General features: G+C 39.2%; 1 non-coding gene across 1 annotated transcript; it reads right to left on the bottom strand.

The window, feature by feature from the left end:
• Positions 1-206926: 206926 nt before the first annotated feature.
• TRNAK-UUU (transfer RNA lysine (anticodon UUU)) lies at positions 206927-206998 on the bottom strand. Its single transcript has one exon. It is a non-coding gene; the product is annotated as a tRNA-Lys (tRNA).
• Between the last annotated feature and the right edge of the window lie 81360 nt (positions 206999-288358).

The following is a 288358-nucleotide window of genomic DNA, read 5'->3' as shown; positions in this document are numbered from 1 at the left end:
CTGGACTCAAGGTTACACCAGTTGGCCAAGAGCAGGAGGAAGTAATGCCAGAATAAGCCCTACATCCTTAAGGCATTAAGTGAGGTGCAAAAAAGGAGTGGCCAAGTGGACACTTCAAGGGAAAAAAATCTTAATTAAATCTTGACTTTCTTCCTATTTCAGGAAAAGGGTTTTGTGGGGGATAGTTATGATTGGCTTTTTTTTTTTTTAACCTCAAGTTAAACTCCCTGGGGCTTTCAAATAGCAGGCTGCCCGATGGAAAGCTCACAATTAACCAATTAATGTGATAGATGTGCAGAGCAGACTGGTAAATAAAACCAAGAGAAAAGTCACCCAGCCCTGAATTAACAGGGCTGGCTATTTACATCAATCAGAGAAGTGGTTGCCAGAACTTTGTCTTAGTTTGTGCTGTGTGGGCAGCTGTGAAGGCCTGCTCTATCCAGGAGCAGGATTTTAATGATACATATTTTATAAAGAACAGCCACATGCTTCCATGGAAACTTAGCAGAGTCAAGACCTGTGATGATAAAGTATATCTCTCATTATTGAAATCCTCAGAGAGGCTTGTTATAAATCACACATATTTGGAGCCTTTCTGATAATACTCTGTCACATTATATTTGTTGCAGAATCAAAAGAAATTTAGGAGGTTAAGGAAATGCAAATCAGATCTTCCAAACTCTGAAAATGTCTTTCCTGATTTTAAATCTTATATACCCAATTTAGGATATAACTATTAACTTTAGTATTGCAATTAACAAAGTGTCTGAAAAAATTCCACCATGTGCAGTGACAATGCCAAACAATATATCACACCAACTATGTAGGTGTGGCTAATTTTACTTTATTTATTTTTTTAACATCTTTATTGGAGTATAATTGCTTTACAATGGTGTGTTAGTTTCTGCTGTACAACAAAGTGAATCAGCTGTATGTATACATATATCCCCATATCCCCTCCCTCTTGCATCTCCCTCCTGCCCTTCCTATCCCACCCCTCTAAGGCGACACAAAACACCAAGCTGATCTCCCTGTGCTATGCAGCTGCTTCCCACTAGCTAGCTATTTTATATTTGGTAGTGTATATATGTCAATGTTAGTCTCTCATCTCATACCAGCTCAACCTTCCCCCTCCCCACGTCCTCAAGTCCATTCTCTACGTCTGCATCTTTCTTCCTGTCATGCCCCTAGGTTCTTCAGAACCATTTTTTAAAAAAAATTTTAGATTCCATATATATGTGTTAGCATACAGTATTTTTTTTCTCTTTCTGACTTACTTCACTCTGTATGACAGTCTCTAGGTCCATCCACTTCATAGCAAATAACTCAATTTCATTTCTTTTTATGACTGAGTAATATTCCATGGTATATACATGCCACATCTTCTTTATTCATTCAACTGTTGGTGGACACTTAGGTTGTTTCCATGCCCTGGCTATTGTAAATAGAACTGCAATGAAATTGTGGTATATGACTCTTTTTGAATTATGGTTTTCTCAGGGTATATGCCCAGTAGTGGGATTTTTTGGGTCACATGGTAGTTGTATTTTTAATTTTTTAAGGAATCTCCATAATGTTCTCCAAGGAGGCTGTATCAGTTTACATTCCCACCAACAATGCAAGAGGGTTCCCTTTTCTCCACACCCTCTCCAGCATTTATTGTTTGTAGATTTTTTGATGATGACCATTCTGACCAGTGTTAGGTGATATCTCATTGTAGTTTTGATTTGCATTTCTCTAATGATTAGTGATGTTGAGAATTCTTTCATGTGTTTGTTGGCAATCTATATATCTTCTTTGGAGAAATGTCTATTTAAGTCTTCTGCACATTTTTGGATTGGGTTGTTTGATTTTTTGGTATTGAGCTGCATGAGCTGCTTGTATATTTTGGAGATTAATCCTTTGTCAGTTGCTTCATTTGCAAATATTTTCTCCCATTCTGAAGACTGTCTTTTTGTCTTGGTTATAGTTTCCTTTGCTATGCAAAAGCTTGTAAGTTTCATTAGTTCTCATTTGTTTATTTTTGTTTTTATTTCCATCTCTCTAGGAAGTGGGTCAAAAAGGATCTTACTGTGATTTATGTCATAGAGTGTTCTGCCTATGTTTTCCTCTAAGAGTTTTATGGTGCCTGGCCTTACATTTAGGTCTTTAATCCATTTTGAGTTTATTTTTGTGTATGGTGTTAGGGAGTGTTCTAATTTCATTCTTTTACATGTAGCCATCCAGTTTTCCCAGCACCAATTATTGCAGAGGCTGTCATTTCTCCATTGTACATTCTTGCCTCCTTTGTCAAAGATACAGTGACCATACTTGTATGGGTTTATCTCTGGGCTTTCTATCTTGTTCCATTGATCTATATTTCTGTTTTTGTTCCAGTACCATACTGTCTTGATTGCTGTAGCTTTGTAATATAGTCCAAAGTCAGGGAGCCTGATTCCTCCAGTTCTGTTTTTCTTTCTCAAGATTGCTTTGGCTATTTGGGGTCTTTTGTGTTTCCATAAATATTGTGCAATTTTTTGTTCTAGTTCTTTGAAAAATGCCATTGGTAGTTTGACAGGGATTGCATTCAATCAGTAGATTGCTTTGGGTAGTATAGTCATTTTCACAATGTTGATTCTTCCAGTCCAAGAACATCATATATCTCTCCATCTGTATCATCTTTAATTTCTTTCATCAGTGTCTTATAGTTTTCTGCATATAGACCTTTTGTCTCCTTAGGTAGGTTTATTCCTAGGTATTTTATTCTTTTTGTTGCAATGGTAAATGGGAGTGTTTCCTTAATTTCTCTTTCAGATTTTTCATCATTCATGTATAGGAATGCAAGAGATTTCTGTGTATTAATTTTGTATCCTACTACTTTACCAAATTCATTGATTAGCTCTAGTAGTTTCCTGGTAGCACCTTTAGGGTTCTCTATGTATAGTATCATGTCATCTGCCAACAGTGACAGTTTTACTTCTTCTCTTCTGATTTGGATTCCTTTTATTTCTTTTTCTTCTCTGATCACTGTGGCTAAAACTTCCAAAACTATGTTGGATAATAGTGGTGAGAGTGGGCAACCTTGTCTTGTCCCTGATCTTAGTGGAAATGGTTTCAGTTTTTCACAATTGAGAATGATGCCAGCTGTGTGCTTGTCATATATGACCTTTATTAGGTTGAGGTAAGTTCCCTCTATGCCTACTTTCTGGAAGGATTTTTTCATAATGGGTGTTGAATTTTGTGAAAAGATTTTTGTGAATCTACTGAGATGATCATACAGTGTTTATCCTTCAGTTTGTTAGTATGGTGTATCACATTGATTGATTTGCATATAGTGAAGAATCCTTGCATTCCTGGGATAAACCCCACTTGATCATGGTGCACAATCCTTTTCATGTGCTGTTGGATTCAGTTTGCTAGTATTTTGTTGAGGAGTTTTGCATCTATGTTCATCAGTGATATTGGACTGTAATTTTCTTTTTTTGTGACATCTTTGTCTGGTTTTGGTTTCAGGGTGATAGTGGCCTCATACAATGAGTTTGGGAGTGTTCCTTCCTCTGTTATATTTTGGAAGAGTTTGAGAAGGATAGGTGTTAGCTCTTCTCTAAATGTTTGATAGAATTTGCCTGTGAAGCCATCTCGTCCTGGACTTTTGTTTCTTGGAAGATTTTTAATCATAGTTTCAATTTCAGTGCTTGTGATTGGTCTGTTTATATTTTCTATTTCTTTCTGGTTCAGTCTTGGAAGGTTGTGCTTTTCTAAGAATTTTTCCATTTCTTCCAGGTTGTCCATTTTATTGGCATAGAGTTACTTGTAGTAATCACTCATAATCCTTTGTATTTCTGCAGTGTCAGTTGTTACTTGTCCTTTTTCATTTCTAATTCTATTGATTTGAGTCTTCTCTCTTTTTTTCTTGATGAGTCTGGCTAATGGTTTATCAATTTTTTTTATCTTCTCAAAGAACCATCTTTTAGTTTTATTGATCTTTGCTATCATTTCTTCCATTTCATTTTCATTTACTTGTGATCTGATCTTTATGATTTGTTTCCTTCTACTAACTTTGGGGTTTTTTGTTCTTCTTTCTCTAATTGCTTTAGGTGTAAGGTTAGGTTGTTTATTTGAGATGTTTCCTGTTTCTTAAGGTAGGATTGTATTGCTATAAACTTCCCTCTTAGAACTGCTTTTGCTGCATCCCATAGGTTTTGAGTCATTGTGTTTTCATTGTCATTTGTTTCTAGGTATTTTGTGATTTCCTCTTTGATTCCTTCAGTGATCTCTTGGTTATTTAGTAGTGTATTGTTTAGCCTCCATGTGTTTGTATTTTTTACAGATTTTTTCCTCTAATTGATATGTAGTCTTATAACGTTGTGGTCAGAAAAGATACTTGATACGATTTCAATTTTCTTCAATTTACTAAGGCTTGATTTGTGGTCCAAGATATGATCTATCCTGGAGAATGTTCCATGCACACTTGAGAAGAAAGTGTATTGTGTTGTTTTTGGATGGAAATTACTGTAAATATCAATTAAATCCATCTTGTTTAATGTATCATGTAAAGCTTATGTTTCCTTAATTATTTTCATTTTGGATGATGTGTCCATTGGTGAAAGTGGGGTGTTAAAGTCCCCTACCATAATTTTGTTACTGATGATTTCCCCTTTTATGGCTGTTATCACTTGTCTTACGTATTGAGGTGCTCCTATGCTGGGTGCATAAATATTTACAATTGTTATATCATCTTCTTGGATTGATCCCTTGATCATTAGGTAGTGTCCTTCTTTATCTCTTCTCTTGTAATAGTCTTTATTTTAAAGTCTATTTTGCCTGATATGAGAATTGCTTCTTGAGCTTTCTTTTGATTTCCATTTGCATGGCATATCTTTTTCCATCCCCTCACTTTCAGTCTGTATGTGTCCCTAGGTCTGAAGTGAGCCTCTTGTAGACAGCATATTTATGGGTCTTGTCTTTATATCCATTCAGCCAGTCTATGTCTTTTGGTTGGAGCATTTACATTTAAGGTAGTTATCCATATGTATGTTCCTATTACCATTTTCTTAATTGTTTTGGGTTTGTTATAGTAGGTTTTTTGCTTCTGTTGTGTTTCCTGCCTAGAGAAGTTCCTTTAGCATTTGTTGTAAAGCTGGTTTGGTGGTGCTGAATTCTCTTAGCTTTTGCTTGGCTGTAAAATTTTAATTTCTCTGTCGAATCTGAATGAGATCCTTGCTGGGTAGAGTAATCTTGGTTGTAGGTTTTTCCCTTTCATCACTTTAAATATGTTCTTCCACTCCCTTCTGGCTTACAGAGTTTCTGTTGAGAGATCAGCTGTTAACCTTATGGGGATTCCCTTGTATGCTATTTGTTGCTTTTCCCTTACTGCTTTTAATATTTTTCCTTTGTATTTAATTTTTGATAGTTTGAATAATATGTGTCTTGGCATGTTTCTCCTTGGGTATATCCTGTGTGGGACTCTCTGTGCTTCCTGGACTTGATTGACTGTTTCCTTTCCCATATTAGGGAAGTTTTCAACTCTAATCTCTTCAAATATTTTCTCAGTCCCTTTTTTTTTCTCTTCTTCTTCTGGGTCCCCTATTATTTAAATGTTGGTGCATTTAATATTGTCCCAGAGGTCTCTGAGACTGTCCTCACTTCTTTTCATTCTTTTTTCTTTATTCTGCTCTGTGGTAGTTATTTCCACAATTTTATCTTCCAGGTCACTTATCCGTTCTTCTTCCTCAGTTATTCTGCTCTTGATTCCTTTTAGAGAATTTTTAATTTCATTTATTGTGTTGTTCATCATTGTTTGTTTGCTCTTTAGTTCTTCTAGTTATTTGTTAAATATTTCTTGTATTTTCTCCATTCTATTTCCAAGATTTTGGATCATCTTTACTCCCATTACTCTGAATTGTTTTTCAGGTAGACTGCCTATTTCCTGTTCATTTGTTTGTTCTGGTGGGTTTTTTACCTTTCTCCTTCATCTGCTGTGTGTTTCTCATTTTGCTTAACTTACTGTGTTTGGAGTCTGTTTTTCACAGCCTGCAGGTTCATAGTTCCTGTTGTTTTTGGTGTTTGCCCCCAGTGGGTAAGGCTGGTTCAGTAGGTTGTGTAGATTTCCTGTTTTAGGGTCCTGGTGCCTGTGTTCTTGTGGATGAGCCTGGATCTTGTCTTTCTGGTGGGCAGGATTGGATCTGGTGGTATGTTTTGGGGTGTCTGTGAACTCACTTTGATTTTAGGTTACCTCTCTGCTAATGGGTGGGGTTGTACTCCTGCCTTGCTAGTTGTTTGGCATAGGGTTTCCAACACTGTAGCTTGCTGGTTGTTGAGTGGAGCTGGGTCTTAGTGTTGAGATGGAGACCTCTGTGAGAGTTTTCACCATTTGATATTACATGTGGCTGGGAGGTCTGTGGTGGACCAATGTCCTGAACTCGGCTCTCCCTCCTCAGATACTCGGGCCTGACACCCGGCTGGAGCACCATGACTCTATCAGCCACTCAGCTCAGAAGAAAAGGGAGAAAAAAAAGAAAGAAAGAAAAAAATTAACTTAAATTATGTTATTAAAATAAAAACGTAATAAAAAAAAGAAAGAAAGAAGAGAACAACCAAACTAAAAAATAAATCCACCAATGATAACAAGCACTAAAAACTATAGATAAAACAAAAACAAAAAACAGACAGATAGAACCCTAGGAAAAATGGTAACAGCAAAGCTATACAGACAATATCACACAAAGAAGCATACACATGCACACTCACAAAAAGAGAAAAAGGAAAAAATATATATATTAAAAAAAAGGAAGAGAGCAACAAAATCAATAAACAAATCTACCAATGATAATAAGCTGTAAATACTAAAGGAAAATAGACATAAATCCAGAAAAAAATTACATGCAGAAAGCAAACCCCAAGTCTACAGTTGCTCTCGTTGTCCACTGCCTCAATTTTGGGATGATTCGTTGTCTATTCAGGTATTCCACAGATGCAGGGTACATCAAGGTGATTGCTGCTCCTGAGGCTGCTGGGAGAGATTTCCCTTTCTCTTCTTTGTTCTCAAAGTTCCTGGGGTTCACCTTTGGATTTGGCCCTGCCTCCCCATGTAGGTCACCTGAGGGCATTTGCTCCCCACCCAGAGTGGACAGGGTTAAAGTAGCAGCTGATTAGGGGGCTCGGGCTCACACAGTCTGCAGGGAGGGAGGGGTACAGAATGCGTGGCAAGCTTGCAGTGGCAGAGGCTGGCATGACATTGCAACAGCCTGGGGCGTGCCGTGTGTTCTCCTGGGGAAGTTGTCCCTGGATCACATGACCCTGGCAGTGGTGGGCTGCACCGGCTCCCAGGAAGGGAGGTGTGGATAGTGACCTGTGCTTGCACACAGGCTTATTGGTGGCTGTAGCAGCAGCCTTAGCATTTCATGCCCATCTCTGGTGCCCACACTGAGAGCCACAGCCCGTGCCCATCTCTGGAGCTCATTTAGGTGGTGCTCTGAATCCCATCTCCTTGAGCACCCTGAAACAATGGTCTCTTGCCTCTTAGGCAGGTCAAGACTTTTTCCCAGACTTCCTCCCTGCTAGCTGTGGTGCACTAGCCTCCTTCAGACTGTATTCATGCAGCCAACCCCAGTCCTCTCCCTGGGATCCGAACTCCGAAGCCCAAGCCTCAGCTCCCAGCCCCCGCCTGCCCCGGCGGGTGAGCAGACAAGCCTCACAGGCTGGTGAGTGCTGGTCGGCAGCGACCCTCTGTGCAGGAATCTCTCTGCTTTGCCCTCTGCACCCCTGTTGCTGCACTCTTCTCCTTGTCTCTGAACCTCCCCCCCTGCCCACCACCCATCTCTCCCAGTGAAGGGGCTTCCTAGTGTGTGGAAACTTTTCCTCCTTCACAGCTCCCTCCCAGAGATGCAGGTCCCATCCCTATTCTTTTGTCTCTATTTTCCTTTTTTCTTTTGCCTTATCCAGGTAGATGGGGAGTTTCTTGCCTTTTGGGAAGTCTGAGGTCTTCTGCCAGCATTCAATAGGTGTTCTGTAGGAGTTGTTCCACATGTAGATGTGTTTCTGATGTATTTGTGGGGAGGAAGGTGATCTCCACGTCTTACTCCTCTGCCGTCTTGAAGGTCTCTCGGTGTGGCTGATTTTATGCGCCAACTTAGCTGGGCCAGAAAGTGCTCAGATATTTAGTCAAATATTATTCTGGGTATGTCTGTGAGGGTGTTTTGAACGAGAGTAGCATTTGAAGCATTAGACTGAGTAAAGCAGATTACCTCCCTGTTGTGGATGGGCCTCATTCAATCAGCTGAAGGTCTGATAGAACAAAAAGGCTGACTTCTACAAGTAAGAAAATTTCTTCTGCCTGACTACCTTCAAGCTGGGACACCAGTGTTTTCCTGCCTTCAGACTTGAACTGAAATATTGGCTCTTCCTGGGTCTCTAGCCTGTAGACCCTGGCCTGGAACTACATCATCTGCTTTCTTAGTTCTCAGGCCTTTGGGCTTGTACTGAAATTAAATCATCAGCTCTCTTTGTTCTCCAGCTTGCCAACTGCACATTTGGGGACTTAGCCTTTATAATCACAAGTTTCATTTTAAACACAATTCTAAGGAATTCACCAATTCCTTATAATTAATACCTAGACAGATTTGTTATAATACCTTATAATGAATACCTAGATAGGTAGGTTGATAGATAGATAGAAAGACAGATAGATAGATTGATAGGTAGTTTCAGAGATATGGAGATATATCAGTCCTACTGTTCTGTTTCTCCAGAGAACTCTGGCTGATACAGGAGGAAATGACACCATGTCAGGTTGAAGGCCAGGATGGTTTTCAATAACTGCAAAAGAGGACACTTAAAAAATATCTTCAACTTTACATTGGATCTAGGTAACACTGAGAGTGACTGCCTTGAGGTTTGTTTCAGATCCTGCATATTATTTACTTAATTAGGATAATTTCCAAAGAATATATTCAGTGTTAATCCATTGCTCTGGAATTAACTAATAGCTAAGGAGAGGAAACATCTGACACTTTCCTTTAAACAAGAAACCTGACGTTATCAACTCTTCTCTATAGTTAAGAAGGCTGAATAAGTTTTTGCCTACCTGAGTTTTCAAGTTTCTGGCAATTAAAAAAAAGCATATTGCTGATTTATTTCACATTTGACCCATAATGTTCACCTTAGAGGTAAAGATCTGAAGTATTTGCACTTCCCCACACCCACTGTTCTCTTGCACCTACATGCCTTTGCATATTCCAGTATGCAAAAAAAATAAAGATTCTATGATAGGTCCATGTGGAAGACACCTCTGCTATGCATCCTTGATATTCTAGCTCACATGCCATCTTCTCTGGGAGTCTTTCCTTATTCTCCAGAAGACTTGGGAAAACTCTTCCAGAGTTTCCAAATGCACTCATCTCCACTATGGGGATTATCCTATTTGTTCCATTTGTTTATTTTATCCCCTGCCTTCCCACTAGAAGGCAAACTTCTGGAGACAGGATCTTATTTTATATTTTCTATATGGTATTGCCGTAATATGAATGTTAGCAATTATTGGGCACTTATGTTCTGATTTCTTTTTGCAAATTAATTAATTCAATCTTCATGACAACACTATGGTTTCAATTTTATTGGTGATTCTACCTTAAGCTGAGGAAACTTAGGTGTGGAGAGGTTAAGTAACTTCCTTACTCTTGTTTAGATCATTCTTCTTTTCCAGTTGGCTGATCTATAGAGCTTTTAGCCTAGAAATTGTCTTTGTGGAACAACTTTCTGGGTGTCTGTTGCCGGTAGTTCTGGAATTTCCTTATTCCTGAAGAATCTGGCTTTTGTTAGCTGGAGGTGAACTACCTACCCACATGAATATGGTGCTCACCATCAAATCCCCAAAGAGGGACAAGTCAAGTTCAAGGGACGCTGGTCCAGGGGCTCAGCAAGTACTTGAGAAGTTATGTTTACTTTCATTTTTTAAGCTTTATTGAGGTATAGTTGACAAATAAAAATTGTATATATTTAAGGTAAAAAACATGAAGTTTTGATATCCATATACATTGTGAAATGATCACCATGAGCTAATTAACAGACCCATCACCTCACATAGTTACCTTTTTTCTTCTTCTGGTGAGAACATTTAAGATCTACCTTCTTAGCAAATTTCAAGTATGCAATATAGTATTGTTAACTATAGTTACCATGCTGTACATGAGCTCTCTAGAAGTATTCATCCTGCATAATTGAAACTTTGTACCTATTGACAAATATCTCCCCATTTCCCCCTACCCCCCAGCCCTTAGCAACCACCATTCTACTCTCTACTATGAGTTTGACTCTCAGATTTCACATAAGAGTAAGATCATAAGGTATTTGTCTTTCTATGTCCGGCTTATCTAATTTAGCATAATATCCTCCAGGTTCATCCATGTTGCAAGTGGCAGTATTTTCTCTCTCTCTTTTTTAAAAGGCTCAATGCTATTCCATTTTACATATATACCACATTCTCTTTATCCATTCATCCATTGATGGACACTTAGGTTGTTTCCATGTCTTGGCTATGGTGAATAATGTTACAATGACCACAGGACTGCAGATATCTCTTCCAGGTACTGTTTCCATTTCCTTTGGACATATACCCAGAAGTGAGATTGCTGGATCAAGTGGTAGCAATTTTTAATTTAATTATTCTAAAATAAATAAATAATTTTTTAATTTAATTAAAATGGTAAGTTCTAATTTAATTGAAAATTAAATCTATTTTTAATTTTGTGAAGAACCTCCATACTGTTTTCCATAGTGGCTGAACAAATTTTATACATAATATCGAAATTTTCTATTTAATGGCAATTTTGAGGGGATAACAGAGAGAACTGGCACAGACAGAATGCTATCTGTGATAGATGGAGAGGAGAGAATACTGGGGAGGTGAAGCCATCAGACCCTCCTGTTCTCAGGACTGGGTTATCTTCTCCCCGCAGCTCACCTGCATCTTTTCCTGCAGTGTTCCCTGTTCCTCACTTGATCTCCCCATGCTTCGCAGGGTCTCTGTCCCTTGTGCCCCTCTAAGGCTATAACTGAACATCTTCCTGATAGGCTCAGTGCAGTGTGGGGTCCCTCCCGAAAGTGTCTTGATTCTGATCAGGAGGTTAAATGTTGGAGAGAAAACTTTGTTTAAAGAGTTTCAACCTACTTGAACCACTCAAGGAGAAAGGTAGTTGAAATTGGGTGCCAGCTCAGGAGGCCTGGAAAAGATGATATAAGAATCAATCTAGTTTTCCAGAAGAGTCATACATATGAGTGTGGTCCCTGACCTTAGATGGTCAAGCTCAGTTTGGAAGATTCCAGTTTTAGCTAATAGAAGCAAAGAAAAACCAAATACTTGCCTGTAGCAAGGGACATTAAAATACCTATCAGTGTTTTCCCTCTGGAAAACCACCCAGCAATCCCTAGATTTATATTATGTATCTCATCATTTAATCTGTTTTCATAGGAATAAATCTCTGAGTGAATGAATGAACTTCTGAGTAAATGAATAAATCTTTTACTAAAACAGCGTAGAGAGACCTTATGGCCCAGAAACAGGATCCTTAAGCCTCCAGCAAATCTTTGAAGCAGACTGTGATGCTCTCCTTAGATAAGGATGCAAATTACCTTTGGTGTGGCTTCTCAGAAGATGCCTCCTTTTGGAGTGGGTATAAAGTTGTTTCCAGGCTCTTGAGAAAAGAGATAATGAATACCTCTTTCAAAGAAGACGTGTACCAAATGTCCATATTGTTTTCAAGTTTCCCCATGACCAGGAAAGTAGGCAGGAGGCCAGTGAATTTTTGGATTAACAGTTAAGCAGTAGAGTGTTAAAGAGATTTTCTTTTTCATAGTAATCATGTGGGTCCAATGTTGGCCATGCCACTCACATAACACTTGAATCGTCATTCAGTTACGTTAGTAGTTAGAAATAAAACCCAAAGATGTAGTTAGAAAATGAAAATTTGGATTCATTCAAAGTTTCATTCTCTTGTGCCTACCTGCAGTATGGTCCCCCAACACAGGTGAGCATCTCAGTTCTAGGAAATAAACAGATACCAGGAGTCTCCTCCTGGAGGAGTGGGGGCAGCTCTACCTTCACAGAGCCTCCTCAGTCAAGATGCCTATATTTCCTTGCCAAATAGTTTCCACTTGCAGGTATCTCTATGTCTGTGAAGAGAAATGCTTGTTGAAATTTTATAGACACATATATTTCTATAAGACAAAGGAAACTGAACTAGGAGACTAATCATATGCAGTGCTTTCTTGGTTGAAGGAGCCCGTACTCCTAGGAGAATGATTGGAACTCTGCCGTGGTGGTCAAATGGTTCAAGTGGTTTTAAACAAACCACGATGGATATTGGAACCCCACTGAATGTCCCCTCAAGGTGAGAGGCCTTTCTTCAAAGGACACTGATGCCACTGCCTCCAGACAGAGCATGCTAGAATCTGAACTTTTGTTCTGTGAGCTGATCTGGGTCACTGTGTCCCAAGGTGGGGATTCAGGGGTATCAGTAACTCCCTTAGATAATTAGAAGGGTCACAGACTCACCAAATGACCTCATCGCTCTTAAACTTGATATCCAGCACAGACTTGGGAGCATCTCTCCACTATAATTTCATGCACAGCTATCACTATGATCAGTATAAAATGAGAATTTGTGACAGGGGCTTATTTTAAATGTCCTTACCAGTCAGTGCAGATTGTGGACCATGGGAGATGCAGGGATGCTATTTTCTTGTAAAATGTAGCTAATAAATATGTAAATCAGAGTATCTTTATGCATAACCTGGCAGGGATCAGGCATGAGATAACAGCCAAAAAACACTACATTATCAATAATATTAAGTTATTTAATATCTCAAAACCTCAAACACTGGGAAAATAGCGTGAAAAAAACTATTTTTTCCTGGTCAACTTCTTGGCAAGCAATATTTAACATGCCTGCCAATTCTTCCTGTGCACAAGCTTTTAACTTGAAATGATAGATATATTTTTGCCTTTCCTAAGCCACCTTGTGCTTTCAACTGTGCATGTTGGGTGACTGCTTCTGATAATTACCTCACTGTCAGAAGGTGCTTCTTCAACTGTGGTCCATCCTTATAATTTTGCTATTCAGAGGCTTGGAAGTGGCAGCAAAATCCCTCAGGCTTTTATCTTCTTCTTGAGTTCCAGGACCTCACAAGGTAGAGAAAGCCCCTTGAGTCAAGCTTCCACTGTTCTCCCATTCATCTTGACCCTCTAGCCTGCTGATGTCTGTTTCCCCTGAGATCTGTTGCCAGGAGAGCTGAGAAATAGCCTTCCTGTTAGAAACCATGCAACTCATGTTTTTGAGACATGTTTTTCTCTGGGTCATCCAATTATCCTCACCCAGCAGAGTAATCACTGGGACTCCGTGCACTTTTGGAATTGAAGGAATTTTAGAGGTCATCCAGCCAGGTTAACACATTGGATCCCCTGAAGAAAGAGCCCCAGAAAGACAGAGATGGAGCCTCAGCCCAGCACCATCCTCTCCCAGCTCTGTGACCTGACCTTGGGTGAGTTAGTTCACTTCTCAGCCTTGCTTTTCTTGGCCACAAAACTGGGATAAGATGCCCACCTTGGAGATGAGGGGAGGTCCCTGGGGTGAGGAGCTTACACAGTAAGAGGCACAAGGTAGGCACTCAGCAAATGCCAATTTCCATCCCTCATCATTTTCTGGTCCAAATGAGGAGTTTATTTTAAACTTGGCATCATATAGATGAGAAGATTCTTCCTCAAACAGTAAACATTCATCTCATAGCTTATGATTTATATGGCCCTTTCATGTGTCTCTTTCCATCCTGGCAAGGAGAGCTGGTGGGTGTCATCCACATTTTATATATGAGCATATGGGGTCTCGGAGAGGGTAACCCCTTGTGGTTTTCCCTCATACTGTGTGCATCCTCTTAATCCTGCTCCAAGTTTTCTTTCTTCCATAGCACTTATCATTTTCTAACTTACATAATTGCTATGTTTACTGTTTATTGTCCATCTATGCATGTAGAATCTAAGCTTCACAAGGACAGCCATCTATTCTGCTTATTCCCTGTACTAGCCTGAGGACCCAGAATGGTGCCTGAAAAGTAGTATTTTTTCCACTCAATATTCGATGAACAAACTGACCAAACTCATGCATTTAGGGACAGAGGAGACTCAAACCCCAAACTCCTATCTCTATGTTTCATTCATCAACTAGTAAGGATGTGACACTGATTAGTATTAAAGAGTGTTTGAGCTGATTGAGATGGAGACATGACAGGGAAGAAGAAAACAGAAAGAGGGAAGGAAGAGGGAAAGAGAGGAGAGAAGGAAAGAGGAGGAGAAAGTGAGCATCTAGGGAGGTACTGCACAGGGAGCTTGCAAATGTTCTCTCCCCTAGTGCACGAGGGGGTATTGTTACCCCCATGTCATGCCTGCCCAGCTTCTGGGTGGATAGTGTTCTGAAATGACGATGAGCAATGAGGTGTCTGTCCCCAGCTCCCTCACAGATTAGGCACAGCCCCGTCAGGCATTTCAGCTCACAGTATCCCCTTTAGAATACCACTGTGATACAAGGGGCTTCCTACTCAGGTCAAGACATGACTCTTGGGGGCAAGAGGAACAACATGCTTTTTAACTGTGCAAACCCAGGATTGCATCATTCTGTGTGTGGGCAGTGCTTAGAACTGGCGCCAGATGTGGATGCCATCGTCTTCCAGGACAGATGCAAAGCAGTCACTCTGGGGACATTGTGGTATCTCTGTGTACCACTTAGAAGGAAAGACACTGGAAGGTCTGATCAGGAAAGGAGTGAAATTGTTTCCCAGAAACTTCAAGAAAGTTCCAGAGAAAAGAGAAGTTGGAGTTTAGCCATTTTGAGTCCACGTAGGCTGCTTTCTGAAAAGGAAAGCTCATGTTCCACCACCCCATACCCAAAAGTCTGGTCCCAGAAACAATTATTTGACTAGTTATGGAGACTTCTTGTGCCCAAACCACTGTGGGAACATTTCCTGTCTTCCTTGAGTCAGCAAATGTCAGAGCAGGAGACCTTCCTTCTTCTACCAGAGCCTGGCACCTGAGAGGAGTCATTTTTGTCCCTGTGCACCTCTCTCCACCAACGTGCTCACACACTGTGGGCCCCCATGGGCCATTTCCTTCCTTGTTCAGCTGATTCCCGTTATTTGAGGTAGTGACTGTCTACAAAGTCACCACAGACATAGAATTAGTGAATTCTGAACCACTGTTCCTAGGGGAAATACAGGGCTGGGTTCCTGAGGGCCTCTGGTCACGTTTTCATCAATATATAAATACATAATCTTGTTTTAGGTATGTTTCTGTTTAAAGACACCTTATTTTATTTTATTTTATTTTTGCGGTATGCAGGCCTCTCACTGTTGTGGCCTCTCCTGTTGCGGAGCACAGGCTCCGGACGCGCAGGCTCAGCGGCCATGGCTCACGGGCCCAACCACTCTGCGGCACGTGGGATCTTCCCGGACCGGGACACGCACCCGTGTCCCCTGCATCGGCAGGCAGACTCTCAACCACTGTGCCACCAGGGAAGTCCTAAAGACACCTTATTTAATAGAAATGTTGGTTCGTTAATGTTGAGCTCATGGCCAACAGCACTATGACTCATGGCTGAATGAAACTTACCTTACACCCTTATTTTCTCCGTGACATCACAGCCTTCTTCCACTTAGAGGCACTGGACAGCACTTCAGCACTACACTTGGGGACCATTCCAAACAGCAAAATCACCAACAGAAAGCACAGAAATGTGAAAAATGTGGCTCTAAATAGACCATGAAAAAATACTTGTTTACAGTCTGAGAGCTGAAACAAGAAGCAGAGTGCCACCTTCTTTGACCTCTGCTGGGAATGCGTGCACTGGAGAACTCAAATTTTTGTCGCTTTCTGCGTGTCTGCAATTGACCACCAAAGGTTCATGAGTATTGACTTTGAGTTACAAATAACTGTTAGCAGTAGGTGCATTCACAAATATGGAATCTGTGAATAAAGAGGACCAACTGTATTTACAGAAAGTGGTTAGCAGTCTGTGAGGTTTCTGGAAGAAGAGACTTAGATCAGTATGCCAATGAGCTCTAGCCAACAGTTCATCAACACTTGCCCACAAGATACCAAGCATAACAGTCTTTAGTAAAACTTCTGTGGGCTAAGCAATACTCCATACCACCAAATCATAATCAAATTACCCCACATTCATTCCATATTTGGTCCTGGAAGCCAAGATGTGGCAGTGGGAGATAAGAGACCAAGTAAGGTGGAAACCATCACCATCATCTTCATCACCATCCTCACTACCACCACCATTAGCATCATCATCATCACCATCCTCACCATTCTCACTACCACCACCACTAGCATCATTACCATCATCATCACCACCACCACTAGCATCATCATCACCATCCACAATAAAACATTAAGCATTTACTATGTGGTAAGACTGTTCTAATCACTCTACATGGTTAATTTTCACAACAGCCCAATGAGGCAGGTTCTGTTATTATCCTTATATCATCAAAGAAGATACCAAGCCTCAGCCAGGTTAAGTGCGTGGCTAGTTTCAATAAGGAAACACGTGTGCCTCTCATGTGAACAATAGATGAGTTTCTTTTAAAAACTGCATGGTGTAGGTCAAATCCCAATTTGTTTCCCATATTACTTACCTTTGAAAAAAGTGGATGTGCACAACCATCTATCTTCAGAGGGTTGTAAAACAGTGTGAATATATTTAATGCCACTGAACTATACACCTAAAATGGTAAGTTGTATGATATGTATTTTACTACAATTACACACACACACACACACACACACAATGGGTAGCATACTCTGTATTTCCCCAAACCCATCATGTGATTCAACATCTTCTGTGCCTTTGCATATACTGTTCCTTTTGTCTGAATGCCCTTTCTTGCTTTGTCTGTTATTCACCCTACAAAACACACCATAAGCAGGGTCATCTTCTTGGTGAATCCTTTTCCATTCCTGCTTTCTTCACCCTTTCTACCCGCAGAGTCAATCTTTCCCTCCTCCGAAGCAACTCTGGACCTCTTACGTATCTATTATTATTGCATATAGAACAGTTCATTGCAAATATTTCTCCACGCATATTTTGCTCCTGCTTTTGTCTGTGTCTCTCAGGCCTAGTCTAGTCTCTGACAAAACAGTAAGTGCTCGATAGATGAGTGTAGCTTGTAAGGAAAGTTTTACTAACCGATTTATAGTAACACTCAAGTGATCCATCTGGAACTAGGCCTAAGACATCAAGTGAAGGGAGAAATTGTCACCTCAGGTTTGGATCCATGTTCTTCTCCAGCCCAGAGATCTGTCTGGAAGTGGCAATTGCTTTTCTGTGATATCAATCTAAAAACTATCTAGGAATGTCATCCATGAAATTATCTAAACTTTTCTATAACAAAACTGACTTCATATGACATTTTAATTTTACTTGAAGCTTTCCTATACATCCCTTTTTTTCGCCATCAGCCAAGGACAGGTGGCAACCTGGGGTGGTGATGACAATATTTGGACTGAAAACTGGAGACCTGACAGTTCCAACACTGCCACTGTCTAGCCCTTTGCCTATGGGTAGGGCCTTAAATGTTCTGTTTCCTCTCTGTAACATGGAACCAACACTCCTTTCTTTGTCTTAACAGGATTGTCCCAAGTATCAAATAAGGTAAGACATGTTAAATATCTTTGAAACTTGTAAAGCATTTTGCAAACAGAAGGTGTTTTTGTAATCAGGTGTGAACGAAAAATGTGGCCTGCCATATCAGTAAACAAAGGATGTTATGGCCATCAAGCCCCCAGCCACTGCAGCCTCCCTGTGCCATGCACTGTGATGGGATTCAGGATGGTGAAAAAGAGTATACTGGCTCTAGAGAGTTAAGGTGCATATCAAACGAATGATTTCAAGGAGCCCAGACTCTTGCATCTTTCCATACATAGAAAAGCTCTAAGTTCATTAACTTGAGATGTCTGGTTTTCTTTGATTAACAGCAATCTTTTGATGTTCTGACTACCTGGATTTTGTTGCAAAAGTCCTATATATCCTGGATCCTCCTTTACATTTTTGGAGCAGTCCCTCAGAACTATCCGAGAGAATGCCTCCTGGGCTTGAGTCCTCAGAAACTTCACCAAATAAAACATAATTCTCAACTTTAAGTTGTGCATTTTTTTCAGTTGACATAGGTTTATCAGTGTAATACGTACATTTCTTTCCCCATATGTGTCTCTTTTCAAGGTCTAAGTGGGTTCCACTAACAGGACCTCACAACATAGCAGAGAGGGCATAGTATAGCCTGCACATCACTGCCTCCTACACCCCTCATGACAGACATCATTAATCAACCACAGCACTGCTTTTGATCCTTCTGAATGCACTGCTCTGTGCAGAGCACGGTTTTTAAAATTACTTATGGTGAAGGACAAGTTTTTTTCTCTCTTTTAATTTCAATACGATTGCAGACCAGAATGCAGTTCCTATTGCACATGACTGGTATACAGCTCATGCTTCACGAGACACCTTGTGAGTTTGATAACACCTGTAGTGGTCCATACCCTGCTCAATGGAACAAGTCTACTGATCACACGCTTGGATGTTATGGCACCATGAAATTACTACAAGAGTTCCTCAATGCTTATTTTCTATTTCTACACTTGGACTATACCTTGAATAGAACTGCTCTAGACAGCAGGCCTCAACTGATGTGGGTTACCTTGTGAGATTAACCTCCTTTGCCACTCCTGACCCTGGTTCTTCTTCTGTAAAATGAGATGCACAGCACCAACCTCACAGGCTTCTCATGAGAATCAAATGAGACAATTTGTAAGAAAGCTCTTTGTAACTCTGCCACATTATCCAAATGTTAGCTTATTATTGTGATCCCCATACCCATTTCCTAGTCCTTGAAAATCATATAACAATATGTATAAAAACTTTACTCAACAAATTCAGGGTATTTTCTCATTATTATTGTCTTCTTTTTGTGTTTGTTTTCCTAGACCAAGAATGTTCATAATTTTTGTTGTTGTTGTTGTTCATTTCTTATTTACCAGCACTTCAACCCTATTGTAAGAGAATGTTAAAGTGTCACTCTGTCTGTCTGGGGCTTCCAGCAGGTCCCTGAAGCCGTGGAACAGCACAATAGGTGCCAAGTACCCTTACATCTTCAGCAGGGCACGCTGAGAGACTGGAAAACCAATTCTGCAAGCAGTAGCCAGTTCATCCAAGCCCAAGCTTAAGGGAGGGGGGAGTGAGCGGTACAGGGTTTTTAGGGCTCTGGGCTCCTCCCTCTGTCCCTGGGAGGGTGGGAGGGGCTTCTGCCTTGCTTTAAGTCAAGCGAGAGGGTTTTGATGGAACCACCCAGAGAGTCCAGCATTTGCCTACTGGCATCTGGGGCACATGGAAACATGTATCATCATCATCAAGAGAATCCAAAGAGGAGTGGCTGTGGCTGGCATTGCACCCATCTGATCCTAGAGAGCAAAGGTGAGTGTTCTCCAGGGACCAGATGTGGACGTGGTGAAACGGACCAAAGAAGACAGTCTGGAGGGACAATGTGATCCCCAAGAGAGGGCTGGGCCATCTGACGTCCAGAGCCTGAGAAGCGAGGTCTTGTCTGTGCTGAGGAAGCTGCTCTCAGAGGTGTGGTGGGCGTGGTATGTGTGCATATGTGTATGCATGTGTGTGTGTGTGTATATAGGGTGAGGACCTTGCAAAAGTGTTGACGAGGGCAAAACCCAGCAAATGGGACCTTCCGCCTTCCATCTAGAGGGACCAGCCCAAATGACAACCCATCAGCATGTAGGACAATTTCCTCTTCCCCTAATCCACTCACCCTGTTGGCCTTGCCTGGGATATTCAGAAACAGCATCCCAGGAATGGCAGAGACCAGGCATCCAACCTGAAGCAAGCTTGTGCTGGGTGAGAAATTCACAATGTTTTGATTATTGTATTTTACTCCCCTGGAAATGGATAATTTTCAGATTGGACTTAACATTTTGATGCCAAAACTGAGGGCTTATTTGTTCAGTATCTAAAAAACAATGAAAAAACCCAGAAAGTCCTGTCTAAGATTTTATCCAGGAATGGGAGAAAAAGTTGGGTTTGAAGGGACAGAAGGGAAAAAGTTAAATTGATCTTCTAACCCTCTATCAAGTTAAGTTCACTCAATACATAGGCTTTATCACCAGTTATTTTAATTTCCTTCTGGTCTTTCTACAGCCACAGGAAGTGTCATGAGCTGAGACATGAGCATAGCTAGGAAGCTAGCAAAGTCCAACACGAAGAAATGGTTTTCCACATCTCTCATGAATGCCTTTGAAAAGACCATCTAGACCATCAGACCATCAGACCAACTCTGATGACCATCTAGTCAGGGCTGTAATCCCTCTGAGGGAACCACCCTGGCTTTAGGAATTAAACACAATGCAGCCACCACCCCTGCTGCCTCCACCTCTACTTCCATCATCACCACCTCCACTTTCGTCACCTCTACCTCCACCTCCACCACCATGATTATTGCCACCACCATGATTATTGCCACCACCATGGCTGCTACTGTTGCTACCACCTCCACTACCACTATCACCCCCGCACCACCACTAAGGTTTCATCTCCGCTACCACCACTGTCACTATTACCACCACCACCATCTCTGCCATCACCACCACTGCAGCCACCATTGGTATCACTGCTGCCACTGCCACTATTTATTATGTATTAGTGTGTGCTGAGCCCAGTGAAAAATACTGCATGTGTAATACTTAATCCTCATAGCTGTCTTTGGAGGTAAACACCATTATTATCCTTAATTTACAAAGGAGGAAACAGAGGCTCAGAGAAGCTAAGTAACTTATCCAAGGATGCAGAATGGCATTTGAACCTTACTTGATTTGGTAAAAATAAGGAAAATGATAGGAGTGCTATTCTTGGAAGAATCCTCATTTCAGAACCAGCTTTCAGCAGGTCTGCATGACTAAGATATTCACCCTTCTCATGTTTTATCCCCTTAAAGATACTCTTAAGGGGGTTTAATTAACAGAGAAAAATATATTGCAAACACAAAATTTAAAGAATACATTTCAAGGCTAAAAAATCTAACCAAATCCTAATCTTAAAATGTTCAAGAGTGTTTTCAAGTACTTGTTGATAGTGAAAAGGGCAACCAATAGAGAGTAGGAGAAACTCTTCTTTTGGAGGGAGGGCTTCTGTGCATCCTCATGATTGCTTCATTATTAACTTACTGAAATATTTACTTGTTCCCTAATGACAGAGCTTTTACACTTCTTGGTGAAATCACCTCATCAATGAGGTAATTCTTTTTGGTAACCCTTATGATTATTTAATGAGAAAGAAAATTGCCCCCAGTCTCAGTGCCATCTTAAAGCCTCCTTGATGGACTCTTGCTCTCTGATTACTTCCTCTTTTGTACCAGCATCATCCTCCTTGATCCCCATCAGAGTAATAATTCTGTAACCCCAAGTCATCATTTTACTTAATATTTTTCTTTCTCTGGAACAGGGGTACTAATTCTGACTTGATCATATTGAGTTTGGGTTGCCATTGACTGATCATGGTGGGCAGACTAAATGGAAAACAGGATGCATAGCTTTAGAGTTCAAAGGAGAGTTCTGGGATATAGAATATATGTTTGGGAATTATTAATGTACAGATTATAATTGTAGCAATAGGAACACACAAACATTCCCAGGTAGAGCATAAAGAGTGGGAAAGGAAGAGAGCTGGGGCAGAGCACACAGAGTAAGTCCTGCTGGTAGACTGAGTTCAGTATGGAAGTAGTTAGTTGCAGGAGTGCAAATTGACACATTATTGCTATAATATGGGAAGGGCTGCTTTAAGAAAAAATAATATTTTTGAAAACAACCCATACATGACTATGGTAGAAACTTAGGAGATTTAAAAAAAAAAAAAAGAACACAAGTCAATCATCATTGTATAAACCAGATATCATTATTATGAACATTTTATGTACTTCTTTCCAACCATTTAAAATATATTTTATATTACATATTTTTATGTCAATGAGATTATAGAACATATATCTTGTTTAGTGTCTTTTTTATTTGTTTCTCATGATGTTACAAATGATTTGAAAATGTCATTTAAATGTGTGCCTAAAGGAATACTTTAAAAATTTTATCCTGACAGCACAATTCATAGGTAGAAATTTGTCCTTTTTCTGGGTATAGGAGAGCAGACTGGATTCAGGTTCGATTTGGAAGGGAGGCAGGAGCCCATTTTGAGAAGCATTTGTGCATGCAACATCTTGAGATGTCCATGAAGTTATAAGTATTTTATATGAGTATATAAAATATATATATATATTATATATATATAAAAGTATTATATACTTATATAAGTATTATATACTTATATATATATAAGTATTTTATATAAGTATTTTATAAGTATTTTATATGTTTTCCTCTTTAAAATCAAAGTTGTTCCTTCTCTTCTATTTTCAAAACCTGTCAACTGCATAAAGGAGTTGAGGGTTTGAATATAATATTGAGTTCTAGAGACATTATTATAATTATACAAGAATAAAGCGAAGTTGCGTAAATTACAGACAAAATAAGTCATCTTCTGCCATATTTGGTTTGCTGTAATGAGAAAATTTCACAAACAAAATTTCACAAACTAGAGACTAACACATATTTGCTGTGTCTTCCAGAGGTGGATGTAGTAACACAACATGTTATATACATGACAAATGCCTCCTGCATTTGTATTGACATATAGTTTAGAATGTTAGAATTGGCAGGGCTTTATAGCAAATAAAAGGAGGGGAGGGAATTAAAAACAACAAAACAATAGCACTGAACTGGGACATGTAGGAAAGAGCAAGCCAGTATTATTTCCAGGGAAGCCAGTAAAATTGGGCACCCATTCATCCTGGATTAGTGATGGAATTCAAGGAACCAATGCCTGGATAGCCTAGTCATTCTGTCAGATCCTTGCAAGTTGCTACCCCAAGAAAGTAGACAACAAAACACTTGTTCCTTTTCTTTTGTAGGATGTTATTAGTGGTGAAATTTGGTTCCTCACCATTGTGACCAAATAGCCACCTCCATTCCAGTTCTGAACCTTGACAAGTCACTAAACATCCTGAGCCTCAGTCTCCTCATGGTGGCACTCTGCATCATAATTGTGGCATGAAATAATATGTGTTAAAGTATATTATAAAATGTAAAGAACTATATGAATGACAGTGATAACTTTTTCCAGCAATTTTTGCAGGTATGATAACAGAATTTTATAGACCAATGTATCTGCAAGTATGATTTGTTTCTGCCAGGTCTAAGGTAGGTCCCAATGATAAGGGGGAATTCTATTTTTATCCCTCATCATCATCTTCTGCCTCTGATTTGCATCTGATATTTGACACAATAATTTTCTTTCACTTTTGAAGTCAATGAAGTGACTACTGAGGTTGATGACAAACGTAGAACCCCTTGGAAGACTCTTTGTCTAGCTAGGGTTAAGAGCTGAAATGTTAGTTCATGCTTAAATTTCCCCACCATGGGCTGTGAACACAGTCTTTCCTCACAGTGGCTCAATAAGCAATGGGGATGGACAATCTCTAGTCTGGACCAAGTGCTTTTCATACACTCATAAGACACCTGTGGGGCTGAGTCTAGTGCCTTCCCTGTTTGATTTTTCTTGCTAAGGTCAGGTGCGATGTAAAATCCACTTTAGTCTGTGCTTTAAATATCTCTTAGTGACAAAACCTAGGAGCATCCAATAAATGTGCAATCCAGCAATGTACCAGACTGAGGCAGGAATACAGTAGCTAGTGACTCTTGAGTTCTGGCTATGTTTGTTTGCTAAGAAATATTTTTGTTTTTGCTTTTCTGCCAAGAATGAATGCAATGCTGTACAGCTCATTTCTATGAGAGGGAGAGAGAGAAAGAGAGATTCCCCCCGTCCACTCCCAATTCCTAAATAAGATGTTATCTAGGCTTTCCTATCTTTTGCAGTTGATTTCACAGGTTTGTCTCTTTCTTTACTGGCTAACGTTGCTTTGTGGCCTGGGTCCTAATTCCTCTTGGACTTCCTCGAACAGTCACTCATTTTTTCCAACTGAACAATGGGCTTGCTTCCTTGTCAGTGGCCAAGAAATCCTTAAAATTCTTCACATGTTCTTCCTCTTCTCCTAGGTTTTGCAAACAGCTTTGCATCCACTGCCTTTTGGCGTGTGTTCATTGAATGGAATGGCCTCATAGTCTACATTATTTAAATTATTCACACTTTATCTTGTTCTTACTTATGCTTTTAATTTCCTTGTGTGTGCAATTGAATTAATGAAAATGAAATGTGCATATGAAGTACTCCATTCCATTATTCAGGATCAGCCCATGTGCTCTGCATATGGATTTTGTTATCTCTGCTCCAACACCATATTCAACCCATTTCCATTCTGCCCCACACACAAACTAGAGACAGCCAGGGCAACATTCTGGCTCCCCTGGACATGCTTTAGACGACCAGACTCTTTGGCCTTCCGGGTTGGATTGCTGTTTATCAGATTCTAAGCTTTGAAGGCCTCTTGCTAATGCACCAAAGCTTAAGAGTGCTTGGTCTCCTGCTCTGGTCTTTTATTATCTGTCTGACTTGCATTATTTGGGGGCAGGTACTTCTGGAACACTATCTAGAAATTAGAAGGCACAGAAAACAACCCCATGTGTGCAATTAGATAAAACTCAAAACTCCTTTAACAAAGGATTTGTAAACTGATTTTTAGAAATCCTCATGGCTTGTCAATCTCTTTCTCTATGTTTTAGAGACGAACATGGCAGAAGGTTTGGAGGCCTCCTGGGCTCTCCATAGGGATGGTTGCCAGGCATTCATGGATGTCCCAGAAAGAAAACACACATGAATGAGTGTATATCCATTTTCATGGAAGAAATTCTATAGCTTTAGTCACATTCTCAAAGGAGTTGGAAACCTCCCAATTATACACTATTGTTCTGAAGCGTTTTTCTTATCCAGTCAGGGGATGCCTCCACATCTGATTAACTAGTCCTGAACTTCCAGTCAAAAAAGAAAAGTGAGACTATTGATTCATTTTAAAATAAAAATTATTATGTAAATCCATATGCCTACCTAAGTGTCCATCAACAGATGAATGGATAAAGAAGATGTTGTGTGTGTGTATACAGACACACACACACACACACACACACACACACACACACACAATGAAATACTACTCAGCCATAAAAAAGAATGAAATTTTGCCATTTGCAGCAACATAGATGGACTTGGAGGGCATTATGCTAAGTGAAATAAGTCAGACAGAGAAAGACAAATACTGTATGATCTCACTTATATGTAGAATGTAAAAAAAATACAACAAACTAGTGAATAAAACAAACAAAAAAGAAGCCGACTCACAGATATAGAGAACAAACTAGTGGTTACCAGTGGGGAGAGGGAAGGTGGGAGGGGAAATATAGGGGTAGGGGAAAAAAAAGTGTTATTATGGGATTGTATGAAATCATGTGTGTGGAACTTTTGAAAATTGTAAAGCACTATAGAATTAAAAAATAAAGAAAAATAAAGAAAAAAAACCAATATGACTTATTTTGGGTTCATATATTATATATATAATTTTTACATTTGTAAATAAATATACTTTCATATTTTCCACCTCTCCATATAATCATGTTATATATATTTATGTATATATAGAAAAAGATAAAAATATACAGATCCAGAATGTAAAGGGCATATATAAATCCAAAATATTTATATACATTTATAAAATAGAGCTGAGTTTTGGTCATCCTGTTCCCCCTTGCCTGTCTGAGTTTTGCTCTCATTTCTGGAGTGTACTTTATAGGCTTGTGACTCTGATGCTTTCTGCCGTGCTGCCTTCTGTTTACCAAGCCTCTCCCTATGACTCTGTAAGTGTGTTTAATGTTTCTTTCTGGAGAAGCTACTGTAAAGGTTTGCACTGAACCTGCTGTTTGTGCTTCTGCTCAAGAGACTGTTTTCTCATATTACATACATATATTTTTTCCTGTTTTTGAAAAGAAAAAACAGTTTCTTGTGAGTTGAGGGGAGAAAAAAGTTAAAAAGATATTTCCCTGGATTATACCTTGAACAGGTGTGTCTGCCGTTGAGCATTCTCACTTTCTCTCAATGTTTACATGGAACTTACCACATACCTCTTGAAGGAAAAAAGAGGGACAATTTGAGTTAACTAATAACCAAATGTTGTTTAACTTGATCTTTCACATTTTTTGAAAAGGGATTGATTTAAATAATGACTTTCAAAGAAAAGCTCAAATGACATTCAAAAAATGACTTTTTCTAATTTAGTTTGCCAGGAGTATAGGGTTTGTGCTGTGTGATCCATGTTAGCAAAGATAGGCTCTATGCTGTGTCTGGGGAAATTCTTGAGGTTTAAAGCCAGGGAAATCCAGATTTGATGCCCAACTAACAATATGGCTTAATGCTTCGGACTCTTAACCTCCTCTTCTCCAGCAGCGGGGATAATAATGCCTATTTTGCAGGGTTGGTAGTAAAATAATGATCGTAAGTCTTGACACACAGTGGTGGTTATTTTTATGAATTTCAGAGCTACATGGTACCGCGGTACGCGGCCTCTCACTGCCGTGGCCCCTCCCGTTGCAGAGCACAATAAATGCGTGGTAGTTGAATGCCAACTGCACTGAAGAGACATGGGTCCTACTGCAATTGTGACCCATGCAGAGGAAATCCAGCTGCTGTGAAGAAGGCAGGCCCTTGATTTTGCTTCTCGGTAATTACATTTCATTTCCTTTGTTTGTGGAGTCCATTTACTGTCTATATTGATTCAACAGCATGATGTTGCAGTGGAGATAGACTTGAGAAATACATTAAATATATTCATCAAAGAGGCCAGTTTTTCAAGCAAATGCACAAAGAAGCTTCTGATTGTCTCAAATGATTTATCCCAGTGGCTATTCATCAAGGCTGGTACACAATTTTGTTGGTGAAGTTGGAGATTGTAGCAAAAGATGCAGGACCTGTGGTTTTTATGAATACTTCAAGAAAATTCAACTGAGCCGGTAGCTGTTGGTAGAGTCACTGCATTTATTAAATCATGCACAGTTGTTAATAATGCAGTCTCTTTGGAGTACTCTTTAGAAGCTGGGGAATTCATCAACTCCTATGTTTCTCCTTTTATATTTTATTTTCTCTATTAATTGGATCGAGAGGAAAATTTTCTTTGGCCTATGACTAAATGTCCCCAAGTGGAAAGTACCCAGGGAAGGTTCTATTGAATACCATGACTCTATTGAATACCATGAAAATTTTTAAAAAAATTTTCTTTGCAATAATTTTAGATTTATTTAAAAAAAAAAAAAAGCAAACAGTTGCAGAGAATGTCCACATACCTTTTACCCAACTTTTCCTAATGTTAACATTATATATAGCTATGCTGTATTTGCCAAAACTAAGAAATTCACATTGGTACAATACTTTAAACTACAGGTTTTATTTTGCCAGTTGTTTTTTGAACTAGTGCCCTGTTTATGTTCCTGGATCCAATCAAGGACACCACATTTCATTTAATTGTTATGTCTCCTTAGTCTCCTCGAATATGCAACAATTTCCGAGTCCTTCCTTGTTTCCCATGACCTTGGCAGTTTTTTTTTTTTTTTTTTTTTTTTTTCCGGTACGCGGGCCTCTCACTGTTGTGCCCTCTCCCGTTGCGGAGCACAGGCTCTGGACGCGCAGGCTCAGCGCCCAGGGCTCACGGGCCCAGCCACTCCGCGGCATGTGGGATCTTCCCGGACTGGGGCACGAACCCGCGTCCCCTGCATCGGCAGGCGGACTCTCAACCACTGCGCCACCAGGGAAGCCCCAACCTTGGCAGTTTTGAAGAGTGCCAGTCAGATATTTTGTAGAATGTCCCTCAATTTGGGTTTGTATCATCCTTTCTTACAATCAGACTAAGGTTAAGAGTTTTTGGAAAGAATACCACAGTGAGTGCCCTTCTCATGGTACTGTATCAGGGAACACATGATATCAATATGACTTATTACTGGTGATCTTGGTTAAGAGAGTATCTGCCAGATTTCTTCACTGTCAAGTTACTCTTTTACTTTTTCTATAAGCTAGTTTTAAGTCCAGCCTGAACTCAAGGGGAGAGGAATTAAGTTCCGTCTCTTGGGGGAGGGAGAATTTACATATATTTTTTGGAATCCTTCTGTAAGAAAGATTTGTCCGTTTTCCTCCATGTACCTATTTATTCAGTCAAGTATTTATATCAGTATAGATTCAGGGATATTTGTTTTATTCTTTGGGTTACAATCTGATATTATTGTTATTTATTTTGTTTCTCAAATTGTTCCAGATTTGACCATTGAGTGATTTTAGATTGGCTCCTGTATCCTTTTGACAAACCCCACCTGTCTTCTTTCCTTTCTCCCTCCCTCCCTCCCTCTTTCCTTCTCACTCTCCTTCTCCCCTCCCTTCTTCCCTCCCTCCCTCCCTTCCTTCCTTCCTCTTTTTGCTTTTTTGGAGGGGGTGGAGGAGCACTTCCTTTCTTTGTGATACTATAAGATGTTTCTCACTCATCTTGTATTTTCCCTACTCCAACCCTGGAATCAGTCATTTCTCCAAGGTACAGTGATTTTATTTTATTTATTGTATTTTTTATTTTATTTTTATTTTATTTCTTTCTTTTCTTCCTTCTGCGGTACGCGGGCCTCTCACTGCCGTGGCCCCTCCCGTTGTGGAGCACAGGCTCCGGACGCGCAGGCTCAGCGGCCATGGCTCACGGACCCAGCCGCTCCGCGGCACGTGGAATCTTCCTGGACCGGGGCACGAACCCGTGTCCCCTGCATCGGCAGGTGGACCCCCAACCACCGCGCCACCAGGGAAGCGCCCGTGATTTTATTTTTTAACACAGACTTTTTGTCCAGAAAGCCTGATTTAACCCTAGTCATGTTGTAAGCTAGCTGACCAGCTAGGGCAAGTTTCTTAAACTCCCTAAGTCTCAGTTTGCATAGTCACAAAATGTGGACGATAATTGTGCTTACATGGTGGGGCTGTGATGTGGACTAATCCAGCCAAAGGATCAAATACAATCTCTTGACTATCAGTTCTCGTTGCCTCACTTCCTTTGCTGGCAGGGGTGATGTGAGGGATACCAAGAAGAGGGAAAGAATGAATCCCTGGCATATTGTAGGAAGTGAAGGTAAATCCGTTTCTGAAATAAGTATCTATGACTGTGAAAAAAATGTTACTCTTTCCATGATGTAAGGACTACAGTGCAATCAATCTACTGCCAAGTGACTGGCAGGTCCCCCAGGAGAATGGTCCCAATGTTGGCCACTCTTATTGAGAAGCTGGACCCTCGGGAAGGCACTAGCTAAAAGTCCAGGCTTTTGAGCTAAGGTGTTTTCTGCATCTCTGCTGTCAGGGCCACTTTGTTCATAGGCCCTCTGAGCAAACACTAGCATGGATCAGAAAAGAGACTGGCTGACATTTGCAGGTTAATCTCGTCTATATGATTGTCTATAGCCTCCTCCAGTGTGGATACCCTCTGGGAGGGTATTATGTGGAAAATGAAGATCCTCACGTTCCGCTACCAGTTGACTGGCTGGTCCTCCAAAAGAATGGTGCCATTTGGGTGGCCCCACTCCAAACCCGATAGACCTCCACAGTGATTCTTCTGTTGGGGTTCACCAGGCCTTTCATGATGCATCCCTGTCCCTCCCCAGACACTTTGGATATCATTGGACTTGCTGGATCAGCCTCCAGGGATTCAGAGCTTGTGGGAAAGGGTGGACAGGGGATCTGAAGGGGAGAATGGAGAATATTCAGCATGCAGGCTTCCCCTGAACGCCCTATCTAAATAAACTCTCCCACACCTCTCAGTGACTTTCATTGTTCGCCTAGTTTATTTCCATTGCAGCATTTATAATTATCAGAATTTCTTATTTATTTACTTGTTAATTATTTGTCTCCTCTACTAGGGGGTAAATTCCATGAAGGTAAATAATCTGCCTGTCTCATTCATTTCTGTATCTTCTATGCATGGAACAATGAATGATATATATTAAGTACTCAATAAATATTAGTTGAAGCCATGATTCACTGTAAGGTCTTTTCTAGCTCTAATATTCCATCATTCACAGTGTCAGTAAGCATTCAATAACTATTAGCTATTCTTATGATGGTATATTTTATTTCAACTCATCACATAGTCTGCATAGCTCAGTGGTGCTAGAAGGCTATTATTTTCTGAGTCTATTTTCTCTCTTTTAATGAGACAGCCAGCTGTGGAGTAGAATAGCTATGAACTTTGGAATCAGCCAGAATATCTAAGTAACTATGACCCAGTGTGAGGCCCATAAGCATTTGTCAAATGTTTGCCATATATGCACAACCCCCCGCCACACACATACATCAGCATGGCATTTGCTTTCTAGAATTCCGGGAAGGCACATGCATGCTGCCTTTTGCCCTAGTGAGAATGGGCCTTTGTAACCAGGGAAAGGACCTGGTCTCAGTCCAATGCAACATTGGTAAATTCCACAGCCAAAGATCAAGAACAGGGACCTAGTGTTCTGTTAGACCCTTGTGTCTGGGTTGTCTTAACTCCCCAGTTCCCATGTCCACTTGATGCCAGCTGGTGTCACAGGGACAGGAGCCTCAGTCTGCTGGGCAGACTGAGGTCCAGTCAAGAGTGGGTATCCTCCACCCTCCATGCTGGTTAGCAATAGAAGCCATTGTATTCAAGATTGAGCTGACCAAAGTGTCACTGGCTGGGGGCCTTTTTTTTGGGGGGGGGCAGTCTTCAATTTATATTTTAACCAAAACTGACCTAAGCAAAGAAATTATAGAAATTTTACAGACCAGCAACTGTAGCTCCATTTTTCCCCCTTGTTAAATGGCCTCAGAATCTGAGTTTCTTTGTCTTGGCTACACCGTGAGGGCCAAATGGCAAATGCAGAGCAGTTGTGTGGGGATGCGTGGAGGAAGGAACTTTTCTTGAAGGTACACTTATTGTCTCTCAAATCCACCTCATCCTGGGAACCCTGCCTTGCAGAGAGGTATGAGTGACCCAACTGAGCTCTCTCTGGGACCCTCCTGGATGGACAGCTCTTCCAAAGTCATCCACTACCGGCAATTTCTTGGTGTAGTTCTCCTGATGGGCTGGAGCTCCTTCTTCCCTGGGGACCTGGAGGAAAAGTCCCCCCAAGCCCTTTCTTACTCTGTCCTCTCCATCTCCACAAGTCTAACACACGGGCCTATGTAAAGTACTTTGCTGAATATGGGAGGACATTTTTGGAAAATTACAAAGTAATAAAGGCAACAGATAAAATTCTAGCTAATTTAGAACTTCTTAGCCGCACACAAGGGAAGATACACCTGGATACAGGTAAAGATGGTGTGTCCTGGCAAGGGTGTATTTGCCAAGAAGCTAAAGAAGCTTTAACACCAGTTCCTCACTTACATGGACCCCTTACAAGGCCCTGGGAACAGGCCTAGCAATGTGTTCAAGTGCTTATATGTTTTTGGACAATTGGCAGAAGTAAGATATGTTAATTGCAAGCAGTTAAGAACCACTGTCTATTGCCATTCCATTGTATTCTCTGTCACACATCCCCTCTGATTCAGGGCCACTCAGTTAATATTCGCATACTCAGTTAATATTCACATAAATAGGAATTAACAAGCTAATTATAAAATTCATATGAATATGCAAAGGACCAAATATAGTGCAAAAAGAGCTTTAAAAAGAGCAAAATTGAAGGATTTTTGATACCACATTTCAAGACTTAACTATAATGCTACAGTAATCAAGACAGAGTGGTATTAATATAACAATAGATAAACATACAAAAAGAACAGAAGAGACAGCCCAGGAATAGCCCTACCATATATGTGGTCTCCTGATTTATAACAGAATTGCCACTGTGGTTCAGAATGTCTTTTCAATAAATGGTGCTATAATAACTGGATATCTATATGGAAAAAATCAATTTCGAGTGGATCACAGATCTAAATGTGTTAAGGTAAAGCAATAAAGCTTCCAGAATAAAACAGGAAGATATCTTCATGATCCTGGGTTAGGCAAAGTTTTCTTAAATAGGACTTAAAATGCCTTTAAGACACCACTGAGACAGTGCATAGACAAATTACAGAAGAAGAAAATATTTGCATCCAGAATATATAGAACTTTTCTAAATTAGTAACTAAGGAAAATACTATCAACCTATTGTTCAACAAGGGCAAAAATCTTGGATAGGCATTTCACAAAAGAGAATATATGCATAGTCAATAAGAATATAGAAAGGTGACAACAGAAAAGTGCAAATTAAAGCCAAATGATATGCCATTACACACTCTCCAGAATGAGTAAAATTAAAAAGGCTAGCACCATCCAGTGTTAGAGAAGATATGGAAGACATCAGCTCTCATTCACTATGTCTGGGAGTGTAAACTGAAGAACAAACACCTTGAAAACTGTTTGGCAGTATCTACTAGAGGAGGATATATCCATTCACTATGACCCAGAAATACCACTACTAGGCATATATGCAGCAGAGGTAGATAGAAAAATGTTGTTAGAAGCATTATTCATAAAGCTCCCAAATGGAAATAATCCAAAGAGTTGAAATAAGGGAATACATTGAGATTTATTCTCACAGTGAAATACTACAGCGAAAAGTATTACATTTTGAATCAATGTAACAAATTTTGAATTATGAAGAACAATGTAACAACAATGGATACATCTGCAGACACCATTTTGAGTGAAAGAGCCACACACAGAAAAAAATCCATATCATTCATATGTCTATGAGCAGGTAAAATTCAGCTATGATGACAGGAGTCAAGACGATGGCTACCTTTGGGGATGGTAACTGGCAGGGGTGTGAGGATGCCTTCTTCAAGGCTGGAAAAAGCTGTTATCTGGATCAGGTGGCAGTTCCATGGTGTATATTTGTATAAGATCTTAGATCTCTTCACTTAAAACTTCTGCACTGTTCTGAATGTTTTTATTCTGAAATTTTAAAAAAAGGTTAAAAAGTGAAATTTAGCTCGTATATTTATTTAAAAACATACACTGAGGGCCTACTTTGTGCCAGGCCTTATGCTAGAACTTATACCCCTAGTAAATATATAAAGACAAATTAAGAAACTTACTGGGTGCTGTTGATACACACAAATATTAAATATTATCATAGATGCAGGGGACCATGGGAAGACCCTGTGTAGGGGCAGGGTATGTGTTTTGGCAGAAGGCAATGCTGGGTAGACTTGAATTTTTGCCCTTGAGAGACAGTGTGTTCAGTCTTTTCAGAGCAGACTCAGACAAATCCAGACATCAACTGGCCTGGACTTTTCAAAATTTGATGTCATGAAAAAATGAGACGGAGGGGCTTTTCTTAAAAAAATTAAAAAAAAAATAAATTTAATGTGTGAATTTAAATTTTGCTTCTGATTTTTTAAAAAATCTTTATAACTTTTTTAAAACAACTGGGGACATTTGAATATGGACTGGGTATTGGATTATGGATGATACTAGACACTTTCTAATACTTTGGGTGTGATAAATCATATTGCTGTAGTGAGGGAAATGCCTTAGTGTAAGGAGATGTGTGCTGCAGTGTTTAGGCAGGCTGAGGACATGGGGCAGGGGGGTGGGGGGAGGACCATAGGGTCCTGCTTCATTTCAATCCCACCTTTTCTTTGATGCTCCTCAGTCTTGAGGAGGGACAGGTACAGAACAAGAAAGAGAATAGTTTTAGATAGAGAGGTTAATCATATACTTGGCAGAGGAACTCGGTTTTAGTTCCATTTCTGTTCCAATTTTCCCCAACTCTTTGAGGGAATGGGGCAACGACCACTCTAGCTACTTTTTGCTGAAGTGGGGCACAGTCCTGCTTAATTTGGGGAATGGACACAGACTTGGAAATAATCTTGAGTTCTAAGCTTAGCATCAATATTTTGTATTATGAAAACATCACCTCTCTCTCTGATTACTTTGTCACAGTTCCTGGACAAACATTTGAAAATTAGTAGACATATTATAATGAGGGTAATAATCAAAAGGTATCTTTGTATTATTCTCTGAATGTATTTTTCTTCCTTAATGGTTAAAGCAGATGTACCACGTATGTTTAATAGGCCATAAACAGTCTGTTCTGGTTAGCCTAAAGTTCAAATTAAATCATGTATTTTATAAGCCAGAATGACTTCCCCATACCTCAGTATGTGAAAATTTCTTCCATTATTTTCCCCTTTTAATTGCAAATCTTTCCATAGAAACCATTGATGATCAATATATTTTTCCAAATTTGCCAGAGTGGCTCAGTTGCCTGATCTGGGTCCGTTCATGTCCCTCAGTGCTAAGCCTACATTTTTGTTTATATATTTGCCTAGTCATCCACATTGGGGAAAAACTAATCAGACATAACAAACAAGTACAGAGGTATGCTGGTGGGGAAACATTTTATAGGTTATACATTTTATCAATTATATCAAATTGTCACACAAACACTGCATATGTGCTTCAAGCAGTAAACTTAAAGCCAGCAGTGATACGCATCATGAGCAGTTATACTCTGTGACAACTTCACTAAACAATTTTTTTCATCCTAAATATTGGCATCAAAAATATGGTTAAAAGCAAAATAATAACTTTCCATTGGAATTCATTAAATGTTTTACTCAGTTTAGCAGTATGATCTGCAAGTTATCAAAAGACCTGTATTTGTTTAATAACTTTTAGAACATTTATATCAATGACATTTACCCATACAGTATAACCTAGGAATGTTTATCATTATTATTTGACAATGTTTTTCATGTAATTTAATGTACCAAATAATCCTAGTTCCTTTAATATTTCTTCTGAGATGCTTCAGGGGCCTTCTGTAGTACTCAAAGTTAGCTAGAGGAGAAATTTACGATGTGTTATCAAAAGCAGTTCAGTATTCCAGGAAAAATTTGTTCTCTTAACAGAGAGAGAAAACCAAATTCCAGTCTTATACCAGCTTATATTAAAAACAAAATTCATTTATCTAATTAAATTCAATCTATTCTTAATCAATCCTGACTATGTACAAAATTCTTTTTTCAAAGTTTCTTTTTCATAAACCTTTTATCATTTTCTGGATCCAGATTAATTTGTCCCTATTTTCCCCGTATATTACCAACAAGCTGTAGGACCAAATTTTTCTCCTTTTTTTCCTCAAAAATCTATCTCCAGTCTTTATACCTTCTCTTACCGGCAACACATAGACTACTTGCTTTACACACTGAAATGTTTCCCTTATCATTTTAGTATCTTTAATTACATATTACAATTTTTAACCTTTACAAGACCTTAACAAAACCAAGAAACAAGTAATTGAACTGTTATAGCAACATTTTCTGATTGGCAAACTTAAGAACATATTCCATACCTTCTAAAAAAATACACTTTCTCATAGCGTGATTTCTCTCTAATGTGGTACAAGATGAGTGTTTGGTGAACCCAAACATCTTTCGAACTTCTACTAATTAACACAAACCTGAAGTCTCAGGCAAAGTGAACTGTATTTATAGTTCAAGAACATGATAAGAGTTAACTTTAAGCTTTCTCTTAGGCATATTTTTTGTTCTCTCAGGGACAGAATTCTGAAAACAGTATTTTATCAAGCTAGCTTTTTCTAACTGCCTATGCAAAAAGAACCAGTTTTGGAGTTTCAAAAGTCTCATCTTAACCAATTTTCTCTGGAGTATGAAGAATACTGTTGCCATACATTGTTAAAAAAAATCATCTTTCTTTTTCTTGAGCCATAATTTCATAGCTAAAATTTTTCTAATGAATTGAACCTGAATTTTCCAATTTACAAAAGACAGCAAAGATACCAATCACACAAATAGAATATACATTCACACACCGGCAGGCAGAACAAATCCTGGGAAAGGATGACCAGTACAGAATCCCAAACAAACACTTCCCCAACACAAATTGTCCTCGAAGTCAGACTCACAACAGAACCAATTGACAAAAATGCCCAAATAGCACTTCGTGCTCACAAACAGTCCTTAATGTCAGACACACATCAGAACCAATTGGAAAAAATGCCCAAATGACACTCAGTGCTCACAAACAGTCCTCAATGGCAGAGAGACATTGGAACCTATTGGCAAAATGCCCAAATAGCACTTTGTGCTTACCAATGGTCCTCAGCATCAGACACACAACAGAACCAATTGGCAAAATGGCCAATAACACTTCATGCTCAAAAGAGAAGTTTGCCCAGGTGCACACTGGTGGACTTACTCAGTCTTGGAGCTTGTCAGCTCTTCCAGATGCATGTTTCTGTTCCACCAAGGAAAAATGTAAGTTGGCAGCCAGCGCTGAGCAGGGGAGAAACAGGGAGGATCCCCAAAACAAATTGCTTTGACAGCTGCTAGGAATGTCCCCCCAGATCCCCCTCTAGAGGCCAGCGAGCCATGAGGAGCAGGCTCCTCGCAACCATCCCAGCATGGTGCCAGGATTGGTGGCTCTGCTCAGGAATACGCTGAGAGCCAGATATCGCAAGAGCACAGCCTCACGTTGGGTGCCACAAAACTGTTACTGAAAGTGGGGGTCTGGCTGTGTGCTGCTCTGAATCCAATAAAGAGGCATGGTGGGTGGAAAGGAAAGACTCTCAACAAATGTTTGTTGAATGAATGAATGAGCGAGCAGAGGTGAGGGAGGTCAAAGGTGTACTATTTCACACTTTGCCAGGGACTCTGAAGAGAATCAATGGATATCCAGGGAGTGAAGCATTAAATGTGATGAACAATGAGCTGCGTATTATCTGAAGAACAAGCAGGAGTTCATAGAAGCAGCTGTTTTGGTTAAACAAATAGGTCAAAATTCAAGAACTTAAAGACTAATCTTAAAATCAGTTTGTGCTTTTAAATAGCTTTGCCAAAGTTTTCACTTAGAAAATTCTCATTCGTTTCAGCCTATTCCACTTGTTTCATTTTGCTTTGTTGATTTTTTTTCATAGCTTTTTACCAACAATTTCAAAAGTCCCCAGGGAGAAGTCCTACCCAGCCCCCCCCCCCCCCCCCCCCCCCCGCCCCAAGCACAGCTTCTCTCCTCTTGCTTGTTCTACTCCTTTCAGCATTGATTTCAAGAATTTAAATTTTCTTCTCCAATTGGGAGTAAATTGTCCCAAAGAAAATTTGTTTAAAAATGCAAGAGTTGGTAGGTTTCGTCTCTAGAGATATTTAACCATAAAAGGCTTAGACTCTGGCGATATCAGGCCCAGTGAAGGACAAGGGTGAAGCAGAAATTAAATTAAAAAATAAACTTTAAAAAAGTAAAAAAAAAAAAGTTTTCCTTATTTCAGAGGCTGGCAATGCAGGGGTGGGGCAATGCGGGGGGCAAGAGCTTTTATAGACAGAGGGAAGGGGCTACATGCAGAAACAGTACAGTCAGCTCTGAAAGTCATCTTGAAATTACTTATGTGGTGGTCTGATCAGCGTCATCTTGATTGTTTTCAGTACAGTTAGTCTTTAGTTCCAGGGTGGGTTTGTTCCCACTTCTTTGAGGCCAGTTCTCAGAATTATGGCAGCTTATGTCACGGCTACATAACTATACATCATGTAGTTAACTTCTTCCACCTGGTGAGGCTTTCAGTATCTATAAGACACGTCAAAGGGTATAGCTCTGAACATTACCTATAGCCCTTGAGGAGGAACCTTTAGTCACAGGGAAGTGACAAAATAAACTCTTCTGGGCCTCTGGCAATTCATATCTTCAGTGTATTCCTCTTCTTAAAAAAAAAAAAAGACAGATTTATCTCTTTTTTTTTCCCTAAATTCTCAACTATTCTTGGGAGCCTCTTTTAAGATGCCAGAAAAAAACTTAACTCTTTCACATGGATAAAACATATCTTCTCAGTTTTCAGTCTATGCTAAGGATCTGACGAGCAGTGGCAGTAATCAAGATGTATCCAGGCCTACTAATAATCTAAGCCAGTGAATAGAGAAAGTACAGATTTTATTTTATTTTTATGGACTGCCCCCAAATGGGTGTGAGATTAATGTCTTATCTTTTTGTGAACTGGGTTATTTTGTATGCATATTGGCAAGCGCGATATCCAATCAGGTTTGGGTAAGATCTTTGTTAGATTTGTCACTCTGATCATTATTGGAGTTTAGCAAAAATGCCTAATAGACAGGGATAGAATGGGCTGGTGTTTACAGTGGGCACTTCACCCAGAAGATTTAGACTCTGTACCCACAAGTGTGTTTTTTTCTTGATGACAAGTGTCATCTGGGGTATAATTGTTTCATGTCTTGTTCTCTGTCCCTGCAAAATTGACCTTAATGTGCCCTTCTCACACCTAGTTTGATGAGTGCTTTGTGAGTAAAGAACGGGTAGAGCATCATGAACTCCCTGGAATAAAACACTGTGTGTTCTACTCGTTATTTACTGCTATCCAATGGCTTCTCCATAAGAACTCAGGGGGGCATCGTGGCCAGGCTGTCACTGGACATAATATATGACCTTCTTGCTCTGAGGCTATATTATCATTTCCTGTTTTGAAAACTCAGCTGCCTTCAAAACATCCTTTTCTAAGTTTAAAAAAAAAAAGATCATTTGCAAAAGTGATAGAGACTGGCAAGTGGGCATCATCTGAAGTGGGGCAGATTGGGTTTGGGACCTTGGAAAGGCTTAGTTTGACCCTTTCTAGTTGTCAACTACAGTCCTCATTCCCTCTTATAAAGTCAAGGAGATACACAAATAAAATCTCTCTTGACATCAGTTTCATTTTAATTTTTACAAGAGGAGGTGCATGGGTGCTACATTTTGTCCAATTATTAATCTAGTATTTGGAGACAAGTGTTGGCTTTGTCACTGATATTCTGGGTCATTAAAAGATGTCCCCTAGAGTTAATGCAGGTTAAAATGTCCCTTTTTTCAGATAGCTAAAAATGGGGTCTTCAAACTCAGTGGAAAGTGGTCCCTTTGTCCTTTCAATTGCCCGGGAGCTTACAGACATAGAGATTAAATGTGGTCAGAGCCTAAGATGTTTCTTTGGAATAACTTGTGTGGTGGTAAATCTTTGTCCTGTAAGTCCGGCTTTTTTGGGAAATGGGCTGAAGTCATTTAGAACAAATCTGGTATGAAATAAAGAGGGCAGTCCTGCAGGTAGTGAGTACTTTATTCTGGTCAGAAATAAAGCCAATAAATCAAGTAATGGGAGCACTTCTCCTCTCCTTGTGGATGTAGCAATGAGTTCCATGAATGTTTAGGGCAGGTCAGACAGGCAGGCATCTACCCAGGGGGAGCATTATTAAGTGCATCCCCAAACTGCAGCTCCCTGGATAGAGACATGGCTAACCTCAGTTGAAAGAACATCGGTTCAAGAGTCATCGGTTCAAGTTTAAATCTCCACAGTCAAATGTGGGGTCCCAGAGAAATCATTCCACCTGTCTGAATTTCAGTTTCTTCATCTATAAAATGGGGTATTTTAACACCAACCTTGAAAGGTTTTGTGAGCATTAAGTGGCAGGGGAAGTAGCTGCTTGGTTTTGCGCTGGCTCTGTTCTGTTGGAGAAACACTTCTATCCACTTTCCTCTGCATTCCCTGACCTTGACTTTGAGAATTTCTTCCTGATGGTACCTTATTCTCTGCAGTCACATCTGGAGCAGTTTCTGTAGAGTAAGACCTCCCTGGCTGTGACAGAGCTTTTTTTTTTTTTTTTTTTTTTGCAGTTCGCGGGCCTCTCACTGTTGTGGCCCACCCCCGCCATGGAGCACAGGCTCCGGATGCGCAGGCTCAGCAGCCATGGCTCACGGGCTTAGCCGTTCCATGGCATGTGGGATCTTCCCGGACCGGGGCACGAACTCGTGTCCCCTGCATCGGCAGGCGGACTCTCAACCACTGCGCCACCAAGGAAGCCCTGTGATAGAGCTTTTACAACTTATTCTATTTGTGAGAATTTGGAGGATCTGGGAGTTGCTTAAAGACCTGGAAGTTACAGGGTTTGCAACCCAGTTTTATAATTTTGTTGGCAATACCACTGCATTTGCTTCTAGTGGGTTCCACATGCCAGAAGCCATACCCAAGTTCTCTCCTAGACATTATCTTAAACCTGCCTTTTTGTTATACCCATCCCCCTTCCTCAGTTTGATAGCTACACACACTGAAGCCTTTTAAAACAATAAGTTGGGTTGAAAGGCAACATTTTCAATTTGATCTTCAGTTAGCAAGGGCTACTTTTGTTTGACTTACTGTTTAACTAAAAGGTCTCAATTCAATAGGTCTTTGAAAAACCTTTTGAACAATAGTCTCCTCTCTAGCTATTTGGGACATAAATAGGATGGCCACGTAATTTATTTTTCAAACTGAGACCCCTTTGAGCATGTAAACAAGGACTCTAACAAGGACTGGTTCAAAGAAACCAGGTATAGAATCAGTCGCCTTTTCCGACACAGTGAAAACCTTAATCCCTGGACTCCCTCTTCCCTTCTATCTTTGCTTGCTCTCTGGCAAACCCTTGCTGGAGCTCAATTTTTCTTGAAACACCTTGTGAGGGGCAGCCAACACAAATGAATCCTCTAGTTCTTTATAGTCCCTTCCTGTTGAATTAGTGGCTTGGTAAGTATGTAATCTCACTTCCAAGTTTTACAGCTTTATTAAATATGTTCCCTGAGCATAAACAAGTCAACTTTGCAATCTGCAAATCCACTCGGTGTATCAATCAGCATTCAGTGCAAGAAATGAAAATCACCTCCGGTGTTTTAAAAAGAAAGAAATCCAATTCAAAAAAACAAGTGCTTATGAAATTATTGGCAAAGCTGGAAGGGCAAGAGCTAAAGGGACGCTTCTTAGCTCTGAAATCCTGCCATAGCAGTTGTGATCTGAGGTTCCCTGCTGTTGCCAATGTCAGAGCATCCTGAGTCCATAAGACTGGTGCTTAGACAGTGGAAAGTAGAGTCTGGTTATTACAAAATCCCATATCTGCTGGAGCCCAATTGTCAGCTATCCTTACCACAGAGATTAATGTCTTCCTTCCTTCTCCTTTCCAAATCATCTGCAAGAACATCTCAGAGACAGAACCTCAATAACATCCAGGACCCTCAAGGAGAAGGATTCTGGGAAATAAACTCTGTGTGTGGCAGTTAGGGTCCTTCAAGGAGCAAACACCAAGATGGAATTAGGTGAGCTTAGATGGGTGGGGTATTTATTGGGGGAATTGTCTCTCAGTAATAAAGGGGGAGAAATCACAACTAGGCAGGGAGAGTCTTCAGACTCCCAACACAGATCAGGTACCTGTATGAGAAGAGAGGGGAGGAAGGATTGGGTTTGACTCAGACTGTAGTTCTAAGAAAGTCTTGGACAGGACAATGGGACATCCCCAGCAATAGTTGCCTATAAAAAGAATCCCATGTTGGTGGCAGGAATGGCTTGACACTCTACATTCCCTCCAACTGCATCCACCACATGTGTGTCAAGACCACTCTTCCCCTACACAATGCCGTTAGTTTATTTTTCCTTGATAGCAAAGTGCAATCTGAGATTTGGCCAGAAGCATTCAGCAGAGTTGCTTTTATCTCTTTGTCTCTGTCCTCCTGGAAAGAAGTCCTAATGCATCAAAAGTGAAAATTCATTCACATCTGTTTTGGGAGATCAGTGGTCTTGACACACGTGTAGTGAATGCAGTTGGAGGGAATGTGGAGTTGTGTACCAGCCATGCTCCCTGCAGCAAGTTCTCTTGGGAATCTGAGTGGCACACATCCACGGCCACCCCACAAGGGGAGGAAGGGATTAGAAACAAGTGCTCAGTCCAACAATCCCTAGAACATCATCCTTATGGGGTTCCTCCAATCTGCCCTTCCTCAGCTGTCCCTCTGAAATAGCTTGTGTTGGTTAAAACAAGAAAGAACCATTTTGTTTTTGCTTCTGTCTTAGAACTTTTAGGGGCAAAAAATCCATCAAGAGCATTATGTGAAAATAAAACTACTTTAATGAAAAAGTACTTTAATCTGATTAAAGAAGGCACAAAAGTTCAGCTTAGATTAATACTCTGGGTAACCTTTCTATTTTCTGTAAAATTCTTGGAATACCAACACAGGTTGAGCTGCATCGTTTTCTGAATTTTCCTGTAATGCCATGTCCTTTATAAAAGAGTAATTTTAATATACATGTCAGAGTGCAATCATTATAATAATAGCTAACACTTATTAGTATTTATTATGTACCAAGCAATTACCAAGTACTTTGCATATATTCACTGATTTAGTTGATATCATGGCCATCATCCTCATTTCACATGGGTAACCTGAGGAAGTTTATGCAGCTCACCCAAGGTCACGCAGGAGGGAAGTGGAATGGGATTTGGACCCTTGCAGTTTTGTGCCAAGTCTGTGCCCTTTGCCCTACTCACACTTACTGAGCCCTTTCCATGTGCTCTGCACTATTCTACATAGTTGGTCCCATCAGCCTACCACCCCATGAAGTGGGTTCTACATTCAGGTCTACCCTGCCTGGTCTAAGACTCTTTGAGGCCAGATGGTTTTCAGCATTCAGAAGTTTTCACATTTTCAGAAGGCAGTTCAACTCATGTACTAGATGTAATAAAATACCCCAGCAAAGTCTAGGTCAGCACTTCATAATCAATGTGACTATTTCTACCAAGCAGGATAGAAACTGATTGGAAGTAGACTCTTGACAGTGGAAGTCAGGTTTTGGCACCAATGGAGTTAGGAAAAAACTTTGTGATTTTCTGAATTTTTGGGATTTGGAAATTGTGGATAATGGGTTGTGGACATACGTAAGGATTCTCATTTTATAGGTGCAGAAACTGAGGTACAAAGAAGTTGACTTGCCCCAGATCCCATAGTGAGTAATTGAGCCAGGATGTGAGTCCTGGTATTTGAACCAATGTCTGGCATGTCTCCCCTACTCGATTCTACCTCTAACATTTAGTGTCACTGACTACTTGTTATTGGGTGTTTACTTTGTTCCAGGCACTGTGGTAGGCATTTTGCATACCCATCTCATTAAATCCTTCTGACTGCCTTAGGAAATGGGAATCATCCTCACCTCCCAGTTGAAGTAACGAGACTCAGAGATTAAGTAATTTCCCCATAGTCACTGGGCTAGGATGTGATACAGCCAAGATTTGAATCAAGGTCTGGTGGACTCTAAAACATCACACCAACGTAGTCTTAAAAATAGAAGTGCAATACTTCAAAGAGCCTGACGGATGACCCGTGCAGAATTTCCAGCCCTTTTAGCACGTACACACTCGGCCACACGGGCCGTTGTCCTGTTTTCAGGGCAGCTGGAGCTCTGCCCCACAGTGCCCTTCATCACTGAAGTATGTCTTAACATTCCTGGCATCTCAGACAATGCCTTTACTTTATTTTTCCTTGATGGCAAAGTGCAATCTGAGATTTGGTCAGAAGCATTCAGCAGAGTTGCTTTTACCTCCTTGTCCCTGTCCTCCTGGAAAGAAATTCTAATGCATCAAAAGTGAAAATTCATTCACATCTGTCTTGGGAGATCAGGACACTGACCACTGACACAGTTTTGTACCTTCACCCCTTCTGCACCCTTTCTTCAGTGTCAGCTGTCAGACGGCAAAGGGAAAGAACACAGGCACAGAGGATGGTATTCTATGGTCTTCTCCTGGCTGAGCTGGAGAGACTGCTGAGGACCAGAGAGCTGCCTGTTCTGGGTCAATTCCACCATAGGTCAGCCTTCATTTTTCCCATTTTGTCACATAGTTATAGCAGTTGCATGGCCTGGGTTTTTAGCACAGTTCATATATATATATATATATATATATATATATATATATATATACACACACACACACACATATATGTATATATACAAACATATATATACACATATATATATATACACACATATATATATACATATATATATATATAAAATGTGTATCTTATATGTTGTTCCACTTGCTGATTGGTTCTTATATCCTAGATGCTGTGCTCAGTGCATATAAACATAATCTCATTCAATCTCCCAATAACCTTAGGTAGGATTAATAAAGGGTTATTGACCCATTTTGCAGATTAAGAAACTAAGACTCAGACTAAATCTCATAGCTAAAATGAGGCAGAGAGCAAGATTCAAGCTCAGGAGTGTCTCATCCGAAATTCCCACTCTGCATACTGTGTAACTTCTGCTCTTCTAATAGTCTTACTCTGATTTCACCTAAAATTTAATAGTCTTACTCTGATTTCACCTAAAATTTGGTCTAATTACACTTAAGATATCCCCAAACATGTTGGCTAGTCAAATCAAATTTACTAGTTGGAAGAATAATGCTATATCATATTGCCATTAACTTCTTTCATCTCAAAAATATATGTGGGGTCAAGACAGGTATTATTATCATGTTGCAAATGAGGAAAATCGTAGCACAGAAAGGTTAAGAGATATGCCCAAGCAAGTTTATTTATTCATTTGTCACTCTTATGGATTATGTTGTGTTCTCTAAAAAAAAAAAAAAAAAGGTATAAAGAAATAGGTTTTTTACAGAGGTAATCAAGTTAAAATGAGGTCATTAGGATAGGTCCTAATTCCAACATGAGGGGCAACCTTATACAAAGGGGAAATTTGAACACAAAGAGACATGCACAGAGGGAAGACCATGTGAAGACACAAAGGGAGAAGACAGCCATGTGAGTGGAGGGATGTTCCTGCAAACCAAGGATAACCAGCAAACACCAGAAGTTAAAAGAGGCAAGGAGTATTCTTTCCTACAGCTGTCAGAGAGAGCCGGGCTCTGCTGACAACTTGATTTCAGGCTTCTAGCCCCTGAACCACAAGATAATACATTTCTGTTGTTTTAAGCCACCCAGGTTTTGGTACTTTGTTAGAGCAATCAGTATTTATGAGTATCCGTTATATGTCAGGCTCTGTACTAAGCTAGAGATAGAACAAAGAATAAGACACAGAATTTATAATCAGGCGCTGACCACAGATATTGAATCTACAGTTATACAAATAAATATTCACGGTTGTGATACACACAAGATGGTTCCTTGGCACAGGAAGCTGAGGTATGACCTCTTCTGGGGGTCAGGAGGGATTTACGTGAAAAAAGGGGCTTTAAAGCTGACACTTAAAGGGTCTCAGGAGAGACCTCTGGGGAGGGGGATTTGGGGGGCATAAACAAATATTCAAGGCAGAGGAAATAGCTTGTGAAGTTGTGAATGTAATGACAAAAAACGGGGGCGGAGGAAAGGCTGAGGAGAGAACCAGGGGCCTGATTGTGCTAATAAATGTCAGTCTTCTAATTCTAAATTCTTTGTTCGATTCCCACCAACCACCCACCTGAAGGATCTGCACAGTGAAGGACCAGTCTCAGCTAAAGGAGTTGATATCTTGCACCACTCAGCTGGGTTTCCACTTAGCCACTCAGAGGCCACAAACACCCTGCCTTGTCCAGGTCTCAGTCATAGGGGTACCAGCTGAGAGGATTGATTGCTACTTGCCTTGGGCTTAGCTTCCATTGACCCAGACTCAAAGGTCTTGGGAAGTTTTCCTAAGTTACAGTCAAATGGTCTGTAACTTCAGTTTATTGCTGTAAGGGTCTTCAATTTCCTAGATGTCATGACTCTGAGCTCTACTATATGAATAAAGGAGTGTTTTGGTATAATATAAAAGGAAATAATTTATTATACCCATTCCTAAGACATGGAGGCCATCAAGGCTTGCATACACCTGGGTTCAAGTCTCAGCTTTCACTTTCACCCTAACCTTCACTTTGGGCTTTTCATGGGCAAGGTGGAGAGAAAAATAATAGTGTCAGCTTCTAATTAAAGTCCTTGTGAGGATTAAATAAAAATCACTTAGCAGAGTACCTGGTCCTTAGTAAGCACTCCATTGATGATAAATAGGAATAATAATATTATTATTACCATTAATGAAAGCCTGTTACAGTAGGGGCACACTTTAGACTTTTAGGTGACTAAGTCGATTCACTTTTTTTTTTTTTTTTGCGGTACGCGGGCCTCTCACTGCTGTGGCCTCTCCCGTTGCGGAGCACAGGCTCCGGACGCTCAGGCTCAGTGGCCATGGCTCACGGGCCCAGCGGCTCCGCCGCATGTGGGATCTTCGCGGACCGGGGCATGAACTCGTGTCCCGTGTCATCGGCAGGCGGACTCTCAACCACTGCGCCACCAGGGAAGCCCCGCATATTCTTTGTAATCAAGACTAAGCAAGGGTAAGTGATTAGTGGCTGTGTTTTTAATTAACTCTCTCCAGTAAAAAGGGACCTTGGAGAACTCTGCACTTAAAACAGCTGATTGCAATACGATGAGCTCTATTACGCAAAGGCTCTCATTGGGGGCCCTCTGCTTTCCACTCAGAGAAAACAGAAGTTACAGAGCAAAAAGATCACTATTCTCCTCCTTTTTAATTAGAAAGCACTAAGAAGATGAAAATGCATAATAAGGCTCTGCTGTAGTTAAGTGTAATTCGAATAATGTGTGCCTGGGGACTCTCTCCATCATCGCTCTTCCTCGCAGAGAAGTGTGCTTGAGAAGGAGCAGAAGGGCAAGGCTGGAGGTGGCATCTCTGCCCTCATCTCTGCCCAGCCACCGTCTAGCTGTGGAATGTTTTCAGGGCATTTTACAGAGCCTCAATCTCCTCACTAGTAAAAATGACGACAGTGAGACCTACATCTGAGTGCAGTTATGAGAGTAAAAGGGGGGTAATGTGATAAATGATGGTACTGACCACCACATGTTGAGAATTTAACACATCCCAGCACGTGGTAGGCACCCCATGGACATTAACCCTTGGTATTATTTGGGGAAAAACCAAGCATACAGCTTAGATTCTTGCAATTGTGAGACCATAGGTCAGAAGAGTTTGGGAGGGGTGTCAGGCAGATGGTACCTTCTTTGTTTGCTGAATCAAAGATTAAATCTTCAAAACAAATAGGCTGTGTGAAATCAGGAGTAAGAATGTGCAGAGATGGAGCAAGAAAGGAGGCGGGTGGCAAATTCTCAAGATTCTTTATTGCAGCTTCAGACTCTAGAAAATTCTTAGCAGCAAGGGTTAAGTGGCTTTGACAAGGGTTAAGGGTTAAGTCAGTGTAGCACAATGGTGAAGAGGCTGTAAACTAAGACTGGGTGGTTTTAATTCCTGGCTCTGCTGTTACTGGCTGAGTGACCTTAGAAATGGTAAATTCAGTGCCTCCATATACTCATCTGTAAAATGGGTGTAAAATAGTGCTTACTTCTTTGGGTAGCTGGTACTTAGTCCAATGCCTAGCATGTGGCAAACATTAGCTTTTACAGACCTGAACTGACTTTGCAAAATCAGCAACTAATTTGTTTCTGGGATTCCTTCAAGTTTATGAATGGATAACTTATTATGAAAGTGTTAAGTCTGGTGAAAGTTTTATTCCTTTGATTTTAATATAACCAAGTATTTGGTCTTAGAGGTCCCTGAGACGCAACCAGTATACAGAAACATTTCAGGAAAGACATCTGATGCAATGGGGAGCCCAGTACAAGGGCTTTCATTATATAAGTGCCACATTACAATCATGATAGTTAATATTTATTATGTTTGAGACTCATGGAAGTCATCACAGAAGTATTAACTGGCTTTTCTCTTTGTGTTCTCCTCCTTTGCTTTACAACAGCTACATCTTCACTGCCTATTGACTCAAGGCAGGCAGGCAGGATGCCAAAAGGAAGAGTTTGCCCATATTTATTCCCCAAATTCCCAGCCTTAAGGAAAATGGAGGTTTTCTGAGCTATTGAGAAGTTGAGGGGATGGGGGGATGAACAGGAAGTGAGAGAAATAGAGATATTAGTGGGTACTGAGAGGGAAGTGAACTTGAACCTGAACTTAGCTTTCTGGGTTTGAGTACCCAGGAGGGTAAAGATCTTGGGGGGGCGGAGATGTGAGAGACCAAGTTTGCTGAAAAAAATAGTTGGCCTTCATGAGACCTGTGGGGAATTTGCGGCTCTGGAGTAAGAGAACTGGGAGGTCGTATTCACTGTAGACCAAGGTCTAGGATCCAGGGCCAAGAGTAGAAAATTCCACTGCTCCAAATTGCCCCCTGCATCTGCCTTTCTTCTGATTGGTCCTCTTCTGTGGTTTCTGTCTCAAATTAGCTGAAGACTTCTCACAAAAGGAGAACTCTCAAAGGCAGAGGAATCCTTTTTTAAAGATAGGAGGCTGGGGGCTTCCCAGGTGGTGCAGTGGTTGAGAGTTCGCCTGCCAATGCAGGGGACATGGGTTCGTGCCCCGGTCCGGGAGGATCCCACATGCTGCAGAGAGGCTGGACCCGTGGACCATGGCTGCTGAGCCTGCGTGTCCAGAACCTGTGCTCCACAATGGGAGAGGCCACAACAGTGAGAGGCCCACATACCGCAAAAAAAAAAAAAAAAAAAAAAAGATAGGAGGCTGGTACCCCTGGAGTTCTGGGGTGTCTGTGTTTTAAATACCTTGCAGGGTGCTTCCCCAAATCACTGACTTGTTTTTGAGATGTGTGGCTGGGGTGATGGGATGAATTAGAATGATGACCTGGGTTTACTGATCCCCGGGGAGCTGGTTTTCACATTGTGCTTCCTCTGCATAGGTCCAGGCTTCCATTGACAAAGTGGGGACACTTTGTGGGTACAGCTCTGACCCATGCTATAGTAGAGCTAGTTCTTATTGGCTGGTGGGAGCTAATTGTTAAATTTTCAGAAATTCTGTGACCCAGTTTTCAAATAGAGCCATTAAAAAATGAAAGTTAACTGAAATAACAGCTAACTAAATTGTATTATTGATAAAAAGAAAGGATATACTCAAAACTCATAACTTTTAATTATTTTACTACATATTTCTATTATTTATACTCTTGAGATAATTTATGTCTATTTTACCTTCATGATGAAACTACTATATAATGGAGTAGTACTGTGTATCTTCCCCCAACTCCATGTTCAGTGAAATTGGCCTTGGTGGGAGTATTTACACATAGCAGAAATCAGAAAAAGCTATAAAACAGGACTTTTTCCCCCTATAGAGTCAGTTGTTAGCAATCAGGGCACTTAGCATAGGTTTGGGGGTTTAGAAAGTCTTGAGGAAGCCCAGAGCAGAAGGCTGTGAACTATGGTACAAGGGTGAGTGTTGAGGACTTGAGCATGGGACCCCCCATGATCAGAATGAGGGCTGAAGTGGTGACTGGAGCTTGTGATGAGCATGAAAACCACAGGTAGAGTGATGCAGAACCCAGTAGGGGGATCCAGGCATATGCATGGGGCCTGCCAGTCAGGACATCTTAACAGGGACATCGGCACCATATGAAGTCTCACAGTGGGTGCAGAGGAGGGAACAGGTAGCTAAAATATTTTCTGACACCAGCCGGTATCAGTCAGGGTCCACTCACAAGACAGAAATCACACCAGTTATTTTAACATAAAGAATTTAATATCAAGAATTATTAGCAAAGTAGAAAGTTGTTGCGTAGTTAAATGAGAAGAAAAATAAGACAATTCTAAGGTTTCAGGGCGTCACAACTGCAGAAGTAGCAAACACCTCTAGGGCTGGAGGGACAAAGTAAAAAGATTGGAATTTTTTTAAAACTTAGAAACTCAGAGGAGGATTCCTGGAATTGATCAGACTCTTTAGGGGGAATGTTTCTTGGCTGCATCTGGCATCTATGGGGATAGGGGTGCAATGTGCAATAAGGCATTTTCTGCAAATGTTGAAAACTGGACTTAATCTGCTGTCACAGGAAGGAGCGAGGTGAAGAAGCTACAGTGAGCCTGAAAGGTACGAGAGAAAGGAGCAAGTTCCTGATCCCTCCTGTGGTCTTGCAGGCGCTCTCTAGCGCCCCCTATTGACAGTGCCTAATGGTACACAGCTGGCCAAGTTGAAACGTGATGTGCAGAGAGCTCGGAGAACTGGCACCCCTGGATGTATGTAAGGCTACCCCTAGACATGGGTGATGATTAGTCTAGATATGGGCAGAGAGCATGAAGGTCAATGAGAGACTGCATTTCACTTCTGCTAAATCTGACACTGAAGGAAGAGGAGTGCTACCTTGCCCAAGTACTGGCTCCTGTTTTGTCAGTTTAGGAAGGAGAAAACATCACTTCAGCTTTTTCACAGGCTGAAAGATTGAGTGGTGTTTGGAAAATGAGATGGGATTCTGGAAAAAAAAAAAACAAAACAACTAGATGTTTTAGAGAGAAGGCTCTGAAACCAAGTGAAAGCCTTGATAAACACAAGTCCGGTCAGCAATTATTTGTGTCCCATTTAAAGTGGGTTTCTGTTAAGCTATTTTGCATTAGATGGAAACTTAGTCATTCTATATGTCTGATATTTTTAGGTATATTTTAAGGTTCGGGCTCTTCTTTTATTCCCAGCTGACTTCCTTTCTAAAAAGAATTGAATAATTCACATCTTTGCTGTGGCATCCACTGATAATTAACAAGACCCTAGGAGGTCGCCTTTTCAGATAACAATAATGGCTTCAGTGGAGAAAAACTTTCATCCTCTTGAAATGTATCTTAGCAACTGAATCTCGGCAGCCACAATCTGTGGCTCAACTTTCTTGTGCCAGGTTCTGGGTTAAATGCTGAAGAAGGATGTAGTGGTAAGGGAGACCTGGTCCCTGCCCACAAAAGGTCATATTTAATGGAGGAGGACAGCAAGACAGGACCTGGAGGAGTGATAATTCTGCCTAGGGGGTGGTTAGGACGCTTCAAGTAGTTAAAGAGTGGGACATCCGCAGAGAAAATTGAACATTTGTGATAGCCTCTGAAGAACAAACAGGAGCTTGCTAAGTAGAGAATACAGAAGAGCATTCTAGGCAAAGAGAATTCACGGGTGTGTGAGAGCAGGAGTAACAAGGAGGGGCTGGAGAGAGCTCTCCAAAGGCACGAGGAGGCCAGGCCAGTAAAGCACCTTACTTGTCCTGTTGAGGCATTTGACATTTATCCTGCAGGTGATGGGAAACCATCAGAAGCTGTTTATGCAGCAGCTCTGCAGTTGCCAGTCCTCGGCTGTCCATCAGCCAAACTGCACCTGAAAATAAAATCCCTTTAGAAGAACTCTGCTTCCTGCCAAGTCCTAACCTCCTTTCTGCACACCTTAGCTTCAGCTTCACCTAATTTGCAGGCTCTGGCCACTGATCACTGGGCATCCCTTTCGTGCCATGGCTGGCCAGAGGTGGCCTATATCAGAGATATCTTCTTTCCCGCACACCACACACGCCCTGCTCCACATAGCTCATTGCACAAAACAGTGGCAAAGGCTGCACAAAAACACAAGGATTGCTGATAAGTGGAGAACTGTGGTGGCAGTAGTACTCAGGCAAACACTAGGCTTTGGCTCTCAGAGAGGCGCCTCCAACTGCCCCCCTCTTCCTTCTGCTCTTAGTTGTATTGATTAACTATTGTTGTGTAACAAACAACTGCAAAGCACAGAGCTTAAAACAACCGTGAATGGGCCTTATTCAGGCATCTGCAGTGGGGCTGGATGGCTCTGCTCCATGTGTTTCTGATTCCCCTCTCCAGGATCTTCTCACAGAGATGGAAAAGAGCAAGGAGGCAAGTGGAAACATGTGTGGCCCCCTAATATCTAGGCTCAAATCTACCTCATTATCTCTTCCGCCCGTATGTTATTGGCCAAAGTCAGTTTCGTGGCCACACCCAAAGTCAAGGCTCAGGAAAGTACAACTTGCCCACTGTGAGGCAAGCAAAGGTGTAGATGCAGGGAGGGGTGAGAAATTGGAGCCCATAATGCAATCTACCATAGCTGCCTGGTCATTGCATTCTCTGGCTCTTCTTCCAGTTCTCTCCTTCTCATTTGCATGGGCCCTAACTGAGTTGGAAACTCAAATTTCACAGTGGGGCCTGGGTCTCACTTTGGGTGGGCTCTGATAGTATACCTATTGTGGTGGCTTTGTACATTGTCAACTTGGCTAAGCTGGAACTGCATCTCCCAGAATCCTGTCCCTATTCATGGTTCCTGGTTAGGGTTGGCCATGAGAGAATTTAGTGCCAGTTTTGGAAGGTCAGTGTAGGGTCATCAGGCAGGTCATCAGGTTGTAGCCCATGATCTGTTGGCTTGCCTCATTGGCAGGGAGTAACAGCCCTGTCCTTCAGCTTGTGTTGGAGCTCCTCTGTCAGCTGCTCTGAATGTTGGCCAAGGTCCACGTACCACTGCATGATATCTATAGAAAGGCACCAATATCACCTGCGTTGTTGAGTTTGGAGGCAGATATGCGTTCCAATCCGTTCTCATGGATCCCAGGTTGCCCTTGTTTCACCCACTTCATGTCCACTTTTTCTTCCTAACTGCCTGCACTGCTGACTTCCACCTTCACCTCAGATGAAGAAGCAATGGCTTTACATAGACTGCTTAATCAGCTTTCACAATTGTGTAAGTTCCAATTCTTATAATAAATCTTTTATCCTAGTTCACTCATTGTGGTTCTGTTTTTCTGATTAAACCCTGACACACCTATGGTTAGAATAGGTAATTTAAAATAGTTGAAAGGTAGAGTGAAGGTTGGCCCGGGTATTTGTTTATTCGTGTTTTCATTCATCTATCCATATATTTATTGAATATTTGCTGCATGGTAATCCTCTTGCTCTGAGTATTAAAAGTCTATAATATAGATTCTATACAATAGGGTTGCTGTCCTGGAGATATTCACAATCTACTGACAACAGTGCCATAAATAAAGGATTATAATGCAATATGGTAACTGCTATAATAAGAAAGCACAAAATACCACTGGGATGTAGAGAAAGGTGCATCTCCTATTGCTTGGGGAAACTGAAGAAAGATTTTCCTAAGAGGTATTAGATGAGCAGGAACTTAAAGGATGAATGGTGGTTTCCCAATTGGACAAGACTGGGAAAATCTTCAGAGATGATTAATATTACATTTGTAGGTGGGAAACCACTACTGAGTTGTGTAGAAAGGTCTGAGTAATGGCAGTGAGTTTCCTTGTAGAAGACCTTATTCAATTCACGACTTTCAATGTTTTTGAAGAATATTTAGGATGATTTAATATGCATGGTTTCTACATTCCAACGGGCCAATCAATTCCTTTTCCCCTCTGTTTCCTATTTACCAATCTGAAGTGTCCCACAGAAACAGAAAGAAATCTCAGGCAGTGAAATTGCAATAGAGTCAGTATCACAGGTCCAGTCATTGTGGATTGTAGAACCATAATAGGGAGTCCCGATCTGTTGTCCCTTTAGTCACCAGTGTGAACTGGCAGCTACCCTTTGACCTGTGTGGCCACAGGTTTAGGATAGTGGTACTTCCATCATAAACTACTACTCTCCCACTACGTTGGCACAACCTTTCCGTCGGGAAATCCTACACTTTGGTCTTCTTACAACTGGTCACAAAACAAGTTTTCTCTCTTTCAGTTAGCAATTTCTGCTCACAGATGCATTTTCCACTGGCCCTTACAACTACCCTGAACACTGGACACAATCACCACACTGCCAGGGACCGCCTTCACCGAAACATGCTAGGAGATGGTGTGAGCTCATTGGGACAAGCAGACCAACCTCTTGCAGACACAACTGTGAATTAAATTTGGCTTTTATGCCCTTTTTATTTTCCATCTCTCACTAGCGGTGTAACTTAGGTAAGTTATTTAAGCCCAGTGTCTCAACTTTATTTATAATCTTGGGATACTTACTGTGCCTACATCATAGAATTGTTGGAGGATAAAAATGAGTTAATATAATATAAATATAAAGTGTTTAGAAGAGTGCCTGGCTTGTCTGCTGAAGCATCTAGTAATATTAGTTATTACTATTATAACTAGCTTCTTCATCATCTCTTTTTGTCCTCTGGCTTGCCTAGAACATTGGGATAACACTGAGCAATGCAGTGAGTAAGCAAAATAAACATATGAAAGAATATACACCCCTGCAGTCGTGAAATACAGTCTGTCTGGTGAGACAAAGGGCTAATTAACACTTCAGAGAATAGCTTGTGATGCCATTCAAGTTTCCTGTAAGCCTCAATTGTGCTTTAAAAATGGTGGTCTGCCTTATCTCTTTTACTCTTTCCAAAATGCATTGTACTTAAAGAAGTTCTTGGAGACCAAATACTCTGGGATCATAAAATATTATGGTATCAAAAATGGCTCCAACTCAGAAGGAAACAATCAATGTGAAACCTAGTCTTAAATAAGAGCCGAGCCAGTGAAGGTAAGGGAAGGAAGGAGGCTATAAACTGTGCCAAAATAATGGGTTTAACCAAAAGGGAAACCACGTGATGAGAAAGATTATAGTGGTGACTAAACTGAACTGTATAAAAAAGGAAAAAGAGAGAAAAAGAATTTCACTGACAATGAGGCAAAGGATTTGCTGATATGGAAAAAAAAAAAGAAGAAGCAGCAGGAAAAAGCAGCAGAAGTGTTTAAGTGAGAAATGACATTTTCATAGTCATTTGTGGGTCTGTAAAAGAAGAGGGAGGCCACAGATTTTCTAGAACTCAAATAGGGAGGAGCAGGAAACAAAGTTCAAGTGAACAGAGAAAGCCCTAGATGAGACCAAATTGGAGGCAGCATTCAAGCAGAAATGAGGTTTAAAAGAGAGGGGCTGGGAGAAAAATTAGCATAGAAAGCCAGCTTTGAAAAATCAAAGACTAAGGTACATATATTGGAGATGAAGGAAGATGTCTTTAAGAATTCATGAAAAGAAGTGTACGGTGGGGAGGAGGATCTCTCAAAACAATGTCATGAAAAAAACTTCCTGAGAAAGAATGGTTCCATTCAACAATATTTATTGAGAACCTGTGATGGGTCATGTGCTGAGGTATGTGCTGAAGTTGGAGAGATAGAAAAACAATAGCGCCAACCACCGTAATCCTAATCACCGTCCCCAAACATTTGCCAGTTCTAGTGATACACAATGGAAAGTGTCTACTTTCCAATTGGTTTTACAGAAGATATTTTATTTGATTCTCCCAATGACCCCCGGGGTATAGAGGGGCAGATATTATTATTTTAATTTCACACGCCAGGAAGCGCAAGCGCAGGGTGATGAAGTGAGTGGCCCATTTGGCACAGAGGTCAGATGCACAGTACGACCAGAGACCCAGCCGTCTGACTCCTGCCCCCAAACCTGTCCAAGAAGCTGCCTGAAAACTGGTTACCAAGTGTGTTGATTAAACCCAGGGCATCTTCTGTAATACTTATAAATCTACATTTCTATGTTATCCTTTTGGAGCATTATTTTTCTAAGAAGCCTGAGGCATTTTACACATCTTAAATTCTGATTCATTCAATCTTTCTTGGGAGATACAGAAAAACACATAATTCCCAAGTGGTAGGGGTTTAATGGAAAAACAGAAATACAGCAATTTACATTTCCTTATAAGAAATACCCTCTGACCTCCTGGTAGGGAAGTAAATGTAAATTAGTAATGAATTGAGGTTTGAACTAATAATGAAGCCAGAACCTAATGAAAGTTCCAAGGAAGAGCTGAAATATTTGTATTCAAAGGCGTTTGCCTGAAGGGTCCCAAGGCCAAAAACATGAAAGGGAGACCTGACCTCACAGAGCAGTTGAATAAACAGCATCCGAGTAATGTCAAGGTTGGACATAATCCTGGAAAATCTGTCTTCACAACATGGCCAGTTTTTTTCTTCTTTTTGTAATTGCATTCTTCATGCCACAGGGTATAAATTAATTGATTTGGTTTGTCAGAAGCTCATAGTTTCAGGGTTTTCAAGTTGTAACTTTTCTTCCTAAATAATGTGTTCGTTTTCACAGGTTTGGTCTGTACTTTCTAAGAAGGACTAGATCTTTTTTAGAAAAGGAAGTAATGTGAACATAAATATCAATTTCCTTCTTTTTCATTTCTAAATAACTTCATTATCCCTACAGCGTAGCAGCAAACGGATTGTTCCTTCCTCTCCTCTCCCCCTTCACTCAACGTCCCTTCCTGCAGGACACCTGGATTTTGGCCTTGCTCTCTTTGGATGTAGAGGAGGGTCTTCTGGGTCACCCAATTCACTCCATTCTTCAAATGACCACGAGGGAGATAGTTTTAGAAGGCATCTCTGAAGATGCCATTTCTTTCCTTAAAGTATCTCAGTGGTTCCTCATTGTCTTTAGAGTAAGGTTCAGGTTCCTTAATTTGGTGCACAAGGTTCTTCAGTTTCTCATGCTGCCTTTATCACCTGTCCCATTTAAAAAATTTTTGAATTCATTTATCAACGTATTATTGATGTAGAAGGTTTGTCTATGTTTCCATGTCTTTGCCCATGTCAAGTCATCTGAGTGGGACTCTCTTTTCTCTCTTTTCTGCTTTCTTAGGCCTGTGAACTTCTACCCATCCCCTGTATGGGATACCTCACCTATTTGTCCCTTATTTCTCTATCTCACACTTACCCCATTAATTTTCTATCTCTTTATCTATCTCTTCTTCTAGAGCACCATTATCCAGTATTATCTGTGCTACATGTCTAATTTTCAATTTTCTAGTAGCCACATTTTACAAAGTAAAAATAAAACCTTAGGTGACTAATTTGAATAATATATTTTATTTAATCCTATATATCCAATGAATTATCATTTAATAAATATATACATTATTCATGGGACATTTTACATTCTTCCTCTCATCCTAAGTCTTTGAAATTCAGTGTGTAGTTTACACTTATAGCACATCTCAATTTGGATGCTAGATTTTCATTGGAAATACTTGATCTGTGCTTATATTTCAGAACATTTAGAGTTCCAAAAGGAGACTCACCTTCCCAAGTTGTCCCAAGCATACTTAAAAGTTTTCCAGTAATGGGATCAAGTACTGGCTTTTAAATTTAAGTTAATTGGAATTAAAGAAAATTACAAACTCTGTCCCTCAGTTACATTTCAAGTGCTCGGTATCCACAGGTGGCCAGTGGCTAAGTCCTGGCAGCTCCGGTCTAGGCAGTAAGGTCCTTGAAGGCAGGTGGTCCTTCTATTTGCACAACTCCAGGGGGCACACCCTCACTCTATTCTGTCCTGTACTGGGACAGCCTTAGGGCATCAACAGTGTCTCTCATCTCCATACCTCCAGAAGCCAGGATGGAGCCTGGCACACAGCAGGTGCTCACTGCATGTTTGAATTAAGGAATAGTTGGAAACACGAGTTAGTGGTGAGGGTGAAAGAAACGACTTTAACCTGGACTCTCTTCAATTTTCAATGAAGATATGTGAGCATAAATAAGCTCCCAGATTCTCCTTCTGAGTGACAAGTGATTTCATACAGTGAGATTAAAAAGAACAAAAATGTCTTAGCTAACTTTATTCCCAGAAAGTTTGCCCAACTTTTAAGTGCCTCTGTGATTCTGGATTCCATCCAGACCCCTATATGGCACTGTCAGCCTTTTTTAAAAACTGAGATTTCAGCTTCAGGCTGGTCCCAACGGGAAAGGAGTTCCAGCAATGTGACAGTTTCCTTGGGAAGATGTAGGAGCTTTGAGCAATTCTGTAATAAGCTTAGAAAGGAAGGATCTGACCGTCTAATTGCTTTTGGTCTAGTTAAGGGATACATTAGAATGATGCAGAGGCAGGTGGCAAGGTCACACCTTGACCTTCTCATCCTTTGCATGGAAAGAGGTGCTCCCATGGCCATAAACGCACAGCACTGCAACCAGATGAGAAAGGGCAGAGGAAAGGCGACCAGGGCCCTGTAAAAATAAATGTATTGTGTGGCTGAAGGGCCGTGGCTGCACTGACAGTTTATTAGGAACAAAGTATTTATAAATAACTGCCCTTTGCCTGGTGCGTATAATTGGTGACGGAGAGCCTGTCACTGCTACAAGCACTGCCTCTTAGATGCGTAGTTTGCACCTGATTTAGGGAGCACCTGGATTCTTGAAAGAGACCAGGTAGTAGGCTTGTCTCTCAGATGTGTCCTTCCTGCAGCCAGCCTCAGCTACAACTCTGCGTGGCTTGAGGCAAAGTCTCAGTGAGTTCTTGAAACTCAGGGATCTTCCTTGTTAGTCATTGCTAAACTTCAGCTGAAGACAAACAGCTCCTTCTAAAAATGAGAAGGGTACCAGGGAGCAAGGAGCTATGGCCTCCAGCACTGCCCAGGTCCGTGAAACTCCTTGACACTCATCGATGTTTACCATTCCTGTTCCTAAGGGCAAAGTGATCATATATCCTTAAGAAATATTTTTAATTCTTTCTTGGAGGGACAGGACGTTTCCACTTGCCTTTACCCACCAGTCGGCACCTGCTGAAAATGGGAAAGGATGGAATTATTGGGAGGCAAGTCGTGCGTAAAATCTTTTACTCCCCGCCTCCCCAGGGCCCACCTTCAGGATGAAGACACTCATTTCCCCAGCTTCTCTGAGTGCTTCCTATGAATGCTTATAGCTGAATTTCTCCCGAGGAATTGCTCTCAGCCTAATAGAGCTGCTTCATCTAAGGGTATCCCCATGACTAGGGCATCCTACATCCAATGGCTGGTCCGTGTGGGGATTCAAAGACCCAGCCTTGTTGCTTGACTTCAGAACAACTCCAGAGGGCTGTCCCAGCTCTAGAGCTCCCTATGGTATTGGCTGAGGCCTTTGTTGAGACTTTGTGACAGTTCAACTCCTTCGTCTAGCCTTTTTTCCCTCTAGCACTGAAGCAGATCATCTTCGCTTTAGTTGAACACCAGATGAAGTAGGTGGCTTGAGTTAAGATCCATGATATAAGAAAAATACCCATGTTCAAGTACTAGAATCAGCTTCCCTAAGGAATATGCTAGTAGGAACTCAGCCTCGTTGAGGGCACAGAATATTTAGATCATCCCTATCATGCTACATCCTGTGGCATAAAACGTGACATGTGGAATTGTGTGTTGGGTGAGGCACATATAATTGAATCCATGTACCTTAGAAGAGTATATGGTGTAACATCACTAATTTACATTTACACTTATGTGTATGTCACCCTCATTAGGTTGTGAAAAACTTGAGGGAAGAGATGTGTCTGGCTCAGGGTCTGGCACATATAGATGCTCAATATTTGAACTGGACCCAATGGTGCCCCTTATTTCATATCCATTCTTAAACATCAGTGATCTTTCAAATAATCTGCCTTTGACCGCCCAAACCTTCTCAATGCCAATAACCATTCTCACCTTCCATTTAGCCAGTGTTATTCCTTCATTATTTTACCTGCTACTTTTTAGGTACCTCATCTGTGCCAGGCACTTGGGAGACCAAGATGCACAAGACCAATATAGCCTTTGTCTTCCTGGAACTTAATTCTAGGAGGGACTGTTGGGAGCCATGTAGGAAGTGCCTTTGAGTCACAGCACAGACGAGACCCATAGTATCAAGCAAAGTTGATGCTATCGGGTATAAATATGGAAAAGCAAAGTTCTCGTTTGCAAAGCTTCCTGCCTCCTGGTGGCTGGTGCCGTGTAATTGGTCTCTCTTGCCCAGTGCTGTAAGCTGGGCCCTCTCTGGAGGAGAAACCTGGGTTCCCGAAGACATCTGATCAGAGCCGGGGCCCCGCCAGTTGGCGAGGGATTCCCAGGGCAGGTGCTGGGCGTGGAGGCCACGGGGGCATAGGCTACCAAGGTGACAGAGAACTGACCTTCTCTGGGGGCGCTGCACCTCGCTCACTCGCACACCTCACATCTCCCTGCTTGGCCCCGGAGGATGGCTGGTTAGCCAGAGACGGGTAAGATTCCTCAGAGAAGGAACAACCTAAGACAGGCACAGTCGCAGAGGGGCCATCAGGAGAGAACTTGGGGGCCAACAGAGGTGGGGCATAGACCCTCACCCCCCCAACTTTGCAGGAGCCTGAACCCTCACCCCTTTTGAGAGAGGTCTCTTGTCCCCATGGCTGCTTCGCTTCCCACGCCCAGCTCAGATGAGAACCCAGGTAGCAGACCAGAGACCTAGCCAATGGCAACTGCTCTTCCACCGCAGCAGGGCTTTGTTTCCCATTTCCTCCGTGAACCACAGCTTTTCTCTGTGTGGAAGCAAAGCTTTCCTTTGTGTGGCTCCCCTTGTCTTCCCCTGCCTTTGCCTAAGGTGATTTTTATAGGATTGCTTTTGGTGTTGGGAAATATGTATAGTTTTAATGCAGGGGTTTAGGAAAGACCCCAATTTAGGGTAAAAATCAAGAGAAGGATTATAGCTACTTTGGCTCCTTTAATGATTATATTTGTTGGGGAAATATAATGGTGGGAATATTTCTGCAGCAGCTTTGTACTTTAAAAGAAAAATTGCAAGAGTTATGGCCTCCTAGTGAAGTTGTAAACATGTTGGAAAATACCTGGGTATGGTGGCGAGTTTTTATGCAACAGTGGGTTTAATCAATGAGTTTACGGTACAATGTCCGCTCCCATAGTTTTTTAAAAGTATAAAAAATAATGTGTATTGTTTTGATTGTTTTGATTATTATTGTAGGTTAGGAAATTTTTGTGTATGGTGGTGGGAAGGTTTTATGCTACAGTGGGTACATAACAAATTAGATAGAGTAGGCTACTTGGTAGCTTTTTACAAATAGAATTGTTTTTTGTATAATTTAGTGCCTTGTTTTGATTATAAAGGTAGAAGAAAATAGTCTATAAATATTTACAATTGTTAAAAGAATAATGTGCTTGAGTTTGTGCTTTAAATAGTTGGCTGATTGAACAAGAACATATAGGTACAAGAACATCTAATTTTCTAAGGAAAACGATGAAACCACAGACTGTGTTCCTGACGTAGATGTGAACAACATGTGACTAACCACAGGAGAAGAAAGAGACTCTGGGCGATGGGAAAATTACCTAACCTGTTTTGATCAATCTGCTGATGTAAATCACCTTTGTTTTGTGGCCTATGTGGGGGAGTTTTCGGCGTGGAAATGAAAATGTTAAATTTGAAAATGAGATCACTTTATAGTATAAAAGCTTTTGGAATCTTAAAAATAAATTTGTCAGATCCATACATCCAAGAAGAGGTGTACTGAGTTCTGTCCACGCCGACTCCGTCTTCTCCTTTGGGTGAATCCTGTTCAGCTGGGGCTGGTCCCCGGCAAGTGGCGCCCGAACAGGGACCTGAAGGGGTAAGTATTATAATTTTCGGACGGATAGGAGTCTCACCGTAGGGTGCTGCAGACCCCCAGTTAGAGGAGAACTGGTTAGGAAGGTGAGTAATCGGTGTCAAGATGGGACACGCTGAGTCCAAAGAGAGGCTCTTGTTTATTGATATAGTTAAACATATGATAAATGGAAGAGGAATTAAGGTAACTAATAAGCAATTAACTCAGTTTTTTCAGTTTGTACAGGAACAATGTCCTTGGTTTCCAGAAGAGGGAACAGTTAATATAGAAACCTGGCAAAAGGTGGGACAAACTTTGCAGGTATATTACACCCATTTTGGGCCTGAAAAAGTTCCTGTAGACACTTTTGCTTTGTGGAATTTAATTAGGGAAAGTATTGCTCCCCTGCCTGAGGGTCAAAAAAATCCTTATAAATACCCTCCTAATGTTGATGAAAGTACTCCATTGCTTCCTCCAAAACCTCCGCCCGATGAGGGTAAAGTTTTAGCTGCAGCTTTTAAAATTGTGTTACTAAGGACAATGATTCAGAGGTTGAGGATGACTCAAAACCTGAGAAATCGAATGTTTTTGCCGATCCGCCTTTTAATGATGAATTACCTAGGGTAGATGAAGATGATTTAGATGCTGCAGCCTTTGATTATGAAAGGAAAAAACATGAATCTTTACAAGTACTTCCTACTATTGAGGAAGCTAAATTGACTAAAAAAGAAATCTGGAAAATGGAGATTATTACAAGATCTTAGAACAATAAATAAAACAATGGAAACAATGGGGGCTCTACAGCCTGGACTTCCCTCTCCAGTAGCCATCCCTAAAGATTATGCTATTATAGTTATAGACCTACAAGATTGTTTTTTCACGATCCCCTTACATAAGGAGGATAGAAAGAGGTTTGCGTTTAGTGTGCCCTCTCCTAATTTTATCAGACCATATCAGCGGTATCAATGGAAAGTTTTACCACAGGGTATGAAAAATAGCCCTACCTTATGTCAGAAATATGTAGACCAAGCCATATGTAATATAAGACAAAAATATAAGGAAATATATTTAATACATTATATGGATGATATATTATTGGCCCATAAAGATAAGGCCTATTTACATCAGGCATTACAGGATATGATGGAAGCTTTACAGGACTATGGATTAAAAGTTGCTCCAGAGAAAATTCAAACTGAGCCTCCTTATAATTATTTGGGTAGATTAATACAGGAATTTTCCATTCAGCATATACCTTTTCAGCTAAGAACCGATCATTTGGTTACTTTAAATAATTTTCAAAAGTTTTTAGGAAATATAAATTAGATAAGGCCTTTATTAAAAATTACTACTGTGGAATTAAAACCTTTGTTTTTGATATTACAAGGAGATTCTAACCCCTTATCCCCTAGAGAGTTAACTGCAGAAGGAAAACAAGCCATAGAAAAAATAGAAAAAGCTTTAAAAAATGTTTTTATTAAAAGACTAGATTATACCAAACCTTGGGATTTAATTATTTTAAGGACTCCAGTTATTCCTACAGGATTATTATGGCAAGATGGACCATTAAAATGGATACATTTGGCTGCTAATCCTAAAAAAATTGTTGCTTCATACCCATTTATGGTAAGTTTAATTATCATAAAAGGAAGGAAAAGGAATAGAGAATTGTTCGGGAAAGATGTGGATAATATTATTGTTCCCTATAATAAAGAACAATTAGAAGCCTTGTTAACGTTTGAAGATTATTTGGAAATTGCTTTAATGGCTTATACAGGACAAATATTGTATCATTTGCCAAAGAATAATTTATTACAGTTTTTTAAAGATAATGCTGTTATATTTCCAGTATGGTATAGAAAAGAACCTTTGGAGGAGGCTGTATTAGTGTTTACTGATGGCTCTTCAACAGGTAAGGCAGCTTATATTATTGGAAAAGAAAAATATAGTTTAAAAACAGAAGGATGTTCTGCACAGCAATTTGAAATAATGGCAGTAATTGAAGTATTGAAAAAAACACGAAATTGTAAAATTAATTTATATACGGATTCCTTATATATAGTTAAATTATTTCCAGCAATAGAAACAGCAGCCTTTCCTGAGAATAAGAGTACAATAATTAAGTTGCTTAAGAGATTACAAAAGAGTATATGGAAAAGAACACAACCTTATTATATAGGCTACATTAGAGCTCATTCTGGATTGCCAGGGCCTTTAGCAGAAGGCAATGCCTCTGCTGATGCCCTGACTAAAATTTTTATAGTAGATGAGAATAAAGTACAAGAAGCAATAGAATCTCATCAGCTGCATCATCAAAATGCTAATGCCTTAAGATATCAGTTTAGTCTAACTAGAGAAGCAGCAAGGGAAATAGTAAAAAATTGCTTTGTGTGCCCTACACAAACTAATGTACCTCAACAAGGAGTAAATCCCCGAGGTTTGCGAGCTAATGATTTGTGGCAAATGGATGTGACTCATGTACCCAGTTTTGGAAAGCTGTCATATGTACATGTTTGTGTGGACACCTTTTCACATGTAATTGTAGCCTCAGCTAGGACCGGAGAGGCCTTTAAGGATGTGTGCCAGCACTTGATGTTTTGTTTCAGTTATTTGGGAATTCCCCGAAAGTTAAAAACTGACAATGGCCCTGCTTATGTTTCTAAATCTTTTCAGCAATTATGCCAGCAGTTTGGCATAGCCCATAGTACAGGAATTCCTTATAATCCACAAGGACAAGCTATAATTGAAAGAACTAACCAGGTATTAAAAAATATGATTTATAAATTGCAAAATGGAGATTTAAAATATTTTTCTCCTCATCATTTACTTAACCATTCTATGTTTGTATTAAATTATTTAAATATGAATGATAAAGAGAAAACTCCTATGATGAGACATTGGGAGATAAATGAAGAAAGTATAAAACCAAAGGTATTATGGAAGGATGTTTTAACAGGAAAATGGAATGGACCAGATATATTACTAACTAGTGGTAGAGGATATGCTTGTATTTTTCCTCAGAATTTTGATTCACCAATTTGGATTCCTGATCGATTAATTAGACACCCTGAGGTGGGAAATTTATCGAAGCATTTTTCAGAAAAGAAATCACACTGCTGAGATGGCGAAATTACATCCCCGGGAAGAAAAACCAATTAACTCTACGGCCTGCGATAAAGAGGTACAAACTTCTCCTGAATTATTGGAGAAAAAACCTACACTGCCTTCTCGTTCACGAAAAAGAAGGTACGCTGTTTCCACCACTGAAGCGGCTCCAATGACTTGGGGGGCAATTAAAAAACTTTGCCTAACTGCTAAAAATGCTGTGATTACACAAGAATTGCCGTTGACGACTCCTAATTTTTTTGTGGCTATGCTTACTTTGCTTTCAGTTCAGGTGAGCGCCAATGATACGTATTGGACTTTCTTTCCAGATCCTCCTATTTTACATACATGTACTTGGACAGATTCCATTATTCCAGTGACTTCTTCATTCCCTGACTTGACCGATGGCATTCGAGGAATACAGGGCTATAAACAATTTGTTATTAATTTTAACTACTCATTTACAGGTCAGACTGACTTTCCTCCAATATGCTTTTTTCTTGGCTCAGGGTCAATAGAAAATAGTCGAACAAAAAATGGATGTTTGTCAGTAGTTGATGCAGGATTTTTGACAGATTCCCCTAAAAGGCCCCCTAAAGAGCCAGTAGGAAGAGATAAAACCACAAGATATTTATGGTCATTGTTAGGGAAAGTTGTAGGACAAAATCAAGTTTATGTTAATAAATATCCAGCTAAAGTTGTTCATCCTTCTAGATATGATGATTGTGATGAGGCTGCAGGGAAAGCTACAAATGAATGGATTCAGATAAATATTAAAACTGGATATCCTTTATAGATATATTGTATGTATAATAAAGAGAATAAAATAACCATTCCTGGAACTAGATATTATATTTCAGATTGGAGTATTAATTTTCCTGAGGGAGATTATAAAACATATTTAGAGAAAGGCATATTATATCCATGGAATAATTCCTATATTCCCCGTCCATTGAAGGTAAATAGATGAAATAGTCATGGATGGGTGGCTCCTATTTATACTTTTGTATATGAAAATAAAACCTATTATCAACCTCAGTTATGGAGATTACCCTTAACCACTCGTAAAATAACGTTAATTAGAGCTACTACCCATGTGGAAGAGTACCATGTTCAAACCTGTGTGTCATCTCCGTATTCCTTATTGCTTTCTAATGATAGTGAAAAATTGCAGATTATGCAGTATGATATGAGGTTTTATATTACCTGTCAACAATGCATATTGACCACTTGTATTGTTCCTGAAATGAATGTGTCAACCATAATGGTGTTAAAAAGACCAGCTTATATTATGCTGCCAGTAGCGCTTAATGAATCTTGGTATACAGATATAGGGGCGAAAATTGTAAGACAGGTTGGAGAGCTCATACGGCCAAAAAGATTTGTAGCTACTTTGATTTTGGGAATTTCCGCTTTGATAGGAATACTGAGTTCTTTTACTGTTGCAACATATACTTTAGTAAAAGAAGTACAAACAGCACAATATGCTAATGATTTATCAAAAAATATATCCTTGGCTTTAGCGACTCAGGAAGCAATAGATAGAAAGTTAGAAGCTAAAGTTGATGCCCTTGAAGAAGCAGTTTTATATATTGGTCAAGAACTTACTGCTTTAAAAATTCGTCTATCTTTAACATGCCATAAAAAATATTCTTGGATATGTGTTACTCCCTTAAAAGTAAATTATTCTGAATATTCCTGGGAAAAAATTCAAATGCATATTTTGAATATATGGAATTCTAGTGATGTAGGAATTGATTTGGAACATTTACATAAACAAATTCATGATATTTCAACCTCTCAATATGATATAAATCCCTCTAAGGCTGCTGCAGAATTTTTACAAAATTTACAAAGTTATTTTAAGGGTAATTCCTTTATGCATATCTTAATAAATTATGGGGCTGCCGGAGTGGTTATAATTTTGCTCCTTATTTCTTTTCCAGTCATTATCCGATTAATTCAAGTTGCCCTCCAGAGTGTATATAAAACCAAAGTGGAATTGCATACTGCCTTTTTAAAAAATAAAAAAGGGGGAGATGTTGGGAGCCATGTAGGAAGTGCCTTTGAGTCACAGCACAGACGAGACCCATAGTATCAAGCAAAGTTGATGCTATCGGGTATAAATATGGAAAAGCAAAGTTCTCGTTTGCAAAGCTTCCTGCCTCCTGGTGGCTGGTGCCGTGTAATTGGTCTCTCTTGCCCAGTGCTGTAAGCTGGGCCCTCTCTGGAGGAGAAACCTGGGTTCCCGAAGACATCTGATCAGAGCCGGGGCCCCGCCAGTTGGCGAGGGATTCCCAGGGCAGGTGCTGGGCGTGGAGGCCACGGGGGCATAGGCTACCAAGGTGACAGAGAACTGACCTTCTCTGGGGGCGCTGCACCTCGCTCACTCGCACACCTCACATCTCCCTGCTTGGCCCCGGAGGATGGCTGGTTAGCCAGAGACGGGTAAGATTCCTCAGAGAAGGAACAACCTAAGACAGGCACAGTCGCAGAGGGGCCATCAGGAGAGAACTTGGGGGCCAACAGAGGTGGGGCATAGACCCTCACCCCCCCAACTTTGCAGGAGCCTGAACCCTCACCCCTTTTGAGAGAGGTCTCTTGTCCCCATGGCTGCTTCGCTTCCCACGCCCAGCTCAGATGAGAACCCAGGTAGCAGACCAGAGACCTAGCCAATGGCAACTGCTCTTCCACCGCAGCAGGGCTTTGTTTCCCATTTCCTCCGTGAACCACAGCTTTTCTCTGTGTGGAAGCAAAGCTTTCCTTTGTGTGGCTCCCCTTGTCTTCCCCTGCCTTTGCCTAAGGTGATTTTTATAGGATTGCTTTTGGTGTTGGGAAATATGTATAGTTTTAATGCAGGGGTTTAGGAAAGACCCCAATTTAGGGTAAAAATCAAGAGAAGGATTATAGCTACTTTGGCTCCTTTAATGATTATATTTGTTGGGGAAATATAATGGTGGGAATATTTCTGCAGCAGCTTTGTACTTTAAAAGAAAAATTGCAAGAGTTATGGCCTCCTAGTGAAGTTGTAAACATGTTGGAAAATACCTGGGTATGGTGGCGAGTTTTTATGCAACAGTGGGTTTAATCAATGAGTTTACGGTACAATGTCCGCTCCCATAGTTTTTTAAAAGTATAAAAAATAATGTGTATTGTTTTGATTGTTTTGATTATTATTGTAGGTTAGGAAATTTTTGTGTATGGTGGTGGGAAGGTTTTATGCTACAGTGGGTACATAACAAATTAGATAGAGTAGGCTACTTGGTAGCTTTTTACAAATAGAATTGTTTTTTGTATAATTTAGTGCCTTGTTTTGATTATAAAGGTAGAAGAAAATAGTCTATAAATATTTACAATTGTTAAAAGAATAATGTGCTTGAGTTTGTGCTTTAAATAGTTGGCTGATTGAACAAGAACATATAGGTACAAGAACATCTAATTTTCTAAGGAAAACGATGAAACCACAGACTGTGTTCCTGACGTAGATGTGAACAACATGTGACTAACCACAGGAGAAGAAAGAGACTCTGGGCGATGGGAAAATTACCTAACCTGTTTTGATCAATCTGCTGATGTAAATCACCTTTGTTTTGTGGCCTATGTGGGGGAGTTTTCGGCGTGGAAATGAAAATGTTAAATTTGAAAATGAGATCACTTTATAGTATAAAAGCTTTTGGAATCTTAAAAATAAATTTGTCAGATCCATACATCCAAGAAGAGGTGTACTGAGTTCTGTCCACGCCGACTCCGTCTTCTCCTTTGGGTGAATCCTGTTCAGCTGGGGCTGGTCCCCGGCAAGGGACTACAGGTAAAGTATTTTACACGAGGCCATGTGGTTACGGTTGTGATAAATTCCTCTAAATACACGTACACTGTGCAAGGAAAGTTTATGAATCAGACCCAAACTAATCTGGGAGCTCAGCAAAGGCTTGTTTTGGGAAGTGCTGTTTCAGTTAAGGCTGAAGGGTGAATAGAAGTCATTCTGGAGCAAGGGGCAGCAGAAGGAGTGCTCCGGGCATCGTGTGCACGTGGGGGACCTCTGGGTATGTGGCTGGGACGTGAGAATTGCAGAGGAGGTGGCTCCAGGCTGCACTGGGGATGTGGGAAGAGGGCTACTCATGCAGAGCCATGCTAGGGTTTTGGATTTTAATCCAAGTCAGAGATGAATCATTGAAAGGTTTTAAACAAGACAGGAACACATTCAGATTTAGGTTTTTTAAAACATTGCTTTGGTTCTGCATTGAATGGGACTAAGAGGGGATCTGGGAGACAAATCAAGGCCACTATAATTGCCTTAGAGGTGATGGTGGCTTGGGAGAGGGTCAAGTTGAGAGATATTCAGAGGTACATTAGTGGGAATTTGTAACCTGATTGGGTCTGGAGACGGAGAATTTGAAGAGGGACACTTGGCATGGCCACACGTGGAACCGTTTTTCCTCCAATTCACTGCAAACTTCCAACTCAGAACTTCTCATAGTTGTGGAAGTGACATGATTCCTCACCATGGTAACAAGTACACATTCTTGCACATGAAAAGTATTCTTTGAAAATAGATAGACCTCAGCGACAGGAGAACAGGGTGTCCCCAAAGCTTGAATTAACACAAGGAGTGGAATGCTGATCCGAAGAGCACACCAGGCACCAGAAGGCTATTTGCATTAGTTCGTGCTCCATTTAGGCATAAATGGTAGGTAATGTAGCTACATTTTTGCTCAGTGAAAGAGAATGCAACCTTTTAGCGCTGGTGAGAATCACAGAAGTCCGCTGGAGAATGGCAAGCTTTCAGTTCAAATTTTTCACTTTTTTTTTCATGCGAGAAATGATTCAGCTCTTGTCTCTCTTCAACATCATTTACAATTATGGAAGCTGAGAGAAGAAGGGCAAGAATGAAATTCTACTTAGCATCATCGAAAAGCATAGCCTTTACCTCCTAAAATGTACAACTTGCCCAAAAAGTGCTAAGCAGGTTCTAAAAGCTGTCACTCTCTGGCTCTGTAGCTATGGTGAAAGGAGTCATACAGAGCAAGATCAATAGTGGTTTCTTATTCCAAATCCTCTGCACTGTCTCCAATCATATAACACAGATATTCATTCAACAGGTGTTTATTGAACAAATTATATGTAAGTGAAAATTTATGAAATTATATACAGCATATATGAATAAAACTTCTAAAAGGGAATAAGCAATAAAAACTACAGTACAGGAATTCAGCTGGAGCTGCCTGGGTTAAGGAGACTGAAAGTAAAGCTAGACAGAACTCTTGGATCCTTTGTTAAACCAGAGACAGAGTGGGACGGGTCCCAGATGTAAATGCATGAGCCCTAAACTGTGAGGCATTGGAAACCTTGGCCTCAGTTTCTTCATCTGAAAACTTTTCCCAGTAATTGAACAACCTGAGACCCTGCAGTCCTCTTCTGCTTCTAGGATTCAGTAAATTTTACTCTGAGGTTTGTTCTTTTCTCATATGACGTATCAGGGCTCACACATTGCAGGGAATCTGCCTTAGTGAAAGGCACAATTGCTTTGAGAGCTGGCTTCACCTCCCTGAGTGAAGTATCTGGCAAAGACATCACGGCATATGAAATGACACTGTTCAAACTAAAGAGGCAAGGTATACTTCTTTCTATTTTAAACAAAACATAACTTCATTGGGATATTACCTAGAAACAATTATTTAAATTTTAGATCTCCCCAAACAATCTGTTTGCAAGAATGCCCATGATAAAAGGATGCTATTCGAGGCATCACAAATTCTTCAGGACATTGCTGACACAACCAAACTGAACGCTGGAGGCACACGATAAACTCCCATCAACCATGAAAAATGAAAGCGCGCATGCACAATGAAGAATGAACTGCCCCTCCTGCACTGGCAAAGCCCAGGGAGTGGCCTGGTGTGACCCACCCTCCTCCTGGGGTGGGGACACAGCCTGGGGAAATCACTTCTGGGATGCGGACTTCCACGAGAAAACCCCTGGTGTGATGATCTTTCAGAGCAAGTTTTCAAAAATGAGTCAAAGAAACACATTTCCAATTTCTCCATTCCTCAGATGTATTTTGGAATCGGTTTTTTCTCATTTGTTCCAGATGCCCAGACCCCACGAATGACTTTCGTGGCATCGTTCTACATTAACCTCTCACTGGAGACAGCTGCTTTCTGTGGTTCAAAGACTGGAAAAAAACAAATCAAAACAAAACCTAGTATTTCAGGGAGCAATATATGTAGGCCAGGACTTAGCTTCCACCACCAGCCCATCTGCCTCCAGGACTGAATCTTATCTGATCATTTCCATGGCAACAGCTGTGGGATTAGAATAGGATGAAGGTTTAGGACGAGTTGCTAGAATTCAGTCGTAGACAACTGAGGATTATTTAACTATACACTTGCGTTGCCATGGAAACACAAATTTACAAATCAGGCAGGATTTTTGTAGCTCAGTAGCATAGTATTATATTCTTAGGGCTACTTCAAATCCCCCAATTCCATCTACTCTCCCATCGGGGTGAAATATCCCACCAGATTCAGTTTAATTATTCCCCAGATACTTTCTCCTTTAATTTTTAAAGCAGAAATATGAATAGACTAAGAGTAGGACCAAAGCAATTGTTCTTAAAATGCTTTTCCATTTTGTTTTTTAAAGACAAATTCAGCTTAGTCTAAAGAAAGAATCTAAAACATACCATGGCAGGCATACTCATATGAGTCATTTAGGTACCAAATAAGTCCAAACCACAATTATGCTGATTAAGAAAATGATATTTCAACATTACAAATCAATTATACCTCAATAAAAAATTTAAAAAATGATGTTTATTTCTTGTAGGGCTTGTCACCCCTGGACTTCTAATTCATTTAACATCAAGTTAATTTCAGAAAATCAGCAATACTTCATTACTGACCACTGTTTTAGAATTGACAAACCACTTTCACTACCAGTGTCATGGATTTCATGACAAGCTCATGCAAAAGGAAGGGCAGGAGCCACAGTCTTCTGTTGAGGATGAGAAACTGTGCTCTGAAGTGTTCCTGGGGCTCACCCAAGACAGGCAGCCTTTCCTCATTTCCCATGATTCTTCCCATCTCTCCCCCAACACTGCCCACATCTCTTTGGTCTGTTGATGGGAATACCCATTAGGACCCCTGTGAGGACTTAAACTTCTTATGATGTCACTTATACAAGGCCTCAGAAATTGACTTATTTTATCTATTCTTGTCTGGCCTTCCTTCCTTGAATCACCCATCTTCTTGGAGGTACACATTCTTTGGGCTGGGAAAGACCAAAGAATCTATGACCTTTCTTGCCTTTGACTTATAAAGTGGAGGTGTGGGGTACGTAAGGATCAGTATGACAGTATATGTCAGAACTTGCATGTATGGGGACCACTCAAGTACAGCAGAAATAGCCAGACCAAGAAGGTCTGGGCTTAGAACCAGTTCCACTCCTGAGGTGAAGCAGGTTCTGGGGAGAAGACCCACCCTGCAGGCATCAAGAGAAAGTCCAGTGAGAAACCAGGGTAACAAGTAACAAGGCAGCAGCAGGAACAGGAGCTGGTTTGGAGTGCCTGCTAGGAGGTGGAAGAGTTCTGACAGTGACTGTTTCTCACCATCTAAAAACCTGCAATCCAGGGACTTCCCTGGTGGTCCAGTGGGTAAGACTCCACACTTCAATGCAGGGGGCCTGGCTTCGATCCCTGGTTGGGGAACTAGATCTTGCATGCATGCCGTAAGGAAGATCCTGCATGCCGCAGCTAAGACCCGGTGTAGCAAATAAAAGAGAAAAAGCCTGCAGTCCAGATATCCAGAGTCCTGCAGGGAGAGCTGGGAGGTTGGGAGAAGTTGGGGGCAATCAGATGGATGAAGTGGAGGTGCCCAGTACATCGCTGGGATGCATCTCAGGCAGATGCTGAAGGACATGAAAAAGGATGTGTGCTGAGAAAATTCCTGGGTTCAGTGTGAGCTGTACCAGCCGCCAGGAGGAATTTATATTGACTTCTGAGCCCTGTGCTGGGACTATTAGGACTGGAATCAGGGGCTGGGTGGTGTGGCACACAGGGTGAGGGTGGAGATGGTCCAGCTGTGGAAAGAAGACATTCTCAGACACAGGGCTGAGGAAAGGTCACATTAGGGCACCACACATCCCTGTGGTTTGGAGGCTTCATGCATGTCACACTCACCTGAGACTGATAGCTAGTTCCACCACTTGCTAGAAATATCAGGTCAGGACAGTTACTTCATTTCTGTCTCTGTTTTCGTCTCTGTAAAATGGGGATAATTACAGTCTCTGTATCTTCGGGTTGTTTTGAGAAGTGAATAAGCTAATTCTTATTAAGTGTTTCTATGGAGCTAATCTGATGCAAAGCTTAGGAAGAGGAAGTATTGGGCTTCCCTGGTGGCGCAGTGGTTGAGAGTCTGCCTGCCGATGCAGGGCACACGAGTTTGCGCCCCGGTCTGGGAGGATCCCACATGCCCCGGAGCGGCTGGGCCCGTGAGCCATGGCCGCTGAGCCTGCGCGTCGGGAGCCTGTGCTCCGCCACGGGAGAGGCCACGGCAGTGAGAGGCTCGCGTACCGCAAAAAAAAAAAAAAAAAAAGAAAAGAAAGAAGAGGAAGTATTTATACTCTTCATCTGATTTCACTTCCAGAACACTTATGTTAATGAGTCTCAAAACTCTATTGTAGCTGGGGGATGGAAATTTGACTCCAGAGAAAGGTAATATGATAAAGGGGGTAGAATCAGGGCACTTCCAATAATCTAAGAGTGTAATACAACTGGGCCTGATTCTGATAGTGTAAGTGTGGTTAGCCTTAGACAGGCTTGGATTTTTCTATTCTACAAGGGTTCTTTCTTAAGAGTGACAACCCTACATCACAGCTAAAACCACATCCCTTTTAGTTGTATCAAACCATCTGTAAGAGAGCTAAAATGTTCACAATGTTATTCTAGTCATATTTTTATTGGTTCCCTGAAAACTCAAAAATAGCCATTTAGTATTATGCCCACCTCCATGCCCCTCTGTACCCCTTCACACATGCAAATACGCAAAGCCTCACACATGGCTGACACCATCTTCTGCCACCATCCCCACCAGCTACTTAAGTTGATGCAGTGACAGAAGTTGTCAGAAGTTAAGCAGGAATGCAAAGCGAGAACTAAGACCATCAGTCAGAGGATCATAAAATCAGAACATGAGCTGACATGACCCTTTCTTGGACAGGGCAGTAATGGCCCATTTGCATATTGATTGTGTCTCTGGTGCAAGGCCCGGTGTCAAGCAGGAAAACTACAGAGAACAGAATAAAGTGAGCATCCTCCAGTGAAGAAGGTTGCATTCCAAGAATAAAACACATCATTACAGTATTGGTACAAGACTTTAGCCTGGGCACTACTTGGGTGTGGTTGGGGGTAAGGGATGAGAAAGGGTAGAACTTGTCCAGGGCTAAGATAGTTTTAAAAATCCATGCCAGCTCTCTCATCTTATCCCCTGAGGAGGGACTGTATGTGGGGGCATGATTTTGCAAGGCAACCTAGTCACATTTAACAACATCCAAAGGCACATGGGTTTTAACCCCTGAACACTTCCTAGTAATTATCTTACATGAAACAACCCACAAAAATATTTATTACAATATAGTTTGTAATAGTAAAACATAAAAAATAAAAACCAGTCACATCTGGAAACAATCTCAATATCTCTTAATAGGGAACTGACAGTATACATATGGCATAAATATTCAATGAACACTGTGCGGCTGTTGGAAAGATGTAATTTGTCTATATGTACAAACACAAAAAGATCTCCAAAATGTACCACTAAGTGAGACAAACAAGATGCAGAATCGAGTGCGGTCCAATTTGTGTAAAAATATAGACACCATTTGGTTACAGACTGCAAATGTGTAAACAATTTCTAAAGAGACAGCAATTACTTCTAAGACTGGGACAGAGGTTCAGAGAGAAATGGAAGATTTATTTTTCATTTTACACTTTTCAGCATTCATTATAATTTTTAAATGAGTACATATATTCCTTATTAGTAAAATTAGCCTTAGAAAATAATGAAAGGTACTGAATTGGTGCAGCAGACCAAAAAAGTTTGTAGAGGGAAAAGAGATTAAAAAAAAGAAGGGGAAAGGGAAAAAAAGAACTACTTTAATTGGTAAGAGTGAAATGATCTTTATAGGGTCTTTGTAAAAAAAAGTAACAGCTTTGTTGACATATAATTTACATATCATGAAGTCCATACAATTTAAAGTGTAGAATTCCATGGTTTCAAAGTATATTTATAGACAAGAGGGCAGACAGCAGAAGCAAGAAGAACTACAATACTGTAGCCTATGGAATGAAAACCACATTCACAGAAAGATAGACTGAAAAGGCAGAGGACTATGTACCAGATGAAGGAACAAGAAAAAAACCCAGAAAAAAAACTAAATGAAGTGGAGATAGGCAACCTTCCAGAAAAAGAATTCAGAATAATGACAGTGGAGATGATCCAGGACCTTGGAAAAAGAATGGATGCAAAGATCGAGAAGATGCAAGAAATGTTTAATAAAGACCTAGAAGAATTAAAGAACAAACAAACACAGATGAATGATACAATAACTGAAATGAAAACTACATTAGAGGGAATCAATAGCAGAATAACTGAGGCAGAAGAATGGATAAGTGACCTGTAAGACAGAATGGTGGAATTCACTGCTGCGAAACAGACTAAAGAAAAAAGAATGAAAAGAAATGAAGACAGACTAAGAGACCTCTGAAACAACATTAAATGTAACAACATTTGCATTATAGGGGTCCCAGAAGGCGAAGAGAGAGAGAAAGGACCCAAGAAAATATTTGAAGAGATTACAGTCGAAAGCTTCCTTAACATGGGAAAGGAAATAGCACCCACATCCAGGAAGTGCAGAGAGTCCCATACAGGATAAACCCAGGGAGAAACACATTGAGACACATAGTAAGCAAATTGGCAAAAATTAAAGACAAAGAAAAATTATTGAAAGCAGCAAGGGAAAAATGACAAATAACGTACAAGGGAACTCCCAAAAGGTTAACAGCCGATTTCTCAGCAGAAACTCTACAAGCCAGAAGGGAGTGGCATGCTATATTTAAAGGGATTAAAGGGAAGAAACTACAACCAAGATTACTCTACCCAGCAAGGATCTCATTCAGATTCGACGGAGAAATTAAAAGCATTACAGACAAGCAAAAGCTAAGAGAATTCAGCATCGCAAAACCAGTTCTATAACAAATGCTAAAGGAAATTCTCTAAGTGGGAAACACAACAGAAGAAAAGGACCTACAAAAACAAACTAAAAACAATTAGGAAAATGGTAATAAATATGTACATATCAATAATTACCTTAAATGTGAATGGATTAAATGCTCTAACCAAAAGACACAGGCTTGTTGAATGGATACAAATACAAGACCTGTAAATATGTTGTCTACATGAGACCCACTTCAGACCTAGAGACACATAAAGACTGAAAGTGAGGGGATGGAAAAATATATTCCATGCCAATGGAAATCAAAAGTAAGCTGGAGTAGCAACACTCATATGAGATAAAATAGACTTTAAAATAAAGAATGTTACAGAAGAAAAGGAAGGACACTACATAATGATCAAGGGATCAATCCAAGAGAAGATATAACAATTATAAATATATATGCACCCCACATAGGAGCACCTCAATACATAAGGCAAATGCTAACAGCTATAAAAGAGGAAATCAACAGTAATACAATAATAGTGGGGGATTTTAACACCTCACTTACACCAATGGACAGATCATCCAGACAGAAAATTAATAAGAAAACAAAAGCTTTAAATGACACAATAGACCAGATAGATTTAATCAATATTTATAGGACATTCTATCCAAAAACAGCAGATTACACTTTCTTCTCAAGTGCACATGGAACATTTTCCAGGATAGATCACATCTTGGGTCACAACTCGAGCCTCAGTAAATTTAGGAAAATTGAAATCATATCAAGCATCTTTTCTGACCACGATGCTATGAGATTAGAAATATATTACAGGGGAAAAAAAGTAAAAAACACAAACACATGGAGGCTAAACAATACATTATTAAACAACCAAAAGATCACTGAATAAATCAAAGAGGAAATAAAAAAATACCTAGAGACAAATGCCAATGAAAACATGATGATCCAAAACGTATGGAATGTAGCAAAAGCAGTTCTAAGAGGGAAGTTTGTAGTAATACCAGCCTACCTCAAGAAAGAAGAGAAATCTCAAATAAACAACCTAACCTTACACCTAAAACAACTAGAGAAAGAAGTAGAAACAAAACCCAAGTCTAGTAGAAGGAAAGAAATCATAAAGATCAGAGCAGAAATAAATGAAATGGAAATAGGGAAAACAATAGCAAAGATCAATAAAACTAAAAGCTTGTTCCTTGAGAAGACAAACAAAATTGATAAACTTTTAGCCAGCTCATCAAAAAAAGAGGGAGAGGACTCAAATATATAAAATTAGAAATGAAAAGGAGAAGTTACAATGGACACCACAGAAATACAAAGCATCATAAGAGACAAATACAAGCAACTATATGACAATATAATGGACAACCTGGAAGAAATGGACAAATTCTTAGAAAAGTATAACCTTCCAAGACTGAACCAGGAAGAAATAGAAAATATGAGCAGACCAGTCACAAGTAATGAAATTGAAACTGTGATTAAAAATCTTCCAACAAACAAAAGTCCAGGATGAGATGGCTTCACAGGCAAATTCTATTGAACATTTATAGAAAAGCTAACACCCACACTTCTCAAAGTCTTCCAAAAAATTCCAGAGGAAGGAACACTCCCAAATTCATTCTATGAGGCCACCATCACCCTGATACCAAATCCAGACAAAGATACTACAAGAAAAGAAAATTACAAACCAATATTACTGATGAATATAGTTGCAAAAATCCTCAAGAAAATACTATCAATCAGAATCCAGCAACACACTGAAAGGATCATACACCATAATCAAATGGGATTTATCCCAGGGATGCAAGCATTCTCAAATATACTAAAATTAATCAATGTGATACACCATATTAACAAACTGAAGAATAAAAACCATATGATCATCTCAATAGATGCAGAAAAGGCTTTTGACAAGATTCAACACCCATTTATGATAAAAAGTCTCCAGAAAGTGGGCATTGAGGGAACCTACCTCAACCTAATAAAGGTCATATATGACAAACCCACAGCAAACATCATTCTCAATGGTGAAAAACTGAAAGCATTTCCTCTAAGATCAGGAAGAAGACAAAGATGCCCACTTTCACCACTATTACTCAACATAGTTTTAGAAGTCCTAGCAATGGCAACCTGAGAAGAAAAAGAAATAAAAGGAATCCAAATTGGAATTATACTACATGATACTACACTTAGATAACCCTAAAGATGCCACTAGAAGACAACAAGAGCTAATCAATGAATTTGGTAAAGTTGTAGAATACAAAATTAATGCACAGAAATCTCTTGCATTCCTATATACTAACAACAAAAGATCAGAAAGAGAAATTAAGGAAACAATCCCATTCATCATTGCAACAGAAAGAATAAAATACATAGGAATACAATTACCTAAGGAGGTAAAAGACCTGTATTCAGAAAACTATAAGACACTGTTGAAAGAAATCAAAGATGACACAAACAGATGGAGAGATATATCATGTTCTTGCATTGGAAGAATCAATATTGTGAAAATGACTATACTACCCAAAGCAATCTACAGATTCAATGCAATCCTTATCAAATTACCAATGACATTTTTTACAGAACTAGAGCAAAAAATCTTCAAATTTGAACAGAGACACAAAAGACCCTGAATTGCCAAAGCAATGTTGAGGGGAAAAAAGGAGCTGGAGGAATCAGACTCCCTGACTTCAGACTATACTACAAAGCTACAGTAATCAAGACAATATGGTACTGGCACAAAAACAGAAATTTAGATCAATGGAACAGGATAGAAAGCCCAGAGATAAACCCAAGCACATACGATCAAGTAATCTATGACAAAGGAGGCAAGGATATAAAATGGAGAAAAGACAGTCTCTTCAGTAAGTGGTGCTGGGAAAACTGGACAGCTACATGTAAAAGAATGAAATTAGAACATTCCCTAACACCATACACAAAAATAAACTCAAAATGGATTAAAGACCTAAATGTAAGACTGGATGCTATAAAACTCTTAGAGGAAAGCATAGGGAGAACTCTCTTTGACATAAGTCACAGCAAGATCTTTTTTGACCCACCTCCTAGAGTAATGGAAATAAAAACAAAAATAAACAAATGGGAGATAATGAAACTTAAAAGCTTTTGCACAGCAAAGGGACCTATAAACAAGACATAAAGATAACCCTCAGAATAGGAGAACATATTTGCAAATGACTCAATGGAAAAGGATTAATCTCCAAAATATATAAACAGCTCATGCAGCTCAATATTAAAAAAACAAACAAGTCATTTAAAAAATGGTCAGAAGATCTAAATAGACATTTCTCCAAAGAAGACATACAGATGGCCAAGAGGCACTTGAAAAGCTGCTCAACATCACTAATTATTAGAGAAATGCACATCAAAACTACAATGAGGTATCACCTCACACCGGTTAGAATGGGCATCATCAGAAAATCTACAAACAAATGCTGGAGAGGGTGTGAAGAATAGGAGACCCTCTTGCACTGTTGGTGTGAATGTAAATTGATATAGCCACTATGGAGAACAGTATAGAAGCTCCTTAAAAAAGTAAAAATAGAATTACCATATGACCCAGCAATTCCACTCCTGGGCATATACCCAGAGCAAACCATAATTCAAAAAGACACATGCACCCCAATGTTCATTGCCACACTATTTACAATAGCCAGGTCATGGAAGCAACCTAAATGCCCACTGACAGATGAATGGATGAAGAAGATGTGGTACATATACACAATGGAATATTACTCAGCTGTAAAAAGGAACGAAATTGGGTCATTTGTAGAGACGTGGATGGATCTAGAGACTGTCATACAGAATGAAGTAAGTTAGAAAGAGAAAAATAAATATCGTATATTAATGCATATATGTAGAACCTAGAAAATGGCACAGATGAACCAGTTTGCAGGGCAGAAATAGAGACACAGATGTAGAAAACAAACATATGGACACCAAGGGGGTAAGGTGCTGGGGGTGGTGGTGGTGGTGTGATGAATTGGGTGATTGGGATTGACATATATACACTAATATGTATAAAATGGATAACTAATAAGAAACTGCTGTATAAAATAAAATTCAAAAAATAGAATTCAAATTAAAAAATAAAGTATATTTAAACAATTATGCCATCATTGCCATAATCTAATTTTAGGATATTTCATCACCTCAAGAGAAACCTTTTACCTGCAAGCAGTCACATCTCACTCCCCACTGCTTTCACCCTATCCGTTGGTAGATAATAATTTGCTTTCCTTCTCTATAGATTTGCCTATTCTGGACATTTCATATCAATGGTATCATACAGTATGTAATCTTTTGTGTCAGGCTTCTTGCTCTTAGCATTAGGTCTTTAAACATGAGATCAAATTTTTGATTATACCAAATTATGCACTTGTGGCTCAATAGCCCTATGAAATACTCCACGGAAAAGGAAGACAGTGATTCCATGGTTGAATCATCTTGGGAAATACTGCATACTCTGTACACATCATGGAGAGTGAAGACTTTGTGAAGTTCCATTATAAAGAAACCTGCTCAGCTTTGTTGAATTCACCATTTTCCAATGGTAGTTAGGTCTTGGTCCAAGACGAAAAGCCCCTCCCATGTGTTGAGGGCAGAGAGGTGACCTTGACATGAGATTCACAGCAGATTATAGAGTTGGAAATTTGGAAAGGTGGGTTAACCCATTCATCACACAAAAGGCTCATTTCATTTTAATATTTTTCCCAAAGAAGTCAAGCCTTAAAGATCCTGGGTACTTGGCTGTCTTCCAATAATCCTAAACTAAACTTTCCTCTGTTTGATAAATACACTGTCTCTGCCTTGAGTAGAACCTTTGGAGCTTCAGACACTTAGACAGTATTCTATCATCATCTTCACAGAGATGGTTTGTAGAAAAATGCTGGAAAGGTTTTTGTACCCAGGCCAAGCCTTTTGCATCCCTGGTTGGCTGTGGATAGATGCACTTCGGCAAACCTGTTGCAGAGAAATCCATTAAAATGTCAGTCAGCTTGTCTCTTGGCTGTAATGTTCCAATGTGGTGTGTCTGAGATCCAGGGAAGGAATTCTCTTTTTTTTTCTTTCTTTTTTCTTTTTTTTTTTTGCGGTACGCGGGCCTCTCACTGCTGTGGCCTCTCCCGTTGCGGAGCACAGGCTCCGGACGCGCAGGCTTAGCGGCCATGGCTCACGGGCCCAGACGCTCCGCGGCATGTGGAATCTTCCTGGACCAGGGCACGAACCCGTGTCCCCTGCATCGGCAGGCGGACTCCCAACTACTGCGCCACCAGGTAAGCCCACGGGAAGGAATTCTTCAGTCTACACCTAAAATAATTAAAGCATTGGGTTTGAAGTGTTTCCTGTGGGAGAGTCAAAGGAGTTTCTTTCCTATATTGCAGTGTTCAGCACCACCTGCTAGAGACTTAGGCCAGGGAATAAACAGATTGCAGCCCCCTGGGCCCTTCTATTTGGTCATTTTTCCTTTGATGCAGAGTAGTTCAAGGACCATGTTTATACCTCACTTTTACCCTGATTATGCTTAACACATTTGTGATATTGCAATTTATAATGAGAAATATATATTTGGTCTTCATCACTGTTGCTGGCACAGAGCTCCTAAAACCCTTGGAATTTCCTAATTGATAAGAGCTGTAGGAGCATCTTTTGTTCTAATGAGGTGTCTCTGGGTGGGGTCCTGGATCAGGGTTCATCATCAGAAAGACCAAGACATGATTCGAACCTTAGAATTTTAATCTCTACTCTTCAGAGAGGGGAGACAGACTGGAGATGGAGTTAATAATTGATCATGCCAATGTAAGGAAGCTTCTGTAAATTCCCAATGGTATAGGGTTTGGAGAGCTTCCAGGTTGATGAACACATCCACATACCAGGAGGGTAACACACCCCAACTCCACAGGGACAGAAGCTCCTGAACTTGGAACCCTACCACACCTCACTCTACGTATCTCTTCATCTCTATCCTTTATCATATCTTTTAATAAACTGGTAACCTAATTGTTTCCCTGAATTCTGTGAGCTGCTCTAGAAACTAATCAAACCCAAGGAGGAGGTCGTGGGAACCTCAGAATTATAGCCAATCAGTCAGAAGCACAGGTGACAACTTGTGACTTGAGTCTGTGGCCTGAAGTGGGGTGGGAGAAGCCTTGTGGGACTGAGTTCTTAACCTGTGGGATCTGATGCTATCTCCAGGTAAATAGTATCAAAATTGAGTTAAATTGTAAGACACCCAGCTGGAGTCACAGAGAATTGCTTGGTTGGGGAAAACCCATACACATCTGGTGTTAGAAATGTGAGTGTGATAGTAGCGTTAGAGCAAAGGAGAAACACAGAAGGAAGACTGTTTTTTTTTCCTACACAACACTGTTATAGCCATTGCACATGCTCAAAAATTACGGACTCAAAAAAGTTTGCAAAGATAGTATCTGAGAGCATCCAGGGGGGAGGAATTATGAATGTCTAACACTTTGGGTATAATATTAGTTAGTAGGGTTCCTTGATTCCATGACTGGTCATGCTACAATGTATTTCATTGTAGCCCCTTTGATTTCATCTCAGTTCTGTAACATTCTTGTTCCAGGCAGTACACCAGGTGTTGTTCGTTGCAAAGATGGAAGTGGCTTCACTGTTTCCCTCATAAGGCTTACACTCTAAGGAAGGAAATTGACTGCTCCATGTGTATTACACAAGTAATGACAGTGTGTCTGAGTGAACAGTGGAGAAAAAGATAACTAAGACGAAGAGGGTTAAGGATGGCTTCTTAGGGGAAGTAACACAACACCCAAGAGGAAAGAACCCTAAAGGACAAATAGGAGTTCCCAGTGCCAACAAGACGGGAACAGCATTTCCAAGTGAGAACTGTATGAGTGGAGGTGTAAAAGCATGAAATGACAGAGGGTAATTGAGGACCTGTGTGCCATCTAGGTGCTGCTGGAGCACAAACTACAAAGGAAACAATATTGGGGGTGGTGGTGAGCAGCGTTGGCCATTTCCTCAAAGGCAGCTGGTTAAACCTGAGTGTACCTCTCTGCCTGCTCATAGGGTTGTTGCAGATTTTAAGCCTACATATAAATAAGCACTATTTAAGCACTTGCCACTATTATTATTACTAATTCTAAGATTTGTGCTAATGTCTAATTATAATTAGGATGCTTTCAGGAAATAGGACCTTTAAGACAGTCTGCATTGATACTATTTTTTTTTAAATAAACTTCGCTGAAATACGTTCATTCTACATAAAATGCTTTTACGTTCTTCTTTCGGAAGGTACATCAACACCTAAAGAGTCAACATTTAGTTAGAACTTCACTTCTGCCAAGTAATTCTCTCTCTCTCTCTCTCTCTCTCTCTCTCTCCCCCTTTCTCTCTCTCTCTCTCTCTCTCTCTCTCTCTTTCTCTCTCCCTCTCTTGCTCTCACTCTTTCCAGGCAGGAGGGAGCTCTGGAAAAAACATTTCTATTCCGTCATTTGATTCCAGGGCTCACACAAAAAATACCTATATTTTAGTAAGAGAGGAGGAGAAATCAGGGTAACATAAATGTGTCAACTAATGCTGAAGCTGTTCTCCAATGAGGTGACAGGTAAAAGCCTGGGCTTTGGAGTCAGATAGTCCCAAATTCACATCCCAGCTCTGCCACTGATGAGCTGGGAGAGCTTGAATGAGTCGTCTGAGATACTAAGCCTCCTTGTTCTCATTGATAAAATGGAGCTAAAGCTGTTAGCATTGTCTGAGAATTAAATAAGATAATGTATCTCAGCACTTAGCATTCACCTGTTACATAGTGAACCCTAAAAGAATAGATATTATTAATCATTATCATTATTCAACCAGTTTCTATTGATATGGAGTAAACCGTAGCAGAATCTGAAGCCTAATATCCTCTAAGGCTTATACTTTAGAGAAACAACGGTAAAGGGCAGGAAAAAGGTACGCCATTTTCCAGGACCTGTCAGCCAATCACTTTAGAAACATCCATCCTTGAACATTTATTGAGCATTTACTACATGCCAGGTATTTTCCTAAATATTGTGGATATAGCCATGAGCAAAACAGGCAAAAATCACTGCTCTCATAAACCTTAAAATCTAGTGGAGGAGGAAAGACAATAAAAACTTGATTAAGTAAAGCAGATAGTATGCCATATGGTGATAAGTACTAAGTGAAAAATAAAGCAAAGATGCGGGAGTATGCATGTGAGAGTTTGGAGGAAGTTTGTAAATTTAAACAGGGTGGGCAGTGCCAAAAAACTCCCTGTGGAGGTGATTCAGAATTTGTACCCATTCACAGAAAAACCTGCTTGAGACCAAAAATGGTACCTACACCTCAAAGCAGAAATTTGGAGCAAGGAGCTGGATATGTGGGTGATGCTCCCCAGGCAGTCTCCTTGTAAGCAACTCAGCTGATGTTTCCCACTAGAGTATTTTGTTGTGCATTGTGAGCCAGTCCCTCTAGAACAGGATTGTCACACACAAGACATAAATGCCACCCAAGCATGTTTGAGACTTGGAGAGGTCTCTGCTGCCATCTGGAACACACTTGGAGATAGAGCTCTGAGTAATTGAGCCAGTCCTGCTTTGGGAGGAAGCTGCCACGCACAGCCCACTGTGCTGTGGAATTGTCTTCTCTGCCAGAAATCGCCATTCTCTTATTCCACAAAGTCCTGGGAAAGCAAGAATTAGTATTCAGTGACGTACCTTGACAGCAGGAAGTAGGGATGAACAGACTTGTCTCTGGTGAGAATTACTTGGTGGGACTTTTATTCCCAGTGGATTTCCCCTTTCTGAACGAGAACAAGGCAAATGGTAATTCCAAGGAGATGGCACTGTGATACCTTGCTTTCTGGGCTCACATACAGAAGTGACTTCATCCAGTAAAGAAATTCTTTATAACATTCAAAACTGCCTTCACTGTCCAAGGTATTAAAGCAACAGTAGAATGTTACTCAAAGCTGTGATCTCCATGGGAGAAAAAAATGCTTAGCAGATATGTCTTCTGCAGAAATGGGTTAAATAAACAGATTACAATTTTCTTCCTGATTTTGTCAAGTGGAACTATCACTTATGATCTCCTACTAGATGCCAGCTATAAACTTGACACAGGTATCAGTTAGGAATCCATTTGCTATGAGCAGCAGAATGCCCAGTTACTAGCGAATTGAATGATCAATGCATTTAATTAGGTAAAGGTAGACAGTCTGGGGCTGGTGGGAGGCAAATTACTGTTATCAAGAACCCCAACTCTTGGATATTTCTGACCTGCCATCTTCAACCTGTTGGATTTCTCAGCCCTCAGACCTTATTCCTCTTGGTCACAATGTCAATCAACATTCATGATAGGAGGAAGGAAAATGGGCAGCTCCAGCTTCATCTGTCCTTTTTATCAGGAAAGAAACTTTTCCTACAATTACCCTGAGTGGACTTCCTCTTTTGTTTCATTGGCCAGAACTGGCATCATACAATCATCCCTAGCTGTGAGGGAGGTTAGATTTGGTCTGAAGTAGTGGTTCCCAAATCGAATGAGCATCAGAATCCATGTGGAGGGTTTGTTAAAACACAGATTGTTGGACATCTCCCCTAGACAGTCTGATTCAGTAGGTCTGGAGCAGGGCTGAGAACTTGCATTATGAAAAGTTCCCAGGTGAGCTGCTGCTGCTCCATGATCCACTTTGAGAATCACTGGTTGAAAGGAAGTCTTTTACGTTTTTGTTGGCGTTCTCCTAAGCAGACTCATATTTGTTTTCAGTGAACTTTTGTAATAACCTCCTACCTGTTCTTTTTTTCCTTTCATGTCATACATCATTGCCACATTTACTTTCCTAATTCTAGATCTGATCTATTATCTCTCTACTCAAAAACTGTCAGGGATCTCCATTGTTTAGTATTCTTTGGAATCCAAAGTCCTTCATGATTAAATACCAGAGTGCATGAAGTACCTAGGGGTAAGATGGGAATAAAGACACAGACCTACTAGAGAATGGACTTGAGGATATGGGGAGGGGGAAGGGTAAGTTGCGACAAAGTGAGAGAGTGGCATGGACATATATACACTACCAAACGTAAGGTAGATAGCTAGTGGGAAGCAGCCACATAGCACAGGGAGATCAGCTTGGTGGTTTGTGACCACCTAGAGGGGTGGGATAGGGAGGGTGGGGGGAGGGAGATGCAAGAGGGAAGAAATATGGGAACATATGTATATGTATAACTGATTCACTTTGTTATAAAGCAGAAACTAACACAGCATTGTAAAGCAATTATACTCCAATAAAGATGTTAAAAAAAAATACCAGAGTGTATATGTTTCCAACCATTCATTGTTCAAAATCTATGCTTCATTTATATGTGATCCTAAAAATAGGACCTTGTAATCTATCAAACCACCATCTTACTGAGAATAATGATAAAATCTGCTTAAAATTTTGAAAAGATCTATGTGAAAACATCACAAAGTAGCCAAGACAGCCAGAATGTTTAGTGGTCAAAATCCAAGAAAAAAGAGAAATGCAGAGTTAAATTATTCCAAACATTCAGGGAATCAAGGACCCAATATCACACAAAATTTTCCAGAGAAAGAGGGAGAGCTTCATGACATATTTATGAAACCAGAATAACTTTGATACCAAACCTGATAGAGATATTATGAGAGGAAAATTATTTACCTATATCTCTCATGAACATAGATGCAAAAACTTAAAAAAGAAAATAAACTGAATCCAACAATATATAATATACCACAACCAAGTTGGAATCCAGGAATGCAAAATTAGTTTTAACACTAACAGAAAGAAGGTAAAAAATCATATGGTCCTCTTAAGAGATGCATAAAAACTATTTGATTAAATTTAATCCTTAATCATGAAAACAAAACAAAACAAAATTTAACAAATTAGGAATAGAAGGAAACTTCCTTAATTTAATGAAGTATATCTACAGAAACTTATCCACAAACATCCCATATAAAGTCAAAGTAATGAAAGTCAAATTTGGGTCTATGACAAGGATGTTCTCCATAATTATTTCTACTTTACATCATATTGGAGGACCTAGGTAGGCCAGAAGGCAAGAGAAAAATAACAATTAGAAAAGTAAAATAAAATGATAATTGTTCACAGATGATTGTGTATGTCAAAATTAAGAATGGGACTAGATATTTATTATATATATGTATATATATATACATATATATAATTAGAAAGGACTCATATCAAGAATAAATATAAAAAGAACATCTAAAAATCAATAAGAAAAAGATAGATTAACCCATTGAAAAAAATGAGGAATTGAAGAAAAGACTTTTTGCAAGTGTTGACAAGGATCTGAAGTAACTAGAACTCTCATAAACAGCTGCTAGGAGGGTTAATTGGTGCAACCACTTTGGAAAACTGAGCACAGGTATAGTCTCTGATCCAGCAATACTACACCCAGATATGCCCAACAGAAATGTGTTCCTGTGTAAGTTATGTCAGGATTCCTAGAAGCAGATCCTGAGATAAGGATTTCTGTACAAACAATATATTAAGGGTATGCATTCAGGAGGACTCCTTAGAGGGCAGCTGGACCAAGATGGGGAAGAAATCTAAAAGGTTGCGATTTGAGGCAAAGTCCTAGGAGAGGAGCTTCAGCCTCACCTTGTAGAGAAGGCATGGAATGTAAAATATGTCTCAGAGTTTATCCTATCAAGTCAGTTCCAGGAGTCCCTTAATCTTTGATGTTTAATTTAGTAATTTTCCATCCACTGACTTCCACTCTGCTTCTTGGATATAAATCCCCACTTGGCCTTGTTGTATTCAAAATGGAGCCTGGTTCTCTACAGAGGTCTTCTCCTACAGCAATAGTTCCTTTACTGCTTTAACTTCTGTCTGAGTCTGTCTCTTATTCTTTTTTGACAGCAGAAATAACAACAAGAGAGAAGAGGAAGGGAAAACAGCAAGTATAAAGTTCCTGAGTCTGGGAAAAAAGCTTGTCTTGTTCTAGAAACTGTTGGAAGGCTAGTGTGCCCAGATGTGATAATCTATGGGCAGAGAGAGGGAAGGGGTCTGGGTGGGAGGTGGGGAGGTGGTGCAGATCACCTGGGTTTCCTGGGTCATGATAAGGAGTTTAGTTTTATTCCAATTCAATGGGAAGCCATGGAAGAGTTGAAGGAAGAGAAGCAAGTCATGATTTCCTGAATGAATTACCATAGTTTTCTTCCAAAGAGGTTGGCACATTCCCTATATTCAAATGAAGAACTAGGGTAAAAGCTGAGTGAGCACTAAAAGAGAAATGTAAATTCCTGATTAACATGATCAATGGGTATGCATTATGCTGATTGCTACTTTATTATTATACAAATATATTGCCTTTCACTCAATCAGCAAGTATTAATCTACCGTAAGTCCCCTACAAAAGAATGAGTTCCATTCTGAGAATGTGTTCATAAGTCCAATTTGTTTGTCAGTCTAACAAAGTTAGTGATACCCAACTAACACAATCGGCTATAGAGTACTGTACTGTAATAGGTTTATAATACTTTCACACAAATAATACAAAAAAAAAACAAACACAAAAAATAAAGAAAACATTTTTAATCTTACAGTACAGTACCTTGAGAAGTACAGTAGTACAGTACAACAGCTGGCATCCAGGGGCTGGCATCGAATGAAGAGGCAAGAAGGGTTACTGACTGGAGGAGGGAGAGGAGGTGGGAGATGGTAGAGCTGAAGGATCGTCAGCAATAGGAGATGCAGGGCAAGCTGCAATTTTACTCACACATGACATTGATGGAACACAGGTTTGCATCTTTGAAAGTTTGCAACTTGAAAGTTTGTATGTAGGGGAGTTACTGTACTGTTTTCTTATCCTACAGTCTCACCCTCAGCAACCTGGACATTAGAATTTCTAGAAACTCTCCCCAGGTTATCTAATCTGCATACAAGTTTGGGAAACGCTGGGCTACACGAAAGAGAGAAGGAATAGAAAATTGTGAACAACATGTAGCAAGCAAGGGCACCAGGTCTGAGTCTAAGAAAATATTGAAAAATGTAGTCAACCCTGACATTTCCTGATGACCTCAGGTGGCCTCGGCCTGAAGCGGCTTGAAGCAGGATTTTGGTTCCCTAGCCAGAGATTAAAGTCAGGTTGCAGCAGTGAGAGTGCCGAATCCTAGCCACTAGACCACCAAGGACCAGTGACAAGACCCTGGCCCATTGGCTTTGTAGAAATGAATTTCCACAAAGAGATGGAAAGTAGTGAAACAGGTAGTGTTTGTTAGGAGGAAAAAGAGTCTGTGTGAAAAGACTCACACGGGCGGGCTCAGAGAGAGAGTCGCACCCTTGCGGTAGTTTGAATCACTTATACGGAGCATTTCTTCTGGGTTTCCTCTGACCAATCATCTTGCTTTGTCTGGTTCTGAGTCTGTATTTGGTTTATCTCAGGGTCCTCCCACGTGTGCGTATCTCTTAGCCAAGATGGATTCTAGAGAAGAGATCTATGGGTAGGTTGAGATCACCTACTATAGGGTGGCGCCCCCTCCCTTGACACCCAAGGAGCCTTTCTGGGCATGTGTATTCAGAAAGGTCTCCTTGACCTCAAGAATGAGAAATATGTGGTGATCTATTATCTCTTATTTGGGCAGGGCTCAGCTTCTCCTCCCTCCTGCTATAATCTTTGTCCTGGAGTATCTGTCCACAGGTGACAGATTCTAGCTGCTCATCCTGGAGCCCATCTATCTCCTGCCTCACTGAGACATGGTGAAACAAGAGTCAAGAATTTCCCTGGGGTAGATGAGCCTTTAGTTGGTCAGTGGCTCTTTACGTAAGTCCAAATCTCAGTATCAGTCAGAGACCCAGCAGGAAAGATATACACATTCCAAATATATAAGCTTATAAGAGTTAAAGGTGTGGGCAAGAGATGGTGTAGTATCTGAGGCTAGAGATGTTTGAGTCTTCTTACCATTCTTAGACTTGAAGGCGCAGGGAGAGAGAGCAGTTACCGAGACAGAGAAGACTTTGTGGAGAGGGCCTCCTGACAGGAGCTGAGGGAAGCAGCCAGTCAGCGTGACCCTAAGGAGGGAGCTGGGGAAACAAATACCCTGGTCCTGCTCTCCCCACCTCCCTTCATCCAACCTCCTGTCCATGTTTCTCAGCCAAACCTATTCAGAAGCCAGAGGGGAAGGAAGCTTATTTATGCAGTCCATGTGGGGCAACCTCCTGGGGATCAGGGCAGTGTGGAGACTGTGGAGGGTGGACCTGAGGCAGGAGATAGGTGGGCCCCAGGCTGAGCAGCTGGAGTCTGTCCCCAGTGGACAGATACTCCAAGATGAAGACAATAGCAGGAGGGAGAAGCTGAGCCCTGCCCAGATAAGAGATAAAGAGACCACATATTTCTCATTCTTGAAGTCAAGGACACCTTCCCAACTACACACGTGCAGAAAGACTCCTTGAAGTCAAAAAGGGAGTGATATCAACCTACCCATAGACCTCTTCGCTAGAATCCGTCTTGGTTAAGAGATGCGCATGCACACAGGGGAAGACCCTGAGATCTATCAGATATGGACTCAGAACCAGGCAAAGCAGGATGCTTGGCCAAGGGAACCCAGAAGAAATGCCCCATATAAGTGATTCAAACTACCATGAGGGTGCAACCCTCTGAGTCCGCCCGTGTGAGTCTATTCACACGTACCGTTTTCCCTCCTACTAAACAGTACCTGTTTCACTACTTTCATCTCTTTGTGGAAATTTATTTCTACAAAGCTGATGGGCCAGGGCCTTGTCACTGGTCCCTGGTGGTCTAGTGGCTAGGATTTGGTGCTCTCACTGCTTCCACCTGACTTCAATCTCTGGCCAGGGAGCCGAAATCCTCCCTCAAGCCGCTGCAGGCCGAGGCCACCGGAGATCAGACCTGAGGGTCAAATGGAAAATATCCAGTATAGATCCTTTCCAACAACCAGAACTTAGGGTCTCCAAAGTCAGGAACAATGGCCATCCCTTCACACTCCAGGAAGGGCCTGGTGTCCTGAAGGTACTCAAATGGAGAGAAAGTTGAGTACGCATAATAAGTCTCCAAACACTGCATGGTAGTTGAAATAGAGAATATTTAGAAAGTAGCCTGGTGTGTTCATGCTCAGATGTCCCAGAAGCCCTGCTCCAGGGAGTCTATGCTAGAGAAAAAGGCTGTAATTTTAAAAAGACAGTTAAAAACATGAAATACATCACTAGACATCCTTCAAAAGGTAGCATGCTAAGCAGTTTTGCTGTGTGGACTCTTCAGAATCTAAAATGGCCAAAGGAAAGCCATTTCTCCATTTCAGGAAAATGCAGCAGGAGCAGAAATAACAGCTGGCCTCAAGGACTGGACATCAGCAATAACTGGAGAAATGGTAGTGCCAGGAGGGGAAGGAGTCAGTCATGGTCTGTTGGAGCACAGGTGAGACATAGATGCAACCCTTAGACACTACTCTTTTGGTTGCAAATAAGAGCAGTCCAATCTGAATAGAGTAATTCAAAAAGGGAGACTTTTCAAATATAAGGAACTGTATTTAAGTCATGGAAACTGAGGGTGTGAATTGCACCAGGACACATTTGTGGTCCTTTGTTACAACAGCCCTAGGAAACTAATACATCAGTCTTCAGAGTTTACCTCTGAGTCAAGAACAAGGGAACTTTATTAGCCAAGTCTGGGTCAGATCTAACCAGCAATGGCAGTGGTTCTCCAAGTGTGGTCTCCAGATCAGCAGGATCAGCAACATCTGGGAAATTGTTAGAAATGCAGATTCCAAACCCTATCCCAGTCTTACTGAATCAGAAGTTCTAGTGGTGGGGCCCAGGAATCTGTTATCACAAGTCCTCCTGGTGATTCTCAGGTACCCTCAAATTTAAAATTCTTTGAGCTATGGTAAGAGGAAGCAGCGAGGTGATTATAGGAGTGTGGGAAGCAGGGTTATAGACCATACCCATGACTTTAGTGGTCCATTTCTGTGAATGGGTAGGGCTTATATAGTTCTTTAAAAAAGAAATCAGGGTGTGAAGAAACCCCAGAAAATGCTTATTATTCCTCCCCTCCTGAATCTTAAGAGAGGTATCTGAGATTCTAGCAATTCCACTGGAGGTGACCATGTCAAAAATTAATATTATATTCCTGCTTTTATGAGACTATTATACTCCAGTGTTGGTCTGGACTAGGGCAGCATAGATTACAAATAAAAACTTGATATAGTTACAGAGATAATGCAGGAAGTGCATAAAGATTGTTCTACTATAGTGTTTCTCAACTTTCACTGCATATTGGAATCATCTGGGGAGGTTTAAAAAACACTGACACCTGGGTCTTATCCCCCAGCAACCCTGATTCACTTGATCTGTGGCACAACCTGGGCTTCAGGAACTTTAAAAGCTCCCCAGGTGATTCTAGCTTGCAGCTAAGTTTGAGAAGGACTAGGCTAATAATTGATCATCGAGGCTGTGAGTACTAAGAATTTTTTGAAGGTGATAAGAATATGATTTGCTCCAGTGAGTTTTCTAAACAGAGGAATGTACGGGTGGGCTTTAGCTTAAAACTGGTATGCAGTTTGCTTTGGTAAAGCAGAGAGCAATGTTTCATCCGTTTACGGTAGATGAGGTTCAGTTCAGTTCAACAAACATTGATTGAGCTTCCTGCGTCAAGTACTCTGCTGGGTGATAGACATAGTGCCAAACAAAAGTCCTTGTGCTCAGCTCCCTCTTTATGGCAGGAATCATGCGCACAATGTGATCTGCGGTTTTGTGTTGTTTACACATTGATGGTTCTCTCTTTTTGTGAGATTAATCAGTTGTTAGTGTGCCATAAGTAATGTGTTATCACCATAGCTAAATTACCAAAGTTTGCAAAGAATTTACTCTAGATAAATAAATTGTGGTGCATTTGTAGCTATCCCCAAAGTGATGTCACTCGCTTACTTCAATTCCAGCTTTTGATGAGAATTAGAGACAGAGTTAGGGCCAAGAATTGTTCCTAACCCACACAAGATGATCCATACAATCTTAAATTATCTGTGGAAGATACAGTTACATCTGTTGTTTGACCAATTTTATCAGTAAATTCAGCTTCTTCAGTCACAATGGTGGATTGATTTGTCTCAGGCATGACTATAATAGATATGAGGGGACATAGGCATTTTAAGATAGAATAGAGAGAATTATGGATGGACAGTGTTGAAGCCAGTGAGCCCATGTGGTATGTAGCACCTGAGAGTTCTCAATAGTTTCCTCATCTTGCACATTCTTGCACATAGTAGGTGATCAACAAATGTTTAAATATTGAATTGAAAGCAGGTTTGCTGGGTAATCCAAAAATTACAGGATTGCCATAATCGTAGTGTGTTGGTCAGGACACTAGTGGCTGAAGATGGCAGAAATCTTTTCAAACTGAGGCCAGCACAGTTCAGCTGTGCCATTAGATGTTATCTCTGTCTGTGGGCTCTGCCATCCATTGTGTTGGCTTCAAGCTTTCCCTCTGTGGAAGCCAACTGGCCACTGGCTGCTCTAGGCTTATGTTCTATTAGTTTAGCAACCCCAGTGGAAAAAGAATTCCTGTTGGTTACAGCAATATCCTGGGGGCAGGGTGGAGGGAGATGTCAGTCCAGATTGGCCTGACTTGGGCCACATGCCCAATGGGGTGTGTTTATTTCAGGGGCCAAGCTATATAATCAACCCATGAAGTGCAAGGTAGACCCTGACAAGTTGGCTGAGAGTAGGGTTCCCCAAAAGGAAAATTGTGTTGCTATTTCCAACTACAAGTAGATAAAGTAGGTATTACTTGAAGAAACTGATGTTTAGAAAAATGAAGTGATTTGCCTAAAATCATATAGATAATAAGTGACAGAGACCGACTAGCCCTCAGTCTGCTTGACCCAACAAACTTGGCCTCATGTACCCGTGAGGCTAAGGAAGCTTAAGCTTCAGGGACCATCATGTACCTGGAAGGTTCCTAGTATTTAAGAAAACAAAGTTTGGTATCTCTTTTCTCAAATAGGGTTGTGATAACTGCATAAGCTTCAGGTCCTCTCAAAATATGAATTTGATTCCTGCTTATCTTCCTGCTCATACTTGAATGCCTCACCTGCTTGCCGTAAGAGCCCGCTTTGGGAAACAATATCCCCAAATTCAATTCTTACATCATTTCTGAATTGAAACTTTCTCTGGCCCCTCCCAGTAGGACATGATTACTTCCTACTCCTGGCACCTTCTTTGAAGATCTCCTAAGACACTGGTTACAGGCTCCCTTGTGTTGTTTTAATTGTTTGTGTGCATATGTTATCTTTCCTACTAAAATATGTCATATATATAAATATAAGTCAAATATAAAATATATAAGGGTGATGTTTATTTTCTCAGTCTCCTAGTAGCAAATATATCGCTTAATAGAGTGTATGTACCCAATTTATTCATGTTGAGTGGATGGATGAAGGGTTTCTTGGTGGGATCTTCGTAGAACTCCTGAATTTATTTTTTATTTTTTTGTATTTTGGAGCAACTCTTTATCTTAGTTTTCCAAAAATGGCAAATTTGTTGCTCTGTGTTGATGAAGGTTGAGCTTTGAAGACAAAGGTGTGAAATATATTGCAGACCAGATATTCTTTAGTTTTCCAAGGGTCATAAAGGATGCAGGAAGGGAGTTGCTAGAAATGCTGTCTCTTATAATTTCCTTGTGTTTCTCCCCTCTGGGACACTTGCACCATTTATTTGAATGCGTAAGAGGTAGTTGAGTTGTTGTCAAGTGTTTACTGGTAAATATTTAATCAGTAAAAGCTTTTTGCAAGTCTTTCTAATGGTGTATGTCCCAAATAATACAAGAAATAATAGACTGCTCTGACATATATCCTGGATGACCTATGGAAAAGGCACAAAACTCCAGAATCAAGAATGCAATTTTCTGCACAGGATAACCTGATTACTCTGTTTTGTGTTAGATGAATCTTTAAGCACCGTATTTTTTTCTCATTACTTTGAAATGTAATTTATTTTTACCTATGGGAAATGTAATATACGCTCATTGTGGAAAACACACAAAAAATACACACCAGGGGAAAATGCATATATGCATACTTTCTTTTGTAGGTCTCTGAGACATTTAACCAAAGTTTTTAGTGATTTGATGGAGGATTGTTAATTTCCTTTCATAATATGTCTCTTTGTATGCCCCCAGTGAGACCTTAATTCTATTTTAGACCAACTGGAGAGGAATCATCACTTCACCAACCAGTAGAAACAGCCTTACCAATCTATTAATGGATATGATTAAGACGAAGCAAGCAGACCAGAGAAATAAGAGTACATACGTTAAGGAAGATGAAGCAGAGCCTTTGTGGGCCATGACTGCAGGCTGCTCTTATTTGCATTCAGAACTCTAGTTACATTTTAATTTCAATGAGCAGATTATACTCTGAAAGCATCTATTGTTAGACTTTTGGAATTTTTGTTATTGTTGTTCATTCTCTCCACTAAAAGTTCCTTTTAGAAAATGCTTAAATCCTTTTGGGGCAAAATATGAAGGAAAGGGAGTCTTCATACTGGGTGCAGGTGCAAGGAGAAATCAAGGAGCTTTTAGAAGCCAGATGTTAATGGAGCCTGGACCTGCTCCTCGCAAGCTGAGGAGCAGAGTGTGGGGTCTTCAAAATGGATCATTTCCCACTGAGACTTCCCTCACCTGCTCTGCCTTGACCCTCAGGGATCTCTGTCATCTCATGGATGACTCACCAGCGCTGAACTGTGAAAAACCATCTCAGTATGGCCACTTCCTTCAAATTCGAACATGACTGATCTCCTGCAGTGTCCTTAGTTTTACTGAACACAACACCACTCTCCTAATATCCCCGGTCCTCTTAACCAACACTCACAAACTCTTCGCAGCATATGGTCTATCCCCTACCTTCTAGAATAAATAGGTGCCAGTAGATAGGAATGCCCTAAATGTCCTACTATTATGCTTACAACCCTCACTCCATTTTCACCTATACTATTTTCCTCATTATTTCCCCTTATTACTGGGGATCTCTAACCTTCAGGACAGGTGCATTTCCATCTCTTCTGGTTGTTTCCTCTTTCCTCAGCACCCAGACATCTGATGATACTTTCCACAACTTTCTGCAAAGATCTATTCACGCATGCAAATGGCTCACAGACAGGCCCTAAGGTGATTCCACTCCAGCTCTCCTCTGTAGTAGCCCCCGTCCTTTTGCTTCCATATTGCTCTCACAGGCTATTTCCACCAGCCTCTCAACCTTTAGATTTATAAGGCATGAGTCAGATCTCAGGCAACTGTTTAACTCTCCATCTACATTGAGGGGACACATATTAAGCTCTCTCTCTTGACCTGTGGTGAAGAGGAGACATCACTCATCTATTTGAGATTCCCAACATTACAAAATTATCTTTAAATATCTTCTGTGAATCTTCTATTTGGATCCCTATCACCAAGCTTGGGTCTAAGAGATAGTACCTCCCTGCAGAATACACTTGTACACCTTTGAAATAGGTGAGGGGTTTCATTGTATGACTAGTTTTTGACTACTTCCTTCACATATTTGCATACAGTCTAACAACCCCTTTGGAATATAATATTTATTGCTTTGTGATGCTGCACCAGAAATGTCCATTTAAAAAAGGAGTGGTTCTCCTCCAACACTGCTGGTGGGAATGTAAATTGGTGCAGGCACTATGGAGAACAGTACGGAGGTGCCTTAAAAAACTAAAAATAGAGTTACCATATGATCCTGCAATCCCACTCCTGGGCATATATCTGAACAAAACTATAATTCAAAAAGACACATACACCCCAATGTTCATTGCAGCACTATTTGCAATAGCCAAGACATGGAAGCAAACTAAATGTCCATAGACAGATGAATGGATAAAGAAAATGCATACACACACACACACACACACACACACACACACACACACACACAATGGAATATTACTCAGTCATAAAAAAGAATGAAATAATGCCATGTTCAACAACATGGATGGGCCTAGAGATTCTCATGCAAAGTGAAGTAAGCCAGCCAGAGAAAGTAAAATATCATATGATATCACTTATATGTGGAATCTAAAAACAAGATGCAAATGAACTTATTTACAAAACAGAAATAGACCCACAGACATAGAAAACAAAATTATGATTACCAAAGGGGAAAGGAGAGGGGAGGGATAAATTAGGAGGTTAAGGATTAACATATACACACTACTATATATAAAATAGATAAACAACAAGGACCTACTGTATAGCACAGGGAATTATACTCAGTATTTTGTAATAACTTATAAGGGAAAAGAATCTGAAAAAGAGTATATATATAGTATATGTAATTAATATATATATGTATATATAGAGAGATATATATATACACACATAACTGAATCACTGTGCTGTACACCTGAAACTAACATGACATTGTAAATCAACTATACTTTAATTTTAAAGAAAGGAGTGGTTCTGCAAAGAAAAATTTTGTGGGTAAATAATATGGAGGAAGGAATGCTGGACAAGCAAAAACATCTACCCTAACCTATACACCTATACTATTATTTCCAGATGACACATATTTATATCTTCAGTCCATAACTCTCCCTTGAGCTCCAGACTCATCAATCCAACTGCTGGCTTGACATCTCCACTTAGGTGACTCAAAGTTATCTCCAATTCAACAAGTCCAAAACCACTCATTTTGGTGATTCTCCAAATCTATTCTTCTCTCAGAGTCCTCTAACTTGGTGGATGACAGCACAATTCTTCTCTTTCCTTCATCCACTCAAACTCATTACAAAGACTTACTTATTTTATCTGCTAAGAACATCTGTAATATGTCCATATCTCTTGATTGGCATTGCCATCATTTAAGCCCATCTGACTAACCATAATCTGTCACTTAACCAGCCTCTCTGTCTCTACCCTTGGCCAACTCCAGGCTGTTCTCTGCACAGCAGCCTAAATTATCTTTTTTAAGTTTAGTTTTCCCACCTATATTAGGGTCCAGTCAGAAGGCAAAAGCCACATGGTGATTTGAACTGGGAAGGATTAAAATAAAGAACTGTTAACCATGTACAGGTAATTAGCTATTAAAAGAGGATAAATATTAAAGAACACCCTAAGGCTGCAGGGGAGTTCCCAAACTTGGTAGAGAGTTCTCCTCCCCAAGACCAAGAGTTCAATTTTAGTGGGGAGGATAAGGATATGGTTGCAGCTCACCAGATGGCAAATAAATTCACTGGGTTGCCTTGACTAGAGCTGGTCCACTATTGGTGGATTGAGGTTGGCAGGCAGAGAACTGTGGGGTGGAACTGGCAAGCTAGTCTTCTGTTGAGGTACTGCCAGATTAAGGCTGGCAGGCAGGAAGCCATCTACTGGTGTGTTAGAAAAACTTAGTGGGAAGCTGTTCTGGAGGATGCTGTTGAACTCACTGGGGATCTGGCTAGGTCATCAGTATACTAGAAAGCCACCAGGAAGACACCTGCAGAGGATGCTGCTATACATGTTGGGAAATTGGCTGAGGCATTCTTGGAACTTGCTAGAAAGCTACCCTTGGGGGTGCTTCTGAAACTTTCTGGGCTTGAGCTCCACTGGTAGCTCTCATGTGAGAGGAGCACAGGATAAAGAGATAGAGAAATCATACCAGACTCAGGAAGAAGCCCTTTCCTTATGCAGTATCTGTCTGCAATCTCTACTAGCAAAGGAGAAATGGTTTACAAGATCCATCTCTAGCATCCCAAGGAGGGAAATAAAGGGTGGATTAGGAGCTGAGAGGCAATAAATTGATAACTACCATGCCACCCATGCTTAAAAGTCTTCTGCTTCTCATTTTTATTCTTAGGTTAGGTTCTTAGGTTAAAGTCTGAAATATTCCTTTATTGAATGAATATATAAATGAATGAATGTTTGCATTATTCTCTGGTTATCATTGCTGCTGTTCACCAAATATTTCTGGCTCTCTGCCTACAAGGCAAATGGTAGGATTGGCTTCTCATCTCTTTGTATTTGGGTTGAGCCTGAATAGTTTTGCCAATGAATTGCGAGTGAAAGTGAAGTGAATCAAGAAATGTATTGGTGACCATTTAACAACTGTTTTTTTTTTGGTGGTGGGTGGAGAGGGAGTGTGATTTGTAGCACTAGCTTATTTCTCTGGTGCAAATACTGCTGCTATTGCTGATTTCAAGCTACCAACTTGAGGTCGCTGAGTATGGAGTTGGGAAGAGGTGTACACATTGGGCTCTTGTGAGACCATATAAACTGACTCCAACACACCACTGTGTGAGTCACTTCAGGGCCAAAGACTTAATTGTTGGTGTATGACCCTCCAGAGCTTTCTTTGGCTTTGTCATGGTAATTGTCAAAGTTTAAGATAGTAGTACCACCATCACTATTGAAACTGAGCAGGACCCTGTGGGGCTCCTGGGTACAAAAACCTTTCTGTGTCCCCCATTTCTTGATTACAGGAAATAGGCTTTATTCAGCCTCCGAGACGTTCCCTGAGTTCCAAGGGGTAGATTCAAACAGTTGCTAATTAGGGAAGGAAGGGGATGCAGAGACAAGGGAGGAGCAGTCAAAAGAAACAATAGTGCAGCCTTGGGGCAGGGTCCTGCTTTCCCCTCAAGGGATATACAGACCAATATCTTTGAGCTGTTTTGCAGATCCTGAAACCCCCACCAGGTGGGAGAAGTTAATCGTATGCTGCCCACAAGCATGCAGACTCCAGACCTCTTGGAAGCAGAAGGTTGATGGTGCTCACTCCCACTTACCTTACCACGAACCAACCAGAAGAATGTCCACAAGCTGATCATGCCTTCTTTGAACAATCACTATAAAACTTCTCACTACCCCCTCCAGGTTGGGACACACAGTTTTGAGGGCATTAGCACACTGTGGCTCCCTTTGCCTGGCAAAGCAGTAAAGCTTTTCTTTTCTACTTCACTCAAAATTCTCTGAGGTTTGATTTGGTGTCGGGGTACAAAGGCTGGATTCAGCTTCACTATCAGCTGGATTCAGCTGGATCCCTGTGTGAATATGAAGAGCAGAGTTCCCTGCTTCCTGGTAATGAACAGTTCATATGAGTGAGAAACAAATGTTTGTGTGTGTGTGTGTGTCTTTGTTTTAAGTCATGAGAGTTTTGGAGTTGTCTCTTTAGCATAACCTAGCCTAACCTGCCTGATAGCCTCCTACTGGCTCGGTTGGAGTATTTTGTATTCCTTCCAGTTATTCTTTTATACTACTGCCATATTGAGTTCTGTAATCATGTTTTCTTCATATTTCACCTCTAATTAAAATATGTAATGGTCCCACTCTGTCCCCTGCCTCATGTCAAAATATAAAGTCCCAACTTTTTAGCATGGTTCTCAAAATTCTCCAGATGTGTCCTCACAATGCATTTTCTATCATATTGCTCACTATTTCTTTGTACAAACTCACCATTCCTCAGCATTTCTTTTGCTTTTTCTATGCTTCACATTTGCCTTTACCTGGAATTTAGCATAGTGAACCTGGAATGTGTGTTGAATGTTCTTTCTGTTTTTCTCCACTTTCTGTTTTATCTCCATTGATTGTTTATCAACCAATTCTGATTTCAAATATAGTATTAAAGACATAATTATACAGCCATCAAATAAATGTGAGGTTCTCCCAGGGTCTGAAATTGTTGGCTAAGCAGAAGAAATTCTCTCCCTTACGAGCCATGGATATATCTTTTCATATCAATTTTTTTTTTTTTTTTTATGGTACGCGGGCCCCTCACTGTTGTGGCCTCTCCTGCTGCGGAGCACAGGCTCCGGACATGCAGGCCCAGTGGCCATGGCTCACGGGCCCAGCCGCTCCGCAGCACGTGGGATCCTCCTGGACCGGGGCACGAACCGGCGCCCCCTGCACCAGCAGGCGGACTCTCAACCACTGCGCCACCAGGGAAGCCCCCATGAATATATGTTAAATAGACACATGCACACAAATTATAATACTTAGAAATAGAAAGGTACAGTAAAGTTAGAGTCTGGACAAAGAGAAAGAAACAAAAAAAGAAATTGACAAGGCAGAGGAGGAAAATGAGTGACAGAAAACCCAAATCAAAAAGCGGTGATAAATAGCAAGATGCAAGTTCATGGAGAGTACCAAAAACCAGGGACTGGGAATAGCACATTTCACAAAGAAGAAGGCAGAAAAAGGATGAACAGGGAAATATAGTAAAGACTGCAATTATACAGAATAAACTGCTAGTGTCTTTATGTGCCAGGCCATGGGAAAAGGTTACCTTTTCTAATTCTTAGACTTCTGTGAGATACAGGTATTATTTCCAGTTTTCAGATTTAGAAATTAAGACTTAAAGATGTTAAGTAATGTGCCCAAGACCTCACAGCTAGTGACTAGGTTTTATTTCTTTCACTCCATCCTTCCTTCTTTTTGCACAGCCCCAAGTTTGCTTACCCCCCTCCATGTGCTTCAGCCCAGGGGATAAATACTGATCGTTCTAAACCAATCCTGATAATCCCGTCCCCCTGCCAGTGTTTGGCTAAGGGATATCCATGTGACCCAATTCAACATAAGAAGACATCAGGAGAAGGCTGCTCTGAAGCTTCTGGGAAAGGTTGTGTCCCTTTTAAAAGAAGACCTAAAGAAGAAACAATCTCTCCTTTTCCTGGATGCTACTGTGGCTGACTGTGACAGGTGCAACTGTCATAATGTCCAGCTGTAGCCTGAGGACAAATCCAAAGTACTAAGTATGACTAAGAAAAAAGACAGAAAGAATCTGGTTCTGTGATGACTTCCTGAAGTGAAAATTTAACTGACTCTGAAACCACCTTACCTCCCAACTTCTTGATGTGAAATTATTTCTTTACTGTGTAAGGTACATGAGTTGGGGTTTTAAGTTACTTGCACCCCAAATCATGCTGAATGATGAAGCAAAGATTTAAATCCAGGTCTCTTTGAATCCAAATCCATGCTCTGTTTGGTTATACATACTTTGCCTGTGTGGGCATTACTTGATGTTCATAACAGTTACCCTAACTCATGAAGACAAAGTAAACTTTGTTTTACCTGCCACCCTATTTTCTTAGGCAAAGAAGCATGTCAGATATTTTGGCATTGTATTAAAAAAAAAAAGATCTCATGACTTAAAAGGATAACCTTCAATTTCTCAAGATTCATTTATTCAAAATGGATTCCTCTTTACCCTTCAGGACACTCTTCACGTATTACTATTGATTATGCTCAGCCCAAATGTATCATTCTGTGAAGACTTCATGGTCTCCATATACTGGGTGTTAGTGAATTTCAGGTATTTAGTAAATACCATGAAGTCTATCAGCTCCTTGAAAGATACATGTGATGTGAGGTCAAAGTAAGATTATTCATCAAATTGAATAACTTATTATAATGGCTTATAATGATGACAATTTATTTTTAGTGCTCCCCAACTTACTCTGCCTCTGATAATAATTCATATGATGGAAATAGAGTGTAGTTGATGTAGTGTATACATCCAAGTGGTTGGCTTGGTGTGTCTCTTAATGGTCGAGTCATTATGGTTATTGAAGAAAGAGATACTGAATGTAATAAGTAGTATGAATTTGAATTTATAACTCTGCTAGGGCACTAAAATAGATGGGTGGTTAGGAAAAACAAAAGCTTTAGACTTCAAATTTTAAAAGAACCAACTTGTTTAGACAACTTAATCTCTCATCCTAAATTCAAACCCTGGACATTCTCTGGGTCAAAAATGTGATTATACTGTAGGAAAGAAGAACCAACGTTTGAAGGTAACAAAGGGAAACACAATTAAAGGTACACAAGATGCACGCATTAGAAGACCTGGGCCATGAAAACTAATTAGTGATATAATAACAGCTTTATAAATAAGTTCAAAGGAAATGTGTGTTCATCCAGCAGTCCTTCGTAATTCATGTTTTGTGGGCATTTGCCAGGTGCCTTTCTTGAGATGACAAGATTATTGAAATGATCTCGCCAGTAAGGGATTTATAAAGAGTTATGAGAGAAGGCAGAATACATTTTTAGGTGAGAGAAATGTTATACGCAAACATAGGAGGAAAGAATGACCAACTTATGTATTGGTAGCATTTCAGTATGATTGCTACTGAAGACATTATTAGAGACATAAAGAGGAAGGAAGTTGGTGAAATACTAATGCGATATAGTGGGATGTCCTGGGAATCCAGAAATTGGCCATTCAAATTGAGAGGTTATGCCACCTTTCACCTGAGAGGTATTAGTTTATTAGTGGAAAGAACTCTAGAATTAGAATCTGAAGACCTGGGTGTAACTTCTCAGTCCGCTGCTTATTCTACCACAGCCTCCTCATTTATAAAATTGGGATAATAATATTAACTAACTTGCATTGTCATTGTAAATTAAGTAGGATAAGATGTGTAGATGTATTGGGTTGGCCAAACAGTTCGTTTGGGTTTTTCTGTAACATCTTACAGAAAAACCCAAATGAACTCTTTGGCCAACCCAATGCTTGACACAGAGAGGACTTCATGAGTGTTCCTTCTTGAGAGTTATCCAGAATTAAAGCATATACAACCCCAAAGTGGTTATACCTGACTTGTATCTTGTTAAGACATTATAAATAAAGGTCAGAACCCACCAGAAAGTCTACCAGTTAGTAATGGATCAGAATGAATTTACTGAGTAACCAGAAAGCATATCAGGTGTCAGGTCTTGAATACCTTCTTTCTCAAATCAGTTACTTGATTGTTGAGGTGAATACATTTCAGTTGTGCTGAACTGAGGACATTCTGCAAGGCCAGAGCCTACCCTAGAAGTCCACCTGCCCTGTACCATTACCAGGCTGACCTCGAGTCATCTCTCAGGACTTCCTTTGCTACACCCTTGGCAGTCAACAGGTGACACTGTGCTAGGTGATCTATAAATAGATTTCCCATGGAAAGGCTCTTTTGCCCAAAGTTTTGATTGAGCAGTAACCAGCACTGTAATCAAGCTGACATCATAATTTATCTTTCTCCCAGCCACTATAATTCCTCTTCTTGCACACACAGTGTTTTGGCCCAATTGCTTTCAAAGATCTTTCCAGGAAATGCTCTGTGAGCAAATTAAAGGGGAGGCAGAAATAACTGATAATTATCTATGCACCAAACAGTACAATGCCAAGTTCTCCTGTGGCCACAAAGAGGAAGCACTGGAAATGATGGAGGGAGCCTGAGTGTACAACCCACAGCCTCAGCAGATCCAGCAGTGGAAAGGCATTTGTTGGCGAGGAGCAAGGTATGTGTAGGCACCAGGGGATCATGAAATGTTAACACTTAGACTAGAAAATAAAGCTCTCATTTTCCATTTCTTCATATATGAAATCAAGATAGTTACTCATCCTGCTTTTCTCAAAGGCAGATAGAATTTTAAGAGGTAGATTTTATAGTTTAGAACAACATTGTCCAGTAGAACTTTCAGTGATGCTTGGAATGTTCTATATGTCCACACCATCCAACATGGTAGCCATAGTCATATGTGCCTATTGAGTACATGAAATGTGGCTAGAGTGGCTAAGGAACTAAATTTGTAACTTTAATTTTAATTTAAATAGTCCCATGTGGATAGCGACTACTGCATTGGATAGCACAGAGAAATTATTCAATCCAAATTATACCTCTTAATCCACATTCTTTCTACAAGTATCCCACACCTGTTATCCAGTCTTTGTCTGGGCACTTCCAATGATGAGAATCATGGTGTCCCAAGATGGCCTCTTCCACTTAAGGCCTTGCTAAGAGAAAGATAAACTTATTACTGTCGCTAAGTCAGCCTTTTTGCATCTTCTACCCTATATTCCTAGTGCTTCCTTCTGGGACACTTATAGATGTAATTCCTCAATCTAGCAGGGGAGGGGGGTGGTGCTAATGAAACTTGTGCTTAAGAGCACAACTTCTGGAATCAGACTGCCTAATCCTGAAATGACAGTTCAGACTGTCAGCTTTACCATTTACTAAATAGACAATAGAGGAGAAATTACAAATCATAATCCAATTGTGATTTTCCTCTTCTGTAAGAGCCTAGGAGTTGGAAGAATTAAATAAAATTGAACATGTAATACCATCAGTAGAGTGCATGGCCCCATTGTAAAGAGTTCAGAAGTGTAAGCATCTCTTATTGTTATTGGTGTCCTCTGAATGTGCTCCCATTTATCAAAGCCTCTTAAAATGCAATGCCCGGAACTGTGAGGATGTGTGTGCAAGTGCATCATAACATCCATAAAATATAGAGTATATTGCTTTTGTTTTCATTGTTGTGGTCACCAGGGCTCCCCTCTTTCCTCTTCATCTCTTACTTTAATTGTCATGGTGTTTTGCAGTTCTTCTGTATCCTAAAGGAATACAATTTCTTGACTGGAAGAATCATAGGACATTTTATGCATTCAAGCCTGACACAGAGAGAAGCTTTCACAATCACTTATAAATCAAAATATTACCATATTTCCCAATCTATGTTTATGAGCTCTTCCCTTCCATCAGGCCATATGCCAGAAAGTGCTGGAGGAGAAATACTTGAAAGGGTATAGCCACAAGAATTTCTCTTCTTTCATATGTTAGAATTTATACCCATACCTCAGCCAAGAAGTAATTTACTTACATTTTACATATCAGTGGGACTGCAAAAAATAGTTGTGGGCAATCAAAAACAAGCAGAACAACAAAACAACAGTATTATGCAAGTATGTGAGAGCCAAAGCCATATCTTCAGGTGGTAATTCATAGAAAGGAGGACAGGCAGAGATAGTGTTGTGCTGGAGTCTGCTCAAAAGTGGCTTGAGAGAGCTAATTTTCAAATATTTGGCAAGCTGGTCAACTTCACGGTGGCAGTAGCTTGAAATTGGCCAAGGTGGAAAATTTATATCGTCGAACTCAGCAAATGCTATATCCCACACACACACCATCTTGAGCCCTTCTTCCCTATTCCAATCTCCCTTGCTTCATGTGTATCTCACTTCTGTCTTGAATGCAAAAATAAAGGATACCCACCCATTGAGTTTAGCATGGCAATTTGGAAGCTTTGATATTACCAGATCATCTTGGAGTAATTGAAATAACCAAGCACCTGAGGAAGAAATCTCTAGGTATTGTGTTGGAAATATCTTTGCTCACGTATCTTAGGGACTAAAATTTTTTGCATTGGATATGAGCACTAGAGTACCAATTAGAATCTGAGTTCTAATGCTGCCTGTATTACAAGATTTGTGGTGGGATCTGAGGACATCATGTAGCCTTGATTATTTGCCTGGACTAATTTTCTCAAGTCTTCTCTGGCATGGATCTTTGGTAGGTTAACTAGAGAATAGAGTATAAATTATAGTGGAAAATATAAAATGAAATCCCATAAAAGCCTTATGATTATTTGCCTGGGCTAATCTTCTCAAGTCTTCTCTGGCATGGATCTTTGGTAGGTTAACTAGAGAATAGAGTATAAATTATAGTGGAAAATATAAAATGAAATCCCACAAAAGCCTTATGAAAGCCTCCTTGGTGGTTGACTTCTCTAGGATACTGGCCATGTGGATTCTACCATGAAAGGTAAGTGCATTATGTGAGGCAATAGCCGATTTTAGCTCAAGAGAACCAAGAAATGATGCCAAGAGCAATACCTATCATAATTTCCAGTGGGAGAGGTATGAGGGCAGAGACAGTAGACAGAGCATTGTTGAAACCAAGCAGTGTTGCTCTATGAGCATCACTATGAGGGGTCCACTAGTCCTCATCTGAGGCAAAAGTGAGGTGTCTATGGCAAATGCAATGTTAATCGAAGGGGAAAACAATCAAGGCTGTTCTGAACTGATACAAGAACAGATAAGTCAATGTAGATAGATTTGGGGAAGATACAGATATAATTTGGAATTATGGAACCAAGCATCACTCCAACTGCAAAAACAGTACAGAGCAGAAACTGAACCCACACAGAGGCTAACATCTTGCAGTGGCTGTGATGGGTTAATGTTGCCAGTACTTTCATAAGGGCCACAGCCCCTGGTCAGGCTCCAGACTGTTTTCCTGTTTACAGGAGCGAAGTGCTGGATGTCATGAAACCTACACTTAAGTCCACAACTGACTTTGACATCTAGTGAAGCAGCTGTGTAGCTCCCAGAACCTCACAGAGGCATTCAGTTTTTCTTTGTTGAACTCATTCCTCACCACTTAGGTTGGGGAAGAAACTTGTCCCTGAAGAACTGTGTTCTTGCTCAGCCTTTTTTATTTCCTCTGCTCACAAGGAATGTTTGTTTTGTGTAATGAGGGAAGTCCATGTTAGACCCTGCATTGGGGAACTTTTTCTTATTTTTGTCACTGCTTCTTTCCTGTTGACAGAAGGTCAGACTCAAGAATATCAAGCTTCCAGGAACCAGAAAGGCAGCAGAGGGGTATGTGGTTCAATAAAAAAGCCAGAGCGACCAGGATTCCTGCTTTCAAAGTGGCAGGTCAGTTGATTTAAGAGCACATAATTGGGCTGGATAACTGGGGGTAGGAGAAAGACTCAAAGGGACCAAGAATCACTGAAGTGTTTTATCATTTTTACAAGTGTATTAAAACATATTTTTTTGCTGAATACTTGACCCTGGGAATCCTGACTAAAATTATATTTGACAACACTTAGCAAGTACTGTGTTAGTGGGACTTTGGAAGCCAGTAATTTCAGAGTAATTATGGTTTTATATGGAATGAGATTTTAGTACAGCATTTATTCCATCTTCTAGCATCTCTTTTTACTGTCTGTCTGTATAAGGCAGGAATATCATTCCCTTTATATCTTGCAAGTTCTGGTTTGTTATTCTGTGAGCTGTTACATGAACTTCATGTTTCCAAGCCCCTTTGTAATCAGTTATTAATCTCTTCCAGGATCAATCTTTTGGCATATGAATACTTTCTCCTCTTTCTGTTTTTCATTGAAAAAGCTATATAGAAGTAATATTAATAGCAGTAAAACAAAAATCATCCATAATCCCCAAACCCTAATGCCACTTTTCTTATTTGCATATACTTTTCTAGCTTTTGCTTTTATGAATAAATATTTATTACAACAACAGAACTGTATACAAAATTTAATATTTTAAAATTAGCATTGTATCTTGAAAATGACCTTTATTCTTATGTGATTTTGGAACATAATTTTCATATTTTGCTATATATATGCAAGTAAATGTATTATAATATGTAAAATAACCCTCCATTATTGGACATTAAGGTTGTTTCCATTTTTCTCTATTACTGTGAGGGCTGAAATGAAGACTTCTGTGGAATGAACGTCTTGTTTATCTTCATTTCCCCAGATCCTAGCACAGAATCTGAGTATAGGCAGTAGGCAAAAATAAATATTTGAAAAGTTAATTAGTGAAAGATACTTTTATTTCCTTTTGATACATTATTTCTTCAGGATGAACTTCCAAGAATAAGAGAGGTTATTGAGTCAAAGGGAATAAACATTCTAAAGTTCTTAGTATATAATTGTATATTGCTTTATTAAAAATTTATATCAATTCTTCAAGGTTTTCAACTATTATTATTTCAAATTTTGGCTTGACCATCAAAATGGTGCCTCCAATGTTGCTTTAATTTGCACAGTGGGTTATACATAACATATTTTTAGTCGTTATTTTACTTGCCTGTTTCCCCCACTGGACATCTGAGAGTATCTCGATCTGTCTCTAATTCCAGGTGCCTGGCACAGAGCTTGGTATAAAATAGATGCTCAATGAATATTAAGTCAATGAATTGTAGAAGGTTTTTGATCATTTATGCTGTTTATTTTAATGTTTTGGAACACCTAAAGGAAAAAAACAAGAGTGGTGGTTAAAGCAAAAGTTCTAGACTCTGGGATCAAGTGGGTTAATGTCTATAAAATGGAGATATTAATATCTCTAGTCTCATAGAATTTTGGTGAGGATTACATGATGTAAGATAAATGAATGATTGGCTCAGTGAAAACACTCAAATATTATTTGCTTTTATCTGGGTCTATTTATTTATGGAGTCTTCCTGCTTCCTTTATAAAATTGAATGGGCTCTTAGTGTGTTGCAAATATTAATTTCTTGCTTTAACAAACTTAGTGCAAAGTTTGGCATAAATTTTACTTTTCGTTATCAGATTAATGCATTTTTAATATTTTATATATTTGAAATAGTCATTTTTTTGTCTAGTGATTTTTTTTTCAGATTCATGTTGAAAGGGTCTTGATCAATTCCCCAGTTACCTGCTTAACATTTTATTGTATGGTACATTTTTAAAACTAAAATTTAAAATCAACTATACTTCAATTTAAAAAAAAATCTATTTAGCCCTTCAATGTAGCCAGAGTTTATTTTGTTGTATAGCATAGTGTATAAATCTACAAACTCACTCTTTCCTCCTTCAACTTGCTATCTCATCATTATTAATTAACAATTCTTTCTCATTTATTTTATTTGAACATGTAAAGTACTTATGCAATGTTTCATGTATTGATCCATTTCTGAAGACTTATATTCAAATTTTGGTGCCAGTGCCATACTGCAATAGGTTTTGGTTTTATAATATATTCTAATATTAGTAGGCTAGGGCCCCCTACATGCCCTCTTTACAGATCCTGACCACTACAATGATCTTACTTTGAACCATCTTTTGAAAATATGTCTCATCAATTTTAAATGTTTGGTTGGAATTTTGATTGGAATTGTTTTAAATGTATGCATTAACATGCTCTGCTTATTTAAAAATATGAATCTTCACTTTTAGAAATGACTAATTTCTCCTAAGAAGGCTTGGTTATATTTTAAATGCACATGTCATTTTTCCTCAAGATTTCTTCTAAGTACTTTTACAGCATTGACTTTGTAAATGATAGTCCATTTTGTCATCATACTTCCTAGTTGAATTTTATACATAGATCATAATGCTATCAGTTTCTGAGCATTTCTTTTGTATCTGGTCATTTTAATAAATGCTTATTTATAATTTTAGCATATTATTATAGTTTTTATGTATATAATCATGCTATCCACAAATAATGACACCTTTGCCTTTTTTTCCAATGGGGATTTATGATTTAATGATTATTTTTCTTGTTTAATGGGTACAGAGTTTCAGTTTTTAAAGATGAGAAAGTTCTGGAGATGGATGGTGGTGATGGTTGCACAACAATGTGAATGTATTTAATGCCACTGAACTGTACACTTAAAGATTTTTAGGTAGTAAATTTTATGTTATGTATATTTTGCCATAATTATAAATAAACAATAAGATAATGGTGAGGTTTTTTTTAAAGACTGAAGTTAAGGTGATATTTCTCTTGATCCATGCTGATTTTAGTATCTATTTGGGTCATATATAGTAACTTTATTATGAAAGAGTCTCTATTCTAAGTTCTTTGTTTGGAATAGGTATTAAATATCAGCTATTGCTTTTTCTGTATTCTCTGATTGATAAGTCATATTTTGATAGCAGATTTTCTTATGCATCTTTGCGATCACCAAACATTTATTTGAAGATCTAGTATGTACCAGGCATTCTGCTGGAAGCTTTATTTACTCTGAAAATAACTGATGAATTTTGCAGATGTTGAAACTGACAGCCAAACAGTCCAGTAGTGCCCCAGTATGTTTCACTGAGAGAGTGTCATTAATAAGGTCTAAGGAACAGGTACAGTATGTTGAGTATAAAATAACAGAGTGCCTTAAGTGCAGGTGGATTGCAAATAAATAGGTACTTAAGCACTCCATTTCCTATGTGTCTCTACGTAAGCTTTTGGTAAGCTTCTCGACACAGCTAGGTGAAATGAAACAAGAGCTGTGCTGCTGATGAAAGCCAAGCTACTTCTTGGGTAGTGAAGGACCTTTCTGGGCTCTCAAAATATTTGTCTACAAACATACACCCCCGCTCACACGTACACACATATAGATACTGGCTCGGTGTGCAGGACATGCCAGTGACGGAGGCTGAATCTAAAGTTTATTTCTGGCTATAGAAGAATCCAAACTAAGACAGCACTGTTTTGTTACCCCTGCTGGAGTCATGCAGTAAATGCCACACAGCAGAAATGGGTGGAGCCAGGATTCCCTTCTTCTGACTTCCAGAGCAGAACTCTTTTTATTTCACTAGAAGCTGTATCCTGTTCCTGGAAGTGATTAACTTGGTGCTTTAAAAAATTTTGAGCCAACATTTAAAAACTTGGAGAATTTGCATAGCCATCCAAAATATGTTTCCCTCTTTAGCAGTTGGTGGATTTTCTGCACAGGCCACTCTGGTGGGTGAGCCATGCCCCTTTGGATGAAGTGCTCACCACGTCTCTGCAGTCTCAGCCACTCTCCCTACCCAGTGAGTACTAGGGTCAGCCCTGCTCACACTGATGTTTTCTTTATAGTGGAGGAGTATTTCTCTGAAAATATGCCCTTATGAAAAATAAAAGGTAGATTTGGCGGGATGATGGAAGAGAGCATATTACTTGTGAAAATGAAGTTTATACCAGTGCATTTGGTTTGAAAGTCCCCCGTCTGATCCTCTGATAGGTTTAGAACTGCTGCAGGATATGAACAGCCTACCTGATCCTTGTATGATTCTCTTTCTATGCATAACCAAATTTTACTTCTACTATAGTATTTTATAAAATCTGTGTCACTGCCAAGACTTGAATTATAAAGGCAATTAATTCAATGGGGATAAAGATGTCTTGTGATTTAGAGTTTCAGCCTGGCAATAACAACATTATTTTTCCTTCAGGAGTATCAAGACTAAAGGTATTTTTAGAGCTATAAAAAAACAGCTATAAAAACTTGACATCACTGAGCGACATAGGAGCTGATTTGTGGAGGTGACAACTTTTTCTTTTTTTATTCCTACCCTTACTATTATTGGCACAAAGGCACTCTCACCCGATTCTTCCCACATTTATTACCTGGTGAACAAAGTTCAAAGCCACCTAAACTGAATTGCCTTATACCTAGCCCAGTGGCTTCCCCCAGCCTGAGTTGCTGTTTCCAAATGCTGATTTTAACATTACCAATACAGCTCCCAGGAATTCAGATCACTCTCCTCAATCAATCAAACAAGTTAACGACAAGTAGTGTTATGAAAACCCACTTATAGAAGTAATAGAGGCTTTAAATTTTTTCTCAATATTCTCCAATGAGATTATTTTTATTGCCAAGGAAGGAAGGAAGGAAGGGAGGAAGGAAGGAAGAGAGAGAGAGAAAGCCCCTGTATGAGTTTGCTCGGGCTACCTTAAAAAAATACCACAGATTGGGTGGCTTAAACAACAAAAATCTATTTTCTTACAGTTCTGGAGGCTAGAAGTCTATGATCAATGTATCAGCAGGGTTGGTTCTTCTTTGGACCATGAGGGAAGAATCTGTTCCAGACCTCTCTTCTGGCTTGCACATGGCTGTCATTTCCCTGTGTCTTCACATGGTCTTTCCTCCATGTGTGAGTGTCCAAATCCCCCCTTCTTATAAAGACACCATATTGGATTAGAGCCCACCCTAATGACCTCATTTTAACTTAATTATCCCTTTAAAGACCCTATCTCCCAATAAAGTGACATTCTGAGGAAGGTACTGGGGGTTAGAACTTCAACATAACAATTTGGGAGTACATAACAGTGCTTCCCCCTCCATCCTCCATTAACTCATAGTGGGAATTAGGAAACTTTTGAAGAGTAAAAAGAAAAGAAATCACTCATTCACATCTAGAGTGAACCACTCTCAATATTTTAGCATTTTTTTCTTCCCAGTTTCATTTGTTGTTATATGTAATTTTGTTTTTCTTACATGACTAAAATCATACTATATATACAATTTTGATTCCTGTCTTAATCAAGTATTATAAAATGGGCAGTTTGCAGGTATTACACATTTAAAATTTATGTGTTATTCTCTCTAAGTTTGGGGATCACAGTGAAATCTGCCTTATAAAAACACTTTTAAAACCTGATCCCATTTTTGATATCAATTTGTTTATATAACAAGCAATTGTTTATTCATTGAATGTCTGAAACAATTTTTAAAAATATTTTATTTATATGAGTATTAAGTGCACAGCATTATAATTTGACATCTGTATACACTTCAAAGTGATCTGCACCACAAGTCTAGCTGCCATCCTTCTCCACAAAGTTGACCCACTTCAAACAACCCCAACCCACTTTCCCTCTGGTAACCACTAATCTGTCCTCTTTACCTATGACTTTGTTTTTGTTTTATTTTGTTTCTTCATTTGCTCTGTTTTTTAGATTCCACAGATGAGTGAAATCATATGGTATTTGTCTTTTTCCATCTGACTTATTTTACTCAATGTCCATCTATATTGTCACAAATGGCAGGATGACATACTTTTTTACATAGCTGAGTAGCATTCCATTTTGTGTGTGTGTGTGTGTGTGTGTGTGTGTGTGTGTATACTTCTATTCATTCATCCATCGTTGGATGCCTAGGTTGTTTGCATACCTTGGCTATTGTAAATAATGATGCATCAAACATATGGGGTGTATATATCTTTTTTTTTTTTTTTTTTTTTGCAGTATGCGGGCCTCTCACTGTTGTGGCCTCTCCCGTTGTGGAGCACAGGCTCCGGACACACAGGCTCAGTGGTCATGGCTCACAGGCCCAGCCACTCCGCGGCATGTGGGATCTTCCCAGACCGGGGCACAAACTCATGTCCCCTGCATCGGCAGGCAGACTCTCAACCACTGCGCCACCAGAGAAGCCCTATATCTTTTTTTTTGAAGGGGGGTGGGTACGTGGGCCTCTCACTGTTGTGGCCTCTCCCGTGCGGGGCACAGGCTCTGGATGCACGGGCTCAGTGGTCACGGCTCATGGGCCCAGCCACTCCACAGCATGTGGGATATTCCCGGACCGGGGCACAAACCCATGTCCCCTGCATCGGCAGGCAGACTCTCAACCACTGTGCCACCAGGGAAGCCCCCTATATCTTTTTGAATTAGTGTTTTCATGTTTTTTGGATAAATACCCAGAAGTGGAATAGATGGGTTCAGATGGTAGTTCTATTCTTAACTTTTTGAAAAATCTTTCTACTGTTTTCCATAGTGAATGGATCAGTTTACAGTCCCACCAACGGTGTATGAGGATTTCTTTTTCTTCACATCCTCTCCAACTTTTGTTATTTTTTGTCTTTTCTGTAATAGCCATTCTAACAGGTGTGAGATAATATCTCATTGTGGTTTTGATTTGCATTTCCCTAATAATTAGTGATGTTGAACATCTTTTCATGTGTCTGATGACCATCTTCTTTAGGAAAATGTCCATTCAGATCCTCTGCCAATTTTTTAACCAAGGTTTTTTTGGGGGGGAGGGGGGCTATTGAGTTATGTGAGCTCTTTCTATATTTTGGACATTAACTCCTTATCAAACAGATGATTTACAAATATCTTTTCTCATTCAGAAGGTTGCCTTTAAGTTTTGATGGTGATTTCCTTCACTGTAAAGGTGCTTTTTGCTTTGATGTAGTCCCACTTGTTTATTTTTGTTTTTGTTTACCTTGCTTTTGCAGTCACACCCACAGAGACATCACTAAGGCAGATGTCACTAAAGTTACCTCTATGTTTTCTTCTAGGAATTTTATGGTTCAGGTCTTATATTTAAGTCTTTAATCCATTTTTTTTTTTTTTTTTGTAATACGTGGGCCTCTCACTGTTGTGGCCTATCCCATTGCGGAGCACAGGCTCTGTACGCGCAGGCTCAGTGACAATGGCTCACGGGCCCAGCCGCTCCGTGGCATGTGAGATCTTCCTGGACCAGGGCACAAACCCATGTCCCCTGCATCGGCAGGTGGACTCCCAACCACTGCGCCACCAGGGAGCCCTTTAATCCATTTTGAGTTAATTTTTGTGTATGGTATAAAATAGTGGTCAAGTTTCATTCTTTTGCATGTGGCTGGCCATTTTTCCCAGCACCATTTATTGAGGAGACTATCCTTTCTCCATTGTATGTTCTTTCCTTCTCTGTCAAAAATTGATTGTACATATATGTGTGGGTTTATTTCTGGGCTCTCAGTTCTGTTCCATTGATCTGTATGACTGTTTATGTGTCAGGACCATACTGTTTTGACTGCTGTAATTTTATAATTTAGTTTGAAATCAGAGAGCATGATACCTCCAGTTTTGTTCTTGTTCAACATTGTTTTGGCCATTTGGGCCCTTTTGTGGTTCCAAACAAATTTTAGAATTATTTGTTCTAGTTCTGTGAAATATCAAATTGGAATTTTGATAGGGATTGCATTGAATCTGTAAATTACTTTGTGTAGTATGGACATTTTAACAATGTTAATTCTTTCAATCCATGAACATAGAATATCTTTGAATTTTTGTGTGAGTCATCTTCAATTTATTTCATCAGTCTCATACTTTTCAGTGTACTTGTCTTTCATTTCCTTGGTTAAATTTGTTCCTAGATATTTTATTCTTTTCGATTCAATAGTAAACAGACTGTTTTCATAATTTCTCTTTCTGATAGTTTATTATATTTATAGTGTATAAAAATGCCACAGATTGATTTTGTCTCCTGCAACTTTACTGAATTCATTTATTAGTTCTAAGAGGTTTTTTTTGTGTGTGTGGAGTCTTCAGGGTTCTTCATATATAGTGACAGTTTTACCTCTTCCTTCCCAATTTGGATACCTTTTATTTCTTTTTCTTGCCTAACTGTTGTGGCTAGAACTTCCAATACCATGTTGAGTAAAAGTGGTGAGGGTGGTCATCCTTGTCTTGTTCCTGATCTAAGAGGAAAAACTTTCAGCTTTTCACCATTGAGTATGATGCTGGTTTGTCATATATGACCTTTATTAAGTTCCTCTCTCTACACCCACTTTGTCGGGAATTTTTATCATAACTGGATGTTGAATTTTGTCAAATGCCTTTTCTGCATTTATTGAGATAATCATATGATTTTTATCTTTCATTTTGTTAATGTGATGTATCATGTTGATTGATTTTTGGATGTTGAACCATCCTTGCATTCCGGGAGTAAATCCCACTTGATCATGTTATATGATCCTTTGAATGTATTGTTGGGTTAAGTTCGTTAATATTTTGTTGAGGATTTTTGCATCTATATTCATCAAGGATATTGTCCTGTAATTTTCTTTTCTGTGGTATTGTAGTCTGGCTTTGGTATAAGGGCAATGCTGATTTTGTAAAATGTTTGGAAGGTTTTCCTCCTCTTCAATTTTTGGAAGAGTTTGAGAAGAATAGATATCAAATCTTCTTTAAATGTTTTGTAGAATTTGCCAGAGAAACCATCTGATACTGGGCTTTTGTTTGTTGGGAGATTTTTTATTACTCTTTCAATCTCCTTACTAGTAATTGCTCTACTCAGATTTTCTATTTCTTCATGATTCAGTCTTGGAAGATTTTATGTTCTCATAATTTATCCATGAATGTCTGAAACAATTTAAAAATGAGATTCAGATTTTTTCTAAATTGGTAACCTGTAATATTTTTTGCCAGTTTTGTTTTTTGGTCATATGTCTGTTCAAGCCTTTTATTTCATTCATGCATATTGATATTTATGGTTTTTTAATAGGATGTGGAATTCATTGTTTTTTCAAATTTAATATATTTTGATTTATTATATATTAATGTAGTGTTCATGTGAAGTTAATCTCTTTTGTATTGGTTGTTTACCCTTTCTCATTTTAAATGTTTTATTTATTATTTTTCTCTACTTTTTCATTGTTAGGTTTACCAAAATTTTATTTATTTTAATAGGGTTTTCAAAGTCATCATAATATTTATTAAGCATTACCAAATATTTATTAAGCATTAATATTTATTAAGCATTACCAAAGTTTTTGTATATTTGTCAAAATTTGTTCTTTTATCTTTATTTACTTCCTTTCATTTTTCTTGAAATGTTTATCCTTTTGTACCTTGAAAATTCTAACCAGATTCACAAATTATTAATTTTCTCCAAATAATTTATCTTAAGAACTATATTGTCAACTACTCATGAGTTTTACAGAGGAATGCAGCAACTTTACTTCTATTGTTACTAAATATTCTGTTCTTATATTCCTAATTAACTCTTTAAACAAGTTATACAGAGAGTGGGATTGTTCTTTTTTTTTTTTCCTTGAGATTCTTTTGGACTAATCCTTGAGAAAGTAACCCAACAGTAGGCTAGTATTTCAAGATGTATTACAGAACTGCTACATGATGTTGCACAGGTTAAGTGCTGCACACCTGCAGGGGGTGCCATTCACAATGTAAAACTTTGGGGAGGATGGGAGCTTTATGAATGGCACCCCTGGAACTTGTGTATGCACAATCTGCAAGAAGGTATTTAGTAACTCAGCAGACAGGGTTTATGCTTTTTGCCACAGTAATTCCTGTCCCAGAATTTTATCTTGAGAAATAATTCTGCAGAAGAAAGAAAATGTATTAACTCTTATCCATGACAGTGAAAAACTGGGGACAATTACTGTATATTAGTTTTTAGTATCCACAATTAGAAATGTTCATAAATTTTATAAGTATATATTATATATCTCAAATACATGAGCTATTACACATTTATTAATAAAAATAATTATGAAAAAAATGAAGTAAATATCTGAACTACCTTATTAAACTAAGAATTATAAATTATTATATCCATTCTGATTGTAACTTTTTATATCAATATTTATTCACATGATCAAAATTAAGACATACTAAAAAATGAAAATAATTATGGATTTTTTTCTTTTGTAAGAGTATTCCCAAATGTTATAGTTACATACAATTATTTTTTCTTTAATGCAAGCGAAAGAAAAGAACTATGGCTCCTAGAAAATTAATATTTGGTACTTTAAATGTCAGAGCATTGTTCTTTTGACTGAAACATGTTTTTTTCAAAGGGCATTTTAAGAATAATGAGTGTTCCAACCTAGTGTCCCCTCCCTGACTCACTGTGGAATAAGTGGTTGTGTTCTTCTTTGTCACAGGTTGCCCTGGCCTCTTCCTATCACTTTGCATCTTTGTACCCTTACAAATTTTCTAAGATCCAGGATGCGAAGCCTCCTCAGCCAGCTAACCACAATCAGCAAGTGTAGAGGCAGTTTTTTCTCTACCAGCAGTGATCATTCACAAGAAGGCTGACTTTCATACAGTGGAGTAGAAATCATCAGCAGGTGGTTTTCAGTCATTGCGACAGCACCTCATTGGCTGGCACCTCTTTCTAAAGCACAGCAGGAAATTTGCTCAGCTGTCAATCCATACATGTGGACATTCCGTTGTTTAAGAATTTCCCTCAAAAGCCTGCTTAATTTATGATAAAGCTGTTGGCTGCCTTTGACCAGTTAGAGCATTAAAACAATGCCATCAAGTTATTCACTTTCATGTAGATATTGTTTGAATTCAGCTGTGTCTTATTTCAAGAATCCAGGTTATGCATATTATAGCATATGCTGACTTATGGCTTTAGAAAATTATAAAGCGGATTTTCCCTATAAGATCTGGGTAGATTCTCACTCCTGATCCCAAGAACAGTACCCTTGTTAATGCTAGTCCCCTGAAAAGAAAGAATATTCTGCATATAAACGCACAAGATTTTTAAAGTCTTTAATCCATGCTACGGTGTAGACATTGGTGATAGTTAAGCCAGGAATATCTGAAGAATAAATGTAAACATTTGATTCTAGGCAGATTTATTCCTCTGAAAAATAAACAATGTATATGATAAAAGATAAATGTGACATCTTGACTCCAGTAAAATCCCAAATCCTGTTATTTAGAACCAGTTTGGTGCACTACAGATGTTGGTTGCAAGTGAACTCAGAAAATAATCACTCGAAGAAATAATTTGTCTTTCAGTTTGCAAATTTGATGTAGTTGGTTGCCTTATGTAACTCTGGAGTTCTCTCTCATCTATGGTTTTCATCAATTTTATACTTAATATCTGTTACTAAAATGGAAAAATTTGGTCAAATATCTTAAATCCATGTGAATAATGCTTTCAGAAGTTTCCTGAAGGTTTGAATCTTTTTTTCTTTCATTTCCACTGCCCTATGTCTAGTCCTCATGCCTTGTCCCATTGGGGCTAGAGGTATTCTGGGATTAGGAGAAACAAATGAGGACAGATCTCTTACCTGAGGCTTTAACACCTGAATCAGAAAGGTGGCTTTCAGGAGTAGAACCTCATGGTCATGTCAGGTCAGAACCAGGGAGAGAGTTTAGATTCAGGTCAATAATTTATATGAACCAGCCAATGTGAACAAATAAGGTGAAGTTAGGGGTGGGGAAAGTTCAAAGGTCAATGTTAGGGAAGAGAGTCTAAAGTGTACCTGTCCTAAGGCAAAATGTAAGTGGTCCTTAGTGGCTTGTGTGGGCATGCCATAAGTGTTTAAAAAAAAAAAAAGGAGCTGCAGAGAGGTCATTTAGGATTGCTATTTAAAAAATGCTGTGAATTCTCTTGAATCTACGCAGCTTGGGAGTAACTAATAACTAATAAAATGTGGCAGAAATGACTTCTGAGGGAAGATCAGAATAGGAGGGGATTCAGCTTCCGCCTTATTTGTTAATCACTAGACTGGAACCCTGAGCCATCATGGAGGAAGTTTGACTTCCCAAGAGCAGCCATGCTATGAGGGAGCCCAAGCCACATGGAGAGGCCACACCTAAGAGGTCTGGTCAGCAGCTCCAGGTAGCATCAAATACTAGACATGTGAGAAAGTACACCTTAAAATTATTCCAGCACCCAGCATTTGAGTCACCACCTGCCATTAAATCTTCCTAGCTAAGACTCCAGATATCATAGAACATATGTAAGCTGTCCCCACTTCTCCCTGATCATAGTAAAATGGTTGGTTTATGTCAGTACATTTTGGAGTCACATTTTGATGCATCAGTAGTTACTCAACCCACAATGTGAATGTTTTTGGAAATGGGACCTTTACAGAGATAATTAAGGTTAAATGGGGGTCATAAGAGTAGTGCCATAATGTGATATGACTGGTGTCCTTATAAGAAAAAGAAGAGACGTAGGGGAGTGTGCACAGAGAAAAGGCCATGTGAGGTCACAACTAGAAGATGGCCATCTGCAACCCAAGGAGAGAGGCTTCAGGAGAAACCAAACCTGTTAGAACCTTGATATTAGATTTCTAGCCCCCAAAACTGTGAGAAAACAAATTTCGGCTGCTTAAACTACCTAGCCTATATTTTGTTATGGCAGCCCTAGAAAACTAACACACTATGCAAACTGAAAACTGTCCAATGCCCATCAGGAGTAGAATAAATAGAGCTATAATCATACAATGAAATACTATACAGCAATGAGGAATAATGATTCATAACTACATACACATTATAAGTGAATTATACAAAGATAGTTTAGAGCCAAAGAAGCCAGTCATGACATAGTTTATTTTATGATACCATATATTAGTTTGCCTTTGTTGAACTTCATAAAAATGGTATGAGAAGTTAGCCTACTGATTACTTTTAATCAGGAGAGTATCAACTGGAAAAATATATGACATAAGACTTCTGGGATGCTGGCAATGTTGTTTTTAGACCTAGGTGCTAGTTACAAGGAAGTACCTAGTAAGTTAAAATTAATCAAAATGTATACCTATGAAATGTTATGTTTTTCCTTGTATAAATTATCTTGACTTAAAAAATAAATAGTTACTCAAGGGCTTCCCTTGTGGCGCAGTGGTTGAGAGTCCACCTGCTGATGCAGGGGACACGGGTTTGTGCCCCGGTCCAGGAAGATCCCACATGCCGCAGAGCAGCTAGGCCCGTGAACCATGGCCACTGAGCCTGCGCGTCCAGAGCCTGGACTCTGCAACGGGAGAGGCCACAACAGTGAGAGACCCATGTACCGCAAAAACAAAACAAAACAAACAAAAAAACAAAGAAAAGTTACTCAAACAAGGAGGAATTCATACATCCAGTGGTTAGGTAACTATACACAAAATATGGGGTTAGCACAGTTTATTCATGGATCTCCAAGTTCACTTTGAGGTTTAAATCTGTATTCTGAACTTTTCATACATATGTCCCTCCCAAGGGAGGGTAAGAAAGGTTCCAGTGGATCTTCTAATCTACAGTATAAAATCCCTACTGGAAGTAACAAAGAAGGCTAATCTGAAGTCTCTAATGAGGTATCTGGTTAAACTCAAGGTCACATGAAGGCAAAAAGAAAGTTGAGGTATTTGGATATTCATTGTATCACTCTGTACACCCTGTATACATGAAATAGTTCATAGTTTAAGTGGAGGAGATTTGACAATATCTGTATGAACCATAATACAACAAAAAGTATGTGTGTTTTAATACATCCACTGCATCATCCTGAAAATAAAAATGAAATTGAGCTCACGGAGCCAAGATATCGAAGCTAGAAACACAAGAAGCAAATAAAAACGGTCTTAGTTAAGTTGGGTTGTGCAGTGGGCTCTGACCAGGTGCCTCAAACCCTAACTTATAGTAAGAATCATTTTTATGGGCTGATCAAAGGGCATGGTACCTGGCTGAGCCTGCCAGGCTTGAGCTGACATTTTGAAGCATTACTAGAACCACAGCCCAAATAATGCTTTAGAATCATTCCAATGAGCACTGGACACAAGATATTGCTGCTGATGTTGCTGCCCCTGGTGCCCCAGAAATCCGGATGTTCTGTTAACACTTAAATCCCATGGAGGGACTTTCCCGCATCCTGCTTTGTGGTAAATCACCCAGGTCAAAGTTTGGGCGGATGTATATGATTCATCAGGACTAGAGTATGTGCATCTGATTGGCTAACTTTAGGTCAGGTGCCTTGGCCTAGCTGCAAGGAATCCTGAAAAAACTGGTACTTGGAATCTTCAGTTTCTATTTCTCACCAAGATACAAAAGGTAGACAATTACTTAAATACAGAAATGGGGTTTGTATGTTGAACAAAGAATGTCATATATGTACTAAAAGTGCCAATTATGGTATGGGCTTTCCCAGACACTTTACATATATTTTCTTATTAATTCTTATAATAATTCCTTGTGATAAGAATTATTATTACTATTGCCAATCTATAGATGAGAAAATTAATGTTTAGAGAGTTTAAGTAACTTTCCAAAGTTATGTTCATGACATGAGCATGCAAACCTAGGTCTATCAGATAACAAAGTATGTATAGAAAAGGGACTTCAGAAAATTAGAGCTCTTTCTTGCAGTAGATCTAGGGGACTAGTAAATTCATTCAGAGCCCAGTTAAGCTTAAAGTTTATAGGATATAATTTTATGGATGGAGAGTCAAATTTATGGTAAAGAAAATCTGAGGTGCACCTGTAGACATTCAGCCCAGGAGCCCTATCAAGGATCTCTCCCTTCTTTCCACAAACACACTGGCCCTTATATATGATGCCTTTAGTGATACCCTATCACACTGAAGACTTCCACTGATACACACTGAGCCTGATTATTTATTTCCTAATTTACATTCCTCCAGAAGCAAAGCCTGAGGAGTGGACTTGAGTATAGGGTGTTTATTTAGGAGGTGACCTCAAGTGAGTGGAGGTATGTTCGTGATTAGATTATCTCAGCAGTGGGTGACTGAGGCTCAGTTCTGCTGGGGACCCTCTCAGAGATGTAGAATACAGGATGTATTAGTTGGCTAAGGCTGCTGTAACAAGATACCACGGACTGAGTGGCTTGAACACCAGAAGTTTACTTTCTCACACTTCTGAAGGCTAGAAGTCCAAGATTAAGGTCCTGGTGTAATAGGGAAGAACATTTCATGTTCTATTACAAGTTAATCACTAAAGGGATGTTGCCTGTAAGCTTAAATTATATTGGATTGGCCAAGAATTCATTCAGGTTTTTCTGTAACATCTTACGGAAAAACCTGAATGAACTTTTCGGCCAACCCAATACATACTAGCCCATCTCTGGGAACTCCACCTCCCAGGTAGTGAGCATTAAGCTAAAATACCTTTGTTTAGCTCACAGGAAACATCCTGACCAGGCCCACCTGTGGAGGGCTGCAGGGAGGAAGAAATTAACACATCCCCTCTGGAGGCAGATGGGAACCTGGAAGTGTTTGACTTTCCTCCCTCCCCTTTTAGTATAAAAGGAGCCTGAATTCTAACTCAGGAAAGATGGTTCTTTGGGGGCATGAGCCCACCATCTTCTCAGTTTACTGGCTTTCCAAATAAAGTCATTATTCCTTGCCTCAACAACTCACCTCTTGATTATTGGCCTGTTGTGTGTACGAGCTTAGACTCGGTGACACTGGTAAATTCAATTTCTGCTGAGAGCTTTCATCCTGATTTGCAGATGGTTGCCTTCTCACTGTGTCCTCACATGACCTTTCCTCAGTGTATTCACAGAAAGAGAGAGTTCAAGCTTGCTGGTGTCTTCTTATAAAGACACAAATCCTATTAGATCTCCAAATACAGCCACACTGGGGGTTTAGAGCCTCAACATAGGAATCTGGAGTGGGGGGGGAGGGGGGGACACAGACATTCCATCCATAATACAGGGGCATTACTAGTACGGTGTTTTTCCACCACTGCCCCATCCTTTGTTAGGTGATGTTCCCACACTTGGCAGCCAGTGAATGCCCTCTAGCACAGATACAGGAAGCTGAGGAATCTTCATCAGGTTGTAATCAAGCAGGACCCTATGGGCCTTCCCAGGACAGACCCGTCCCCCATATCCTCTGCTTTAGCTCCTCTCTGAAGTACCTAGATAGCAGTATCTGATGAATATTTCCTGAATTTTTCAGATGCTACAACCATCACAAAATGAAAGAAAGTAACTATTTAATGATTATGAGCATGTAGCCCCCAGACCTTCTGGCACCTAAGGATTGATCACCATCAACCAATCAGAGAATTGTGCTCATCATTTACCCTGGGACACCCCTCCCTCACCTTGTCTTTAAAAATGCTTTGCTGAAACTCTTCAGGGAGTTCAGGGTTTTTTTTTTTTAGTACAAGCGACCTGTTCTCCTTGCTTGACACTGCAATGTATGTTTCTCTGCTCCAAACTGACGTTTCAATTTGTTTGGCCTCACTGTGGGGTAGGCACAGAAATCCTGTGCTCAGTACCAAGGTTGACACCAGGGCGGGCTAAGGAGACATGGGCTGTGAGTGAATCTGCTTGCTCTGTGGCCCAAGGTCTTAGTAACTAGTCCCTGGACCTGAACCCCTGGACACTGACCCTGGGCAAGAATGCTTGGATGTTCCCAATGTGTCAGGGGTGACTGCCTCAGGCTGCCGGGTACATGGCTGTCAGCCCTCCAGCAGTGGGTCAAAAACAGAGTGAAACCAGGGAGACCATAAAGGAAAATGAAGCTTTACAGCTAAATAAATCAAATGCCACGTGCTTTACATTTTCAGGACCTTTGAAGAATTTGTGAATTGGAAACATGAAACACTTTTTCCAGCTGTCATTCACTGTCATTCTTTCTCCAAATACATATGAAGTGACTACTATATGCTTGTCAGGTGAACTTTTTAATAGTGACCAGGACACAAAATTAATCTTTTTCTTCTAAAAGACTTACAGGAAAGTTACAGGAAAGGCTGCATCAGAGCTCCCCCATCACTTGTATTAGTGAGCTTAGCAGTCTGGAAACTCTTCCTTTTGTCCAAAGTCTTCCCTACTTTAATGTCATTTATTAGTATTGTTATTTATCGACAATTAAGTTGGCTTATATGTATGATAGCAATTTTCATTTACATTGTACAATTGTCTGCCTCCATGGAAGCAGAAAACAGCAGAGCCTCATTTTTATTATAAAATTTGCAGAAGGAAAGGAAAAGAGTGAATATTTATTTAGCACCTTATTGCAATCATAACGGCTAATACTTTCATGGTATTTACCAAGTCCCAGACATGTTCTAAGAGCTTTACCTATTTAAACCTCATGAAACCTGATGAAAACACAATGCAGTAGGTATTAATTACTTTCACACTTTACAGGTTTTAAAAATGAGGCACAGAGAGGTTAAGTAGGTTTCCCAGGGTCGCACAGCCATACGTGGTAGAGCTGGATGTAGCCCAAGCAGTCTGGCTCCCTTGGCCACAGTCTTAACCACTAGGGTGTCTTTCTTCTTCATGTGCAATTATGTGGCCTTACAGTCATCAAGGAACTTGTCAAAGACTTGTAGATAGTAAGTGGTAGATTCACTCACAGATCTAACTGTCTGTAAGGCCTTTCCACTCTACACACTGAAGTCCTAACCAGGCTACTCCTTAGGTTATTTTTAAAAAGCTTCTTTCTCTCATCTTTGTGTCATACTTTTTCTGACAGATTTTCGTAGGAATCTGTTTGATGAGAACTCTCCATATATTCCATTGTTATGCATTTCTATATTTACATCTAGGTTTATTTTACAAAGAATTCAACATGGCTAATTTTCAGTGTATTTTGTTTCACAGCTTAGATTTTTGAATTTGCTAAACCTGGTCACACAGAGAGAAGGAGGTGTTAAGTTTACTAAAACTAGCTTACAGGACGTAAATTTAGGCCAAATAAACATAAAGATGATATGGAGCTTGTTATCCCAAGATGGTGAAAATATAAATAGGTTCAAAGATGGCTGAGATAAATTTGTAAATGACAACCCTTATAGAAGTTGTTAAGGAAAATTGGTATGTAGGAGAAATATACTCTTATCCTATTTATGGAATTGTCTAGTTTGTACTTTTTATCGTTCCATCATTTCTGAAACGGCTCTTCTTTGTCTCATGACAGTTTCTTAATGAGCAACGGGGCTCTTTTGGCCTCCTAGTTTTACTGTTGTCACTAGTAGAATTCTGAATGAAAGGAAAACAGAATAGGCAAGGTTGCCTGTGCATTGCCCAAGTAGACCCCTGTTTACAGTGCGCTCTGAGGCTCCCATCTGGTCAAACATTCCAATTTCAGAGTGAATTCTCAGGGCTAAAGCCATTTTTCAAAAATTTATTTCTTGCTGCAATCTGAATGCTAAAAGGAATAGCACAATATTACATTGGCACACATTTATTTACCACTCAGATAGAACAGGCTAAATGTACCTATCAAGGGATTCCTCTGAGGACTTTCAAGAATCTTGAAGGTCATGGAGTCCAGTGGAGTCCCCTCCTTTTATTTTACAGATGAGTATATACTGATGCCCAAGCGGTCCAGTTATCAATTGATGCATAATGAACTACCCCCAAATTTAGTGGCTTAAAACAACAATCATTTTATTATAGCTCCCAGTTTTGTGTGTCATGAATTTGTGCAGGGCTCAGCTGGGTGATTCCTCTGCTCCATGTGGTAACAATTGGGACTGCTAGCTGTTATTTGACTGGTGGAGGGTCTTTTCCTCTCTCTAGATGTCAAACCAGACAGCTCCTATTTAGTCCCAAAGCATCTACCCCAAGAGAATGGGGTCACTTAGAGAATTCCAAACTGCTCCCCAAAGTTGTCTGTCAATGATCCAGGCTACATCATGGAGTATGTTGACAAAAGGTGTCAGGGGACATTTTTCTTGCCTTCAGTTCTACATCCTACCAGATCTTGTATCAAGTTCTTTTCTATCAAGTTCAACTTCTCAGAGTTCTCAGCATCTCTGACCTCTTAGCTATTTGATTATTATTTTCCCACACTTCCTTTGTAGGTGTACCTTCTCTCCTTCCTGGTGGACAGAGGACATGAGAGCATTTACTTGCTTGGCATGTGGTCATGTCAGAAGGAAGTAAGAGACTCTGGGCTTGGGTCTGAGTGAGCTGGAGCCTTGCCATTCAAGCTAGCATTTATGAATCTTGCAGTTCCCAGTATCACAGCTTCTATTTTTTGCTAGATAGTAAAAAGGGGTAGCAGGTGTTGAGGGAATGCAGCAGCTCAAGCTATCATTATTTCTAGACAAACCAGCAGTTCTAATGAATGATATCAAATATGAATTTGGGAATAGATGCCCCTCAGTCTTTCTTGGCATCTTCCTCTACTTCTTCTCAAAGATAAAATGTGGGAAAGTACATGCCCCCTATAAATTATTTTCCAGTGCAGACATCCTAGAGAGCATATCAATAAGCTACTGCTTTCCCCCTTAGTTCTATGTGACTGTGAACTTCATTTTCAATTTAGTTTTTCATATTTATGCTTTTATTTTCTATTTCGCCTCCCATCCCCAAATCTACAGAGAGCTAGAAAGGAGCATCTGTAAGAATCAGCTGTATATTCAATGAGCTGTTTGTTTAAATTGTGAAATAAAAGAATTGATTGAGGGCTTCCCTGGTGGCACAGTGGTTGAGAGTCCGCCTGCCGATGCAGGGGACGCAGGCTCGTGCCCCAGTCCAGGAGGATTCCACATGCCGCGGAGCGGCTGGGACCGTGAGCCATGGCCGCTGAGCCTGCGCGTCCGGAGCCTGTGTTCCGCGACGGGAGAGGCCACAACAGTGAGAGGCCCGCGTGCCGCAACAAAAAAAAAAAAAAAAAAAAAAAAAGAATTGATTGAAATAGAGAATTACTGAGGATAATAGAAGGAGGGTATATGGACATTGACATTAGACAGGTCTGAGTTCAAATTCTTGCTCTGCCACTTATTATGTGAGCTTCAGCAACTTAAAGTCTCTGAACCTCAGTTTTCTCACCCGCCAAATGGGCATAACTATACCTGTGTCATATGATCATATTAAGGACTGAATGAGATGGTGTATGTTCTGTTTCTTGCATGGCGGGAGTTCAGTAGATACCAATGTCCTTTGCTCAAGGAACAGCTCTGTGAGTAAACACAACATGTAGAAAATGTTTTAAATAAAATAAACATTTTTATTAATATAGGCCTAGAAATGTAAGATCATAATAAATACTATTTTCTTTAGCATTCCACATATTTAGACACTGTGCTAGGCTCTGTGGAGACCACATGGAAAACCGAGATCCCAGTCCTCAAGGCAGGAGGGTGGCAGGAGTGGACTGGGGTGGAGGTCAGTACAGCAACCACAAGACAAGAAGATAATGACTTTAAAGGCTGTGTGCAAGCGTGTTGGGGAGACTAGAACTGCAGTGTTCTGGGCAATGAAATCCGTTCACAACAAGAACAGATAAGTTGCACGAGGTCACAGTGGGGCTCACCTTAAACTCTACGAGCATTTTTATTTGACTTTGAATTTTGGTCACCCATTAGAGGAAATCAATGCTCTAGAAGAGTTACCAAAAACATTTTAATACAAGTAAAATTCTCCCAAATTCAGAAATCATAAGAAATTGAGAGAAATTTTTTGGCCAGATTGGGGCCAAAAAATAGAAATTTGAGGAAACTTAAAACTTATGCAATGTAATTTTTACATAATTTTTAAAGATTGGTTAATTTAGAAACAATAAATATATACTTCTATATGTCAAGTTATTTTCCCATTTTGAAATTTTGAAATAATCTGACTTAGAGAAAATTGGCAAAAATAGTACTTAGAATTCCTATATAGCCTACTATGGTTTCTCAAGTGTTAACATTTTAACACTTTTGCTTTATTCTCTATCTACATATCTTTTTTTTTTTTTTTTTTTTTTTTTTTTTTTTTTTTTGTGGTACGTGGGCCTCTCACTGTTGTGGCCTCTCCCGCTGCGGAGCACAGGCTCCGGACGTGCAGGCTCAGCGGCATCGGCAGGCGGACTCTCAACCACTGCGCCACCAGGGAAGCCCTACATATCTTTTTTTAAAAATGTGAACTGTTTGAGGATGAGTAGAAAGCATTATTCTCCTTTACCTTTAAGTTTCAGTGTCATACTTAAAATGAGGATATTCTGTAACATAACCACAGTACAATTATCAAAATTAGGAAGTTAACTTTGATACACTCATATTATCCAACTACAGATATTAAAATTTCATCCATTGCCCCACTAATGTCTTCTATGGAAAAAGAAACACTTTTCTGGCCCAGGATTCAATTCAGAATCACACACTGCATTTACATGCCGTGTCTCCACATTCATTTCCAATCCTAGTCTTCTATGTCATTCATGAAGAGTGTATTTTTTAAGAGTGTGTATCAGCATTTTGCAGAATGTCCCTCAACTTGGTCTCCTCTGATGTTTCCTTGTGGTTAGATTCATGCTATGCATTTTTGTCAGGAATACACAGAAGTGGTGTGTCCTGCTCAGTGCATCATATCAGGAGGCACTTGGTAATGATTTCTCCCAAACCTAGGTTAAGGTTACACCTGCCATGTTTCTCTACCCAAAAGTTACTTTTCCTGTTTGTAATGAACTGATATCTTGAGAGGAGATACATTAAGACCATGAACACATGCCATTACTCATCACAATTTTGCCCACTTGTTTTAGCATCCTTGATGACTTTTAATTAGAGCACTTATTTTTAAAGTAGTTGCCAAATGGCAATATTCTAATTCAATCATTTCTTCTACATTTAGCCGGAAGTTTTCTGTAAGGGAGAGCTTTCCTTCTGAAACATTAATTTATTTTTCCATTTACATGTTTATCTTAGTGAGGACTCAAGGGTTCTTTTTTATTCTATGGGTTAGTATACTTATGTATTTTGTTGCTCAAATTATTTGATTAGTGAAAGCCCCTTCAAGTTAGCTTCTGTGCTTTTTTAACAAGAACCTCGTTTTGCATTATCTATGCCCAGCCCTGGAATCAGTCATTTCTCCAAGGAGCTCTTTTATTGGGAAATGTGTTTTATTAATTTTAAAGTGCAGTTTATTCTTTTTCTTTTTCAGCAATAATTGACCATCCATTATATTTAAGGCAGCAAATGCGGTACTCTGGAAACTCAAGATGTAAGTCTTTACCCCAAGGAATTTCTATACTAAAGGAGACATAAGGCATGTACACAAATCCTCATACAAGATAGAAGTGGTGCATTATAAGAAGGTTAAACATTAGGTGTTGTGGGATGCAGAAAAGGGGGAAATCCCTTCAGGCTGTGAGGGTTCAGACAGGCTACAAAAGGGAAATAGCACGTGACCTCCAAAGGAAGATTTAAATGTGGAGTAAATAAGGAGAGATGGAGAGATGATCGAGTAGAGAAAAATAATTTGTTCATTATTGAGACAACGGATGCAAATTTACTAACTAAATTTACTGACAATTATTTTAAAGCTATATGTGTTTTAAGATTTTGAAGATTTGCACTCCTCTTCTCTCTTGTAAAGTAATTTCTGACACCACAAAGCAGGCACAAAGATTTATTTCACATAGCTCCTCAAGGAGATAGTGACAGGGCTTTACCGCAGCCTGACCTTGACCTGTCTCTAGGCCTGGGCCAAAGGAAAGCCTGCTCTGATCAGCTTTTGGCATCAGGCAAAGTCAGAGGACCTGGTCTCACTTCACCCCAGTCCCTCTTGGCAACTCTGGGAGGCCCTGGCCATGGCTGCTGGACATGGACCTGTCCTCAGATGCTGCTGGTGATGGCAGGGTTTTGCCTGGATGCAGGCTTCTCTTAGGACACTGAACCTGAGGTCCTGGTTCATGGATTTGTTGCACAGAGGAAAGGGATGCACAGGAAAGCATGTGGTAACCTGTGTGAATTTTTTTAGTTATGTGTCTCATGCAATATTTGGGATATGTTTGTACTAACAAAATTGTCCTTTGTTTATCTGAAATTCGAATTTAAGTAGCCATCCTGTGTTTTACCTGGCACCCACGCTCTTGAGAAAGAGAAGTCAGTACTGACCTCCTGTCTTATGACACCTCCCCCCAGGTGCCCAGAGGAGCCAGAACCCTCTGGAATGCCCAGCAGACCATGCCCTGCTTGCTCAATAATTGTGCAGTGTGAGATTGGTGGGTAAATTGGACATTATGGGAATTTATAATCAGATGGTACATACAAACGCCAGGAGATAAATTACCCATATTAGTTTTTATTTAAATTATAATTGAATATGTGAATAGAAAATTAATATAATGTATTAAGCCATCTGGTGTTCCAATTTCACACCAGTTTTTTTCATCTATCTGAATTTAAACAAGATCAAATTTTACCCCTACACACGATTTTATTTCTTTAATTACTGTTTTTGCTTAGGTACCGTCGTGTTGACCATAATCCTAAGTGGATTTAATCATTTGTAGATAATGGAACAGGTGTGTTGTCTTCAATAAGCCAATGTTCTTTCTAGTTATACAAATGTTAAGACTCTGTAGTTCACCTGCATAGCAAGATTGAATAGTGAAACAGTGCATGCCACAGAAACATAATTAAAGAGATTCGAATTCATTTGCTCATGTATTTCTTCAGTGCCTCTTTGTTAACTGACTACTATGGGCCACGGACTTGCTAAGTACTAAGGCTAGAATGAGTCTGGTGACATCTTCAGACCTGTGAACAGATGATGGCAGTGGGGGTCAATAAGGCACAGTTACAGTGCTCTAGGGACACAGAGAAGAGAATCCCAGATAAGACAGAAGAGAAATGAGCAAAGAGAGACAGCCAGAGAGATGAGCGAAGAAGCAGCAGGAAAAGGCATTTAACACATCCCCATTTTCAAACTCTACTGGTTAGCTAAGAGCACTTAGACTAGTATAGGATTCTGTGGTTTAAGAAGCACATTCACAGGCATGCACACACACACACACACACACACACACACACACACACACACAGTGGAAAGGAGTAGTATGAGGTTGTCTTTAAGAGCAAAGAAGCACAGAGTAGGAGAGACAAAAGACAGGTGGTATTTCTCTTCAGTTGCTCACCAAGGAGAGAAGGTCAACTTAACTGGTTCAAGGTCTGGGTTTACGGGTGTTTTTTTCTTTGGTGCATCTGTATTTTCTAATTTGTATGCCTTACACTTGTGTTCCTCTGGTGTGATTTTTTTAAATGGTACTTTTGTAAGACCAAGAAAGGTTGTACAAATGTTCCAGATTAAAGGAGGCCAGAGACATGCAATTGAATGCAAAGCCTGACCCTAGGCTGTATCCCATAGGCTGGGAAATGCTGTGAAGATTGGAATTGGGCCCATTGACAAAATTGGAATACAGACAGTAGTTAAGATAAAACTGTTGTATCTTGTTAAATTTATGAAGTCAATAATTGTACTGTACTGATGAAAGAGGATGTCCTATTCTTAAGAGATACAGATGGAGGTATATAGGTGTTAAGGGCCATGATATATGTAACTTAACCTCTAGTGGTTCAAATGCTTTATATATACAAATATACACATATGTATATACATACATACATGTATACATATAGGTACACATGTATACACATTTGTATATAGAAACAATATACATATATGTATATAATATTTTATAAGTATGTATATTTTCATATATTTAATCTATGTCTATATAAAGGGACAGAGTGCAAGTGATACATGATGAAGCAAATAGGGGAAACATTAACAAAGGTGAAACTCAGAAAAGGTGTACATGTGTTCACTGTATTATTTTTGTTCCAGCAGCTTTTCTTTCTGTAAGTTTGAAATTATTCTTAAAAAGCACTTTTATACCTTATCTTTCTGATCCTCGCAACAATCAAGTAGTACGGGCCTTATGATTCCCATTATACAAATGAAGATACCAAAATAAGGTATTTAAACTCACTTAGTGGCAGTCAGGGGACTAGAACCCAGGTTCTCATGCCCAAAGCCTGTGCTTGTCTCATCAGTCTACTTAGGCAGCCACATAAGTGACCTTACTTAGGTGCATGTGAAGGAGGACTAATTTTTTGGACAATTTTGTCCTAGCTAAACATACTGTGCCTCCCCTCAGCCCTAGACCGGGTGTCGTCTGTCCTCTCTCCACCCTCTCCAGAGCGTATGAGCTGCCTCCCGTTGATGGGGCGTCCCAGCGCTCTCCTCAGGAAGTTTCACCATACTCTGTGGAACATCTTCCCCCAGGAGACAAACTCTCCTACACTTTTCGTCCTCTGTAAACACTCTTTTGAGCTTATTGCCTTGACTGAAACCTGGCTTTTCCATGAGGACCACCCCTGCATCTCCCACACACACAGGATGTGGGTCTGAATTTTCCTTGCTCCCCGGTGCCTCCTCCACACTTACCTTGTGCCAAAAAATCTCTGCTCCTCTGAGACTTGATCTATTTGGCTAAATCATTCTATGCCAACCTCCTCATTCTCTTCCAAGTGGCCATATGGTCACATCCCCTCATTTTCTGAAGAGTTTGACATCTGGTTTACCACATTCCTTTTCTGAAAGTTCTACCACCATCATGAGTGACATCAGTTTTCCACGCATGGCACATCCAAAGCTCTGGCTCTTCCTTGACCACCTTTTCTCCAATGAGATGCATCTTCAGAGCACATTTCCCACCCATTCCAGGACTATGTCCCGAACCTTCCCATTGCACAAACTACTTGTTCCAGGCAGGGTGATTGGTCATAAACGATAGAAATCAATCTAGCTTACTAAAGCAGATGGAGGATTCAAAGGAAAGAGACCTGCTAGTTTACGAATGACAGGGAAAATCAGAATTCCAATTCAGAAAAGAGTCAGGGGTCAAGAGAGTCTGGACGGCTGAGAATATGACCTGACCTCTGGTCCTGGGACCCAAGATCACAGCTGGCAATGCTGGCCCTAGAGCCCCATCACCACACCACTGGACTTTTGGCTCTACCATCACGTCTACTGCAAGTAATCACTAACTGCCCCTTCTTCTGGGATTCTCCTGGGATTGCATTAAATGGGAAGAGTATGGATATTAGAAAGTCAAAATTGATAAAGTACCATACTCTTCATCTGCTTGGAAACCCTGCATCCTCACATACTCTTCTTCCCATAATCACCTTTCAAAATAAAGTCCTCATTTAGCTACAGCAATTCAATTGTATGTTGAAAACTCATTCACAATCCCACCACCCAATCAAGGAGATGTCACAAATCTCTCAGCAAATGCATCCATCTCTGAGTCCAGGCTTTCTGGGGAGTGTCTATCCCTCCTCCTGGCTGTCTCTTGAACTGTTCTCAATATTTTGAAATGTTTGAACCAATACAACCTATAGACCATGGTGAAGGGAGAAATAGAGGAAATAAAAGAAAAATTAGTGTATATATAGAGAAAAAAAGAAATACGAGGGAAGGTCATGCCTTTGTACTGTATCTGGTCTCAAGTCTGTAGCTGATGTATATGACCTTCCCCTGTGCCCTACAATTTCCTTGTTTTCTAGGCCTTCAGCCAGTACCTGAGGTGATCATGGATTGTTGCCTAGTGAGGTAGCTCACATCTTCCTTCCTGAAGGATGTGAGCTTGGTGGTCCTACCAATTAGCACTGCAGGAATGACTGAACTAAAAGGCACCCAGGGGAACCTGTACTCCATTTATAGTTCTTTCTACCCCACTGTTTGATTCAATACTATTTCCCCTTAGTGGGAGTAAGTGCTCTAGCCAACAATATAGTGTCCTGTTTTGCTGGTTAATTGAATGGCATGAGGAGTTCAAAGTGGACAGATGGTATTCTTAGGTTCCAATTCCATGAAATCATTGTTGTGTTCATGGGTGGAAGCATTCTGTAACTAGATACTTAAATTTCTAAACTAATAAGAGTCTACAGATTCAGGAAGGAAAGCAAATTTTTTGCTAGTGAGTCACTAGATTTAATTATGTGACATGCTCCCCAGTTCTAGCCTCTGTAATGGACCCTTGTAATATGCCTACGAGGTTCACAAAATGGTATACTGGAAACTGGTTCTAAGCATATAATTTATTCTGCAAGGCTGCATCCCTCCAAAGGAAGGTTTTTTCCCTTAGTTGGGCCAGGGGACTTGTTTTCCAATATACACACACACACACATAATATATAATATGACATGTACAGATAACTAGCAGAAGTATGATTGGCAGGGAAAGCAAATTCAAATGTATCTCTTTCACTAAGAAGAAATTAGTCTTTCCATTATGGAAGGAGGCTTATGGAATCAATCAGCCACCAGGTCCCCAAATGGTCCTCCAAGATACTACACTACAGGATTGCAGTTAGTTGTTGCTATTGGAAAGTTGGCCACTCAGCAACGGGGTAGTCATATAAGCTTTGGCAAAGAGAAATCAGTGTTGTTGGGTACATTATGTGCATGGCCCCCATTCCTGCCATGATTCATCTGCCCATTGAGTAGGCACTGGGAGGCCTGGGGAAGGAGGAGACTGGGTCAGTTTTCTCTCCTGATTATTAAGAAGTTGCTGGGTGTGGAAGTGCTATGTTGGACCCTCATGTAAGATACAGATATTTTTATATTCTGGGGCCATTCCAAAATTCCATATACCTCTTCTCCAAAGGTCTTACTCCCCAGTACTCTAGTATTGCCCCCTCCAAGTCCCTGACCAACTAGTCAACCATTATGAAGTATAAGTTCTTGAGTTAGGCTGTCTCTCCTTCCAAATAAAGTGGCCAAGGAAATGGGCTGCTAAATTTTGTTTGCTGAGCCGATTTTCCTTCTCTGTTCTCTTTCAGGGCTGTTCCCGAGTAAGCTGTAACATTGCACCCATTAATTTTAGCACCCATTAATTTTAGCAGTCGCCAGAATGTCATGCAGAGCCATCCAAAACACAGCCTTGATTTTTTTCCCTCTTTAATCAAGTGGTCTAGAGAGCAATCTGTGAGGATACAGGTGTGGGTTAAGGGAGGAGCAGTCCATATGCTGATATGTTAGCACATAGTACCTGGGTCTCTTATATTATAGGATTTATATGACCCATAATTGGTATACATGTCTATGTTCATGTTTTGTATCCATGTCTGTATGTAATTCTGTATACATGCCTGCATTATCCAAAATCTTATATGCTTTTGGAAGGCTAAGATTTTGTCTATCATTCCCAACCACTCTATACTTAGCATCTACACAATGCCTGGATTATAGTAATACGGTTGGTATATCTGACAAGTAAAAATACAGGGCACCCAGTTAAATTTGAATTACAGACAAACAATAAATAATTTTTAGTATAAATATATACCACGTGATACTAAAAATTTGCTGTTCAACTGAAATTCAAATTTAATGGGCCTCCTGTATTTTATCTGGCAACCCTAAGAGTAGGTTTTCAATAACCATTTGTTGCAATCATGAATAAATAAATAAAAGAAATAATAAGATCTACAAAGTGCTTAATAGTAAGCACTTTTTCATCTCATTGAACTTTTGCATAGCTATATACTAGTGTGAAGTACCAACACTTTCTCTCCATGGCTGCTAGAGATGGTCACCTTTACCCTAGTGGCAAGTTTTCCTAAAGGAGTCAGAGAATATAAAATGTAAAGGTTCAAGTGTAAGAGGGGAAAGTTGGGGAAGAATCACTGTTAAACCAATCTTTTCTCTTTTGTTTAACCCAGACAAGAGCAGAGGGGAGGGAAGGAAGTCCGGGAATTGTTCCTGAAAGGATGGTGGTTACTTGCCTACCTAGTTGGGTACTGGGTTCAGAGGAACAGTAGCGCTCCCAGATAGATTAGGGGGTCCAAGAGTAGAGGAGACTTACATCCAGCTTTCTGTCTATTTCCCTGGGAGACTGAATACATCAGCTATTGCTGTGTAACAAATATCACAGGATCTTGGTATATAGAGCTAGGCATTTATCTTTGCTCACAGGTTTGCAGGTTGGTTTTGCTGCCCCTGTTTCAGGCTGTGAATCTCCTCCATGTGTCCCATTCAGGGGCCCAAGCTTGAAGGTCAGTGACCCATCATGAGTCCACCAGGGAGGTAAGAATCTTGCAGAATGATGAGCAGAAACATGCAACACCCCTTCAGGCTCAGACTCAGATCTCAGATACTGTAGCTCCTGCCTATGTGCCACTTGGAAAAAATAATACAGGACCAATCTCAATATCAATGGGATGAAGAAGCAACCTCCTTGTATGGAGTAAAGATTTGCTGAATAATAATTGAATCTACCACCAGGACGGTAAACACTATCATTCAGTTGCATGGGGTATTGAGACAGAGGGGCCTGCGACAGCCTCTCCGAGCCTTTGAATCCTTTCCCTGAATACAGCAAGCAGAAAAATAATTTCCTCTGTGCCCAGATAATTATGAAAATTATGTAGTACAATGTCTGAAATATTGTAAGTGCTCATACATATTTGCATCCTCTTGGCAGCTATATCACAGGTTGTGGTTTATCTAGTCTCTACTTGGACAATACACGTTGGACATAATAGTTATTGAAGGCTTGGTGTCTGCAACTTTTGTCTCAATTAATCCTTTTGATCATCCTGTAAAATAGATCTTATTATTTCTGGTTTGTACATAAGAAGGTGGAGGCTTGGAAAGTTGAGTCATTAGCCCAGGAACCCTGGTAAGAGCCAGAAGAACTGGTATCAGAACCCATTTGGGTCTGAGTACAAAACCTATGGCTTTCCATTGCCCTGCACTATGGCCTGTGAATCCAGGTCTCCTCTCTTTGAGAGCAGTTCTATCTTCTTCCAGGGGCTGATGAGAGCTCTCAGAAGTCATCTTCCGGACACAGCTATGCAAAAACCAGGAGGAAAGCTTAATGGGGTGAATGAAGCAGCTTCCCTAATAGGAGTTTGGTAAAAAACTCAAAACTAAGACCAGTGGAGTCCAAGAAAGTGTCTCTTCCAAGAGGCTTTGACAATGCGCAGCTCTCAGAGAGTCCTGCTGGGGAAGGAAGACTGGGGCTGTCTCTGGCTCTGGGAGCTGGCCGGCTCCAGCAGGGCCTTCAAGTTTGACTACCACCAGTGACACTCTATATATCAGGCCCTTGGCTCTGCACTTGGCTTTTACAGCCGCTGCTGAGTCAGTAGGGGGAGTATTTAATTAAAATCATGGTGACGTTGTAGAAATGAGAGACTGGGAAGATAGCCAAGCTTTGCAGGCCTTCTCTCTCCGTGGTCCCTCTTTGCAGAGCCCCACTGCCAGAACTGGGGCCTCTGACCCTCCCTCTGTCCCTTCTCACTGGGCAAATGGCACAGTTGGCTCCTGTGAAACAGCATGGCTGGCCCTGAGCCTTCAACCTCGAGAGTGTGGCACTGGAGTTTTTACAGCTGTGCACACAAATGGAGGAGATGCAACTTCTGCTTTATTTAACAAATCATCTTGCAGAGGCTGGTGGCAGTGGTTGGAAGTAGAGTTGTGATGTGACCATATGGCATCACAGACTAAACCGTGCTTCCAGGGAGTAACATGCACCAGGAGCAGTGTGTAAATGGAGAACCAAAGTACCATTTTATTAGGATTGTGTGCTGCGATAGTGGCCCAAACACCACTGATGAGCTCTCTGGGAATATGGGCCAGAGTAGGTGGCCTAGGCCAATGTAAAAGGACCCCACTTGCTTCCTAAGCCCAAATCAAGAATTTGGGATTTGATGACCCTCCCTCAGTAGGCCTCACTGCACAGCACATGAAAGAGGAGAGATTGCCTAAGCAAGAGTTTAGAAGTTTGGATTGAAGAGAGAGCTGGAAAGCTGTGTCCAGGGGCACCAGCCTGCTCCAGGCAGCTAAGTTAGGTAAACACTAAGTGTAAGATGGAGAAGAGATGGGTTCTCTAGGGCATCACGTTATAACACATGGGGCACGTGGGCCACCAGAACTCTCAACTCCTCCTGGGGGATACAGGCCTGGGAAGGAGGTGGATGGGGGCTGGAGGGAAGCAAGGGAGCTCACATGGCATCCTGAGCCTCACTCTGTTCCTGTCACTCCCTGTGATGTACTGTGACACTGCTTTCCTTGTCTATTTTTTCCATCCGGCTGTGAGCTCCTTGAAGGTGGGATTGTGTTTTTCCTTTGCATGAAATCTTTTCTAAATTCAGTGCCTGGTGAAAAGTACTTGCTCAATAGCTACTTGTTGAAGGAATAAAGGATTGATGGAGTTAGAAGTGGGGTCCAAGTGATACAGGAGCGTAGAGGACACAGGACATTTCTACTGTGGTAAGAAAATTCCAGAAAGCTGCATGAAGGAAGTGGCTTTTGAACTGGGCCCAGTACCTCCAATATTTGTTAGCTAATCTTACAAGTCTTAATCCTCTCATTTGTAAAATGAGAAGCATAGATTCTGGTGGAGTAAATACAATATGAATACAGAGAATTTAGGACAGTGCCTGTACATAGTAAGACTCAGTACATGGTAGTTATTTTTATTACCAATGTATACTTTACAAGGGGTCCAATAGAACACAGGGTGCGGTGAGTGGTGGGGCTGGAAGATGATGAAAGCAGGGTCCAGGAAGGTGAATTGAGCCCCATTGAGAAGGGCCCCCTGGCCAGCTTGAGGAATCTGGCCTTATTTCTGCAGACAGGGAGAGGTTGTCAGTATGAGGTTCTGAGGACGGTCTCTGAGGTCAGATTCCAACCCTGGCTTAACCTCTTGATAACTGTGTGAACTGAGCAATCTACTTAACATTTTAAGCCTCAGTTTCTTCATCTATAAGATGAGTATTGTAAGAATAAATTGGTTTCCTAGGGCTGCTGTAACAAGTCGCCACAATCTTGGTGACTTACAACAACCAATTTGTTCTCTCACAGTTAGGGAGGTCAGAAGTCCGACACCAAGGTGTCAGCAGAGTCACCCTTCTTATTCTTTTCTGAGACACTCTGGAGGAGAATCCTTCCTGCCTTTTCCAGGTGGCTCCAGGCATCCCTTGGCTTGTGGCTACATCACTCCCATCTCTGCCTCTGTCTTCACATGGCCTTCTCCTCCTCTGTCTATCTTCTCTTCTAAGGCTGCTTGTAAGATTTAGGACCCACAGGGGTAATTCAGGATGATCTCATCTCAAGATCCTTAATTCAATTACATCTCTGAAGACCCTTTTCCCAAATAAGGTCACATTCACTGATTCTGGGGTGCTAACCTATCTTTTGGGGAGTCACCATTCAACCCACTACAAAGACTATATAAAAATAAGACTTGTGAAATTTCAGTGATGTCCATGTAAAATGTGCTTAAGAGAGCATCAGCTCTTTCACTGATGAAGCTGAACACAGGTCATCTTGTATACTTCCCCCAGAGTTCTGCTGTAAATTTCACAGATATGCACTTTTCTGGGGATCTCTCTTCCTATACTATGTTGGTTACTTGTTTTCATTGCCTTCCCTCCCCTCACAATGTCCATCTTGCTTTCTGGCTGTTCCTCATTGTGCCTGACTGTGTATTTTTTCAGTCATTATTGTATCAGGCCCTCTACCAATATTTTTTTAATTTAAATTTATTTATTTTATTTATTTATTTTTGGCTGCATTGGGTCTTCATTGCTGTGAGCAGGCTTTCTCCAGTTGCAGAGAGAGGGGGCTACTCTTCAGTGCTGTGCACGGGTTTCTCACTGTGGTGGCTCGTCTTTGTTGTGGAGCATGGGCTCTAGGTGTGCAGGCTTCAGTAGTTGTGGCACACGGGCTCAGTAGTTGTTGTGGTTCACGGGCTCTAGAGCACAGGCTCAGTAGTTGTGGTGCACCGGCATAGCTGCTGCATGGCATGTGGGATCTTCCCGGACCAGGGATGGAACCCACGTCCCCTGCATTTGGCAGGCAGATTCTTTTTTTAATTATTTTTTATTTTATTTTATTTTGTTTCATTTATTTAACATCTTTATTGGAGTACAATTGCTTTATACATTGTTGTGTTAGTTGCTGCTCTATCACAAAGTGAATCAGCTCTACATATACATATATCGCCATATCCCCTCCCTCTTGTATCTCCCTCCCACCCTCCCTATCCCACCCTTCTATGTGGTCACAAAGCACTGAGCTGATCTCCCTGTGCTATGTGGCTGCTTCCCACTAGCTATCTATTTTACATTTGGTAGTGTATATATGTCAGTGCCACTCTCTCTCTTCATCCCAGCTTACCCTTCCCCCTCCCATGTCCTCAAGTCCATTCTCTATGTCTGTGTCTTTTATTCCTGTCCTGGCAGGTGGATTCTTAACCACTGTGCCACCAGGGAAGTCCCACTACCAATATTTTTGAATGCATGAATGTTTTTCATTAACAAACATCACCAAGGAGGCACTGGGGGAAAGGTACAGCTTTTAAGCAGAACTGCATGAATCTCAGTTTTATAATCTTTCTGCACCTTAGTTTCCTCATCTGAAAAATGGGCACTTTATTCTAACCTTGAAGAATTATTGTGAGGATCAAACTGAAATTAATTATTTACTACATTACTTTAGACTTAGTCTTATTACTCTCAATCTGCCTACCCACAATGTGCATATTTTTCTTAATATGTCCTTCCTGATTGATATAATTCATTTTCCCAGCATTTCAATTACCTGAAAAAAATATCCCAGGATTTTAACTGATTAAGACCAATATTTCACCTGTTTAATGTCTAACTAAGACATTGACAGTGCACCTCTAGTTGCTTTTTTAAATTCATTATCATAGGGGAAAAATTCTCATAGTATTGTGAACTTAACTTACCTTATTTATCCAGAACTGAAATAAGTAAATAAAGTAGCAAATTGGAAACTAAACCACTACTCAAAATCACAGCAATTACCTCTGGGAACCCTGTGTTTAAACATATTGACGTTTTGTGTAAGTCTTAACAGGTTCATCTTCTAAGTGAAATTACAAATAAATACCATACTTACCAAGCTTAAAATATTCAATTTCCTTCTGTTATTCAGTTCTGGATAAAAGAGTGCACAGTTAGAGTCCCTCAGGGGAAAATTAACCACTCTTGACAAGAAGGAAAATAGAACTGTGCCACTTTATGCACAATCTGCAATCTTTGGCTCAACAGTATTAATGCTTTTAATTTCTAATTGAGCAGAGTGGAAACGAGGACAATTAGTGGTCCATCTTCCACGGTCTCAGTGTTTGAGTTTCAGGGAGGGCCCAGCAATTGAAGGGTCTTATTCTGATTTCAGAAAGACAGTTTCCATAAAAGAAAGTGCTTTGGTAGAAGCTTGACAGCACTCCATTATTGTAGCTTTTTATTCCTTGAAGTTTTTTTTCTTTAATTGAAGTATAGTTAATTTACAGTGTTGTGTTAGTTTCAAGTATACAGTGAAGTGATTTAATTATACATATATCTATATCTATTCTTTTTTAGATCCTTTTCCATTGTGGGTTATTACAAGATATTGAGTATAGTTCCCCGTGCTATACAGTATGTCCTTGTTGTTTACCTATTTTATATATAGTAGTGTGTAAATGTTAATCTCAAACTCCTAATTTATCCCTCCCGCCACCCTGCTATCCACTTTAGTAACCATAAGTTTGTTTTCTATGTCTGTGAGTCTCTTTTTGGTTTTTAAATAAGTTCATTTGTATGATTTTTGTAGACTCTGCATATAAGTGATATCATATTTGTCTTTTCTTGTCTGACTTACTTCACTTAATATGATAATCTCTAGGTCCATGTAAGTTTCTACAAATGGCATTATCTCATTATTTCTTATGTCTGAATAATATTCCATTGTATATAGATACCACATCTTCTTTATCCATTCATCTGTCTATGGACATTTAGGTTGCTTCCATGTCATGGCTATTGTAAATAGCAATGCAGTGAACATTGAGGTGCATGTATCTTTTCAAATTAGAGTTTTCTCATATTCCTTGAAGTTTTAAAGGAAGGAAGAAGTGTGGGTCAGCATAAGATTCTGAAAAGAAGGTGAGATTCATTACTTTATCTCCAGGCATTTAGTCCTGGTCAAAGCTCTCCATCAGTAGTGAGATATTAGGTAACCAAGGCCAACATTATTGTGCATCTAGAACTGTGTTTGAAGGGTGGGTACATTTTCACAAGTCACTTACGTTTTACAGAGGCAGGATGGGAATGGTCATCTGTGCACCTGTCTACTTTGCCAGCTCCTCACTGGGCCACTTACAGAAATCATGTCCCTTTCCTGGTTCTCAGATTCCTTAACTATGAAATGAAAGCTCAGACTAGATGCTCTGCATGTGTCATCAAGATCTATTCTTCTGCAACTCTGGGAAGTGACTCTTCCACTGGCCATGCATATTGGACCAATAATTCTTTCATCAATGATGAAGAAATAATATCTATCATTTATGAATTTCAAATGGGCTTGGAAAAGCTATTAACCAGTGGCTCTCAAAACCCAGCTAAACATTAGAATCACATGGGGAAATATTTTACTTTCAATTAAAATTTATGGAAGTATAATATGACATACAGCAGAAAAATAAACTAATTGGTGAGCTTTTATAATGTGAAAACTCCATGTTTCATAAAGTGAAAGCTCCCCACATTTCCACCTCCTGGGGAGATTTCTAAAGCCCAGGTCTCAAGTTCTTGAGTAGACCACTAAAACAGAAACTCTAGGGTGCAGTCCCCCACTGTGATGTGGGAGAAGATAAGGCACCATTCTTCAATAACACCTATCTACCCAACAATTGGGCTGGGGGAACAATAGTGTCTCCATGGCATAAATGAAGAAACTGTGACACAGAAACTACTAAGTAAACTGCCTGATACCATACAACTACATGCAGTGATGAATGTGAGATTCAGACATGGATTTGTCTGGCTCCAAAATATCTGTTCCTTCCATGACAATAAAACAAAGGAGAAGAAGAGCGAGAGATGGTATGTCTAGATGGACAGGTGAAAACTGAGCACTGCCAAGCAAGCCCCAAGGAAATATGCAGCCTTCATATGAAGTTTTATTATTGGCTTCTGAGGAAGTGCCTGTGGCTGACAGGGTCTTGGTGTTCTGGCCAGGTGTCAGGCCTGAGCCTCTGAAGTGGGAGACCTGAGTCCAGAACATTGGATGACCAGAGACCTCCCAGGCCCTTGAAAAATCAATCGGCGAGAGCTCTCCCGGAGACCTCCATCTCAACATTAAGACCCAGCTCCATTTGATGACCAGCAAGCTCCAGTCATGGACATCCCATGCCAAACAACTAGTAAGACAGAATCACAACCCCACCCATTAGCAGAGAGGCTGCCTAAAATCATAAGGCCACAGACACCTTAAAACACATCACCAGACACGGTCCTGCCCACCAGAAAGACAAGATCCAGCCTCATCCACCATAACACAGGCACCAGTCCCCTCCACCAGGAAGCCTAGACAACCCACTGAACGAACATTAGCCACTGGGGGCAGACCCCAAAAACAACGGGAACTATGAACCTGCAGCATGCGAAAAGGAGACCCCAAACACAGTAAGTTAAGCAAAAAGAGAAGACAGAGAAACACAAAGCAGATGAAGGAGCAAGGTAAAAACCCACTATACCAAACAAATGAAGAAGAAATAGGCAGTCTGTGTGAAAAAAGATTCAGAGTAATGATAGTAAAGATGATCCAAAATCTTGGAAAGAGAATGGAGAAAATACAAGAAATATTTAACAAGGACTTAGAAGAAGTAAAGAGCAAACAGTGATGAACAACAAAATAAATTAAATTTAAAATTCTCTAGAAGGAATCAATAGCAGAATAACTGAGGCAGAAAAATGGATAAGTGACCTGGAAGATAAAATACTGGAAATAACTACCACAGAGCAGAATAAAGAAGAAAGAATGAAAAGAATTGAGGACAGTCTCAGACACTTCTGTGACAACATTAAAAACACCAACACTCGAATTATAGGGGCCCCAGAAGAAAAAGAGAGAAAGAAAGGGACTGAGAAAATATTTGAAGAGATTAGAGTTGAAAACTTCCTTAATATGGGAAAGGAAATAGTCAATCAAGTCCAGGAAGCACAGAGAGTCCCATACAGGATAAATCCAAGGTGAAACATGCCAAGAAACATATTAATCAAAGTATCAAAAATTAAATACAAAGAAAAAATATTAAAAGCAGCAAAGGAAAAGCAACAAATAGCATACAAGGGAATCCCCGTAAGGTTAACAGCTGATCTTTCAGCAGAAACTCTACAAGCCAGAAGGGAGTAGAAGGACATATTTACAGTGATGAAAGGGAAAAACCTACAACTAAGATTATTCTACACAGCAAGGATCTCATTCAGATTTGACAGAGAAATTAAAACTTTTACAGACAAAAAAAAAGCTAAGAGAATTCAGCACCACCAAACTAGAATTACAAAAAGTGCTAACGGAACTTCTCTAGGCAGGAAACACAAGAAAAGGGAAAGACCTACAATAACAAACCCAAAACAATTAAGAAAATGGTAATAGGAACATATATATCGACAATTACCTTAAATATAGATGGATTAAATGCTCCAAACAAAAGACATAGACTGGCTGAATGGATACAAAAACAAGACCCGTATCTATGCTGTCTACAAGAGGCTGACTTCAGACCTATGGACACATACAGACTGAAAGTGAGGGGATGGAAAAAGATATCCCATGCACGTGGAAATCAAAAGAGAGCTGGAGTAGCAATTCTCATATCAGACAAAATAGACTTTAAAATAAAGACTATTACAAGAGACAAAGAAGGACACTACATAATGATGAAAAAAATCAATCCAAAAAGAAGATATAACAATTGTAAATATTTATGCATTCAACATAGGTTCACCTCACTACATAAGGCAAATGCTAACAGCCATAAAAGGGGAAATTGACAGTAAAACAATCATCGTAGGGGAATTTAACCCCCACTTTCACCAATGGTCAGATCATCCAAAATAAAAACAAATAAGGAAACACAAGCTTTATGTGGTACATTAAACAGCATGGACTTAATTGATATTTATAGGACATTCCATCCAAAAAGAACAAAATAGACTTTCTTCTCAAGTGCTCATGGAACATTCTCCAGGATAGATCATATCCTGGGTCACAAATCAAGCCTTGTAAATTGAAGAAAATTGAAATTGTCTCAAGTATCTTTTCTGACCACAACGCTATGAGACTAGATATAAATCACAGGGTAAAAAGAAATAAAAAATACAGACACATGGAGGCTAAAAAATACGCTACTAAATAACTAAGAGATCACTGAAGAAATCAAAGAGGAAATCAAAAAATACTTAGAAACAAATGACAATGAAAACATGATGACCCAAAACCTATGGGATGCAGCAAAACAGTTCTAAGAGGGAAGTTTTTAGCAATAGAATCCTACCTCAAGAAACAAGAAAAATCTCAAATAAACAACCTAACCTTACACCTAAAGCAATTAGAGAAAGAGGAACAAAAAACCCCCAAAGTTAGCAGAAGAAAAGAAATCATAAAATAAGATCAGAAATCCATGAAAAAGAAAAGAAGGAAACAATAGCAAAGATCAATAAAACTGAAAGTTGGTTCTTTGAGAAGATAAACAAAATTGATAAACCATTAGACAGACTCAGCCAGAAGCAAAGGGAGAGGCCTCAAATCAAGAGAATTCGAAATGAAAAAGAAGTAACAACTGACACTGCAGAAATATAAAGTATCCTGAGATTACTGCAAGCAACTATATGCCAATAAAATGGACAATCTGGAAGAAATGGACAAATTCTAAGAAAAACACAACCTTGCAAGACTGAACCAGGAAGAAATAGAAAACATAAACAGACCAATCACAAGCACTGAAATGGAAACTGTGATTAAAAGTCATCCAACAAACAAAAGCCCAGGACCAGATGGCTTCACACATGAATTCTATCAAACATTTAGAGAAGAGCTAACACCTAACCTTCTCAAACTCTTCCAAAATATAGCAGAGGGAGGAACACTCCCAAACTCACTCTACGAGGCCACCAACACCCTGATACCAAAACCAGACAAAGATGTCACAAAAAAAGAAAACTACAGGCCAATATCACTGATGAACATAGATGAAAAAAAACCTCAAGAAAATACCAGCAAACAGAATCCAAAAGAACATTAAAAGGATTATACACCTTTATCAAGTGGGATTTATCCCAGGAATACAAGGATTCTTCAATATACACAGATCAATCAATGTGACATCATATTAACAAACTGAAGGATAAAAACCATATGATAATCTCAATAGATCCAAAAAAACTTTTGACAAAATTCAACACCCATTTACGATAAAACCCTCCAGAAAGTAGACATAGAGGGAACTTATCTCAAAATTACAAAGGTCATATATGACAAACCCACAGCCAACATTTTTCTCAATGGTGAAAAATTGAAACCATTTCCACTTAGGTAAGGAACAAGACAAGTTGTCCACTCTCACCACTCTTATTTAACATAGTTTTGGAATGTTTAGTCACAGCAATCAGAGAAGAAAAAGAATAGCAGGAATCCAAATTGGAAAAGAAGAAGTAAAGCTGTCACTGTTTGCAGATGACATGATACTATACATAGAGAATCCTAAAGATGCTACCAGAAAATGACTAGATCTAATCAATGAAATTGGTAAAGCAGCAGGATACAAGATTAATGCACAGAAATCTCTTGCATGCCTATACACTAATGATGAAAAATCTAAAAGGAAATTCAAGGAAACACTCCCATTTACCACTGCAACAAAAAGAATAAAATACCTAGGTATAAACCTACCAAGGGAGACAAAAGACCTGTATGCAGAAAACTATAAGACACTGATGAAAGAAATTAAAGATGATACAAACAGATGGAGAGATATGCCATGATCTTGGATTGGAAGAATTGACATTGTGAAAATGACTATACTACCCAAAGCGATATACAGATTCAATGCAATCCCTATCAAACTAGCAATGACATTTTTCACAGAACTAGAACAAAAAATTTCACAATTTGCATGGAAACACAAAAGACCCCACTTAGCCAAATCAATTTTGAGAAAGAAAAACGGAGCTGGAGGAATCAGGCTCCTGGACTTCAGACTGTACTACAAAGCTACAGTAATCAAAACAGTATGATACTGGCACAAAAACAGAAATATAGATCAATGGAACAGGATAGAAATCCCAGAGATAAACCCATACAAATATGGTCACCTTATCTTTGATTATGGAGGCAAGAACATACAATGGAGAAAAGACAGCCTCTTCAATAAGTGGTGCTGGGAAAACAGGATGGCTACATGTAGAAGAATGAAATTAGAACACTTCCTAACACCATACACAAATATAAACTAAAAATGGGTTAAAGACCTAAATGTAAGGAAGGCCAGACTCTATAAAACTCTTAGAGGAAAACATAGGCAGAACACTCTATGACATAAATAACAGCAAGATACTTTTTGACCCATCTCTTAGAGAAATGGAAATAAAAACAGAAACAAACAAAATGGGACTTAATTAAACTTAAAAGCTTTTGCATAGCAAAGGAACCATAAACAAAATGAAAAGACAGTCCTCAGATTAGGAGAAAATATTTGCAGAAGAATCATCCGACAAAGGATTAATCTCCAAAATATACAAGCAGCTCATGCAGCTCAGTACCAAACAAATAAACAACCCAATCCAAAAATGGGCAGAAGACGTAATTTGACAGTTCTCCAAAGAAAATACACAGATTGCTAACAAACAAATGAAAGGATGCGCAACATCACTGATCATTAGAGAAATGCAAATCAAAACTACAATGAGATATTACCTCACACCAGTCAGAGTGGCCATCATCAAAATAATCTTCAACAATAAATGCTGCAGTGAGTGTGGAGAAAAGGAATCCCTCTTGCACTGTTGGTGGGAACGTAAATTGATATAGCCACTATGGAGAACAGTATGGAGGTTCCTTAAAAAACTAAAAATAAAACTACTTTTACAACCCAGCAATCCCACTACTTGGTATATACCCTGAGAAAACCATAATTGAAAAAGGCTCATGTACCACAATGCTCACTGCAGTACTATTTACAATAACCAGGACATGGAAGCAACCTAAGTGTCCATCGACAGATGAATGGGTAAAGAAGATGTGGCACATAGGCACATATATACAACGGAATATTACTCAGCCATAAAAAGAAACAAAATTGAGTTATTTGTAGTGAGGTGGATGGACCTAGAGTCTGTCATACAGAGTGAAGTAAGTCAGAAAGATAAAAATACCGTATGCTAACATATATATATGGAATCTAAATTTAAAAAAAAATGGTTCTGAAGAACCTAGGGGCAGGACAGGAATAGAAATGCAGATGTAAAGAATGGACTTGAGGAGACGGGTAGGGGGAAGGGTAAGCTGGGACAAAGTGAGTGAGTGGCATTGACATATATACTCTACCAAAAGTAAAATAGATAGCTAGTGGGAAGCAGCCGCATAGCACCGGGAGATCAGCTCTGTGCTTTGTGACCACCTAGAGGGGTGGGATAGGGAGAGTGGGAGAGAGACACAGAGGGAGGGGATATGGGGATATATGTATACGTATAGCTGATTTACTTTGTTATACAGCAGAAACTAACACAACATTGTAAAGCAATTATACTCTAATAAAGATGTGAAAAAATAAGAGAATATCTAGGGTATGAACCAGGGAATCATTGTTTCAACAGGTTTCGAGCCAGGCTTACATTGTCATTTGGAAACCCCTTAGGTAGATGGTAATTTGTTGTTTTTCAAAGAAACCTGAAGGCTCTGGCTATCTACATGGGAAAAGACTCTGGGCAGTGCATTGGTTGTGTTAGCCTGAGGTCATGTGTGTCAGAAATCTTGTCAGCATGGAGTAACCATCCCACAGGGAAGGAGCTCATTCCAAGGCCAGCCATTCTGCTCACGGCTTTATGTACATTCTTTCTAATTTCTGCAATGACCTTGCAATGATTGTATTATACTCTTACTTTATAGAAACTGAAGCTCAGAAAGGTTAAAAAAAGGTGCCTGAAATTACACAGCCAGTGTTGGGTTTAAGACTCCTGTCAACCAGATGCAAAAATCCATGGTCTTTCCGTCTCCCTTGTCACACAGTCTTCATCCTAAGATTAAAACCGTTCCAACAAAGCCAAATCACTGCTGAATATGTGCCAGGGTGCATCATGGTCGACGCTGGAGCTAGTTCACATCAAATATTTCAAGTGTTACCTCAATTCCAGTATAGGTCAATTCTAACTGCATTATGGAGGATCTACAAAAACATTTTGTATCCCCAACTTTTTTGAGATGAAACAAAAATGTTTCTCCATCTACAGGGCTTATATAGGAATATCTTTATTCTAAAAATATAGTTTTGGTCATATGGAAGTGTGAGGAACTGCACATATTCTTTTATTGATTAAGAATTTTTTGTTCTAGTAGATCTTGTTGGAAAAAAATTCTAGTAATCTTTTAGGGCTTAAACATATTACATAAAATTTCCCCCCAGATGTGTCTAATTTTGTGGCTGATTGTAAGGCCAAGTAGGATCAATATTGTATAAAACTGTGTCCTCTGAAATTCATAGTAGATTCCTCCATGACTTTTTCTCTCATTTTTTTCTTATTCTTTTAACTTTCATATTTGGGGCCGGGAGGCATTGGCTCCTTCCCTCTGACATGCATACATTTATAAGAAATGTGGGCTGTGAAGTGTATAGATATGACAGAGATGAGAAACATTGAGGCCAGAAGATGAACCAAATCAACTCTTCTCATGGGTAAACAGGACAATGATATTATAATGATAAATACTTTTAAAAATTAATTTTTATTGGAATATATTTGCTTTACAATGTTGTGCTAGTTTCTGCTGTACAGCAAAGTGAATCAGCATTACCTATACATATATCCCCTCTTTTTTGGATTTCCTTCCCATTTAGGTCACCACAGAGCACTGAGTAGAGTTCCCTGTGTTCTCATTAGTTATCTATTTTATACATAGTAATGTATATATGTCAATCCCAAATTGATAAATACTTTTAAAATAAAACAACATAACTGTCTTTAATAGCCATTCTGGGCATGGGTTTTCATGGGCTTTTCATGCCCATTCTGGGCATAAGTTACCTAGCTTAGGAAGCTGAAAGTGAGAATTGATAAGGAAGAATGGCAGTGAGTTATTCATGGGATCCCATGACACCTTTCTTTTGGACAATAGATCTCAAGTACGGCCATTTTGCCCTCCAGGAAATAGTTGACAATGTCTGGAGATTTTTTATTGTTACAGTGGGGGAGGGTATCTGCTAGCATCTATTGGGTAGAGACCTAGAATACTACTAAACATCCTACAATAGATAAGGCAGCCCCCTATAACAAAGAACCACCTGGTCCAAAATACAAGTGGGGTCAAGCTTGAGAAACCCTGGTTTAGGAAATGGTAATAAGTTTCACACAGAGATCAGCTTTTTCTATAAAAACAATGGAAAGACTAAGTTATTTCTACTCGGGTTGAATAGCATGGTGCTAAGGAGACTGTGAATTTGACAGGGTTTGCTTAGATTCTAAATTAGTTCCCCTCGGGGCTGTATTGGAAAATGGAGCTAAGAGAAAACCATTTCCTCTTTGGGACTCAGGTTATTAAGCCTTTCTAATCTACTCTACCCTCAGCACTGTCCCTTCCCAGCCAACTCTCCTCTGAGGGCAGAATTTTCTATTCTAATGAGAAATAGCACACAAACTAAAAAATGATAGCAATGCAAAATGCATGTCTCTTGAGCAAAGTTAATTTAGGTGTATAAAATCTCAATCGAAATACTGTCATTTTTTTTTTAGAATCCTAACTTTGAATAAATGTGGCTGCCATGGTGTCCCTAGGAGAGAGTTGCTAAGGAAACCAAAAGCCAACCCACAGTCAATACATCCTATCCTCATGGAATACCATTATGGTCACTCAGTCATTTTGAAAGTTAGAGATACCACAGTGAACAAAATGATGACTTTATCTGTTTATCCCAGGAGAACAGTGTTAAGAAATACATTTACCCAATGCCATCAGAAGATTATCTAATGACCCCTCCTGGTAATGAGACTGAAAATGCATGTCACTCACAGAAATGCTACCTCGGAATACATTTTCTAGTCCTTAATAGTGTGATTATAAAAATGCAAAATATACTTTACGATAGCTCGGAAGACTATATCCACGATAATAACCATAGGTAAGGTCAATTATATACCACACATAAGTGATTATTGCTTGGGGCACAGTGCATTAACTTAGAGGTAACCTTTGTATAGTTGCTTAAAAAGCTGACAAAAATCCCAGGAAACTCTTCTATAGGGTACCAGGCCCAGGAAGCAATGTTTTTGGTGTATTCTTTACCAGTATGATTTCATCTGGAATATTACCACAGACAATGGCCAAGGAGAGTTTTCAGTCAGTGTGACCAGGATTACAATGCTGCACAAGGAACAGTTGTCAGAAATTGGGATGGTTCATCTGATAGATAAATATGAGAGTAAAAGATATTTCCTAATACCTACAGAATTGACCTAGGGATCCCATGGCCACACCTGGATCTGGACCAGCCCAAGCCATACACACAAGTGCTTTAGGTACCAGCAGGGAGACACCTCTCCAGCTCCCCTCCATATTCTGCATGGATGCCTACTAGCCTCAGTAATCTAATCTGTTTCCCATGGTGCTACCAACTCAGGCACCGTGCTCCAGGCCTTGCTTCTATAGTAGCCCCTCAGCTATGTCTGCATGTCCACTGCCAGTTTTTGCTTGGCTATCCCCCAGAGTTTGTTTCCTGCCTTCCTGATGCAAATACCTTGCACTCCGAGCTGTGCACCCCAAGGAGGGACACTGACTCCCTCTATGTGCAGGCCCAAGCAGTTTGTTCCTGTTTGCCCAGTGACTATGGACCAGCTGGGGCTCCTGTAAGCCAGCGAGCTACTCTGCCACTCAGTGGGCTACAACCGCACCTTCTCCAATGAGATTGGAACCTCTTCCAAGTTTGTCCTTTGTGGTGTACTCTCCCACAGTGCCAGAGTACCATTTAGAGTTTTCTATCTTTATTGTTCCTCCCCTATCATAACTTAATGATTACTTCTATTACACTTCCACTGTCCAAATTACTTTGTAGTGTTGGTCTTTGGCTTGGATCCATGCTGACACACCCATCTACCGTACAACCTCACACCCAGAATTTATGTCAGCTCATAAAAATGAACGTTGATTTCATTTGTTTTGTTGGCAAGAACTGAAAACCAAAAATATGTACACATTGCTAGGAACTGTCCCACATATCCCAAGGTAACTGCTCTCTGGGAGCTCAAAGGTAGATTGCTCAGAAGAGACTTCAATTAAAGCAAGCACAGGTTTCCTTTTCTCCCTTTTCCTAGAAATGCACACTCTTTCCAAGCAAGAAGTAGCCCCTTGTTTCAACAAGCTACAGGGATCTGTAACACAATTTGCATCAGTCCTCCTCTCAGGAGAGGAGAATCATTCTTCCCTCTGCTACATAAGTGTTCATCCCCATCCCATACAAGCTTTCCCCATCACTCTGTGTGTGTGTGTGTGTGTGGTGGAGTTACAATTGCACAGTGCTTACAATGTGCCAGGCACTTCTTTTATATCTTATATACTAACTCATTTAATCCTAGTCACCTAGTTACGTAGGTACTATTAATCCTCCCATTTACAGTTGAGGAAATCAAGGCCAACAGAACTTAGTTTAACTTGCTGAAGGTTGCACTGCCACCTGACATTTCTCAATTCACCTGTGCCACTCTTAGAGTTGCCTTTATATGAATCTCAAATAAGGGACGGTAAGAAGCTAATGAGCCAGTGATCCAAGGGAAGTGTTTCTTCATTATACATGATTAAGCATGGAAAAATGTAAATCATAAACAAGATAAGACCTGTTTTCTCATTTGCTTTTAGCCTAATGTCTTGGAAGAATGAAAATAAAGACCAAATTATGCTCTTCCTTTCCCTCCTCCCTTTCCTAGATACCCAGCTTCTCAGTTCACAGGAAATACTGTAAGAGACAAAGATGACACTGCCCAGAGGGAAGGTTATGAGAAGATTCAGATTCATGAGTACTCAGGACCATACCAAATGGAACCAAGGGACCAGGGGTAGGATGACTATATCGTTTATTAAAACTTGAATAATTTTGAGAACAAAAGGGTGTGATGTTAATAATTACACTGGCATAAATCATGTACATCAGAACTGTACTGGGCAGAACCAGACATATGGTAACCCTGTTAGCAGTAGAAGAGAAGACCACCAGAGTCCAGGCATGAATCAAATGGTCATTTTTTTAAACTACTTATGGGAGTATAATTGTTTTATAATGGTGTGTTAGCTTCTGCTTTATAACAAAGTTAATCAGCTATACATATACATATATGCTCATATCTCCTCCCTCTTGCGTCTCCCTCCCACCCTCCCTTTCCCAACCCTCTAGGTTGTCACAAAGCACCGAACTGTTCTCCCTGTGCTATGCAGCTGCTTCCCACTAGTTATCTATTTTACATTTGGTAGTGTATGCCAATTGTCCATGCCAATTTCTCACTTTGTCCCAGCTTACCCTTCTGCTTCCCTGTGTCCTCAAGTCCATTATCTAGGTCTGTGTCTTTATTCCTGTCCTGCCCCTAAGTTGTTCAGAATCATTTTTTTCCTTTTTAAATTCCATATATATGTGTTGGCATGTGGTATTTGTTTTTCTGTTTCTGGCTTACTTCACTCTGTATGACAGTCTCTAGGTCCATCCACCTCACTACAAATAACTCAATTTCGTTTCTTTTTAAGGCTGAGTAATATTCCGTTGTATATATGTGCCACATCTTCTTTATCCATTCATCTGTCGATGGACATTTAAGTTGCTTCTATGTCCTGGCTATTGTAAATAGAGCTGCAATGAACATTGTGGTACATGACTCTTTTTGAATTATGGTTCTCTCAGGGTATGTGCCCAGCAGTGGGATTGCTGGGTCATATGGTAGTTCTATTTTTAGTTTTTTAAGGAACCTCCATTCTGTTCTCCATAGTGGCTGTATCAATTTACATTCCCACCAACAGTGCAAGAGGGTTCCCTTTTCTCCGCACCCTCTCCAGCATTTATTGTTTGTAGATTTTTTGATGTGGCCACTCTGACTGGTGTGAGGTGATACCTCATTGTTGTTTTGATTTGCATTTCTCTAATGATTAGTGGTGTTGAGCATCCTTTCATGTGGTTGTTGGCAATCTGTATATCTTCTTTTGAGAAATGTCAATTTAGGTCTTCTGCCCATTTTTAGATTGTCTTGTTTGTTTTTTTGCTATTGAGCTGCATGTGATGCTTGTAAATTTTGGAGATCAATCCTTTATCAGTTGCTTCATTTGCAAATATTTTCTCCCAGTTTGAGGGTTGTCTTTTCATATTGTTTATGGTTTCCTTTGCTCTGCAAAAGCTTTCAAATTTCATTAGGTCCCATTCATTTATTTGTGTTTTTATTTCCATTTCTCTAGGAGGTTGGTCAAAAGGAACTTGTTGTGATATATGTCATAGAGTGTTCTGCCTATGTTTTCCTCGAAGAGTTTTATAGTGTCTGGCCTTACATTTAGGTCTTTAATCTATTTTATGTTTATTTTTGTGTATGGTGTTAGGGAATGCTATAATTTAATTCTTTTACATGTAGCTGTCCAGTTTTCCCAGCACCACGGATTGAAGAGGCTGTCTTTTCTCCATTGTATATTCTTGTCTCTTTTAACAAAAATAAGGTGACCATATATGTGTGGGTTTATCTCTGGGCTTTTTATCCTGTTCCATTGATCTATATTTCTGTTTTTGTGTGAGTACCATACTGTCCTGATTACTGTAGCTTTGTCACATAGTCTGAAGTCTGAGAGCCTGATTTCTCCAGTTCCATTTTTTCTTTCTCAAGATTGCTTTGGATATTCGGGGTCTTTTATGTTTCCATACAAATTGTGAAATTTTTTATTCTAGTTCTGTGAAAAATGCCATTGGTAGTTTGATAGGGCTTGCACTGAATCTGTAGATTGCTTTAGGTAGTATAGTCATTTTCACAATGTCAATTCTTCCAATCCAAGATCATGGCATATCTCTCCATCTGTTTGTATCATCTTTAATTTCTTTCATCAGTGTCTTATAGTTTTCTGCATACAGGTCTTTTGTCTCCCTAGGTAGGTTTATACCTAGTTATTTTATTCTTTTTGTTGCAATGGTAAATGGGAGCGTTTCCTTGATTTCTCTTTCAGATTTTTCATCATTAGTATATAGGAACACAAGAGATTTCTGTGTATTAATCTTGTATCCTGCTGCTTTACCAATTTCATTGATTAGATCTAGTCATTTTCTGGTAGCATCTTTAGGATTCTCTATGTATAGTATCATGTCATCTGCAAACAGTGACAGCTTTACTTCTTCTTTTCCAATTTGGATTCCTGCTATTTCTTTTTCTTCTCTGATTTCAGTGACTAAACCTTCCAAAACTATGTTAAGTAATAGTGGTGAGAGTGGACAACTTGTCTTGTTCCTGATCTTTGAGGAAATGTTTTCAGTTTTTCACCTTTGAGAATGATGTTGGCTGTGGGTGGGTCATATATGGCCTTTGTTATGTTGAAATAAGTTCACTCTATGCCTACTTTCTGGAGGTGTTTTTGTCATAAATGGGTGTTGAATTTTTTTGAGAGCTTTTTCTGCATCTATTGAGATGATCATATGTTTTTTAATCCTTCAATTTGTTAATATGGTTTATCACATTGATTGATCTGTGTATATTGAAGAAACCTTGCATTCCTGGGATAAACCCCACTTGGTCATGGTGTATGATCCTTTTAATGCACTGTTGGATTCTGTTTGCTGGTATTTTGCAGAGGATTTTTACATCTATGTTCATCAGTGATATTGACCTGTAGTTTTCTTTTTTGTGACATCTTTGTCTGGCTTTGGTTTCAGAGTGATGGTGGCCTTGTAGAATGAGTTTCTGAGTGTTCCTCCCTCTGCTGTATTTTGGAAGAGTTTGAGAAGGATAGGTGTTAGCTCTTCGCTAAATGTTTGATAGAATTCACCTGTGAAGCCATCTGATCCTGGACTTTTGTTTGTTGGAAGATTTTTAATCACAGTTTCAATTTCAGTGCTTGTGATTGATCTGTTTATATATTCTATTTCTTCCTGGTTCAGTCTCGGAAGGTTGTGCTTTTCTAAGAATTTTTCCATTTCTTCCAGGTTGTCCATTTCATTGGCATATAGTTGCTCTTAGTAATCTCTCATGATCCTTTGTCTTGTTGCAGTGTCAGTTGTTATTTTTTTCTTTTTCATTTCTATTTCTATTGATTTGAGTCTTGCCTTTTTTCTTGCTGAGTCTGGTTAATGGTTTATCAATTTTTTTATCTTCTCAAAGAACCAACTTTTAGTTTTATTGATCTTTGCTATTGTTTCCTTCATTTCTTTTTCATTCATTTCTGACCTGATCTTTATGATATCTTTCCTCTGCTAACTTTGGGGTTTTTTTATTCTTCTTTCTCTAATTGCTTTAGGTGTAAGTTTAGAGGGTTTTTTTTTTTTTGAGATTTTTCTTGTTTCTTCATATAGGATTCTAGTGCTATAAACTTGCCTCTTAGAACTGCTTTTGCTGCATCCCATAGGTTTTGGGTCATAGTGTTTTCATTGTCATTCATTTCTAGGTATATTTTGGTTTCCTCTTTGATTTCTTCAGTGATCTCTTCGTTATTTGGTAGTGTATTGTTTAGCCTGAATGTGTTTCTATTTTTTATAGATTTTTTCCTGTAATTGATATCTTGTGTCATAGCATTGTGGTCAGAAAAGATACTGATGCGATTTCAATTTTTGTAAATTTAGCAAGGCTTGATTTGTGACCCAAGATATGATCTATCCTGGAAAATGTTCTATGAACACTTGAGAAAAATGTGTATTCTGTTCTTTTTGGATGGAATGTCCTATGAATATCAATTAAGTCCCTGTTGTTTAATGTATCATTTAAAGCTTGTGTTTCCTTGTCTATTTTCATTTTGGATGATCTGACCATTGGTGAAAGTGGGGTGTTAAAGTCACCTACTATGGTTGTGTTACTGTTGATTTCCCCTTTTTTGACTGTTAGCATTTGCTATATGTATTGAGGTGCAGCTATGTTGGGTGCATAAATATTTACAATTGTTATATATTCTTCTTGGATTGATTCCTTGATCATTATGTAGTGTCCTTCTTTGTCTCTTGTAATAGTCTGTATTTTAAAGTCTATTTTGTCTGATATGAGAATTGCCATCCAGCTTTCTTTTGCTTTCCATTTGCATGGAATATTTTTTTCCATCCCCTCACTTTCAGTCTGTATGTGTCCCTAGGTCTGAAGTAGGTCTCTTATAGACAGCATATATACAGGTCTTGTTTTCCTATCCATTCAGCCAGTCTATGTCTTTTAGTTGGAGCATTTAATCCATTTACATTTAAGGTAGTTATCAATATATATGTTCCTATTGCCATTTTCTTAATTGTTTTGGGTTTGTTATTGTAGGTCTTTTCCTCCTCTTGTGGTTCTTGCCTAGAGAAGTTCCATTAGCATTTTGTGTAAAGCTGGTATGGTGGTGCTGAATTCTCTTAGCTTTTTCTTGTCTGTAAAAGTTTAATTTCTCCATCAAATCTGAATAAGATCCTTGCAGCGTAGAGTAATCTTAGTTGTAGGTTTTTCCCTTTCATCACTTTAAATATGTCCTTCCACTTCCTTCTGGCTTGCAGAGTTTCTGCTGAAAGATCAACTTTTACCATATGGGGAGTCCCTTGCATGTTATTTGTTGCTTTTCCCTTGGTGTTTTTAATATTTTTCCTTTGTGTTTAATTTTTGATTGTTTGATTAATATGTGTCTTGGCATGTTTCTCCTTGGATTTATGCTGTATGGGACTCTGTTCTTCCTGGGCTTGATTGACTATTTCCTTTTCCATATTAGGGAAGTTTTCAACTCTAATCTCTTCAAATATTTTCTCAGTCCCTTTCTTTTTCTCTTCTTCTTCTGGTACCCCTATAATTCGAATGTTGGTGCATTTAATGTTTCTCCAGAGGTCTCTGAGACTGTTCTCACTTCTTTCCATTTTTTTTTTTATTCTGTTCTGCAGTAGTTATTTCCACATTTTTTTCTTCCAGGTCACTTATCCATTCTTCTACCTCAGTTATTCTTCTATTGATTCCTTCCAGAGAATTTGAAATTTCATTTATTGTTTTGTTCATCACTGTTCGTTTGCTCTTTAGTTCCTCTAGGTCCTTGTTAAATATTTCTTGTATTTTCTCCATTCTATATCCAAGATTTTGGATCATCTTTACTCTCATTACTCTGAATTCTTTTTCAGGTAGACTACCTATTTCCTCTTCATTTGTTTGGTCTGGTGGGTTTTTACCCTGCTCCTTCATCTGCTGTATATTTCTCTGTCTTCTCATTTTGCTTAACTTACTGTGTTTGGGGTGTCCTTTTCACAGGCTGAAGGTTCATAGTTCCCATTGTTTTTGGTGTCTTCCCTCAGTGGGTAATATTCATTCAGTGGCTTGTGTAGGCTTCCTGGTGGAAGGGAGTGGTGCCTGTGTTCTGATGGATGAGGCTGGATCTTGTGTTTCTGGTGGGCAGGACTGCATCTGGTGCTGTGTTTTGGGGTGTCTGTGAACTTAGCATGATTTTAGGCAGCCTCTCTGGTAATGGGTGGGGTTGTGTTTCTGTTTTGTTAGTTGTTTGGCATGGGGTGTCCAGCACTGGAGCTTGCTGGTCGTTGAGTGGAGCTGGGTCTTAGCATTGAGAAGGAGATCTCTGGGAGAACTTTTGCTGTTTGATATTATGTGGAGCTGGGAGGTCTGTTGTGGACCAAAGTCCTGAACTCAGCTCTCCCACCTCAGAGACAGAGTCCTGACACCCAGCTGGAGCACCAAGACCCTGTCAGCCACATGGTTTAGAATAAAAGGGAGAAAAAATGAAAGAAAGCAAAAAATAAAATAAAATAGTTTAAAATAAAAATTAAAAAAATACTAAAAATAAAGAAATTAAAAAGTAATAAAAAAAAGTGAAGAAAGAAGAGAGCAACCACACCAGAAAACAAATCCACCAATGATAACAAGCACTAAAAACTATACAAAAAAACAACAACATAAAAGAACGGACCAACAGAACCACAGGACAAATGGTAAAAGCAAAGCTATATAGACAAAATCACACAAAATCTACCGCCTCAATTTTGGGATGGTTCGTTGTCTATTCAGGTATTCCAGAGATTCAGGGTACATCAAGTTGATTGTGGAGATTTAATCCACTGCTCCTGAGGCTGCTGGGAGAGATTTCCCTTCCTCTTTGTTTGCACAGCTCCTGGGGTTCAGCTTTGGATTTGGCTCCACCTCTGTTTGTAGGTTGCCTTAGGGAGTCTGTTCTTCACTCAGACAGGACGGGATTAAAGGAGCAGCTGATTAGGGGACTCTGTCTCACTCAGGCCATGGGGATGGAGGGGTATGGAATGCGGGGTGAGCCTGTGGTGACAGAGGCCAGCATGACATTGCAGCAGCCTGGATCACCGTGTGTTCTTCTGGGGAAGTTGTCCTTGGATCACGGGACCCTGGCAGTGGCAGGCTGCACAGGCTCCTGGAAGGGGAGGCATGGATAGTGACCTGTGCTCCCCCACAGGCTTCTTGGTGGCTGCAGCAGCAGGCTTAGCGTCTCATGCCTGTCTCTGGTGTCTGCTCTGATAGCCACGGTTCACCTGCTTCTCTGGAGCTCGTTTAGGTGGCACTCTGAATCCCCTCTCCTCGCACACCCTGAAACAATGGTCTTTTGCCTCTTAGGCAGCTCCAGACTTTCCCCTATATTCCCTGCTGGCTAGCTGTGGTGAACTAGCCCCCTTCAGGCTGTGTTTCTGCAGCTAACCCCAGTCTGCTCTCTGGGATTTGACCTCCGAAGCCCGAGCCTCAGCTCCCAGCACCCACCCATCCTGGCCGGTGGGTGAGCAGACAAGCCTCTCAGGCTGGTGAGTGCTGGTTGGCACCGATCCTCTGTGCAGGACTCTCTCTGCTTTGCCCTCTGCACCCCTACTGCTGTGCTCTCCTCCATGGCTCCAAAGGTTCCCCCCCGCTTCCCCCCACCCCCATCTCTGCCAGTGAAGGGGTTTCCTAGTGTGTGGAAACTTTTCCTCCTTCACAGCTTCCTCCCCGAGGTGCAGGCCCCGTCCCTATTCTTTTGTCTCTGTTTTTTCTTTTTTCTTTTGTCCTACCCAGGTACGTGGGTGATTTCTTGCCTTTTGGAAAGTCTGAGGTCTTCTGCCAGTGTTCAGTATGTGTTCTGTAGGAGTTGTTCCACATGTAGATGTATTTCTGGTGCATTTGTGGGAAGGAAGGTGATCTCCACATCTTACTCCTCTGCCATCTTAAAGGTCTCCTCTCAAATGGTCATTTAACTGGAGAAATATAATGAAGAGGCTATTGGCTGAGGTATGGACAGAAATGTGAGAACGAACAAGGAGGGTGATTATCAAGGGCAGAAGGTGATTACTAGCAAAGGCAGAAGGAATCACTAACCCTTGACCAGCATGATCTGGAGCCATAGAGGAGGGGGTGCCCACAGAGCTGGTACTTAAAGAAATGCAGCCATTGCCAGAATTGGAAGAAGCAGGAAGGAAGCAGAGGAAAAATGCTGACCTCTCTCTCTTCCTGCCTTCTGATCTCCTGCTGGAGCTTCCCATTGGCTTTGACCAATGGGAATTCAGAGGACAAAGCAGCCTTAATGGTGTAACCTGCAAGGAAGCTAGACTCTGAAGACACAGAGAAGGACAGAGAATGGATCTGGGATCAGAGTCAAACAGTCATGTTTGTGGCTAGTTTCATAACACCCCTTTTCCTGTTATACATCAGCTACCATAAGAAGTTTAAGACTCTCAGGTAGTTCCCATTATCTGTCTTTAAAGCTCTCCACACACCCTAATCTGACCCCTTTGCCACCCGCAACTCCCAACGCCCTTCTTCTGTGCTTTTGGAAGGAAGCCATTAGCAAAGTCTTCTTTATCTTCAGCCCCTCCTCTCAACGAGCCCTTTATCTTTGAGCCAACTGAAACTTAATTATCTATGGACTCTAATTTTAAACATCTCCTCATTTTAGTTACTGCCCTCATCTTATGCTCCTTTTGCAGGATAAATATACTCAAATGAAATCACTGTCTACATTTCTTTTCCTCCTTTCCTCTCCCCAACTGACTGTTATTCAGGTTTTCATCCTCTCCCCAAGTTTGAAATAGCTCCTGTCAATGATATCAATTATCTTCTCATCTCCAAATCCAACAGGCAATGCTCAACATGCATCTTACTTTGTTCATTAGTGTTTCAAGTTGTTGGTTGCTCCTTTCTTCTCCAGGGACTTTCTTATACTTAGTTTTCACACAGCATTGGTCAATCCTCCCTAATCACTCAGTGGTTCCCATTCTCTCCTATCACCAAATGTTGGAAAGGTACAGGTCTCACTTCTTGGACTTCTTTCCTCTATCTATATCCATTTCTTAGTGAGATTTTCTAGTGTCATGATTAATGCCATAAATACCATTTATGCCCTGATAACTACCAAATTTATATCTCTAGCTTAATCATTTCCTACAAAAGCTATACTCATGTATCCAGTTGCCTGTATAATGCTGCCTGTCTAATAGACACTGAGGCATTTGAAACATAACCTGCATGAAATATAATTCCTGACATTTCTGATTATCCCTGAACATGCACCTCTTACCATCTCATTCATCACAGTCTATGGCAATTCCATCCTCACAGTTGCTCAAGATTAAAACTTGAAATCACTGTTGACACCATTTATCTCACCTCAGATAGCCAATCCGTCAGCAAATATTGGCTCTGCACTAGAAAGATATCCCAAATCTGACCACTTATCACTACCCCAGCCTCTAACACCTTCATACAAGCCTCTACCACTGGCTCCATTTCTGGATCACTGAAAGAGCCTCCTAACTGGACTTCCTGTTCTTCTCTGTCCTTCTACGGCCTCTCCTTAGCCAGAAGCCAGAATATATGTCACACCATGAAACTAAGCAGTTTCCCATCTCATTCAGAGCATGAGGGAAAGTCTTTGATGTGTCCCACATGTCCATATACGATTTAGTCAGGGTGTTTCTGGGACCTCAACCCCTTCTCCTCTTCTCTTTCTCACTGCACTCCAGTCACACTGTCCTTTTTGCTGATTCTCAAACATGCCACATATACTCACAAACCAGGGACTTTGTGCTTGCTGCTCTTTCTTCCTAGGACACTCATCCGTGGATAGCTGCATGGCTGACACATTTATTTAAGACTCTCCCATTCCCTCCTATATCATCACACGCCGACATACACTTTTTAAATTTATTCTTTATTCGTCTGCCTAGCATCTGTCCCTTGCACTAGAATATAGCTTCCTTGATGACAATGGACACTCAACAAATAAATTTTGAAGAACTAAAGATGATTAAAGAGAACCATGGAATTTGTATACCAAGATTCTCTCTTTCTCTCTTTCACTGCCCGTGAGCCAAATAATACTCAAATGGAATCTGATAAACACATCTTAAGACTCTGACTACTTCATTATTAGCATACTGTCTTGGTGAAAAGCACCCTTGGAGGCTCTGTGAGGAACAGTGTTTACTGATGCAGAGTTGCTTTCAAAGGGGTCAAGAGCAATGAGTTCACCTGATAAGGCTCTTACTCTGTTTGAAACAAATTCCACTCTGCACCTATTCCATGCCTGCATCTCTGCAGGTGAACATGGCTGGGGAAAAAATGTCACACTGACCATCTAATCTTATATGTGTCCCGCTAATCTGAAAGAAACCCAGAGACCAGAGACCAGTTCTGGTGACCATTGAAGGAAGCAATGCTTGAGCCAGAACCTGAATTATGAGAATAATCCAGTTATGCCAAGTACCAAGGACTAGCACTCAGGCAGAAGGAACAATGGGAACAGTGACCCTGAGATTGGAACAAGCTCAGTGGATTCCATGGAGCAAAAGGAACATGTGGCTACAGTGCAGTGACCAGAGGGCTAAATAGATGGGAGGGATTGTAATGGGCTAGATCATGCACAATTTAGTAGAGCAAAGTAAGGATGTGGAATTTTCTTCACAAGGCATTGGAAAATCATTGGAGAATTTCAAGCAGGGAGTGATGGAGTTCCAGTTTCCTATTGCTGTGTAACAAACCTCCCCTAAATGTAGTTTCTTGACACAGTGACAACACTTGTTTGTGGGCAAGGCTTGGTGAGTCAGCTCTCCTCGGCTCAACTTGGTGCAGCTGGGGCTGCTCTAAGACTGGGGTTGGCAGTCATCTGAAGGCTTGCTAACTCACATGTCTGGTGGGGAGTGCTGGCTTTCCACGGGGACCTCAACTGGACTGCACCTAGAGCTTCCATGTACCTGCTTGGCTTCCTCACATGATGGTGGCTGGATTACCAAGGCAAGCATTTCAAGAGAGAGAGCCTGGTGATAGCTTGTATCACCTTTATTAACTTAGTCTGTTAATACTCATGGAGTCCATCCTAAAAGCCTACTCAGTGTCAAGGGGAGGGAACATAGACCCTACTAGTGATGGTAGAGTCTCAATATGACATTGTAAGAACATGTGGAACAAGATCTACTGATGCAGCCATCTTTGGAAAATAAATTCTGTCCCCAAAAGAGTGTGATGTATGTGCTTGAAAGAACACTGGTTGCTTTGAAGAGAATATATTGTAGGAAAGCAAGGATAGAAATGAAGCCCAGTCTGGTGGCTCAAGCAGCCCTGGGGAGAGATGATGGTGGCTTAGACTATGGTGTGGGAGTGGCTATAAAAAGCAGGAAGAATTCAGGACTTAGGGTCCCAATTTAGGTTACTTTAAGGACCTAAATGGCTCTAAAAACAAAGAAGAATGAAAAAGAGAGACGCTTCTCTCACCTTCAAAGGTACCACGGAGACTTACCCTCAAAGGCAGCAGCAATGTTTATATTTTTCCCTCTTCCAAATGTCTGGGACTCACTGTTGGAGGTTACCTAAGAGTGGTTTGTTGTTTTCTTTACATTATTATTGTTACGTTAAGCACTTATGTTTGGAATGGATTGGAATGGATGTTTTGGCAGAACAGAACTGCTATGCTAAATAAAGAACCATGATAGAGCAGCAGAGAGCACTTCACCTTGGTGATGGAAGAAAAATCTGGAAAACTGTTCTCTATTCCTCCAGAGTGCCTGCAGGCAGCCTGTTTTGGTCATATATAGGCTGGGGTCTGACAAGTATACCTGACTTCCTTCTTGACAGGTGTGCCAGCACCTGATCCTCTCCAGTCATAGTGGGCTGTATTCTTTGATAATCAAGTCATTGGGACTTGGGGAAATCATAGCGCCCACTCCCATAGGACTGTGCAAATCAGCAAGGTGAGATTCCATCTTCTTCCTTGGGTCCCACATTCTAGACCTCTCATGTTAGAGTCCCCTTATTCCTGCTATGAGTCACAGAAGAGAGGGAAGAGAACTAGCATTGAAATCAGACAGCACTAAGCATGAGTTCTAGCTCTGCCACCTATGAATTGTTTAACCTTGAAAAAGTTATTTAACCTTTCTGGGTCTGTTTCTTTCTCCATAAACTCATGATGATAATCTTATCTTAAGGGGGTTACTATAAAGATTAAATGAAACACCAAAAGAGTAGCTAACATAGTCTGATGCACACTAAGTGCTCAATAAATTATAGTGATGACATATATTAAAGGATAAGGTTGTCACAATATTTAGAAAGTCATTCCAAACTTTCCACAGCTAGCACCACACATATAGACCATTACAGAAAAACACATTGCTTGCTAGCTGTGGTCATGTCACATCTTTTTATGACTCAGTGACTTAACATTTAGAAGGTGGAACTTTCACAGCAAGAGCAAGTTGAAAAATAAGTAAAACCCCAGAGAGCATTTAGGCACAATCTAACTTAGATGAACAAGGATTTCTCAGCTTGGTCTGCCAGCTGGATTGTTTTTACATTCTGCTTGAGAAAAGCTATGCTGTCCCAGAGATTGTTGCAAATTCACCAGTGCTGCACGCATGTCAAAAACTCAGGAAGAGATTAGCTTTGAAAAACTGACACTTTTGTACATAACACCAAAGCCTGGAGCAAATGGGGGTCTGAGAAACACTTTGAGAGCTTTAAGAGGGCTAATTAGAGGGGCTGTCACTTAGACCTGATCTTCTAGGTGACACTGGGTGTACAGTGGGTCATCCAGGTCTTCTGTATAAAAGCAAGTTTTCAGATGTTGGAAAAGACTAGATCATTGTTTTACTTTGTTTGTTTCCCTTCTAGTCATCTAGTATGATAGCTCAGTGCATCCTAACCAATGTGTCAAAATTAGTCTTTCACTGGAACTTCCCCTGGTATGAGACTGTCTTTCCAGAACCACCCATTTATTCATCCACTTAACAACCATTAACTGACTGTCTCGGAGGCATTGATATCAGGGTATCATTCTACAAAAGAGGCATTCAAGTTCCCGAGAAGGTAGGAGACTTGCCCAAAGTCACAAAAGTGGTGAGTAGGAGAGCCAAATGTGGAAACCCAGTCCCCACACTGTGCCCACCAAGCCATACTTCTTGGGGCTGTCAACACAGTGCAAGGGAAGAAAGCTAGACTGGAGCCTGGAGATCCAGGTACCACTAACTGACAAGTTATTGGTTAACGTGACTTTGGACAAGTCAGTTAATCTCTTGGGTTCATTTCCTTATCTCCATGAGAAGTTGTAGAGCTCTTCTGAACCACCACCCCCCCCCTTTGGTGTTTCTATGAGAATTAAATGCTATAGAGTAATAATATGGAGAAATCTCACAAACATTGTTGGGTGAAGGAAGGCAGATGTAGAGAGCACATCCTACATGACTCCATTTAGAAGCATTTAAAAACAAGCCAGATGAACAAGAAGTAAGGATGCTGGTTACCTTTGGGGGAAGAAGGGTTATGATTAGGAGAGGGAATTAGAGGGTTTCTGGAATCCTGGGAATGTTCTGTGTTCAATAAAAAAATATGCAATTTTTGAAAAATCATAAAGGTATGTGAAACTACTTTGAAAAGGGTATACTCAAATATAAGGTAGTGTTCTGAGTAGAGTTTCAGCTCCCCACTCCCTGCTAGCTCTGACTCTGCTCAGGTGTGGCTGCGCCTGCAGTGAACTGCCTGGACAGCCTTACCTCTCTGGGGTAGAGCCCAGTCCTGAGAAAAGCTAGGGACTGAGATTGGGATGGGACTGGTCTTCCAGAGAACCCCACATCCCAGGGCTGGTATCTCAGAAGCAGCCTTCAGTTCTCTTTAAGAACATCCCTGGTGGAGTCACTCAGTCCCAACTCAAATGCCTTCAGTGACAGGGAACTCACTACTTTGTTAAACTACTTCAGGCTTTGCATATGCTCATGCAACATTAAATCTTTCCACTCTCCTCATCCATTTCTCATACCAAGCATTTTCCAAACCACAGTTCTCCCAGACCACCTACAAATGAATTTTTACTGAGCTCTTCTACTTACCCAGCAAATGAGTATAATTTCTCATATATGTGGAATCTGAAAAAAATGGTATAGACGATCTTATTTACAAAGCAGAAATAGAGACACAGACACAGAGAAAAAATTTATGGATACCAAGGGGGAAAGGGGGGAGTGGGATGAATTGGGAGATTGGGATTGACATATATATACTATTGATACTATGTATAAAATAGATTACTAATGAGAACCTAATGTATAGCTCAGGGAACTCTGCTCAATGCTCTGTGGTGACCTAAATGGGAAGGAAATCCAAAACAGAGGGGATATATATGTATACATATAGCTGATTCACTTTGCTGTACATTAGAAACTAACAAGACATTGTAAAGTAACTATACTCCAATAAAAAATTTAAAAAAGAAGATGTGGTGTATATATACAATGGAATATTACTCAGCCATAAAACAGAATGAAATATTATCATTTGCAGCAACATGGATGGACTAGAGGATATTATTCTTAGTGAAGTAAGTCAGACAGAGAACGACAAATATTATATAATATCACTTATATGTGGAATCTAAAGAATAGTACAAATGAATCTATATAAAAACAGAAACAGACTCACAGACATAGAAAATGAACTTATGGTTACAAAAAGGGAAAGGAAGGGGGGGGGAGGATAAATTAAGAGTATGGTATTAGTAGTTACAAACTACTATACATAAAATAGATAAGCAACGAGGATTTACTGTATAGCACAGGGAATTATATTCAATATCTTGTAATAAACTATAATAGAATATAATCTGAAAAAAAAATAATGGAATCCCTATGCTTTACTCCTGAACTAACACAATATTGTAAATCAACTATATTTCAATTTAAATAAATGTCACCAGACATTGTCAAATGTCAGCTGGTCGAACATGTAGCATTTTGCTAATGAGGAGGAATCCTTTTGTAAAAGAAATAGTCCTGGTCTGAAAAATATATAAGGACTTTAACGCAAGGAACACTCCCATTGGTTTTAGTGTCAGGTGTTCCCTGATATGTCCCTTCTCATAGACATGTGGGTTGTGAGTTCAGCACTCTGTAATCAGAAAGATTCTCCTTGGAAACTTTGAGAAAATATATATTTTTTCATTCCTGTGCAGAAATTTTATTCTATAAACTCTTTTCTTTTTTTATAATTAATTTTTTATTGGAGCATAGTTGATTTACAATGTTATATTAGTTTCTGCTGTGCAGGTGAGTCAGTTATACATATACATATATCCACTCTTTTTTAGATTATTTTCCCATATAGGTCATTACAGAGTACTGAGTAGAGTTCCCTGTGCTATACAATAGGTCCTTATTTGTTATCTATTTTATGTATAGTAGTGTGTATATGTCAATCCCAATCTCCCAATTTATCCCTCCCCCACCTCACTTTCCCCCTTGGTAGCCATAAGTTTGTTTTCTACATCTGTGACTCCATTTCTGTTTTATATATAGGTTCATTTGTACCATTTTTTTAGATTCCACATATAAGCGATATCATAAGATATTTATCTTTCTCTGACTTACTTCATTCAACATGACAGTCTCTAGGTTCATCCATGTCACTGCAAATGGCATTATTTTTTTCTTTTTCATGGCTGAGTAATAGTCCATTGTATATATATACCACATCTTCTTTATCCATTCTTCCATCGATGGACATTTAGGTTGCTCCCATGTCCTGGCTATTGTAAAGAGTGCTGCAATTTTTTGAGAAATTTTGAATGGAAGAGCCCAGCACTTGAAAAATTCACTTGAAGGTGATCTGCGAGAAGTGTGACCATATAACTGGAACAATTCAGTTTATAACCATTGTTCCAGGCCCCTTTTCATCTCCCATGTCCCCACTTGGAAAATAAATTACATGGTCACCCTCCCTGTAATCTCACCAACCAGATATAACCATGATTAACATTTTGTTATAATCCATACCAGTCATTTGTTTATACATATTTTACATCTTTGATCTCAATCCACATATAAAATTTTATACTCTACTTTTATGTTTTACACTAAAACCTAGGCATTTTATGATATTATTCAAAATATTTTACAGATATTTGAGTGGCTACATTTTCTATTCCAATGTGTTTAATATCACCATTATTTTTGGAAACTTCGTATGTTTCCAAATTTTAATATTACAAACAGCATTGCAATGAAAATCTTTAACAGAAAACTCTGTCTTCATTTCAGATCATTTCCATCAATAGAATCATAGAAACAAAATTTTGGAGGTGAGGAGTACAAATATTACAAATATTTTAAAGGCTCTCACATTGTACATCCCGTTCCTTTCCTGAAGGCTCAAACTATTTTGTAATCCTTCCAGCTGTGTTGAGTGTGTCTGCATCACAGCACTGAATCTCTAGTATTGAATACTCTCATTCTTTACAGTTCTATTAATCTGATAGGTTAAAAATAGCATCTCATTGTTATTCTAATTTCCATTTCATTGGTAATGAGTGAGGTTGAAAAATGTTCAAATGTTTATTAGCCATTGATGTGTCTGTTTTAAATTGTCTTTGTTCTTTCCCCCTTTTATTTATTGGGAACTTGATGCTTTTATTATTACTTTTTGGTGTGAGCTCTTCTCTTATTAAGGATATCACCCTTTGTCCTGTTTGGAGCAAGTATTTCCCCTAGTTTATTTGCCTGTTAAGCAATTTTGAGAAAAATTGTAATTTGTATGTGAAATACCTATTGCTCTTTTCCCTTGTTATGTCTGCCACTCTTTTCGAGCTTGAAAAATTCTCACCTCAGTCCTGTGTTTAGATTTGATCCCTCTTCATTTCCATTCACTCTTACTATTTTTTCTGATTTATATACATTTAAACAAGCTCAAATCTTCTTGGTCAGGCCACACTATATACTGTTGGGATTTAACAGGAAGTTTTAATTTATATTTTGTTTTGTTCTTCTGCTTGGGAATTCTATTGCTGTTATTGATTGTCCATTTTAATAAGGTGCTTCTGTTTCAAGGCAATTATGCAAAGGACACAATTGGAAACATAAATAATGAAGAATAAGTGCTTTTTCTCTCATTTCATTATTCAGTTAGAGGAATGTTAATTTTTACTCAAGCATGAGACATGCTCCATTTTTAACCAGATAAATTTGCTTAAAAAATACACATTTCCTTCATCTGGGATAAGGGTATAAATAAATTGAAGTTTTGAACTATTATTATTTTTATTATTTTATAGGTAACCCTGTGCAGTATTTGGCATCAAGAAGGTGAATTCTAGTCTAAGGGTTTCTTTGAGTTGTTAACCAAAAATTCAGTGACAAGGGCTACAATAATTTTACAATGCAAAAGAAAATGCCATGTCCAGACGATAGACTATTTATCACAGTTTGCAGACGTAGAGCAAGTACATAATTTTTTAATATAGTTGACACATTCAATTATCTTCTAAAAGTTTCTATCACAGGACTCCTTTCAGTCATTTACTGGGTACAAAAATGTAATCCATAATTACAAATATTTCATGTGCCTTATATCAAAAGCCCAACAATCCCCTCCTGAGGTTTTCTGTCTTCCAGACAAACTGGTGAAAGAAAATAAATGCTTGGCAATCAAGACTTGCAAAGTGGCCATGAGGGGTAGTCGAGGAGCCGACAGCTGAAAACAAGGAAAAAATATGTACATGTACCCTAGGGTTTGGGTTTGCAGAGGAAATCGTTTGCTGTATATCATAGACTCACAGGTGCCTGGGACTGAAAGAGATTTTGTGAGCATTAATTTAGTCTATCTCCCTGCTTTGAGCCATAACCAATAGAACTTTCTGAATCTACATGCATATTTTAAAGATCAAAATGCAATATGTTGGAAAAATCAAAGGCTAGGTTTGATGTTATTTCCACCATTTCCTTTTCCTAACAGCATGTCCTTTTGTAATAATGTGTTTAACCCAAACAATCCTGGATTCTTTTCTGAATATATCAGGTTATTGTACTTACCTGGCTGGGCTCTTATGGTGTTTAATGGGATACTGTATGTGAGACTGTCTGTTCCTTATTAACAATAAATGTCAGTCAGTCCTCCTTCACCCCTCCATACCAAGAGATTGGGAGAGACAAGTTGTCAACTAACTTCAAGATATTTCAATATTGATGAACCTCCTAAGATGGGAATGCTTCCTCATGCCCAACTCAAATTCTTTACTTTGTAGCTTGAGTGCTTTTCCTCTAGTTAATTAACCAGTGGAATTGCAGGATAGAGATGATCAAACTCAGTAAGATTATCTTTCATTTGTTGTTTCTGTAGACTTGATAGCTGCCACCCATGGGTGGTTGAGAGGCTTTCTCCTCCTTCCTGTAGGCCTGAACAATGAATAAAGGACAGCAAGAAGGTTGTATTGCCAAATAACGCCTGATAAATATCTTCTTTTTTCCTTCATATTTCATATCTAACTCCCCTACCTCCACCCCATGTGCTCTACTTCTGTAATTATAGGAGGGAGTTCCTAAGACATGACACCTGGTTTTACATTGGACTGTGCTCTTCCATTTGCCTAGCTCATCTCTGCAAGGGCCAAGGCATGCATGTTGTGAGTCCCTTGCATTGTCCATGAATTATTTTGTGGCTGAACAGAACCTGGCATTTGATCCAAGTCCTCCCTCTGATGAATGTCCATCAACTATGTTCAATGCATTTCTGTTTTGCTTAAAATGCATGAGACTAACCTGTGTAAAGGAGAAGTCCTTTCATTTATGGAAAATACTCAGTAAAGTAGGGGGAACTTAAGAGAACATCTTTTCATTTTTCAGATTAGGAAAACTAAGGCTCAGAGATGTCCAAGGAGGCACAAAAACCATGAATGTACAAGGTGTACAAGCAAAGAATAGGTTGCATTTGGTCACTTGTTTAGTTTGTGTTTGTTTCCAAGCCGATGGAAAGAATTTGCACAACTCAGAGGTCTCTGAAGTCATCCTTTGAAACCACACATCAAAATCACCATATGGTTAGGAAAGCTTCACATTACTTGGGAAAGTGGCTAAGGTAGACCCTGGCACAGAATTGACAATGAAGCAAAAGCAGTGGAAAGAATCAATGATTATTTTTCTACCTACCCATCATCATCATCGTCATCATTATCATCATCTATTAATATAACATTATTATGATAGTGTGATAGTTGAAATTATCTTTCATTGAATAATCAGTTCCTTTCCTAAACTACTCTGGGTGAAATTTACTCTACCTCATTGATGGTGGGGTTACCATGTGACTTGCTTTGACAAATGGAATGTTATTAATTATGATGGAAGCAGAGACCTTAAATGTGCTTGTGTCTTTTGGCTTAGCTTGGTGTTCTGGTGCCCCATTTTGAGAAAAGCATGGCTCAGATAGCTGTTGATTCTGAGCTTTGGCCCTGGAGAAACACACATGGAACTGAACTGAACCCAACCAACATCCCAGAGCCAAGCCCAGCTTGCCCAGTTGGGCCCATAGTAATGCAAATGGCCTGCAGACTCTTGAACAAAAGAATAAGTGTGAATTATTGTGAGCCACTGAGCTTGGGGGTGGTTTGCTATTCAGTATCACTGTGGCAACTGTTGCTAATACATACAACTAACTTTTGAATATGAACTATACAACAGACAGACTCTGTGCTCAGCACTTTTAATTATCTCACTTCAATCTGATAACTCCATGATGTAGGTGACTTCTTTTCTTTTCTTTTCTTTTCTTTTTTTTTGCGGTACATGGGCCTCTCACTGTTGTGGCCTCTCCCATTGTGGATCACAGGCTCCGGACGCAGAGGCTCAGTGGCCATGGCTCATGGGCCCAGCCGCTCTGCGGCATGTGGGATCCTCCCGGACCGGGGCACAAACCTGTGTCCCCTGCATCGGCAGGCAGACTCTCAACCACTGCGCCACCAGGGAAGCCCGTAGGTGACATTTTTTAACCCTATATTACAGATGACACCATAGGTCTTCAGAGAGTTAGGGAACTCACCCAGGGAAATATGGTAACAAGTGACTAGAATGTGCGTTGGATCTGTGAATCAATGTCTTTCTGATTCTAACATCTTTGTTATGCTTTAATGATGTATTCTTTTAAATATCCACCTGTCATGTGGAGAAAAAAGTTATGTTTGGTATTTATCAGGGTAGTTATGTTGTAGGCACAGAGCCAAAGAACTGCTGCTCAGCTCTTCCATTCCATTCCCATGTCATCACAAATGACTTGTTAAGGGTTGCATTTCAATTTTTGCCAAGAACTGGGATGATTCAACTCTTAGAAGTTCACTCCAAGAAGCAACTGATAAAGAGTTCACCTAGGGAGGCAGACCGGTAACTTCTCAGATAAATTCCATAGCAAAAGGCCATCAAGCCTAGGAGATACATGTCTAGGCCATGACAAAAACGAGTGAACATTTTTGATCAAAACAGTGACACTTATTTTTTTTAATTTTATTTTTGCAGTACGCGGGTCCCTCACTGTTGTGGCCTCTCCTGTTGCGGAGCACAGGCTCTGGACGCACAGGCTCAGTGGCCATGGCTCACGGGCCCAGCCTCTCCACGGCATGTGGGATCCTCCCAGACCAGGGCACGAACCCGTGTCCCCTGCATCGGCAGGCAGACTCTCAACCACTGTGCCACCAGGGAAGCCCGTGAGGGGATTTACTTGATAGCTCCAAAGAGGCAGGAGATTGAAGTTATTTGAATGGTGAGCTGGAAATGGCATCTCCTAAGGAAGCTTGATCTTCCACTGAGAATGAGAAGGAGGTGGGAAATGGATAGGAGAGACTGGAGCCCGGCTAGAATGCAATATCAAAAAGAGGTGGAGTTTGTAGATGTTGAGTCTAGGGTTTATGACTTTTGTGTAGGATATTTATGAGGCCCAAGAAGCTGATCGAAGGAAGTTGGAATCAATGCTCAACAATACCATCATATAACCAAAGGTATAACCAAAGGTATGTTGACCACCAAGGACCTGATTGTTCATTTTCTGGCACAACATCAGACGGAATCTTGTAATCCCACGGTGGAATTGGAATCACAGAAATAACTGCGATGCTCTGTGAGTAAAGGATCCTAACATAATATCTCATTCATTCTTTCATCCTTCATCTATTTAACAGATATTTTAAGGGTCTACTATGTGAAAAAAGTCATCATTTCTCCAGGAATACATCAATGAACATAAGAAACAAAGTCTCTTGTGGATCTTACGTTCTAATGAGAGATGAGAAAGATATAAATAAATATAGAATATATCATTAGTTAGCACAGTAAAAAAACATAAAGCAGAGTAAGAGGACAGATTGGAATAATTTATATAGAGTGGTCAGATAAAGTAATAATTAATAATTGTAAAATAATTGTAAAAATAATTAATATTGTAAAATATGACAATTATACACGTGCTTGATATCAATAATGAAGCTTATCATAAGCTACTTCTAAGACAGTGCAATTTAATCTATTCTGAATAGAAAAAAATAGTCTTGGGAGAAGAATGTTCAAAATGCGTAGAAGTTGTTTGATTAATTCTTCCACATCATAAGTCTGTTAAGTGGGTTATTAACTCAACACGCATGCCCCCTCGCCCTACATCATACTTGCCTGGTAAAACCCCACTGAATTTCAATCCAATGCCCTGCCTGTTATGCACAAGCCAAATGTGGTTTGAGAAAAACACACACCCAGGTCGACTGGCCAGGGTCTAGTTCAGGAACTTACTGAGTTCCCATCCTGCTAAGTAGCCTTTACATGCAATCCTATCCCCTCAGGTGATTACTTACCCTTTTTTTTCCTCAGGTCTTCAATATAAGCATCCTCATCCTCAGCTTCAACCAGTGACTCACCCTCATTTTGCTACATAAGCAGAATCCCTAAGAAAAGTACTTCCTCATTCTCCCAATTCCTTAACTGATCTTCATCTGTAATGATATCACCTACCTCCTCTCCTGTTACCATAAATTACATGTATCCATGCTGTGGCCCAGGACCAACACCTCCATATGTGACTGGATCCCCTACTCCAGAACACTCACAACCACTAGTTTCACCATCAATCCCATCCTCTCTCTCTTACCTCATCAAGTTCTTCCTCTCTTCTGGATCCTTTTAGGTAGCATAAAAATGTTACTTTACCTCTCATGTTTAAAACAAAAACATCAACAACCACCTTCTTTTGACTCCTCTAACCCCCATCCTGCTTTGCATCTTGTCGCAAAATTCTACAGTTCCCTATTTTCACTGTGGCCTCTTTCCCATTCTCCCACACTCTCTTGAACCAATTCCATTAATGTTTTTTCCCTTACCACTCTAGAGAAAAAGTTTTTGTAGCAGTTATCAATGAAATCACGTTGCTAAATCCACAGCCAATGTGCAGTCTTCTTCATCCTTGACTGATTAGAACCATTTGAGGAGGTGGATTACTCCCTCTTTCTTGAAATACTTTCTTCCGTTGGCTTCTGAAACATCAGTCTCTTGCTTTTCCTTCAACCTCACTTGATTTACCTCTCAGCCTACTTTTTTTAAACTCCTTTTCATATTTCAGCCTCTAAATGTTGTACTTATCCCTCTGATAGATACTCTGATGATTCCCAAATTTCTACCTCTTGAACTCCAGACTTGGGTATTCAGATCTCCATGTAACATTTCCACTTGCATGTCTAATAGGCAACTCAAAATAGAGCCCTTGAGGTCTCTCCTACCCACACAAACCCTTCTCTATCAGTACTATGGACTGAATGTTTGTGACTCCCCAAAATTCATATGTTGGATCCGTAATCCTCAGTGTGATGGCATTTGGACTTGGGGTCTTTAGGTGGTAGTGAGATTTAAATGAGATCATGAGGATAGAGCTCTCATAATGGATTTAGTGCTCTTTTAAGAAGAGGAAGAGACCAGAGCCCCCTCTACTCTCTGCCATATGAGGATATAGAGATGTGGCCGTATGCAAACCAGGAAAAGGGCTCTCATCAGGATTCAAATCTGCCTTGACATCATGATCTTGGACTTCCCAGCCTCCAGAATTGAGAAAAATAAATGTTTGCTGTTTAACCCATCCAGTCTATGGTATTTTGTTACAGCAGCCCAAGATGACAAGAAATCCAGTATTTCCCATGCAGTAAATGGCACTACCAAACACCTAAATGCTTGATTCAAAGTCCAAGTTTGGAGTCATCTTTGAATCTTCTCCTCTCATATACTTCAAATCCAATTCCCTTTCAAAATCTGTTGGTTCTGACTTCAAAATATATCCAGAATCCAAATCCTCCTCATCTGCTACACTGTTATCAGACTCCTTCCAATAACCACATCACACCTTGCCTTTGATATCACATAATTTCTCATCTGGTTTCCCTACTTATGCTTTTACCACAGCATAGTCTCTTGACACAGTAGTCAGAGGACTTCTTTCAAAGTGAAGTCAGGTCAGGTCATTTCCCTGCTCAAAACCTTTTAGGGACATCTGATCTCACTAGGAATAAAATCCAAATTCCAATCATGTCCTGTGAGGCCCTGCAAGATCTGGCTCCTGTCTACTTCTCAGACCTCATCTCCTATCACTGTTCCTCTTACTATTTTCCATACATACTAGTCTTGTTATCATTCTTTAACCACACTCACAATTCTGTTGTAGTGGTTAGGACACTTTTGCCCTAGATACTCACATGGACTTGCTCTCATTTTATTAAGGTCTTTATTCAAATGTCTTTATTAATATTGTAAAATATTTATACAATTATTGTCAACAATAATTGTAATTAATAGCTTGCCTTTGCAGACAAAATGGCATAAATCTTATGTTAAACTGATAATAACCTAATTGCATCAAGGTAAGTATGTCTCATAATATATACAGTATAGATATGCTAATAAAGAGTAGAAATCCAGAGTAAATGAATGAACTCATCTATCAATCTTCATAAAAGACAAAGGTCAAAATCATAGAGAATCAAACTTCCTTCTCTCAGCTTCAACTCCACAGCAGCTCTTTCTTGCTTTCAAGGATATTTCTTTGAAATAAATTATGTTTGAGTTTTCTTTTTTCCTACCTTCCTTCCTTTCTTTCTGCCTTTCTACCCTTCTGTTTCTCTATCTTATTTTATTTTGTTACCTTTCTTTTCCTTCCTCCCTCCCTCCTTCTTTCTTCCTTCCTTCCTTCCTTTCTCTTTCTTTTTTTTCTTTTCCTTTCTTTCTTTCTTTCTTTCTTTCTTTCTTTCTTTCTTTCTTTCTTTCTTTCTTCCTTCCTTCCTTCCTTCCTTCCTTCCTTCCTTTTCTCTTTCTTTCTTAATATTCAGACTTAACATTTTTAAAAAAGAAAAAAACCCAACTTGTAGAATTTAGCTGTTCCTGTGTGCTAAATCCACCACCTTTCCTCTGCTTTCCAGAGCATTATCTGATTATATCATTTCAGAACTTGGAGAGTTACCATGGTAACAGTCTTCCAACATTTTCCTTTGAAAAGGATCCCTCCAGCCCTCCGAGAAATCACCTGCAAGTAGCCATCCAACTGCCTTTGTTATGCTCTGTCTCAGTCTTCACCCATCATCTGCAATCAGACTTAGGTCAAGAGCCTTGCCAATGACCTATGAAGTGGAACAGCATCCAGAGTGCTTGGTTCAGGCTGGGCTGGTGCCTGCTCCCCTCCATGCCTCTGCACTCCCCTCCTCCACCTGCCCTTGCAGGAGGTGGATTAAGTCCAGGGGGAGGGGGCACAGCAAAGTTTCTTTTCAAAAACACACAGATTCTTTTTTTAACTCCTTCCTGGCTGCTAAGGAATCAAGACTCTGTCCTAGAATTTCCCATATCCCCTACTCCATGAGAGCGAATTTCCCTGTTTATTGGTTTGCCAAAAGCAAAATAACAACCCTAAACACCTGCCAGTTAAACAAGAACAGATTTGTTACATTTTGCCCAAAGGATACTGCTACAACTGGAATATTGTGTCATGCAGGAGGAAATTTTCCCATAGTGCTTTACCTGGTTAATGGATGGATGATGCCTCACTTATCCCTCTGTTGCCCTCTTCCTCTTACTCTCAATATCCCTTCTCTGTGACACATCCTCCTTCCTGGTCCAGAATTTGCCCTTTGGTTATAATCATGGGAAGAACTGAATATCAAAAAAAAAAAAAAGTCACTTAATGGTGAGATGATATATGAACTTAGTCCCTGATATGGAGGCTTGAGTAATTTCTTTGCATGGTTCACTTTTGCAGATTGAGGGGCTGGCAACTACTCCCTGTCTGATCTGCTCCTCTCTCACCAACAGTCAGAAAGAAGATACTACAATCACCTAGGGGTGCTGCTTTGGGGACTATCTGCATGTCTGTGACTGATTGCTGTCTTTGCAACCCTGGTTGGAGTCTCAGGCAGACCCAGGCACATAATAACTATGAGCCAAGGAGTTGGAACTACTTGGAGAACAACCTTTCCTTTAACTTTGGTTTTGGAAACCTGAACTATTTCTTGGGTTTGGGGGACCTTTTCAGTAAAGTGGAACTATTGCGATAAACAACTAAAAGAGATTACAATGCAGAGTTGTAAACTTTTGTACTAAAGTTTGATTCCGTTTTTTGATGTTGGACTGCTGACAACTTTCTCCCTCTTCCTCTTCTGTTTCACATCTTGGAAAGCTGATAAGAAAGTCTGGGTGTTCCCTCCTTTGGCACTGATGGTAGTTTCAAAATCCATGCAAGCCCCTTCCTGCATGTGAGAACCCTCATCCTGGACTCACTGTCTAGCCACAATAAAAATCCCAAACTAGCTCCTTTCCTTGCTCTCTCAAGCCATTTTTAGAACAGTTTGAAAAATATTCCCTCCCCTCCCCAGAAATCCTCATTATGTAAGTGATAAAATTTTCATACCCTCTTAAGTGTGTGTGTGGAGTCATCAGTCTTGAGATCAAAATCAAGTTATGAGTGAGAGTCCATCTTGTTTTTGCATAATTTCCACGGCAATTTGTGTAACAATTTATGTATAGGAGGAATGAGAAAATGAACTTTCAAAGCAAGAACAGAGCTACTCTAATGATAAAATCTTGCCTATCTTTGCATCCAGTAAAGAGAGAAGTTGCAGGGCTAGACTCTGACTTAGGTTCTGTGTTCTCTGAAACTGGACCAAACATGAGGCAGGGGACCGCCTTGCCCATACAATGATTAGCCAAGTCTCATCCAGCGGAGAGTCCAAAACTCCATCCTTGCAAACTATTCAATCATCCATTGTCTGAAGGAAGCTGGCAGAATAGAAGGTGAAGGGGGCAGGGTAAGGACAATGAAAGGGAAACAAAAATGGTGACTGGAGTGAAATGACTTAAAGTATAGACATTAGGGGTGGATGCAGAGCTAGAAAAAACTGAGCTGTAAGAAACAAAGCCACTGATGACTTTTATAGGGAACTTGCAGGTTTAGCTTTGGGTAGAGAGGGAGCCAAAGGCATTTAGAAGAACCCTTCTTCTAACCATAGAGGTCACATCTGGAATCTGTGGAAAATCCCTTTTTCCATTTCGTCAGCAGGCACAGCTGGTTCTTGGCAGAGATGCTGTGGAAGACAGCAAGATAAGTGAAAGGGCGGCTCAGGTGATGATGCCTGGAGGTGGAGGCATTGGGCAGTGGTCAGAAACACGGGCTCCAGAACCAGACTTCCTGGGTGTGGATTGTGTTATGCCACATGCTAGTTAGGTGAACTTCAGCAAACTACATAAAATGAGAAAAAGTTGACTTAAATTTTAAAAAGTACTTTTAGAGTCATTTCATAATAAGGTCAACTCACCAGGGAGGTATGTATGTACACGCCTAGTAACATAGCTCAAAACATACAAAGCAAAATTGATAGAAATACAGAGAGAAATTAATACATCTATTATCAAAAGTATGAGATTTCAACACACCCCTTTCAATATTGATATTTAAAATAAACAATAAAAACCAAAAAAGGTACCAAAAAACTTCAAAAACACAGTTAATAAGCTCACTCTAATGGATATAAGTACAATTTGGCCCATCAATTCAGGAAATACATCGTTCCCAAGCACACACAGAATATTTACAAAAATTATTTATCTACCAGGCCATAAAACAAGCCTCAACAAATACCAAAGAATAAATAATATATAAGTAAAACACATTTCGGAACAAAATATGATAAAGTTAGAAGTTAAATTTTAAATATAATTTTGAAATCCTCATCTATTTAGAAATTTAGAAATGTACTTCTCAATAACACATGTTAAAGAAGGAATCATACATTAAGTAATACCTAGATAAAACTCCTAGAAGATGGCATAAGAGAAAATCTAGATGAACTTACATTTGGCAATGACTTTTTAGATAAAATACCAAAGTATGATCCATAAATAAAAAAACTGATAAGTTGGATTTCATTAAAATTAGAAACTTGTGCTTTACAAAAACACTTTAAAAAATGACAGGAATAAAGACACAGACTTACTAGAGAATGGACTTGAGGATATGGGGAGGGGGAAGTGTAAGCTGTGACAAAGCGAGAGAGAGGCATGGACATATATACACTACCAAACATAAGGTAGATAGCTAGTGGGAAGCAGCTGCATAGCACAGGGAGATCAGCTTGGTGCTTTGTGACTGCCTGGAGGGGTGGGATAGGGAGGATGGGAGGGAGGGAGACTCAGGAGGGAAGAGATATGGGAACATATGTGTATGTATAGCTGATTCACTTTGTTATAGAGCAGAAACTGGCATGCCATTGTAAAGCAATTGTACTCCAATAAAGATGTAAAAAAACAACAACAAAGATACAGATACAAGAAAAAAAAGAATGAAAAGGCAGGCCATAGACTGGGAGAAAGTCTTTGCAAAACACTTATCTGACAAAGGACTAATACCAAGTACATACAAAGAACTATTAAAATTCAACAATAAGAAAATAAACAACACAATTAAAAGACAAGTAAAAGATATGAACAGACACTTCACCAAAAAAGATATATAGATTGCAGATAAACGTATGAAGTGATGCTCTACATCACATGTCATTAAGAAAGTAGAAACTAAAACAACAATTTATGAATGGCTAAAATCCAAAACACTGACAACACCAAATGCTGACCAGGATGTGGAGCAATATGAACTCTCATCCATTGCTGGTGGGAATGCAAAATAGTATAGCCACTTTGGAAGACCGTTTGGTGGTTTCTTACAAAACTAAATATACTCTTACCATATGATCCAGTAATTGTGCTGATTGTTATTTACACAAATGACTTGAAAACTTAAGTCCACACAAAAACCCATACATGACTATTTATAGCAGCTATATTCATAATTGTCAAAACTTGGAAGTAATCAAGATGTCCTTCAATAGGTGAATGGATAAAGAAACCATGGTGTGTTCATACTATGGAATATTATCCAGCAAAAAATGAAATATGTTATCAAGCCATGAAAAGACATGGAGGAACAGTGCATATTGCTAGGTGAAAGAAGCCAATCTGAAAAGGCTCCATACTGTATGATTCTAACTATATGACATTCTGGAAAAAGCAAAGCTGTGGAGATGGTGAAAAGATTAGTGATTGCCAGGGGTTCTGAGGGAGGGAGAGAGGGAGGGATGAATAGATGGAGCACAGGGCGGTGAAACTAGTCTATATGATGTAATAGTGGATACATGTCATTACACATTTGTCAAAACCCACAGAATGTACAACACAAACTGATCCCTAATGTAAACTATGAACTTTAGTTAATAATGCATCGATATTTGTTCATCAATTATAACAGAAGTATCACCCTAATGCAAGATAATAATCGGGGAAATTTTGTGGGATGGGGGATTAAGGGATATATGGGAACCCTCTGTACTCTCCATTCAATTATTCTGTAAATCTATAACTGCTTTCAAAAATAAAGTCTGTTAATTTTTTTTTTTTGGATTTTATTTATTTATGTCTGTGTTGGGTCTTCGTTTCTGTGCGAGGGCTTTCTCTAGTTGTGGCAAGCAGGGGCCACTCTTCGCGGTGCGCGGGCCTCTCACTATCGCGGCCTCTCTTGTTGCGGAGCACAGGCTCCAGATGCGCAGGCTCAGTAATTGTGGCTCACGGGCCCAGTTGCTCCACAGCATGTGGGATCTTCCCAGACCAGGGCTCGAACCCGTGTCCCCTGCATTGGCAGGCAGATTCTCAACCACTGCGCCACCAGGGAAGCCCCTGTTAATTTCTTAAAATTACATCTGGAGCTTACGTTACATTGCTATTACACAGCACTGGTATAAAGGCTCTTGTCAGTGTAATAACAAATTAAATATATAAGAATTAGAAAGGAATAAATGAAACTTTTATTTTATGGATGACAGAATTGTCTATACAACCTATTCCAAAATCTATAGACAAATTATTGGAAATTATAGGACAGTTAATTAAGTTGGATGGATGGAAAATCACAACACAGAGGGGAATTTCTATCCCACTACTAAGGAACAATTAGAGAAATGTAATGAAAAGAATATTCCACTTAAAATGATAACAAAATTTAGAATAGATGTTTTCCGAAAGCCATTAAAGAAGACTAGAATAAATATAGAGATATACCACCTTTGTGTGTAGAAAGGCTTAACATCACAAAGATGCCAGTTGTATTAGTTGTCATTCTTGATGTCCAAATATATGACTGGTACTACTTGGTTATTTTCAACATGCTTGTATGTACAGTTAATCCTTAGAAGATTATCTTCATTTTACAGATAATTGATGCTCAGTGAGATTAAGTAATTAATACAAAGGTACAGGTGCTGGCAAGTGGCTGAGCTGAGAACATATCTAGGTCTGACTTCAGAGACCTAGAGCCCAAGATATTAGTAATGATTGATAATCATTCAGGATGATATTGATAAAACCCCAATAGCATATGAAAGAGAGACTGAATGACCAACTTAGAGTTTTTCAGGACATTAAAGCAAGGGAATTTTTCAGTCTGTTTGATTTTGACAATGAGATTTAGAATTAGGGCAGCCTTCACCCCCAGAATAAGGAAAATAAAGAGTGGTAATCATTGTTAGCCATATTATCTGCTGTTCCTGCTTCAGAAAATCTTCATGAGATACTGAAAATAAAAGAAAACACTTTAGGCTGTCAGATTCAAGTGCTTCCCACAGAGAAGATGAATGCTTGGGACACTGTGGGAAGGTTTGGGGAGAAGGCTTATGAATACCTGTATGGCTGACAGGAAGTGGTTAGAGCATTTCCCCTGACATCTGCATTGCATTTAGCCTCATTATATTGAGTTTTATGAGGATAAAAGGCTGGCAAGACACTTTAGAAAATTGGGTGGTATTTCTGGATTTAAATGTGTGGGTTTTTTTTAAAGGAGCTCATGTGGGGACATTTCCCTGCCTATTCATCCCTTTGTTAACACTGGGAAAGTGTATTTGGCTTAAATATTATAAATTACAAAATGGAAAATTTTAACCACTCTATAATTTGGAGAACAGACAGCATTTAAAAATTAACATTGTTACTTTGTGGCCAAGAAAGAATCTGATTAAAGCATATTCCTTGGGATTTTTCTAAACTCTTACAGTGCTCACTCCTTCTAGGAAGTTGCTACTTCCTAGAAATGGGGAGAGGAGGTTTAGGCTAAGTTTATTTTCCCTCAGGCCTGATAAACTGATGGGCTCAAATTAAAACCTTCAGGCCAGATCCACAAATTTAATCTAATGGTGAAAGTACATAAGCAAAAACAGAACAATTGAGAAGTTCATTCTTTTGGACTTTTCTCCTTCATAAACGAAAAATACAGTTAACAGTGAAAACAAATAGTTCATTTTAGGGATCCTTGTGCTTTTAATGTTAAATCAATGCTTTAAATTGGAAACTCTTAGTATATATCATGATATTACTCAACTGTAGATACAAGATGCAAGTGAGTCTGAGGTTGCTTTGTGGAGGTTTCTGGAATACAAGAAAATTCATTTTTCTCTTGCAGCCTCCCTTCCTTTCTCTATGAAGGTGGCAATTATCTGAGCATCTATTTAAGAATTTTATTATATTTTATTGATTTGAATTCAATTATATTCAGGTGCATTATAAACTCAAGAAAGAAAGAAATTGTGAAAAAAAATTGCTTTCCAAAAACCAGTTAGAAAATATAAAAAGATCCATGACAATAGCAAATTATAGAATACGTATGAAAAGCTTGAGAAAAATAACCTAGACCTACATGAAGAAAATTTTTAAGCCCTACTACAGTCATAAAACAACACCTAAGAAGAAAGAAGATGCAAATTATATTTCTGGATGGGAATATTCAATATTCAGTGGTATACAGTTCAAATTGATCTGTAAGTTCAGTTCAATTCTAATAAGAATCTCAGTGAGATGTTTCATAAAACTTAGGTTAACTATATATTTTACCTGGAGGAGTCAATGCACAGAATGAGCCAAGATATTTGAAAAAATAAACTTCTGTATTAATAAAACCACCCTCATTATTAGCAAAAATATAGACAAATAAATCAATAGACCAAGCTAAAACTCCCAGAAACAGACTCATGTCTACTTGAAACTTAGTATAAGATAAAAATGGCAACTCAATTTCAATTCAAAATTGGATAACTAATTGAATAAATGGTGTCACCAATAAAACAATTTACTATGCCAATGATTAGGTTGGCATGTGGCTACATTTGTACCTTACCATACATTAACTAAATACTAGACAGAATGAAAATTCTAAATGTAAAATTTAGAAATGTATTACAAAAATAGGAACTTATTTTCTTAATCTTGGATTAACAAAGGCCTTTATAAATAATATATAAACCTGAGAAAATATTAAGGAAAAAATTGACACATTTAGCTATACCAATAAAAAACATTAGAATTAACAAGTTAATTTAGTTAGGTTGCAGGATACAAGGTTAATACATCAAATCCAAATTATATCCATATACTATAACAAAGAATTGGAAAATGAAATTTTAGATAAATAATTTATAATACTGTCAAAAATCATAAAATACTTAAGGAAAAGTTAATAAAAGATCAGCACTACCTCTACAGTAAACCAGATAGCATTGCTGAGAGAAATTAAAGAAAACCAAAAAGTGGGGAGATAGTCCATGTTCACGGATTGGAACACTGAATATGGTTACGGTGACTATCTGAAGAACAAATTTGGAGCACTTAAACTAACCTAACTTTAAGAATTACTATAAAACTACAGTGATTAAGACAGTGACATAAGGTTTGACAGATCAATGAAATAGAAATAGACTGCAAATAGACTACAGTCTATGCAGAAATAGACTGACATTTATACAATCATTTGATTTTTGACAAATGCACCAAAGAATCCAATACAGAAAAGAAAGTCTCTTCAGTAAATGGTGGTGGAATAACTGATACCCATATGTAAAATAATGAATAGTAACCTCTATTCATGTCATACACCAAAATTAATTTGAGATGCATCAGAGACCTAAATGTAAGTCTAAAACAATAAATCTTGTAGAAGAAAATATAGGGAATTCATTTATGACTCAGGGTTAGGCAAATATTTCTTAGGACATTGCAGGCAATAACTTTAAAAGAAAAAATTGATAAATTAGACTTGATCAAAATTTTAAAATTCTACTCATCAAAAGATTTGATTAAGAAAATTACTGGAATGCCATCAACTAGAAGAAAATATTTGTAAAATATATGTCTTACAAAGGACAGTAATCTAAGATAATAAAATATCAAACAATTCACTAAAAATGGGCTTAAGATTTCAACATATACTGCACAAATGAAGATATACAAATTGCCAATAAGCATATGAAACAATTTTCATCATCATTGGTCATCAGGAAAATGCAAAACAAAATGATGAACTATCACTCCACATCCACCAGAATGGCTGAAATTAAAACAAGTGACAACACCAAATATAAGTGAAGATGTGGAGTAACTGGGACTTCCATTTATTGTTGGTGGCAGCATAATATGATGCAATCACTTTTGACAAAGTTTTGAGTTTCTTATAAAACTATGCCTCCATTCAACCCAGCTATTCTGCATGAGAAATGGAGAAGTATAATATATCTACAAGAAGACATGTACAAAACTGTACAAAGCAGTTTTATTCATAATAGCCCAAAACTGGAATCAGCCCACAGGAGAGTGGATTAAAAAAAACTTAAACAGTATATTCATATTACTACACAGCAGCAAAAAGGAACAAACTATTGATAATTGCGATGTCAGGGATAAACCTCCAAAACACTGTGTTGGGCAAAAGAAATTTTACACAAAACTACATATTTTGTGGTACCATTTCTATGAAGTTCTAAAACAGGCAAAACTAATCCATGGTTTTAAAAAAAATCATAATAATGTTTGCCTCTTAGGGGTTAGGCCTAAGTGTGGGCATTCACTGAGAATGAACATGAGAGAACTTCTGAGATAATTGTAATATTCTCTATCTTGGTAAGGGCTCAGGTTAAATAGGTGTATGCTCTTGTCAAAATCATGGAATTAAGATTTGTACATTTGGTCATTTGTTATTTTTACCACGAAAGAAAAAAACATAAATATTAGATTCTAGTTAATGAAATACATGCTGAAGTATTTATTAGGAAGTGTGCCGTTATCAGAAAATTACTTTGAAATGCATCGATAAAATAAAATCTCTTGAAGGTGGATAGAAGGACAGGTATATATGAACTAACTATTATAAAATGTTAATTTTGGAATCCAGGAAGTAGATATATGATACTTCCCTGTAAAATTCTTTCAACTTTTCTGCATGTGTGAAATTTTTCACAATAAAATGCGTGGGGAAAATCCAATGAAAATAACAAAAAAAAAAAAAAAGAAGTATTTTTAACATCAATAAAGCAAGGAAATAAGTACAACCACAAAGTATGAAACATGATTGAATCTGTGGTTCAAAAAGACAAATTTTCTGAAGAAGAACTGATACAGAAAAATAAATACCAGGACATACCTTCTTGAAATTGCTAAACTTCAAGGATAAAACATAAATCCTACAACCAGCCAGGTGGAAAAATCCTGTCACATTAAGGAGAAAAAAGTTCAAGTAAATCTTATATTTCTTCACCAAAATAGCCTATATCAGATAACAGTAGAGTGATGTTATCTGTTATCAAGACCCAAGTATCCTTTAACTAAAACACAACAAAGCAAAATTAACAACAATGTAGACATTCACAGGAGGATAAGGATTCAATGTTTACTAGATCCATGAGCCCTTAAACTGATTGAATCTAGTCAACTCTGAGATGAATCAAAACCTGGATGGAAAATAAAATCTCAGTGAGGGAGAAAAAGGGTATAAGAACTGGTTGAAACCATACATTATGATATGAAACTAAAAGAATTACAAGATACAAACTACTATGTATAAAATAGATAAGCAACAAAGATACATTGTACAGCACAGGGAAATACAGCCATTATTTTGTAATAACTTTAAATGGAGTATAACCTATAAAAATATGGAATCACTGTGTTGTACATGTAAAACTAATGTAATATTGTAAATCAACTATACTTCAATAAAAAAAAGAATGGTGTTTGAGAATAATTAATCTCTCTACCTTATTCAGATATTAATTATAGTTACTTAAAATTTTATTGTATTTGAATAGTAAATACAGTCACAAGGGTTAAAAATTAGATGATATTAAAAGGTATCCATTAATAAGTTTTGCTTCCACCACTTTTTCCATCAATCCTATTCTACTTTCATTTAGGGAACCACTTTTGTTAGTTTTAAAAATCTTTCCAGTATTTCCTAATGTAAAAATTAGGAAATACAAAGATCATTTTTATTTTACCCCTTTCAACCATAAAATATAGCTCACTATACACATTTTTTTCCACTATGCTTTTTTCACATGACAGTATATGTTAAAGATGTTTCCATATCAGTACATATAGAGGATTTTCATTACTATTTCATACCTGTGGATCATTACATAGGCACATGGACCAGACACTTTCCTTTTTTTTTTAACATCTTTATTGGGATATAATTGTTTTACAATGGTGTGTTAGTTTCTGCTGTATAACAAAGTGAATCAGCTATACGTATACCTATATCCCCATATCCCCTCCTTCTTGCATCTCCCTCCCACCCTCCCTATCCCACCCCTCTAGGTGGTCACAAAGCACAGAGCTGATCTCCCGATGCTATGTGGCCGCTTCCCACTAGCTATCTATTTTACATTTGGTAGTGTATATATGTCAATGTCACTCTCACTTCTTCCCAGCTTACCCTTCCCTCTCCCTGTGTCCTCAAGTCCATTCTCTACATCTGCATCTTTATTCCTGTCCTGCCCCTAAGTTCTTCAGAACCACTTCTTTTTTAGACTCCATATATATGTGTTAGCATACGGTATTTGTTTTTCTCTTTCTGACTTACTTCACTCTGTATGACAGACTACCAAACGTAAAATAGATAGCTAGTGGGAAGCAGTCACATAGCACAGGGAGATCAGCTCGGTGCTCTGTGACCACCTAGAGGGGTGGGATAGAGAGGGTGGGAGGGAGGGAGATGCACGAGGGAAGAGATATGGGAACATATGTATATGTATAACTGATTCACTTTGATATAAAGCAGAAACTAACACACCATTTTAAATCAATTATACTCCAATAAAGATGTTAAAAAAAAATCATCCCCCCCAAAAAAAGAACCTGCTGTATAAAAAAATAAAATAAAATAAATGAGATCATGCAGTATTTGTTTTTCTGTGGCTCATTTCATTTAGCATAATGTCTTCCAGTTCCAGTCATGTTGTTGAAAATGACAGTATTTCCTTCTTTGTTAAGGCTGAATGATATTCCATTGTATGTATATACCACGTTTTAAAAATCCATTCCTCCATTAATGAACATTTAGGTTGTTTCCATACCTTGGCTATTATGAATAATGCTGCAATGAACATAGAAGTGCAGATATCTCTTCATGTTCAAGATTTCCAATTCCTTTGGATATATATCCAGAAGTGGAATTGCCTAGGCAAATGCTAATTCTATTTTTATATTTTTTCTATTTTTAATTTTTTAAGGAAACTTCATAATGTTTTCCATAGAAGCTGCATCAGTTTACATTCCCACCAGTAGTTCATAAGGGTTCCTTTTCTTCCATACCCTGCCAACTTGCTGCCTGTTTTTTTTAATAATAGACATTCTAACAAGTATGAGGTAATAGTATTCATTCAGGTGAATGGATATACAAATGGGGCATATCCATGCAAAGGAATATAATTCAGCCACAATAAGGAAGGAAGTACTGATACATACTACAACTCGGATGAACCTCAAAAACATTATGCTAGTGAAAGAAGTCAGACACAAAAGATCACATATTATGATTCCTTTTATATGATATACCCAGGATAAGCAGATCCATTGAGACAGAAATGAATTAGGACTGGTGGAAGGGGGAAATGATGTGTGGTTACTTTATGGGTGTGGGGTGATTTTACAGGATGGCAAAATTATTTTTGAATGTAAAAAGAGATGTTAGTAGCACAACATTGTGAATACACCAGATACCTCTGAATTGAACATGTTAAAATGGCATATTACATGTTATGTAAACTTCATATCAATAAAAATAAAATAAAACAAAATAAATACGGAGAATAAGCAAGATAACTTTTAAGGACATGAAGCAGAATTCACAAACATCAGTTATGTTGTTCTACTCTTGGCCAAAATGTGGTGATATAGCCACACCTACCTTCAAGAGAAGTTGGGAAATGTAGTCCTCAGCTGAGTGGTCACATATGCAACCAAAATGTATTGCCAGAGTATTGTAGTGTGGTATGACTAAAAGCAAGAAGGGAAAATGGATGTAAGGAGATAATAGTCCATAACCCGTCTTTATAAAAACTTGCTGAAAGCAACAAGGAGCAATGAGTACACACTAACATTCTGGCTATTTCCAACTACTTTCTTGGATCTGAAAACTTCAATGGTCTGTCTTCCAGGTGAACGTTGGCAAGTGTTTTACCCAGTGTTTCCCTGCAATAAATAAGAGTCAGCAAGTTTCTAGCCTTCAGTATCTGTTTTCTTGCATCCCATTGCCTGACTGTTGAATCAACAGCAGATATTTTAGTTTGTGTTATGACAGCACCCCAATTCTGGTATTTCTCTGTCAGTGGGAATAGAGATTTAGATCCTGTATCAAAAAAAAGAAAACAAATACAATGAATTTAATGAGGTAGTATTTTTCTCTCTCTCATGGGACAGACCAGGCAAGTGGGCAGAATTTACTCCATAAGATCCTCTAGTGACCTGAGATGAAATCTCAACACATGTCTTCCATCATTGGGTCTGAGACAGTTGCTCTGACTTTCCTGACTCACAGGGTTGAAGTCACCATGTCTGCATTTTAGTCATTAAAGACACAGAAAGAGCACATGAAGATGAAGCAACTTTGTGTTTAAGGACACAAAGTTGAAGTTGCACATATTCCTTCTGCTCATATCCTGTTAATCAAAATCTAGTCACATGGCCCTAATCAGCAGGGATAGAAACTGAGAAATGTTAATAATGGTATGGCTATATGACAGTCAGAATTGTGAAGGGGATCTATTAATAAGAGGAAGAAAGACAAAATGGATACTGGAGATAGTGCAGTCAAGTATGCACATAAAATTTCTAGAAACATGATGAAAAAATATAAAATATATAATTTCCAATGAGTAAAAGGAAAACATAGAATGAAGAAAAATAATCATCAGTCTAATTGAAACCAAGTAATGAAAAGAAAAGAAACATTTAAGAGTTGAAGCAAACAAAAAGCACCAAATAAGATGGTGAAAATAGGTCCAAATGTATTAATAACTATAGATGGTATAACAGTTAAAAAACAAAGATTGAGAAACCGAATTAAAAAATTAACCTAGTTCAACATTGTTTAAAAAAGTAAGAGAACATAAAAATCTAGAAAACTTGACATTAAAGAATGAAGAATAATAGACCAGTTAAGTACTAAACAGTAGGAAGCTAATTTATCTGTAGTAACAGCAGCTTAAGGAGACTTGAAGGTAAGCAGTACTAAATAGAAATAAAACTCTGATATTTACAAAATATCAAAAGTTGAATCCATGGAAAAGATATTTAAAATTTAAACTTGCATGAACCAACAATTTAGCTTCAAACTATATATAAAAGAAAATATTGAAGGAACTACAAGGAGAATTGTCAAACTTACCATCATATTGGAGAATTTGGCTACCCTCTCAGTAACTGATAGACCAAGAGAACAAAAATCTGTGGAGACCCAAAAGTTTTGATCAACACAATGGACTTAAAGAAACTAATGGACTTAAAGAAAATGTTATTATTCAGTGAAAAAGCCAAGTGACTGGAGAATAATAGGGTATTATTACACACATATAATTATGGGAAGTTCAAAAACTTGCAAAACCAACAAAAACATTTAGGAAATCAATCAAATGTAGTAAAACTAGAAAAAGAAACAAATAAATTGAAAGACATAACATTTCTATTTTAGATTGTATCTACTTATTCCCTATAATGAAAGATGGGGCAAGTTGCACCTGTACACTTCTTCTTACTTCCTTTTTTTCCCCCTCTTACATTTTCAAGTTTCCAAACATTAATGTTCTATTCTATAAACACAAGTATGAGAAACAGTAAGTCCCTCTGTTTTTTATGGCAGTTTCAATAAAATGAAACCACAGAATATTCCAAGGCTAGCCTTTGGTCGCTCTTGCTTGTACCTCTGTAAGAATGTCAAAGTGATTAGCAAGGTGTTAACAGGGGGTGACTATTCATACAATGCTGGACTCCCTTCTGGTTAGTATAGTCTACTTACTGTGCAAGGAAAACCAGGAAAATCTCATCTCCAGAAAGTGAATAATTTAAAAGGAAAAATTTGGGTAAGATTAGCTATTATGGCATGTATGCAGTGCAAATTTAGTTTGAATGATAGTGCTAATGTATAAATAGTATTGTTCACAATCTAGAGGTATTCCAATCCCAAGTGGCTTTGAATCTACTGGGAGGGACAAACTCCATGGCACTTGAAGACTAAGAACTATGCTGTCTCAAGATGGGTACCACTCCTTAATTTCCCACTGCTTCCAGTCTCCATTGCAGCTAGCAGTGGTAATGAGAGGCAAATGGAAATCACTGGATGAGACTTCAGGAAAGCTTGACTTCAAGCTTTCAAAGGAGGATGTCCTTTGAGCTTCCCCCTTCCTTTTTCCTTTCTTTTGACTGGAATGTTTTAGTGGAATGGTGGATTGGCACTTACTGTCTATTGCAACTACCTTAAAGTGTCTCTTCCTACATTTCAAAGACTGGAAATCTAAAAATGACTTTCTCCAGATTTCCTTGCAGCTGTGGTTCTGGATATGGTGAATGTTCAGCCCATCTAATGCGTAAGTAGAAGATCTGGAAGGCAGAAGTAAAGCAGAATGCTGCTCCTACTGTTTTTTCTGGCAAGCCCGATTGTGTGGGATCTAGTTATGCTGGGGAAGCATTAGCCAAGGACCTCATTTCCAGTCACTGAAATCGTGGGTGCAGGCTGTAGCAGAAACAGCTTGGATTTGAAGGCACCAACAGTGGTACTACGAGCTTCCCAATCACTGGAGCTGTGTGATTATGTGACTTCCTGCAATTGGACCTCCTCTCTTACTTTGCAGTAGCCATGTGGTGCTGGAGCCAGCAAGTGGAGTGGCAGCTTTAAACCAGGCAAGCAGCTTCTTGATCAAAGAAGGGACAGCAGCTCCCTTGGTGGCCCATTTCTTTCATGCGACTTGGGAGTTATTCCAGAAATCTTAAACTAGTGTTTGTTTTTTCAGCCTTACCTATGATTCTATAAACGCTTTAGTATTTTGTAATGTAGCCATTTGTATGTAAAGTAGCTAAAGTGGGTTCAGTTATCTGCAGCTGGAGACTGATTAATGCAAATGTGATGTGATGGGAAGAAACTGATCAGTTATGCTGGACTATGATGCAACTGTAGAGACAGAATTTGCAGCCAAAGACAGTGAAATAGAAAAGGGAAAAAAAACCTGGGTGCCTAAGGAACCACCACTTTAGACCTTCATTGTCTATCTCTTGAATGTATTTCTTTTAAACATGCAACAATACTTCTTCAATTTAACTTACTCTGACTTCAGTTCTCTGCTTCTTGCAGCCAAATGAATTCCTTTTGTATAAAATTCATTCTAGTTATTTTTCTATTTATATTATTAATCAAATATTTTTCCACTATTTTTCATAACTGGTTATTACCAAGAAAAAGAAAAATTATTAATCTTTATTTGTTGTTGCATCCATCTACATTACAGAGGCCTCCTATTCATACTAGTAATTTTATGGTGAATTATCTTGCATTGTATTTCTGTTCCAACCCAACAGGAAAGTGAAGGAAAAGCTAAAATCCCAATATGTGTTGTATAACCCAATATTTTAACTTTATCATATAAATCTGGCTGAAATTGTCTTTGATTTTTATATAACCTCATACTTATTTTATTATGTAAAATATATCCAAATATATATGTGTTTATTTTATTTAAAACAATTCCACATTGTTAGTAAGGCACACTCAATATTTATAAACTATTACTTTTGGTTACAGCTGTCCTACTAAATTAGTAAGATAAAAATATTGCCTACCTTCTCTGGCTGAATTACAGATGGTTCACCTTCTAAAGAATTAAGTGAGTGTTTCACTTCTTTCAGTAAATAAAATAAGTGCAAATTTGATTTTAAAGAAACTTCTCATGATAAAATGACTACTATTTTTGTTTGATTGTTTGTTTTTTGGCTGTCCCTTATGGTTTGCAGGATCTTAGTTCCTCAACCAGGGATTGAACCCAGGCCACAGCAGTGAAAGCCCAGAATCCTAACCACTAGGCAACCGGGGAACTCCCCCAAAATGACTACTTTAAATGCACATTATTTTCCTTTGGATGAAGAATAGTGGACAAGGAGACAGAAAACCTGAGCATCTCCTTGTTCAGTCATACCAGGTTCTGTTCCTTTGCCACATCACCAATATCTCTGGGCCACAACTTGTTAATAGGGAATGCACCCTTTCTATCTCTGAACTTCTGTGTTTCATAGATACACATTGAATGTACAATACGTTTTTGGAAAAGTATCAGGCAGTTTTTTTAGTTAAAGAAATTCAAGAACAAAACGGTAAAATGAATTCTAAGATATCTCCACTAAATTACACCTCCTTCAATGTTGGGGTTGATTTTCTTCTTCACATTTGGAAGTTTTTGAAATTGAATACCTCTTACAATCAAATGTGTGTTTAATATGGTAGTTCTTTTTCCCAACGTCTCCATCCCTCCCCCCCAATAAATTCTTGCTATAACAGCGGTGTATTGTACATTCAATAGCCTCTAAGAATCCAGGAAAAATGAAATAGGCACCAGGGTCAGGTTCCCACATGAACCTAAGCTGAGTCTTATACACATCTGTGCATGTGTCTATGTCAATTGGTTTACATGGGAATGGGGTGAGGGGAGAAGACTCTCTGGAAAAATTTGTTGGGCAGTTGCCTGTAGTCAGGGTCAGGAGAAAGATGGGTGAGCCCTAAGCCATGCTGTTTGGGTCTCCAAACTGGTGAGGAGCTATAACACAGTTGGGGAGAGGAACTCCTGTCCCACCTCTAGGGATAACACGTCACTTCTTCACTGTTGTGCCCAGCCCATCTCCACTGTCTTGGTGATGATCTCAGGAACTGTGGCAAAGCCCCAGAGGGAACATTGTGCCCAGAAAGCACAGTGATTATCAGTGGAAGCTCACAGGAGATAAGGTTCCCTGATGGAATCAGAGTAGGACCCAGTAGAGCATATTTATTTGTGTGATAAAACCCCAGAGAAGCCATTATAATTGGAGTGACTTTGAACATGAGATCCTGTGAAGAAGTGGCTACTGTGAGCCTGTGAAATTTGAGTGGTCATATTAATGTGACTTCATCCAACCTCACAGACTAGGGAAATATTTTGGAATAGACATACGTAAATACACACAAATATTTTTACATATATATAAATATATATTTCTCTCTCTCTCTCTCTCTCTCTCTCTCTCTCTCTCTCTATATATATATATATATATATATATATATGGTGGTATTCTTCCTCCCTGCAGAAGGTCTAAAAAACTCAACTCTACTTCATCAACAGGTAATTTAAACTCTGACTTGTCAAGTTTAAATTAAACTTGTCCTTATTGTATTGTGCTCACTATATATCTCTTCATCTATTCTGGTATTATCAATTTGGTCCACATGTTTTGACTTCTTTTATGAAAAATGTTTCCCCCAAAATTACTCTCACTACTTTTCCTATTACTTTGAAAAATCAACTGTAATACATGCCAACAGAGTTTCCTTTCAGCTTACCCTTTCCAGGTCAGATGAAGTGTTTTATTTTAAAGGAACATCTGGTCCTTCTCCCTCTGGAATAAAATAATATTTAAGCAGTATATACTGTAGCATTATTCACAACAGCCATGATATGGAAACAACTTAATTGTCCATCAGTAGATGAATGGATGAAGAAGATGTGATATATACACACAATAGAATATTACTCAGCCATGAGAAAGACGGAAATCCTGCCATTTGTAACAACATGGGTGGACCTTAAGGGCATTATGCTAAGTGAGATAAGTCAGACAGAGAAAGACAAGTACTGTATGATCTCACAGTGGATCTATGTGGAATCCAAATAAGCTGAATTTATGGAATCAGAGAGCAAAATGGTGGTTACCAGGGAGTGCTGGCATGGGAGAAGGGAAAGTGGGGAGAGATTAAGAGTACAAACTTGCAAGTACAAACTTAATAAGTATCTACTTATTTAGTAGATAAATAAGTTCCGGAGGTCTAATGCACAGCATAGTGATTATAGTCAACAATATTGTATTTATAACCTCCAAAGTTGCTGAGAGACTAGATCTTAATTATTCTCAGTACAGCAAAGAAATGACAAATATGTGACATGATAGAGGTTTTAGCTAATGCTAGCATGTTAAGGTAATCATATTGCGAAATATAAATGCATCAAATCAACACAATGTACACCTTAAACTTAAACAATGTTATATATCAATTATATCTCCAGAAAGAAATAGTTAAGCCACAGAGGAACATTAAAAAGCCAAAAGTTTAGGAGGTTTACACAGCTAAGAATGACATCATTAATTGTACTTTATATCCTATGATCAGGATGCCCAGGGATGCCTGGGTTCTGTTCTGTATATCATGATGAGAATGATGTTTCTTGGCATTTCATGGTGGTGCTATACTGTGGTGTAAGGCCTGAGACTAAGGCTCCCTATGATGTGCTGCCTTGACATCTGATAAAATTTGGAGGTCCTTGAATGGCCTAACAGCAAGTTCCCCTCCTACTCTGTTCCCATGGATAAGGTCTTCTTGCCAAACAACCCTCCTTATCATGGGGCCCAGGCACAGGGCCTGCTTCTTCCTGAGTAGTGGGTTTCAGTTCCCTGCCAGCCCACAGAATTATTCAAACAAGTCAATCCCATCCTCCCGAGGGAACCGGGGAGCACCTCACCCTCTTGATACCACAAAGCCTGTCTCTCACAGACCGTGCTCCCAAGTGCAACCCCTATTTGACCCTGCATGGTGTATGAAGTCCTCCTCTCTAAGGCTGTGCAAGTAACATACACTGCTGCCAGTCTCATCTGTCCAGGGTCAGATGTCACGTATTTGGCCATCTTCATAACCCTGGGGCAAAAATCCCCTCCACCAATGGAAGGAAGAGGAGGCAACTAAGACATATACTCCCTATAACAAATAAAGTTGCCTAAAAGGAGCACAGTAGTCTGGTTCTAGGGTTTTGAAGTAGAAGCAAACTCCAAAGTACTGCACCACACTGGTATCTAATTATAGCCAACACGCTCCAAACCTAATATTGAAAACAGACAGTAGTTTTGGATATAAATACCACAATTTCAAAGCACTTGGAATCAATGAACTGTTTCAATCACATTTCTAAAAGAGAACACATCAGTAAGGACAGGCTTTCAAACCAGGCAAAGAAGTAAAGTCTTGGTGTAACGTAGGTGCTTCAACATATCAAAGCAGGTGAGGTCATCTTTGATGAGGGACCAGGTGGGCACAGCAGGCCCCACTGCCATCTCACCATTTCCTCTTGTCCACTGCCCCTGTCTTCTTCTGCATCCGCCTACATATACACAGACCCTGTGGCAATTTTTAGGAGTAAGCAGAGCTCCCAGTGTGAGCAATCAGCCACAGGAGATCTCAATTTCAATTAATCTCACCACGAATTATCTTTGTCACTGTGGTTAAGTAACTGGAGCAAGGTGGTCTCAGACAAATACAGAGGATGCACAGGTTGATGAAACAGGTGACAGATTCTCCTGCAACTGGCCTCCCAGGTGTCCTGTTCTACCTTTCAGTGCATGAGACAATTAAGAACAGGGTGTGAGGGCTAGTGCACGTAAATACGCTTCATCCATTTCAGAGATTGCCAAGAATGAAATCAAAAGCAACATGACTTCCGGCCTCAGATATGCTCTCCAGAAGTTTAGATGCACTCACCAAACATGTACCACAGTGTTTAGCAGCAGTAACAACATGCAGGCAGATTTTCTCTCTCAGCTTCTTTGTGACCTAGGAGCTAGCTGTTTTCTAATTTACCTCCAGCAATTGCCTACAAATGGACTGAGAATTGGGGTGAGACTTTTCAGGACATGATAACCTCCAAGGAGATGGATTTAAAATCCCTTTGTTGAGACTGTTCTTTCCGTGACATGTGGAAAGATTGCCCCAGGATTAAACTTTAGCTGTCTCCACTAAAGTTCATCTCACTGACATGTCAATTATATTGTCTCTGGTCCTAGAAAAGTGTTTCCCATCAGTATTACACAGGGAGCAGATTTCTGGGCCTCACATAGTGAATAGCTAGGTGCTGGAGACAATAAACAAGACATAGTGTCCCCTCCACAAGGATAGATGAAGAAAAGTTGGTTATAAGACAGGGTGGAAAGTGTTGTGACAGGCCAAGGACAGAATGCTATGGAGCACTTGGGAGAGAACATTGCCCAAGACTTGGAGCCAGGAAAGGCTTCCTAAGAGAGGACTTTCTATTTGGAGGCTGAAGGGTGGTTCGGTGTTAGCCAGGGATCAGGCTGGACATGTCCATTTTCCCAGAAGAGGAACAAATGTGTGTTTAGACCTGGAGGTGACAGACACCAGCTATTTCTATGTCAATGACATACACCATCTCTAACTCCTTCCAAAATGGAAATCATCATTCTCTAAATCTGTCCCTCATCTTGTATGTGTGAAAAACTTAGGGTAAACACTAGTAGAATAAAAAGAAAAAGGATGTAAATCCTATAAACCTCAATGAGAGAAAAAATAAAACAAAAAGAACTTGAACATTTAGCAAAGTCAAGAAGTAGAAAAGAAAAATGAAGGAGCATAAGACCTCAGAAAGAAAACAGAAAAAGACAGCAGGACTAACACCCAACATTTCAATGATGGCAACAGACTGAGTTTAAAAAATACAAGATCTCTTAAATTGGGTAAAAATAAACAACCTGCTAATAAGCTGTTTATGGAGATATGCATAAAGTAAATTGACACAAAGTTTGAAATAAAGGGGTTTGCCCAAAATACACCAAACAAATGTAAACTAATTTTAAAAAGCAGGAGAGATAATATTAGGCAAGGCAAAATTCAAGCAACCAGATGTAAAAGGACTTTTTATATTGATAAAAGGTATAACACCGAGAAATCAAAGCCACAATGAACCCTAGAGCATCAAACAATCTTGCATTAAAACGTGTAAAGCAAACTGTTAGAAATACAAGAATTTGTCAAAGCTGTAATTAAGGCAGGAAACTTTTAAACAGCTCTCTCTAAATTTGACAGATCAAGTAAACAAAATTAAATAAGTTTGAAGATACACTTCATTTAGACACAATTACCACAAACTAAAAGCTTATTGAAAAGTAATTTGTTCTCAACAAAAAAAGAACGCCCAATTCAAAAATGAGGAAAAGACTAGAATAGACATTACTCCAAAGAAGATATACAAGTAGCCAATAAGCACATGAAAAGATATTCAACATCATTAGCTATTGGAGAAATGCAAGTCAAAACCACAAGATATCAGTTCTAAGCCCTGAACCTTTCACACTTAAGTATTGGACTTATTAATAGAATCAAATTATAAAACAGCATGGAACTGGATCTGTCAATAAAAAATACTCATGTGAATGTACGTCAGTTCTTCTGAGGTCCCAGGGTGCTACAATTTACAGTTTACAAATTCTTAGGCCCCCTGAGAATTCCCATGTTGGACAAGGAAATTAGTTTTCATTTTATACCATGCACAGCAATTATTGGTTTACTGGACTCTTATCAACCCTTTAATGTTAGAAATCATAACCTTATTTTAAAGATGAATAAATACACACAGAAAAGTCAAGTGAGTTGCCCAAGGACCCACACCCAGTGAGCAAGTGTGAGTCAGGATGGGATTCAACCTTCGCTTATTCCAAAGTCCAGGCTTCTCCAACCACTTCAGGATGCTATCCTCGGTCAAAGAGAAAGTCAAAGAGACAAACATTGTTCGATTTGACAATGCATGATTATAGAAATAGTAATCACATTTAAAAGGTGGAGAAAAGAAAGAGGAGGAGGAGAGGGAGGAGGAAGAGGAAAAAGACAGCACCTTGCCCTTAAGTCTCCACTACTGCAAGCCCAGGGTTACTTGCCATTCATCATGCCATTTCATCATCACAAAAACCCTCTGAAGTAGAACAGTACTATCCTCATTTTACAGATGGTTATTTTACAGAATTCAAATAACTTGCCAAAGTCTGACAGCTAAAAAGCAGGGGAGCCGGGGTAAAATATTTTCATAATACAAAAAAAAGGCAATATTTGGAAATCTCTTAGATCTAAAAACAGACATATTAAAATTAAGGGTTTTTTTGTTTTGTTTGTTATTTCTCTTCTCTAAGTGACCAGCAGCTCTGGGAGAGCCTTGGTGCTGTTTTTCTGGGTCACCGGTCTCTGGATGGTCACTGTGCAGAAGTAACCATGGGTCTCCCTCACCTTTGGGTCTATGAAGGCTTCAGTAGCAAGACATGCTAGAATAAACTTCAGACTTTGCTCTTTTCACAAAGTGTGCCCACCTTAACCCAGTGATGTGAGGTTAATAGTAACAGTAGCTATATTTAAGGAGGCTGGTGCTGAGACTAACTCTCCTCTACCTAACATAAGGCATCTCACCTAATTCTCAGCACTGTCCTTGGAGATAAATGTGACTGATGCTTCAAGAGCCTTCCAGAACCTGTGTTGTCTTTGTCTTACTAGGCATGTAGCTAAACAACCTTTTCCATCCCCCTTACATCTAGATGAGGCCATGTGATGAGTTTTTGACAACAGAACAACCACAGAGGTGATGTGTGGTTGAAACTGGTGTGCCTTCTCCACTCTCTCTTTCTCTTTTCCCAGCAACATTTCCCCACCTATAGTCTGAATTAAGAGGATGATATGGTTCTAGAAGATAGGAGAAACGAATAATGAAAGGTGCCTGAACCACTGAATGACCACATGGAACTGAGCCCCTGCCCCACTACTCACATTGGACTGGACATAAGAAATAAACTCTCACTGCGCTGAGACTAAAGAATGTTTGTTGTGTAGGTAGCATTATTGACCTCAGCCATGGGTCATGGGTATTATTATTCCCATTTTGAACATATGATAACAGTAGTTGGAATTTATTGAACATTTATTGTATGTCAGGCATTCTAATTTAATCTATTTCTATCCCTATTTTACAAATAAGGGAAACAAGGAACCAAGAGGTTAAGTGAACTCTTGGTCACACAGCTAGTACGTGATGAAGCCGCAATGTGACTCCAGGTCTGAATCTTCCAGCCCCAAAAGCAAGCTTTAAGGATGGGCAGGCTCAGCCTAAATGGAGTGGGTGAGTGCCCTCTCTGGTTTCTTATCACCCATTTCCTACCTCATCCACTGCATCACAACAAAAGCCTTTGATTCTGAAACTTGAGAAGTTAAGCTTATGGTAAAATTTCAGTCACCAGAAGTGGGATTGATAACCCTTAGGCGGCTGTCATAAATAGGGAAAAGTTTAGGGAGGATGCCAACAAGGTTGGCCTCAAGATAGGGGCACTAGTCCATTATTTTATCCCACCACCTTGGTTCCACCACCTGGTGAACTTAGGAATAAATGAAAAAGACTATAGTCCTGGATAAATGACAGCTGTAAACTTCATGAGGCTGTGATAAAAAGAAGGCAACTAGATCCTTCTGGAAAACTTATCCTGCTGAAGTTGCTCTAAATTGTTTAACAAGCCCAACTGTTTTCATGCTTCCACAGCTGTAGCAACCACTGGTTTCTCCTGGATAATTTCTGGAGGCAAGTGAGTAGCTGGAAACAGAGGAGTTGTACCTGAGTAGTATCTGCTGAAATAAGAAGGCAAACTTGTAGGCTCTCCACTCTGCTGCAGGAGCCTCACAAACATTGCTGTTGCTTCTGAGGTTCTGCTCCTCCTCCTGGTAGCATGAACTCACCTTTGGTGTGGCATGACTGTATTTTGGGTTAGCCTATTAACTGTTATTTTAGCTTTCTAACACATTTTTGGCTAATGTTGAAGATCACAATAGCTCTAAAAACTGTTGACACTGATGACAGAGAAAAAAGTCAACAAACATAGTTCTGGCATTGACTAGTTTTATGTTCTGTTCCAAACTCATAATTCTGGCTGCATGTTTCTCCTAGTGAAATGAGATCATTGGTATAGATCTCCAAGGCTGCCTAATCTCCAGTGAGTGGATTTACACTTGAGTGTGAATGAGAGAAAATTGTTATGGGGGGTTGGAGAGAGGGCAGGGACCCAGTATGGGGAAGAAGCAATGGCAAGTGCTATTAAATGGTTCTTGCAAAAGGCCAGCCCAGAGCTGGCCCTTCCTTTGGCCAACATTGTGGGAATTGTTAAGAGTTCCAGCTAATTTAGTGATGACATAGTCCTTCTATTTGGAATAACACATTTGTGTCATTATTTTTTTTCAAAATTCATATAAAAATTTATCAGGAGAACAGAGGGAACAGTGCAGGTAAAATTTGGGGGTCTATCTGTGGAAGATTTTCTAGCTGACACCTTGACATCAGCCATACCATATCTTGCAGGCTCGATATTCTGTGCCATGATGTGTGACTCTGAGATCTAGGGATGTATCATTTCTCCAGGCCTTTCCTTACTTCCTTTGATAGCATATGTAATTAGCTATTTCCCTTCCCTATTAAATTCTGCATGTTATCACCACTATTCTGGCTAAATCAGACTCAAGAGGCCAACATTAGGAAACAAGGATTGGGAAATCTGCCTTCATTAAATGAAACAGAATAACTGAGAAGGTCAAGATGGAAAAATAAACCATAGTTGGGGGATGCTAATAAGAGTCAATTGCCTAGGTTTACAAATCTTTTAGAATTTTAAGTAAGAGGCATGCCATGTTTTGCTATTTCAAATCCTTTTGGAAAAATATTTCCACTTCCTAACATAGCCTCTCTCAAGTTTGGAATGTGATCCATCATTTCATTATTTTGGAGTTGGGTGTTTGAATTTCTAAAATTGTATGAGAAGACCTTACAGTACATGTTGCAGAAACAGAACTATGTTCTAGTTGACTCAGTTTCTTCTTCTAGTTCCATGTCAACAGAATATACAGTAATGGTCCAAGGATTTTTTCACATCTATACTAAGTTGCTGTAGAAAGTCAGTTTTACCCGAGATGAAAACAGGTTTAGACTACAAACTTGTGATGAGAAAAAATGATTGTTCATGCTTCTTTTCCATTTATAAAAAATGTTTCCAAGCTTCATCATTGACATCTGTGAATATAAAACCTGTTACCCATCAAATATGTTCCCATAATACAGCTGCTTTCGCCACAAAAGTAACCACTTGACAAGATGTAAAGGAATAAAAATACCTTAACTCAGGAGAAATATCCAGTTTGATTGCTTCTATGCCCTGTCCCTTTGCACTTCTCTACCTTTGTTTCAAATTTTAAGCATCGTCAGTGAGTGATGTTTTTAATTTGAGGGAAGGGATATTATATGGACGCACACAAATTAGCAGGAAAGGGCAATTTAATTACAAAGGAACCAGGATTCTTGCTCAGAAATATTGATGACTGTGTCCTGAAAGTTTCCACCTTGTCTAAAATGTATTAAAACTGAAGATGAAATACAACAGATGTTATACAACAGGCTTAATTTTGAAAATAGAAATGTAGTTCAACTATGTAACGTAGTCTCTAAGTCCTATTTTTGCTCATGAACTAAAGATATTTTATAGTTATTTTCTCAATATCCTTCCTTGTAAGGCAAATTTACTAATAGATTTAAGGAACAAAATGTCAGAACAGGCACCCTCCATTTTACTAACTGGCTCTATAACCTTAGAAAGAAAACCATAATTCATAGATCACCAAATACAATCCAGGTGCCATCACTTCAGTAGACATCCATTGATTCTCCTTTTATACCGATACTGAGTTAAGTCCTGGAAAGAAGATTAAAATCAACATGACCTTTTTTCAAGAGGCTTACAGTCTAGTGACATAACATAAAATCAGTCCGAGGGTTCCACCCTATACTGTATATAGAGTGTAAGCTATGTGGGGGGGGTCCCGCAGGAGGGAGTGATGCTGAAAGCTTGGCCTCTGTACACTGGTGCTGAATCAAGTCTCAGAGACAGAGTTCTGGGTGAAGTAGAAAAGAATCGCTTTATTGCTTTGCCAGGCAAAGGGGGACACAGTGGGCTCCTGCCTGGAAAAACTATGTGTCCCAACCTGGGAGGATTTGATTAGAACTTTTAGAGCAATGGTTCAAGGGCGGGGTTGCTGATAAGCTTAGGGTGTGTTCAGGGCCTGCACTCCTCTAATCTGGTCTCAGGTGATCTTAATGAGCCACTCTGATTCCTTTAATGTAACCTCAGGGGGTCTTTGTCTAGTATGAAGAATGCTGACATCTTAAAGGGCTTAAAGACATTGTTATGTGTATTCCTTGAGGTGGAACCAGGACCCTGCCCCAAGACTGTACTATTGTTTCCTGGCTGCCCCTCCCTTGTCTTTGTATCCCTTCCCTTCCCGGATTAGCAACTGTTCTGAATCTGCCCTTTGGAACTCAGGGAAGGTCACAGAGGCTGCAGTCAAGAAACGGAACAGAAAGGCTTCCATGCCCAGGAGCCCCCCAGGGTCCTGCTTGGTTTCATGAGTGGTCATGTGTTATCTCTTTGAACCCACCTTAGTTGACTCCTAGTTCAGTTTAGCAAACTAGGAAATCAAAATGTATGGGAGCTGTATAATATTGGAGATAATCACACACTTCCAAAGCATATGCTCTTTCTGCTACACTAAGGAAGGGAAACTTTACACCTCATTTTCTACAGAAAGTGATGAGAATGCAATGCTAATGCAACAAGCAGGTAGGTTGGATAAAAACAAAAAGCACTAATACTTATCGAGCACCTACTAGCATCCAGACACTGTTCTAGGCACTTCACATGTGTGAAATTATTTAATCCTCCCACCACCAATTACATTCGGTAACATAATTATCAACCTCACTTTACTAAGAGGGAAGTGAGAAAGGGATATGAAGTAACTTGTTTAAAGGGACATAGAGATGATATTTGGCCGACTCTTTGCACATCTCAAATGGAGCACTGAGAAGTGACAAGATACTGGAACATGACAAGATTGAAGAGTTTTCCAAAAGGAATGTTCTTTTTGTGGAGTGGGGCAGGAATCCCAGGTTTCCAAAGCCAGGTCCCCTTCAGGCATTCAGTCCTGTCTGGATATACAGACACAAGTGAAGACAGCTACAAGTCACAAGTCAAGAGGATAGAGGAACATTCTGGAAAGAGAGCCTTTGAAGGGAAGAGGGAATTAGGCAAAGAGGCATCATTGGAAAGCAAGGCTGCTTGGAGATGTGAAATGCCTGCATTCTTGGCTCCTAACTCCTAGCAGAGCTGTCCCTTCCTCCCCAGAGGAGACTGGGTGTTATGGCCCAGAGTGGGAGACTATATGTCTGCTAACCTAGGGGAAGGGAAGAGTTCACTTCCAGAGTGCTATGAGTTTGGGGAAGAATTGCTACCATCCTACCAGAATGGTTCATCAATCTTTCCTTACTTCAGGAAACGCATTGTTTGCTTCCACTTTTCTAAGGGGCTGGAGAGATGGCACCTTTGAAACAATCTGGCTGCCGCTTCCACAAAACCCAGTCACCGTGGGGTTACTTTCCACCCTGCTTTTAAATAGCCAGTTCACAAGTCATTTCCTCACGAGGATGCCTTTTACTGCTATTAAGATGACCAATGATTTTCATCTTAACTATGGCAACCAACTCATCTTAGTTTGCTCAGGACTTGCCCAGTTTTAGCACGGAAAGTCCTGTGTCCCAGGAAATCCCTCGGTCATGGGAAAATCAGCACATTTGGTCATTCCCACTTACTTGGACCCTGCCTGGCCTCTTGCCAACCCACAGCTGGAGCCTCAGTATATTCGCTTCATCACTTTATGTCCCTCCACCCAGTATTCAAATCCGCTGAGGTTCCTATTCCCCAAATCTTACTAGATATGCCTCCACCCCCTCTAGACAGTTTCCTAGAGGCTCGATCTATGAAAGAAACATCATGTGTGTGCACCTGTGACTTATTATGTGCAAAATTCATTCCCATATGTCATCTCATAGAACCTTCCAAGAACCCATGGAATAGGCCGGACAGGATTTATAAATATTCTGACCTCATAGATGATTAAAATTATGGTTCAGGTGGAGATGATTTACTGAAGATAACACAGCTAGTGTGCGGCAGCATTAGGCCTTCCCTTTTCAAGATCCTGGCTTGGAATCTGGCTCAAATTCACATCCTGGTCCAGCCATTCATGAGCTATGTGATTTTGCATGACTTCCATAACCTTTCTGTATCTCCATTTACTAGTCTTAAATTTGGAACAGTAACCCAGAACTTATTGAACTAAATGAACTCATGTGTGCATATGATAAATGTTTAGAAGATGGTTTGTAATTGAATAATGTTTTGTTTCTCATGGGTAGGAAGCGTGTTTGAATAAAAGAAAGATTCCTTGCAAGGGGAAGAAGTTTAAACTTTCCCAACTGAGCTTGAATGGGTGAATTAGTCAGAATAGGTGTGTAATCCAGGATGAGAATGGCAAGATCAAAAGGGAAAGGGATGCTCCCCTATTCGGGATAACCTGGGAGATGGAACAGGAAGGGAGAGAGCCAATTTGTAACACCTCAGAGAAAGCCCTGTCCAGGAGCTCTGTCCCTTACTCCTTTTGGTAACATCACAGCTGCCCTTGCTAGGGAGAACCCGTCCTTGCCCACTCCAACCACGTGGGCCTGGAGAGAGCAGCTAGTCAGAGAACCCTGCCCCCCAGCAGCCACTGCAGTGATTGGTCATGTGATTCCAGAGATGATCATGTGACTCAAGCCAGCCCAGTCTGAGCCTGTCCCCAGGACTTGTACAAGTTCTTGTAATGGGGAAAGTTTATTTTTCCATTTGGGTTACTAAAATGGAGTAATGTTAGCTCATACTAATTTTAAACCCTAATAGTAAATTACATTGTCTAAAAAAGTTAAAAGAATATTTAAGAAAGAATAAAATTGTCTCAAAAAATGTCCACAGCATTTAACAAAAAGGTCACCATAATACTATCATATTGTAATGACTCTTATGTCATGTAAGTTCTTCCCAAACATCATTTTTATGTTTCATGTTGGCCTGATAAGTAAATGCTGCTGGGCAGACCTAAAACGTTTGCTTTATTAGATTCCAGAAGCAATTGCATGTTGGTGCTATCAAAGGCAATTTGCATACACAATTTACAGGAAATTTTGCTACCTTTCTGATTTAATGATTCGGTAGAAATGATCAAATTATCCTCTCATAGTAACTGTCGAAGATAAATACAATGATCTATGCTTCCATCGTCATTTGGTCGTGAAACATACACCTGTGTTGCATCATGCTTGAAGCTAAAACAAAGAAGCTTGCTCGGTTTAAGTGGTCTGTGGGAGTGAAACAATTGCCTCAAAAAATTCTTTTCTAAATTCTTATTTTCTGGGAGTATTACTGGAGATAAACTGATTTTAAAAAGTGAACAAGATCTATATCAGGGTCTCTGATTTTCTGATTTACTCTGTTGTTCTCAAGTAAATATGTGGTCCACAATTTATTTTTTCTCTTCTATTTTTCATGCTATTTGAAATAGGATGTTACCTTTCTTATCATAGGACCACATCTGAAATCCTATGCCCCGATGTATAGGCTGCCTCTTTTTCCTTACTAACATAGGAATGGTTTTCCTATCTTCCTGCAATGCCCAACCGGGGTCACCATAGCTTAAGAAAATAAAGTCTCTTAGAAGGGATGCGGAGGTCATAGGCATCTGCTTATTCCTTTTTTTAAAAAATATTTTGGTCATGCCACAAAGCTTGCAGGATCTCAGTTCCCCGACCAGGGATTGAACCCAGGCCACAGCAGTAAAAGCACTGAATCCTAACCACTAGACCACCAGGGAACTCCCTGCTTATTCCTTTTTGAAAAAGTTTGTGCACTCTGTTTGTGTGCAGTAATCACGCCCATCACAATTTCTGAAATAAGTTTCTAATTTGGCATTCAAATTAGAGATGGTGAGTGATGTTTTGAAATATTTTGAATTAAACAAAATGCAGTATTTTCCTGAAAGCCAATTCTAAATAAACTGGAGAAAAAAAAAAGTACATAACAGATCTCTGGTTCTTGGTTCAGGGTGTGGTCATTCTTGTTCTGGCTGAGTGACTGGCAGGATTATCAAAGAGAGGTCTGTGATCTTTTTCTATTTAATGTCTGTATTGGTTTCCTAGGGCTGCTCTAACAAATTACCACACACCTGGTGGCTTAAAGCAATGGAAATTTATTCTCTCACATTTCTGAAAGTCAGAGGTCTGAAATCAAAGTGTCCGTAGGGCCATATTTCCCCTGAAGGCTCTAGGGAGAATCTCTTCTTTGCCTCTTCAAGCTTCTGGTGGCTCCAGGCATTCCTTGGCTTGTGGCTGCATCACTCCAAGATCTGCCTTTGTGTTCACAGGGGCTTCTCCTCTCCTCTTCTGTCTGAAATCTCCCTCTGTCTTTCTCTTGTAAGGATACATCATTGGATTTAGGGCTCACCTGGATAATTTGGGATGATCTCATCTCAAGATCCTCAACTTACTAACATTTGCAAAGACCCTTTTTCCAAATAAGGTTGCACTCACAGGTTCTGGGTAGACGTATCTTTTGGGGTGCCACCATTCAACCCATTACAATGCCTGATAATGTTTCATTTTTTAAAAAAATGCTTGCAAATTGAACTAAGCCAATGTGGTTTTTCACCATTATTGGGATCGTTTTGGCAGCTTTGGTAACATCCAGTGGTTGGGCACAGGTGAGAGCTGGGGGTCTTCTCTCCCACCTCTTCACTACCTGGTTGTATGTTACAATGAAAGCAAGTCCCAGACCAAATTCTGGACCCTCACACGAAAACATGTGTGTCATCTATCCTGTACCTCAATGAATCCCCCATTCCTGGCTGTGTCAGGCTCTTTAACGAGTACCTTGCTGGAAAGGTTCATTCATAGAATATGCAACAATATTCTAGCAGCAGGATTAAGCTAGCTGTTTAGGCTAGAGTTTTTCAAACTACTGTTTCCATCCCACTAGGGTGTTCTGAAATAAATTGAGTGGATTGCAACAATCAATGAACAAAAGAAAATATAGTAGACTTGAATAGAATAGAAAAATAATAGACTGCATTACATGAAATGAAAATGAGGATAAGAAGTGCTTTCTCTGGAAACTTTTCCTTTCAATATGTATGTGTATGTATGTATGTGTGTATGTGTGTGCATGTGTATGTGTGTGTGTGATAGTGGTAGTAGGTCATGATATAAAATATGTTTATTGCTCCAATCTAAAAAGAACAAGAAATCATGTCCTAAGGGGACCAGGATGCAGGATTTGATGGAGTCCTTTGCAAAGGTACCACTTCAATAGTTATAGACCGACTGGGACGCTAGCCACATAACACATACAAGAAAGGAAGGTTGTTTCTGTAAAATTATTTCTAGTCAGTCTACATAATGGAATACCACTCACTTCACCAGTGGAAAAAGATCATTTCTAACATCATTCATTCTAATCAGCAAATGTTCTATAGGTAACTGAAGGTTTGTAATAGCTTCCCCTAGAATGTGAGATTCTGATTAAATTCATTAAAATACTAACTACCTCTGGAGTGTGTATTCCTGATTAGAATACTTCAACTGTAAGTATCCATTGATAAAGTATAAATAAAACAATATTATATTCTGTATGCTGTAGTGTGTGTACATGTAAAACAGATAATACCAAGGTTATTCTTCCCTGTCACATAGGGATGATGGAAGGTTGAAGGAAAAATGGCATGTTAAAAGAAGATTGGAATCTAACACATAGCACAATATTGGATTATAATGATTGATATTAAATGCAAAACAAACCACAAAATGTCTACCCATGGAAATCTCTCCTGACACCTGAGTTAATGGAGTTATAAACCAAGGCAAAACTAGATTACAAGGATGGAATCCCAAGTCTAAATGTTCAGTCATATCTCAAACCATGGTTTCAGGTGTTTCCTCTTTATAGGGAACACTATCCAGTTCCCCCAAAAGATGAGTAGTTATCCATTATCTGAAACATAATATGTATGTTGACCTAATAAATATATCAAAGGCAAACACTGAGTGCAGACTTACCAGCACACTCTGCTTTTCCCTCTCCATGAGCCCACCTTTGGAGTGTCTCTAAGCACATGAAGAGGAATTGCTCTTACCCTTTGCACATGGTGCCCAAAGGCTGAGCCTGAGGGCTGGCAACATCATTTGTAGGGCCCAGTGAAAAATGAAAATACAGCACCTCTTGTTCAAAAAGCTTTCTTCCTTTCTTCCATGATCTTTCTGTCAACCTCTCATAGTGTTGCTTATTTGCAATTTAATTCTGTGCCCCTTTGGACACAGGGATACTCAAGGGGTGAATAGTGACCTTCACAGTTGCCCGGACTGGACCCTGCTCTATGTTTCAGTGCACAGCGGCCCAAGCCCATCCCTCTCTGAGTCTGTCCCAAGGCTGCAGCTGTTCCTGGACAAGGGCTAGGCAGAAGGCAACCAAGACCCATGTAAGAGAGGACAGCCAACCTCTAGTACATGGTTCTTTGTCCCATTGGAATGCACTTTCAAAACACAAATTCAATGATAAGACTGTTAAGAACTTCAAGATGGCACCCAAAGACCACTAATCCTCAAGCATGGGTCTTTCTGGGAACACAGTCCTGTGTGACTATACTGGCCCTACATTCATGAAGCCAGCCCTGGTGAGCACCTTCTATTTTCTGGTTTCTGGGGTTTGTTTACAGCAGTGATGTCTTTGAGAAAATGTGGACATGCGAATCCATGATTCTTTCTAATACCTTCACCAGAGTCATAGAGAAAAACAAGTCTATCATAATAAGAATTTTAAAAATAGCTGAAAGTTCTACAGCACTTGCTATTTGACAGGATGACAAGACTTCACGGGTCATAATTTGTACAATCCAGAACTCAGCATCTGTTACTCTAGAGCTGAAGCTCAAATTTATGTGTTAGGTTGAACTCTGTGAAATTCTCAATATTTAACTGCTTCTGTTTCTATCAACTCAAGAAGGAAATTTATAGTGAAAATCAGGATTCAACCTAACATGCTATTTTCTCCCCCCTGTGGACATCATTCTTTTCCTGGGGTACAAACATTTTTCATACTTTCCCCAGACCTTCACACAGATCTCATTAATTAGACCACATGGGGCACCACCTCTGTTAGCTGCTTTGGTTATTTGCACGTGACTTTTCTCATTATAAGGCCATTTCCATAAGGGGAGGGCCCATTGCCACAGCAGCCAGAAGAGCGCTGTGTAGGGCAGCTGAAAGTGAGACATTTGACTCAGGTGTGACCTTTGACCGAGGTTGGTCAGATTCCCTTTATGTTCTTGGCTGCCCTTCCTTTTGTGGTTAAGGGGATGAAAACCATCCCAGTATGTCCTCTCCTTGCTTTTCCCTCCCCTTTTCCTGTGGTCTGGTTGACCTGTGTAGTGTTTCCAACCTAACTCCCAGCACTGCTTTCCCTGAAGCTGTTTCTTCCTCCTGTACAAAAAAGTTTCCCCTTTTGATACTTGCATTCCACCCAAATAGGACTAATAATGCCTCCACAGTGAAGGATGGGTGAATTAACTGAGGTCCTCCTGTCTATGGCTTGGTCAGTACCAATTATAATTTTATCGAATTTTTTTCAGTAAGTCAATCAAACTTGATGGCAAAGGATGATATTGTTGGCTCCCCAAGGATATTTAAAAACTACAAGAGGCACAGTCTTAACAATACGTTCACTTATTGATACTCATATTCAATTCATAGGGATTTACTGACATTAATAAATGATAATTGTGGATTCTGTTACTCATCTGTACATGCAGGTACATACATACATACACACACATGAATATATACTTATTGATTTACTACTGTGTCTAAGATACCATATTGGTATTTCAAACACAAATCTCCTCAGGGGACTTGGACATTGCAGGGATATGATACTTGGCATGAAGAAGGCAGAAAGTAGTGTCAGCAGAGAGTTACAGAAAAGTGCTGTGTAGGATTGGGATGGGACAGAGTCCTGGCATTGGTGAGATCAACAGGGAGAACTTACCATTAAATGACCTGCCCCCTGGAGCCTGGAAGCAGACCCTTGCAGAGCCAGGGGCTGTGTGTCTCAGGGCCCACGTGATGGTAAAACCAGAGTGGGAGACTGCAGGATGGCTAGGATGGGGGGTTTGTTCCACCCTATTCATTCTGAGACAAGAGCTCTGCATTTCACTGAGCACCTAAAAAAACATCAGACATTTGAGTCACTGAGCTATGGGTTTACTATCTCATCTCATTTCATTTCGCAGCACTATTGCTCCACATTGTAGGAAGAGGATGGAGACTCAGAGCCTTGAGTGACTTGCTCCAAGTCAGACCTCGGATAAGCAGCAGCACCAGGAACTCAGCACAGGTTATGTTTCCACAGATTTCTTGTTGTGAACAAAGCTCGGTCTCACAGACTGAACAACTTTCACACTGGTTAACTCTCTAAAATTGAAAATCCACCATGTGGCATCTCCTGAATCCCTAGAGCACAGCTGCTGAAGGCACAGCTGGAACTTGGCAGCCCCACCCTCCCTTAGCCCATCAAATTCGACACTTATTTTGTCTACACTGTGGGGAAATTGAGAGCCACTGAATTCATCACTGCCTGAGGCTCCCTTTGGTTCAAATCCTAGCCTTCTCTTCCATGGACGTCCAGATCTGTCAACACCAGTGAGACACCTGACTAAGGAGGATTCAGCTCCTTGTAGGAGAGAGAGACACTGAAACAGTCTCTGTCCCAAGCTGCACTCTCGTCTCTGAGGTTTACATGAACCTTGGTCCCCAGGGGGGAAAAGGATGCTTTGGACACAGCTACGATCCCCTCTGTCCCCTCAGGGCACCTGATGCTGAAAACAAGATGCAGACTGGGAGTGTCAGCCTGCAGCCAGAAGGCAAACTAAATAAACATGCAGAACACTTGAATCCAGGGAGAGCAGGAGGCTCCCACACCTCTCCCTAATCATTCTTGAGTTTTTCCACCTACAAACCCTCCCCTGGGTCAGCCACCACTCTCAGAAAGGCTGACAGCTCATTGCTGCTGCCTCTGTTTCCTGAGCTTGCTCTGCTTCCCTCTCCCACTCCCTCTCCATGGTAATTGTGATCCAGCAGCCACTGCCTCCCCCACTTACTCAAAGGAACGGTTTGAAAGATCCATTCGAATGAAATGGCTTGATTACAACAGGGAGACAATTGGTTGAATAAAGTCAATTATCTTTTCGGTGACAGGTGCCCACTTTGAAGTCCAGACACCTGCTGGCATAATCACTGGGGCTGACATTTCCAGGTCCTTATTTTAAAAGAGAATAATAGAATTCCAGGCCTAAATTTTGGGTGTTTTTTTTTTTAAAGCAGAAGGGTGAGAGTGATCTGTAGCTGTTGAGTCATTACCTTCCCATAAGCCAACAGAATCATGAGTTGAGCCCTTCGATGCTGCCAGAGCTGTCAGAGGCTCTAACCCAGCCAGCGATGTCTGACCGGGGGTGTAGGAAGGCTAATTAACTCTGGGTAGTGAAGCAGAAGGACTGTGCTTCCACGTTCCAGAGAATAAACCACTCACACCTGGAGAGCACACAGATCTAAATATTTAGCAAAAAGAATGAGGGACATTGGGGCATATCTTATTAACCCCATTAGGGAAACATCACATAAGACTGGAAAAAGAGCAGAAGCAAGAAGAACTACAATCCTGCAGCCTGTGGAACAAAAACCACATTCACAGAAAGATAGACAAGATGAAAAGGCAGAGGACTATATACCAGATGAAGGAACAAGATAAAACCCCAGAAAAACAACTAAATGAAGTGGAGATAGGCAAACTTCCAGAAAAAGAATTCAGAATAATGATAGTGAAGATGATTCAGGACCTTGGGAAAAGAATGGAGGCAAAGATCAAGAAGATGCAAGAAATGTTCAAGAAATATCTAGAATAATTAAGGAACAAACAAACAGAGATGAACAACACAATAACTGAAATGAAAGCTACACTAGAAGGAATCAATAGCAGAACAACTGAGGCAGAGAATGGATAAGTGACCTGGAAGACAAAATGATGGAATTCACTGCTGTGGAACAGAATAAAGAAAAATGAATGAAAGGAAATGAAGACAGCCGAAGAGACCTCTGGGACAACATTAAACACAGCAATATTCATATTATAGGGGTCCCAGAGGAGAAGAGAGAGAGACAGGACAGGAGAAAATATTTGAAGAGATTATAATCATAAACTTCCTTAACATGGGAAAGGAAATAGCTACCCAAGCCCAGGAAGTGCAGAGAGGCCCATACAGGATAAACCCAAGGAGAAACATACCAAGACACATAGTAATCAAATTGGCAAAAATTAAAGACAAAGAAAAATTATTGAAAGAAGCAAGGGAAACACAACAAATAACATACAATGGAACTTCCATAAGGTTAACAGCTGATTTCACAGCAGAAGCTCTACAAGCCAGAAGGCAGTGGCATGATATACTTAAAGAGATGAAAGGGAAGAGCCTACAACCAAGATTACTCTAACCAGCAAAAATCTCATTCAGATTTGATGGCAAAATCAAAAGCTTTACAGACAAGCAAAAGCTAAGAGAATTCAGCACCACCAAACCAGCTCTAGAACAAATGCCAAAGGAACTTCTCTAAGTGGGAAACACAAGACAAGAGAAGGACCTACAAAAACAAACCCGAAACAATTAAGAAAATGATAATAGGAACATACATATCGATAATTACCTTAAACGTGAATAGATTAAATGCTCCAACCAAAAGACACAGGCTTGCAGAATGGATACAAAAATAAGACCCATATATATGCTGTCTATAAGAGATCCACTTCAGAACTAGGGGCACATACAGACTGAAAGTGAGGGGATGGAAAAAGATATTGCATGCAAGAGGAAATCAAAAGAAAGCTGGAGTAGCAATACTCACCTCAGATAAAATACACTTTTAAATAAAGAATGTTACAAGAGACAAGGAAGGACACTACATAATGAACAAGGGATCAATCTAAGAAGAAGATATAACAATTATAAATATATATGTGCACCCAACATAGGAACAACTCAACACATAAGGCAACTGCTAACAGCTATAAAACAGGAAATCAACAGTAACACAATAATAGTGGGGAACTTTAACACCTCACTTACACCAATGGACAGATCATAAAAACAGAAAATTAAAAGGAAACACAAGATTTAAATGACACAATAGACCAGAGAGATTTAATTGATATTTATTGATATTTATAGGACATTCTGTCAAAAAACAGCAGATTACACTTTCTTCTCAAATGCACATGGAATATTCTCTAGGATAGATGACATCTTGGGTCACAAGCTTCAGTAAATTTAAGAAAATTGAAATCATTTCAAGCATCTTTTCTGACCACAATGCTATGAGATTAGAAATGAAATACAGGGAAAAAAATGTAAAAAACACAAACACATGGAGGCTAAACCTACATTACTAAATAACCAAGAGATCACTGAAGAAATCAAAGAGGAAATCAAAAAAAACCTAGAGACAATAAAAACACAATGCAAAATCTATAGGATGTGGCAAAAGCAGTTCTAAGATGGAAGTTTATAGCTATACAAGACTACCTCAAGAAACAAGAAAAATCTCAAGTAAACAATCTAACCTTACACCTAAAGGAACCAGAGAAAGAAGAACAAACAAAACCCAAAGTTAACAGAAGGAAAGAAACCATAAAGATCAGAGCAGAAATAAATGAAATAGAAACAAAGAAAACAATAGCAAAGATCAATAAAACTAAAATCTGTTCTTTGAGAAGATAAACAAAATTGATAAATCATTAGCCACACTCATCAAGAAAAAGAGGGAGAGGACCCAAATCAATAAAATTAGAAACGAAAAAGAAGAAGTTACAACAGACACCGCAGAAATACAAAGCATCCTAACAGACTACTACAAGCAACTCTATGCCAATAAAATCGACAACATGGAAGAAATGGACAAATTCTTAGAACAGTATAACATTCCAAGACTGAACCAGGGAGAAATAGAAAATATGAACAGACCAATCACAAGTAATGAAATTAAAACAGTGATTAAAATCTTCCAACAAACAAAAGTCTAGGACCAGATAGCGTCACAGATGAATTTTATCAAACGTTTAGAGAAGAGCTAACACTCATCCTTCTCAAACTCTTCCAAAAAACTGCAGAGGAAGGAACACTCCCAAACTCATTCTATGAGGCTACCATCACCCTGATAACAAAACCAGAGAAAGATACTAAAAAAAAAAAATTACAGACCAATATCATTGATGAATATAGATGCAAAAATCCTCAACAAAATACTAGCAAACAGAATCCAACAACACATTAAAAGGATCATACACCATGATCAGGTGGGATTTATCCCAGGAATGCAAGGATTCTTCAATGTATGCAAATCAACCAATGTGATACACCATATTAACAAATTGAAGAATAAAACCATAAGATCATCTCAATAGATGCAGAAAAAGATATTGACAAAATTCAACACCAATTTATGATAAAAACTCTCCAGAAAGTGGGCATCAAGGGGACCTACATCAACATAATAAAGGCCATATATGACAAACCCACAGTTAACATCCTTCTCAATGGTGAAAAACTGAAAGTATTTCCTCGAAGATCAGGGACAAGACAAGGATATCAACTTTCACCACTATTATTCAACATAGTTTTGGAAGTCCTAGCCATGGCAATAAGAGAAGAAAAAGAAATAAAAGGAATACAAATTGGAAAAGAAGAAGTAAAACTGTCACTGTTTGCAGATGACATGATGCTATATATAGAGAATCCTAAAGATGCCAACAGAAAACTACTATAGCTAATCAATGAATTTGGTAAAGTTGCAGGATACAAAATTAATGCACAGAAATCTCTTGCATTGTTATACACTAATGATGAAAAATCTGAAAGAGAAATTAAGGAAACATTCCCACTTACCATTGCAACAAAAAGAATAAAATACCTAGGAATAAACCTACCTAGGGGGAAAAAAGAACTGTATGCAGAAAACTATAAGACACTGATGAAAGTAAAGATGATACTAACAGATGGAGAGATATACCATGTTCTTGGACTGGAAGAATCAATATTGTGAAAATGACTATACTACCCAAAGCAATCTACAGATTCAATGCAACCCCTATGAAATTACCAATTGCATTTTTTATGGAACTAGAAAAAAATCTTAACATTTGTATGGAGACACAGAAGACCCTGTATAGCCAAAGCAGTCTTAATGAAAAAAACAAAGCTGAAGGAATCAGAATCCCTGACTTCAGACTATACTACAAAGCTACAGTAATCAAGACAGTATGGTACTGGCACAAAAACAGAAATATAGATCAATGGAACAAGATAGAAAGCCCAGAGATAAACCCACGCAACTAATCTATGACAAAGGAGGCAAGGATATACAATGGAGAAAAGACAGTCTCTTCAATAAGTGCTGGGAAAACTGGACAGCTACATGTAAAAGAATGAAATTAAACACTCCCTAACACCATACACAAAAATAAACTCAAAATGGATTAGAGGCTAAAATGTAAGACTGGACACTATAAAACTCTTAGAGGAAAACATGGGAAGAACACTCTTTGACATAAATCACAGCAAGATATTTTTTGATCCATCTCCTAGAGTAATGGAAATAAAAACAAAAATAAACAAATGGGACCTAATGAAACTTAAAATCTTTTGCACAGCAAAGGAAACCATAAACAAGATGAAAAGACAACCCTCAGAATGGGAGAAAATATTTGCAACTGAATCAACGGACAAAGGATTAACCTCCAAAATATATAAACAACCCCTGCAGCTCAATATTAAAAAAACACAATTCAAAAATGGGCAGAAGACCTAAATAGACATTTCTCCAAAGAAGACATACAGTGGCCATGAAGCACATGAAAAGCTGCTCAACATCACTAATTATTAGAGAAACGCAAATCAAAACTACAATGAGGTATCACCTCATACCAGTTAGAATGGGTATCATCTGAAAATCTACAAACAACAAATGATGGAGAGAGTGTGGAGAAAAGGGAACCCTCTTGCACTGTTGGTGGGAATGCAAATTGATACAGCCACTATGGAGAACAGTATGGAGGTTCCTTAAAAAACTAAAAATAGAATTACCATATGGCCCAGCAATCCCCCTACTGGGCATATACCCAGAGAAAACCATCATTCAAAAAGACACAAGCACCCCAATATTCATTGCAGCACTATTTACAATAGCCAGGTCCCAGAAACAACCTAAATGCCCATCGACAGACAAATGGATAAAGATGTGTTACACATATACAATGGAATATTACTCAGCCATAAAAAGGAACGAAATTGGGTCATTTGTGGTGACATGGTTAGTTCTAGAGACTGTCATACAGAGTGAATTCAGAAAAAGAAAAACAAATATCTTATATTAATACATATATGTGGAACCTAGCAAAATGGTACAGATGAACCAGTTTGTAAGGCAGAAATTGAGACACATATGTAGAGAACAAACATATGGACAGCAAGGGGTGAAAGTGGCAGGGCTGGGAGTGGGCGTGTGATGAATTGGGAGATTTGGATTGACATGTATACACTGATGTGTATAAAATGGATGACTAATTATAGCCTGCTGTATATAAAAATAAATAAAATTAAATTAAAAAAAATTGAGCAAGCGGGTTATGTAAAAACAAAAAAAAATGATTGGAAAAAATATGCTTTCCTCAGATGATCTTCCCATCTTTCCTCAGTATCACCTATATTCTGTATTCTCAGCCTCATCTTACTCCTGACCTAGTCACCTTCCCTCAGCCACGTCCCTATATTTTGTTCTCCATTCTCATCCAGATGAAAGGACCCTGTGGTGTTAAAACAGCAAATGGCTAGAGTACAAGTGAGCAGTGGCAACAGCGGGAATGTCTGGGGACCAAGGAGTGAAAGCCATATTGTTTATTTGGCCAAAATATATTACTGAGTTGTTTATTCACAGAGAGGAATAAATGTAGGTACTTGTCCAGGAGTTCATAATTTAGATCAGGAGTCAAAAATTTGTACTGCTTACAGACATAGGGGAAGGAGGAGGAATGTAGTGGGAGTTTGGGATTAGCAGATGCAAACTATTATATATAGAATGGATAAACAGCAAGGTCCTACTGTACAGCACAGGGAAATGTATTCAACACAACTGTGTAAAACAACTATACCTGAATAAAAAAAATACTTGTACTGCTTACAGGATCAGGCAGGTAATTAAATGTGTATACCTAGTCAATGTATAATAGGGACTGGTAGAGATCTTGGCAAACCAGTGAGCCCTTGTCCTGCCTAAAAGAGGCCACCTTGATTCAACTCCAGCCAAGAGATGGCATGTGGTTGTGTGAGCCCAATGTTGACAGAGCTTCCAATGGTGCAAAATAATTTGGAATCTGGACTTTATTTGACACTTTCTGGTATTTAAAAGATCTACATAGCATGTTTCTCTATTCTGCTTTTCACCTGAAAGTAGATTTTCTTGCAATTCACTGCTCTTATAAGGAAAGAAATCCTGAAAAGTGTGACAACATGAATGAACCTTGAGGACATTATGCTAAGTGAAATAAGCCAGTCACAGAAGGACATATACTTCCACTTATGTGAGGTATTTAAAATAGTCAAACTCTTGGCCAGAATTCAGTGGGATAATGTCTTCAATGTGCTGAGAGAAACAATCAACCTAAAACGATCATACAAGAATGAGGATGAAATAAAAACATTTTCAGAAAAAGAAAAACCATGAGAATTACCAACAATAAATCTAAATAAACTTCAAAAACATGTATTTCAATAAGAAGAAAATCTTAGAACAAATATCTGAGCTGCAAGAAGAAATAACATGCAAAGAAATTTATACATATCTAATTTAATCTAAATACACACTGATTATATAAAACAAAAAAAATAATAAAATAGATTCATAGAAGCAAAGAATAGAATGGTAGTTTCCAGGGGCTGGGAGGGGGAGGAAATGAAGATTCGTTAATCAAAACGTATAAAATTCCAGTTATGCAAGATGAATAAATGCTAGAGATCTGCTGTATAACATTGTACAGCCTATAGATAAAAATACTGTACTGCACACCTATAAACCTGTTAGGAGAATAGATCTGATATTAAAAAACATGAGTCAGATGCCTCCAGCTGTCAAAAGGGCTACTGGTTGGTTTTCCCTTCTGTTCTGCATTCAAGAACTGCATTCAAGGGTCTGCTTCTGAAGTCTTATTTGGAGAAGGACACTAAAAGTCGGGAATACATCCCCAAAAATATGACGGCCTGGTGAGAGAATCTAAAACCATACCATGTAAGTAATAATGAAAGAAATCAGTTTCATTTAGATTGACAAAGGTACTGGGTGAGGCATGCAGGTGACTTCATATTCTTGAAAAGGACAAGGACTAGTTTGTCAATTACAGAACCTGAGCCAACACTGTGACTTCTTAAGAAGGTCAAGAGAGATTGTATAAGGAAAACTTTCTGTCCAGAATTTGAATGTCTGCCTCAAAGAATATCAGTTGCACTGCCCTAATGGTATCCAAGAAAACTCATTTTAAAAGAGCTACTCATTGAATATAGATGAGCATTTCAGTGGTGTTATAGGTTTATATGATGAAATGGAAGCTTATTTGTAAGATCTGCCCTCCTAATGCCTGATGACTCTATGGGTACACACAACGATTTTGAGTTTCCAAAAGTGCAAAAATGGCTGCTAACAAGGTCAGTGCCACATTTCCATATTTAAATGGAAAGTTGTAGTTGTGAAGATGGCCATCTGTCTCTACTTTATCCCACTGTAGGTTTCAGAATAAGTTATTGTAATCTTGGTAGAGGGAGGATTGAGACACAAACTCAATTTCTATTACCACATTTTCAGTGATTTCCAGTAGGCAGATTGCCTCCTCTACTCATATGCTAGTTTATCCTTCTTTTACTACATTTAAAGCAGAATCATACTAAGAAAAGAAAAAATTATTTTCCAAGACATGATATAAATATTTGAACATCTTATCAATTGACATCTGCAAAATCTTCAGACTTCACAGATCATCTGTCAGTAATTTGCATTGAGTGTTTTCTGTATGGGAGTTGGACCAGAATATCAGCTACTTGCTCAGACACTCACTGTTAACAATTCTGAAGTCGTATTCTCCACTACAGGGACCCAAAAGACAATGTGACTCTTGTCTGCTGTCCTAAGAACCTAACAAAATAGAATCTTCTCCAGAAATCAGAGGCTCTGAGTTTGAGAGTGCACATGAAAAGAACACATGTGGTGTCAGAGCCTAAATCTGTGCATAACTACACTAACTTTGTAATTTTGTTATGATTATGGATATTGATACTGCTACCCCCCTCATTACTGCAATTGCTTTTTTTTTTTTTTTGGCGGTATGCGGGCCTCTCACTGCTGTGGCCTCTCCAGTTGCGGAGCACAGGCTCCGGATGCGCAGGCTCAGCGGCCATGGCTCACGGGCCCAGCCGCTCGGCGGCATGTGGGATCTTCCTGGACCGGGGCACGAACCGTGTCCTCTGCATCGGCAGGCAGACTCTCAACCACTGTGCCACCAGGGAAGCCCCCTAACTATTTGTACATATATATATTCTTTTAATTTACCCAAATCAATGAGTTACACTTTTCTAGATAAAGTGAGTTAGCTGAGGAAGTGGAATTGCTAAGAAGAGAATTGCTAAGAAGAATTTCAATAAATAGAGGTTTGTATCAAAGTGCTTAACAGAGTGTAGTAATTCGATAAATACTGGTTAATTTGGTTTGACACAATCACCATTCTTATGCTCTGCAAATTCCAAATTAGACCAGGGACATTTTTCTCAACTATTTAAATCAGAACCAGGTGGAAGAAGAAACAGAGGCAACACGTATAAGAACCAAGTTTACATCAATCCCCAGAGGATGGACAGAGGAAATAATAGGTCTTTTGAATCTTTAGTTTCAGTGACTCACCAGGAGCAAGGTTGCCAGGACGGATGGGCTGCTCTGCCTCCCTGGGTGCAGGATAATTTGATACAAGCAACCTTTTCCAACAACAGAAGTTAGGACCATGACTCAGCACACCAAGCAGGCAACAGATTAAAAAAAGTCCCTGTGTTCTTTTCTGGACTTTGGATTGAAAGCTGCCTGCTTTATCTGGTATCCTCCTTATCATCTTACTCTACAATTTCAGTAGGTGTCTTGTTACAGCCTTGGTTCACCCCCACCAAAGCTATAACCACATCTGCCATGTGCACATAAGAATATCGATGTCAAGATTGTGGCAGGTGGATGGAGCACTTTGTTGATTGAGGTTCTCTTTTCATGGGCCTAATAGCATGTGCTGAGTGCACCTGCCAAGCATGACCATGTACATGGGGGCTGGGAGTTAGGGGGAGCAGCCTTTGTGTGCCTCTTCAGTGCTCAGGCAAGGGATTCAGCCTCTTCAAGGAGGCGGTCAATGGTCTCTTACAGGTCCTCTTAAATTAAGCCTTTTTTTTTCCTACTTGGAGTTAGATTTACAGAATGAAGGAAAGTCAAAAAGGAAATTCCAAGCCACACAAGGTACTGGAAGACCACCTGTGACCAAAGGATGCATCAATTTCCAACAAGAACTAGTTAGGAAAATGTGCTGTGTGACTCACAGCCCATTACACACAGCCCATTACACACAGCTTCTATTTTATTGAAGCTGTTCACACACTCGCTCCAGTGAGCACGGCAGAGCTGAGAGGGGCACCACATCTGGAGAAAACACTTGGGACTTGACCTCTCCTTTGAACCCACAGCGAACTCTGAGTTCAAAGACAATAGCACAGATAAAGGAAAGCTATGTCCAGATCATCTACAGGTCTTTTGGAAGCTACTGGTTTTAGTTTAGTTGCATTTTATCCTTTATTAACTCTACCATATTCATTTTTTCTTGGTTATATGCTAATTTATGTTATTGCAGAAATGGTTTAATACAAAACAGTACACAAAAGCACAGAAGATGTGAGCGGTGAGTATTGTGTTGGTAAACTGGCTTTCTGGGGGGAAAATAACGCCGTGATTTATAGTCTTTGTCAATTTCAGTGTTGTACAATAAATACACCTATCCTGGCCTTTTTAAAGTTACCAACAGTTTAACAACTAGCTCTCAAAACTCTTGAATATTTAACAATATAGGCTCTTACTAGCCAGCTCTAGCAAACTACTGCCTAACCCCACCACCAAGAGGCAACCCCTGTTAAGAAAATGGTTTATTTATTTCCAGTCTTTTGGTACATTTTTACACAATTATGTCTGTATTGTAAATAAAATATTATACTCTGCTTTTTTGTGGTGCTTGTTTTTTGAATTTATTCCATTACCATGTTTTATTTATTTTTCACAGAATGCTTAGGTAGCCAGTTCATATATATGTATATATATATGAAATTGCACAGGCCTTGGAGACAGAGTTAGGTACAGATTGTGGTGTCACATCTCACCTGTGATGTGACCATGGCAACATTACTGAACTTTGCTGAACCTCATTTCCTCACCTTCAAGGTAGAGATAACAAACAATAACCAATTCACAGGGTAAAAATAGGTGGTTTTTATTAAGCAATCATAAAATCCTAGATCTTTTCTCCCCGCTTTCAACACATTTAACAGCTGATTTGTTCTTAGTGCACATACTAGTCTTACCTGTGTAGAAAGTCCTTCCTGGCTCCCACCTCATGAGAAAAGAGGAGCAGAAGAGTACCGCTGTATAAAGTGGCCCCTATCCTCAGATGACGGTAGTTCCTTAGAGATTCAGGCTCTATGACCTTAAACTCCTGCTCTTTTTCAAGTGACTCACTAAGCAGAGTGGCCACGTCCACAGATTGATAGTCAACAGGACCAAGGACTATCAATGTTTCCTGGAGCTTGTTGGCCTACCTGGATTCAGAGAAGGGCACTGCTGGAAAAGATCTTGAGGAACAACTTGTCCCAATCTTGCTTTGTTTTTCCTAAATTAATTTTTATTGGAATATAGTTGATTTACAATGCTGTGTTAGTTTCTGCTGTATGGCAAAGTGAATCAGTTATATATATGTATGTATATATATATATATATATATATATATATATCTCCACTCTTTTTTAGATTCTTTTCCCATGTAGGTCATTACAGAGTACTGAGTAGAGTTTCCTGTACTGTACAGTAGGTACTTATTAGTAATCTATTTTATATATAGTAGTGTGTATATGTCAATCCCAATCTCCCAATTTATCCTTCTCCCCCTTTCCTCCTTGGTAACCATAATTTTGTTTTCTACATCTGTGACTCTATTTCTGTTTTGTAAATAAATTCTTTTGTACCAGTTTTTTAGATTCCACATATATGTGATATCATATGATAATTGTTTTTCTCTGTCTGACTTACTTCACTTACTATGACAATTTCTAGGTCCATCCAAGTTGCTAAAAATGGCATTATTTCATTTTTTTATGGCTGAGTAATAGTCCATTGTAAATATGTACCACATCTTCTTTATCCAATGTCCATCCAATGTCGACAGACATTTAAGTTGCCTCCATGTCCTGGCTATTGTAAATGGCACTGCAGTGAACATTAGGGTGCATGTACCTTTTCAAATTATGGTTTTCTCTGGATATATGCCCAGGAATGGGATTGCTGGATCATATGGTAGCTCTATTTTTAGTTTTTTAAGGAATCTCCATACTGTTCTCCATAGTGGCCTTGCTTTGTTCTTATGAGGAACCAAACCTCAAATAAGAGTGGAAAATACTGCTCACATGATTTTATAAATACATATAACATCAATATGGGCAACATTTAATACATTTAGTGCAATGTTGATATATTCTGTTTGTTGTCATTGTTTTTGGAATGTACACTAAGAACCATGGTTAAATTAAAATAGAGAAACAAAAGTGTTTTACTTGAACACCCACAAGATGGTAGAGTAGAAGGATGTGCTCTCACTCTCTCTTGCAAGAACACCATAATCACAACTAGCTGCTGGACAATCATCAACAGGAAGACACAGGAACTCACCAAAAAAGGTAACCCCCATCCAAATACAATGGAGAAGTCACAATGAGACATTAGGAGGGGCGCAATCACAGTAAAATCAAATCCCATAACTGCTGGGTGAGTGACTCACAGACTGGAGAACACTTATACCACAGAAATCCACCCACTGGAGTGAAGGCTCTGAGCCCCACATCAGGCTTCCGAACCTGGGGGTCCAGCAATGGGAGGAGGAATTCCTAGAGAATCAGACTTTGAAGACTAGTGGGAATTGATTGCAGGACTTTGACAGGACTGGTGGAAACAGACACTCCACTCTTAGACGTCACACACAAAGTAGTGTGCACATCGGGACCCAGGGGAAGGAGCAGTGACCCCATAGGAGACTGAACCAGACCTACCTGCTAGTGTTGGAGGGTCTCCTGCAGAGGCGGGATGTGGTTGTGACTTAGCATAAGGACAATGACGCTGGCAGGAGAAGTTCTGGGAAGTACTCCTTGGCATAAGCCCTACCAGAGTCTGTCATTAGCCCCACAAAAGAGCCCAGGTAGGCTTCAGTGTTGGGTTGCCTCAGGCCAAACAACCAACAGGGAGGGAACACAGCCCCACCCATCAACAGTCAAGTGGATTAAAGTTTTACTGAGCTCTGCCAACAAGAGCAGCAGTCAGCTCTACCCACCACCAGTCCCTCCCATCAAGCCTCTTAGACAGCCTCATCCACCAGAGGGCAGACAGCAGAAGCAAGAAGAATTACAAACCTGCAGCCTATGGAACAAAAATCACATTCACAGAAAGATAGACAAGATGAAAGTGCAGAGGGCTATGTACCAGATGAAGGAACAAGATAAAACCACAGAAAAAAAACTAAATGAAGTGGAGATAGACAACTTTCCAGAAAAAAATTTCAGAATAATGATAGTGAAGATGATCCAGGACCTTGGAAAAAGAATGGAGGCAAAGATCGAGAAGATGCAAGAAATGTTTAACAAAGACCTAGAAGAATTAAGGAACAAACAGAGATGAACAATACAATAACTGAAATGAAAACTACACTAGAAGGAATCAATAGCAGAATAACTGAGGCAGAAGAATGGATAAGTGACCTGGAAGACAGAATGGTGGAATTCACTGCTGCAGAACAGACTAAAGAAAAAAGAATGAAAAGAAATGAAGAGAGCCTAAGAGACCACTGGGACAACATTAAAGGCAATAGCATTCACATTATGGGGGTCCCAGAGGGAGAAGAGAGAGAGAAAGCACCAGAGAAAATATTTGAAGAGATTATAGATGAAAACTTCCCTAACATTGGAAAGGAAATAGCCACCCAAGTCCAGGAAGTGCAGAGAGGCCCATACAGGATAAACCCAAGGAGAAACATGCTGATACACATAGTAATCAAATTGGCAAAAATTAAAGACAAAGGAAAATTATTGAAAGCAGCAAGGGAAAAATGACAACATACAAGGGAACTCCCATAAGTTTAACAGCTGATTTCACAGCAGAAACTCTACATGCCAGAAGGGAGTGGCATGATATACTTAAAGCGATGAAAAGGAAGAACCTACAACCAAGATTACTCTCCCCGGCAAGGATCTCATTCAGATTTGGTGGAGAAATCAAATGCTTTATAGACAAGCAAAAACTAAGAGAATTCAGCACCACCAAACCAGCTCTAGAACAAATGCTAAAGGAACTTCTCTGAGTGGAAAACACAAGACAAGAAAAGGACCTAAAAAAAATCCAAAACAATTAAGAAAATGGTAATAGGAACATACATATCGGTAATTACCTTAAAAGTGAATGGATTAAATGCTCCAACCAAAAGATACAGGCTTGTTGAATGGATACAAAAACAAGACCAATATATATGCTTTCTACAAGAGACCCACTTCAGACCTACGGACACATACAGACTGAAAGTGAGGGGTTAGAAAAAGATATTACATGCAAATGGAAATCAAAAGAAAGCTGGAGTAGTTATACTCATAAGATAAAATAGACTTTAAAATAAGGAATGTTACAAGAGACAAGGAAGGAAACTACATAATGATCAAGGGACCAATCCAAGAAGAAGATATAAAAATTATAAATATATATGCACCCAACATAGGAGCACTTCAATACATAAGGCAACTGCTAACAGAGATAAAAGAGGAAATCAACAGTAACAAAATAATAGTGGGGGACTTTAACACCTCATTTCCACCAATGAATTTCAAAAATGAATATAAAGAAGGAAACAGAAGCTTTAAATGACACAATAGACCAGATAGATTTAATTGATAATTACAGGACATTCCATCCAAAAACAGCAGATTACACTTTCTTCTCAAGTGCACATGGAACCTCCAGGATAGATCACATCTTGCATCAGAAATCAAGCCTCAGTAAATTTAAGAAAATTGAAATCATACCAAGCATCTTTCCTGACCACAATGCTGTGAGATTACAAATAAATTACAGGGTGAAAAAAAGTAAAAAACACAAACACATGAAAGCTAAACAATACGTTACTCAATAACCAAGAGATCACTGAGGAAATCAAAAAAAACCTAGAGACAAATGACAATGAAAACACGACTATCCAAAACCTATGGGATGCAGCAAAAGAAGTTCTAAGAGGGAAGTTTATAGCTATAAAACTCTACCTCAAGACACAAGAAAAATCTCAAGTAAACAATATAACCTTACACCTAAAGGAACTAGAGAATCAAGAACAAGCAAAACCCAAAGTTAGCAGAAGGAAAGAAATCATAACGATCAGAGTAGAAATAAATGAAATAGAAACAAAAAAAACAGTAGCAAAAATCAATAAAACTAAAAGCTGTACAGGAAAAGATCTGTAAAAAGTACAAACACATGGAGGCTAAACAATACACTACTTAATAACAAAGGGTTCACTGAAGAAATCAAAGAGGAAATCAAAAAATACGTAGAAACAAATGACAATGGAGACACGACTACCCAAAACCTATGGGATGCAGCAAAAGCAGTTCTAAGAGAGAAGTTTATAGCAATACAATCCTACCTTAAGAAACAGGAAAAATCTCGAATAAACATCCTAACCTTGCACCTAAAGCAATTAGAGAAAGAAGAACAAAAAGACCCCAAATTTAGCGGAAGGAAAGAGATCATAAAGATCAGATCAGAAATAAATGAAAAAGAAATGAAGGAAAAGATAGCAAAGATCAATAAAACTACAAGCTGGTTCTTTGAGAAGATAAACAAAATTGATAAACCATTAGCCAGACTCATCAAGAAAAAAAGGGAGAAGACTCAAATCAATAGAATTAGAAATGAAAAAGGAGAAGTAACAACTGACACTTCAGAAATAAAAAAGATCATGAGAGATTACTATAGTAACACTATGCCAATAAATGGACAACCTGGAAGAAATGGACAAATTCTTGAAACTCACAACCTTCTGAGACTGAACCAGGAAGAAACAGAAAATATGAACAGACCAGTCACGAGCACTGAAATTGAAACTGTGATTAAAAATCTTCCAACAAAAAAAAGCCCAGGACCAGATGGCTTCACAGGTGAATTCTATCAAACATTTAGAGAAGAGCTAACACTTATCCTTCTCAAACTCTTCCAAAATATAGCAGAGGGAGGAACACTCCCAAACTCATTCTACGTGACCATCACCATGATACCAAAACCAGACAAGGATGTCACAAAGAAAGAAAACTACAGGCCAATATCACTGATGAACATAGATGCAAAAATCCTCAACAAAATATTAGCAAACAGAATCCAACAGCACATTAAAAGGATCATACACCATGATCAAGTGGGGTTTATTCCAGGAATGCAAGGATTCTTCAATATAGGCAAATCAATCAATGTGATACACCATATTAACAAATTGAAGGAGAAAAACCATATGATCATTTCAATAGATGCAGAGAAATCTTTTGGCAAAATTCAACACCATTTATGATAAAAACCCTCCAGAAAGTAGGCATAGAGGGAACTTTACTCAACATAATAAAGGCCATATATGACAAGCCCACAGCCAACATCGTCCTCAATGGTGAAAAACTGAAACCATTTCCACTAAGTTCTGGAACAAGACAAGGTTGCCCACTCTCACTACTCTTATTCAACATGCATAGTTTTGGAAATTTTAGCCACAGCAATCAGAAAAGAAAAGGAAATAAAAGGAATCCAAATCGGAAAAGAAGAAGTAAAGCTGTCACTCTTTGCAGATGACATGATACTCTACATAGAGAATCCTAAAGATGCTACCAGAAAACAACTAGAGCTAATCAATGAATTTGGTAAAGTAGCAGGATACAAAATTAATGCACAGAAATCTCTGGCATTTCTATATACTAATGATGAAAAATCTGAAAGTGAAATCAAGAAAACACTCCCATTTACCATTGCAACAAAAAGAATAAAATATCTAGGAATAAACCTACCTAAGGAGACAAAAGACCTTTATGCAGAAAATTATAAGACACTGATGGAAGAAATTAAAGATGATACAAATAGATGGAGAGATATATCATGTTCTCAGAATGGAAGAATCAACATTGTGAAAATGACTGTACTACCCAAAACAATCTACAGATTCAAAGCAATCCCTATCAAAGTACCACTGGCATTTTTCATAGAACTAGAACAAAAAATTTCACAATTTGTATGGAAACACAAAAGACACCGAATAGCCAAAGCAATCTTGAGAATGAAAAACGGAGCTGGAGGAATCAGGCTCCCTGACTTCAGACTATACTACAAAGCTATAGTAATCAAGACAGTATGGTAGTGTCACAAAAACAGAAAGATAGATCAATGGAACAGGATAGAAAGCCCAGAGATAAACCAACGCACATATGGTCACCTTATCTTTGATAAAGGAGGCAGGAATGTACAGTGGAGAAAGGACAGCCTCTTCAATAAGTGGTGCTGGGAAAGCTGGACAGGTACATATAAAAGCCTGAGGTTAGAAAACAACCTAACACCATACACAAAAATAAGCTCAAAATGGATTTAAGACATAAATGTAAGGCAAGAAACTCTCAAACTCTTAGAGGAAAACATAGGCAGAACACTCAAACATAAAGCACTGCAAGATCCTTTTTGACCCACCTCCTAGAGAAATGGAAATAAAAACAAAAATAAACAAATGGGACCTAATGAAACTTCAAAGCTTTTGCACAGCAAAGGAAACCTTAAATAAGACCAAAAGACAACCATCAGAATGGGAGAAAATATTTGCAAATGAAGCAACTGACAAAGGATTAATCTCCAAAATTTATAAGCAGGTCATGCAACTCAATAAAAAAAAAAAAAACCAATCCAAAAATATACAGAAGACCTAAATAGACATTTCTCCAAAGAAGACATACAGATTGCCAACAAACACATGAAAGAATGGTCAACATCATTAATCATTAGAGAAATGCAAATCAAAACTACAATGAGATATCATCTCACACTGGTCAGAATGGCCATCATCAAAAAATCTAGAAACAATAAATGCTGGAAAACGTGTGGAGAAAAGGGAACACTCTTGCACTGCTGGTGGGAATGTGAATTGGTACAACCACTATGGAGAACAGTATGCAGGTTCCTTAAAAAACTAGAAATAGAACTACCATATGACCCAGCAATCCCACTACTGGGCATATACCCTGAGAAAACCATAATTCAAAAAGAGTCATGTACCAAAATGTTCATTGCAGCTCTATTTACCATAGCCTGGAGATGGAAACAACCTAAGTGTCCATCATCGGATGAATGGATAAAGAAGATGTGGCACATATATACAATGGAATATTACTCAGCCATAAAAAGAAACGAAATTGAGTTATTTGTAGTGAGGTGGATGGACCTAGAGTCTGTCAAACAGAGTGTCAAACAGAGTAAGTCAGGAAGAGAAAGACAAATACCATATGCTAACACATATATATGGAATATAAGAAAAAAAATGTCATGAAAAACCTAGGGGTAAGATGGGAATAAAGACACAGACCTACTAGAGAATGGACTTGAGGATATAGGGAGGGGGAAGGATAAGCTGTGACAAAGTGAGAGAGTGGCATGGACAAATATACACTACCAAACGTAAAATCGATAGCTAGTGGGAAGCAGACGCATAGCACAGGGAGATCAGCTAGGTGCTTTGTGACAACATGGATGGGTGGGATAGGGAGGGTGGGAGGGAGGGAGACACAAGAGGGAAGAGATATGGGAACATATGTATATGTATAACTGATTCACTTTGTTATAAAGCAGAAAGTAGCACACCATTGTAAAGCAATTATACTCCAATAAAGATGTAAAAAAAATTTAAAAAAAAGAAACTGTATTAAAGAAATGAAGGGGCAAAAAAAAAACAAAACTAAAACTTGGTTCTTTGAAAAGATAAAGAAAATTGATAAATCATTAGCCAGACTCATGAAGAAAGAGAGGGAGAGGACTCAAATCAATAAAATTAGAAATGAAAAAGGAGAAGTTACAAAAGACACTGCAGTAATACAAAGCATCCTAAGAGACTACTACAAGCAATTCTATGCTAATAGAATGGACAACCTGGAAGAAATGGACAAATACTTAGAAAGGTATAACTTTCCAAGACTGAACCAGGAAGAAACTGATAATATGAACAGACCAGTCACAAGTAATGAAATTGAAACTGTGATTAAAAATCTTCGAACAAACAAAAGTCCAGGGCCAGATGGCTTCACAGTTGAATTCTATCAAACACTTAGAGAAGAGCTAACACCCATCCTTCTCAAACTCTTCCAAAAAATTACAGAGGAAGGAACACTCCCAAATTCATTCTATGAGGCCACCATCACCCTGATACCAAAAACCAGACAAAGACACCACAAAAAAAGAATTTACAGAACAATATAACTGATGAATATAGATGCAAAGATACTCAACAAAATACTACCAAACAGAATCCAACAACACTTTAAAAGGATCATACACCATGATCAAGTGGGATTTATCCCAGGGATGCAAGGATTCTTCAATATACGCAAATCAATCAATGGATGGATCTAGAGACTGTCATACAGAGTGAAGGAAGTCAGAAAGAGAAAAACAAATAACGTATATTAACACATGTTTGTGGAACCTAGAAAAATTTTACAGATGAACCAGTTTGCAGAGTAGCAGTTGAGACACAGATGTAGAGAACAAACGTATGGACGCCAAGGGGGGAAAACCACAGTGGGGTGGGGATGGTGGTGTGCTGAATTGGGCGATTGGGATTGACATGTATACACTGATGTGTATAAAATTGATGACTAATAAGAACCTATGATATAAAAAACCAACAAACAAAAACAACTTATACTAAACTTTCTTTGGGTTATTTGTATGGAAATATGTTAATACAAATGTTTCAGAGATTACATGAAATTTCTAAAAATCTTATATGTTCTGGTATAATGTTATAAGTCATAATTCTAGTTATTATTTTAAAATGTATATCTCAGAAATAACTAAATTTCCTTGTCAATTGCATTGTTATGAACTTTCATCAAATCTTTAACCATGGTCATTTTTAAGTCTTTTGTCATTTACAGACAGTTCTGGGTGTACTCTGACGCTTTTGCAAAAATGTTCCTATAAAAGGGTTTCATCTTCAAGGAATTCATGGAAAAGACTGACAAGTACAGGTTTCTGGTAACTGACTGTACTGCTGAACTGAATGAATAAGCATTTTCAGAACTCTAATGGAAAACTGATGAATTCATAAAAGTGCTAACAAAATATCAAGATAAAAAAATTAATTACATGGGACTGAGTGAACTGATGAGGATGATTATAATTTTTGTGACTTTCTGTTTGAATAAAAAAAAATCCCACAAGGAGTCTAGGCAAAAAATATACAAATCAATTTTCACTGCATAGTAAAGAATCTGTTACAGTGGAGGATTACTGGACTGAATGTCAATATTATGATATAGTATGAGTGTGTTTCGTATTTGGTAATTGCAATCATTGTTGCTTTTGTTGTGTTTATCCATTTACAATGCTTGGTGTCAGTTTATTTATCTCTTGTAAAAATAAAATACAGTATGTGTGTGTGAAAAAAAAAAACCTCAAAAAAAAAAGTGTTTTATTTACTGTGGGCAATTTGGGTGTTTCTCCCCTTCCTTCCATTGGGAAAGACAATATAGCATGAAACTTTGTAATCGGGACTGAGGAGGGAAATGCAATAGAGAATCTACACATAGCACAGACTGCTAGCTGCCTTCCAATGCCTATGCTTCTGCCCTTCCATATGAACAGAACCTCAAGCTGTATGTAGGATGCTGGGTCCATGACTCCAGTACCAGCTCTGCACTGCATATCCTGAGACTTATTTTACACAGGAGAAAAAATAAACTTCTATCTTGTTTTAAACTACTATTATTTGGGGTATCTGTCACATACCATCAAACTTAATCCTATCTGATATCCCACGTAATCCAAATTCAAGAGACCTGACCCGCGAATATGTGATTTGAATTGAATTGAAAAAGTAAGAAGCCCAGTCGACTGAACCAAATGGCGTGTGATTGTAACAGCCATAAAAACTGCCAGTCAGTGGTCTCCTACTCTATGCCAGGCATCTTTTTGAGTTTCAAACTACATTCTATTATTTAACCTTGTGAAGTAGGATTGCTGTTCTCATTTTGTCCAGAAAGGTGAAAGAATGGGCCTGAAGTTACTTTAGACCATTTGTGGTAAAGCCAGGATTTAACTGTAAACTTGTCTGACTCCAAATCTCATAATTCAACATCTTGTTATCAGCTGTTTCAAAGAAATAAAGAATCCAAAGGCACTCACTCATGGTCTTTCAAAAACCACAGACTTTCTCCAAAGCTTTCAAGTACCTGCCAGATCCCCAATCATTTCTATAGAATGAGTGAAACAGGTGTGAAGGAATTTAAATATTAATTTTAAATGAACATTGAAATTAATCTTTAAACCATATCAGCCAAAGATTCCCAGTTGTTACTGAAAAAGCAAGTGAAAATGTATGGAGAAATTCACATTCTGCATATCCTTTAGCACTTAGTTTTTCTGTCTGGCTGTAGATTTTTGCAGGACAATAGATAATTGTGCTTGCAGAATAGTTCACCTTCTCCTGATTCCAGTTTTTCACTTGAATTCATACTCGTCTGATTGGAAGAGAATTCTTATTCTTATGGCAATGAAGGCTTTGTTCCCTGCCCCCTCCCTTTTAAAAATACAAGCAAATAACCTTTATTTCAGAACTGGAATAAACAGTAGGAACAGGTGACTGTATTTTTAAAACATGTTTTCCTCCACAAATGGTCTCTTACCAACAAGTCAGAAGAAATATTCTTCACAACCTACCCTCCCCTAGACTTCAATTTTCTTCTGAAGTATTTGTCTTTGGGGAAATTACAAGTTGGGCCAACGCTTTGTCACAGGGGCCTGGGCTTAAGGCTGTCCAGTTACTGGTCCATGCTTTCCTTTGGGAGAGGGTGGAGTAGTCCTTCAAGGTTGGCTGGTCCCTTTGAAGTGTTCTCTGGAACAGATCAGAGTGGCCCATGGTTGATAGAGGACTATCTCATACATTTTAATAAGAGCCAGCAGAAACAAGAAGTGTTTGTATAGGTAGAATTGCACCTTTAATGTCTGCCACTTTTTCCAACAGCATAGAGGCCTTAAGCTCTGGCATTTCCAAGCATCAGAGGGCTAAGTAGTGTTCTCTGGGGCTGCACCAGCCACCAAAAGCCAGGTAGAAAAGGGCCCAGCTGGTGGGAACTTCAAGTCATAGCTATGCTTATGCTCACTGTAGCTGTCCATGGACTTCGGGGATACCCTAGTATAATCACTCACTGCTCCTAGTTAGTGTCTGCCTGATATCTAGCTACTGATGGATGTTTGTCCATCCTGCCCTTGCTCCTCGCCTTGTTCACTCACTGTCAGTCAATGGAATGCATTTCATTGGGGTTGTATGTATGTTTTCCTCAGCTCCCTCTTTCAGACAGTATAATGAGGTGGGCTGTAGAGTCAGAGGTACTCATTGTCAGCCTTCAGAAAGTTATGTGGCCTGTGTGAATCTCAGTGCCCTTGCCTCGTATGGGGATTCAAAAATACCTACATCCTAGGACGGCTGATGAGCTCATGTGCATGAAACACCTGACACAGTAGAACCTGACTCTTGTTTTCCTGGCTCTTTCTTTAAAATACTATTTACATTTTTCTAATATTTACTATATCAGGGGTAGTTATCATCATCATCATTGGTCTTATTATTATTATTTTCCAGTTGGGAATCACAAGCTTTTGTATGATGTCCACAGTCAGCAGTGCACTCTACTATCCTAGACTTGAGGGAAGCTTCAGTTTTTCATTAACCTCTTCAGTCCTGGGTTTTTTTAGTTTACCACATTTAGTCACCATTTTTAAATTTTTAAAAAATTTTTATTCATTTTTTAATTTAATTTTATATTTTGGCCACACTGTGCAGCATGTGGGAGCTTAGTTCCCAGACCAGGGATCAAACCCATGCCCCCTGCACTGGAAACCTGGAGTTTTAACCACTGGACCACCAGGGAAGTCCCTAGTCACCATTTTTTAATGGACCAAGACTCAATGTAGCAATAAAATATTAGTGAGAAGACATGTGTTTGGATTCAGAAAGGCCTTTGCTTAAATCCCAAGTTCACCACATGTCTGCTGATGCCAAGTGTTAAATGAGTAAAGGGACGGGACTCTCTGGCCTTCATGTCCCTTCCCTGTAAGCTTAACATAAGAGCACTTTCTTCAGAGAATTAATTTAGGAAACAGACCAGGTAAAGTACATGGCAGTGCCTGGTAAGGTGCCTGACATATAAAAGTTAATTCTTTTTCTCAATCCTACTAACATCACTATCACCACTACTAGGCACCAAATATAATGCTGAGAGGACACTGCTTTGGGAGCTGTTACAGTTCCTTCTTGCTGCAGCATAAACCACCCCAAAACTAAGGTCTTAAAATAATAGTAATCATTTATTTTGCTCACAAATCTGCATTTTGAGTAGAGCTGGGAAGGAAGAGCTCCTCTCTGTTCTATGTAATGTCAGCTGAGTGGGGCAGCTTAACTGGAGGCCAGAAGAGCCACTTTCAAGGTGGTGCCCACCTGTGGCTGAATATTCGGTGCTGGTCCATTGACTGGGAGCTCAACCAGGGCCATGGGCTAGGGAACTTGGTTTCTCCTACATGGGTCTCTCGATGGACTGCTTAAGGCTTCCTTACAGCAGAGTGGTGAGTTCCAAGGACAAACATTCTAAGAGAATAAGGCAGCAGTGCTGGTATTTTTATAACTCAGCCTTGGAAGTCACATAGTGTCAGGGGTTTCAGACTCTACAGTGGAGACAGTTGCAAAGATCTGCCCAGGTCTAAAGGTGAGGAGACACACACCACCACTCAACAGGAGAAGTGTCCAGGTCATATTTTAAGAGGAGCACATCAGATGAGAAATACACCACTATCTCTGGAAAATGCAACCTTCCACAAAAGTATTGCCTGGACTAGTAGTGGTCTGGACTTAACTGATGGGCCCACCTGGGAACGCTGTTGCCTTGCCATTGAGCTAAACCCTCAGTCCTTGTGAGGCTGATTGCATACTGTTTAGGGCCCTATAGTCATACTGCTTATATTCAAAAGCCAATTCTGCCACTTACCTAGCCATGTGACTTTGACTAAATAATTTAATTCCTTGGTTTCCGTCCTTATCTTTAAAATAGGAACAGCAATAGCATGTATACATAACATAGGGCTGTTATGCTTCTTTTGGAAAGAAGATTATCCTGGTTCATGAGAAAACAGTGACAACTTTTCCAAGGGAGATCTAGAAAACAATCAGAAGAAGGAAGGAGGGACCATGCCACATATCCCCAGCTCTTCTTGTGACAGAATAGAAAAGAATGTGGAGAGTAGAGTCAGACAGACTTGGTGTATATCCTGGCTCTACATTTTACCAGCACTGTGACTTTGGGGAAGTACCCCATCATTCTGAACCTCATCTATATAAGGGGGCTCAGTGTTATTATGAGCCCTGAATTAAATAGTATGCATGATTGACTATTTCATACCGCTCAGATGAGAAATATTTATTGGAGTAAAAAAGGGCACCAAGATAGCTAATAGCAATAATTCGAGTCATAGTGTATTCACAAAAGAGCGTCCAGGTTAATGAGAACTTGTGGAACAGAGAGGAGACAGCAAACTTGCAAAATGTCTTGCAGCCTTGAATCACCAAAAGTAAATTGTCTAAAAGTACATTTGGAGCTGACCAAGTGGGACCGGTTTTTTGGTGGAGTGAACTGGGTGTGCACCTTGGCAATGGAAACTTCCCTCGTGATAAGGATACAAAGAGAAAACCCACCTGAGAAAGAGGCCAATGGAACTGGAGGCACAGAAACAGGGGACAGAGCAAGCTCACCCTTGCGGGGAGATCTGGGAGGGAGGTTGCAAGGCAGATGAAAGACAAATTCATAAGAGACTGGGTTGTGTGAAAAATAATTTTTCCAAACTTCTGTGCCCAGGTACTACAGTGTGTTGGAAGAAACAGGTTCACTTTGTGGGAGTCTCTCCTCCTACTTCACTTTCTAACCAAAACTCTCACCTTGATTGAAGTGGGTGGGCGGCGGTGAAAACACTTTGTGTTAGGAAATCTGTGCTTTGAGTGTTGCGACATTGTCTGGGACAGCAGCAGCAATAGCGACCCCTTGGTTACTAACAAGCAAACCCCCCTCCCCAACACGTACCTCCAACCACCTCTTAGCCCAGAAGTTCCCAACCTTTTTGGCACTAAGGACCCGTTTCGTGGAAGACTATTTTTCCATGGAAGGGGGGAGGGGGGACGGTTCAGGCAGTAATGCGAGTGATGGGGAGTGATGGGGAGTGGCAGAGGAAGCTTCCCTCGCTTGCCCGCTGCTCACCTCCTGCTGTGCAGCCCCGGCTCCTAACAGGCCTCTGACCGTAAGGTACCAGGTTGGGGACCCTGGTCTTAGCCAATGGTTAAGTTGTAAAGTGGCCCTTTGGCAGAGAAAAAAACTGAAACAAAGGAGCTCTAAGAACAGTTGCTTTCCCTAGATCATCAAAGACAAAGCAAAGGGGCTTTCCTGGTGGCGCAGTGGTTAAGAATCCACCTGCCAGGGCAGGGAACACGGGCTTGAGCCCTGGTCCGGGAAGATCCCACATGCCACGGAGCAACTAAGACCGTGCGCCACAACTACTGAGCCTGCGCTCTAGAGCCCGTGAACCACAACTACTGAAGCCCACGCACCTAGACCCCGTGCTCAGCAACAAAGAGAAGCCACCACAATGAGAAGCCCGCACACTGCAACAAAGAGTAGCCCCGGCTCACTGCAACTAAAGAAAGCTCGCGCACAGCAACGAAGAGCCTATGCAGCCAAAAATAAATAAATAAATAAATAAATAAATAAATCTTTAAAAAAGTGTTAAAAAAAAAGACAAAGCAAAAGCAGTTTCTTTCTCAGAAGTATGGTGTGATTTAATTACTTGTGCTGTCTCTGTAGTGTTTTCTACTATGTTTCATTGTGAGCATATGGTGTTCCTCCCGATTATGGGCAAAAGTGTCTTTTGTGGGTTATCTTGGGAACTAACCACCATATGACATTGTTTCCACAGGTAAATCCTTTCCAAGTTCTCAACAACTGAATGGGAAACAAACTTTCAGATCCAATGAATCTTTTTTAGATTACAATTGCTTATATCATACAGTATATATAACAGGTAAGATAGTCAGATTGCTTACTTTTCTTAGTTTTTAATGGAGATTTTCCAGCATATGGATCTTGCCCCAACATGTCTCAATATTATGTGCATCTTGCGTCTTCCTGCATCACTACCCACACTCTCCTCTCTCTACTGGAGTGTCCTTAATATAGGCACTGTAGGTGCTCCACTCAGATGCTCTCAGATCCTTTTGCCATTACTGTGTACCCCTCTTCAGGCTTCAGTGTGCTTTTATCTCCAAAGACCTGCACGTGGGATTCTTCTTCCAATGCCTGTCCTTGGGCTGTGGAGCTCCTTTGCTCAGGAGCACCTAGAGGTTTACATCTTCCTGAGTGATCCTTAGCCAATGATGGATGGGTGGGAAGTGTGAAAGCCAGCTCTCCCTCTTCAGGACAAAGCAGCTCTGCAGTGTAAGTTACACTGCGGAGTTCCCCTGAGAGTTGGAGCTGAAGCTACCGTTCATGAGAATTTGCCTGAAATTACACACTTGTGACTTCTTCCCCTCCCTGTCGTGCTCCCCTGACCAGATCCACTACCAGCTTCTCATAGCAGCACTTCCACACTGTGTTTCTTGCACACAAATCCTCATCTCATGCTCTGCTTCTGGGGACTGGGACCAAGATATGGGGTATTATCAGGAAAATTCCAAGCATTATATTTCATCCTTCTTTTTTTTCAGTGTGTATAATTAACAAAGATTGTCTTTCTTTTCTATTTTTAAATATTAGGACTATATTATTATTACACATAAAAATGAATTATAAATCCTTAAAAGTATCTAATAGAGTCTCAGCAAAGTCTTTTCATGCTTAGATTCCTAAGTATCAGAGTCCATACACTGCACACATTACATGAGGTTGATATGTATCTTTTAAGGCTCTTCTCTTAGTGCTAAGTATTTGTTGAAGAAGTCAGATAATTCACCTTTAAGAGTTCCCCATTTTATGATTTGGACCAATTACATCTTTGTGGTTTAATGTAATGCTTATCCTTTATCATTCCTGTAAACCGGTAGTTAAAAGGTTGATTAAATGGATGTCTTACTTTAGTTCACTGACTTAGAATAATGACTTGGTATCCCAGCAACACCCAGAGGTAACCAATTAAGGGAGTACTTTTATGAATTTTTATGTAATTGATATTTTTTCTTTCTTAAAAAATTTAATTTAATTTATAATTTTATACAGCAGGTTCTTATTACTTATCCACTTTATACATATTAGTGTATATATATCAATCCCAATCTCTCAATTCATTCCACCACCATGCTCTCACCCCTGCCACTTTCCCCCCTTGGTGTCCATATATTTGTTCTCTACATCTGTGTCTCAATTTCTGCCCTGCAACCCAGTTCATCTGTACCATTTTTCTAGGTTCCACGTATATGCGTTAATATATGATATCTCTTTTTCTCTTTCTGACTTACTTCACTATGTATGACAGTCTCTAGAACCATCCACGTCTCAACAAATGACCTAACTTCGTTCCTTTTTATGGCTGAGTAATATTCCATTGTATATATGTACCACTTCTTCTTTATCCATTCATCTGTCAATGGGCATTTAGGTTGCTTCCATGACCTGGCTATTGTAAATAGTGCTTCAGTGAACATTGGGGTACATGTGTCTTTTTGAATTATGGTTTTCTCTGGGTATATGCCCAGTAGTGGGATTGCTGGGTTGTATGGTAATTCTATTTTTTGATTTTTAAGGAACCTCCATACTGTTCTCCATAGTGGCTGTATCAATTTACATTCCCACCAAGAGTGCAAGAGGGTTCCCTTTTCTCCACACTCTCTCCAGCATTTGTTGTTTGTAGATTTTCTGATGATGCCCAATCTAACTGGTGTGAGGTGGTACCTCATTGTAGTTTTGATTTGCATTTCTCTAATAATCAGTGATGTTGAGAAGCTTTTCATGTGCTTCTTGGTCATCTGTATGTCTTCTTTGGAGATATGTCTATTTAGGTCTTCTGCCCATTTTTTGGATTAGGTTGTTTGTTTCTTTAATATTGAGCTGTATAAGCTCTTTATATATTTTGGAGTTTAATCCTTTGTCCATTGATTCATTTGCAAATATTTTCTCCCATTCTGAGGGTTGTCTTTTCATCTTGTTTATGGTTTCCTTGCTGTGCAAAAGCTTTTAAGTTTCATTAGGTCCCATTAGTTTATTTTTGTTTTTATCTCCATTACTCTAGGAGGTGGATCAGAAAAGATCTTTCTGTGACTTATGTCAAAGAGTGTTCTTCCTATATTTTCCTCTAAGAGTTTTATGGTGTCTGGTCTTACATTTAAGTCTCTAATCCATCTTGAGTTTATTTTGGTGTATGGTGTTAGGGAGTGTTCTAATTTCATTCTTTTACATGTAGCTATCCAGTTTTCCCAGCATCACTTATTGAAGAGACTGTCTTTTCTCCATTGTATGTCCTTGCCTCCTTCCTCATAGATTAGTTAACCAAAGGTGCATGGGTTTATCTCTAGGCTTTCTATCTTGTTCCATTGATCTCTGTTTCTGTTTTTGGGCCAGTACCATATTGTCTTGATTACTGTAGCTTTGTAGCATAGTCTGAAGACAGGGATTCTGATTCCTCCAGCTCCGTTTTTTTCCCTCAAGACTGCTTTGACTATTCGGGGTCTTTTGTGTCTCCATACAAATTTTAAGATGATTTGTTCTAGTTCCGTAAAAAATGCCATTGGTAATTTGATAGGGATTGCATTGAATCTGTAGATTGCTTTGGGTAGTATAGTCATTTTCACAATATTGATTCTTCCAATCTAAGAACATGGTATATCTCTCCATCTGTTGGTATCATCTTTACTTTCTTTCATCAGTGTCTTATAGTTTTCTGCATACAGGTCTTTTTTTCCCCTCAGTAGGTTTATTCCTAGGTATTTTAATCTTTTTGTTGCAGTGGTAAATGGGAGTGTTTCCTTAATTTCTCTTTCAGATTTTTCATCATTAGTGTATAGAAATGCAAGAGATTTCTGTGCATTAATTTTTTATCCTGCTACTTTACCAAATTCATTGATTAGCTCTAGTCATTTTCTGGTCACATCTTTAGGATTCTCTATGTATAGTATCATGTCATCTGCAAAATGTGACAGTGTTACTTCTTTTTCATTTGTATTCCTTTTTCTTCTCTGATTGCCATGGCTAGGACTTCCAAAACTATGTTGAATAACAGCAGGGAGAGTGGACATCTTTGTCTCATTCGTGATCATAGAGGAAATGCTTTCAGCTTATCACCATTGAGAAGGACGTTTGCTGTGGGTTTATCATATATGGCCTTTATTATGTTGAGGTAGGTTCTCTCTATGCCCACTTTCTGGAGAGGTTTTTTCATAAATATATGTTGAATTTTGTCAAAAGCTTTTTCTGCATCTATTGAGCTGATCATACGGTTTTTATTCTTCAATTTGTTAATATGGTGTATCACATTGATTGATTTGCACATATTGAAGGATCCTTGCGTCCCTGGGATAAATCCCACTTGATCATGGTTTATGATCCTTTCAATGTGTTGTTGGATTCTGTTTGCTAGTATTTTGTTGAGGATTTTTGCATCTATGTTCATCAGTTACATTGGCCTCTAGTTTTCTTTCTTTGTGACATCTTTGTCTGGTTTTGGTATCAGGGTGATAGTGACCTCATAGAATGAGTTTGGGAGTGTTCCTTCTTCTTGCAATTTTTTGGAAGTGTTTGAGAAGGATGGGTGTTAGCTCTTCTCTAAATGTTTGATAGAATTCACCTGTAAAGCCATCTGGTCCCGGACTTTTGTTTGTTGGAAGATTTTTAACCACAATTTCGATTTCATTACTTGTGATTGGTCTCTTCATATTTTCTATTTCATCCCGGTTCAGTCTTGGAAGGTTATACCTTTCTGAGAATTTGTCCATTTCTTCCAGATTCTCCATTTTATTGGCATACAGTTGCTTGTAGTAGTCTCTTAGGATGTTTTGTATTTCTGTGGTGTCTGTTGTAACCTTTCCTTTTTCATTTCTAATTTTATTGATTTGAGTCCTCTCCCTCTTTTTCTTGATGAGTCTGGCTAATGGTTTATCAATTTTGTGTATCTTCTCAAAGAACCAGCTCTTAGTTTTATTGATCTTTGCTATTGTTTTCTTTGTTTTTATTTCCTTTATTTCTGCTCTGATATTTATGATAGCTTTCCTTCTGCTAACTTTGGGTTTTGTTTGTTTTTCTTTCTCAGTTCCTTTAGGTGTAATGTTAGATTGTTTATTTGAGATTTTTCTTGTGTCTTGAGGTAAGCTTTTGTAGTTATAAACTTCCCTCTTAGAACTTCTTTTGCTGCATCCCACAGGTTTTGGATTGTCATGATTTCATTGTCATTTGTCTCTAGGTATTTTTTTATTTCCTCTTTGGTTTCTTCATTGATCTCTTGGTTATTGAGTAATGTACTGTTTAGCCTCCATGTGTTTGGTTTTTTTTACGTTTTTTCCCCTGTAATTCACTTCTAATCTCATAGCGTTGTGGTCAGAAAAGAGGCTTGATATGATTTCAATTTTCTTAAATTTAATGAGGCTTGATTTGTGACGCAAGATGTGATCTATCCTGGAGAATGTTCTGTGTGCACTTGAGAAGAAAGTGTAATCTGCTGTTTTTGGATGGAATGTCCTATAATTATCAATTAAATCTATCTGGTCTATTGTGTCATTTAAAGCTTCTGTTTCCTTCTTTATTTTCATTTTTGATGAACTGTCCATTGGTGTAAGTGAGGTGTTAAAGTCCCCCACTATTACTCTGTTACTGTCAATTTCCTCTTTTGTAGCTGTTAGCAGTTGCCTTATGTATTGAAGTGCTCCTATGTTGGGTGCATATATATTTATAATTGTTATATCTTCTTCTTGGATTGATCCCTTGATCATTATGTAGTTTCCTTCCTTGTCTCTTGTAACATTCCTTATTTTAAAGTCTATTTCATCTTATGAGTATAACTAATCCAGCTTTCTTTTGATTTCCATTTGCATGGAATATCTTTTTCCATCCCCTCACTTTCAGTCTGTATGTGTCCCTAGGTCTGAATTGGGTGTCTTGTAGACAGCATATATATTGGTCTTGTTTTTGTATCCATTCAGTGAGCCTGTGTCCTTTGGTTGGAGCATCTAATCCTTTCACGTTTAAGATAATTATTGATATGTATGTTCCTATGACCATTTTCTTAATTGTTTTCGATTTTTTTTGTAGGTCCTTTTCTTGTCTTGTGTTTCCCACTTAGAGAAGTTCCTTTAGCATTTGTTCTAGAGCTGGTTTGGTGGTGCTGAATTCTCTTAGCTTTTGCTTGTCTGTAAAGATTTTGATTTCTCCATCAAATCTGAATGAGATCCTTGCCATGTAGAGTAATATTGGTTGTAGTGTCTTCCCTTTCATCACTTTAAATATGTCATGCCACTCCCTTCTGGCTTGTAGAGTTTCTGCTGAGAAATCAGCTATTAAGTTTATGGGAGTTCCCTTGTATGTTATTTGTCATTTTTCCCTTGCAGCTTTCAATAGTTTTTCTTTGTCTTTAATTTTTGTGAATTTGATTACTATGTCTTGGCGTGTTTCTCCTTGGTTTTATCCTGCCTGAGACTCCCTGCACTTCCTGGACTTCAGTAGCTTTTTCCCTTCCCATGTTAGGGAAGTTTTCAGCTATAATCTCTTCAAGTATTTTCTCTGGTGTTTTCTCTCTCTCTCTTCTCCTTCTGGAACCCTTATAATGAGAATGTTTTTGCGTTTAATGTTGTCCCTGAGGTCTCTTAGGCTGTCTTCATTTCTTTTCATTCTTTTTTCTTTATTCTGTTCCATGACAGTGAATTCCACCATTCTGTCTTCCAGATAACTTATCCTTTCTTCTTCCTCAGTTATTCTGCTATTGATTCCTTTCAATGTAGTTTTCATTTTAGTTATTGTATTGTTCATCTCTGTTTGTTTGTTCTGTAATTCTTCTAGGTGTTTGTTCTGTATTTCTTCTTGGTCTTTGTTAAACATTTCTTGCATCTTCTCGATCTTTGCCTTCATTCTTTTTCCAAGATCCTGGATCATCTTCACTATCATTATTCTGAATCCTTTTACTGGAAGGTTACCTATCTCCACTTCATTTACTTGTTTTTCTGGTGTTTTATCTTGTTCCTTCATCTGGTACATAGCCCTCTGCCTGTTCATCTTGTCTAGGTTTCTGTGAATGTGGTTTTTGTTCCACAAGCTGCAGGATTGTAGTTCTTCTTGCTTCTGTTGGTGGATGATGCTATATATGAGGCTTGTGCAACCATCCTGATAGGAGGGACTGGTGGTGGGTAGTGCTGTGTGTTACTCTGTTGGGCAGAGCTCAGTAAAACTTCAATCAGCTTGTCTGCTGAGGGGTGGGGCTGGGTTCCCTCCCTGTTGGTTGTTTGGCTTGAGGCGACCCAACACTGAAGCCTACCCAGGCTCTTTGGTGGGGCTAATGGCAGACTCTGGGAGGGCTCACGCCAAGGAGTACTTCCCAGAACTTCTCCTGCCAGTGTCATTGTCCTCACACTAAGCCACAGCCACCCCCTGCCTCTGCAGGAGACCCTCCAACACTAGCAGGTAGGTCTGGTTCAGTCTCCTATGGGGTCACTGCTCCTTCCCCTGGGTCCTGATGCACACACAACTTTGTGTGTGCCCTCTACGAGTGCAGTTTCTGTTTCCCCCCATCCTGTCCTGCAATCAAATCCCACTAGCCTTCAAAGTCTGATTCTCTAGGAATTCCTCCTCCTGTTGCCGGACCCCCAAGTTGGGAAGCCTGACATGAGGCTCAGAACCTTCACTCCAGTGGGTGGACTTCTGTGGTATAAGTGTTCTCCAATTTGTGAGTCACCCACCCAGGAGTTATGGGATTTGATTTTACTGTGATTGCACCCCTCCTACCATCTCATTGTGGCTTCTCCTTTGTCTTTGGATGTGGGGTATCTTTTTGGGTGAGTTCCAGTGTTTTCCTTTTGATGATTGTTCAGCAGTTAGTTGTGATTCTGGTGCTCTCGCAAGAGGGAGTGAGAGCATCTCCTTCTACTCAGGCATCTTGATAATTGATATATTTTAATCCTTCAAGCTCATTATTGTTTTTGATGCTTCATTTGTGACATCTTTGGCCATTGGGATCCCATTCAAATTGGCTCCAGTGGCTTTCTACTATAATTTCAGTAGTTTCTCTTGCACAACAAGGTGTTCCTGGCTCTCCTTGTTGAATTTCTGCCCCAGAAAGGAAATGAGCCATTTTTCTGAGGGACCCTGATTCCTTTTTGTGAGAAATAGTATTTAGAGCAACTATTTAGATGCTAATGTTGTAATTGCTATTGGGCTGTTTCTACTTCTAGATCTTTTTTTCACAAACAAAGCTAGGAAATACATGTTTTTATAGAAAGAAAAAAAAAATCTAAGTTCACTTGATGCTACCAATTCAAATGAAAGATTATAACATTTTACCTAACTTTTTTGATTTTATATGTCTTTTTTTGTTTTTGTTTTTTGTTCATTTGTTTTTGCACAGACTGTTTCCCCCTAACTGTATTAAATATCTATTTAATTTTATTCTGGAATATATATCTAATATTTCCCAAATTCTAATACCAACATTATTGCTGAAAGTAGTTTAAGATTTCTTAGTGGTTTCTTATGTTGTTAGGATTATTTTATTAGAGACATATAGTCTAATTACTCAAGTTACTGTGTTTAGAAGTCATTGGTACTAATTTTTCTCCATGTTGTTACACTGTCAACTTCATACCTAATTATGTTTATGTGTTTAATTTTGCTTTACAATTCCAGATATTGTGACTATTTTTCCTTTTTTACTTATAGTAACATAGAACATTTCCATGGTTCCAAAGTCAAAACCATAAAACAAAGAATAGTCCTGTCCATTTTTCCTACTTCCATCATGAATAATGATTTTTATTAGTTTTTAGTTAGCTGTTCTATTACCTAAAAAAATGTGTGTGTGTTTTATACATGAGAAGAGGCAAAAGTACACTTGTTCTGCACCTTGAATTTTTCATTTAAAAAGGTACCTTCATAACAGGAATCATAGGATTTCCCCCTGAGAATCTGACTGCTTTTTTATCTTCTCCTTTCCCTGCTAGAACATGCTTCCACTAGATACCTCACTCCTTGTTGCCTTGAGATGTTTCTTGCAAAATTAGTCCCTGGAGGGGTTTGTATACACTGCCAGCATGTATCTGAGCAATGTTTTGGGGCAGGCTGAAGACCTACCCACACACAGGGGCAATTGACTGATGAGAAATAACAGAAATGCTAGAAAAGTGATGGATATAGCTGCGGCCTTTAGGGTTGAGGTCAATAATTCAAAACCTCATCTATCTATGTACACAGGGATGTAGAGTATTTAATGATTCATAGGAGGGGCTTTGGAATGAGACAAACCTGGGCTTCTACATACTCACTATGGGACCTCAAGCAGAGCATTTTACTCTCTGAACTGCAGATTCTTTGTGTAAAAAGTCAGGAAGATTATGGATAACCTAAAGGATGTTGTGAATATTAAATGTGACAATGTACAGAAAGCCTCTCACGCAGAAACCTTATTTTTATCATCATTTTATATGTAGCAGGTCTTTGCAACCAGAACCAAAGCAAATCCTATTGAGGGGCCCCCACCAAAGTGGTCTATACCCAGTGTATAGTCACAGGGATCAGTCGTAGTTGGATGAGTTGCCTAAAGTGGGGGGTTAAAGTAGCATGGGAACAGGGTAGGCAAAGAAACAAAACAGGGCAGAGCAGCAGGACCATGAGCAGGAAGCCAGAAGGAATAGGAGAAAATGAAAATTGTGTTTCAAAGGGTTCAAGCCCAGCAGATTGGTCCTGAAGCTAAGAATAATGCCAGGGTGTCAGGAGGGGTAAGGTGTGGATGGCTTCTATGCAGTGCCATCACTGTGTTATGGAGATCAATTTGAAGACCTAATACATTTGTGCAGTACCAAGCATCAGGGACAAAGCATTGCCCATCCAATACTCTGAGTACCATCTTGGTACCCGGGAGAAAGCAGCCGTGGAGTTGGTGGGTGTGGTGGGAATAAAGCAGGGAGTGTCCCCCACTACTGGGGATGTTAGAGGAGATGCCTTTTTAGTGTCAGGCCTATGGAGAAAAGTAAAGAATCTAGTAGTCTAGGACCTGGGAGGAAACCTGAGATCCACACAAATTCAGAAAAAGCTATTGATGCGATATGGCATTAAAGATATGCTAAAATCTGCATGCCCTCAAACAGGGTGGATGAAACCAATTCCTGATCCTGGAAGGATGTTGGCATGCATGGAGTTATGCCTGCTCAGTGCCACTGTTTTAACAAGCTGTGGGTAAAGGACCATTTATCACAGGTCTAAGAAACAAACCAGGGGCAACATCCCTGCCATACTAAAGTGTACATGTCTTCAGATTTGCTCTCTCCTGGAGACTTTTCAGTCTTGAGCAATTGCTCACTTGACTTACTTCTCTTCTTCATTTTGCCTTCGAAGCTTTCCCCAAAGCATGATTCTGATTCTCTTAAGTAGGACACTAAATTCTTAATCTTAGTAAATTAAAGAATTAACTTTAGGTGGCTCTTTCTATAATTCCACTTCATCAATAATAGTCAACATATTTACAGTAATTTGTGTGTGTGTGCTGAAAAAGGATCTCAGATGATCAAGGATTTAATCTTCTTTAGTTAGGACACATCCTCTCCTTAGCACCTGTTACCTTTCCTTTCCACATAGATAGTTCCAACTAAATATATATGTCGGCTCCTATAAGGTCTTCCCTGACCTTCCTGGGTAGAGTTAAACTCTTCCTTTTCTATATTTTCATAAAATTGTTTATCCATACTTACATGTTTAAACAAATTATATTTTTAAAATTACCTACTCAGAGTCTCTCTCTCCCATTGAGCCCATGGAAAAACCATACGTCATTAACTTTATGTCCCTGGTACATAACAATAGTAGGTATTCATTCAATGGTTACTGAATGAATTAATGTATGCAGGCCAAAACTCAAGTAATCTGAAGTCAATTTTCCTCAAACTCACCAAATCATGTTCAAATGAAGTAAAAAAGAGAATGGTAGACAAAGCAATAAGCTAATGCTCTTACTTTGATAAATTTACCAAAATCACAGTAGATAATTTCAGTTGACTCTATATCTTGTGAATCATTTGTGTAATAATTAGGTATCTACATATCATTTCTGCTTTAGCATCCATCTGCTGTATCATTTGCAAGCATAAAGATGCTGGGTATATTATTCTTGCCTATAGAAAAAAGCAACTGGAGCATAGTTATGCTTGTGGGGAAAATTCAAACGTCTGGTATAATTCAACTGACAAAGACCATCTGCTTCACAGGCCAAGAGAGAGGACCTAATACAGAAACATTAAAAGGGAGAAAGAGATGTTGTACAGATCAAATGAACCCACATGTTAGGAAACCCTAACTAATAAACACATAAAACAGAAGTACATTTACTTACTTGCTATTTGAAGGGATTCTCCAGGAAATTCCCCAGGAAAGTTCAGATGATTGAAAATAAAAACCATTGATTTTTGTTGGTCTATATTTGACCTCAAATTCTCCAAGTTGTCCATCAAGGCAGTTCTGAACAATGCATACTACTGTTTCAGCTGAGGTTCTGCTTCTGTGTGACAGTCAGAAAGCCTATTAACTTCTGATCTTAACCTTAGATGGACTCATTTTTTAAAAAGTAACCATGTAAAATTTGAAAGATAGGGAGCAAAGTAAAGGTAGGAATGGGTTGTTGTGCTCACACATTCCTGAGACCCAGTAGTCGTGGGTTGAGTAAAAATAAAATATTACTGGAAATGGATCAGCTGAACCGGCACTGTTTCAGATTGTAAAAGACAAAGGAAACCAGTGCTTCTTCATCTGGGTACCCTCTTCTTGGACAGTAAGGAAGAAGGTGGTAGAGAAAATACACTAATGAGAGCAGTTCCCTGCTCCAGGCACCGGATGGTATCATTGGCCCAGAGCAACCAAAATTGGAGAGAATCTGGTAAGAAGAGAAGAGGGTTACTCTGAACATATCAGAATGGGAATATATTTGGTATTTGGAAATTTGCATGAACAGGCAATTAGTAAATTGAGTTTTTGTTATTTCCTTTTTCAGCTTGGGGGAAACTCTTGCGATTGTTGTGCTGGTGCTCAAGAGAGAATATACAAACAGCTCATACAACTCAACAACAAAAAAAGAAACAATGCAATCCAAAAATGGACAGAAGACCTAAATAGACATTTCTCCAAAGAAGACATAGAGATGGCCAACAGGTACATGAAAAGATGCTCAGCATCACTATTAGAAAAATGCAAATCAAAACTACAATGAGGTACCACCTCACATCTGTCAGAATGGCCATCATTAAAAAAAATCTACCAACAATAAATGCTGGAGAGGGTGTGGAGAAAAGGGAACCCTCCTACGTTGTGGGTGGGAATGTAAGTTGGTGCAGCAACTATGGAAAACAGTATGGAGGTTCCTCAAAAACCTAAAGCTAGAGTTGCCATATAATCCAGCAACCCCACTCCTGAACATATATCTGGACAAAACTATACTTCAAAAAGATACATGCAACTCTATGTTCATAGCAGCACTATTCACAGTAGCCAAGACATGGAAACTACCTAAATGTCTATCAACAGATGAATGGATAAAGAAGATGTGGTACATATATACAATGGAATACTACACAACAATAAAAAAATGAAATAATGCCACTTGCAGCAACATGGATGGACTTAGAAATTATAATACTAAGTGAAGTAAGTCAGAAAGAGAAAGACAAATACCATATGAAATTACTTATACGTGGAATCTAAAATATAACACAAATGAACATATCTACAAAACAGAAACAGACTCACAGACATAGAGAACAGATTTGTAGCTGTCAAGGGGGAGAGGTGTGGAGGAGGGAGTTTGGGGTTAGTAGATGCAAACTAGTATGCATGGAATGGATGAGTAACAAGGTCCTACTGTATAGCACAATGAACTATATTCAGTGTCCTGTGATGAACCATAATGGAAAAGAATATAAAAAATCACTTTTCTGCGAGCAGAAATTAACACAACATTGTAAATCAATTATACTTTAATAAAAATAAAGGAAAAAAGAGAGATTGAGAGAGAAAACAAAAAACAAACAAACAAAAAAACACCTCTTCTTCCTAGGGAAGACAAATACTTCAGAAGCAGTGTAGTTTGAATGGTTTATTGCCCAGAAAACTTTAACAGAGAATAGTTATCTCCTACCTCTCAGCATGAGACTATATGCTGCTCCAAAAAAAGAAATGGTGGCTTACTTGATCTGCCTAATTTTGACTACACGATTGCAAATTTTGGGCCAGACCTCACAATTCAAGTGACATTTCTTTTTATTAACACCTGAAGTGACTTCATTAATGTATGGCTTTATAAAGAAAACTCAAAGAAGTGAATTATATCATGTAATCATATTTAGGAATTAATTCATAGGAATTAATAAAAGCAGTTATATAGTCAGAAAATTACAAGTAGTACATTGATACAACCTCATTATGCAGAGGTCTGAAAAACAACCTTAGTGTGTGTTCCTGGGCAGATCCTGGAGCCAGACTGGGTGGGTTCAAATCTTGGTTTCACCATTTAGTTGCTGTGTGACTAACAAAAGAGGCAGGATAGGGAGAATCCAGCTATGATGCTTTTGTTATCCACATAGTTCTAATACGGAACAGAACTGTCAGGCAGGTGAATTGCAGTATCGCAACATGGCTGACCCTGTGTTAGTGTCCATGAATCCAGTCAAAGCTCCTACTACCAGGACTTCCAACTGTCCTCTCCCTCCACATTTGAAATAACCTTCAAAATTAAGTTAGAACTTCAGTTAAATTCACAAATAAAATTTACAGCCAAGTTTATAAATCTTAAGTGCAGAGCTTGATGAATTTTTAAATATAACCACCAGGCAAATAATGACATAGAATATTTCTATTATATATCTTTACAGATAAAGGCTCCCTCACGCCCCCCTCCTGTTTCCTGCTCAGGATCCCACCCCCAAAGGTAATGACTATTATGGTTTCTATCACCATCATTTTGGCTGGATTGAGGACTCATAAACTGGATCATAAATGAAATCATTTGTCTCTGATTTTTTATATTCAACATTATGTCAGTGAGAGTCATCCATATTATTGTGTGTATACGTAGTTTGGGTTGTCTTTTTCCATTGCTGTGTGTAACTGCATTGTATGAATACAACACAATTCATTTCATTCTAGTTTTAATGGCTAATTGGGTTGTTTCCAATTTTGGACAATTATGAATAAAACTGCTGTTGTCCTTCTTGAACACGTCTTTTGGTGAACACAAGCATTCATTTGATATATACCTAGGGGTAGGTCTGCTAGGTCATAAAGTAAGCATGTGTTTAGCCTTGCTAAATGTCAAAAAACAGTTTTGTAAAGTGGTTGTACCAACTGAACACTCCCATTGATAGTATAAGAGAGTTCTTGTTGTTTACATCCTCACCAAACTGGGTATCATCAGCTTTTTAATGTTAGCCTATATGATGGGGGTGTGGCAGTATCACATTGTGGTTTCAATTTCCACTTTTTATAACCACTGATTATATTGTATCAGTGATATGTAATATATTTTGGGGGGCATTTGGATATCCTAGTTTGTGAAATGCTATTCAAGTATTTTACCCATTTTTAGAGTCTAACTTTTTATAATTGATTTGTAGAAGTTTTTAAAAATATATTCTGGATATGGGTCCTACTTTGGATTTATATATTACAAATATCTTCTCTTGAGAATTGTCATTTCACTCTATTAATAGTGTCTTTTAAAAATAAAGTCTAGTTTATAAATATTTTCTTTTATGATTGGGACATTTGGTATCCTTTTTAAAAAAATTCTTGCCTATCCCAATATCATAAAAATATTTCCCTCTGTTCACTTCTACAAGTTTAATTGTTTTAGGTCATGATTTATGCTCCATAACAAAAAGTTGCTCTCTGTGGTGAAAGGTAGAAGTCAAGGCTCACTTTTTGAGCATAGATACGTGATTTACCTGACACAAATAATTGAAAAGATCATTCATTCCTCACTAAGTTCATTATAGTAAGCCATTAGCTCAAAATATTTTTTAGTTATTTTCACATATCTATTCTTTATCACAAATAGATTTTGAATTTTATAAAGTACTTTTTCTGTATCTATTGGAATGATCATATGGTTTTCTTTTTATTCAATTATAGTGAATTACATTTATTGATTTTCAAATACTAAAGCAAACTAACAATCTTAGGATAGTTTCAACTTAGTCATATAATATTAATCCAGTTGTACATTGCTATATTTGGTCTATTAATACTTCGTTTAGGAATTTTGCAAATACATCCATGATAATATCGGCCTGTCTTTTTTCTTTATCATACTGTCTTTTTGGTTTTTAGAATTAAAATTATTCTAGCTTTGTAACATGAATTGGAGTGTCTATACTCTTTCTCAATTCTCTAGAAGGATTTATATAAGATTGGTACTATGTATTCCTTAAACATTTTAATATAACTTACCAATGACACTATTTTGAAATCAGAGTGTTTTGATTCTCAGGAATATGCATTAATAGTGTACTGATTATGGAATCTCAAGCAATGAAAGAGATGATGCTTGACATATATAGGAGGAAAAGTTGGGGGTTTGGTGGAAAGAAACCTAACATGAGTCACCAGTTCCACCCAGAGGAACCAATGGCCATTGGACAGAGTTACTATGAACTGGGAAAGGGAAATATAAAGACTTTCCAGAGATTATTAGCAGTTGGTTCTGGACTTACACTCATGCTCAGAAACATAAATGATATGGTGGTCTACCTTCAGAGTAGGGGCTCATAGACACCAAGGGATAGATGAAGTCTTAGCTCAATCCTGTTGGGACTGCAGACTCAGAATGAATAGCGGCAATAGATTATTTAGTAACAGATACACGGTCCACACTGGTTTTCTGACCCATGGAGTGAGGGCCATTGTAGTCAGAAGGACCAAATGGAAACTACTGCTCTTCTGCTGAGGTAGCAAACCAAAAGCAGAAATTCATCCCTGGTAGAGAGGTAGGACTAGCACATCCATCAAGGACTTGAGAGATTTAGAGGTGGTGATTCTTACCATAAATCTTTTGATTTGCCCATATTACTGGTGCAAAAGCAAGATGGGTTGTGGAAATGACAGATGATTACTACAAGCCTATTCCCGTAATAAGGCCAATCAAAGCAATAGTTTCAGATACGGTCTCTTTATTGGAGAAAATTCATACAGCTCTTGCTACATGGTATGTAGTTAATGACCTGACAAAAAACTTTATTCCTCCACCAAACAAAAAGAGTTTGTATTCATATAGCAGAAACAACAATTTACCCTTATGGTATTATTCCATGGTGGTGTAAAACTTTTCTATAGTGTCTCATGTCTTGTGTAAATTCGCTCATTCTCTTCCCTAATATGATACAGAGGAACCTTGCTCATTCCAATACATCACAGAGCATCACGGTGGCTGTTTATATAGATCAGATGATGCTAACTGGATCTGACGAACAAAAAGTATCAAGCACTCTAGATGCCTTAGTAAAAACCATATGAATGCAGAAAGATGGGAGATAAACTTCAAGAAACTTTTAGGGCCCTGCCATGATGATAAAGTTTCTAGAAATATGTTGTTCTGTGAAATGCTGAAATTTCTATTTTACAGACAACATGCTGAACTTAGTGTTAGATTTTGGAGGTCACACATGCTATATTTTGGAATATTTCTCCGACACATTCACTGGATACTCCTTAGAATCCTTTTACCATTACCATCTGTGGGTTAACATAATCAGTTACTCATTGCCATATGTCACCATACAACATCACTTCCATCCAGGAAACATATTTTATAGAAAAGGAAATGCAGTGATGGAAAACAGGACACATTGTCTTTTTATGTACACTAGCATTCAGAAGCAGCTTGCTCCATAGAACTAAAAGTGGAATGCCCTGCTGAAGTCTCTGTTGCAATGTTAACAGGAAGACAACCCTTTTAAGGTTGGGAAGCTGTTCTGCAGGATGCAGTGTATGTCTTAAATGAATGGCCAAAACACGGCACTGTTTCCTCCATGGCCAGATGGGAAAGACCCTCTCCCTTTAACATCTAATAACTTGAAGAATTTTTGCTTCCTGTTCCTGAGACTTTGGACTTGGTGGGCTGGAGATCCCAGTGGCCAAGGAAGGAATGCTTCCACCAGGAAATACGGACATGGTGGCAATTAATTAGAAGCTGATCGTTTGAGCTTCTCGTAATGCTGAACCAACAATCAGAGAAGAGCAAGACTGTACTGTCAGATTTACATAATGTACTTATTATCAGGGGGAAATGAGTCACTGCTATTCATCAGGATGTGTCCACACCCAGGGCATTCACCGGGGTACTTTCTACGACTCCCTTGTCCAATAGGTCTCATTAGTGAAGTACTGTGACAACAAAATAAAGAAAAAAGAAACATAAAGAGCTCAGATATTAAAGAGATTGAGGTTTGAGTCACCTCCTCAAGTAGAGAAAACTATCCAGCTGAAGTTCTGGCAAGAGTAAGGGGAAAGGACAGTAGAAAACAACAAATATATGATTCCCAAATAGACCACAAACCAACCACCAAACTAGTGGGTACAGCAGCTATATTTGTTACTTATTTTGATCCCCCATTTTCCTCCAGTATCATATTAGAACACTTACAGTGGCTAATGTTTTAGGTTTCAGGTAGAAGTACAGCTGAATTTATAGCATCCCTTGATGATACAGTGACTGATAGGACTTCACTTGTCCTTTGTGATCAACACGAAATCTTTACCCTGAGGTTAAGGCAGAAGTGTAAGTTGAAAGGGAGTGGTTTGGGTAGTGACAAACATATTCCATTTGCTCTTTGGATTCCCACCTCACCCTTTTGCACCTTGCAACCTGCTGACCTACCTGGGCAACAACAAGCTCCCTTGCCCTTTGGTTTCTGATCTGTTTTGGCCACAGGGAGCCCCAGCAGGAAAGAGGAGGGAGAAGAGGGGGTAAGATAGGACTATTTACCTTCCTGGCTCTGTCCCCATGTGGCTTCTTAGGGCTAGTTTGTCCCTGCACCAGAGATCACTGCCGCTGTCTAGATCAGTCTGGCTACACTGTCCTCTCCTTCCTGCTCTGCCACTCCCTGCCCTTATTACTTTGGGTCAATTGGCTATAACAGCTCTGTTGTTATTAGACTCGGGATACTTCCCTCTTCCTTGCGGCTTACCCTCTCCTAATTTGAAGGCATCATCTCCTTCCTTCTGGGACCCTGATTTATACAGGTTGTTTATTTATATACTCCTTCTACCCACATTCCTACAGGACTATCAATCAAATGAGCCTAAGTGACTCCTTCCTCTTTCCTTTTTGGAACACGGAGCAAAGAATCTTTTCCTTCAGTTTAAGCTTTTACAAAAGACAGGAGGTGCTGTTGTATTTTACACTTTTTGCCCAGCAATAATCCCACAGGCAAGGAAATATAAGGGATTTGCCTATCTACATAGAAGAGATGGGGAGAGAAAGAGAGATAAATAAAAATTAATATCTTAACATTTTTTATTCTGATATAAACTTCCCTGGCTGTCAATTTGCTTGCTTTCAACCTGGGCGTGGATACTCTGCCCCAATCAGTAGCTTCATCCACAGAAACTTGGCAGTAAAAACCTAATCAAAGAAGGGCAGATGCATTGCATTTCCAGTGTCAACCCTAATTGATTGGCTTCTAGAGCACGGTATGGGGAGAGATTCTGAGTCCTCATCTGAGCTCAGCGGGAAAGAGTGCTGTAATCAATTAGGGATGCCTATCAGAGGTATAAGAGTCAAGAGCTGCATGTTTATTATCCCCCATCTAATCTCTCCCTCTGCCTGAGCAGATACCCCTTTCCTGGCTAGTTAACCGTCAGATGTTCAAGAGGCAAAGGGTCATTTCTCTCATGGGGAAGACCAAGTTGCGGGTTAAGGCAAGAACTATGGGCTTCAAATTCTAATATCCATTTATATATAAGAGTGGTTGCTCAATGTGACTTCAGCTAATACAGGCTGAATAGACATTGGTGGACAAAGGGAGATATTCTTTATATTCTCTTATTCTTGCTATAAAATGTTTGCAGAGATTTCTACCATGAACCTTTTTTTTTAAATAATAGACTTCCAGACTTTATGCTAACTAAACAGAAGAGTTGCAGACTAACTGAAACATGAGATCAAGAAGTCTCCGCCCTCCTTTCAGCACCACACATGACCCAGAGCTGCTGTAATTGCTCTGCATCTGTTTCCCAGGTCCTCAAAGTCAGATTCAAGGACTTCTCCCATCTTTTGGCTGTATCCAGCTCTGGTTCTGACCCTATTCTTGAATTAGAGAGGGAGCCAAGAGCCTCAGCCTGCCAATCACTGAAACTCAGCATATCAGGTTGTCCTGTCATTAGCCACTGATCTGCCCCATTGCTTTCCCAAAGACCCGAGTCCTACATTCTCATTGTCACGAGCCTGCTTCCTTTCTCAGCATTGGGTCTCTGTTTCATTCTGTCTATCCTCCCTGGGAATGAGGTCCTGAACCCCTTTCTTGTAGGAAAGTTCCTTGCTAGTCCTTAAAAATCCTCTCAAAGGTTGGCTTCCCACCACAAATCCCCTCCTTACCTGCTGGAGCCCTGCCACACTATTTTTGCTGCCCCTTCTCTTGATGGATGACTACTGATGTGCATTAGACCTCAGTCTTACCTACGTTGCTGCCTCTTAGAGTAAGTTCCCCTGGCCTCTGTCTAAACCTGGGTGGGTAAGTCCCACTCTATACTCTACCCCTCATCTCCATGTTGCTGTGTGCAGTCATGAAGATTTGCACAACCAAAAACTTGAGAGCAGGAGATGCCTCTAGGTATCAAGCAGGCCACATAAATGAGTGATAGTTATCAGGTAGGAACTGTGCAAACTGGAGAACACATGCCCAGTGAAAAAGGATCAGACATAACACAACCTTTGCCACTTGAAGCCAGAAATCTAGATTATGTGATGCCTCTTGGATTCTATTTTTTCGGCCGCACCACGTGGCAGGCGGAATCTTAGTTCCCCAACCAGGGATTGAACCCGTGCTCCCTGCAGTGGAAGTGAGGAGTCCTAACCACTGGACCGCCAGGGAATCCCTTTGATGTTGTCAATGAATTTAGAAGTTTCTAAACACTGACCCAATCCACACATCACTGGTTTGTGATCTTAAAGTGACAAGGTGAAAGGTGATCTTCTAGTAATGCAGCAGATGTTTCTACATTCTAGCTTAGCAGTTTTTTCAAATGACTTGAGAAATTCACACATAGTGGAAAGCTGATCATGAATTTCTCTGTGCACAAAAGGGAATGTGTTTGGGGAAAAAAAAAACAGTCTTTCTTGGCTGTGTAGCATTGAACACTAATTTAAAATAAAACTTTATTTCAAGCTACATTTAGTCCCTAAGAAATGAAATGAAAAGAGACCAAATGAATCAGCCAGACAAGTCTAGCTCTTTAATCACCATCCTCACTACTGCTAATTGAATCTTCAATGCACATTTGCTTTGCTCCCTGAGGTACGCTAAAACAAATACATAACGCATGTCTCCTTAGGATGAAAGATTTCACATGTTTGGAATTAAAAGTAGCCATAAGTTAGAGCAAAAGCAGTGTATGACAACTAAGTAGGAAACTGAATCCTTATAGGAGAGAAAATAACATTATTTGTTGAGTATAGGGGTTCAGAGCTAGAAGGGTCCTTACTGCTGTAGATTTTCCAATGAAACTTAGAAAGTCTGTTTATCAATGTTCTTAAACAATATAATGAAAGTAAACCTGATGCCACCCAGTGATACCTACCAGTTATCTTCAATCAGTCTTTTTTTTTTTTTTTTTTTTTTTTTTGCCTTACGCGGCCTCTCACTGTTGTGGCCTCTCCCGTTGCGGAGGACAAGCTCCGGACGCACAGGCTCGGCAGCCATGGCTCACGGGCCTAGCCGCTCCACGGCATGTGGATCTTCCCGGACCGGGGCACAAACCCGTGTCCCCTGCATCAGCAGGCGGACTCTCAACCACTGCACCACCAGGGAAGCCCTTCAATCAGTCTTTTGTCGCTATTGTTATTGAATCAGATTTGTGATTCTAGTTGGGTTGTATCAGAGTTAACTGATTTGGCCATTATGATCATCAAAATAACCAGATGTTCCCAGTAATTGCTTGGCAATTGATCTGAATTTCTGATGATGTAGTTGATGCATCTGAGCATTTTGATTTGTTTTCCAAGGTAGAGATGTTGACAGTGAGTAAAATATTCAACATTTGTGGAAAATGTCCATGGGCCCTTTCCAGCTATGAAGTACTGAATTTCATCTTTTCTTAATCATAGAGGAAAAGAATGTGGAGAAACTAAGTTTGGGCACAAATTAGCCCAGTTGTAGTAAGCTGATTGCTTTGTGTGGCACACCTGTATTTAATCAGAACAGGAAGTGACTATGAAAAAGCTAGCATCCTCTTTAAAGTTTAACTGAATACTTTAAAAATAAAAAAGAACACTTGTTCAAAAACATGACAGAGAACATTATGAGTGAATCACCTATATATACTGATTAACTTCTGAAGATATATTTTACCCCACTGAAATTCTATGCAGTATTGGTTATGATTAAAATAATGTCTATGGTGTGTACAACAAAATGTTTTTTTTAAAAGAATTCTGTTTCAAGATTTAAATTTTGCCCCACTGTAGTAATAGATTTGAATGACTACAGTAATAGATTTGAATAGATAGGAATGACAGGTTGTGTATTTGACCCTCTGAGATCTGTTTAACCTGGGTATCTTTAATATGTATAGAACTCTGAAATGATCAACATTTGCTAAGTGGTTTTATAATTTTCTTCCAAATATCCACTAAGAGGTTCATTTTAACCATATTTACACAATGTCTTGAATGAGATTTTTCAGTCTTTCTCCAATAAAGTTAGTCAATTTTCACCATTTTTCTAAGAGAATTATATTTTCCACAAAGATCATCTCCACCATTTCTCAGTCAAGTACCATTACATTCACTGGGCAAGAGCTGATTCAATTAATTCTCCTCTATGTGTTCATCACTAGGCAAGATCTAGCCCATTGAGCAAATAATACACTATTGTATTTCAAAATTAAAAGGACCTCAGAGTCCATCCAGATATAAACAAAGTAAGCAACAAAAATAAGCAAAAAAAATTCTAAACAATGTTAATTCTCTTTGGCTTAGACTTTCCATCCCAGAAAGATTAGTCAATTAGTGCACACTTTTATTGAGGTTGTCTATGTGGCCTCTGCAAGAAACCACACATATTTTTGTTTTTCCTTCTTTTCTTCCTTGCTTTCTTCTTTTTTTTTTAGCATCTTTATTGGAGTATAATTGCTTTACAATGGTGTGTTAGTTTCTGCTTTACAGCAAAGTGAATCAGTTATACATATACATATGTTCCCATATCTCTTCCCTCTTGCGTCTCCCTCCCTCCCACCCTCCCCATCCAACCTCTCTAGGTGGTCACAAACCACTGAGCTGATCTCCCTGGAAACCACACATATTGATAGGAAAAGAAGTACAGTAAGATATTATGCTATAATAAAATATAGATTAAGGGCACAGAGATGTATGACCACTCAGAGCTAAGGGTGAAGGCTCTGGAGCCAATATAGGGTTCAAATCCTAGCTCTTCCTCTTGCTGACTGTGTGATGTTTGGCAAATTAAGTTCTCTAAATCTGTTTCATTACCTATAAAATATAGATAATAATAGTACCTACATCACAGCGTTGTTGAAAGTATTGGGGTTAAAACATGTGACACATTTAGAATGGTGGTTGACCTGCAATGAAAACTCAATGTTAGCCATTACCATCATTATAAGAGACCTATTGCGGTTCCCAACAAGGATCACAAGGAGAAGACTGGCCAATTCCAACAGAAAGGTTAGAGGTGACATTTGAACCATGTCTTGAGAGTTGACCCGCCATTCTCCTTGTGGACATGGTAGGAGAAAGAAGAGGAGTGAGAAGAAGGAGATGTCTAAGCAAAAACATTTAGGATTTTATAAATTGAATGTTCTAACAGTATGGGAGACAACTGCAGCAATCCAAGCAAGGATTAGGGGCTTAGCCAGGGCTTTTGAACAGGAACAGATTGTAAAGAATAGTAAAGCCACAGGACTTGCACATTACTAAATGTGGTGGGTTAGGTAATTGGGGGCCTCATGTTGACTCCTGGACTTTCTACTTGGGTAGATGAGGATCCTCTTAGCTGAGACTGGGAATACAGGAAGGGACAGATTTCAAGACATGATGGTAAATTTCATTTTATACATATTGACTTCAGGAGCATGTGGGACATCCAGGTGGAAATGGCCAATAATCAATTGGATAAAATGGAAGGACACCCTAGGGCCTCAATAAACATTTGTTGAGTAGAATAAACTAGAGCACACGAGAGAAAACTGGGTTTGGGGTATACTTCATCTGAACAATTTTAATGCATAGAGAGATTATTTTTATTTTTTCCACAAGTATCTATGGACATTCTTTAATTTTCAATTTTTTAATTGAAGTATAGTTGATTTACAATGTTGTGTTAGTTTCAGGTGTACAGCAAAGTGGTTTTATTTCAGATTCTTTTCCATTATAAGTTATTATAAGATATTGAATATAGTTCTGAGCTATACAGTAGGTCCTTGTTGTTTATCTACTTTATATATAGTAGTGTGTATCTGCTAATCCCAAACTCCTAATTCTTTAAAACAATAATTCACTCATTTTTCAAAATAAAAATAACTTTATGGTTTTTCCTGATTATAAAAGCAGTACATCCCTACTGTATATGTATTCAGATAGTAAATTATAAAGAACAATGAGAAAATCACCAGTAACCCCATCCTATCATCCAGAAATAACTCAGTATTCCATTGTACTTTTCATATTTTTTATGATGAAATATACATAAAATATTTTTATAAAATTTGGATCATAACATCTATAACACTTTATACCCTGCCTTTTTCTATTAGCATCTTATCAGAGGCAACTCTCTATGTCTCTGTAAATAAGCACACATGACTATCAGTGGCTGTCTTGTATATCATTGTGCACATGTCCTGTAATTCAGGGGGCATCCACTTTTTTGATATTACAAACAACATAGCAATACTCCTGTAAATACATTTTAATTCACATGTCCAATTATTTCCTTAGGATAATTTCCTAAGGTAAATTCCTAGAAGTGAAATTTCTGAGTTAAGGGAAATGCCCATTTAAAATTGGATAAACAGGCCAAATCTCCTTCAAAATGTTTCATCTCCCCCAAAACAATTCATCTTACCCAAAACAATGTAGAAGAATGCCAGTCCTCATGTTCAATGTACCACCTTCCTCAGCATTAGCTTTGAAACATCAGTTTGTGGTAAAAACAAAACAAAACAAAATAAAAACAAGGGGAGTAAAGGACTGATCTCAGAGAGACTTGTAAGTCAGGAGAGACATCTAGATGTGGATGAAGATTTGGGAGTCATTTCCTTACAGGTGATATTTGAAGCCATGGAGATAGTCAAGACTGTCCCCGAGAGAATGATCCTAGGACTGATTACTGAGAAAACCTAATCAAAGAGGCTGATGGAGGAAGAGGCATTAATGAGACAAATTAGGAAAAATTAGTGTGAGAAGAGTCAGCAAGAGTCATGGAAGCAAGTTTTCTATTTAAGCTAAGGGACCTGTGTCACCATCGCTGACTCCAGTGTCAAATTCAAGTTCATGGTTCCTCTAAGACCTTTGTTGACCTCATTAACCAAGGTCAGGTAGGGCCATAGAAAGCAATTAATTCTATATACTAGACATTTTCAGGGAAGCTAGAATATTCATTTATCTTTCAAGTTATGTATCCCAAAGCAATCTGAATTTTGTAGAATTCCTATTAATGGTTCTAGATAACAAGAGATTTTAAACTCCACAGTTAAAAAGCCTGATGTCACATTGTAAAATTAAAAAGTCAAACTTATTCTATTTAAGTACAACTAAACATGCAGACATGAAGATATTACAGATACAACAGATGAAAATATGATCAAGAAACACAATAAAAAAGTAACTTCAAATTAAATAAAAAATCATTCCTTATCTATATTACTTTTCAATTTCTGGTGTGAGACATCTGCTCAGGTGGGAAGAAAAAAAAAAAAAAAGAATCAGCCGAGCCTGGATTTCTTCACTTTTCTTCACTAAATCTGAGACTTGGAAGCTACCACTAGTTAACCTTTCCAGCCCCCAGAACAAAATAAAGCTTCATTTTAAAAATATATAATGTAGACTAACACGAGTAATGTAAATACAGCATGAGGAGACAAATATCTTACAGGAATGTTTTTTCTCTCTCAAGTAAGAGTAAAGCTCTCTTTGGCTGAATATTTTTAGCAACTAACAAGTCTTTTGATCAGAAGTTCCTATAAGATATATTGGCAAATGGGAGACTGTTAGAATAGTGAATAACATTTTTTTAATACGTAGTGTCAAGGTTTTAACATTACTATATGATGCAGGATTTTCTGTAATTTTCTAAGTAAGGTATCAGGCTTGCCTTCTGTAAATATTCCTTCCCTAGTGACTTTTTTTTCTTTCTCAGTTATTCTTCTGAAAGGAGAAACTACGCTAGCAGACACTTAGAGGAGGAAGTGTGGAAATTTCTTAATTTTGTCAGTTCAAGAGAAATAGAATTAATACATGCTTTAGATTACCCATATATGAGAATCAATTGTCATCCCTGTTTTATAACACTTGACATAGTCAAGTTGTCAAGACAACAGAAAAAAAAAATCTTGGAAATGTAAGAGCTTAGAAAACACACTCATATACTTGGCCTGGGAGAAAACTTACTTGAGGGCATAGTCCATCTGATTGGAATATTCAATTACAAGCACAAAAATAGGTCAGTCTAGTGAAAAAGGATTGGTAGTATAGTATCAAGTTAAAATACCTTTAAATCATATAATTAGAAATATGACTACAAGATAAAGCCAACAAAAAATATTCATGAAAGATAAAGCATATAATACAAACATTATAATTTAATAATGATTATCTGGGTCCCAAATTTGAAAATGGCCTCAGATGAAAATTCTAATCCCTCCAAAGAAATGAGATGCTAGCTATCCCTTTCCTCCTGGGTCCAAGGCTTCAAGATATTTCCCAGCTCTTCAAGCCACACAACAGTGTCTGACCAATAAAATGGGTAGAGATATATACCCCACTTCCAGGCCTGGCCCATAAAGAATACCTTGTAATGCTCTCAACTGTCTGTCTGTTTGTCTGTCTCTCTTTCTCCTCTCTCTTTCTCTCTCCTCCCATCCCCAGACTGGAAGTGAATATGCAGGCAGCTTGGAAAGTCAAACTTGAAAATAACAGGGCCCTTATTAGTCTGGATTCCTAAGTGACTTCATGAAGCAGAATCTACCCCACTGAACCTCACCCATCCCATCTCCATTTCCCATTGCTGGATGAAATTTATGAACGAAACAAAAACTTCTCTTTGTGCGAAGCCACTGAGACATTAAATTTTATTTACTACAACAGGTAGCTTTACCTTAGCTAATATAATATTCTTTTTAAAATCTGGGAAAATAAGTCTCTTTGTCAAGAACATCACTATACTTTGGGAATTTCTGGGAACAATTCCAACCCATGAACCACCAGGATTTATGATCAGCTCTTCTGCAACCTCACAAAGGTCAAACTAATATCACAACCCATGACTCTATTCTCTCTCTCTCTCTTTTTATTTTTATTTTTTGGCCTCTGTATTTGTTTCATTGGCAGTAGGGAGAGCCAGGGGGAAGGAAAGGCAAGAATCATATCAGTACAATAAAAGGAAAAAAGCAATTTATTAACTCCTCCCTAAAAAATAATATCAGACATGTCTACATGGAAATTGAATCCACAAAGGAGTGGTAAAGAGGAGGAAAAAACATGATTTAATTTATTCTCAGCTAACAGGAAACTGAAATCCATATGGCTTTCATCTTTCCTGCACATGAGTTGGGCTAGAGTGCCACATCTGTGAGAAATATGCTTTATGTCAAACTGATTAGAAGAGTCAATATTAGACATAACCTCTTTCTCTTAAAGAGTAGGCACACTTTATAATCCATTAATTTCTCTGGTGGGGCTTAAAGGGAGGCCTTAATCAACTTTCCTTATAACCTTAAGGCATTTGGAAGAAAAATCTATATTTGTTTCCTTAGTCAGATCGCTGAAGCATGAAATGGAATGTCTTCTCCTGCTGCCCTTGGTGGAAATGTCATATATTCTGTTTATTTATTTGAATGGCGGAAGCAGGAGAATTGTTAAAAAGTTTTATATATTGGCCACTGACTTTGAGTGATCTGGTTCAAATTGCTAGAGAAAGACAGGCAGATGCTTTCAACCAAGGAAGACTTATAGGACAACTTTTCTTTTAAAACAAAAGAAAACATAGTTGTTGCATTGGCATCAACCTGAGAATAACAAGAAAAATTCTTAGGTTACTACTTTCTTTTCACCCAACTTCTTTGGGTTTCATAATTGGCCATATTACAAACGTAAATTCCAAACATCATCTGAAAAGGATCTTGTGGCTTCATCAACAGAGGGAAATGCAGGCTGGTGGTAGAACTGTACAAGGACACTGGTTTCCAGACCAGAGGTCTGCTGAAAGGAAATATGATGGAGAGGAAGAGGAAGGAGAAAGTTGCTTCCCCTTGGTTTAGGTCTTAGACTTAGCCTGGAGATGTGCACAGAATTGCTCATGATAGGAGGGATTCTCCCCAACTACACTCCTTACTGAGGGAAGTGACTTTTCTCTGTGCTCTGTATAAAGCTCACAAACTGCCAGGAAGGCAAGAGAACCAGGTTTGGAATGCAGATCATGACAAGGGAGGCTAGGCAGTGGGCAGGACCCATCTATGAGCTCACCACTGTCATTGAACTCTGGATGGCAAAGCTTGTCCTGCTGCCTCTACTGACCTACATGTTGGACACTGGCCCTTGTGGCACTGCTGCCATTGCCACAGTGGGTTCTGCACTGTCACAGGTTCTATGTACCACCAACTAAGTTCTTATTCAAAATTTTGGGTGAATGCATTTGAAATTACTCTTTATAAATGATTATAATCATAGATTTATAACATGGAAATTGTCAGTTTCTTTAATTGTAGAAATTGCCTACATCTCCTTGAAGTACTGTCAGATTTCACTTCATATATTTTAAAGTTCTGTTATTGGCTGCTTAAAGGTTTAGGATTGCTATGTATTCTCAATAAATTCATTCTTTTTATCATTATGTAAAGTACTTTTTGTTGCTAGTGTTGTTTTGATTTCTACTTTGTCTTCCTTAAATAGCCATGGTATATTATATATCATGGTATAAATCTTTTCCCATCCTTTTATTTTTTAAGCACTCAATCTCTTTAGGTAAAGTGAGTTTCTTAGAAGCAGCTCATAGTTGAGTCTTCCTTTTTTATTATAAATGACAATCTCTGCCTTTTAATTGGAGGGTTTAGACCACCTATATTTGATATGAATAGTGATACTGATAAGCTAAATATATGATTGTTGTATTTTGTTTTATTTGTTCCACCTGTTCTTTTTACCCTTTCTTCCTTTTGTTCTATCTTTGATTGAATATTTTTATGATTCATTTTATCTCCACTGATGAATTATTAGCTATGACTAATGTGTTGTTTTAGTGGCTGCTTTGGGCTTTGCAGAATGAAAACTAACTCACAATGTACCTTCAAATAATATTGTATCACTTCATGCATCATATTCCAACCTTACAATGGTATATTTCCATTTCTCTCTGTGTAGTAATTTTACTCTCTTTTTCATACAGTTTACTTTTACTTATGTTATTAAATGCACAGTACATTGTCATTGAAAGTCAAAAAGAAGAAGAAGGAGAAGAAGAAGAAGAAGAAGAAGAAGAAGAAGAAGAAGAAGAAGAAGAAGAAGAAGAAGAAGAAGAAGAAGAAGAAGAAGAAGAAGAAGAAGAAGAAGAAGAAGAAGAAGAAGAAGAAGGAGGAGGAGGAGGAGGAGGAGGAGGAGGAGGAGGAGGAGGAGGAAGAGGAGGAGGAGGAGGAGAGGAAGAAGAAGGAGAGGAAGAGGGAGAAGAAGAGGAAGGAGAAGGGGAAGGGGAAGGAGAAGGAGAAGAAGAAGAAGGAGGAGGAGGAGGAGGAGGAGAAGAAGGAGAAGGACAAGGACAAGGAGAAGGACAAGGACAAGGAGAAGGACAAGGAGAAGGGGAAGAAATAACCAAACATCCTGCCCCAGCAGAGCAGGAGCTGCTTGATTTTCAGCTCTGGTTGCTGTCATTGTCAACTTGTGTCCTGCTGGAAACAGGTAATCCAAACACTCCCATGCCATTCTTGTCCCCTGATTAACAGTCTAAGTTGGCAGATCTCAATGTTCAGGCAGTCTTCTGACCAGCAGCATCACTGCTTCCTGGAATCTAGCTTAGAATACAAATTCCCAGGCCCAACCCTAGACCTAAAGAATCAGAATCTCCCCCATGGAGCCAGCAATCTGTATTTCATCCAGCCCTCCAGTTCATGCTGATGCACATCATGCTAAAGTCTAAGAACTATTCATCTCTGGTGACTTGGCCACAGGCACACCCAGAATGTTGAGGGCATGGAACGCAGGTGCAGTGCAATCCTTGACCCCTGAAGGAAAAGCCTTCAGTGTCCAGGGCCTCCCCTGCATTGCTGGTCTACCACTGCATTTGCTGGCTATGGGAATAAAAGAGAAAACTGCCCACTCCTTCAAAATCAAATTCAACTATAGTAGCTCCGTGTCATGGTAGACTTATACTTGCCATTCAATGCCTCTTTTGTTATACACACAGTCACAAACACACATACACAGAATAATTTCCTCCCAAAGAACCAAAGAATGCCCATAGAGCCAGGGTCAGCTGATCCAGAGGGGATTTTATTTTAAAACACAGGTTGTGCCTAGAACTCTCTTTCTCCCTCAGTCTCATTACCTAGGTCTCTAGGAATGGATGCAGTAGCCCACTCTAAGTCCCAAGGCCCACTATGATTTTCACTCCTAGACAAGGGACCCCTAGACTGAAAATTCTCATTTGCATATATTTTTGTTGTTGTTGGAAAATACAACTGGAAAGCCATAGACAGATGGTGATATACCGAGTTAAACAAATTAAAAACTGAAAAATCCACCAAGTTAAGCTTCAGAAAAGATGAATTTGAATATCAAGGCACTAGTAAAAGATCTTTGGGAAAATGGGTAGGGCCTGCTATCAGATTTGTTGCTGTTGTTAGTTTTTGTTTTTAATTAATGGTCTTTTTTAGAATAGTAGTTTTAGGTTTACAGAAAAATTGAGCATCAAGTACAGAGTGTTCTCATATACCCCTCCCCCTAAACACAGTTTCCTCTATTCTTAACATCTTGTATTAGTGTGGTCCATTCATGACAATTGATGAGCCAATATTGATAGAATATTATTAACTAAAGTCCATAATTTACATAAGGGTTCTTTCTTGGTTTACATTCTATGGGTTTTTTTTTCACTTATACATATACATGTATCTATTCTTTTTCAAATTCTTTTCCCATTTAGGATATTACAGAGTATTAAGCATAGTTCCCTGTGCTATACAGTAGGTCTTTGTTGGTTATCTACTGATATTTTAAATATAGCAGTGTGTACATGTCAATCCAAAACTTATGTTTGGGGGTATGTGGGATGAATTGGGAGATTGAGATTGACATATATACACTATTGATACTATGTATAACATGGATAACTAATGAGAACCTACTGTATAGCACAGGGAACTCTACTCAATTCTCTGTGGTGACCTAAATGGGAAGGAAATCCAAAAAAGAAGGGATATAGGTATACATATAGCTGATTCACTTTGCTGCACAGCAGAAACTAACATAACTTTGTAAAGCAACTATACTCCAATAAAAATTAATTTTAAAAACTTATGTTTATTTTTAAACATTTTTTCTTACAACTTAGAAAAATGTCACTAAGAATATTGGCACTGTTTTCTGGCCACTAAAATGTCACTCTCTGCGGATGTTTGAGGAGGTGCAACATGGACACAGCTTCCTGATTTCATCTTGAAATTCTGAAATTAGAGCATAGCCTCTGCCATGAAGACAGATGGGCTGCCTACAAACTGCAGGGTCACCACTCACCACTCACCAGTGCTCAGCGTTCAAGGGAAAGCAATTTGACACAGCAGATTTTTGTGGCAAAAAGCTATGGGGAGCCTCCCTTACTCATGTTCTAGGTAGACTAAGGGCACTGAAGGGGATGGTGGGGAATGAATGGGACCTGGAGGGGAACAGTCTTTTCAGAGGGCTTCCCTGGCCAGCTCCCAAAAGCCTGTCTTCTTGCTAGTTTAGAACTTCAGCCCTTCCTCAGCAGCTTCAGACCAAATTCCTCTCTTCTTCTGGAATTTCAGGGAGAAGGGCAGTCCTGTGCCAGCAGCCTTCCAGCTCACTATACTCCTTTGACTTGTGAATACGGCACTGATCTACCAGGGCAGCGATCACATCTGTGTGGTTCGTTGTTGCATCCTCAGCATCTAGCATGATGACCAACACATATCAGATTATAATTTGGATGAATGACTCAGTGAGCCTCAGCCCCAGACCTCTCCTGTTTGAAGTGAGCCAAAAGCAATAGCATCTTGCACAACCCAGCACATGAAGACTTAGCACATCCCTGTGCTAAGTCCAGTCCACAGGACAGCAAGCCAAAAAGTCTGCATTCAACAATGAGCTCTTCTACTTGGGTTCCATTACTCAAATCACTCAGCCTCTCTCACTCTGTTTCCTCATTAAACAAAAGTGGTGACACCTACGTGGCCAGGCCATAGGAAGGATAAATGAATAATGCATTAGGATGCCTTTTGGGCCCAGTGAGACTACATAGATGTAAGACTTGATTATAACACTTTAAGGAACAAGGAGCATGCTGGCTGGGTCCCATCTTGCCCAGATTCTCATTGATTGAGGAGTTCAGAGGCCCCAAACCCCATCTTGTTCATATCCATTGGAGACCCTCTTACGATCTGGTTTCCTGGGAGGCTGCTGCTCTTATTTGAAAGATCTGTGCTAAAATTTGTTCACTGATGCTTATTTCAGAATTGGTTGCAGTCACCTGACTCATTTCAGTCTCTTAGCTGAAAGCATATTTATTTTCACTTCACCCTCTGCCCAAGACCCCTAGCAGTGTCCCCTTTAAGAAATTATTTCCCTTCCCCCACAGATGCTTATATCCTCCATGTACCAGGGCACCAGCCACCAGCCCTGCACCAGTCAGTATTTAACCAGGAGCTGGGGCAGAGCTGCTGGTCTATTACCTGTTAGTCATGCCTCTCTGTTGACCATTCACTGGGGTATTGTCAACTGGAAGATGACAGAAAGAGCTGTTTAAACTGCCTCTCCCTGCTTTTCTAACGCTGTCACCTTCTCCAAACTGTTCTTAGCTATCTGAAGCCTATAGAAAACCACAGAACAGAAGAGAGGATTAAATACTTAGAATTATACCTTCTAATCTCCACCTGTCGGTTAAATCCTTCTGTGCCTCCTGGGCCACTGACAGCCTCTCTGTGCTTCAGTCTCCAAAGCTGTGATTAGTGGTAACGTCACCAGCCAATGTTCTAGGGATTTTGTAAAACTGAATTCATAAAATGTAAAGTATTTTTCAGATGTCAAGGGTCTACAAGAGTTGCAGATGTTAGGCCCGTGAATTTTCCTTGTGCAACAAAAATACAAAATGTTTCTAATCTTAATCAGATCAAAATCTTAATATTTCTTTCTTTAATTTTTCTCACAGCATTTGATTTGTAAGATAGATGAGGCAATATTTACTTGAGCATTTATGAAAGTGAGATCATATTTATTTGAAAATTTGTACAGAGCATTGAGGTAATGTGCATATAAATATTCAAATATTATTTGGGCAGTATCTCAGCATAGCTAACCAAAGTTCAGAGATGAATGGGAAGCATCCACGGCATATGAAGAATTGACCAGATAGCAGTGGAAACAGGTCATTATGGACTGAATTGAAGCCCAAACCCCCAATGTGATGGAATTTGTAGGTGAGGACTTTGGGAAGTGATTAGGTTGAGATAAGGTCATGAGGGTAGGGCCCTCATGAAGGGATTACTGTCTTTATAAGAAAAGGAAGGGAGACCAGAGCTCTCTTTCTCTCTACCATGTGAGGACGCAGCAAGAAGACACCATTTGTAAGCCAGGAAGAGCATCCTCACCAGAATCCAACCATGCATATTGATCTTAGACTTCTAGCCTGTGAGAAACAAATGTCTGTTGATTAAGCCACCAAGTCTACAGCATTTTGTTCCAGCAGCTCAAGCAGACTAATACTCAGGTATATAAAATCATTATGAAGTCAGTGCTATACTACAGATATATCCAGGTGCAATGGGAACACAGGAGAAGGAGCGACTTGCTTCCCTGGGGGACCTCACAGGTAGCATCACCCAGGAAGCAATTTTTTTTTTTTGGCCTGGCCACAGGGCATGTGGGACCTTAGTTCCCCAACCAGGTATTGAACCTGCGCCCCCTGCATTGGGAGCATGGATTCTTAACCACTGGACAGCCAGGGAACTCCCGAGGAAGCAATATTTAAAATGAGACTTAAATTCATGTATTTGTTGAATATTTATTACTTCCATGTTTATGGAGAGTGAAGACATACTCTATTCAATTATGCCAGGAATAGGATGCCTCTGGTCTCCTGGAGCATCAGATATCTGAGGGGGATGCTGAGAAACAAAACAGTAGAACAAGGAAGGGCCAGTCTGGCAAAGGTATTATTTCAAGCCCATTTCGGTTTATTCTCTTGACTATAAATATGCAAAAGTTGGACTTGCTGGATGGTGTTTAGGTTTAAAACTCTTTAGCTATGGCTACAAGAACTCTTTTCATATTGAAATTCCATCGGGAAAAGTAATTCGTATTTGCAATCCTGAAACTCTCTGCCAACCCCCTTTTTTTCCCCACCAAACCCTGGTTAGAAATGTTATAGCTGTAGAGTTTATGAGGAGTGGAACCATCACCATAGGATACACAGGATAACTTGTACTGTGTACATTAATCAATTTATTTTAGGACTGAGTCAACTGAACTGCCTGTGTGTCATTACATGCTCATTTCCTTACCAGACTGTGAGCCTGAGAGCAGAGATTGTACTATAAATTTATCATTGTACTCCAGGCATGGATCCTGATGCCTGGCACATAGTAGCTGCTCAACGTGTCATACTAGGAAGTTTGACACTTCTGTTGGAAGTGATAACTGTTCATCTCAGTATAACTGCTTAAATGTATTAATTTTAAAGATACTGTATACCAAAGGAGTTCCATAAATCTTTTAAGACAACCATTCTATTTTCAAGAGAATTACAGAAAAACAAAAAGTTCTGATCACTGCAGGATTTATTCATTTCACACACGCCTCCTTTCCTCGGCTTACATGGAAATCTGTCCATTAAAACTACAGAGCTCCCAGTGGGACATTGTATGCTGACAACCAAGATGTTAGAATCCAATAAAAAATAGATAAAATTGAATCTCAAATAATACAAACTAAACAACTGTACAAACTAAAGCCCACATTTAGGAAGAAGTTTGTACCGCACCTTTGTAACAGGGGTGCTTGCAGCTCAGCCCTAGCCTGAGGTCACTTTTGCAGAAACACAGAGCAGTCATAAAAAATAATGAAAATGCTACCAGACGTTTCTTCCATCTTTGGAAGAATCTGAAAGGAGACCCAGCGAATAAGAGCAGTAATACCACTCACTCTCCTGCTGCCCTTCACCAACTACTTCTCATCTTTGTCTGTGCTATCATTCACTCTAAAGTTTCTCCACCCCTTTTCCCAAGCTCCCTGAAGACCCCTCCCCCCAGCCCACATCTGTCCTTGCTTTCCTCCCCTTGCAGCTTTCCATATACCTTCATTCTTTTTTGTTTGTCCACAAATAATTTGCAGTTCTTTCCAAAACCACTCCCACCTTCACATTTCCAGCTTTGTGTTTATTTCTTCATTGCTCTGATTGGGCCCAAGCAAAGGCTGCAAGGTTCATCATCTCCCTGGGCAGGTACAGATGGACAGTAGCTCTGGGGCCAAAGCAGGATTCTCTCCATTGTGTGGAGAAGAGGTAAAGAGGTAAATAGTAGTCATAGAAATTTTTTTCCTTTATTCTTATTATATATGCCAAGTTGCTTTACTTGCTGAAACTGTTCCAATATCTATAGCAAAAGGAAGGGGAAATCCAGAAAGACCTCTTTTTAAAAAAAATATTTTCACTCTGTAAAATATGCCCCACAAGTAAGGCATATCTGGAATTGAATCCAGAAACCAAAGTTGGAGTGAAATCAAATGAACATAGAGGCAGGGGTTATTCTGAGTCTGGAACAGGGAAACCAAGGGAAAGAAAACACGTGGTTAAAAACAAGACCCTGGGGCTTCCCTGGTGGTGCAGTGGTTGAGAGTCCGCCTGCCGATGCAAGGGACACGGGTTCGTGCCCCGGTCCAGGAAGATCCCACATGCCGTGGAGCGGCTGGGCCTGTGAGCCATGGCCGCTGGGCCTGCGCGTCTGGAGCCTGTGGTCTGCAACGGGAGAGGCCACAACAGTGAGAGGCAAGCGTACAGCAAAAAAAAAAAAAAAAGAAGACCCTGGGGTCAGGGAGATCCAGGTTTAGATCCTACACTCGGAACTTAACAACTGTGGGAGTTTGGGTAGGTTATTGAACTCTTCCAAAGCTCTGTTTCCTTGCTGGAAAAATAATAGGACTGATTTTAAACTGTTAAAGGCATGAAAGAGAAAGCTGTAAGCACGGAGTACAAAGTAAATGCTCCTTAAATTTCAGGTATTATGATGATTATTTTTATTACTGTCAGACCTTACCTCCAGGCCTGTTTATTTCCAGGACATCAGATTTTGTAGGGATTAACTTCATAGAGTGTTCCATCTTTTTGTGAGACCCTCAGTTCTTATTATAAAATTATTTATTTTCCCCATTGTTTTATGCTTAGATAGCATACATTATTCTACAAAGCATCCATGGGGTTTTCAATAAGCCTTAAAACACCTTAGAGAATCTTCAGTTGCAGAGCTGATGGAATATCATAGACGGAGCTGCTGTTATATGAACATGTACATATACACATACACACACAAAGATACATGTATGTGTGTATGCATAAATGTAGGTGCATGTTTTTTAACCTTACCTTGCATTATTATTGTAAGTGGCCAACTACCAGTCAGTTCTCTAATAAAGTCAGTAGGACAGGCAGGCTTGGCTTAGGGCTTTCTAAGTGTGTATTGAAGGTTTTCATATACATTTTCCCATTTATCAAGCCACTGTGAAATAATAAGCTATACTTCAGGCGGCCTAGGGCAGCCTTATGAAAAGGTTATGATTTGTTTCTGAGATAGAGCACAGATTCCACAGTAATCTTCCCCAAATTTTAATAAGGGTGAAAGGAAGACTTAAAGAGTTCTTTGTGTTTTGTTTTTTTTTAAACCACAGCCATCTGCAAACACTTCCTCGTGGCATCTTATCACTGTCATGCAGGCACAAGCACACCTTTATCATGTGTGGCAGGGGCTGAGGCGCAGAGACACCTAAAAATAATGGTGATGCACTTATTTTTAAGGAGACTACACTGTTGGCTGCTCTTTAGGGCATCTAACCCCAGATGGAGTTCCCTCTGTGCTTAGGTGTGAGATGCTATTTTTATAGCAGAGCTCCTTCTTATTCTGTTTTCTATAGGAATCCTGGCCATTGCATTTAAAATGTGGTCCTCTTTGTAGAGCATAAATTTTGCCAATTGGAGGTGGGGGCAGAGTTGTAAAATAGCATATTTTTATTTCAAAAGTTCAAATGGGCCCTAAAGAGGATTTAAGAGAATTTAGCTTCTGTTGTGATTTCTCCAGCTACTTACCCATTGGCTGCAACCAATATAAAAGCTGTGCAACCTGAATGCTGAATGATAAGAAGTTGGTTGAAAATACTAGGGTACACACTCAAATGAAGTAATACTTGCCATGCAATTTTGAGAAATGGTTTTGGAGAAGAAAGTGTATTACCATGGAAATAGGTCTACAGCATATTATGTGAAAAGAAAAAAAAGCCGCATGTACGACATGATCTAATTTTGCTTACAATGCAAATAAATAGAAGTTACACTGAAGTGTTAGTATTGGGGGTCATTTTTACTTTCTTCTTTTTCCTTACCTGCATATTTCTCATAGTATCTACAATGCATAGGTATTAATTTTATAATTGTAAAAAATATCTTTAAAGTGTAAGTTGTGATCTGGTTGTAGAGAAGATGGGGTAAAACACTCCACTCTGCCTCCCCCACTGAATGCAACTATAAAGCTTGGATAGAATGCAAAGAGGGGGTTTCTGAGGATCATAACCATGGATGGTAGTGGGTGGATCAGGGAAGGAAACCAGATTTTGAACTCCCGCTGAACCAGTGGTGAGTTTTTCATTTTTTCCCTCCAATATTACCCAGCTAGGAATCAAAGGTAGCCTATAGCCCTGAAATACACACCAGATATGGACAGAAAGAGCCTCAAGAGAAGACCTCCCTTTCTTGTCTGTGGAGCAGAAAAGGGCCAGAGTGATTGAGGACAACACCTTGGGCTTTTTCTTTTATTTTTTTCTCTTCTCTCCTATGATAACACCCCCACAAGCAATCCTTTGATGGTCCTGGTGGTAGCACAGTGAAATAAATGGCAGTGGGAGGGTACCTTAAACCTTCTTTTTGATCAAAGGAACTGTGTCCCTAGAGTACACAGTGAACACACACAGCTGTATTTTCTTTGGCCCTTTCTCCTCCCACCACTTAGCCTTGGACATAGGCACAGATACTGGAAGTTTATGAAACAGTTGGGAAATTCAAGTCCCAGGTTTCTGGTCATAAAACTGGGAAGGGAAATCCTAGAGCAAAAAGCAGTGTTGGCAGAATTACAGAGAGGATCAAGATCAGGAGGGTGATTCCATGAAGTTGGGTATGAACTCCTAAGTACACCTCCTACCTGGGCATGGCATTCTACAGGACTTGAGAACTGAGCACAGGTCGCAAACTAACCACCCAGACTGATCTGAGTAGCACTGAAAATATTTTGAAAACAGATTTATGTTGAAACCAGAATGCAGAGAGGCCAGGTCAGAATTTGTGGCCCAAACCTAATCTCAGTGATGCCTACCAAAACAATGGCAACAACAGCAACAAGAACAACAAAATCAACATTCTTTTTAGAAGGTAAACAAGACCCAGGGATTCTAGTACAGTATTTAAGATGTTCAGGATATAATCCAAAATTAGTTTGCATACAAAGAACCAGGAAAATTTCAACTCAATGGAAAAGACAATTAACAGATGTCAATCTTGAAGTCACACAGATGTTGGGATTATCAAAGACCTTAAAGTCACTATCAGAACTATGCTTGCAAAAGTACATAGCCTAACATACCAAATAATAGATGAAGAATGTCAGAGTACCTAAAAAAAGCTAAATATATACTGTCTTCACAAAACCCTCCTTATATATGTAGGTTAAAATAAAGGGATGGGCAAAGGTATACTTCACATACATGAATCAAAAGAAAGCTAGAATGTCGAACTTAATGTCAGACAAAGTATATTTCAGGATAAGGAGAGTTACTAAGGCCAAAAAGAACATAACATAATGGTAAAAAAAAAGTCAGTTCATTAAGACTCATAATAATCTAAATATGTATGCACCTAACACAGCATCAAGATGTATAAAGCAAAATTCGATCAACTATACTTCAATTAACAAAAAGCAAGGAAGTCTTCTAAGGCTACCAGATTCATTTACAGAAACTTGGAGGCCAACTTGAAGTTGCTTATTTGATCATCACTAGGGATGTGACTGGAATAGACTGATACACCATCAAGTATATTGAAATCCATGAGCTCATACTGATGCAAATTAAAAAAAAAAAAAACAACTCTGGTCACCTTTGGAGGATGCACAATGGTAAATAAGTAGAAAGAATATATTTAAATAAATAAATGAATAAATAACATTTTTTAAAAAGCTGATAAACCTGGAACGAGAGATGGGCAAATTCTTAATTATAATTGGAGACTTTAACACTCTTTAGTCATCATGCAAACAAGCAGACAGAAAATCAACATGGATATGGAAGAACTGAGCACCCCCATAAACCAACAGCATCTAATTAAAATTTATAGAACACTCCACCCAACAACAGCATAATACATGGTCTTTTCAAGTCCACATGGAACATTCATCAAGATAGGCTATTATGGGGTCATAAAACAAATCTTGACAAATTTAAAAGAAGTTAACAAAGTATATTCTCTGACATAATAGAATTAAGCTAGAAATTACCAAGAGAAATATATCGATGAATCCAACAAATGGTGTTGGAACCATTAAACATTTACATGCAAAACCTGAAGCTCTACCTAAATCTTACACCATAAACAAATATTAATTCAAAATAGATTATAAATCAAAATGTGAAAAGTAAAAAGTTTAGAAGAAAATTTAGGAGAAAATCTTTATAACCTGGAGTTAGGCTTCTTAAAATGACATTAAAAGCACAATCTAGAGATGAAAAATTATCAATAAATTAGATTTTATCAAAAGCAAATATTTTGTTCTGTATAAGACTCTATTAAGATAATGAAAAGATAACCTACACAATGGGCTAAAACATTTCCAAATCATACATCCAGCAAAGGCCTCATATTCAAAATATGTTTTAAAAAATTTCTCAAAACTCAACAGTAAGAACACAAACAACCCAATTTAAAACCATAATTCAAAAAGAGACATGTACCACAATGTTCACTGCATCACTATTTACAGTAACCCAGACATGGAAGCAACCTAAGTGTCCCTCAAAAGATGAATGGATAAAAAAAATGTGGCACATAGGTACAATGGAATATTACTCAGCCATAAAAAGAAATGAAATTGAGTTATTTGTAATGAAGTGGATGGACCCAGAGTCTGTCATACAGAGTGAAGTAAGTCAGAAAGAGAAAAACAAATACCGTACGCTAATACATACATATGGAATCTAAAAAAAAAAAAAGGTTCTGATGAACCTAGGGGCAGGACAGGAAAAAAGATGCAGATGTAGAGAATGGACTTGAAAACATGGGCACCAGGGGCAGGGAAGGGGAAGCTGGGACAAAGTGAGAGAGTACCATTGACATATATACACTACCAAATGCAAAATAGATAGCTAGTGGGAAGCAGCTGCATAGAACAGGGAGACCAGCTCGGTGCTTTGTGACCACCTAGAGGGGTGGGATAGGAAGGGGAGAACGGAGGGGCAAGAGGGAGGGGATATGGGGATATATGTATATGTATAGCTGATTCACTATTTTTTTTTTTTTTTTTTTTTTTTTTTTGCGGTACGCAGGCCTCTCACCGTTGTGGACTCTCCCGTTGCGGAGCACAGGCTCCGGACGCGCAGGCCCAGCGGCCATGGCTCACGGGCCCAGCCGCTCCGCGGCATGTGGGATCTTCCCGGACTGGGGCACGAACCCATGTCCCCTGCATCGGCAGGCGGACTCTCAACCACTGCGCCACCAGGGAAGCCCTGATTCACTTTTTTTATACGAAAAAAAACTAACACAACATTGTAAAGCAATCATACTCCAATTAAGATGTAAAAAAAAAAAGAAAATTAATAGAGTTCAAACAAAAGATATTCTGAACAGAATAATAAATAAATAAATAAATAAATAAAACCTAGGAAAGACTTGAACAAACACTGCACTAAAGAGGATATAAAGATGGCAAATAACCCCGTGAAAATATGCTCAGCATCACTTGCCATTAGGGTCATGTAAATTAAAACCATGATGAAAAATCACTACATATCTTGTAGAAAGTATAATTCTCAAAAAAAAAAAAAAAAACCTCAAGTGTTAGTGAGGATGTAGAGCAAACTGAACTCTCATACATTGTTGGTGAGCATGCAAAATGGTACATCCACTCTGGAAAAATAGTTTGGCAGTTTCTTATAAAGCTACACATACACTAGCCATATGACCCAGCAATCCCACTCATGGGTACTTACCCTAGGGAAATGAATACTTGTGTTTACACAAAAACCTGTACGTGACTCTTTATAGCAGCTCTATTCATAACTGCAAAACTTGTAAACAACCCAAATGCCTTCAAAGGAATGAGTTGTAGATAAATAAAACAACCTGGATGAACCTTGCATTATAGTGAAAGAAGCCAGCCTCAGATTACATACTGTATGATTCCATTTATTTGACATTTTGGAAAAGGGAAACAATGGTGATGGAGAACAGATCAGTGCTTGCCAGGGGCTAGAGGCTGAAGGAGGATTTGATTGCCAAGGCGGCAGTATGAAGAAGTTTTTTGAGGGTGATAAAACTTCTGTATTCTGGTTGTGGTGGTAGTTACATGAACCTATATGTGTGTTGAAACTCAGAGAATTCAACACCCAAAAAAGTCAAATTTTTGTATGATATTTAAACTTTTTTTTTTTTTTTTTTTTTTGTGGTATGCGGACCTCTCACTGTTGTGGCCTCTCCCGTTGTGGATGGAGCACAGGCTCCGGACGCGCAGGCTCAGCGGCCATGGCTCACGGGCCCAGACGCTCCGTGGCATGTGGGATCTTCCCGGACTGGGGCACGAACCCGTGTCCCCTGCATCGGCAGGCGGACTCTCAACCACTGCACCACCAGGGAAGCTCTAAACTTTTTTTTAAATGTAAGCTATATAGATTTCCAAATGACAAAATTTGGTAGCAATTTCTTTATTTCATCAACTGCTCACAGCATGAAACACTGTTTAACTCACAATTTTCTGATTGGTAATGTTATTCTCTTTTTTTTTTCCTGAAATACTGAAAGTCATATTTTAGTGTCAGATATTTAGACATATGTCTATTCTTTGAGAAGAAATTAATGAAGCAGCAGAAACATTTAAAAAAAATAAAAAGGCTAGAGACTTCAAGTTCTAGAAGTCCAACCCTCAAAGTTGCTTTTCCCTAGGAAAAGCATAGGACACATGCTCCTTATCTTGACAGACCAAACTTTTCAAGGAAAGGAAGTTATCAACTGAAATATGATCCCAGGTTTGTACAGCAACAGGCCCTTAGTATTTTATCAAGAAGTCATTATATCTAGGTGAAAAGCATCTCAAGCAGAGGGGTGACTTAAGGTAGGAGGGAGCAAGACTCCTTGAGGAACTAAACAAGGCCAGTGGCTGGAGCACAGAGATGGAGGAGGTGGGGAAGAGGATGGAGACATGGGCAGAGCTCAGGTCATACAAGCCTGATCAACTCACTAATGATTCTGATTTTATTCTAAGAAGAGTAGGACTTCTTTGATGATTTCTTAAGTAATATGATCAGATTTGTTTCCCCCATCCTTATGCATATGTTTTAATTGTTGTAAAATATATATGACAAAATTTACCATTTTTAAGTGTGGAGTTTAGTGGCATTAAGTACATCCACATCACCACCATCCATCTCCAGAGCTTTTTTCATCTTCCTAAACTGAAACTCCATACCCATTAAACAATAACTCCCCACTCTCCCCTTCCCCCAGCCCCTGGCAACCACTGTTCTGCTTTATGTCTCTATGAATTCGACTACTCTAGGTACCTATTATATGTAGAATCATACAGTATTTTTCTTTGTAATTGTCTTATTTCACTTACTATAACGTCTTCAACGCTTATCCATGTTGCAGCATATGTCAGAATTTCCTTTTTTAAGGCTCAATAATATTCCATTTTATGTATATAACACATATCATTTATCTATTCATCCATCAGTGGATACTTGGGTTGCTTCCACGTCTTGGCTATTGTGAATAATGCTGCTATGAACATGGCTATACAACTATCTGTCTGAGTTCCTGCTTTCTTTTGTTTTAGGTATATACTCAGAAGTGGAATTTCTGGATCATATAGTAAGTTTATGTTTAATTTTTTGAGGAATTTTGATATTGTTTTCCATGGTGACCAGATTTGTTTTTAAAAGATCATTCCATCTATAGTTTGACAACAGATCAATGGGTCTAGAATGTTTATAAGGAGATCAGTTAGGAGGTGATTGAAGGAGCCCAGCTGAGAGATGACAGTGGCTTACAGTAGGGTGTTGGTGATAAACAGAGAGAGAGAAGTAACAAATAGGAGAGATATTCAGGTAAAATTAACAAGACTCAGGGAAGGATGCATACTAACTGCCTGGAGATAAGGATGCAGGTACCATGCTAGACACTGTGAGCCATGTGTCTTCATTCTTGGGTCAAAGAGAGATGGCCATGTGGGTAGGGTTAAACATGGCCCTGGGAGAGTCACTGGGAGTTAGGGAACCATCCAGTCTAAGGTTGGCTGCCTGGAATACACCACACACAGGGTTCCTATCTTTGGGAGATTACAATCTAGTTCAAAAGATTAGAAAATATTCATTGCAAAAAAGCTATAATGAGTCAAAGGCCAAATAGGAAGGAACAGACTTTTTTTTGAAAACCTACAAATATGTTCCACTTGGCCTTCCATTGGTGCAGCCACCTTGTGTCACAAGATGCAGTAGGACCCTGTCCATAGCTCCTCTCTGCTTCTGGGACCTCAAACCACATACCACAGAGCATTTCTCAGAAAGAGGCCCCAACCACAAAGAAAAATAATTCTCAGAAGGGTGCTACAATACACAAGTTACTGATAAAATGGGCTGGGTTGCCAAAGTTGCTCAGTTCCATGTTTTTGTTCCCCATTTGAATGTGTAAGAACATTGTCATCTTGCTGCAGCAAGGATAGAGAAAGCAGAATGTCTGTCACAGTGTGGGACCTCCTTGCCTCACCACGTGCAGACTCGATAAAAGAGGGACCTGAGAAGCAGTCATACAGCCACACAAGGCCAGGCAATGCACTGCAAGGTTTGTATGTACTCACTTATTTAATCTTCACAATGACCATGTGACATTATTCAGATAGCCTCATTTCCATCTTTATACGGATGAGAAGAGTGGGAGTTCAGAGATATTGAGTTATTGCCCCAAGTCACATACCCAGTAGACACAGAACCAGGCCCCCTCTCTGCCAAACAAGCAATAATGAGAATAAATGCTCAGAAAGTGAATATATAAAAAGATTGCCTCAGTCAACAGTGTTCTGGGATATGGCACTAGTGGGATTTGGGTGGTATCTTGAAGGGAAGGATATTCATGTACAAAGTGGAGGAATTAGGAGTAGAAGGAATGACTGCAGAGTAACTGGTGCTTGAGGGAAATAAATGGAGGAAACATGCCTGGAAGGCATTTCAGATTAGGTGAGGGAACTCAGACTGAGCTCTGTCAGCAGTGGGGAGCCACTGAAGGATTTTGAGCAGGAAAGTGAAATGAACCAAATACTGATAACCCTTTAAAAATATAGCAAGTGTTACAGTCTCTGTTTCAGCAGACGTCTGATATTAGATGCCATAATCCAAAATGAGTTGTAAGAGCACCTCTTTTCAAAAAATCTCTCTATACCTTTTCTTCCAGCTTTCTTGACATAGTAAGTTTGTGTGCAACATGATTAATACAAGTATATATTTGCAAAAATTTTGTAATAATATCATTTTCTGTTGATAGAATAGAAAGATAATTCAATTTTGGAGCATGGCTGATGAGCATTTGTTTAGTTATTGGTAGTTTTAAAAAATTTCCTTCAACTTCATCACTCATCACTGTTCCAGAAATGTCAAGTTTAGATATTGACACAGACAAAGCCACAACTTTTCCTACAGAGGTCATCACTGGTGGTCGCACCACTATGGGGGTATGCCCTGCAAACAGAAATTCTGAGAAATTCTCTTTTGTTCAATTCCCATCAAAAAACTTTAATATAATAGTGTACATTATATTTTAAACATTCCCCAATAGGCAAGAATATCTGTTTGACTAATGTTGCACATATCTAATGATTAGAAAGATTTTTCACAGGTGAGCTTTTGATATTAAACCATGCTCCTTTGCTAGTACTCACATATTATGATAGGTGCCTCAGGACACATTCACATCACCATAGGACATGTGGCCCTGCAATTTTGTGTCACGAGATCAGATGAGTCAGAGTGGGTAGAAGGAGTTGCATTTCCTACACCAGGTTGGCTAATCATAGCTTAACTGTACACAGAAATGACTGCAAATCATATAAATAGACTGGATCACATTCAAATTGCTATACTTTTTTGTTTATAATTTTTATTTTTTAGGCCACACTGAGCGCATGTGGGATCTTAGTTCTCCAACCAGGGATCAAACCCATGCCCCCAGCACTGGAAGCACAGAGTCTTAACCACTGGACTTCCAGGGAACTCCCTGCTATACTTCTAATTCAGCCTTTCCTTAGCTGAATCCCAGAAGTGCCCATGCTCACTCTATCACCAACCAACCAGAAAGGGAAATGGGAGGGAAGAGATCTGTATTTTACAAATATTACAATATCATATGACCAATGTGAGCATGTTTCCAGGCTCCTCCTAGGGTCTGGGAAGGAGTGTGTACTATGAGGGGCTCTGAAACTTAAACTCCATTAGCTTCATGGTAAATTTGCATCTCATTAGGATAGAACCTGGAGGTGCGACCATACTTGGGAAATAAGAAACAGAAAAATTACCACAATTAAATTCCAATTTAAGATAATTGTTTCTTTCATGTGGGTTTAGAAATCAGATTTTCCTTTTATTTTTATTTACATATCAACTATTCATTGACCCTTGCTAGGGACTGAGGTTAAACAAATAAACATGACTCTCGGATCCCTTTAATACTAGCTGCATAAACAAATACACTGTAGTCTATTCAATGCTGGGAACCTCAAGGAGAGAGCATCCAGCTTGCTGGGGCTGGGGGTGTGGTGCAGTCCCAAGGAAGGCTACCTAAGCCTGGGGCCTCCTTTGAGTATTGAAAGGGCCACACAAGTTTGCCAGGTGAACAAGGAGGGCAGATGCTTTTTAGAGGGAGAGAGCTAACCAAGGTGAGATGCAGCAGAGTGAGTTCAGAGAAGAGTAACTAGTGTGCTAAGGCCAGATTCCAGAGTGCATGGTTCGGGTTGACAGGAAAGGAGCCCAGTGCAAAAAGGAGGGCATCGCAAAATGGTCTGATGTGAGGACAGCTGGAGCAGTGAGTACATGGGCAAGAGGTCTAGGAAAGAAAAGAGAGCTGCCTGAGCTGAAGGAGCAGGAATGAGCTTTTAAGGCCCATCTTAGGCTTTGGTAATAATTAACTGAATATTGGATTTGAGGGAGATATAGGAGTTCTAGTATGAAGGCTTAGACTTTCTATAACTATAACTGTAATAAACTCATTTTATTAGAGACATTTTAAATACAAAGGAAAAGTAAGAGAACACCCATGATGAACTCCCATGTGCCCATTACCCAGCTTCAATAATGACATTTTGCCAATCTTGTATAAATACCACTCAAAAGATTAATTAATAAAACTTACTATAAAACTCAAATAATTATAAAAGTATAGTAATAATGTATGAATTGATACACTTCTGGTGGTACCTCAGGTAGTTGAGGAGAAAGGAATATTCAGTAAATAGTGTGGGGCAACTAGTTAACCATTTGGGAAATAATTAAGTTAGATTCATACCTCATTGTATATTTAAAAGACATAATGGGAGAAAGTGGGGAAAAAGATTTTAAATGTTATAAAAATATAGAATAAAATATAGCTGAACATTTGTCTAATTTTAAGGTTGGAAAGAACTTTCTAAGTATAAATTGAATAGAAAAATAATTACAAAAGAAAAGATGCATGGTTTTAATAAAAAAGTTCCTTGAAAAACTTCTTCAACAATGGTGAAAAATTAAGAGAAAAATAATAAACTCAAAAAAGTACATAACAGGGGTTTCCCTGGTGGCGCAATGGTTGAGGGTCCACCTGCTGATGCAGGAGACACGGGTTCGTGGCCCAGTCCAGGAAGATCCCACATGCCGTGGAGTGGCTGGGCCCATGAGCCATGGCCGCTGAGCCTGCGCATCCGGAGCCTGTGCTCCACAACGGGAGAGGCCATAGCAGTGAGAGGCCCGTGTACAGAAAAAAAAAAAAAAAAACATAACAAAGAGTTAATTTATTTACATTGTGGAGTGCCCTTACAAATTAATGAGAAAAAGACAAATGCCAATAGAAAAAATAGCAAAGAACATGAAAAAACTTAACAAAAAAAAATTTAAATCACATAACCACATAGAAGGAAAAAAATAAATTTTGCTAATCAGAAAAATTATAGTGAAACTGAAAGTCCACTTTGGCTTATCAAAAATGGCAAAATTATTTTTTTACAGAACATCTTAGAATTGATGGACGAACTGGAAATTGGCAGCATTATGTACCAACAATGCGAATGTAAACTCATGCAATCTTTCTAGAGGGCAATTTGACACAATTTCTATCAAGAACTTTACAGATTAGATGCATGGACCCATTAAGTCCTTCTTTGCAATTAGCTTAAAAAATAATAAAAGATGTATTCAAAGATATTTGTACAAGAATGTTGATCAGGGTGGCAGTTATAACAGTGAAATGTTGGCAACACTGTAAACATTCAAGGGGCAAATGTTGAAATTTATTGTGATTGTGGTAAATTCATGCATTGAATATGGCACAGTTGTTAAAAAATCACATTTTCAAATTTTTTGATAATGTAGGGCATTGCTCATAATGTGTTATATATTGTGAAAAGTACATGACCCAATTTTAATTTAAAAAGGGATATATGTATGTATGTAATACACATATGGTTATACATAGTAAAAATGACTGACATTAAATACACTAAAATGTTAACCATGATTATCTCTTAGAGATGGAATCTGGGTGACTATTTTTATTCTGTGTACTTTTCCGTATTTTCTACCATGAACAAGCATTACATTTATAATCATAAAAACAATGTTATTTTATTTATGGAAGTTCACTTGTTTGTATTCTGTTCCTAAAATGATTTCAATATTGAAAACAGAGTAGACTCATTACTCCACAAATATGAAGAGCAATGTCAAAATCCATAATCTGAATATTTGTTTGTCTGGGAGCAAACTTTCCAAATCAAGAACTGCTCAACTGAATAAAGGATGCGGCATATTTGGAGCCTGGCAATGTACTTTGATTTCTGCACAATATTGAGACATGTATAGTTACCTCTGTAATACAACCTGAGTGCCCGGTCCCATGAACAGTCTGTTTTCTGGTTTATGTCTTGCAATGCATATGTATCAAAGTATGGCTGTCCTCTCAAAGGAAGAAGAAATCCACTGTGCTGGGTACCTTACAAATATTTTTTGTATATTTGTATAAAATTCATATAAAACACTTACAAATATTTTCACATATTTATTTAGCCTGAGATGGTCACTTCAAGAGGTAGGGAGATTATTTCTTTCCTAGGTAATGTTTTCCAGTTTTAAATAACTGTGCAAGAAGGATCTTTCATGTTTGGGTAAAATCTGATTGCCTAAAAATTCCTCTCCTTGATGTTGGTGCTACCCTTTCAATCCTGGAGGTGAGCATTTCTATGTACTCCCAGCTTCCTTTTCTCCATTTTGGACATCCTTAGTTCCTTGAACTGTTTCACATACAATGTGATTTCTGGAATTCTCTCCCCTACTGGTATCCCTGTATCCATTGTCTCAAAATGTGGCACCAGAGGTGTACACAATCTTCAGATGTGGTTTGACCTGTGCAGAGTACAGGGGCTCTATCCTCTCCCTGGATGGGGACAAACACCAGCAGTTCAGGCCATGGTGGCTTTAGCTGTTCTAGCAGCTGCATTGTCCACTGATTCATGCATTGAGCATGGGTCTACAAAACAAAACAAATAAAAAAATCTTCCCAAGTCCTTTTCATATAAGGTTTTTATATTAGTCCTCTTGGGCTGCCATAACAAAATACCACAGACTATGTAACTTAAACAACAGAATTTTATTTTCTCACAATTCTGAAGGCTAAAAGTCCAAGATCAAGGTGCCAGCCAACTGGGTTTCCGGTGAGGACCCCTTCCTGGTTTTCAGACACCACCTTTCTGCTGTGTCCTCACATGGTCTTTTCTCTGTGTGCATGGGAAGAAAGTGAATGCTCTAGTCTCTCTCTTTTTGTAAGGACATTAATTCTTTTAGATTAAGGTCCCACCCTTATGACTTAGTTTAACCTTAGTTACCTCCTTAAAGGCCCCATCTCCAAATATAAGCACATTGGGTGTTAGGACTTCAACATGTGATTCTGAGAGGGACACAATTCAGTCCATAGTAGAGAAACTGGTCTAAATGTGTACATTCTTGATCACCCACAATTAAACCTCCACAGAGCAACCAGAATGACCTTCTGAAACTATAGGTCATATCAAGTCATTGCTGTGCTCAAAAGCCCTCCAAGATATTCCTTTTATACTCAAAATAAAATCCAAACTCCTTATGTTCACCTACCAGGTCCTGTGTAATTTGACCTTGCGCACCTCCCTGAGTACACCTCCTCCTTCCAGCCCTCTCTCACTGCACTCTCCCAGGCTGGCCTCCCATCCATCTGCAAATGACAAGCATGTCCCTGCCCCAGGCCCTGGCACTGGCACTTTCCCTCAGTCTTCCTGGAAGGCTCTTGCCCTCCTCGCTTTCTGTGTCCACTCAAACCTCCATTCAACTGCCACCGGCCCTTCCATCTGACCCAGCCCACCTCACCCCCTTACCTCATTTCAGTTGTTTTAATGCAGAGATGCATATCACTACCTGAAACTATAGTTCACATTTATTTGTTTACTGTCTATCTTGCCTAGATTTTTTTTCATTTTTATCTTGTTTACCACTGTACCCCCATGCTAAACATGGGCAGTGTGTGTGTATTCATATAGAGAATAACTGGAAAAACACTTGTTATAATATTAGGCAAAACAAAACTCTAAACAGATCTGATTCTATGGTATGATAGTAACTAGAAAATATAAAAACCAAACAAATAAAAGAGACAAGGTGGAAATACACAACTCTATTAACAGTGATTAACTCTATTAACAGTGATTGTCTTGGCTGAAAGGACTGAAGTAGAGTTTTCTACATTTTCCAAATTTTCTTGAATAATCATGTGCTTTTACAATAGAAAAAAACCCTAATTTTTATAAAATGGAATTTACTTCATTTTTTTCTATCATTCTCTGGAAAGTACATTATTTTTGCTATGAGTTGCCTCAGCTGCTGTTCATGGCACATCATTTTCCACCACACAAGGCAGTGCACAAGGTTGAGCAGATGAAGAAAACATGAGGAAATTGGTGAGGTGATGCTTAGATTTGGGGGAAGCTGAATGACTAAAAAAGCAGTTAATTCTTTATCATTTAGTCACTCTGTCCCAGAAAACACTGGGAGAGCTAACAGCTGCCAACACAGTGCTTATTTCCCTTAAGTATTATTTAAAATTTTTGTAACAACTGAGAAGCCTTATGGAAACCATTTTTCAAACTGAAACTCAGGACTCAATAACAAACAAAAGACTTCTCAGCTGCCTCTAGGAGCAAGTGCTATCTGAAAAATACATATACTCAGTCAGTGACATTTGGGGAAATAGGACAAATGTTGAAATTGAAATGGTTATAGAACATTAATGTGTTTTACAAATGCTGATATGACTCTGAAAATAGCTGTTCATTGCTTTAAAAATTTTGTCTCTATTATTTGCTAGAATAAGAGGTAGCAGTAGCAGTAGCAGCAACATGCATTGAGTTTAAGAGTGTGAAGCAGGAATCAGATTGCCTGAACTCAGATCCAAATTCCAAAAGTCCATGACCACATGCAAGTTATTAAACTCTTCAAGTCACATTTTTCTGGTTTGTAAAGGAGAGCAACTAGGAGATTTGGAATGATTAAATGACATAATAAATGTAAAGCATTTACATAGTACCTGGCCCATATGAAGTCTTAATAAATGTTAATTATTGTTGTCATTCTTAATGTCAAACAAGTACCAATAGAACATAGCCTTCAACTTTTAAATCAGTCCCTTGCTATGGGAGCCACAAGATACCTGCATCTAATCCCACCTGAGAGGTACTACAAAGAAACCAAATGTAAGAAATCAAGAAATCAAGGTAAACCAAGAAACCTTCAAGAGGCCAACATAAGGTGTAGCAGGAAATTAGAACTTATCATTCTAACATGCTAGCCATATTTAT

Source organism: Delphinus delphis, chromosome 2, assembly GCF_949987515.2.
Source record: "Delphinus delphis chromosome 2, mDelDel1.2, whole genome shotgun sequence".
NCBI classification, from domain to species: Eukaryota; Metazoa; Chordata; class Mammalia; order Artiodactyla; family Delphinidae; genus Delphinus; species Delphinus delphis.
The sequence above is the reverse complement of the archived record's forward strand: the minus strand, read 5'-3'. Positions and strand labels throughout refer to the sequence as shown.